Consider the following 287,385-nt stretch of genomic DNA (forward strand, 5'->3'; position numbering starts at 1 on the left):
TGTGCCAGAGATCCTCTTGATATTCTGTGAGCCTCTGGAAACATAGCAAGATAGCAGTGGAAAGCTGATTTTAGCAGGTTTTGATCTTCATTCTTTTTTGTTTGCTGGGTGGGGCGAAGGTTAAGGAGTTTACAGAAAGTAGGAAGGAAAGGTGGTCCAATTCAGTGGGTGCCCACCAGGCCTTTGGGATTGATTAGGTTTTTGGTGATGGTTATTTTATTTGAAGGCTTATTTTGGTGTTTCTTTCTAGAGAATGAGAGAAGAGAAAAGGGAAGAAAGAAGGAGGCGAGAAATAGAACGGAAAAGGCAAAGAGAAGAAGAGAGAAGAAAATGGAAAGAAGAAGAGAAACGTAAAAGAAAAGATATAGAAAAGCTGAAGAAGATAGATAGAGTTCCAGAAAGGGACAAATTAAAGGATGAACCAAAGATTAAGGTATGAATATAACTGAAACTAACTGCAATGTTGTTGAAAACTGCATGTATCTATTTCTCTATGCATGTATCCTGTGTTTGTGTAAATGAATTTTTGTTTTGGTTTTGGCCTTTTTGGGGAGGAAGTGTACAAATAAAAATTTTCATTTATACTAACAGTATTATTCTTTAAGTTTAAGATTATTTAAAAGGATTAAGTAGCTTACATGATGTTAGCATTCTTCAGTGCAGATCTGTTTTTTTTTAAACGTTTGCTGTTTGAATTACTAGTCTTAGTTCATAGTAAATGAGGGCTTAGGGCTGGCTGGCATGAATTTTGGGTTTTATTCAGCTTTTTTCCTTCATAATTGATACATAAAGTTGCCTCATCTGTTTGTTTTCCACTGTCTTCAGGTACACAGGTTTCTGTTACAAGCTGTGAATCAGAAAAATGTAAGGACCAAGTACATGATACAGAGAACCTAGTATCATGTCACAAACACAGGTCTTAGCTGATAAGTCCTTTCGGTGGTGGTGGTAGCGTTACCTGTTGAAAACACCTTCAGGCTGACTTGGGTCTTCTTAAAAGCTGAGTTATTTTAAATTCGTCCTTTAAAAGGAAGCCAGGGGACTTCCTAATGCTCTGTTTTGTACCCAGAAGCTTCAGCAACATACAGCCAGAGGACAACCAAGCCAATATAGCTTTTTCTCATCTTACACGTCTCTCATAACTGGCTGCTTTGTGGGAGGACTAAAGATAAACATCCTGCATTATGTGCTTTTTCCTCTCACATGACTCCCACATCGTCTCCTTGCATCTAGTGGGGAATCTGTGAACAGCAGATTCTGATTAATGCATTGCATGTAGGGAGGAGAAACCTGTAGAAAGATCCCAACCATGCTGCTTCCCTTCTGAGGGCATGGCTTGGGCAGCCCTTGCTCCAGTGAACCTTCTGAGGAAGTACTAGTACCTACTACTTCAGAAAGAGAACATCTGACAGAGATGGTGGCAAGTCACCTTCTTTCACCTCGTGAAAACACAGCAGTTTATATGGCTAGTGTTCCCTGTGTCTCTGTGAGGCTCGTTATTGGTGATAAGAGATTTAGAGCAGAAGGTAGTTTCCCATCCTAACTCCTTCCAGCAGTCCATCATGCCACAAGTGATTTAGCTTGCTCTTCCTAATGATCACAAGGCAGAAGGTAGAACCATGCCAGAAACATTCATTAATGTTCCTGTTACAGTAATGAACATCTTGGCTTCTAATATAGATGTTCATTAGAGAAGTAAAAACACTTCTAATGAAACCTGCACATGGTTTCTCACTTGACACTGGTGTCTTCTTTGTGTCCACTTAGAACTCCCATTTGTAGTGGCTGTCTATGTGCTGAAACACTTCATGCTTAAGTCTTGTGCTTTGCCTTTTGCTTGCTGACTGGTATGATGTCTTCATCCTGAGATCAATCCTGATGATGCTTTCACTCTGAGACTTAAGATTCTTCTATTCTGCCCAAGAATCTCTCTGAATATCCAACACTAAGTGGGGGACATTCTAGAGAGATTTATAACAATGATGTGAGGACGAATGGCATATTAAATATATATATGCCATAATGTTAAAAATGCCATACACACACACACATATATAGTGTCAAGGAGTATTCTTACTCAGTAGAGATGGAATTTCATCATTCTATTATAAAAAGGCATCTGGATTCTTAAATCAAATGCCAAGTCATTCTTACTATTGATCTCTATTAATAATATAATGGTACTGGTATGTGCATGCCTGTAATCTCAGCACTTTGGGAGGCTGAGGCAGGAGGATCAGAAGTTCAAGTCCCATCTGGGCAATTTAGTGAGACCCTGTCTCAAAAAGTAAAACGGACTTGGAATTAGCTCAGTGGTAAAAAGACCCTGGGTTCAATCCCCAGTACCACACACACACACACACACACACACACACACACACACACAAAGTATGTTATTCTCAAGTTCAAGGCAGAATTATTCTTGCAGTGGATCAATCCTTTGGTGACCAAGGTGTTTGTCATTCTAAGTTCATACACATAAAAATAATCCAACAGTAATGATCTGCTTAGTGTTTTAAATTTGTGGGATATTTTCCCATCAAGTTATATTGACATGCTAGTTTGGTACGGAAGCTAACTTAATAGTTCACTTGAAGGTTGACTATTTAAAGCCAATGGGGTCCTGATCCCAATCCCATTGCCACAAAATGATTAGACTACTTCATTTGGGTGGATAAGGGCTGGGGATTTAGCTCAGTGGTTCCATCACCTGCCTCACAAGTGCAAGGTCCCGAGTTCAATCCCCGGTACCAAAAAAAATAAAGCAGTTGGCCTCATTCGGATATTTCACATTCATAGCATCCTTTTAGTAAATCACTATTCTCATGCACACAGTTGTTCACCTAGAATTTTAAGTCTATCTCAAAGATAGAGGACCTTATATAGTCTTATAAAGATTTAGTGTATTGGTTTGTTTGATAGAATCAAAAAACAATGTTCCATCTTTTGAAATAAAAATAAACATGTTCTCTTTAAAGCTGCTCAAGAAACCAGAAAAAGGAGATGAAAAAGAATTGGATAAAAGAGAAAAAGCCAAGAAACTAGACAAAGAGAATCTGAATGATGAAAGAGCCAGTGGGCAGTGTTGCACACTGCCCAAGCGTACTGATGGCGAGTTTAAAGATGAAAAGCTGAAGAGGTCAGTCAGTCGTCAGGGCTCTTGGGTGTCCTTTACTGCTAGATGCTAGTTTCACTGTCATATCCTAGACTTGGACCTCAATTAAGGTAAACTGTTTTATGCAGGAGGGAGGGGGGGAGACCAGGAAAGAAGGGTTTCAAATACTTAGTGTCTTAATCTTGGTGAATGATTTTGGGGTTCTGTTGTTTTCTAAAATACTAGTGAATTACAGAACTGAGACCTTGTCTCAGAAAAAAAAAACTGCTACCAAGACTGTGGGGAAAAAGGAGCCCTTCTACATTGTTGGAAATATAGACTACTACAACCACTATGGAAATAATATGGACATTCTTTAAAAAACTAAAACTAGAAATCCCATTTGATCTAGCTAGTCCCCTTCTAGATATCTTCCCAAAAGAGTTAAGGACATCATACTACAGTGATATATGCATATCTATGTTTATAGCAGCACAATTGATAATAGCTAATTCTTAGAAGCAGCCCATATGTCTATCAACAGATGAACAGATAAAGAAGATGTGATATTTACATACAGTGGAGCACTACTCTGCCTTAAAGAAGGATAAACTTGAGTCATCTGTAGGAAAATGGATGCACCTTGACACCATAATGTTAAGTGAGATAAACATATAAGCTTAACTATCACATGGTTTCTCTTATATGAGAAAACCAAGTTATAAATAAAGAGCAACATAAAGAATAATAGGAAATAGGAAATAAATCTTTCTCAACTGGGAAGGGGACCAAGAGATGGAGGAAGGGGGGAGGAGAGGCAAAACAATAAATAAAATAAAATAAAATAAAATAAAATAAAATACTAGAGTTTTTCCTTCTGCTGTAAAAGCACAACCTCATTGCAACGGCCAAGTGAGAATGACGGTGTTCCTGCATTTCAGTCACAGGGCATTCGAGGGTTCAGTCTCTTTTGTTTTTCATACAGACCTGAAGATGAGAGTGGCAGAGACTACAGGGAGAGGGACCGGGACTATGAAAGGGAGCAGGAGCGCATACTCAGAGAGAGAGAGAGACTGAAGCGGCAAGAAGAGGAGCGCCGCAGGCAGAAGGAGCGCTATGAGAAAGAGAAGGCTTATAAAAGAAAAGAAGAAGAAATTAAAAAAGAGAAAGAAGCACTTCGGGATAAAGGAAAGAAGAATGAAAGTACAGAATCAATAGGCACTGCAGAAAAAACTGAAAAGAAAGAGGAAGTGGTTAAGAGAGATCGCATAAGAAACAAGGTGCTGCTTTTTGTTAAACTTGCTTGTTTTCATGAGGATACTTTTCTTCTTCCCACAAGAGTAAAGGAAAAAGTCAGCTCACTGTTTATTGTAGAACCTTTTGGGGGGCGGGTACTAGGGATTGAACCCAAGACCTCACTGGCACTTTACCACTGAGCTACATGCCCAGCCTCTATTTTGGAATTTTTCTTAAAACTTTATGTATAGACACCAAGAGTTGATTCTCATATAATTTTCACATATCATGAAATGCTGTTATTCTTTTGTTTTTCTTCTTTCTGGTACCAGGGATCCAACTCAGGACCTTGCGCTTGTGAGACAGGCATGGTGCCACTGAGCTAAATCCTCAGCCCTATTTTGGAATTTTTAAACAAAATTACAGCTGTTTTTTTTTTAGTGTTGGCTGGGTTCTTTAATTGACTGATTGTAGAAATTTCAAACATTCACAAAAGTAGAAACAATAGAGAATAATATGATGAAACCCCATGTACCCATCACCCAGCTTCAACAATTATCCACTCCTGGCCAGTCTTCTTTCTGCTCTACCTCATTCCTACCTCTACTGGATTATTTTCAAACAAATCCTAGACATAATTTCTTCCTTAAAATTTTATTTACTTTTATTTATTTATCTTTGAGATAGGATGTTGCTGTGTAGTTGAGGGTGTCCTTAAAATTGAGATCCTCCTGTCTTAGTCTTCCAGAGTGCTGGGATTATAGACCTGTGCCATAGCACCTGACTCTTTTCTTCGTGGTGGTGCTGGTGGTGCTGGGGATCAAACCCAGTGTCTTACACATGCTAGGCAAGTGCTGTACTACTGAGCTGAACCCGAAGCCCAAGTGTCTTTTTCTTATCCCCACCAGCATTTTCATATCAAAAAAACTCAATGATTCCTTAACATCTTATCTACTCAGTGTTCACATTTTCCCAATTATTTCCTTAAATTGTCTTTTAATCTAAACAAGTGTCCTTTCTTTTGTTTTCCTACCTTTTTTTGTTGTTGTTGCAGAAACCAGTTTATCCTGTAGTGCTTCTCATGTTCTAGGATGGAAAATTACATCCTTGCAGTATCACTGAACATGCATCTTCTGTATTTCCATTAAAAGTAGGAATTAAGGGCTGGAGTTGTAGCTTAGTGGCAGAGTTTGGGCTTAGCATGCAGGAGGCCCCAAATTCAATCCTCAGAACCAAAAATGAAAAGTAAAGAAAACTAGTAGTTATATTTAGGGCAGAGGTTAGAAACTTTTTCTGTAAAGGATTGGATGGTAAGTATTTTAAGGTTTGTGAGCCATATGGTCTTTGTCACAACAACTAAACTGTATGAAAGCAGGCACAGACATGTAAAAAGGATGAGCAAGATTCTGGGAGTATTAGCTCAATGGTAGGGCATTTGCCTATCAGGTGTGAGATCCTGGGTTTAATCCCCAGCACTGGGTGGGGGGGAATGGATGAGCATGGCTGTATGCCAATCAAAGTTTACTTACAGTCTGTAATCCCAGCTTCTTGGGAAGTTAAGACAGGAAGATCACATGCTTTAGGCCAGCCTGGCCAACTCAGTGAGACCTTGTCTCAAACAGAAAAAAAAAAAAAGGCCTGGGGATGTAGCTCAGTGGTAGAGTACTCCTGTTTTTGGTTCCTAGTACTGCAATAAAACAAAACTCAAAACACTTCATTTACAAAAACAAGTGGCTTCTGATCTAAAGATTTAAATACATTCAGACTCAATCTTTGGCAAGAATACTTCGTAGGTGGTGCTTTACTTCCTATTGCATAGCATCAGGAAGGACATGATGTCCTTATCTTTGTGATGTTATGATTGATCAATAGCAGTTGTATTTTGGTTATATACTAATAGAATGTCCTGTTCTTGGAGATACATGCGGAAATATTTAGGGATGAAGGGTCAGGATGTCTGCAACTTCTCAAAAGTGTGCCTGGGCATGTGTATGTATGTGTGTGTATGTGTGAAAAGATACGTACATACAAAATGTTAATGAATCTAGGAGAAGGATATGTGGGTATTCCTTGCAAGTTTTATAGAACAATTCAATAGATTTAAAATTTTTCATGTTAAAAAAAAGACTGATTGATAAGTTCAGGTATTTTAAACCTGGTGTTTTAGCCTTTCTAATGATTTTGCTTAGATTCATTATGGCGTTAGAAAATGGTGAAACACAAATTCTGCCTTTCCATTTGCATTTATTAGCTGATGTTCTGCTATAAAGAAGAATTTTCCCTCATAAACTGTTGGGTTAACCTAAAATGCAGTTGACACAGGAAAAGGAAGATGAACACTTAATCCTTTCCCTTTATTTACGAGTATGTAGAGTTAAGGTGGATGTCCCAACAACATCTAGGGGTTATCAGTGAGACTAACTGGGCATGATGGCACATGCCTGTAATCCCAGCACTTAGGAGGCTGAGGCAGAAGAATTGCTGAGGCCAGCCTGGGGTACATAGTGAGTTCAAGGGCAGCCTGAACTACCTAGTGAGACCCTGTCTCAAAAAGAAAAAAAAAACAACAATTCATGGATTTACAAATCTTTAGTGAATTCCAATTTGTTATTGTCAGTTTTTACCCTTGATGTTCAAATTGTCCCATCTTTGCACAGTGGGAGCCCCATCATCTATGTCTTTAAATACCATACAGGAGTTTTATCCGTTTTAATATTTTATCTTGTAGAAGTATTAAAATATTTTGCTGGAATTATTCAATTAAGAATAATGCTTTAGGGCTGGGGTGTGGTTCAGTGGTAGAGAGCTTATCTAGCATACATAAGGCCTTAGGTTTCACTCTCAGCACAACAAAGAAAATGCTTTGGAGATAGCTTTCATAAGGCAGCGGGGAAAGGCTTATGTAATTTTTCGTTGAATTCTCTTGAGGGGGTGCTAAAAGGTTGAATTTAGACCTTTGTGCGTGCTAAGCATATACTCTACTACTGAGCTACACTCCCAGCCCCCTTTTTATTGAATTCTTTAAAAGGTGTGTAAGCTGGGCGTGATGGCAGATGCCTGTAATCCCAGCTCTCTGGAAGGCTGAAGCAGGAGGATTACAAATTCAAGCCCAGCCCAGGCAATTTTGGGACTTAGTGAAACCCTATCCCAAAATAAAAAATAATCAAAAAGGGCAAAAAAGGGGGGGGGGTAGGGATGTAGCTCAGTGCGGAGGCCATGGGTCTAATCCGTAGCACTGCAAAAAAAAAAAAAAAAAAAGCTTATACATTTAAGTTTTCCATTATCATACCGTCATAAACCAAACGTATTACTTGAACTGAGGGATGAGTAACAGCTTATTTAGGAATCTGAGACCTAAAGTGTCACCTGCTGGGTGTTAGGTGGTTGTGTCTAAATTTAGAAACCTGTTTGTAGCCAAGGTGATAATCCACCTTTAGTCCCAGCCACTCAGGAAGCTGAGGCAGGAGGATCACTTGAGATCAGGAGTTGTAGACCAGCTTAGGCAAGATAGTGAGACCCCATCTTTAAACAAATAAAATGTTTGTAGCACATTACATGGGGCCTGAGCACATAACTTCAGGGAAGTTGCCACTTAAGAGTTTCTTTTTACTCCTTTTTTTTTTTTTTTTTGGCAGTGCTGGGGTTCAAGCCCAGTGTCTCACACATGGTAGGCAAGCACTTTTGTGGTTTTAAAGTAATTTACTGATGGAGTAGAGAGATACGAGCTAGATGTGTTTCTAAACATTCAAGCTATAGGGCCAGGGATTTAGCTCAGTAGCACCGCTCCTGCCTCTCAAGCCCAAGGTCCTGAGTTTGATCCCCAGTACCAAAAAAAAAAAAAAAGCTATACCAAACATTGAAGCTAATTAATTCATCTTCAAATGGTTAAGAACATTTGGCAGTAAATTTCTCTCAAGTTTACCTTAGGCATCGGAGTGTAGTACTGCACACTTGTAATCTCAGCACTTGGAAGGTTGAGGCAGGAGCATCACAAGTTTGAGGCCAACCTAAGCTATATAATGAGTTCAAGGCCAGCCTGGACTGCATAGCAAGACTATCTCAAGAAACAAAATTAGCCAAGGCATATAAAATAATACTTACAAAGTAGTTGCTTTCTTTTGGAACTAGGGGAGAGGAAGTGGGGAGTTGTCAAGTACTGTGCACTCATATTTTTGGTTTTGTATGACTTATTTGGTGGTATACATTAATATGTAACTCATGATCAAAAACAGCTTAGTAGCAATTTTATAACTTGAACATATTTCATTTTACTTTAGGACCGCCCGGCAATGCAGCTTTACCAACCAGGAGCTCGAAGCCGAAATCGACTGTGTGCCCCTGATGACAGCACCAAGTCTGGAGATTCTGCAGTAGAAAAAAAGCAGGAAAGTGGTATTAGCCATAGAAAAGAAGGAGGAGAGGAGTGATAGATTAGAATGGCTGTAGGTGTCCTGACTGTCTAGGCAGCCAAAGAGCACGTATTACGCACTCCAGAAGTGCCTTCAGGGCAAAGGAATAAAGAAAGAGAAAGGGTCGCTGTACCGGTGGGATACACTGCAGAGGAGTATGTTTTGTGTCAAAGCGGGAATTTAATTGCAAGCTCAGAATTGGAAGTACAATTTCATTGTTTTTGCAGTTTCTCCAAATTAATTTTACAGTGTCAGAAAAAGATGATGGCGAGGATATGCACTGCCATTTGCAGGCAGGAAATGTCAAGTGAGGACTTAATTTTGTATGACTAGAAAAAAGGCTGGCTCTAAAAATCAAAAGGTGTTATTAATCCTGGATTGAATATTCTTGGTTTGGGTGGAGCAGAGTCACTTTGAAGTCTTGTTATTTTGCATTGTTAGTGATAACTGTTGACTTTGTGTAGTGTAGAAGCAATAAGCATGTAATTTTGTTACAAGTATAGTGAAAGGTATAACAGATTTTCGCTGATGCGGAAATTTAAATAGTCATGTTATGTCTATATCCCGTGTCCCAAAATTTTAGGATTAGTTTTATCCTTTTGTTTGCTTACATGAGCTTAGCATCAGTAATATTTTTAAACCGCTCATTTTGCCTTTAGCATTTTTTCTACTAATATGTAAAACGTAGTCCCTATTTGGTTCTTGACAATCCAGTCCTTGTTTTTATCTTAAGTCTCATGATCTGAGATGAGTGCATACTCTCTCCAGGAAGGAAACTGCACCGATATCTGTTCCTCTAAAATAACGGCTTTAGTCTTCACTTGTTTTGTATTGTTGTCAATAAATACCAATAGCACTGAAGTATGAAGCTAAGTGTGTTTATATCTGTGTGGTTCTGGGGATCAAACTCAGGATCACGTGGATGCTAAGAATGCCCTGTACCACTTATCTGCATCCCCAGCTCCAAGCTAAGTGTATTTATAACTTTACTGAATAACTATTTGTTTTAAGAAATTTGATACTGAATTTGGGAATTTGGAAAGGGGATGAGTGATATTAGTTCCTGCCTTGCCTAGCCCACCAAGGAGAGGATCAAATCATGGTTCACTGTTCTTCTATAAGAACTAAAATGTTTGAAGAACATGATTTTCTTCCTGCTAGCTCCTAACATGGCATCAGTTGGCCTTTAATTAATAAGTCACTGCTTTATAATTCCTCAGCTTTTAGAAGCCAGTCCCCAAAAACACATAAAGAAGCTATGACAAATGATTAAAAGGGGTAGTTCTAAACTGAGAGAGAAAACTAAAGTAAGGGAAAGGAAAATTTCAAGAACAGCTGACAGTGTCCCATGCCATGAGGAGGTTAAGAAAAACAGGAAATGCGCTCCCTGGACTTGGCAGTATTGAGAGCAGTAGTGAGCTAGTGAGAGACCATGTTAGTGAGAGGTAAAGAGCAGGTGGGAAGGGTGGATGAGACCAGTTGAGTAAATTGGTCTTGAGATCAAAAGAGACTGGAGCTGGATATATGTAGGAAATCATCTATTTTCAGTTTTTCACTAAAGCCATGGACATAGATTCTGTTACTTAGGTGAAGAAAGCAAAGAATGAACAGAGGCAAACTCTGGGCCTAGTCTTAAAGAACACTCATGTTACTGCGCTGCTAAGGAAATGTTATCTACAGAGACAGAAAGAATAGCCAGAGAGGAGGGACAAACCAGAAGACTCTGGTGTTACTTAGCCAAGAGTGTTTCAAGAAATAGTAAGATAGGCTGAGGGTGTAGCTTAGTGGTAGAGTGCTTGCCTAGTACCAGCACCACACACACACATAAAACCCAGGCACATGCTTAGCTGTAGTCTCAGCACTCAGGGGACTGGAACAGGAAGATTGTGAGTTCAAGGTCAGCCTGGACTACACAGCAAGGCCTTCTCAACACAAAAAGTAGTGGCCAGCAGGGTCTGATACTAGTGAAAAGTCAAATATGATGCCTGAAAAAAGCCATAGGATTCAGTGATTTACAACTCGTTAACAGCTGGAATTATGAGGACTGGAAGCCACTGGACTGAGAATAGAAACAGCATGTATGTAACTATATAGAAGTCTAGCCATGAAGTAAAATGGAGATAGATAAATGGTACTGATGAAAGATGACTTTAAGAAAGAGAAATACTACATAATGTTTAAAGCCATAAAAGGAAAGCTTCAAGAGCAGATGAGAAGTAATGATCAGTAGTGTAGGTTTTTTGCAAAGGCAGGTAAAAATGGAAGCCAAGGTAGAGGTCAGAGGAGCTGGCTAGAGGAAAAGACACTCCTGAACCATCCATCATGACTTCACATTTTGGCTTCCTTACCCATCTGGTTATGAGCTTTGTGAACTCAGGGAAGTTTTCTTGTCAACACCTCCCTCTTTTGTTCTCCTTGCCTTGCCAGTCAAGCTCTGGGTAAACCATACTTCCCTGCCCCACTCCTTTACGTTTCCCCTACTTCTTTATTCATTTGGCAAAGGCAAACATACTAATTACTATGTGCCAGGCCCTAGGGGTCAAGGACGTAAGTCGTTTTTTTTTTTTTGTATTCTTTTATTGGTACATTGTAGGTATACAACACAATTACATTTCTCATTGGGAATTGTACCTTTCCATAATACGTCTTGGTTCTTATTTTTTCCCCATTCCTAGCCCTCCCTTCACGCCCTCCACCCTTCCCTATTTACAAAGACTTTATTTCCATTTTTTCCATTTCTCATCATTTTTCCTTTCCCTTCTTTCCTTTCCCCTGCCCCTCCCACTACCCCTACCCCTTTGGACCTTTTCTTCCTATTTTACATTATCGATTATTCATTCTAATTGTTGGGTACATTTTAGGTATACAATATAATGACATTCATCATTGGAAATTTGCACCTTTACGTAGTCTCTCTTGGTTCTTCTTTTTCACCCTTGCCCAGCCCTCCCTTCCACCCCTCCAGTCCTCCCTATTTACAAAGATTTTGTTCCTGTTTTTCCATTTTCTCATATTAATCCCATTCCCTTCTATCCTTTCCCCTAGCCCTCCCACTTCCTTCCCCTTTGCCCCTTTTCTTCCTATTTCACATGACCTATTATACATTTAGAAGGACATAAGTCTTTGTCCTTGTACTCATAGCCCAGTGGTGGTATAGAAGAATAATCAGGGCACAATACCCACTGTGAGAAGGGCTGTGGTAGGACAGGATGATGTAGGAGGAGTCTTCTGCCCCTAAGATGCCAAGTGTAGCTGGAGAAAATCCCCAAACCAGATCAACTGGTGAAACCACAGGAAGGCCCTCCCTCCTGCTAAGCATCTTTTGTTTTTGGTACTGGGGATCGAACTTGGGACCTTGCGCTTTCGAGGCAGGCGCTGGAACCATTGAGCTAAATCCCCAGCCCTGCTAAGCATCTTTTAAGTCCATCTTGAATTGACAACCTTTCCTAAAGTGCCACCTTTATTCTTTATTTTATTTTATTTTTTAATGTCAGTCTTTCTCTAGTTTGTTCCTGAATTGGTCAGCTTTCCATTGCTGGCTCAAAATACCTGACATACATAATTTACAGAAGGAAATTTGTTTTAGTTCCTTGTTCCAGAGGTTTTAGTCCTTGGTCAGCAGGCTGCAAGGCAGAAACATCATGCCTGAAGGACATGGCAGAAAGAAGTTGCCCATCTCATGGTAGCCAGGAAGCAGAGACACAGGGAAAGAGCCAGAGAGCTGGGGACAAAAGTAGACCCTTCTGGGTACATTCCTCCAGCCAGGCCCCACCTCCTAACACTACATTCAGCTATGGACTTCACAAAGACTCCACTGATGAGGTGAGCACCCTATGATCACCTTTCAGAAGCCTCACCTCTGAACACATGAGTCTTGGGGGGCATTGTTTTCAGTACTAATTGAACCCAGGGCCTTCACACCAAGTTACACGTTCAGACATGGTCTTGCTAAGGTTGCCCAAGCTGGGCTCAAACTTGAGATCCTCCTGTCTCAGCCTCCCAGAGTGTTGGGATTTGAGACAAGGTCTTGCTATGTAGTCCAGGCTGGTCTTGAACTCACTATGGAACCCAGTGGACCACTGCCCAGCTTAAGGGAGAGTTTTGATCCAAACAATAGTTTCTTGCTCTCTCTTTTTGTGTTGGGACGAGCAGGATGAGGACCACTTCCTCATGAATCATAGTTTCATGTTTTCACTAAGAATAAACTTGTAGGGGATTGGGAGTGTGGCTCAGCGGTAAGGCATTTTTGCCTAGCATGCCCAAGACCCTGAGTTTGATCTCCGGCACAAAAAAAAACCCCAAAAACTTATAAACCATATTTTTTTGAGATGGGGTCTCACTATGTTCCTCAAGCTGGCCTTGAACTTGTAATCCTTTTGTCTCAGCCTCGGGAGGAACTGGGATTATAGACATGAGCCACAGGGCTCAGCTTTGAACTTACAAATAGTAGAAAACAGAATAGACTTCATTCCATTTTTACCTCCTTTTCTTCAGACCCTGGCCAGATTTCTTGGTTGCTTTTATTTTTTCAGTGCTGGTGATTGAGCCCAAGGCCTTTTACATGCTAAGCAAGTGCTATACCACTGTGCTACGCCCTCAGGCCCTGGTTTCTTTGGAAATAAAGACAGGATGGAGATAACTCAGACACTGGCTATTGGACCCTTTACTGAGCCACTCTTTCCACATGTTGACACTACTACTACAGTAGTGGACACCACAGGATCCCTCTCATGTCACCCTCAGCCATGGGGACTTATCACTCTACTAGAAAGAAGCGATGCTAAGGGAAGTAGCCAGGAGACTTCAGCGCTATCTCCAGCACAGTGAACAGGGGATGATCCCTTTCCCTAGCAAGCATACTCCAGGCAGTCCTGAGACAGTCATGTAATTCTGATTGTAAAATTAAGATCTGTAATCTAGTGGACTCAGACATCATTTTAAAACTAATTTGTAGCCTTTTGTTGGTATGTAGAGCTGTTCATGTTTTTTGTTTTGGAGACAGGGTCTCACTATGTAGCCCAGGCTGGTCTTGAACTCACTGAGGAGCTCAGGCTGGCCTCAAACTTGCTGCAATCTTTCGGCCTCCGCCTCCCAAGTACTGGGATTACAGGCAAGTGCCACTACGCCTGGCCTTCTGTTTATATTTTTATGGAGGATGCCTAGAATTTTTTTTTTTTGGTACCAGGGATCGAACTCAGGTCCTTTTGCTTGTGCAGCAGGTGGCGAAGCCACTGAGCTAAATCCCCGGCCCTGCCTAGAATTTTCTTTACTATCTCTGTGCTGTCAATTACCCCACAGAAATTTGTTATACTATTTATAAGGGATGACTGAAAAAATATGATGAATGTTACAATTTTTAAAAATTTATTACAAAATGCTGGGCATGGTGGTACACACCTGTAATCCCAGCAATCTGGGAGGCTGAGGCAGGAGGATTGCTGTGAGTTCGAGGCCAGCTAACTGTTGAGTTCAAGGCCAGCTTTCACTACAAAGTGAGACCATGTCTCCAAAACAAAAAAAACAAGCAAAAAATTTGTTACAAAAAGACACATTGCCATTAACCCCCCTCAAGGTACTCCCCCTCAAATTAAACACACTTATCCCATTGTCCTTGCCACTTTCTGATGCATTTCTGGAAGTCCTCTTTCATAAATGTCTTTACAAGATGTGAAAAAAAATATGGTGAAATGTTGTCATGTGCCATCCAATGGAAAGCCAGGCTCATAAAAACATTATATTTTTACATTAGGTAAATGTTTTGAATCAATTCAGGATGTCAATGCAGCCACGATGGTAGAACTCAAGATACTCATAAGAAAAGGCAGAACTGCTTTAGAAAACAGCAACAATGATGGGATAAGTGTGTTCAAAGCAAGGGGGAGTATTTGAGGAGGATTAATGGCAATGTCTTTCATAGTTTTTTATTAAACATCATATTATTATTAATTTTTGGTACCAGGAATAAAACTCAGAATGTTGTGCTTGCCAGGCAGGCACTGTTGCCGCTGAGCTACATCCCCGGCCCCTAAACACCATATTTTTTTTTATCACATCTCATTAGGAAAAGCAAGGTAGTAAAGACAGGCTTATACTTGGTGATTCTTAGGAAGTATATGCTGACAGGTACAAACATGGGATGAGCTACCCTGTATTAAGCTCCTACTATGGAGACATGGGTAAATGCACAATAACCTGTCCACTGCTGCTGTAGGACAGGATGTATTTTCTATATTGCCAGACTTCAAAGCCATCCTCTATTTCCAGCCCTGACCACCACCCTGATCTCAGATATAGCTGCCTAGTGGATATCTGCACCCAGATGACCAATAAGTAATTTGGGTCCCAAACTGAACTCAAATTCCTTCTCAAGCTCACTCCTGTTTCACAGAGGTTGGCGACTACCTATCCATTCGGCACTGCTGGTCACATTAGACTCCATCCTCACCAATCAATCATTATGTTGTTTGTCCAGTCTCCTTCCACTCTCCCAATTCAGGCTGCCATTATTCATTCATCTATTCACTAAACATTTTTTCAGCACATACCATGTGCCATACAAGTTCTAGGCTTTGGAATCATATCAGTGAACAGACAAAACCCTTACTTGCATGGAGCTTACATTCAAGTAGAGAGAAAATAAAACAAGTAAAATACCTATTGTTAGAAAGTTATAGGTGTCTAGAAGAAAAAAATAAGGGAAGGAAAATATGATGTTCATGAATGGGGAGGTTGAAAGAGAAGGCCTTCAATGACTAAGGTCTGGGGCATCCAAGCATTGAGAAGTAGACAAGTTAGAGACAAGCTGAAAAAGATTCTGAAGCAGCAGTCCTAAACAGGAAACCATGCAAAGGAAGCTAAGCAAAGAAAATACTGCAAGGAGTCAACTAAGACAAATGCTGATATGTTAAATGAAATCAGATCAGAGTCAGGTGTGGTGGTTATCAGATCAACAATGGCTTATGTTCAGGGAATCTCTATTTTACCTAAGAATGGCCCCAGAGTACAAAATTGTGATGCTGGCAATTCAGCTCAACCAAAGAGAAGCTATAAAGTTCTTCCTTCAACTGAATGAAAAGGTAAAATTTTTTGACTCAGCAAAGAAAGAAAATGAATTGTATGGTGAGGTTGCTAAGATTTGTGGTAAAAATCTATCCATGAAATTTGGCAGAAGGAAAAAAAATCACACTCATTTTCCTCAAACTGAAAAGGTACTGCCATAGTGTGTGATTGGGGAAAATGGTATATATAATATAGGGGTTGGTACTATCTGTGATTTCAGACATCCACTGGGAGCTTGGAACATATCCCACCCAGATTAGGGGAGCTGTCTATGCCATAGACTGGGTGGCTTACACAACAGAAGTGTATTTTATCACATTAGAGGCCAGAGGTTCAAGATCAAGGCATTGGCAGGGTTGGTTTCTCGCCAGGCCTCTCCTTGGCTTGCAGAAGGCTGGCTTCTCACTGTCCTCAACGTGGCCTTGTCTCCAAGCTCCAGCACCCCCCGTACTGGCTTTGTGTATCCTAACCAGCTCTTCTCAGGACACCAGCCACCTAACAGGTCTCACTTTAACTTCTCACTTCTTTAAAGACCCTCTGTCCACATACAGTCATTCTCTGTGGCCTTCGTACTAGGGGGAACAATTCAGCTCCTGTTCTGAGCTTGAGGGCTATTCCTTGCCGCATGTATTAACGAATGCCATAAGTAATGGAAGGGAGTGACAGCGTGGACAGGCAAAGTTTTGTTACAAAGGTCAGTTAGCTTGTATATTGCACAGTTGACACTCAGGGCCTGTGTTGTCACCACTGTGTTCAACTGCTTTTTCAATTCAACAGATATTGAGGGCCTACTCTGTGTCAGGTTTGGTTCTTGGTGTTGTGGGTACAGGAGTCGGCAAATCTGGCAAAAAGAAAAAAAAATCCCCTGATCTTGTTATGGTCATGTGGTTCTGGTGTTTTGTTTTTATTTTTGTAGTACTGATGGTTGGCCCCAGGGCTTTTGTACTGAACTAAGACTCCAGCCCATTTTTAATTTTTTAAAATTTTAAGATAGTGTCATTAAATTGCTAAGTTGCTCAGGCTGGGCTAGAACTTGAAGTCCTCTTGTCATGGCCTCCAAGAGTGCTAGGATTACGGAGTATGCTACCATCCCTGGCTGGTGTGGTTGTGTTTTTGATTTCTGCAATACTGATAACAAAACCACAAATCCTCACAAATCCTAGGGGAGTGCTCTACTACTGAGCTACATTCACAACTGTGGTTCTGTATAGTATTTTTGTTGTGGTGGGAGCTACCAAACGCTGCACAAGGGATGAAAGTGTATAGAACCACACACACACATGAACACGTATAACTGATAAAATCTGAATAAGCCCCGTGGATGGTACCAGTGAAGATGTCCTGGATGTGCTGTTGTACTGTAATTACACAAGACGCTGAGCCTGGGGAAGGCTGCTCTGAAGGGTGTCCTGGTCATTTTGCAACTTCTTGTCAATCTATAATTTTTTCAAAGTAAAAAGGTTTTGTGTTTTTTGATGCTGGGGAATGAACCCAGGGCTCGTGCATGTTAAAGATGTGCTCTATTACTGAACTACACACATAGCCCCAAAGTAAAAAGTTTTAAAACTCTGGCCCCACAGAGCAGAATGACTGTGGGGAACGAGACAATAAAGAATAACATATGGCATGCTAGAAGGCGGTGTCACCAAGAAAACAAAGCCGGGAAAGCAGGAATAAAGAATGTTCAGGGGCTGGTTGCGCCAAAGTGACAACACTTTAGCCTGGACCTGATGGAGATGCAGGGAGAGCTGTGATTCCTTACCGAATGGAGCACCTGGCACAGAAAATAAGTCTGTTTATTCAACAGTCTGTCACTCTAATACAGTCCAGGGATGTGTAACCATTTTTGTGTCATGGACAGTTTGATGAAGCCTGTGGACTTATTTTCAGAATCTTTTGAGGGCCGGGGATTTAGCTCAATGTTTCTGCTGCCTGACTCGAAAGTGCAAGCTCCCAAGTTCGATCCCCAGTACCAAAAAAAGAAGAAGTCTGAAGAACATTTAGGGGCCGGGGATATAGCTCTGTGGTTTCGCCGCCTGCTGCGCAAGCGCAAGGACCTGAGTTCAATCCCTGGTACCAAAAAAAAAATTACACAGAATCTTTTGAAGCAGGGTCTTGCTAAATTGCTAAATTACCCAGGCTGGGCTCCAAGTTTCAATCCTCTTGCCTCAGCCTTCAGAGTAGCTGGATTATAGATGTGCCTAATCACACCTGGCTTTCAGAAATTTCTTAATACAAAAGATTCCAAAGAAAAAGTTAACACTGCAATAGTTATTACAATATTTTAAAAATAAATGTGTGCTAGCCACGTGTGATGGTGCACACCTGTGATCCCAGCCTTTGGGAGGCTGAGGCAGGATGATTGCTGCGAGTTTGAGGCCAGCCAAGGCCAACCTGAATTGCATAGCAAGACCCTGCCTCAAAAAAAAAAAAAGAATCCAAAAAACAAAACAACAAAAAAGTGTGCTATAGTAGCATATGGATTTTAAACAGTTCTGTTTGTGGGTCTAAAAAATACCATATTTTATTTATTTATTTATTTTTGGTACTGGGAATCGAACTCAGGACCTTGCACTTGCCAGGCAGGTGCAGTGCCACTGAGCTATATCCCTGGCCCCCAAACTGTATTTTTAAAAACGTGATGAGCTGGGTGTGGTGGTGCACACCTGTAACCCCAGCACTCAGGAGACTGAGGCAAGAGGATCGCCAGGAGTTCAAGGCCAGCCTGGGCTACAAAGTCAGACCCTGTCTCAAAAATAAATAACGCGATGAACGTGTAAACGATAGTTCAAGATATCTTCATCAACTGCAATGTTAATATGAAACCATTTATGATTTCTATAGGTGACCAAGTCACAGGTACTGATGCCACTGTGGCTTGTCTACATTTGTAAATAAAGCAAGCTTTAAAATCAGTCACTTTGTTTTAATTACAGCTGTATTTTTCCCATCCAAGTTTACAGACTGAATTCTACACATGGACTCTTATAGGTCTGATTAACCGCCTGTGCCTCAATCCATCAGTGCAAAAATCCTTGCAGTAACTGCAAAGATATAGAGGTTTTTGTGGGTTTTTTTTCTTTTTGTTTATGGTGCTGGAGATGGAACCCATAGCCTTACACCTGAGTCAAGTGTAGCTCATGTTTTTAAGTGGGGAAAAGAAAAATATGAAAATTGGGGAATACTAGCATACCAAATACATGCCATTCATTCCTGTACCTCCGGCCAAAGGTGGACAAGGTCAGTCTCCGCCTCCTAGCAGCTAATTGGCAACCTTTTACCTATTGGAAAACTCCAAGGCCCTCCCGACGCTTACAGGGCCCACGTGGTCCAGCCCCAGTGGAGCCCTCCTGCTTCCAGGGACACCCCGGTCCAGACCAGTCCTGCAGCACCCCTCTCTAAGGCAAAGGCCAGGCGGGACGTTCCTGGGCCCCGCCCCTCGGGGCGCGCGCTTCCGTCCAAATCCAGGGCCGACGGTCGACGCTCAGAGGTGACGCACGCTGCCTTCACCACCCCCACCCCCACCCCGTGCCCAGTTTTTGGGTTTCGGAAAGGTTTAGACTTTGGTACTTAGAGTAGGCTGTCTGCCTCACCCACGAACCAGGCGGCCTCTAGCACACTGAAGAGTGCCTGGGGGAACCTCTTACGCAAGCGAATTCCAATTCGCACCAACCAGCGCAGGTTCCCACGCCCCCTCCCCCCGAGGGCGCAGGCGCAGAGGGGAAAGGGGAAAGATGACTAGGGCAATCTCCAGGCCGCGGCCCGTGCGCGGCGTCACCTCCTAAGCTCCGCCTCCTTACGGCGCCTTCTAAATGCGTGCTTCCGCCTTCTTCGTTCTCTTCTGCTTCTGTCCGCCATCGCGTGCGTGTGCTTGCCTCCGAGCCTAGCCATGGTGAGTCCATCGGCCTCCATCGGCTCCGAGGTGGCTTCCCGTTCTAAGAAGCTGTCGCAGGCTCGCTGGGTCCGCGCGGAGCATCGAGGGGCAGGGCTATTTTGAAAGCCTTTTCAAGAAAAGGTCGAGTTTGGTCACTGCGGGCCTGGCGGGAAGCTAGGGATTCCCGAGAGAGTGGCGGGCTTCGCCGCCGTCGCCGATTCGAGGGGGCGCTTTCGTCCCCGGGCCACCACCAAGGAGAGGAGCACAAGGATTCTTGCTTCCCTTCCACTGGAGCGAACTGGGATTCTGGGGCAGGGAGAGAGGTCGCAGGACCGCCCCAGAAACTGCAGCCCAACTGCCGGCTGTCCGAGGCCGGCACAGTGTACTGGGCACCGGGAGGGGAGCTCGTACCAGGAACGAGCAACATTATGAGACTACAGGAGTTTTTAGTCGTTTGTTCAGAGATACGAGCGTCGCCCCGTGGAAGCTCCTGCCACCGAGAGCGTTGTGTGCACCTGTGTCATTCGGGAGTTCTTAGCAAATGTCAGCAGCGCCCCAGTCACCGCTCTGTGACAGGGTTTGCTGAAAAATACTTTTGTGGCTTCTAGGTATGGAGGGGATCAGTGTTGGAGCTTTGTTATTTATTGCTTGACAATCCACTACTGTTACTGTGGACTGGAAAGGGAATATACTACAGTCTGTATTTTCTTTACGATGGGCCATATTATGCAAGGTGTTAATTTTACTGGGTTTGAAGCGGTGGGAGTTGGGCTTAGGTAACCCAAATTCGTGAAAGCTAAAAGATTGATAAAAGGATTAGGAAAGTCATCCTTGAGAAAGGGACATTTCAAATAGAACTAATAACCAAAATGGTAAATGGGTTGGGTCTACTGGATCTTGAAGACTGCATAAATCTTGGCCTCCAAATGACCTTTGAAAGTAGGTGCTTTTGTTTTACAAGGTAAATGCTAGGTTATATCTGCACGTCAGTACTAATTTTTGGACGGTTTATTCACGTCGTTCGTTCTACTTATTCTATTTTCATTTGAGACAGGGTCTCACTGTAGTAGTGCCCGCTGGCCTTGCAGTTCGCTAGCCTCAGGATCCTTAGGCCTCTGAGTGCTGGGATTATGGGGGTGTGTTGCCACACCCAGCTCACTGCAAGGGGGAAAGTACGGTAACTGCCTACAGAGGAGTGAGATCAAATGGGCTTGATAATTTAGCATTGAGATTTTCTTTCGGGTTTTATTAAGCACTAAAATGTTTGTTTGGATCGAGGGAGTTTGTGACTGTCTTTTGAGCAGGCTCTAGCGTCAGTTTAAATTGGTTGCATCTCCTTGCAGTCTTCTCACAAGACTTTCAGAATCAAGCGATTCCTGGCCAAGAAGCAAAAGCAGAATCGTCCCATTCCTCAATGGATTCGGATGAAGACTGGTAATAAAATCAGGTAAGACATCCTCCTATTGTTCCACTTCGTTTTTGTTAAATTTCGGGTTACTTTTTGAACATAAATTACGCTGTGAAAGTTAATGTAATCCAGTCCATCCTCTGCCACCATTGTCTTGAGATCTTTTTTTAAAATGTGCTTCCTTGTTTTCCATTGCATCCAGACCACGGCTCTGATCCTTAGTAATTTCCTGGTTGTCTTCAAGGTGGAGATCAGGTGGAAGGCTGCCACACTACATTCTGGGGAGAGATGACTCACTTGGTTACTTTCACTAAAGATTGAGAGACTGTTCTATACTGCAGAAGTAGCTAAATTGACGATCTCAGGAGAGACGTTTTAGAAACCTCCAAGATGAGCTAGTCTCCAAACTTTTTCAGCCTACTGCTCTGACCAACTGGCCTGAGATAATTCTTGAAGGGAGGAGAAACAAGCATCAAAAATGAAAGGAATTTGCCAGATATCTAGCAGCCATAGACAGTCCCAGTGTGTTAAAGATTCCGAATTTTTGTTTGTTTAAAGTGAACTACCAGGTTTCCTGGTTTTTCAAAAGCCAAGGAGGGAAAAAGCGGAAATTTTCAAAATTGTCATTTTCCAAGCACTTTTGAGCTGACATTGTAAAGTATGAACTTAGCACGTGGGTCCTTCTCCTGTATTTTGAGACAAGGTCTCATTCTAATTCATTCTGGTTTCAACTCAAGGTGATCCTTCTGCCTCAGACTCCTGAGCGCTGGGATTACAGGTGTGCTCCATCACACCTGGCAGTGGGTGCCTCTTTAAAGGAGACATGGAAGCCAAGGAGTGCAAGATTACAAGTTAGTGTAGAACTCATTTTGAATTGTATGTCAAATCTGGTGTGACGGATTCGCTGATATGAAGAGGTGGATGATTGGGGCTAAACTGGAGGGCCTGTTTCCTTAATTCATGTAACCAGTTAGATGTGTGCAAAATCGCTACCCACTGTAGCTTCATAGGCAAGTTAATTGTTTTGTCTGCTGTGTACTAGATAACTACTCTATATTATTTATATGTACTAATGTGTTTAGGGCCTATCGGCACAGGCACTAAGATTTTTAAAGCGTATGGCTGTGGCAGCAAACGCATGGCACCTGTGCTGCAGCAGGCTAGCTCTATCATTGAAAGCTCTTGCAAGGTTCGCCATCACTGGGCTGTGGCCTACCATTATACAGTAGTGAGAAAAGAGGCTTGAATAAGTGAGGTGGTTTGTTTGATGTATCCACGTGAAGATCATTTTTTTCCACATCCCCATCTGATGAGGGTGGGACCTGCCTTCCAGGTTGGGAGAAAAGAACAAAAGAGGATTCAGTGCTAGTTGAGTTAGTCCCTTGCTCTTTGATCTAGAGTTGGGAAGGAGTTTTGTATTAGGATTGTATATACATATCTTTGGCCCAGAGAATTCGCATAATAGATTTTTTTTTTTTTTTGGTCAGCTAATTTTCAAGTACTTATTTGCTGTGCTCTGAGGATCAAACCCAGGGCCTTGTGCATCCTCAGCAAGCACTGCCATTGAATTCTGACCCCCAGCCCTTTTTGACACGTTTATATGGATTGAAAGCAGGTTGCAATTACAGTGCTTCATTTTTGTGGAAGTACTGTCATTATCCTGCTAAAAGAAAAACCTTGTTGATTGTTTTTGATTTTGCCTTTATGAGGGTAAAATCATGACAGATTGACATGGACAATTCAGATTGCTTTAGCTATGCAAGTCACTGCTGCTCTGGGGTAGACATGAGTGAGGTGTTAATTGATCTATTGTAATATGCAGGGGCTTTTTTGTGTGATCCATTAGATTCACAATATGGCAGCATCTCCTCTAGGTCTTTGAATCAAAGAGAAGGAAGGAGAGGGCTTTCCCACTACTTCTGTCCAATTGAGAACCCATCCTTAACTGGGTACTGTGGCACAGAATTGTAATTGTTTGTTCACAAGGCTGAGACAGTCATAAGTTCAAGGCCAGGCTGGCAAAAAGGACTGGGGATGTAACCCAGCTTGCACAAGCCCCTGAGTTCAATCCCTAGCACCACAGAAATGAAGGAACCTAGACTTGAGTCATCTCCAGAGGTTAAAGTTTGGTTTAACTAATTCTTTACAAAGCACATGTAGTAAATCATTTCTTTACTCTTTAGAAATCTCCAAACTTCTTAAAAGAAGGAAAAATGGGAACCCTTTGAATTTTGTTCTGCCTAAAAGGCCACGTGAAGGAAAACAGCTAAGTTGTGGCCAGGCTGATTTGTTACCTGTGGCTTCTTTCTGTGTAGGTACAACTCCAAGAGGAGACACTGGAGGAGGACCAAGCTGGGACTGTAAAGAATTGAACATGAAATGCAGCATATTTCTCTACCAAGAGTCAAAAAATGATACATTCTTTATCATGGTCGAGATTACCATATCAAGCTTAAATACGATTGGCTGGACAGTTGAATGTGCTTAATCAGGAATCTTGTTCTGTGATCACACTGAGTCAACAATAAATGTTTTGAAACCTTTTGAACTGCTCTTAATTTCTTCTCCCCCACCAGGCATAATAATACCACTTTCTGCAATGACAGAATTATTCTCTGGCTACCTGGTATTGAAGTGTGCTTGATTCGGGGACTGGGGTTTTGTGGTTTTTTTGGTTTGTCTAGATGGGGTCTCCCTGTGTTGTCCAGGCTGGCCCTGAACTCAACTGTCACTCGCACAATCCTGCCTCAGCCTCCCTAGTGCTGGGATTACAGGTGTGGGCCGCCATGCCCAGCTAAGTTTTTTTTTTTATCATAATTAAAACTAACTTTCAGGTATAGAATATCCTGTGATATCCTTTTTTTTTATATGCAAAAAGGAATTTTCTGGACATGGTTGCACATGCAAGTTCAAGGCCAACCTGGGTAACTCAGCAAGACCTTGACTCAAAAAGGAGGTATATAGCTCAGTGGTAGAGAGCTTGCCTAGCAGGCATGAGTCCCTTGGTTCAGTCACCAGCACTGCAAAAAGAAAAGCTGAAGGAAGGACCCTCCTATCTCTGGTCTTTGTCCTCATTGGTTTTTGTTTCTGATCGTATGCTTTCTACAGTCCTTTATGTTGATTTTTAAGTTTGCTTTTCTGTGGGTATTATCAAAGGCTTCCAAGACTACTGCAACCTGAGAAAGATGGCATATCCAGTAAGCAAGGGACAGATGCTGAAACAAATTAGCTTGTGACCTCAGGTATAGAAAAAGACATCCTTTTGACCAAAGACCAAATTCTTGGTTTGGGGCTGTAGGTCAGGAGTCCAAGCTGGAATCCAATGCTACCTCTTCCAGAGACCCAGGATGGCTTCCACATTCTTAGCTGGAGCTGCTACTTGCAGCAGGAGCCTTCATGACTGCCTTATGCATCATGGCCTGGCACCTGCCTCTGCAGGTTTTCTCAGACAAGTATTTGGTTGGGTTCCAAACAGTACTAAGTAGATACAACTTTTCCTGTTATCACTGTGGCCATGACTCAAAAGATTTAAAAAATAAAGTAACCAGGCTGTAGCTCAGTGCTTGAGCACTTGCTTAACATGTGCTAGGACCTGGGTTATTTCCCCAGTACTGCAGAAAAAAGGAGTAAAAAACCATAGAGGAAATGATGTAGGGTTTTTTGTTTTGTTTTATTTTTGGTACCGGGGATCAAACTTGGGTCCTTATAAAACGACTGAGCCAAATCCCCAGCCCATGTAGGGTTTTTTGTTTGTTTGTTTTTTGGGGGAATTTTTTGGTACTGAAGATGGAACCTAGGACCTAGTGCATGCCAGGTAATTGCTGTCTACTGAGCTACATCCCCAGCCTCCCTTTACAAATTTTTGGAAAGAACTGGGGAGGAAATAGTTTGTTTCAGCAGGCAGTTTATAAAGGGTTCATGATGGTGTTGGCTTCCAGGCCCACACTGGAAACTGAAAGTGAATGGGGAACAATGTGCCCTGACTCCCTAGTTATTGAGGAAGTAGAAGTTCCAAACTCAGCCCTATTAGGAAACTGTAAAGTGTCCCAAGAAGATAAGGATGTTCATCTAACAGGAACACTGAAAAAATTTAACGAATATTTCCAGAACAATGATGGTGAACTTTTTAGAGACCAAATACCCAAACTGCAACCCAAAACCCACTTACCACAAAGTGCCAACACTGAATACTGATGTTTTAGTTTAGAAAAAACAGCTGTTACTTGATGCTTAGCTGTTGGGGCAACTTGGCTTGTGTGTGCCCAGAGGGCTCTGTGCCCTTTTGAGACGGGTTCACTAAATTAATTCCCAGGCTGGCCTCAAATGTGTGATCCTCCTGCCTCAGCCTCCCAGGTACTGGGATTATAGATGTGCCCCACTATGCCAAGACTTAGATTCTTAATATTTTAAAGGTGGTCCCACATTTTCAGTTTAGATCCCAGCTTAGTTAACTCTTTTGCTGTATTTTATTGATCTAAACTAGTGGCTCGATTGCTGCATCAGGCTGATTGTTATTGAAAGCTCTAAAAGGTTCGCCATCACTGGTCAAAACAATCATAAATCCCACTCAGATTGACAGGAGGGGGATATAGAGACCACCTCTTAATGGAAAGGGTGTTAAAGAATTTGATGTGATCTTTAATCCTTGACAGCATGATATAGGCTAGGGAAAAGAGCATTGGATTCAAGAAATTGGAACCAAAATACAGTTAGTTACACAGGAGAAAAATGTTCTAGTCAGGCCCTGTGGCTCTCTGGAAGGTTGAGGCAGGAGGATTGCGATTGAGACATTAGGTCAGTATGAAGACCCTGGGTTCAGTCCCCAGTACTGCAAAAAGCAAGTTCTAATGTACAACACAGTAGTGTGACTTTATTTCATAATTTATTAGCTAGTCTATAAAGAGCTAGAAGAGAGGAGTTTGGAGCTTCCCATTATTCAGCTATGTTTAAGGAGAGGGCAATGCTAGTCCTTATTTGATCAGTACCCATTGGATACATGTATCAGATTATCCACATTTTACCCCCAAAATAATGTACAATTATGAAGTGTCAGTTAACAAGACAAGTCAGAAGCATAGTCCCAGTTTGACAGCTACAACAGCCTGCTGCTAACCACATCAGCTTTTGGGGCTTCAGTTTTTCTCCATTTGAAATGAGGAAATTGGCACTGGCAACTCTTTTTTTTTTGGTACTGGAGATCGAACTCGGGACCTTGCACTTGCAAGGGAAATGAGGAAATTGGATTTAACCTCTAAGCTCGAAAATTATAAAGTTGTAATGCCACCTTTGTTTTTTTTTTTTGAGACAGGGTTGTAATGCCACCTCTGTAACTAAGTGTACATCTAATGTGATGCTCCTTACAAAGGTGTTTCCACGAGGATCTCCAGGGGAAGAGTGGAAGGCAAATAAGCTACAAAAAACAATTTAATCCGGGGCCAGGGATGTAGCTCAGTGGCACCCCCGCCTGCCTCGCAAGCACAAGGTCCTAAGTTTCGATCCCCAGTACCAGGGGAAAAAAATAACCCAGCCAAGCAGCAGATCTAAATTCAGGGTCAGCTGCCTCCACCTCCCACTTGCTTGCTCCAGAAGCGCCCTTCATAGATGGCGAGGGAGACACGCAGGGCTGTGTGCCCAGTGCCAGGCTGCAGGAGCGAGACCCAGGGACAGGCCATGAACTCAGGGGCCAAAGGTCTACAGTGGGGCAGAGGCCGCTTGGTGCTTGGGAACCGGTCCTGATACGACAGAGGCTGAGAAAGTATAACTGACAGCTAAATTAGATAGAAATTTAGATAGGCCATCCAGGGGGTCCCTGTAGACGATGGGAACATTTCAACACTTGCTGCAGGCACATCTGAAAAAAGCCAGGCCACAAGATGATGATGCAATAGCTAGGGCCGCAAGCCTCTCTTAAGAGATAAAGAGCAACAGGAGTAATTATACTGTAATTTGTACACTCTGTCCAGTAAGTCCAGATAGGCATCAGCAGATAACCAGAACATCCAGACTGATCCTCCCATCCCTTTCTGTCCTTTTCCAAGAATCCTTCTGATCTTTCTATGTTAAAAGTTATGGATAAGCTAAAGCTAATGTTGCTGCCATAACCCTTTGCTGCATGCCTCACTTCCCTGTCAGGTCCATATTAGCTAAGTGACTATACCTGTAGTCCTATAGGTGAATTATACAGCAGTTTGACCCATGTTGTACCCACCTTGTGATTTTGCTCTTCTTGGAGAAAGAGCCTCTGTGGCTACCTCTTCCAGGACCCCTCATCTCTCTCAGGAGCTTTCTCTCAATAAACCTTTCCTACTCTTAACTTCCTTTGGCCTCAAAATTCATTCTTCCATATTTGGGAGACACAAACTCGGCACATCTGACATCGAGCGGGTTGGGAGCAAGCAGAGCTCTAAAGGTTGAAGAGGAGTTAGATTTAGGGGGGAGGGCTGAGGCCAGAGTATGGCATATTTACCTCTTAAGTAGAGGAAACAGACTGTGAGAAGCCCAGCCTAGAGAAAGCTGGGAGACTGTGGGAACTGAAAGTGACTCTGGGCAGGACTGGAGAAAGGGGATGTAGTTGGGGTGTGGGAAGAGGATGCCGGGAGGAAGTCATGATGGCGGGCAGGTGAGTGGGGCCAGGTTATAGGGAGCCTTCAAGCCTTGAGAGGGAGCTTGAATTCTATCCTGGGCCAAGAAAGGCCTTAAAGGGTTTGAAATTGCACAGTGGCCTATCAGGCTGGAGTTTCAGCATCACCAAGAGGAGAAACTGGATGATTGAGGTGATGGATATGCCGATTATCCTGATTTGAGCATTACACATGGCATACATACATCAAAATATCATTCTCTACCCATAAAGTGTACACTTATTTCACATCATTTAAAAAAAAAAGTTTTGGGCCAGGGATTTAGCTCAGTGGCAGGGCATCTGCCTCGCAAGCTCAAGGTCGTGAGTTCAATCCTTGGTAGCAAAACATAAATAAAAAATAAAAATAAAAGTTATTCTTTTAGAAAGGGCTGGGCACGTAGCTCAGTGGTAGCATGCTTGGCTGGCATGCATGAGGCTCTGGCTTCAATCTCCAGTACTGGAAAAAAAAGTTAAAAATAAAAGTAGGGAGCCCCCCCCCCCAAAAAAGTAGGGAGGCTGAGGCAGAAGGATTGCAAGTTTAGAGTCCAGTCCAGGAAACTTAGTGACTTAGTAAGACCCTATAGCAAAAGAACAGAAAAAGGGGCTGGGGATGTAGCTTAGTGTGAAGGCCCTGGGTTCATTCTCCAGTACCACACGTGTACACACACTCACCCACACGCAGTAAAAACTTAAAGTAATAAAAAGGAAATATAAGATTAAAAAACCATCAAAGCTAGTGTGTGGACTGCTGAGAATAGTCTTATTGGGGTGGGGCGGGCGCGCTTGGAGGCGGGAGACCCCTAAGAGGCTCTGGTTTTAGTTCCCATGGGGATATGGTGACTGGACTTGGTGGAGTGAACTGGACAGGTAAGAGTTCAGTAGGATCAGCAAGAACCTCGATTGGCTGCAGGGGAGGAGGAAGAGAGATGCTCAGGTGTCTAGTTTATGCCAAAGGGCAGGTGGCGGCGTCACTTACTAAGAGGGAAGGCCCACGACAGAGTAACTCTCTGAGACTGTGTGTATGTGGGGGGGTGACGTTGGAGACAGCAGCAGGCAGGACGTCCTGGAGAAGGTGATGTTTTCTCAGGAGTGACAGCCTGCTTCCGCAGTGGGAGGGGAACCCAAAGAGAAGTAGGGAGGCAAAGGGGTCCGTGGTCACTGGATCGAAGAACCTGAGGGGTAGAAGGAGTCAGAGCTAGGACTTAAAGAGCAGGACAGGTTTAGCAGTGAAGAGTGTGGACTCGGACTCTGTGAGACCTTGGGTCACTCACTCTTCCTGAGTCTCAGTTTCCCTGACCTCAAAAATTGGGTCTGAAAAAATAAGAACCAAGATACATCACGTAAAGGTACAAGTTGTACCTATTGTAGTTCAGGCTAGTCTTGAACTCAATATGCAGCCCAGGTATTCCTCCTGCCTCAGCTTTCCCAGTGCTGGGATTATAGGCATGTACCACTATGCCTGGCCTTTTTTTTTTTTTTTTTTTTTGAGACAGGGTCTGGTTTTGAACCCAGGTAATCCTCCTGCCTCAGCCTTCCAAGTGCTGGGACTACAGGCATGTGCCACCATGACCAGCAGCCTCTTTTCTACTTTAGAAGCAAATCCTGGTGAGTTAAGTGACTGGCGGTTTATTGACCCTCTGTTAGTAGTGACTGTCCTAGCTAAATGAGTGGCTTTTCTACCATAACTCCAGGAGATGTTATCCAGTAGCGCCAAGAAGATAAAGTTATGTTCTTAAATCAAAAATATAGAAACAAACCCAGGCGTGGTGACACACATCTGTGATTCCAGCACTCAGGGAAGGCAGGGGCAGGAGGATCACAGCCTCAAGGCCAGCCTGGACTACATAACAAGACCTTTCCTCAATAAATAAATAAAATAAAAAGATAGAAATGGAGGCTGGGGTGTAGCTCAATGGTAGAGTGCTTGTCTAGCATACAAGGTCTTGGGTTCCATCCCTAGCACAGTGGAAAATAAAAAAATTACAAAAACCACCTAAAAAGAAGTATGTATTTCAACTTCCTGCAACCAAACCTATGAGCTCACCTGCATGTACACCCACTTCTTTCTCCTGCGCTCCTGCTATAATAACGAGAGTTGGTGACTTCATTTGGCCTGGATCACAATATGCGCATGCGCTACCATCTAGCCAAGGTTAGCGCAAGCGTGCTACGCGTGTCATCGCCTCCCATGAGCAGACCCAATTTTTTTTTGTACCGGGGATCGAACTCAGGGCCTCGCGCTTGCCAGGCAGGTGCTGTGCGGCTGAGCTAAATCCCCAGCCCCAGGCAGACCCAATTAAAAATTTTTTTATTATTATTATTTCTATGAAGTTTATTGGTACATTTTAGGTATACAATAGTTACATTCATCATTGGGAACTTGTACCTGTACATGATGTATCTTGGTTCTTATTTTTCCCCATTCTCCTGCTCTATCTTTGACCTCTCCATCCCTCCCATTTACAGAGACTTTGTTTCCATTTTTTCATTTTCTCATGTTTCTTCCTTCCCCTTTCCTTTCCCCTACCCCTCCCACTTCCCCTTCCCCTTTGCCCCTTTTCTTCCTATTTCACATTATCAATTATACCTTTTGATCCTCATTTACACTTTTAGTTTCTCACACTAGAGAAACTATTTGGTATTTACACGTGTGTCCTATTTATTTCACTTAAGAGTATGGCCTCAATGTGCATCCATTTAGCTATAAATGTCTCTAGTTTCTCATTCTTTATGGCTGAGTAGTACTCCATTTGGTAGATTTATTTTCAAGAGCAGTATTAGATTTACAAAAAACTAAGAAGATAACATAGAGAGTTAAAGTTCATTGTTTATTCATATTTCTTTAGTTTTTCCCTAATTTCTCTTGCCTGTCCCAGGATCCCATCCAGGATACCACTTTGCAGTCATCATGTGTCCTTAGGCTCCTCTTAGCTGTGTCCATTTCTCCAATTTTCCTTGTTTCTGGTGGCCTTGACAGTTTTGAGAAGTATGGGTCAGGTATTTTCTAGGATGCCCCTCTATTGGAATTTACTTGGTGTTTTTCTCATGATTAGACTGTGGCCTTATGGTTTGGGGAAGATCATGAGGGTAAAGTGTTACTCATATCACATCACATCAAGGGAGTGTCCCATCACCACGATTTAGCACTGTTAGTGTTGCCCTTGATCACCGGCTGACGTAGGGTGTTGGGTTTCCCCATGTGGGGTTACCCTTTTCTCCTCCTTTCTCACTGTATTCTTTGGAAATAAGTCACTGTGTGTAGTCCTTATTTAAGGAATAGGGAGTTATGATCTCCTTGTTTGAGGGAGAAGTGCATTATTTGGAATGTTTCTGCATAGGAGGTTTTACTCTTCAATAATTTCTTTCTTTCCTTCTTTCCTTCCTTCCTTCTACTCATTCATCTTTTTTTTTTTTTGAGACAGGATCTTGCTATGTAGCCCAAGCTGGCCTTAATCTCATGATCCTCTCTCCTCAGCCTTTTGAGTGCTGGGTTTATAGGTGTGCACTGTGATTGGCAATAATTTTTTATATCAATGAGGATCTATGAATGTTTATACTTTGTGTTATAATCCAATACTGTCACACACCTAGAGGCAGCCATTTCTCCGGGGAACCAAGGTTCATTGGAGAATGGTATCAGGGTGCCAGGTGTGCTCCACCTGAATAATTCGTGTGTGGGGGTGTGTGTGATGCTGGGCATGGAACCCAGGTCCTTTATGACTTGAACATATTTTAATCTGATTGCAAATCTCTGGTACTGGCGTGTAACATGGGTTCTTTTTTTGTCTTTTAATCAGTCAGGGTTCAAGCAGAGAAGCAGAAGCCGCAGGAGATAGAGATTTATTGCCAAGCACTGGCCTCTGTCATCCTGGGTCCTGATGAGGCAGATGAGGTCCACAAGGCAGGCCTTCAGGAAGGGCAGCCTGGGCCTCCCAGGCATGGCTGTGCACAGGCAGAGGCTGCGGGCCACACAAGGAATTGCTTTCTCAGGGAAGCCTCAGCCCTGCTCTTAAAGCTTCTCGACTTGACTAAGTCCCTGGTTATCTAGGATAATCTTCCTTACTTAAAGTCATGATGGCCAGGCACAGGGGCACGTGCCTATAATCCCAGCACTCTCAGAGGCTGGGAGGCAGGAAGATTACAAGTTAGAGCCCAGCCTGAGCAACTTAGTGACTTAGCAAGACCCTACGTGTGTTAGTTACTTTTCTCTCCTTGCTGAAACAAAATACCCAACACCCGAAGTTAGAGGGGCAGGGGTTTATTTGGCTTATAGTTCGTAGAGGTTTCAGTCCATTATTGGCTGGCTCCAAGGCTGGGATGGCAAACAGGCATCACAGAGGAGAAACAACATGGCACCCACACAGTAGCAAAGGCAACCAGGGGGTTTAACAGCATCTTTCTGCTCCTTATTAAGACTACCAGGACTAGAGTGGTGCCAAACTAATCACTCACATGTAGTGGTTTAGTAATCACACGCCCTTAACCCCAGCATCACACATTCCAGATTCAGCTACCTCTGAAAATGACAGTCCCACCTCATTTGCATGAGGCTTTGGGGGGACATCTAAATACGAACCATAACACTGTGTCAAAATAAAAATAAAAAAGGCTTGGGAATGCAGCTCAATGTGAAGGCCTGGGATTCAAACCCGAGTTCCACAGAAACAGAGAACCTGGGCGGAGGAGGGGACTTTTAATTATCTCTACAAAATTCCTGGACCACAGCACCTAGGTTAGTGTTTCCTGAATAACTGGGGCCTAGGGCCTCTCAAAGTTTACACAAGACCATCACATCTTTAGAGGTTCGAAACCCAGGAGACTTCATTAACTGACAAGGTTCCAGGATTACTGAAGAACCCCTTATAAACCAAAGCTTCTAGTTTGTTAACTTTGTGTGTGAGTGCTTGTGTGAGTGTGCACAAGTAGGGGTGTGTGTGTGTGTGTGTGTGTGTGTGTGTGTGGTGACGGAGATGGAACCTAGGGCTTCGTGCATTCCAGCTGTCTTACTTTCTTGTCCCTGGGGCACAATGCCCAACACCCACAAGTTAAACGAGGAGAGGTTCATTTTGGCTCACAGTTCATAGAGGTTTCAGTCCATAGTTCACTGGTTCCAAGGCTGGGCCACATGGCAGAGGAGAGACAGCTCATGGCATGGCCGACCGAAAGCGGGGATAGGGATCAAGGGAAGAGGGAGCGATACAGACCCTTCCAGGTCACATCGCCTGGACCCACTGCCTCCAGCCAGGCTTCACCTCCCAACATTACATTACATTACATTCTATCAGGCCCCCACGATCCAATCACCCCCGAAAGCCCCAGCTATGAGCACATGAGGCTTTGAAGGGAATCTAGGTATAAACCATCACATCAGGCAAGGGCTCTACCACTGAACTACACACCTACCCCTTGGCTGTTAGCTTCTTTAGGGTGTATCATAAATGACTGCCTTTTTTACCCGAGATACCTGACTCCATTGTGATGACCCCACCCTCACTGTGAACATTGTTTGTGGTGCTGAACTATCGGGGTACGTCAGGACCTCCAGACCCTGGAGAATTCTTTTACCATCACACCAAGGGATCTCACTGTGCTACTCTTTTATTTTTATTTATTTTTTAAGACAGGATCTCACAATGTAATCCTGGCTGACTTTGAATTTGCCCTCCTGCCTCTGCCTCCCAAGTGCTGGGATTACAGGCATGCACCACTGTGCCCAGCTGCTCTAGTCTTGTTTTTCTTTTGGCTCCTCTGTCAACCATATGTTTATGTGCTTCCCCTGCTGCCCTTTCTGGAGGCCACCACTCCCCACTGCTATTTGCCTGACTCTGCAACACACTGCATGCAATCAACTTGCTGGGCCATGAGAGCTGTAGGAGAAGGTGACCCAGAGTCCTGTGGGAAGGGAGGTCTCTTTCTGTCCCAGAGGCCAAGAAAAGTGTCAACTAGGGAACAGGTTCACCGAAAACAGCCTGCAAAATGAGTGCTCAGTTCTGTGCTGGATACTTGGGGGTGTGAGGATAAATAAGAGTTCATATTTTTCTTTTGTTAATTAATTCAGTGACTCTTTTTTTTTTGCGGGGGGGAGGACAGGGTCTTGTGTTGTCCAGGCTGGCCTCGAATTCACAGGGACCCTCCTCTCTCTCAAGTGCTGGGATCACATGCGTAAACCCTAACCCTAACCCAGCTTTACTGCTTTTTAATATGAGGCATTTGCCTCCCATTGTTTCTGTTTTTTAAATAGCTTTATTAGCTGGGTGTGGTAGTGCATGCCTGTAATGCCAGCTAGTTTGGGAGACTGAGGCAGGAGGATCCAAAGTTTGAGGCCAGCCTGGCCAAGTTTGAGACCCTGTCTTAAAATAAAATAAAAAGACCCAGGAACACGGCTCATTGAAAGAGTACTTTCTTAGTGTATGTGAGGCCCTGAGTTTGATCCCCAGTACCACAAACCAAAAGAGCAAAACAAAACAGCTTTACTAAGACATAATTCATAAACCATTCACATACTTAAAGTGTGCATTTCAGTGGTTTTTCATATACTCACAGATATGTACAACCATTAACACAATCACTTTTGCAACATTTTCATCACCTCAAAAAGAAATCCCCTGCCCTTTAGCCTTCACCTGCTTAATACTCCTTCCCAGCCCTGGGCAACCATTAATCTGTCTCTACAGATTTGCCTATTCTGGTCATTCCATGTAAATTGAATCACATGCTATGTGGTCTTTTGTGTGTGGTTCTATCACCTAGTATGATGTTCTCAAGGTTCATCCATGCAGCATATATCAATATTTCATTCCTTTTATGGCCAAATAATATTCCTCTGTATAGATATACCACATTTGTATTGGGCTTGGTGTTGTTTCTAGCTTTTAATCTTTTTTTTGTACCGGGAATTGAACTCAGGACTTTGTGCTTGCCAGGAAGGTGCCACTGAGCTAAATTCCCAGTCTTATTTCTAGCTTTTAGCCATTTTAAGTAATGCTGCTATGAACATCCATGTACAAGTTTTTGTGTGGATGTATGTTTTCATTTTTTAATAAATTTATTCTTTTTATTAGTACATATTTGTGATACATAATGAATATATTCATGGTGTGGAGAGTTGGTGCATATATATATTTCATCTTAGTCTCTTTTATTGCCCGTTCTCCTCCCCCCCTTCCTTCTCACTTGTTTTAATTTCTCTTAAATACCTAGGAGACTTAATGGGTCATGGTAACTCTGTGCTTAACTTTTTGTGAAACTGCCAGACTATTTCCACATTGGCTGAACCAGTTTACATTCCCAGTGGCAATGTGTGAAGGTCTAATTTCTCCCTCTCCTGGCCAATGCTTGTTATATTTGACTTCTTGCATATAGCCATGCTAGTGGCTATGAAGTAATATCTCATTCTGGTTTTGCTCTGCCTTTCTCTAAGGACTAATGATGTTGAGCACATTTTCATACGCTTATTGGTTAAGTGTCTATTCCTTGGATAAGTGTCTATTCAAGTCTTTTTAAAAGTCAGATTGTAGCCAGGTGTGGTGGTACGTGCCTGTAATCCCAGCACCCAGGAGGCTGAGGCAGGAGAATCTCGGAGAATTTGAGGCCAGCCTGGGTCACATAGTGAGTTCAAGGCCAGCCTGAACTGCATAGTGAGACCTTGCCTCAAAAAAGCAAAAAAAAAAATCAGATTGTAAATATCTTTATGTATTAATTTTTTGTGGCACCTGGCACCATTTTTTTTTTGGTACCGGGGATCAAACTCGGGACCTTGAACTTTCGAGGCAGGCGCCAGAACCACTGAGCTAAATCCTCGGCCCTGGCACCATTTTTTATTAGCTTCTCAATGTATTTTACTTTTTTTTTTTTTTTGGTACTAGGGATTGAACTTGGGTCCTTGAGCTTGCGAGGCAGATGGCAGAACCACTGAGCTAAATCCCCAGCCCCTGTATTTTACATTTTTGAGACAGTTCTCATTATGTAGCTCACACTGGACTTGAATTTATGATCTTCCTACCTCAGCCTCCCAAGTGCTGGGATTACAGATTTTACACACACACACACACACACACACACACACACACAATGGTACTAGGGATTAAACCTAGAGCCTTTACACTGAGCTACATCTTTAGCCGTGGTTTTTTTTTTTTTTTTTTTTTAGAAAGGTCTTGCTAAGTCACTAAGTTGCCCAGGCTGGGCTCAAATTTGCAGTCCTCCTGCCTCAGCCTCCCAGAGTACTGACATGATAGGGATGTGCCACCACACCCAGCCCATCACATATATTCTTGGATGCATTTTGTTGCTGAGTTACAGAAGTTCCTTATATATGACCAGTAACAGATATATACTCTTCTCAGATACATATTTGCAAAGATTTTTTCCCATTATGTGAGTGTCTTTTCACTTTCTGGATAGTTTCTTCTGGAGCTCAAAATAATTTAATTTTGATGAAGCCCAATTTATTTGTACCTTCTTTTATTGTGCTTTGGTGTCAGAACTAAGATTCCACTTCCAATCAATCTCCCCCCCTCCACTGAGGATGGAACCCAGGGCTCCGTGGTTGCTAGGTAAGTGCTCTACCACTGAGCTACCCGCCCCCCCCCAGCTATTGAGCACTATCTGTGTGCCAAGATTTAGTGATTCCATGGTCCACAAAACAGACTCGGCCCCAGTCCTCTAGTGGGGCAGGGGAGATGGTCATATAGTAACGCCAGTTGCGATTAGGACTATAGGAAGATGCAAATGATATCACAAATGAGTTCATGGTGCCAACCTAGCCTGAGGTAACATCAAATGCCCCAAAGAGTGGGCACGGGCCTGGTGAGGGACTGGGCAAGGAAGAGAGGCAGGGTCTAGAGAGGGAACAGCAGATAGGGATCCCGGAGTTCAGAAGAACAAGACTGACAGGCCAGCGAGGGCTGTGTGACTGCAGCAGAGAGACAGTTGCATGGGGTTAGTAGGAAAGAGATGAAAGGACTTTGGGAGAGAATGTAGAGCTGGGGGAAACATTTACACAGCTTCATTCTGCTAAGTGCCAGCAAATAAAGCCATAGAAGGTCGTGGAGGACTAGAGACTACTGTCCCCACTCTATTGAGTAGGGAACTGCAGCCCGGAGAGGCAAGCCTTTGCTCAAGAGTCAGGACTTGAACCCAGGGTAAGCTGAGTATTGTACTTCCCACCACACCAGCGGTTTTAAATTTTGCTTCAGAGGCCACTGTGTACTATGTACTGTGTGTCTGTCTGTCTCAAATAGAAGTGGGAGAGGAGGGGAGATCTCAACGAAGTTTCAACCTTAGGGACTCCACACAGTCAGTTTTACACAGGGGGCTTCTAGGTAAGTTTCACCAGAGCATAGGTTTTAGAGGAGAAAGAACAGTGTGTAGGCGCTGCCCTCATCCAGGTCTTTGAAATGTCTGATTTTTCTTGAAACACTGTTCCAGAATCACTTTGCTTGTGACACATTGGCCCCCAGTTTTCTCCATGTACCTGCCAGAGTGACTTTCCAAAGTCTCATCAGGTTACTCTGCTCAGAAACCTTCTGTGACTCCCAACTACCTTTTGCTAAAGTCTGTTTTTCTTTTAGTGTGATCTGGACCCCATCAGCTCATACAGCCTTGCCATTAACCGCTCCCTGGCTCCCACGTTCCCACCAAACCGGCTGACTTATGGTTCCTGGCATTTGCTACAGTCACTGGCCAGCTCCTCCTCAGCCCTGGAAAGCCTTCTCTGCACCTTCTGCTGAGGCCAGGCCCTATTCTTGGTGTGTCCTCAGCACCCCTTACCCCAACCTGCATGCTAACCTGTCATAGCTCCGCCTCTGTCCCTGTCTCTGGCGGGGGGCACACCACTAGAATATGGTTTTACATCATCTGCTCAACTCCCGCTTAGCTCCCCTGGAAAGAGGTTTATCAGGGAATTTGCTTTCTCTTGGGGTAAGCATACCAGTCTTGCCTTGAAAGCATACCAGAAATGCCAATGGCTTGATGTTAGGCACGGGGAGTTTTCAGCATGGGAGTTTGTCCCCTGCAGCCAGACCTCAATTTTACACGGAGGAGGTAGGGTAGGCAATTATCATATGGTGAGAAAAATCTGTGGGGAAGAATAGCTGACTACGAGGAAAAAAAATTCAAAGCTGAAAGCCGCTTTCAGATCTTCCAGCTGACTTGATTTTTATTTTGGAAAGGGCCGGACAGATGCTTGTTTTGGGTCCCTAAATCTGCTAATAGTTAAGATGCTTAGTTTCCAGCTTTTCCAATAAAGAGAAGACTACTGTTATAAGAGTGCCCTTTGAATGCTTAGCTCGTGCCAACCTGCCAGTCTTCCCTCCAAGCCAGGAAGCCCTGCCCACCTTGGCAGCTGTCAAGGGAGCCGTGGAGCAGTAACCATGGTCCCAAATCTGTAGAATGGGCAGAGGGATGGGGGGGATACTGGCAGATGCCAATGCCAGAATCTGGGAACTGCTCACTCTCCCCCCAGGTTCAATCCCTAGTGCTACAATAAATACAGTGGACCCTTGACTTATGAACGCCATCTGTTCCCGAGGGAGGATTGGTTGTGACTAAGTCACTACAGCTGAGATCTGGATGTTTACCTGGGTACACGCTGTAGATAACAAGAGGCAGATGAAGCTTCTATTAACCTAATGAACCCAAGTTGTATGTCAGGCCGATCGTAACTTGAGGGTCCACTGTACATCAGTTAAATAGTACTGTTTCTCTGGTGGCTTGAGTAGCACTCAATAGATTGCTATGTTCCCTACTTTGATTCAACCACCAAAGAAAAGTTAATTTAGAAGAAGAAAAAAAAACTAGTCCATTACACTATAAATATGGTTAATGGGGCAGGCTGAAAATGGGAACAGGAAGGGTTCAGATAATTTAATGGATGAGAAGAACCTCCTAATGGGTTATTAAAAGAAACCATGAATGTTTCCAGCACAAAGGGAACACAGACCCACCAGGCGGAGGTGCAAACCTGGCTGGGGTGGCTCAGGATGGAGATTCTTGGTTGTAATGACTGTTTCTCCAGTGTTCAGAGACTAGGGAACACAGCAATCCACTAAGTGCTGCTCAAGCCTCCAGAGACACAGTGCTAGTTCATCAACTTATTTATTGTGGTACCAGGGATTGAACCCAGAGGGTCTCTACCACTGAGCTACATACCAGGCTCCTTAAAAATCTTTAACATTTGGAGACAGGGTCTTTCTAAGTTATCTGGTTGAACTCGAACTTGTGATCTTCCTGCCTTAGCCGCTTGAGTCTGTGGGATTACAGGCAGGCAACCCTGCACCCAGCTATAGTACTATGTTAAAAAATCCAGCATTGTCTAAGGCAGCATGGATCACAGGCCACCAACTGCTCTTCCCTCCTTTCAGGTTGAGTCAACCCTCTCATATTCTATTTAATTCATGGTATTTCTGAAGGGAAGCAATTTTGCAAAACTACAACTTGTGTATTGAGCTTAATTTTTTCAAAATGTGGATGAGGAAAGCCCTATCTTTGAAAAAAGTACCAGACGGTCTATCTCACTGGAGGGCACAAGTTAAATAAAATCACACGACACTACGAAATATCAGTGATTGTAGAATTAGAGACTTCTCACCACCCCTAGGCCCCCTACATAACTGCTCTAGGATGAGACTTGTGCAGGTGGCCAGACCTGGAAGCCAAAGAGCTCAGGAGATGGGTGAACTGTGTCTCTACTCAGAGCCAAGGTGGAGACTCCTTCAGTGTGCAGCTCTGGCCATTTGGTCTGAGAATCACTCTTAGAGCCTGGATCCCTAAGCTTGTGGCCTGGTTGGGTTGGTGCCCTCTTCCCTGCAAACATATGCAGCTTCTCCCTTTGTCGTTAAGAAGGAAAAAAGGCACTCCTGTCATGTGAAGGGAGAAACGATTGCACTTTAATATACTTAAGAAGTCATCTGTGATACATCAGAACAGTACTGGGAAGGCCTGGGTAGTCTCCGGGTACATCACCAGGGACTGACCACCTGTGCAGTGAGACTCAGCAATGGCAGGGTTAGGCAGGCAGCTGAGCATTTCCTGTGCATCAGTGCTTTACAGTTTTAACTCATTCTTCTGGTGAATGCTTCCCAATAAACCAGCGCTTCCGCCAGCCCAGAAATGGCTACAGGACGCTTACTGTTCTCTCTCCCAAGCAAGACTAGCTCCCTGCTCCTAACTTGTTGGTCTAGAACATTTTGGGCTTGATCCTGGGCTCCCCCTCTGTTAGGGGCTGCCTGAGTCTCCGGGTCCTTCTGGCTGGTGGCTGCGGGAGGCCTGGGACAGGTACCTGATTCGGGCCAGCGTGGTCTGCTCCTCACAGATTCAAAATGTGTCAGAGGCGCCTCTTTTTCAGCGGCGGTGGTGGAACAACCCGAGAGGAAGAGGCCTCCCACTCCTAGCTCTCTAGTCTCCGTCGCCCTCAACGGTCTTGGAAGAAGGGGAACAGATGGCGGAAGAGGCCATGGATTTGCGCCACCCGGCTGCCCGCGGCGTCTTTCACTCTGGCCAGCGGGGTCGCCGCTCTGTTGTTCTTCTCCACAGCCGTGGCGCCCGCAGCGCTCGGGGTCCGTCGCGACGTCCAGGAAGCGGCGCCGCTGCTGTTGTTGTTGGTGTTGTGGCGATCGCTGCCACACGCGGGCTCCCAGTCTTCTGCCCCCGACAGCTCCCGCAGACTCTGGGGGGCGTCGGGACGCAAATAGTGGTAGGCCCGGTGGCCGCTGTGGTCGCGGCGCATGGGGTCAGCTCCCAGGGCGCCCACTAGCACCTTGATGACCATGTCGTGGCCCTGTAGTGCAGCCAGGTGTAGGGGCGTGAGGCCGCCGCTACCCGCGGCGCTCACGTCGAGCGGCAGTCCCCGGCGCCTGGCGAAATCGTGCACCAGAATGAGCTCCTCGTGGCGCCCGTGCTTGGCCAGCCAGTGCAGCACGCTGTAGCCCGTGATCGGGTCGCCCCGCAGCAGCAGCCAGGGGTCCGCCTCCAGCAACTCCCGCAACACCTCAAACCGGCCCTCCGCGGCCGCCAGGATCCACGTGTGCTCCCGCGGCTCCAGGCAAAGCCCGCTGCCCCCCAGCCCGCCGGAGGACGGCTCCTCAGAGCGCTCCTCTGACAGCCGCCTGGCGGGAGCCGCCCCCTGCTGCCCCGGCAGCTCCCTCCGCGGCCCCCGCCGGCGCCCCGAGCCGGCTCCGGAGAGCGTCAGCGAGCCCTGGAAGGAGGGCTCCCGGGAGGCGGCAGCGGCGCCCCGGTACCTGCCCAGGCTACCCCTGTCCGCTCTCGAGCTGCGCAGCTGCGGGGTAGGCGCGAGGGAGGCCGGGCGCGCCGGGTCTGCGGCCCCTCGGGGCTGGGCCATGGTCTCGCGGCCGCGGCGGCGTCAAGTGCTCGTTGCCCTTCCCGGGCCCCACCGGGGGAGGAACTGGCGCAGGCGGTGGGGAAGGAAGCGGCTTGAGCAACTGGGCTCGGAGGGAGGGCGCAGAGGAGGAGGCAGAGGGAGGGAGCGAGCTAGGGGAGGGCCTGGCGCACAGTGGGGGGCGTGGAGGTCCGGCCGAGTGCCCGCGGCGAGCCCCGCTCCAGCGCCCGGAGTACCACCGTGGGCGCAGCTGCCACGGGACGCGGGCGATCCCGCCCCAACGGCCAGGTGAGCAGAGCAGCCCCGCCTCCGGCCGCAGGCGGGTGGGGACGGGCTGGATTCTCAGCGGCCCGCATTCTGGTTCTCAGCATCCTGGGTGGAAAGAGGCTCTAGGGCGCCTCCTCCCCGGCAGGGCGGGCAGGGCCGGCCCCTGGACGCCCGACCTTTGCTCTCCAAGGCGCTCGCTCCACCCCCTTCCTTCGCCTTCCCTCTTATCTCTTCAGGAATCTCCCTGCACTTTGTCCCCTAGACGCCGCCTTCCCGAGCCTAGCGCCTAGCAATCGGTGGAACACGACTGGGCTGCAGCAGGTGACTCGGGCTTGTCTGCCCCGCCCTTTGGGTGACCTTGACTCTCCCCGCAGCACCGGGGATGCCCGGGGTTTCCCGCGGAGAAGTCCGAGTCCTGCGTCCTGGCCGAAGCCCTCCCAGGGAACTGAGAAGGGGTATTCCCCTGCTGCCCCGACGCTCTTTGGCTCTAGGCTCAGCTTTCTGCCTTCTCTCCTCCCTCCTAAGCTTTCTCAAGTTGGTTGAAGCAGCAGCTACAGCTGAGTTTGAGCCTGTGCCATAGGCATCTCCTTCCCCTCTTCGGAGATGCGTTCCTGCGGTTTCCCCACCCCCTGCTGATTCTGTAAATTCAGGACTTCAGGGGTTTTAAAAAGAGGATATTTTACCTTTTTACTCTTAATACCAACCTCCTCTTTGCTCTTTTTTCCCCTCAAGAAGTGGTAGTTTTTGCTGCCTGCTCCTTACCGTGTTAACGAGTTCAATCCATGAGCAATAGGGAGCCATAGAAGGCTTTTGAGCCAGGGAGAGACCCAGGTATGAGTAAGGTTGTTAGGAAGATGATTCTGGGAGAGGCAGAGACAGGCAGCCTGGAGAAGTCTGGACCAGAGAGGGTGGGGGCCCAGTAGTTTCACCAGTGATGGAAGGTGTCAGAGGCTTTTCCCCCTTGGTCTTCAAATGTTTGGGACCAGCCCTAAGTATCTTGAGCATTCCTCATGACAGCTTATGCATTTGTAATCCATTTATGAATATTTCCTATACATCAGACGCTTTCTGTATATTAGGTCATTTGCTCTTCCCAGTGACTTTAGGAACTAAGTATCATCACTATTCCCAGTTTGCAGAGAGGTTAGCACACCTGCCCAAGGTCACCCAGCAGGAAGCAGCACAGCACAGCAGGTCAGCAGGACAAGGGAGCCTTTGTTCCGGCACTTGGAGGGGCTGACATTCAAGCCAGGCTTATCAAGTGCAAATCACTCCACAGCGCCAAACTCCAACCTGCCCTAACTTGAGCCCTTCTCTCCCCACACCCTCCCTCACAGATTCTGTCTAGGGAAGTTCTCCGTCTTTCGAGGCTGGCCTGTGTCCACCTCCTCCAGCCAGCCTCCTGTTTACCCCAGCCAGGAGTGAGCCTCTCCTTCCGCAGCCCGTTTCTACTACTCCTTTGGCTCCCGGCATGGATGGGTTATTATTTTTCTTTTCTTGCTCTGACATGTGAAACTGTATTTTTCCCCCCAGTACTTGGGAGGCTGAGGCAGGAAGATCGGAAGTTTGAGGCCTGCGCTGCATGGCAAGACCCTGTTTTAAAAAACCAAACCAAAACACCTGTAAACTGATATGTGTATCATACTATCCTCATATACCTGGTAGGTGCAAAAGAATTACTTATCTGTTCTGACTTGGCAGCCTGTGAAAATGGGAAAGTGTGATCGTGTGTGTGTGTGTGTGTGTGTGTGTGTGTGTGTGTGTGTGTTGGAGGAGTGCATCTGTAGCTGGAGCCTCCTTGCCCACTCACATATCCTTGTCCCAGACTGAATCTGCAGGACACTAAAAGCAACTTTTATATTTGGTCAATTCATTTAAAAAAACAGTGATTAAATGGTTTCTTCCTTGAGCCAGCAGGCCAAAGCCATCTGCCCACCTCTGCTGACTCCTCAGAGACCAGGCCCAGTCCCAGAGTGGGCCCCAAGCTTTCAGACTTTCATTTTCAGAATGAGCCCTGACTGACAAGCAGCCACTTCCGTTGTTCTGGAAACTCCCCTCCGCAACCCCAAATCTGTAAACATCAAACCACACACATGCACTCACACTTCCAGAATATGCAAACAGTTGTGGCAGAAAATTTTTTTTTAAATCAAAATGCCAGCTTGGAGAATGGAGGATAGAGAGCTGCTTAGACTATTAATTTTCCTTGTCACTAACCAGGTAATTCCCTTCCTATCAGCAGTCATAATGTCTCTGGTTCCACTTCAAAGGCTGCAAAAGCAGCTGCCTGACCAGTGCCACAGCCCCACGACACATGTGCCCTTGCCTTGCCCTTTGCCAGAGAGCAAAGCCACAGTGCCTCCCTAGCAACTCGTTGCATCTTTACTTAAGAAGTGCGTTTTCCTTAGGTAGCCAGCTGCATACACCAGGCCCCAGAATCACAGTGCCCATCTGTGGTTCAGTAGGAAGGGTCTCTGTTATATGATACCAGACAGGTAGAGGGAGTGGAAGGCACAAAGGATAAGACCAACCCACTTACAACTCAGATACCAGTCACCCACATCTGCTACCCCTTGTCTTATTCATCTCTTGTGGCTCTGGGGATGGAACCGAAGGCCTCATGTGTGCTAGGCAAGTGCTGCACCACTAAGCCACATTCCCAGCCTCCTTCTGCTACTTTCCTGCAAGAGAAAGGGGAAAACCCCTCAAATCCTTGGCAGTGGCCTTCTAAAGGGCTGGATGTAGATTGGGTATTTGCATTGCAGATGGTAATACTGGTGTCTTGATCAAATAGCAGCCTCTCTAATGCCTTTATGGGTTTATTTGTAGATCCTGGAATCTTAGAGAGGATGACAGGGGAAAAGGAAACAAAGCTTAAGTGTTAGATATACATTGAAAATCAATCTCAGTAGAGAGAGAACAGCTCAGAAATCTTACTGGGAGTCAGTGGGGAAGCTTAATTGATCTGTAAACATTTATATGCAGCTTCCCCAGAACATGCCCCTCCAGGAAAGCTAAAGGCCCTTAATGGAGTTTGCCAGTGGGACTTTGATTCAGAAAACTCCATGAGTGCCCACCAGGCAAGAGGGAGATCCCTCAGGTTTTCATAGCCCTTGGTCCTGAAGGGACTGAGGCACATTCTTGAGATTCCAGATATAATGTGAGTTTCCTTTTCTCCAAAGACCTGTGCTCATCCTGATTCTCAGCAAGAGAGAAAGCCACTGGTGTGTGCACCAGATGTTTGAGCACTGTGTGTGTGTGTACACTGCCACATGTCGCTGTCTCTGGTTGCCATTTTCCCCTTCCCAAGTGTCAGGGCTTTGCTGCAGGAGGTCTCATTTTGAATACCTTTTTCTTAGGTTACAGAACAAGTCATATTTAGTAAACACTTGAAAAACTCCTGCTGGGGGCTGGGGATTTAGCTCAGTGGTTCCATCGCCTGCCTCGAAAGCACAAGGTCCCAAGTTCCATCCCCGCTACCAATAAAAAACAAAACAAAAAACTCCTGCCTAGTACTTTGGAACTACTTTCTCCCCCAGTCCTTCAGTAAAATCTGATGTACCCATTGGAAAAAATTATCTTGAAATCTGGATAAACTTGGAATAGTAGAAGGTGCTGGGACCAAGCTGACACATGTGAAGCATGTGACCAGAGCTGTTCAAAATCACTGGAGGATGAACAGGGAGAAGGAAATCTTTAGACCTGAGTGGAAGCAGGAAACCTGTGTAAGACTCACACTGAAACTGCTTGACTGGAGCCCGGCGGTCAAACCTGGGCCCTGAAGTGTGACAAGAAAAACTTTCCATTACTTATTGTATTTCTTTTTTCTTTTTTTTTTTGGTACCGGGGATCAAATTCGGGACCTTGCGCTTTCGAGGCAGGCGCCGGAACCACTGAGCTAAATCCCTGGCCCATTACGTGTTGTTTTGATACTGCGATTAAAAGTCACGTCCTGGAAAAGAGGGAAAGTATTGCCACGTGGAGACACACGAGGGCGCTCTAGCCAAGTAGCGATTGAGAAAACCAGAAAGACTGCGGAGGTTTCACCCTGGAGAAGAGAGGCGCCACAGGCCCTTTGCTGATGTGAATCCAGGATTGCGCCTTTGACCCTTTGACCAGGTTGCTCACCTCTGCTCCTTAAGCAGCTGCAAGGAAGGTGATACCGCCGCAGGGGTTGTGGTGAGAAGGCTGGAATGTCATCTTGAAGAGAATGCAAACCCTCCGGCAGGGAAGGAGGCTAATGAGTGGTGAAAGTAGCTCCTCACTTTGAGAGGAGTTGGCTTCAGTAATATGTAAGGCTTGAAATAATTCTCCCAACGTGTTTTCTTGTTTATTTATTTCTTTGTTAGTTCATTTACTGAGACAGAGTCTCCTTATGCTGCCCAACTCCTGGGCTCAAGCAATCTTCCTACTTCAGCCTCCCAACTGCTGAGGCTATGAGCTGGGAACACTACCTGGCTCTTTCATATTTTGAATGATCTCTTTTTGACCCAGGCTACAAAGCTGTGAGGTAGATACAGGAGCCAGTATTTATATCCAGTTCACACAGGCATGAGGGAGGTCGAGTGACCTACCCAGCCTCACGGCTCCAAAGTGATAAAGTCAGTAGAGTCTGTGCTTTGTCTCTGTCATCCTGCCTTGACAGGGACCACGCTCAGCAAAACTGTGCCATGAGTGTTGTCCTGGGTGCCTTCTGCCTTCCATCTCTGACATTTAGGTAGCCTGTGACCCAAATCACCCAGTATAGTGTTGGCTTAAAAAATGCTAACAGCTGCTTACTGCTTATCGAGCAGGTGGGTGACTGACAGGCCCTGCGCCAAGTGTCACACCTGCATTATGACCCACAAATGTTCACAACTGCACTAGTCATAGTAGCCCAAAGGTGGGACCAACCACAGTGCCCACTGCTGTGACTGGAGCATCTTAACTCCTCAGCGTGGAGATTCTGGGAAGTGGTCACAGTGGGAGGTAGTTGGGTCAGGGGGTGGAGCACTCATGAATGGACAGATGCCATTCTCCCAGGAGTGGGTTAATTCTCCCGGTACTGTAGGGACAGGGTTCTTGTTCTCTGGAACTCTCCAGTTACTGTGAGAACAGGTTGCTCTAAAGCAAGACTGTCCCTTGTTTTTCTCCTTTGCGCATGCCTACTTGTCCATCACTTTCTGCCATGAGTTGAAGCCAAGCAGATGCCAGCACTGTGCTTGGACTGCCTGGCCTCCCGAATTGTGAGCCACAATAAACTTCTGTTCTTTATAAATCTCCCAGTCTCAGGTATTTGTGTTAGAGCAACAGAAAATGGACTGATAGAAAATGTCTATCATGCCAGTATCAATATCCATGAATGGATAAATGAAATGTGCTATATCCATACAATAGGATATTATTTGGCCATAAAAAGGGATGAAAGGCTGGGGGTGTAGTTCAGCCATAGAGCCTTCACCTGACATATACAAGGCCTTTGGTTCAGCCCCCAATGTTGTTAAAAAAAGGGGGGAGGGATGAAATACTGATACATGCTACAAACTGCATAAACCTTGAAAAACATGCTAAATGAAGCCAGAGACTCTTCTGATACCATCGATGCAAGACGGCCAGAAGAGGGAGCACAGGGACGGAGAATAGGTTAATGATACAAGGGGGGGGGGGGGGCATGGGGAGGTGTGGAATGGAGAGTGACCGCTATTGGATATGGGTTTCTTTGGGTGTGTTGGAAATGTTCCGAAATTAGTGGTGATGGTCACAAAAAGTTGTGCATACCCTAAATTTGTAATAGCTAAATCTTGGAAACAGCCCAAATGCCCATCAACCGACAAATGGAAAAAGAAGATGTGGGGTTTTTTATGTATAACGGAGTACTATTCAGCCATAAAGGATAAACTTGAGACATTTATAGCTAAATGGATGTACCTTGACACTGTACTCTTAAGTGAAATAAATCAGACACACACATTTAAATACCGTATTGTTTCTCTGGTGTGGGAAATAAAGACCAAAATGTATAATAGATGTTGGGAAATGGGAAGAAAATGTTCAAATGGGAAGGGGAACAAGGGAGCGGGGAGGGGGAAAGAAGGAAGGGACAAGAAAAAAGGTGAAAATAGAAGGAAAAAGTGGAAACAAAGCTTTTGTATATAGGGAAGGGAGGGTGGATGAAGGGGGAATGAGAAAAAAGGCAGGATGTATTGTGTACAGGTGCACATTCTCTATGATGAATGTTATCATGTATATCTAAAATGTACCAATAAATGCTTTGCTTCAAAAAAAATTGTGAATGTCCTAAAAACCACACAGTCTCTGTGGCAGTTCCAGTCTGCGCCTTCTGTGCACTCCATCTCCCTGCCTCAAAAAATTGAGGGAATCGAGAATTTTCTGCTCACAGCCAGGTGGAAGGATGCCAGATCTGTCAAGATAAAGAGCTCGAGAGAGCGATGTGAAGTGTTTGTGTTTGTTTTTGGTAACTGGAGATTGAACCCAGGGCCTTCGCACTGAGTTATGTCTCCAGCTCTCTTTTTTATTTTTTATTTTGAGACAGGGTCTCACTAAGTCGCTAAGTTGCCCAGGATGGGCTCCAAATTGTTATCCTCCTGCCTCAGCCTCCCAGAGTGCTGGGATTACAGGTATCCACCCACGACCAGCTTAAACATATTTTAAATAATTTATTTTGTTTGTGGTCCTGGCAATCAAACCCAGGTCCTCATGTATGCTAAGCAAGAGCTTTGCCATTGAGCTACACCCCTAGCCTGATAATGTCAACTTTTTGTAAGGCATATAGTACAAAAATTATTTAGAAGCCAGATGAAGTGGCCCATACCTGTAATCCCAGTACTCTGGGAGGTGGAGGCTGGAGGATCACAATTTGGAGACCAGCCTGGGCAACTGGGCAATTTAGCAACTTAGCAAAACTGTGTCTCAAAATAAAAAATTAAAAAACCAGGGCTGGTGATGTAGCCTAGTGTGAAGGCAGGGGGTTCAATCAATGCCACACAAAACCAAAATCAAAACACCCTATTGAGGTATTGATTAAAATGTTAGCACTGATAATTTTTCACAAGAGAATGATTGATGTGCTGCATTGTTTTAAGTCTTGGAGTTCAAAGGCATGGTTCTTAGTTCCTCTCCACCTTGGGGTCAGTGAAAAAGCTGAGGTCTCACGAAGATCCACAGCTCCAAATGGAAGAAAACCTTCTCAGCTGGGCTTTGCCTGTTGTGATTATCATTATTCAGTTCCACCCACCAGTTATGCAAAGGCTTTTGATGAACTGCAGCTGGTTGAACTTCACCTTTTCTGCTGTCAATCACTTGTTCTTGCAAACCAATCAGCAGCTGTTGTGTTTTTGTGTTTTAATAAATGTCTTCAAACCCACAAAAATTCTACATTTGCGAGATTTTAAAATAAATTAGGAATTTTCCTTTCCAAGGTTTTGAGTGTGCAGATATGGGCAGCTTTCTACGTATACTACTTATATTACTTTTGGCACAAGATTGCATAACGAAAACACAAGCGTTCATTTTTCAAATGTTTTCTCCTTGTACTGAGATTCCTTCCAAAGCAGTAACATTACATTGTCTCTCTTTTTTCCCCCAGTACGAGAAATGGAACTGAAGACCTTGCACTTGCCAGGCAGGCAGGGTGCCACTGAGCTAAATCCCTGACCCTACATTCTTACTCATTGTTAAAATATCAGCTTTAGCTTAAAGAACTGTAATTTTGGGGAGGCAGAGTCTTCCTATGTAGTTTTTGTTGTTGTTGTTGTTTTGAGACAGGCTCTCGCTTTGTAGTTCAGGCTGGTCTTGAACTCATATGTAGCCTATGCTGGCCTCAAACTCGTGGTGATCCTCCTGCCTCAGCCTCCTGAGTGCTGGGATTACAGCTGTGTGTCACCACACCTGGCTGGTATAATGTTTTTTTCACGTCTGCTGAGAAGATCAGTAAACTTTTTTTTTTCTGTCAGCAATAGGGATTAAATCTTGGGCCTCTCACATGCTAGGCAAGAGCTCTACCATTGAGGTCCCAAACCCTTTTTTAAATTATTTATTTATTGTTTTGGGGTTTTTTTGACACAGTCTAGAAGGCTGGCCTCAAACTCATGGCAGTCCTCCTGCCTCAGCCTCCTAAGTGCTGGGACTATAGGTGTGTGCCACCATGTCCGTTCCCACCCCTTTTTATATTTGTTTGCTTGTTTATTTAGGCAATATTGGGGATTGAACCCAGGGCCTCCACACTGAGCTACATCTTCAGCTTTTTTTTTACTTTGAGACAGGGTCATGCTAAATTGCTTAATTGACCAGGCTGGGCTTAGGCTTAAACTTGGTATCCTCCTGCCTCAGCCTCCCAGAGTGCTGGGATTACAGGCATATGGCATTGCACCTCGCTCCAACTCTTTATTTTGAGGCAAGTTCTCCCTAAATTTCTTTGAATTTTCAATCCTCCTGCTTCGGCCTCCCAAGTAGCTGGGATTATAGGCATGTACCAGCATACCCAGCTTGAAAACTCTCTCTCTTTTTTTTTTTTCCTTTTGGCTTTTTGAAACAGGGTCTCACTATGTATTCCAGGTTGGTCTTGAACTCTCTATGCATCCCAGTCTGGCCTCAAACTCATGGCAGTTCTCTTGCCTCAGCCTCCCAAGTGCTGGGATTGCAAGTGTATGCCACCATGCCTGGCTCTGAAAACTCTTTTAAGGATTTATAAAATCTGCTGTTTTAAAGGTTTTATTGTACATCAAAAGTCTTGTTTCTAACCTGTATTAATGAACCCTATAGCACTTTGCACATTTCAGTTTTCAGTATCTTTGCTGAAATAGCTCACCAACTTTCTTAGTAAGCTCATTTTGAAATCTATTCCCCCTAAAAAATTCCTGTCATGCTGGGTGTGGTGATGCATGCCTATAATCCTAGCACTCAGGAGGCTGAGGCAGGAGGATCTCCATGAATTTCAGGCCAGCCTGGGATACATAGTGAGTTCAAGGCCAGCCTGAACCATATAATGAGACCCTGTCTCAAAAAACAAAACAAAACAAAAACAAAAATAAAAACAAATTGGTCTGGGGATTTAGCTTAGTGGTTCTGCCGCCTGCCTCGAAAGTGCAAGGTCCCAAGTTCGATCCCCTGTACCAAAAAATAAATAAATAATAAAAACAAATTTTAAAAATTCCTGTCAGAGCATTTCATCAGTATTAAAAAAATCTATATTTTCAGTTTTCCTATACTAGAAAACCACTCATTTACTGATCAAAATATATCTCCTTTATATTTTTCTTCTAGCAGCCTACAGAAGTAGTTCTTTAAGTGTTTCATTATTGAAATAAAATTTAGCAATTACAAAGCTGAAAATGTTAGAAACGTTTTATACAAGGATACAGAAAACTTCCTACGCTATATCATTTATCCTAATACTGTTTGTTCAAATCTTCAACATTTTCTAGATGCCTTGTCTGACAATGGAATGCATTTATTCATTTTAGCTTGTCACCGTATTGTTGCATATGGATCGTTTTGACTACTTTTACTGATTAGAAAAGCAAGTGTTTCCCCAAAGGGATCTGTGAACTTTCATTTTTGTTACTAAATACCAAATTTCAAATGAGGCTTCTAAGCATGTATGTTTACATTCAGTGAGCCCTAATCAAGTCCTATATTGAAAAATAACATGTTTTTTTGGTGGTGTTGGAAACCAGGGCCTCACACACATGCTCGGCAAGTGCTCTACCACTGAGCTACACCCCAGCCCTCACGTGATTTTACACATTGATGAAAAATAGTAGCCATTTGTCTTTATGTTCTGAATGCCTAGGCTTTTTAAATGTGAGCTCTAAAAATGATGACATACACACAGAAAAGTGTATAAGTCCCAAGGGTATAGCTTGACAGATTTGTACAAAAGGAACACACCTGTGTAACCAGCACGCAAGTAAAGAATGGGCCATCACAGCACCCAGAAGGCCTCTCTGTGGCTCTTCCCTGTCATCATCTCCCAAGTTCCTATTGCTGTGTAACAAGCCAACCCAAAGCTTGGCAGTGAAAACTGGCTACTCTATATGCTCATGGATTCCAGAGATGAGAACTGAGATTGGGCACACGGGGAGGTCTTGGATCTGTTCTATGACATCTAGCATGTTGGCTGGAAAGATGCAATGTTGGGGGGGTCACTTGACAGCCTGGGAGTGTGTCTTAATTGGCTCTCCCATTGCTGGACACCAGACTCCTACAATTTATAGGAGGAGAGATTTATTTCAGATTATAGTTCCAGTCCATGATTGGCTAGCTTCCAGACAGAAGCAGAACGGCATAACAGAGGGGCATGACAGAGGAGAAGGTGCTTAGTCCATGGTGGCCAGGAAGCAGAGCATGAAGGGAGGAGTTGGGAGGCAGATACACCCTTCCTGGTCACGCCCCCAGTGACCTCCCCCACCCCATTTAGCTGTGAATCCATTGGCAAATTAACCCACTGATGAGCACAGCACCCCCATGACCCAATAACCTCCCGAAGGCCCCAGCACTGAACACAGGGGACTTTGGGGGAACATTCTAGATCTAGACCGTAAGAGGGAAAAAATGTCTTTCCTCTCATATCTCTCATTCCACGAGACCTGCGGGCTGGGACCTCAGCTGAGGCTGCTGGGCAGAACACTTCAGGGTGTTCTCTCCATGATTTGTGACCCAGCTTTGGAAGTTAGGAGACATCTCTTCTGCCATACTATGATGACCACTTGGATTTAAGGGAAAGGGACATAGACTCAGCGTCTCAAAAGTAGGAATGTCAAAGAATTTGCAGACATGTATCACAAGTGCCACAAAAAAGTAACCTTAATCTTTTTTTTTTTTTTTTTAGTACCAGGGATCCAACTCAGGACCTTGTGCTTGTGAGGCAGGTGGCAGCACCACTGAGCTAAATCCCCGGCCCAAGTAATTAATTAATCTTAATGCCTACCATCATTGATTAGTTAAGCATCCATTTTTTGAGTGCTTAGATTGTAAAGATTTTGCTCCTCCTTTGATGGCTTCAAATTGTTATTTGTTTGTTTTTGTTTGTTTGGTTTTTGGTACCGAGGATCGAACTCAAGACCTTGCACTTGTGAGGCAGGAGGCGGAACCACTGAGCTAAATCCCCGGGGCCGGCTTCAAATTGTTATTAGCTAATATCTCAAGGCAAATTAAAGTGAGTTTATTAACAGCAGTGGATGTGCATCATACCTTAAGTAGCTTTCTTGATATTGTCTTTTTAATTTTTGGCTGATTACTTATCAGAACCAATTTATTCATTATTTTTCCTCTGCAATGGGGCTGAATAAGAGCTCATAAGAGCTCAGAGTAGGAATGGGAGATGAGCTTGTTCTGCCATTTTCTTTTCTTCTTTCTTTCTTTCCTTCTTTCCTTCTTTCTTCCTTCCTTTCTTCCTTCCTGCCTTTCTTTCTTTCTTTCTTTCTTTCTTTCTTTCTTTCTTTCTTTCTTTCTTTCTTTCTTTCTTTCTTTCTTTCTTTCTTTCTTATTTTTTGAGACAAGGTCTCGCTATGTAGCCCGGGCCGGCCTCAAACTCATGGTGATCCTCCTGCCTCAGCCTCCCAAATGCTGGGATTCCAGACATGTGCCACCATGCCCATCCTTCTACCATTTCCTTGTTGCCCTCTTCTACTTGGATTCCTTCATACTATCCTCATTCAGGCTATGGTTTCTTTGTAGGAAGCTTTTCAAGCCACTTTTCCAGTTGGAGGGGATTGATTTAGTTAAAACCAGATGAGCTGGGGATTTAGCTCAGTGGCATTGTGCCTGCCTCACAAGAGCAAGGTCCTGAGTTTGATCCCCAGTACCAAAAAACCCCCCCAAAACCAGATGATATAATTTGTAAATCACAACGCCACACTGAAATTGCAGAATTTGGGAATAGGCTAAAAAGTAAAATGAAAGAGGCCAGGCTTGGTGGTGTGCGCCTGTAATCCCAGCTCTTGGGAGGCTGAGGCAGAAGGATCACCCCAAGTTTGAGGGAAGCCTGGGCTACATAGTTAGTTCGGGGCCAGCCTGAACTACAAAGCAAAACCCTGCCTCAAACTTTTGTGGTAAGATTTGTTTCTCCTTCAAGATATCTCTCAGTGACCTTCTTACAAATGAACTGAACAAGGTGCCAGTGTCGCCCCATGGACTGTGTATGTTAAAGTTTGTGTGTATGTGTGTGTGGTGCTGAGGATCAAACCCATCACCTTGCACATGTTAGCCACATTTCCAGCCCTACAGTTTAATTTCTTTTATATTTTTGTTACTAAACACATTTAAGTAGGAAGTTCTGGTATTTTCTTCATATGCACACCCCAGTTTTGGAGACAACTGGTTCACTAGATTTGCTCCATTTTACAGATGAAGATAACTGAGGCACTGACTGAAGACCCTGACTTGGGAACGTGTACTAGTATGTGGTGGAGTAGGTATTCAAAAGGGGTTGGTTTGACACCAATGCCCATGGCTCCTACTATACCCTCGGATTCTAGTTGGTTCTGTGACACATAGTTTCCGGTTCACACTCCAGCATGGAGGAAGGATGTCTAATTTTTTCTCATACTGGGATTAAACCCAGGCCCTCTGCACTGAGCTACATCCACAGCTCCTTTCTTATTTTGTATTTTGAGATAAGGTCTGGCTAAGTCGCTAAATTGTTCAGGCTGGGCTCAAACTTTTGATCCCCTACCTCTGCCTCCCTCAGTGCTGGGATTACAGGTGTGCGCCACTATGCCGGGCTAAGATTGCCTAACCCTATTTTCCTACCTAGGGGGTACCTTTCCCTCGAGGAGGCCTAGGGCAGAGTAGGGCTGAGGATTAGAGGGTGGATGTGGGCATACTAGAAATGTAAAGACCAGCCATTGAGCCCTTACTACACACAAGACGCAGCTCCAAGCACTGAATCTCCTCGTGGCCCTATGAGGTAGCTACTAATGTTATTTTCATTATACAGATGATGAAACGGACCCTCCGGGAAGTAACTTATCCATATTGTGCAGCTAGCAGATGGCCATGCTGTCATTCCAAGCTCAAAATACAATGTCTCCTAGGCCTAGGCTCCTAATCAATACATGGAACTATCTCTCATCCATCTGCTCAACAGACAATATTGTTGTCAGAAGCACAAAGTAAGAGTTGTCAATGTACCAGATCCTGAACTGTTTCCTATGTATAATATCTTGCTGAATCTTGATAACAGCTTTAGTTAAAAGGTACTGTCACATATTAGCCTCATGTTATAGATGCAGAAGCTGAGGCTCAGAGTGGTTCTGTAACTCATCCAAGGTCGTATGGCTGCTAGCAGGTGGCAGGTCACCTACCAGTCTGGCATCCTTCCATTATGGCCTTGAGTGGGGATGGGCAGCAGCTTGGTGCCAGCATTTCTTAGGGAGCTGGAGTCCAGAGAGGTCTAGAATGGTGAGGGCTGTGCATTGATGCTAATCCAGTGAGATAAGAAATCAAGTTTAGAAATATGTATAGAACTTTGATATTAAGGTGGTATCCAAGCATATAATTAATTCCCTTTCTTTTCTTTTTTTATTAACAGAGTAAGATCCTGCATTAGTGCTTGTAGCCTCGGCTGGCCGGGTCGCCTCTGGCATGCTGGAACTTCTGGCCCTCGGAGCGGACGTAGGGTTTGGGGTGGCTGTGTGGGGTTCCCGGGGCCTTGCCGAAATGCCAGTACACCTCTCTGCCCTTGTGCTGACCAGAGAGCAGGATGGTGCCATGGCCCTTGGGGGAGGCCAGGGCCAGCTGCTCAAAGGTAAAGCTCTTATCCCCCAGCCATGAGCATGCAGCTGCAGGCCCGGCTGCTCACACATGGGGCACAAACCTTCAGCTTGGGCACCTCTGGAACCCACATGTCATCGATTGTGGTCCCCACCACCACAGCCTTCCTCCTTTCCCTGCCAGGAAGCTTCATCTTCCAGATCATCTGGGAAAGGGACAGAGATGGCTGGTTGGTGTGACTCTTGAACAACCTCTTCAGCACAACCTGGTTGAAGGTGGAGTTTGTTCCTCTGGCCAGAAACCTGTACAGCTTGCCCAACAGCCGCAGGCAGATGTCCTGGCTCTTGAGCTCCTTGCGCCAGACCTTTCAGTCCTTGTTGGGGCAAATGTCAACTTCCACGATGGTGATTCCTGTTCAGTCAAGCCTACAAAGAGTATAATTAATTTCTTTTGTGATTATTTTTATTTTCCAAAACTATCTGTCCATGAGAGAGTGGAAATTTTTAAAAATCACTAGCCTTCCACCACAGATAGTTTGAGAAGCACTGGTATGGGGTTTCATTAAATTGCTACAGGCTGGGCTTGAATTTGTGATTTTCCTGCCTCAGTCTCCCAGAGTGCTGTGATTACAGGTACATGTCACCATAGCCAGCGACTGTCACTTTTTAAAGACAGAAATGCTTAACTCCAAGTCAGAGGAGCATCGAACTGGCCTGCAAAAGATCTCCATAGGTTTGTGGAAGTGATGCGGTTCACACTAAGTTAAACCTGATGATCAGGATTTGTGAAAGACAGTAAAGACTGATCTTGTTCCTCTTGGAAAGTTTCCAAGAACAAAGAAAGAACAAAAGTTTCCAAGAACAAAGAAAGTGATAATGATGCTGCCCTTTAAAATCCAAGGGCTTCCTCAGTAGTGCTCCTACTGGCTCCCTGTCAGCAAAGGACATCACTATGCCACCTCTATCCAGCACTGCTGCCACTGTCCTCAGATAGAGCCAGACACAGTCCAGGTCATTGCTGTGGGACAGGACAGACAGCAAGACATGGGGAACTGGGACTAGACTGGAAAGAGAGGGCTAAAGGTCTAAGGAGGTGACTGGCCTCCAGTTTTTCCCTTCCACCATGTGCCATGCATACAAATGCTCCCCACCCCAGCTCCGCTTCCTCTAGGCAGCTCTGCTTGACTAATCTGAATTGCTTTCCCCTTTCTAGCATCCCTGGAGTCTAAACACCCAACCTATCATTTTATCATATACTCCCCTGAAGGGTTCTCAAATTCTTCATGTCTCAATTCTTCATCTAGGTTAAAGATCCTCAAAATGAGGCCAGGGGCAAAGGCAAAGATTTAGCAAGCAGAACTGAGGCATGATGGGGTGGGTAGGTACCGGGCCGCAGGGGCCAGGGGGCTCCTAGCCATGGGGACTTGCCTGAGGTTGCAGCTAGCCAGCAGTGAAGGCAGAGTCTCAGAGTGTGGGCAGCCGTCACTGACATTCCTCTGACCTAGAGTCTGAAGGTTGGTCGATCCCCCAAAAGTGCTCCAGGGTGAAAGGTGGGACAAAGCCTGGGCTCAAGTTGTTTCTTAGCTTGGCATTCAAATTTGACCCCATGATCCTGATACCAGCCAGCACCCAGTGATCACCTCTTGTGTGTTTGTTTCGGAATCGTGGAAAGAAATGTACGGAGGCATAGAAGTTGGGTAAAAAAACAAAGCCTTTAATCACTAGCGAGGGGGACCGCCAGAAACTCGTCTGATCAATGTCCGCCCCCTCCTTTGTTTTAACAGTTCCTTTTATATCTTCTTTTAGCCATTACCTCATTTCTGGTGGTCTTAGTAAAGTTTCTGTTTCTCTTTTACAACTAGTTCCTGTTAATGGTTATAGTCACAGACATATGACAAACAGATGGCGCCTAAAACCCATACATTGTAAACTACCCAAACATTTCTACTTTGCTTTTCTCCGGGTTAAATGTTATCTACAGTTAGGTTATGGGTCAAAGGTTCAGTTAGCCATCACCTTAAACAATAAGAGTTACAGGAAAGATAAATCTTAAAGGAACAGATTACTTATTCTACTTCAGCTACCTTAATAACTAACCTATAGTTTAAATTTTCTCTATCATGTTAGCTGCTGCTCTGAGTTTACATGTACAGTGGATCCTTGACTTACAAATTTAATTGGTTCCCAAGGGCTGGTTGTAACTCAAGTTGGTTGTAAGTCAATACAGCTGAGATCTAGATGTTTACCTGGGTTCACCCTATAGATAACAAGAGGCAGATGAATCTTCCATTAACCTTATTAGCCCAAGTTGTCCGTATGTCAGGCCAGTCGTAACTTGAGGGTCTACTGTTTTACTTCCTTGAATCCTCAGAATAACTATGAATAGGCACCATTATTAACCCCTTTTACAGATGAGGAAACTGAGGCATAGAGAAGTTAAAAGTTTAAGAGACTTGCCCAAGACTGCACAGCTAGTATATCCGAGAGTGGGGACACAACCCTGGGCAGGGGGCTCAACAGTCAAGTGGCCAGCCAGTGGCTGATATTCTGAATCACTTGCCTTGGGCTAGGGGCCTTCCATACCTCAACCAGGAGTGGTTCTGATGGTAGGGAGCCTGATAGGGACAGGATTGTGGCCATGGGGGGCTTTTCCTGTCCGCACACTCAGTGCTGTTTTCTGAGCCTTCCATTTCCTGGAGGCACCTCTGTGAGCGCGCCCTCCATCCTCTGAGAAATAAATGAGGGAAGATGGTCCTCTAACTGGACTTGTGGCATTTCCCCAAGTAACCTGAGGCCTCCCGGCTGGTGCTATTTGTCAGTTGTGTCAGCCTTCATGGTCCAGTGGCCCTTGTGAAGGCTGAGTTCACTTGAACACTGTTAATTAATTAATTGTTTTCTGGGTTTTTTTAAGAGTAGGAAAAAATGTATTGAGAGAATATAGCTTCTGTCTAAGAGACACAGAAGGGTTGCCCCTTGTTTTCTGTTTTTTGAGAAAGGATTCCATTCTTGCTCACTACCCAAGGCCTTGCTCCAGCAGTTACCCTGCTATGTATGGTTCGTGTCCCCAAACCCATGTGTTGAAACCCAATCGCTGCTGATCCTCTGAAGAGGTGGCCCCTTTAGGAGGTGATTAAATCATGAGGGAAGAGCCCTCACAAATCCAATTCGTGACCTTAAAACAGAGACTGAGGGGAGCATCCGAGTCCCTCTGGCTCCTCCTGCCATGTAGGGACACTAGAAGCTGCCATCGATGAGGAACAGGGCCCCCTCAGACACAGAATCTTCTGGCACCTTCATCTTGTACTTTGCCTCCAGTTCTGTGAGAAACCAATTTCTGTTGTTTATAAGCTATAAAGTTATAATTATAAATTTTGTTGCGGCAGCCTGAATGGACTAAGACATTCCCTTTTTCCTGTGTCACCAATTTCCCCCTCTCTACTGGATCTCTTTTATCAGCACACAAATATGCTGTTTTGTCTCCAATTGAAGAAGAAAAATAAAAATGGATTTCTCTATTACCCTTTCTCTCTCCTTCCCTTTTCCTTTTTTAATGTTTAAATTTTTTTTCTGTACATGTTTTCTTTTTTCTTTTTCTTTTTTTTTTTTTGGTACCAGGGATCGAACTCAGGTCCTTGTGCTTGCACAGCAGGCGGCGAAACCACTGAGCTAAATCCCCGGCCTTCTGTACATGTTTTCAGTACCTAATGATTACATTCATCGTGGCCACTTTCCCTTTTTCTGAACTGTTCAGAAGAGTTAGCTGCACTTGCTGCCTCCTGGTCTTCCTCCTTCAGCCATCTTCTGCACACTTCAATCAGGCTTTCGGCCCATCTCTCCACCAAAGGTGTCCTAAGATCATGCGCAACTTTCCTGCCGCCAGATCCGTCAGTTTTCTTCCCTCCCGGACACGTCCTGTTTGCACAGTTGATAAAGCTGACTCCCCCTGATCCTGCAGGGCAACCGACTCTCCTGGCTTTCCTCCTTCCTCACCGATCGCAGTCCCTTTGGTGGCCTCTTCTTGTCCCTTGACTTCTACGTGATGGGCGTCCTCAGGACTATTCTCAGACCTCTTTTCTTTCCCACTGTTTCCTAGTGATGTCACCAGACCCATGGCTTTAGATAGGTACTGGGCATGGTTCTTGCCTCTATATACTGGAACACTCCCGTATTCCCGCCTGCAGTCAGGACCTCCATCCTGAACTCCAGACTTGCATAATGAATGGTTTCCTTGATATCACTACCTGGATGCCTCACAGCCATGTCACATATAACCTCGAATCTCTCATGTTGATGGCACAAAAACAGACATGCGGAACAATGGAACAGAATAGATGCTACAGAAATAGCCTCAGGCATATCCAGCTATCTGAATTTTGACTAAGGGGCCAAAAGCAAGAGGAAAGATAGCATCTTTAATAAATGGTGTGGAGAAAACTGACTATACACGTGCAGAAGATTGAAGCTAGACTCATATTTCTCACCATGTACTGTACTAAAATAAAATTAAAATAGAACAAGCTAGGTGTGGTGGCATATGCCTGTAATCCTAGCACTCGGAAGGCTGAGGCAGGAGGATCACCATGAGTTTGAGGCCAGCCTGGGTTCCATAGTGAGTTCAAGGCCAGCCTGAACTACATAATGAGGCCCTGTCTCAAAAAGCAAAAACCAAAACAAAACAAAATCACAGACCTAGATATTAATTACAACAAATGCTAAATCTGCTGGAAGATAAAATAGGTAAAACTCTTGAAGACATAGGCATAGGCAAGCACTTGCTGAACAAAGCCCCACTTGCACAAGAAAGAATAACAAGACTCAATAAATAGGATCATATCAAATTAAAAAGCTTCTGCACAGCAAAGGAAACAACCAATGGAGTGAAGAGACAGCCTACAGAATAGGAAAAACATTTGCCAACTATTCCTTGGACAGTGTATTAATACCTAGAATATACAAAGAACTAAAAAAAATTAGATTCCCCAAAATAAAAGACCCAGTTTAAAAATAGGCAATTGAAATGAATAGACGCTTCTCGGGAGAAGCAAAAATAGCCAATAAATACATGAAAAAATGTTCAACATCATTGGCCATTAGAGAAATGCAAATTAAAACAATAATATAAAACTCTCTCTCTCTATATATATATACATACATATATGTATTCCTCAAAAACTAAAACTAGAGGTTCCATTCAACCTAGCTATTCCCCTTCTAGGTATCATCCCCAAAGAGTTAAAGACATCGTGTCATAGTGTTTGTGCATGTTTATATCCATGTTTATAGCAGCACAATCCATAACAGCTAAATCTTGGAAGAGGCCACAATGTCCATCAACAGATGATTGGATAAAGAAAATGTGGTATTTATAGTCAGTTGTACAAAAATGTTGTTTTTGTGTTTTGGTTTTTTGAAGCAGGGTCTCCCTTTGTAGTTCAGGCTGGCCCTGAACTCACAATGTTCCCCAGGCTGGTCTTAAACTCACTGTGATTCTCCCATCTCAGCCTCCTGAGTGCTGAATTACAGGAGTGTGCCACCATGCCCGGCTGATTTGTACAAAAATGAATGCACCTTGAGACCATAATGTTAAGTGAAAGAAATCAGACACCCAATTGCGTAATTTAATATTAAAATTGCATAGTTTAACCTAAATATTGCATAGTTTCTCTTATATGAGAAGCCTAAAGTATAAATAAAGCACAAACTAAAAGACAGATAAAAGGAAATAGACTTTTTGCAAAAGGGAAGGGGACCAAGAGATGGAAGGGGGTGGGAGAGAATGGGAATGAAAATAAGATGTGTTATGTACAGGTACCAACTCCCCACAAGAAATGTAATCTTTATGTACTGCAAATATGCACTAATAAAACTTTAAATAAATAAATGAATAAAGAAAATGGGTCAATGACCTAGGTTAAAAAAAGGGAGGGGAGGGCCGGAGATTTAGCTCAGTGGTTCCAGTGCCTGCCTCGCAAGCGCAAGGTCTGAGTTCGATCCCCGGTACCAAAAATAAAAAACAAAGAGAGGGACAGCTCCATACTTTCAGTCACTCAAGCCAAAAACCTTAGTGTCTTCTCACATCCAGCTCATCCACAAATCCTGTCAGCTCTATTTTCACTGTGTACGCAGGACCCAACCACTTCTGGCCTTCTCCGTACTCCTAGGCTGAAGCAAGCCCCCACTGTCTCCCAGCTGGGTCGCTCCACAGCCTCCCAACCTGACTTGCCACCCCCAAGGTCAGTCTGAGCACAGAAGCCTGGGAGGCGCTCGTCAAACGTGAATGAGGTCGTGTTGCCGCCCAAGGCTCCATCTTAGTCAAAGCCAAAGCCAAAGTCTGCATCCCCGGCTCACTTGCCCCTCAGCCATTCTCCTCTGGGCACAGGCCGACTGCCTTTCTGTCTCTCCAGCGTGCCAGGCAGGTCCTTGGCCCAGACAGGCATCTGCTTAGCTCCCTCCCTTTCTCCTCTGAGGGCCTCTTGTGAGGCCAGACTGGACCATTTCATTTAAATCCCACTCCCCGCCCCCTCCTCTCTTTCCTTTCCCTGCTCTATTTTTCTCCCTAGGACGGGTCACGGCAGAGCATATTGTATGTTTTACTCACTTATACTGTTCATTGTTAAACATAAGCTCCAGGAGGGCAGGGCTTTTGTCTGTGTTGCTCACCGAGCTCCTTCTCCAGCTCCTAGAAGAGGGATTGATCATCATTTGTTCATGTCCCAGACTGCTAAGTGACAAGCACAAGTGGCAGAAGAAGAAGAATGTTATCAGAGCAGGGCGTGGTGGGGACGGCTATAATCCCAGCACTCTGGGAGGCCCAGGCAGGGGAATCACAAGTTAGAGTCCTGCCTGCTTGAGCAATTTAGCAATTTAGCAAGACCTTATTTCAAAATAAAAATTAGAAAGGGCTGTGGTTGTAGCTTAGAGCAAAGGCCCTGGGTTCAATCCCCAGTACTGCAGAAAAAAAAAGGAAAAAAGCATCCAGAACTGCACTCCCTCACCACATCACACAAAAAACTTGTCCTGTTCTCAAGCTGGGTACAGCAATAAATGAGATGGACAAAGGGCTCTTCCTAGCCGGGCGCTATTTTTAACTCCTAGCTCCTCCAGGAGTTGACTTTGGGGAGGAGAACAGAGCCCTCTGTGATTTGAAGGTCTGGATTTTGCAGCTGCAGGAATGGGACCCTGATATCCAGGCCCAGGCTGCCAAGGCCACAGAAACTGTCTAGGGACTCTTTCCCTTTAGGAACCAGAAGGAGTCACCTCCCTGCCTGGAGCTGGGGCATAGGACATAGGATGACACTGAGCAGAGCTGGGGTTCCGTCCTGCCTCACCCAGCCTTCTAGTGCCCCCCCCCAGCCTCCTCCTACAGACTCAAGGATGCAGCTGCTTGCCTCTAGCTGGTGCTTCACACCCATGCTCACCCAAAGGGCCAAGGCTGCCCCGGAGCAGGGCCCCTGCCCTCTTCCCAAGGCACTCACTAGAGGCTTGAGAGTGGCATTTTCCTGTGCAGTTTTAATATAGGAAATAGTGCGTGGCAAAGCTGGCTAGGACGATGAGCAGGACCTGCCAATCACAAGATCCCAGGGCAACTCCAGGACCCGTATGTAGAACTTCTCGAAGAGTCCGAGATGTAGATGGCATAAAAACGTAACGCCATCACGGAAAGCTGGTATAGTGCGGGAGTTTGCAGGGAAGCCCGCACCGCCTCTGAGCAGCATGTACTCTTATTTTTGCATTTTCCCTCTTTTTTTCTGTTTGTTCAGCCCAAGTTCGCTTGGCAGAGCTGGTTTGTCCCATACCCATTCACCCCACACTTTTCAGGTACGCTTTTCAGCATCGTTATTGGCTTGCCTCGTTCAGCTCTTTGTTGGAGGCAGGAAGAACCTGGAATACTTTTGATTGCCAAGCCACTTCTAAAGAAACTACCATAACAATTTATCACCAGACAGGGTCTGAGGAAGTTCCCCAAAGAAAAGGTGGGGACCTCAACTCACCCACCAATGTGGGTAGGTTGTGGGTTGGCTGACTTATTCACAGAAAAGAATTGCAGGACATGCTGGTGAAAGATGGGAAGGTTTATTAGACAGAATTAAGAAAGTACGCACAGAAGGGAGTGCCAAAGTAAGCTACTCCTCACCCTCTTTATTTTGAGACAGGGTCTTGTTAAGTCTCTAAATTGCCTAAGCTAAATTCTGGGCTTGTGCTCCTCCTCCTCCTGCGTCAGCTTCCCAGAGTGCTGGGATTACAAGCCTGTCGGGATGTGTCTTCCTTCTTCCCCTCTGTCAGGCCACCCATTTGGTGGGCTGTGAGGAATGTAAAATTTGTGTATGCGTTTGACGTGTGGAAAATACTGCCCATTGGACAGTGCTGCACCCTTAACCATGGAGGTCTGCGGGGTGGGGTGCAGGCTCAACGTAGAGGTGAAAAGCCTGCCCAATTTATAGGCTTATGTACCCTAGAAACTGACCCTTAGGAATGTTTTTGGAGTGGGTTTCCCAGAAGGGAAAAAGGCACTGTAACCCTGGGCAACGGTGTCCTGAGGCTGCGGTTTTTCTTTTTTCTTATTCTTTTTTTTTCCCTATTAAGTTTATTGGTACATTTTAGGTATAAAATACATCTACATACATCATTGGGATCTTGTACCATTACATGAGTATCTTGGCTCTTATTTCTTTCCCTTCTCCTGCCCTCCCTTCCCTATTTGCAAAAACTTTGTTTTCATTTTTTTCCTTTCCTCATATTTTTTCTTTTCCCTTCTTTCCTTACCCCTGCCCCTCCCACTTCCCCTGCTCCTTTAGACCTTAACTTCCTGTTACACAATATCAATTATACATTTGTAGAATTACAATATCAAGATCTAGGAGACATTACCACAGATTTTACAGAATTTAAAAGGACATAGAGGGGCAGGGATTTAGCTCAGTAGTTTCAGCGCCTGCCTTACAAGTGCAAGGTCCGGAGTTCGATCCCTGGTACCAAAAAATAAAAAAAATAAAAATAAAAATAAAAAGATATAGAAAGCATATTACAAAAATCTGTTTTGAAATAAATTTTACAACTTCTAAGAAGTACCTTGGAAGACAAATTAATGAACCTGACTCTGGAGAAAATATAAAATTTGAATAGCATCTATTAAAGAAAGTATATTCCTAGCTTGAAAACCTACCTATATTACAACAACAGGTTCTTATACATTTTAACTGATAAATTATATCAAACATTTAAAGCAGAAAAAAAAGAACACTTCTCCCCTCATTTTAAGAAATCAACATTGCACTAATCCTAAAACTGGATAAAGATAATAAAATAAAAAAGTATGAACTTAGATAGAAATTTATTTAACAAAACAAACTATTAGAAGTCAGATCTGGCAGTACGTAGAAAGTGGTTTTGTTATAGGGATGGCAGTGTTGGTTCAGCATTGGAAGATCCACCCCCAAAAGTCATCATTTTAACAGAGGAAAGGAAAAAGCCAAATGATTCTGTCACTAGTTGGAGAAAAAGTATTGGACTAAATTCCACAGTTGTTCATGGTAAAAGCTATCAGGAGACTAGAAGTAGAACAGAACTTTCTCAACAGATCAAAGACATGTACTCCATACTTCCAGCAAAAACACCTTATATGAGTGGAGAAGATACAATGCTTTCTCCCTAAGATGGGGAACAAGAGCAGATATGCCTACTCTTCATCTGTCCATTAAACTTTGAAACATAGGCCTAAACCAAAATAGTCTGGCAATAAAATGACACAATTAGGATAGGATTGACAAAGTAGAAGCAAAATCTTTATGTGTAGATGAAGTGATCATCTACAGAGAAAATACTAAGAAATCTCTAGGAGCCCCTAGAACGTGTATTTGAATTTAACAGGATTAGAAAACACAAGGTATATATAAAAATTCAGGACTATGTATACTTGCTATAAATAAAGTATTTGGTATTGAAATTTAAAAGTTATGTAGGAGTACAAAGGACCTAGAAAAGTAAAAAGAAAAACAGAAGAACAGTGTTGGAAGATGTTTAGTACCTAATTTTAAGACTTCCTCTAAACTACAGTAATCAAGGCAGTGTTGGTGTAAGGAAAGACATAGATCATTGGAATAAAACAGAGAATCTAGAAATAGAACCACACGTATATGGTCCACTGAGTTTTGAAAGATCATTTAACATTAACATTTTATAGAATATAAACTTAATTCAAGAGCAGAGGAAAAGATAGTGTTTTCAGCAAATGGTACTAGAACACCTGGTATCCGTATATAAAAAATTAACCTCAACCTTTTATTTCCATACATAAAAATAACTTGAAAGGATCTATGAACCTAAATATGAAAGACTAAAACTATAAAACATTAAGAAATTATAAGGAAAAATGTTTCTGAATTTAGGGTAGGCAAGAACTTCCTAGGATACAAAAAACATGATGTAGAAAAGAAAAAAAATTATAAATGAGATTCCATCAAAATGTACAACTTTAAATGACATCGTTAAAATGAATAGTCCTTAAAAAGACCGTATTTACAATGCATATAACCTATGACCAGAATATATAAAGAACTCTTACAGCTCATTAATAGACAACCCAATTGAAAAGTAGACACAAGAAGATGATAAATAGCCAATACAGCACCAGGAAAGGTGTGCAACTCTAGAATCAGAAAAATACTAATCAGTACAATAACAAGATTGAATTATACACTCATTAGGGAGATGAAGTTAAAAGTTTTAAAAGCCTTGTCATGACTTTTTCTTTTTGTTGGATTCTCCCCCTTTGCATTTAATTTGTCACGCCCAATGGATTCATTCTCCTGAGCTTCCTGGGGTTGTGATCCTCATTGTCTTTTCCTAGGATATTGTCTGAAATTTTTTGGAGTGCTGGTTTGGTATTCATGAAGTTCCTGAGGTGCTCTTTATCATGAAAGTATCTTATTTCTCCATCAATTTTGAAAGATAGTTTTGCAGGGTACATCAATCTGAGTTGGAGGCTGTTTTCCTTTAGGGCTTGGAATACATCACTCCAAGCTCTTCTTGCCTTGAGGGTTTGCGTTGAGAAGTCTGCTGTGATTCTGATGGGCTTTCCTTTGTATGTGATTTGTTTCTTTTCTCTCAGTGCTTATAGAATTTTGTTCTTCTGTTGGGTTTCTGGAATCCTAACTATTATATGCCTATGTGTAGATTTTTTTTGATCAAGGCTAGTTTGAGTTCTATATGCTTCACTTATCTGTATGTCAAGTTCTTTTCCCCTGCTTGGGAAGTTTTCTGCCATCACTTCTGTGAACAGTTTTTTTTATGTCATCTGCACTCTCTCCTGTTTCTTCGTTGACACCAATCAGTCTTATGTTATTCTTCTTTGCATTGTCTAGTAGCTGCTGGATTGATTTCTCGTGGTTCCTTACAATTTTGAAGGAATTTTTCTTTTCCTGGTCACTAATTGCAATCTTATCTTCTATATCTGAAATTCTGTCCTCACATTGGTTCATTCTGCTACATAGACTTTCAATGGAGTTTTTAATCTCCTGGAAATCTGCTTGCATCTGTTTTATGGATTCCATTTGTTTCCTATGTTGGGATTCCATCATGCTCCTCAGATCCTCTATTTTTTTTTTATCTGTGTCCTCTCTAGATTTATTAATCATGTCTTGCACTATGGGCACAATCTTTGCTGTTATCTGAGAAATTATTTCTGATTTCATTTTTTCCAGATCCTCTTTTGTTGCCAGTTCAGGGAATCCAGGTGGTTGAGTATCAGTGTTCCATCTCGTTTCCCTTTGAGGTTGCTGTAGGTGATCTGGAAGTCTGTTTTTGAGGCTTGTTTAAGTGTCTTCTCATTTCCAAGGGGGGGGGGTGTGCTACTGGTGCCCATGCGGCTCACCTCCTCTGCCCTAGGAGTGGTGGAATGGCAGCTGGGGAGCCTCCTCCTGGGCTCTGGGATTGGCTCACCTCCTCTGCCCTAGGAGCAGTGGAATGGCGGCTGGTTTTGCTTGAAAGTACAATTTTGAAAATGATGGTTTTCCTTGTCTTCTTTCTTTTTCTTTTTTTTTTTTCGGGGGGTGGGGGGGCAGTTTGAGACAGGACCTCACTGTATAGCTCAGGCTGGCCTTGAACCCACAGAGATTTTTCTGCCTCAGCCTTCCTGGTGCTAGGCTTACAGGCATTCACCACAACACCCAGCCTCCCTTCTACCTATCTTTATTTCTCCTACCCTACCTCAAGTTCACTATCACAAGCAACAGGCATGTGTGCCATTTTCTCCAGAGCCTGGACCACCCTCTCCTATTCTTGTCACTTTTCTCAAGCTAATGCCTGGGAACAGTGCCTTGGGTGGTAGTCCTTGCTGGAGTCCACTGAAAGGCTGTTAGAAAGCTGATGGGGCAGAGAGGCTGTGTCCTAATCCTCTCTCCCTGCAGCATGGACAACCCTTGCTTAGCCCTCACCCATGTGCCCGTGTCCTCCCACTGTGGCTGGCTGTGAGGGCCGTAGCTCAGCAGGCGCCTCAGCAGTCAGGAGAGGCAGAGCCACCTTTGAAAAGCAGCTCCCTCCTCCGTACTCTATCCGGGGAGCCCAAGTTGCAGGCTCACTGCCCCTCAACTCCTGCTAGTATGAAGCGAATCCTCGAGGGCTTTGATGCTCTCAGGATGGGGCTGATGGTTAATGGGACAGACTCTGGAGATACCTGCTTGGTCCAGTCTTCAGGTCTGCCAGCCAGATGACCTTGGGCAACTTGCAAAAGGTGGGCCCCTGCCTTCTACACAAATGCGATTTCTCATGTGGAGAGGGGGAGGAGTGACATGAACAAGACCTGCTTCCCTGTGTCGTGGTGACTTCTAGTAAATGCCAGTAACAGCTCCTAGAACAGTCAATACCTGCCACGTAGTAGGTGCTCAGTACAAAGACCACACTTGGCCTCATGTAATGCCTAGAAGGGCCCTTCGGGGAGAGGGAGCTGAGGGGACTGGAGTTAGGCAGACCTGGCTTGAGGGTCACCACAGAGACTCTGCCCTGTGACCCATGTGACCCATGTGACCTGTGGAAGGCCCTTCAATTCGCTCCACCTCCCTTCCCAGCTGCAAAAGGGTGGTCTAATTACCACCTGCTGCTAGGATCTTCCCCAGAAGTATGGCAGTTCCCTGGAAGGCAGCCCTAGCTCCATGCCTGGCACATACCAGGCCTCAGCTGATGGGAGTGGGGTTTGCTTTGGTTTTGGCTCCTGATTTGGCATAGAAAGCCACTTAGCCTGCTCCTCTTGGGTCCTGCCTGGTAGGCTGTGACAGGTCCCCCGAGGGCAGCTTCTGGCTCTACCCCTCCTCTCACTCCCTTGCCAGCATCTCTGGGAGGGAACCTTGGGGTTGTAGTCTCAACTTTGTAGGTGAAACACCAGCTAACGGACTTGGTGCCACTTCTGTTCCCACGCTGTTGAGATGGCACAAGTCTGGCTACCTTGCCCTGTAGTCTCAGCTCACAGGTGAGGAGGAGACCCCAGTAGGAATCATAACTGTACCTTCTTGGCCATTTCCAGGCCTTAATGTGACGTTTCTCTGCACAGTTCACTGTCATAAAGGATGAGTTCAGGTGATATTTTCTCCAGAGCCTGGGTGGCCCTCCCACCCATTCCAGCCACTCAGCCCAGCTTGTCACTTCCTGCCTCAAACTATTACCCCGATGCAGCCTGAACAAGACAGCTGCTGGCCCTGGGCACTCTGCCACCTGCTTCCTTTGTCCCTTCTGCCTGGCATCTGGGCCAAGGACATTAGGCGCCTTGGGCGGCCCTTGCTGCGGCTTCTGCTCCCGGAGCACTGCGCCTCTTCTGTGCAGAGGCACTCAGCTGGCGCCTGTCCACCCCATGCCCCGCAGGGCCTTTTGCAGGGCTCCTGGCCCTAAGTGGTCCTCTCTGTGAACCTGGCTGCCTGCCAGCTGGCCAGCTCTGAAGCCAGCTCTGGGGAGTGGCGTGTCCTGCCAAGGGCTGGCCTGTGCCAGTGTTGCCAAGGGAGCAGGTGCCCGCCGCCCTGTGACAGATGCTGGTTTCCATGCTCGAGAGTGGACAGGCCTCGGGAGCTTGCTCCCTCCCTCCTTGGGTGTTGGAGGCTGGCTAAGCGGGGCAGCCAGAGAGAGGGAGAGACCTCGCCATGCATGATCGGAGTCCTGTGTTTGTCAGTTGCTGACTGTGTGACCTTGGCCACTCAATCTCTCTAAGCCTCCATTCGCCCTATTGAAAAATGGAGATAAGTAGAGTGACTTTTTTTAACTCACAAGCTTTTTTTTTTTTTTGGCAAATATCAAATTAAATTGTGGATGAACAGTCTTGGGAAGCATGATGATGACGAGGGCTTCCATGATGACACAAAATGTGGTTTGATTTTTTTTTTTGGAGACAGGGTGTCTTCATGTAGGTCAGGCTGGCCTTGAACTCAGTATGCAGCCCAGGGTAGAACTCACAGTGATCCTCCTGTCTCAGCCTCCCACTTGGTGGGGTCACAGGTGTGCACCCCACAGCTGGCCATGGACTTCTTTTTGATCCTCCTCTGAAGTACTCAAGAACTTTGCTTGAACTCTGTCCCTACTGTCCCTGCACCGTGCATCCCACCCACACATTGCTATGCACATCCAAGCATGTGGCAAGGTTTGCTCTCTTTAAGAACCACGACCTTCTGGATGCCATAGCCCCATCTCCCTCCACCCCATTCGGAGTCCTCCCTTGCAGCAAGATCCCCTGGAATTCAAGCTGTCTTTTCTGGCAGCCTCTACTTCTGCACCTCCCATGTCTTTCCAACACATTTCGGTCAAGTTCATGTGTCCCTAAGCCTCTGTATCTTCACTTGCCAGGGCAGGACTGTAGGAGACCAGCTTGAAACTGTGCTGAGCAGGCTGTAAAATATTATTGAATTGGCTTATAAATTGGCTATTGATTAAATCGTGTGTCTGTCCCAGACCTACGTGTGATGTGCTGGATGAGCCTTCGGCTGGTATAGGGAAACAGAACTCCCTATACAGCGGTCCCAACTGGGATCTCAATGACTGATGATATTGTGACATCCCTAAAAGCAAGATGACACTGCAGCTGGCAATTTATGACTCTTGTGCAGCCATTCTCCCATTCAAACCTTAGCTAAAGATAACACAGCTTATTCATTAATTATGACCTGTCTCTCAGAAGAATGCATTATTCCTCACTTTTACAACCCTGGCTTTCATCAGCACCTTAGCCCGCTGTTCCCTACATTTGCCTTTACACCCCCTGCAATGTTGTGTGGTCAATAAATACTGGCAGGTCCAGAGCCTTGTGATCTTAGCTTTAAGAAGAGCTCTGACCATCTGGCCCCCCACTTAAGCAGTTAAACCTTTTGTCTTGTATTATTCTTTATCCTAGCCATACTCTCAGTCAGGTGGTTGGGCAGCCGCCAATACAGGACCAGCTACAGAAGTTTCCAGGCCCAGTGAGAAGCGCAAATGTAGAGACCCTTGTTCAAAAGTGTGTTTCAGCCGGGCGTGGTGGTGCATGTGTGTAACCTCAGGACTTGGAAGGCTGAGGCAGGAAGATGGCAAGTTCCAGGCCAGCCTGGGCTACATAGGGAGGCCCTGTCTCAATCTAAGTCAAAAGGGCTAAGAGTGTAGCTCCATGCTAGAGGGCTTGCCTAGCACACAAGGCCCTGGTTTCAGAGCACCTCTTCTGGTTTCTCTTCCATCTCTCTAGTCCAGTGGTGGCAAACCTATGGCATGCGTACTGCATCTGGCTGTTTGCATCATCGAAAGCTCTAAAAGGTTCGCCATCACTCTCCTAGCCTGTCCCATGTTCCTCAGCGCGCTGTGGCCAGAGGCCTTGCTCCCTCCTGAGCCCTCCTGGACCTGACGTCCATCCAGCTGTTGCTCCTCGGTGCCCCTCAAAGGTCTTATAGGCATCCCAGACTTAGCTCACCCGCACCAAAGTCCTCCCGGTTCATTGGGTGAAATCTCCACGTGGTCTTAATCCCTCTTTCCCCTCACAGCCCAACCTGCAGTCTCAGCAAAAACTTCCTATCCTTAGAATGAAATTGCCACCCTCACTATGACACATAAGGCCCTGGATGAAACCATGATTGAGTCCTCTGCTACCTCACCCCACCCCATCTCCGCTCAGCTTCCCCGACCCCACTGACTGAGGCTCACCTGGCATGCCCAAAGCTCTGATTTTGATCCCCACTACCACCACCACCACCACCAAAAAAAGGTGCAAATGAATTTGTCAGGCATGGTAGCACATAACTGTAATCCCAGGACTTGAGAGGCTGAGGCAGGAGGATCGCCATGAGTTCAAGGCCAGCTTGAACTACATAATAAGACCCTGTCTCAAAAAACATTTTTATTTTAAGAGAGGGTCTCACTAAGCCTCCAAGTTACCCAGGCTGGGCTCAAATTGGTGATCCTTCTGCCTCAGCCTCCCAGAGAGCTGGGATTATAGGCATGCACCACCACACCCAGTTCCCTGCTTTATTTTTTCTGTGGACACACTATATGTTCATTTGGTCCACTTCAGTCTCCCCAACTAGCACCCACACCACCCAGCATAGCAGCTGATATGTACATGTTGAATCAAAGAAGAAATCAATGTGAACATACTGCTCTCTGAGCTTTGCACCTCACAGTGCCCCGTCACATCTCTGTGCCTGTGCCCGTGCCATTTCCTCTGCTCAGAATGCCCTCGGCCACCCTCATCCCCCACGATTGCACCCAGGGTGTCACCTTGGAGAAGCCCCTCAGGACACCTGGGTTGTTTCCACTATACTAAAAGAAAGCTAGACAACAAAAAGCAGTTACAAAGTCAGCCCCAATCATTTATTTCCTTGCTTCTCCCAAGGGAATGACTTTCCAGGAGGAAAGTTATTGCAATAGAAACCATGATTACTCTTTTTTTGGTACCAGGGATCGAACTCGGGTCCTTGCACTTGCACAGCAGACAGTGAAACCACTGAACTAAATCCCTGCCCCCCATGATTGCTTTTTTTTTGCTAAGTGTTGCAGAGCCTGGAGGTAAGAACTTGGTTCGTCACAAGGGGGCAGCAAAGCGTTCCTGCTCAGAGGGAGGCTAGGAAGCCTTTGCTCACACACTAGGAGCAAGAGCCATTTTAAACCATGTAGCATAAGGATCAGCCACAGGGGTTTATGAGAAACTGGCCATCGCCCACTGCAGGGTCAATATTGGGAAAGAGGAATCAGCCACTTACTCTATGGCCTTGGACCAGGTGAAGTCTATTGGACTCTTAATTTCCTCACTGGTAAATGTGGGACACTTGTCTGCTAGTATCATGCCTTCCTCACAGGGTTGTCTTAATAACCCCGCTCCTTTCTTTTCTTTTTCCCTCCTTCCTTCCTTCCTTCCTCCCTCCCTCCCTCCCTCCCTCTTTCTTTTTCTTTCTTTTCCTTCCTCCCTCCCTCTTTCTTTTTCTTTCTTTCTTTCTTTTCCTTCCTTCCTCCCTCCCTCTTTCTTTTTCTTTCTTTTCCTTCCTTCCTTCCTTCCTTCCTTCCTTCCTTCCTTCCCTCCTCTCTCTCTCTCTCTCTCTCTGTCTCTCTCTCTGTCTCTCTCTCTGTCTCTCTCTCTCTCTCTCTCTCTCTCTCTCTCTCTCTCTCTCTCTCTCTCTCTCTCTCTCTCTCTCTCTCTCTTTTTCCTCTTTTTCTGTACTGGGGATTGAACCCAGCACCTTCACACTGAGCTACGTCCCCAGACCTTTTTATTTTTACATTTGGAGACAAAGTCTCGCTAAGTTGCTAAATTTCCCAGGCTCAAACTTGTGATCCTCCTGCCTCAGCCTCTCAGAGTGCTGAGATTATAGATGTGTGCCATCACACCTGGCTTGTCTTGATAGTCAATGAGGATGATTACGGTGATAGGTAAAATGCTCAGCTTACAGTCAATGTTCATATGTAAATATTATTATAGAAAGAGCCAGGGAACTGACTGATACTGAGTCCTTGTTACATGCCAGACATTTTGAACGTTAAAGTGATGGAGTGAGGAAAGATGAAAGATTGAATGACAGAGGAGAGCTGGGTGTGGTGGTCCACACCTGCGTTCCCAGCACTTGGAAGGATGAGGCAGGAGAATCACCACTAATTTGAGGCCAGCCTGATGCAGGCTCAAAAAAAAAAGAAAAACCCCAACAACAGACAGATGAGCAGTTCAGTGCCCCGCCTAAGGCCACAGAGCTAGCAACAATAAGTACAATAGCAGCTAATGTGCCACAAGCACTTACTGTAAGCCAGATAAGCACTTAACATGAATTATCTTACTTTTTACAACAGTCCTATGGAATCACTACTGCTACTATAGCCACTGGACAGAAAAGGAAACTGAGGCACAGCAAGCAAGTGACCGAAAGCCACACTGTGAAGTGCAAATGTGGAGCTGAGTAAGAGCTGAGGCAGGGCTGGGTGTAGCTCCGTGTAAGAGGGCTCTGACCGCCCTGCCATTCCGCAGGGACTGGGTAGTATAAGGAGAAGCTGGGCCATTTAGCAAGACCCCGCCTCTTTCCCCCAGCCCGCGCTGCTTCCCAGCCAGCCAGTTTGGTAGCCTGCTCAAGCCTCACGCATGCGCATGCGCATGCGTAACGGACAGTCCTGTAGTCCCGGCACCCTGGGAGGCTGAAACGGGAGGGTCAAAAGCTCGGCCTGGGCCATTTAGTGACTCAAAATAAAAAATGTAGCTCAGCCGCACAGTGCCTCCTGCTGTGCGCAAGGTCCTGAGTTCCATTGCTGGTACCGGAAAAAAAAATGAAGGGGTGAGGAAGTAGCTCAGTGTTCCCTTAGTTCACTCCTCAGTACTGGGCGGGGGGGGGGGGCCTCCTGGAAAAACAAAGCCAACAACCCCTCCCCCCTTGACTCCACTCTCACCCTTCTAGCCCCTGCCGTTTCTCCCTCCTTCCCCATCAGAGCTGCACTTCCCAGGTTGTCTGCACTCGCTGTCTCCATCTCTTCCCTTCTCGCGTCTGCTTCCTCCCTCTCCAACCTGGCTTCTGCTCCTTAGAAAGGCAGTTGGCGAAGTCTCTAAGCTTCATGTCACGGGACCCAGGGAATAGCTTTTAGCTCTATTCTGAAAATTGAGAATTGTGCCGGGCATGGTGCCGCAGACCTGTCACCAGCTACTCGGGGCAATGCAGGAGAATCACAAGTTAGAGGCCAGCGTGGGCAATTAGCAAGACCCTGTCTCCAAATAAAAGTATTGAAAAGGGCTAGGAACGTGGTACACTTGCCGTGGGTGCAAGACCCTGGGCTCAATAACAGCACTGCAAAAAAAAAAAAATCAAAATTTTCTAATTTTTTCATTTAAATTCATTTTAACGGATACATATAAATTGTACAAATTGCTGTGGTACCATGTAATGTTTTGGTACCTGTATAGATTGTGTAATGTTTAAATCAGGTTAAAAAGAACTATCTACTTAAACATTTATCTGTTCTTTTTGGTGAAAATATTCTTCCTTGTAGCCTTTTGAAATATATAGCACTTTATTGTTATAGCAACCCTGCTCCTATCTAACTGTAACTTAGTACTCATTGATCAACTTTTCCCCGTGGCTCCTTACCCTCTACTGTGCCTGGCCTATGGTAACCACCACTCTACTCTCTCCCAGCGTCTATGAGATCAAGTGTTTTAGATCCCACCTATGAGTGTCTTTCTCTCTCTCTCTCTTTTTTTTTTTTTTGGTACCAGGGATTGAACTCAGGACCTTGCACTTGTGAGGCAGTCAAGGAGCTAAATCCTCGGCCCCTCTATGAGTGTCTTTCTATGGCCTATTTCACTTAACACAATGATTTCCAGTTTCATCCTTTTTGTTGCACGGATTACATTCTTTTTCGTGGCTGTATAGTATTCTATTCTCTCTCTCTCTGTCTCTCTCTCTTTCTACACACACACACACACACACCCCACACACATTTTTTCATTCATTCATCAGTTGACTGACATTTAGGTTGTTTCCATTTCTTGACTATTTTGAATAGTGCTTCAATGAACATGGAAGTACAGTTGTCTTTTCAAAACACTGATTTCAGGCAGGGATTTAGTTCAGTGGTTCTGCCACCTGCCTCAAAAGTGCAAGGTCCCAAATTCGATCCCCAGTACTAGAAAAAAAAAAAGAAACCACTGATTTCATTTCCCTTGGACATAAGCCCTCTAGTAAGATTGCTGATTCATCTGGTAGTTCTGTTAACTTTTTGAGGAACCTCCATACTGTTTTCCATAATGGCTGTACTAATTGATATTCCCACTAACAGTGTGAGCTTCCCTTTCTCCACTTTCCCACCCTGATTGCAGTTGTAATTTTTCATATCTGTATGCCATTCTTTTTTTTTCCCCAGTGATGGGGTCAAATGTAGGGGTGCTCTTCCACTGACCTACATCCTCAGTCCTTTTAATTTTTGATTTTTTAAATTAATGTATAACTTTATTATCATTCACTAAACACACACATATACAAAAATTAAAATTATTCAAAGAAAAGCAATGCAAGGGATAATTTTTGATTTTTAAAAATTTTTTGTTGTATTAGGTATTGAATCCAGGGCCTTTGAACAAGAGCTACATTGCCAGCCCTTTTATTTTTTTATTTTTAATTTTAAGACAAATTCTCATTAAGTTGCTAAGTTGTTCAGGCTGGCCTCAAACTTGTAATCCTCCTGCCTCAGCCTCCCAGGGTTCTGGGATTCCAGGCCTGGCCATTCTTGATTATTGACCTCCACTAGACTGTAAGCTCCATGAGGGCTGGGATGGTGTCAGTTCTTCCCACAGCTATGTCCCCAGTTCATGGCACAGTGCTGGGTACACAGCAGCCCCTGGATAAATATTTAGGGAATGAAGAAATGACAATGAATTGTTTTTTTGTTTTCTAACTTTCTATCATTGCATCTGCCACCTTGGATCTGGTAATCTGACTGCTTTGACATATTTCTGTCAGGAAGCAGAGTGCAGTCAGTAAATAGAGTCACACATGGAGTCTAGGACTATACCCGTTATGTGTTTTTCTCTCCCAGGTGCATCAGCATTAGAGGCATGGGAACAGCCATCCTTCAGCCAGGTTAGAAAGTGGGAATATTCTGGAGATGACAGCTTTTCAGGTGCCACTCAAATCAAATCCGGGTCCCCATCCACCTTAACTAGGAGTGAGCCTATCCCTGAGTGTAGACCAGGACTGAAAGAAGAGCCCAACTTATTGCCAATGAGTAGCTGAGGTGTCAGAGTAAACCGACATGTCCCCAGTAACACTCAGCTTGCTTCATGTTCCCTGGTTCTGTTCTGCTTACTGAATGCAGTTGTCCCTCAGGATCCACAGGTATTTAGTTCTGAGACCCTTGACCCTAGACGCTCAATTCCCTTAAATCAAAGGGCATAGTCTTTTCCTGTAACCTATGTATGTCCTCCATGCACGTGGTCATCTCTGGATGTAAGTCACTGTCTTAGTTACTTTCCTTGTTGAGACAAAATACCCAACATCCAAAGTTAAAGGAGGAAATATTTATTTTGGCTCACAGTTTGTAGAGGTTTCAGTTCATAGTTGGCTGGGTCCAAGGCATGGTGGCACAGCAGAGGGGCATCACAGAAGAAAAACAGCTCATGGCAGGCAGAAGGCAGCAAGCAACAAGCCCTGACAACCCTCTTTCTGTCCCTTATATTCTATCCAGGCTAACCACTTGTGGGTAGCACTCACACCCAGGGAGGGTCTTTCCATTATCCATATCCAGAACTATGCCAAACCAATCAATGGGCTGTAACCCACACACCCTTAATCCCAGCATCACACAGTCCAGACCCAGCTGCCTCTGAAAAGCCCCACCTATGACTGCATGAGGCTTTGGGGGACATCTGGAGATAAGCCATCCCAGTAACCTAATGGGTAACACCTAATACAGTGCAAATGCTCAGTAGTGCTTGTCATGCTGCATGAGGAGCAAGAAGTCTGTACATTTTCAGTACAGATGAATGTCTTCCCTAGTATTTTTGATCTGCTATCAGAGACAGAACCCAGAGATTCGGAGGGCTGACTGTTTAGTGAGCAACACTGTGTGCCAGGCACATGCTAGGAGATGGGGACACAGCAGTGACTGGGACTGACATGGTTGCTGTCCTCAAGGAGAGGAGAAGGACAAGCAAGAAAGCAATTTCATGAAGAGCATTCTGAGTGTGTAAGCACTGGGTGCAGCGGGTGCAGAGTAGAATCCCAGCCCAGTTAGGGTGCAGGGAATGCTTCCCTGAACCTAATCTCTCCTTCCTTTCTTCCTTCCTTCTTTCCTCCTTTCCTTCTTCTTTCTTTCTACAGGGTCCTCCTAAATCCCCAAGTTGCCCAGGCTGTTCTCCAATTTGAGATCCTCCTACCTCAACCTCCCTAGTAGCTGAGATTACAGGCACTTGCCACACCATGACCCATGAATCCAATGTTGAAGAATGAGTTGGCTCTAATGATGTCACGGTGGGTGGGGGACTATGAAGGAAGGGCTGTCAAAGTAGAAGGAACAACATGAGCAAAGGCTTGCAGGTGGGAAAGCGTGTGGAATGTGGAGGAACTGGAAGCAGCTCTGGTTTGCTGGGCAAGGTTGGCATTGCTGGGAGAAGAGGCCAGAAGCGAGGCTTGCACTTCCCGGCCTCTCCCCCAGGGGCGCTTGGACTCCATGGTGACAAGGCAAGGAGGACAGCTTTGTGCCAGCCTTTGCACAGGAGAGTGGCATGCCGAGGCTGGGAAAGGTCCATCAGCTGCTGTATTGCAGACCCCTGGAGCAGGACCTGCACAGCCTGGTGCACGTTACACAGACACTTTGGGTGGGGCCAATTCCGAAGGGCAGCATTTCAGGGAGTGGTCACATATCTGAGGCATGTCTGCCCATATTGATACAATGGGCTAATACTAGATTTATCTAAAAACCTACAGTGGTCTGGGGGGTGTAGCTCAGGGGCAGAATGTTTGCCTAGCATGCAGGAGATCCTGGGTCCAATCCCTAGTACTACCAACCAACCAACCAAACAACAAACAACAAAAAATCCTACAATATGCAGAGGAATTAACTCTCAGTAACAGAAAAGAAAACTCAGGCCTCCCGGGCCCCATCTCATCTCTCACAGGGCTGCTCCCCACCTTCCTGGCCAGAAAGCCCCACAAGGAGGGAAGAAATCACCAGAAGACAATTATTTGCTTTAATTTTTAAAAACTTTTTAGTTTGAAATTAGTTCCTGTTTACAGGAAAGCGGTCAGGTTTGTACAAAGAACTGTTGTCTAACTCCAGTTTACAAAGCCTGTGTTTCCTGAGGGCACCATAGGCCTTCCTACGCCAGTCAGGCTGATTTTTCTCTCAGCACACAAGATAACACAGTTACTTTTCTCATTGCTGAGACAAAATACCCAACATCCAAACTTAAAGGAGGAAAGGGTTTATTTAGCTCACAGACGTTTCAGTCCATAGTCGGCCGGCTCCAAGGCAGACAGGCACACAACAGAGAACAGTTCATTGCATGCAACAGGCACTAAAAACAACAAGGGACAAGACAAACTCTTTCTGTCCCTTATATTCAGGCTACCAGGATTAGAGCAGTGCCAAGCCAATCAGTGGATTGATTTAGTGATCACCCACTCTTAATCCTGGCATTGCACCATGAATCAGTCACACACTCTAGATCCAGCCACCTCTGGAAAAGCTCCACCTATGACCACATGAGGCTTTGGGGGACATCTGGATACAAGCTGTAACAGCAGGAGGCGGTACACAGAAGCCAGTCCCGGCCCATGTGGAGGGCAGCAGAGAGATGTGGGACTCAGGGCAATGCTAGGTCAGGAGGTGCCACTGGGCCAGGCTGAGGAAGCCAACGACCAACTGCAATCCTGGGGCATGGTGGGGAGGGAGGCAGGGAGGTGTCACGTGTCCTCTAGAGTCCTCAATGAGTGTCTGTTGGATGAATTGGACACCATTTCAGGTCTGGGCCAGAGAAGAGGCCACAGTCCTCCTCAGGCCCTGCGGTAGTTGGGACAGTGTTGCTTAAATGTTGGGAGGGGGGTGGATTCTGGGGGTGGGCCCCAGGACCGTTCACCTGCTGGGCAAGTACTCTACCACCGAGTAATACCTCAAGCTCCTAGAAACATTTTTGAATATGACCCGTCCTGAGAAATGCATTTTTCATTATGACCCAACACACACACACACACCATTATCATAAAAGATTCAAAATAATATTTTTATTTATGTACATGTACCAATTCCATATGATGAATGTAATCATCATGTACTGCAAAAATGTACTAATAAAAATAAAATAAAACACTACATATGATGCCCTCTGATATTTTCTACTCTTTTGTATTTTATTCAAAAGGAAAATTCTTGGTTTCAAAGGCCACTAATAGCTTGCAAATCACAGCTTGAAACTCATTGAATTAATACTTTTGGGTTGTAGGTAAGAGAAACTCATAAGAGCTAGTAAAAAACACACGTTTCTCTATGGTGGTGGAGAGGACAGACAAATGGTTACCTTTAGGGGAGACTGGGTGGGCAGCATCAGGAAGGAACACATGCATATACATATACGTACTATACATATGCATACACACATACACTGTACATATACATATAGACTGCACATATCTGTACACATATACACATATACATACGCTGTACATATACATATGCAAACACACATACATATGTACTGTACCTGCACATATACATACATATGTACATATACATGGGTATATGCAAAAATTCATTCATCTATGCACTTAGGATGTGTGTACTTCATTCTAATGTTACACGAATGTCTCATGGATTCAAAGATGAAGATGCATCTGGGTCTCTGGATGGGACTAGAACCCAGGGTCAGCGACCTAGTATGCTTCCCTGGGGTACAGGGCTGTGAATCCAGGAAGATGTGAAACCTGGCTCTGCTACTTAATAGCTGGATCACTATGAGAAAGCAACATAACCTTTCTGAGACTCACTTTTCCCATCCTTAACATGGAGATACTAATTGTTAAGATGATGCAATGAGCTAATGGATATAAATCAATTGCTCGGCACCTTGTACCTGTTCAGCATCCCAGAAATGGGAATTTCATAGTCTACACTTGCCTTCCTCTTCTATTTCTCTATGTGCATCCACTTCAGTATTCACTCTGCAGACTGCCTTTCTCTGCTTTTCTCATCCGGAGAGTGAAAAACAGCTCTCTTCGATTCCCCGTCCACATGGTAGGGTCCCAGCCACACCTGGAGACTGTATGTTTCTCAGTCCCAGATCAAATTCCTGGCAGCAGAAGCTGGATTGACTCACCTTGGACCCTGACACCTGTGTCCACCTCCAGTCCCATGAGCCATGGTGGAGAGAAGGGGAAAGGAGAGCAAGATGAAGCCCAGCAATCTAACTGTGGTCTGGGGGCCTGTTGTGAGTTGAACCGTGTCCCCCCAAAAAGATCCGAGCTTCTAACCTCCAATACTTCATGTGACCTTATTTGGAGACAGGATTTTACAGAGGTAATCAAGTTAAAATGAAGTCAATAAGGTGGACCTTTGTTATGGTTTGGATATAAAATGCCCCTTAAAGGCTCATATGTTGAAATGCATCTGTATTTAGATGTGGTGCTTTTGGAAGGTGATCATGAAAGTTGTGTCCTCATCAGTGATGATAATCTAATGGGTGGTTGGGAGGTAGTAGAAACTTAGGAAGTGAGGCCTACTTGGGGGAAGTAGGTCTTTGGAGGCATACCCTCAAAGACTGTATCTTGTCCCTGGCTCATTCCTCTCTTTCTGTTTCCTGGCCACTGTGAGGTGAGCAGCTTTCCTCACTATGCCATGATGTTTCTGCCTCACCTCAGGCCTAAGAGCAATGGAACTGGGTAATCATGGACTAAAGCCCCTGAAACTGTGAGCCAAAATAAACCTTTCCTCCTTTAAGTTGATTTTTGTGGGTATTTTGTCATGGTCATAGAAAGTGAACTAACACAGTCCTCATCCAAGATGACTGATGTCACAAAAAGAGAAACTTGGACACAGAGACAGACATGCACAGAGGGAAAACGATGAGAAGACAAATAGGAAGAAGACGGCCATGTGAGGATGGAGGAACAATTCATCTATAAGCCAAGGAGTGCCAGAGGTTTCCTGGAAAGCACCAGACAAGGAAAGATTTCAGAGGGAGCACAACCCTGCTGTCTCCTTGATTTTGGGCTTTTGGCTTCCAAAACTGTGATATAATAAATTTCTGTTGTTTTTAGTCACCCAGCTGGTGCTACTCTGCTACAGCAGCCTAGGAAGTGAATGAAGGCCCCTCCTTGTGATGGACAGGAGCCATTCCAGGGAAGGGAAGGGACAGCTCCAGTATAGGCAGACACCTAAAGAGTGAGCGTCATGTTCTGCAGGCCACCGTCCAGATAGGGTCTCAGGCAGTCAGTGTCCCGGCAGAATGAGCCCAGAAGGCTTGGTGACAGATCCCCAGAAAGCAGTTCACAAGTGGACTCAGTAGAAGGCTGCTGATCCCAGATCTGCACAGGCCCTTGAAATCTACTGCCATGTGTTTATTTACCACATACAGCTGCTCGCTTTTGCCCTCGGCTTCGGGGTTGCTGACAAAGAAACATGAATATAGGTGGGACACTGAGTTGAGGGCGAGGATTTAGAAGGGAAATACCGAAGTTTCAAATAGAAATTTGCCTCAAATTGGGCCTACTTTTACATAAGGTAGACTCTGCTTCCCTGATCTCCAATTCCAAGTCTATCCTTATCAAATAATCATTGACAAGCCTTTATTGTGTGCCAGTTATTTACAAGATATTGTGTTAAGTATGGTGAAGATTTGTGCTACTATGGAGAGGCATGAAAGAAGACCTGCCTAGGTGGATAAACACATTCTGCTCAAGAATGGAAAGACTCGATATCATAAAGATTTCCCCTGGACCATATAACATTTGTAATTAATGAGGGTTTTCAAAAAATCACATGTAGTGCCAGACTAAACTGAATTGCTATGTTTTTTTCATTTGACAATATATCTTTGCGTTCACTCCAGTGTCCATACAAATATACGTATAGCAAAAAGGGTTTTAGAAAGATATTTGCCCTATGGTAGTTACCTGTAGGGAAGAATTAGGTTTGGAGATGAGGCTAAAACAAGGGAAGTTTTACTTTATTTTTTTCTCTTTCTTATAAGAATAGATTAATAAGCCAGGTGTGGTAGTGCATGCCTATAATACCAGTGCAGGGGAGGCTGAGGCAGGAAGATGACAAATTCAAGGTCAGCCTATGCTACACAACAGATTCAAGGCCAGCCTGGGCTATATCACAAGACTTTACCCTCAAAAAACCAAAAAATCAAAACAAAACAAAATACAGAATAAATTCATGAATTGTCTGTGCAGTTAGTAATAAATTTATATATTACTACTTGAAGTTCCACAGACTGATTCATTTAATGTTCCCACTTTCTTGTTCACATACCCTTTGTACCTGCATTCATTCAGTTCATTCGTTCAGTTATTATCGTGCACTTACTACATGCATGGCATTATATTAGATGCTGGTGAGATATATATGAAATTTAAAATACAGTTTGGCTTCAGTTGATTATCAGTTTTAATTCAGTGTGGGAGCGTTACAGGGCAATCCTCCCTCAAAATAACAAAATTAACATATGATGGATAAAATCAGTATTACAAAATACTTGAGGGACAAAATATTTCCCAGGACCAAAGCAGGAAGAATAATAAATTGACCATACCTAAACTGAAAGTTATAAACTAGAGAAAGAATGTGTCTCTTGTCAAGAGAAAGAGAGTTGACAGCACCCACCCAGTGCAATCAAGTGGGAGGGCCTCACTTAGCTTATCGAAATGTTTGAAGTTAGTCTTGGCCAGTGTGTGTCTGAATCCCTCTCAGGAGTGGGACAAGGAGGGGCAGGACCCTTATGGAGGGTGGGTTCTACAGCTAGAGAAACTTAGCAAGACTAGTTAAGGAGCAAGTTCGAACTAAAATTCATCAGGGAGAGCCTGCAAATTAAGCCTCAGGAAGACTGAAGGCAAATGGTAAATCAGGGGTTCAGACACCAGACCACAAATGGACGAGTAAGGGGGTTGTGGAGCAGAGAGTGTATTGTTAGCCAGAGACACAGCCAGGTGAGGGTACATTGTACACACCAAGGAGGGTCCAGGGCAATGGCATCAAACCGTCTTGGGGAGGCTTCTTGGGGCGCTAGTTGTATTGGGCTCTTTTAGAGGCTGTATTTGGGCTGGCAGTGTAGCTCAGTGGTGGATCACTTGGTTAGCATATTGAAGCTCTGGGTTCAATCCCCAGTAATGCAAATAAATAAAGGCAGCATTCTAAGCAAGCAGTTTATCACTGCAGTGGAGATGGTGTATCAGGCTCTCATTGCTTGCTATCTTCAGGCATTAAAGCCATCCAATGAAGTCCTTTGCTCTGGTTCTGTGGTCACTGACCACCCCCCTGATTAGACCTTCATCCCCTTGGAGCTGCCTTCTGGGACCTGACTGACTGGCCAGCCAGCATGAGTAGTCCTTATTTCACATTGTAATATTTTTCAAAATGAAATACATTAAAATATATTTGATTATGTTCTCTTACTACAAAAGTAACATATACTAATTATAGAAAATGCAGACAAGCAAAAAGGGAGCACAAAAACCACCCATAATCCTACAACCCAGAACATCTACTGCTGGGATTTTGTATTAGTTCAGATTTTTTAATGAGTCTGTTTATCTACAGCACATACGTGGGGTCGTATGCATGTTTACCTTTGGTAGTCTATCTTTATTTTTTATATTGTTTAAAACTTCTTCAATTATGTAAGTAGTACATGAATACATTCTCATAAAGCATTTTAATACAATATGAAATTATGTAGAGTAAAATGTGAAAGATTCCAGAAGCAATTTATACAAAATAACTTATTTATCCTTGTATTTTTTTTCTCTCTCTCTCTCTCTCTCTCCCTCTCTCCCCCCACCCAGGACATTCATATTGAGCTACATCCCCAGCCCCACCCAGCCCCTTTTAAATTCTTTATTTTGAAACAGGATGGTCACTAAATTGTTCAGACTGGGCTTGAACTTAACGATTCTCCTGCCTCAGCCTTTCAGGGTGCTGGGATTACAGGCTTGCGACACCATGCCAGGTGCATTCCTTTTTTTCTTTTAAAAAGCATTCAGATATCTGTATGACATGCTATTCAAATTGAGAAGGTCTTATCATCATACTTTTTAGTAACTATTTTAAACTCAAGATTATATAATAAACACTATACCAATAAATGCAATTTACATTATCTTTTTTAAAGGTCACACAGTAGTCTATTATATGAATGCACTGTGATCTATTTAAGTAATCTTATTGTTGAACATTGAGGCTGCTTCCAACACTCTATTACAGATAGTGCTTCAATAAATGTTCTCCTGTGTATACCAGTATGCACATGAGTGATTATTTTCTTGTAATAAATTTCCATGGGTAGAACTATGGGATCAAACAGTGTGAACATTTGAAGGTTCAATTGACATCCACAAAGGAGATAATCAGTCTACACCCGCCACTTGCAGAATGAGAGTGCTCATTTTCTTCAATCACTGCCCATGCTGGGTATTTTCAATCTTTGCCAATCAGTGGGCACAATGATAGGTCATTGTTGCTTTAATTAGCATTTAAAATTGTTTCTGAGACAGCCCGGCAGATCTATTCCCCTAATAAAGGCTTGTTGTGGCCTGGAAAAAAAATAATAATAAAAAAATAAAATTGTTTCTGAGGTTTATTCATTTATTTAACAAATATAATTCAGAGCCTTTTGTGTGCCAAACACTGTAGTAGGCAACAGAGATATGATGGTGAAGAAAAATGGCTAGTGATATTGATCTTATGGCACTTGGAATGCAATGAAAGAGACAGACAATAATAAAATGATACCATACATGAAGATAAAAGTGCAACTGTGACAAGGACCATGCAGGAGAAATCCAGAGAGCTCTGAGAGCATCAAATAGGGGAACTTGGGCCTTCAGGGAAGGTTTCCCCGAGAAAGTGGTGACTAAGCTAATAACCAAAAGGAGTCAGTGCAATCAGGTGAGGCAGGGAAGGGAGCGTTCTGTAGAGGCGCAACATGCGCAAAGACCCTGTGTAGGAGCGAGCACAGTGAGGCGCTTGAAAACAGTCCAGTGTAGTCAGTTGTCAGAGAGTGGGGGAGAGTTCAGAGAGATAGGCAAGGGCCAGGACATTCAGGGCTGGTCAAGTGGGTTAAGGAGTTTGATCTTTTCCTAAGAGCCCAAGGACATCGTTGAAGGACTTAAAGCAGGGGGATGTCATGAACAGACTTGAAGTATGCAAAGGTCTCTGTGGCTCCAGTGTAGAGAACAAATTGGGAAGGAATTTGAGTGGATGCAGGGAAAGCATCCAAGAGGGCCAGTGGTTGAAGAGAGTGAGGCCTTGGACCAGTGTGATGGTCTTGTAGATGGTCACCAGCACCAGATACAGGCTCTAGGGGCATCAAGACAGGCGCTATGGAATCAGGAATCAAGCCAAACACTAACTGTCACAGAGTCTTGCCCTATCTCCGTTTGGAACTTTTCTTGAATCTATTCCATAAATCCTGGTCCAATTCGGGCTGTCTTGCTTCCTGGACCATGCACCAGTCACTTCTGTGGCTGCTGGTCTTGCCTCCTCCAATTTCTTTTCTGCACCTGCCACCAAAGAGATTATTTTTTTTTAAAAAATAACTCTTTTCTTGATATATAATTCACATGCCATACAACTGACCCTTTAAAAATATACAACTCAAAGGATTTTCATATTTCACAGATATGTGCAACTTTTACAACTATCAAATTTTAGTACATTCTCATCACCTCAAAAAGAAACCCCATGTCCACTAGAACCCTTCCCCATTCCCTTCCAGTCCTCCCAGCCCTTGACCATAAGTAGTAATTACAACTAATAATGAGTAATTAGTAGTTTCTCTGCTTCCTGTCTTCATACATTTTTCTGTTCTAGATGTTTCATAAAATTAGAATCATACGGCAGATGTTTTTCTGCTAACTTCTCCCTCTTAACATCATGCTTTCAAGGTTCATCCATGTATCAGCAATTCAGTCTTTTTTGCAGAATATTTTATTATATGGATGTACCAGACTTTATTTATCCATTGATGAGCATGTTTCTGCCTTTCAGTTATTGCTCTAAGAATTCATGTACAAAGATTTTTTATTGGCTCTTTTTGTCCTGGGATTGTACCCAGGGCCTCACACATGCTAGGCAACACTTTCCCACTGAGCTATACTCAGAGCCCTTTAAAAAAATTAAAAATAATTTTATTTTATTGGTACATTTTAGATATACAATATAATGACAGTCATAATTGGAAATTTGTACCTTTACATAATATATCTTGCCTTTAACCCCTCCACCCGTCCCTATTTACAAAGACTTTGTTTCTAATTTTTCATTTTCTTGTATTAATTCCATTCCTTTCTTTCCTTTCCCCACCTCTCCCACTTCACCTTCCCCTTTGCCCCTTTTCTTCCTATTTCACATTATCTATTATAACCTTTTTTTTTTTGGTCCCGGGGATCAAACAGGGAACCTTGCACTTGTGAGGCAGGAGGTGGAACAACTGAGTTAAATCCCCGGCCCTATTTATTATACCTTTTGTTTGTTTGTTTGTTTTTTGGTATCAGGGATCGAACTCGGGACCTTGCGCTTGCAAGGCAGGTGGCGGAACCACTGAGCTAAATCCCTGGCCCTTATTATACCTTTTGATCCTTATTTACACTCTCAGTTTCTCACACCAGAGAAAATATTCAGTATTTACACATGTGTGTCCTATTTATTTTCACGTAAGAGTATTGCCTCAGTGGGCATCCATTTAGCTAAAATGTCTCTAATTTCTCATTCTTTATGGCTGAGTCATACTCCATTTTATAAAAACCCCCCACATTTTCTTTATCCAGTCTCCAGTTGATGGGCAATTGGGCTGCTTCCAAGTTTTAGCTATCACAAACTGCTATGAACATGGGTGCACATATATCACCGTGGTATGATTCTTTTAATTCTTTAGGGAAGATCCCCAGCAGTGGAATAGCGCGGTCAAATGGGACTTCCAGTCCTAGTCCTTTGAGGTATCTCCATACTGATTTCCACAGTGCTTGCCCCAGTCTACACTCCCACTAGCAGTGGAGCAGGGTTCCTCTTTCCCCACAGCCCTGCCAGCATTTGTTATTGGTTGATTTCATGATAGCAGCCATTCTTTCTGGGGTGAGGTAGAATCTCAGTGTTGTTTTCATGTGCATCTCTCAAATGACCAGTGTTGTTGAACATTTTTTCATGATTATTTGCTATTTCTACTTCTTTGTCTGAGAAATGCCTGTTCATTTCAGATGCCCATTTTTGGACTGGATCTTTAAATTTGGATGTCTGATTTTTTTTTTAAAGCTCTTTATATAGTCTAGATAGTAGACCTTCATCTGAGGAACAGCTGGTGAAAGTTTTTTCCCACATTGTGGGTTGTCTCTTCACACTGTTGGTGGTTTCTCTTGCTGTGGAGAAGCTTTTTAATAAGAAGAGATCCCACTTGTTGATTGTTTGTGCTAGTTCACATGGAACTGAGGTTTTGTTCATGAAATCTTTTCTTATGCCACTATCTTCAAGAGTTCAGAGCCTTTTCTTTTTTTCGGTACCAGGGATCGAACTCGGGTCCTTGAGCTTGCAAGGCAGGTGGCAGAACCACTGAGCTAAATCCCCAGCCCATAGAGCCCTTTTTTTAAAAAAAAAAATTATTTTGAGGTAGAGTTTCACTAAGTTGCCCAGACTGGCTTTGAACTTGGATTCTTCCTGCCTCAGTCACCTGACTAGCTGGGATTACAAGCACACACCAACATGCCTAAATTGTTCAAGTTTTTGTATAGATATGTTTCCATTTCTCTTGGGTAAACACCTAGGAATGAAATTGCTGAGTCATATGTTTACCTTTGAGGAGCTGCCAAAGTGTTTTCCTGAATGTCTGCACTATTAGACCTTAGCAGCAGCTATGAATGAGTGTTCCAGTGTCTCCCTATTCTCACTATTATAGGCAGCTAAGTTAGAAATTAATATACAGTCAGAGAGGAACTGGTCTATCGAAGATGTCAGGAGAAAAATAAAGACATCAGAATTGTGGCTGGAGGCACATCTCAAGAAGGCCTGGCCTCAAGATAAAGACGGAATGACCAGGCCTACGTGCCTCCCTGAAGGATAAGCAATAACTTGAGATTATACTATAATTGGTATCACCTGGTCCAGTAAAGTCCAGATAGGCATCAGTCACCCAGGTAGATGACCAAAGCATCCAGATCCATCCCTTCCCCAAAATGCCTTTGTGTTTTCCATGTACCCTTGCTACGTGACCCGCTTCCCTATTGGATCAACATTAGCAAAGCACCTATACTTGTAATCCTATAGGTTTAGGATTGTAAACCTAGGTGATTGTAGTTTCACCTAGGTTGTACTCACATTGCTGTATAGATTACCCCTGACAAAGGGTCTTGGTGGCAACTCACTTCTGGGACTCTCTTTTCTCTCAGGAGTTATTCTTATGGCCCAATAAACCTTTCCTGCTCTTAACCTCCTTTGTCCTTTGGAATTCATTCCTTGATTTCAGGGAACATGAACTCAGCATATCTGACATCTAGCAGGTTGGGAGTTATATTTTTCCCTACATCATTACCAACAGTTGTTATCATGTGTCTTTTTTATTATAGGCCTCTGTTTAGATGTGAAGTTGTACCTCATTGTGTTGTTTTTGGGTTTTTTTTGATACCAGGGATCGAACTCCAGACCTTGCGCTTTCGAGGCGGGCACTGGAACCACTGAGCTAAATCCCCGGTCCCCTCATTGTGCTTTTGGTTTGCATTTCCTTGGTGGGAAAATATTTAATGGTATTAAACATCTTGTAATAATTTTATTGGTCACCTGCCCATCTGTCTTGGAGATGTGTCTTTTCAGATCTTTCACTCATTTTTAAAATTGAGTTATTTGGCCTTTTAATTTGTATATTTTAGTTACAAGTCTCTTGTTGGACATACGATTTGCAAATTTTTCTCCCATTCTGTGAGATATCTTCACTTTTCTGTTGGTATCCTGTAAAGCACAAAAATTTTAAATATTGATGAAGTCTAATTTATCTATTCTGCTTGTGCTTTTGTGTCATATCTAAGAATCTATTGCATAATACATGGTCATAGACATGTACTCATTTTCTTCTAAGAGTTTTATAATTTTAGTTTTCACATTTCTTTGATTCACTTTGATTCTTTACATTTGCTATGGTAGGGGTCCATTTTTTTTGTTTGTTTGCTTGTGGATATCTGGTTGTCTCAGCATTATTATTAGAAAGGCCATTTTTCTCCCATTGAATTATCTGATACCTGCTATGATCTGAACATTTGTGTCTACCCCCACCCCCATCATTCCATATGTTAAAATCCCAAACTCACAGGGCGAGGATATTAGGAGGTACCCCTTTGAGAAAGGAGTCCCCTAGTAAAAGAGACACAAAAGAGTTAGTAGCTTTCCACTATGTGAAGACACAATGACAAAGTGTCATCAGTGAACCCAAAAGTGGGCCCCAACCATACAATGACTCTCTCAGCACTTTTGGCTGTGGACTTTCCAGCCTCTAGAATTGTGAAAAATAATTTCTGTTGTTTATAAGCTATTTAGTGTACGGTATTTGTTAATAGCAACATGAATGGGCAACACCATTGTTGAAAATCAACTGACTATAAACCAGAGGGTTTATTTCTGGGCTCCTAAATCTATTCCATTGAACTATATGTCTATTCTTTTTTTTTTTTTGTACCAGGGATTGAACTCAGGTCCTCGCGCTTGCACAGCAGGCGGCAAAACCAACCACTGGGCTAAATCCCCAGCCCAAAGTTTTTTCTTTTCTTTTCTTTGTTTTGGTACCAGGGATCGAACTTGGGACCTTGCGCTTGCGAGGCAGGTGTCGGAACCACTGAGCTAAATCCCCAGCCCTATAAGTTCTAGATTCTTTTTTTTTTTTGGTACCAGGGATCGAACTCGGGTCCTTGTGCTTGCAAGGCAGGCAGCGGAACCACTGAGCTAAATCCCTGGCCCTTATATGTCTATTCTTATGCTAGGACCACACTGTCTTGATTAGTGTAGCTTTGTAATGAGTTTTCAAATGGAGAAGACAGTCTCCTCCAACTTTGTTCTTGTTTTTTCAAGACTATTCTTGGTCCTTTTAATTTCTAGTCTTTTCAATTCCTAGAAAAAAGGAAGCTTGATTTTGATAAAAATTGCATTGAGTCTGTAGATTGGTTTGGGGATTACTGTCTTTTTAATAGTATTAAGACTCTTTTCTTTCTTTTTTTTTTTTTTTGGTACTGGGGATTGAACTCAGGACCTTGCACTTGCAAGGCAGGTATGGTGGCACTGAGCTAAATCCCTGGCTAATAGTATGTCTTAGTAATAGTTAAATTAAATTTAACAAAATAAGTACAAGGTTTATACACCAAAAGCCACAAAATAATTTTGAAAGAATAAATATTTTTGATAATTATTGATTAAAATTCTTTATATACATATCTTTAGATTTCCTATTTCTTCTTGAGTAAGTCTATAGTTTGTATCTTACTAGAAATTTTTCCATTTCATCAGTTATTAACATATAGTTACTCATAATACAGTTGCATTTATTTATTTATTTGCCACTAAAGATTAAATCTAGGGCCTTCACACTGAGCTACATCCCCAGCATTGTTTTTATTTTGATACAGAGTCTCACTAAGTTGCTAAGTTGCCCAGGCTGGGCTCAAACTTTCTCTCCTCCTGCCTCACCCTCCTAGAGCGCTGGATTACAGGTGTTTGGCACTGCATCCAGTTAGTATTTCTTTATGATCTTTTCTATTTCTGTACAGTTAGCAATAATTTCCCCTTCTTTAGTAACTTGAGTGCTTTTTCCTTTTTCTTAGTCTAGCTACATGTCAATTTTGTTCAGTTTTTTAAAGAATAAGTTTTTAGTTTCTTTGATTCTCTCCATTGTTTTCTATTCTCTATCTTATTAATTTGTACTCTGATCTTTATTAATCTTTCCTTGGGAGGTTTGGGGTTTTTTTTTTGGTACCTGGAATTGAACTCAGGGCCTCACGTTTGCCAGGCAGGCACTGTGCCGCTAAGCTACATCCCTGGCCCCTTTTTCCAGTTTCTTTTTTTGTGTCTGTTTGTTTTTTGGTACCCAGGATCGAACTCAGGATCTTGCACTTGTGAGGCAGGCAGTGGAACCACTGAGCTAAATCCCTAGCCCTCCAGTTTCTTAAGGTGCATGTTTAAGGTTTTTTTTTTAAACTAAAGAACATTTATTTATTTCTAAGACTTTTTATTCTTTTTTTTTTGTACCAGAGATAGAACTCGTGACCTTTCTAAGACTTTTTCTTGAGGACGTAACTAAACTGTGTCATCACCCCCCCACCCCATCTTCAAAAGATTAGTACAGTGAATGCTCAAAAGCAGATATGAACAATCTGAAAGACTGAAACCAACATTGACAAAGACCAACTTCCATCTGAATCATCATAAAAATGTTTAAGTAAAAAAAAAAAAAGAAAGAAAGAAAAAGAAAAAGGGGCCAGTGGAGGTTTCGGATTGAAAAGATCCTCACATGTCACATTTCATCTAATTCATTCAGTCCTGGCCAGAGTGTAACAAAATGGAAACAGGGTTACTATCTTATAAAACTCCCACTACAGCATGCTGTACACACCTGTGTTCCAAGCCCAACCCTAGCCCCCGAGTGCTTCCAACTCAATGATTTTCCAGCCTGTTGGGCCTGCCGATGAAGGAGCACATAGATCTTCTCTTTGATCCAGTCTTTGCTATAAGGCTGGTATGTTTGGGTATCAGCTAGGTAAACAAGGCAACTGAGGCCTGCCAGATCATCAATAAAATCAAACAGCTGACTGATATCATATGTGATAGAGGGCCTGTTCAGGTTAGTTCTCTTCAGATGTTCTTCATACATTTTAGAAATGCCTTCCACGCATTCATGAACAGATTCATAGTCAGCGTAACTTCTGCCTTCTGGCCTCATGGTAAATTGCACCAGCAAAATAGTGTGAGACATCATGCCAAACTCTTTTTGCTGCAGCCACCACCAACTCCACAAGCCTCACACCGATGTTTAAGTTCTTGACTTGAGATCTTTCTGTTTCTCTGGTTTAATATAGGTAGTTATAGCTACATGTTTCCCTCTAGGCACTGCTTTAGCTTCATTCCTAAATTTTGGTCTAATGTGTCATCATTTTCATTCATCATAAGATGTTTTCTAATTTATCTTATGGTTTCTTTCTTTGGCCCATTGTACGAGTAAGAATATGTTGTTCTGGGCCGGGGATTTAGCTCAGTGGTTCCGCTGCCTGCCTTGCAAGCGCAAGGATTCGAGTTTGATCCCCGGTACCAAAAAAAAAAAAAAAAAGAATATGTTGTTCTTCCATTTCTATATATTTGTGAATTTCTCAAAAGTTTCTCTTATTCATTTCTAATTTCACTCCACTTTGGTTGGAGTACATATTTTGCATGATTCCAATCCTTTTGTATTTGTTGAGGCTTGTTATATTTTCTATCGTGTGGAAAGTTCCAAGGGCACTTGAGAAAATTGTGCCTTCCCCTGCTGTTAGGTGGAGTGTTACAGAGATGTCTGTTCAGTCCACTTAGTTTATGGTCTTGTGCAGGCTTTTTATTTCCTTTGTACAATCTTCTCTTTATCATTCTATCCCTTTTGGAGGTTGTTAGGTGCACTCAGAGATGTTTTAACACCCATATCTGATTGTGTTCATTTTGTATTTGGATATGTTGGATTCTCATCTATCACAGGTTAGAGAAGGCTCTTCAATATGGCACTCAAGGCAGTGATCTGGCTACTGGCAATCTCTAGCTTCCTCAAACTCTGCCTTTCTGCCACACCGAATATCTTACAGTTCTTTGAACACACTGTTGGTTTTCTTCCTTCTGGTCTTCGTACATTCTTTTCCGTTTGCCTAATCTACCTCTAATCTCAACTTCTCCTCCTCCAGCTAACTCTCACTCATCCCTCAAGGCCTAAGAAGTCTTTCCAAACCCATGTCTGAGTAACTTGCTGCTCTTCCATGTTGTCTCAGTGACCTGTACTTACTGACCAGTGCTTACTGTGCAGCACTTCTCCCCTAAAACAGAATTAGAAATTTGCATGTCTCCCTCGTCAGCCTGGGAGCTCCCCACGGAAGGAACAGATCTGGACCATCCATATTTCTTCAGTACCTGTCACAGGGCTGAGCAAAGAGGGGAGTGTCGGGGTTTATTGAATAAACAAACAAACAGACAGACAGACAAGCGTCTGGGTTCCACTGATCCACAAATCAGTGGGTTTGTGATACTGTTGTGAAAAAACAGAAGAATAGTTTGCATACACCAGTCATAGCTCTATCAAACACATGGGTGGACTTAGGATATTGGAGAGAGATTCAAAATCAACTAGTTCTGACAGCAGATTGATAAGGGAAGTTGAGGGCCAAGGACAGGTCAAGGATGAGTCCTCTGATTTGCACCTGCGCAATAGGATAAATGGTGGCCCTGTACTCTGAGAGGTGGGACCCTGGGTGAAAATCAGGTTGGGAGTCAGGAGAGGGAGGAGATCTCATATTTGTTCTTCAATGTGATGCGCTTGTTTCTCTTGAAATATTCAAGTGCAGATGTCAGATTGGCAGCTGGATGCACAAGGCTGGAGCTCAGAGGGGGACCTTGGGGTAGAGGTGCAAATATGCACTATATTGGGCACTGTCCTCGATAATACTTTTACAGCCAATGAAGAAATGCATTTCACATGTTTCTTTGGTTTTAGTATTTTATAAAACAGAATAAATGCTCCTTCAGATGATTATTGTACTGACCTTTAAAAAATGTTGAAGGCCTAGCACTAGAAGTAAAACTCAAGAAAGGCAGCTTTGCAGAGTGGCTTCATATTCAGGTTTCCAATGGTCTAATTTGATCGAAGAATGGAACTTAGAGTGCTTAGGAAGAGTGGAGAGACAATATGTCCTTAATTCAGGACGTCTAACATAAAGCCAAACGTGATTTGGGAAAAGGGAAAGGGCTATTTACTCTTGCCTAGGATTTTAGGAAAAGTAAGTGTCTTAGTTCAAGCTGCTATAACAAAATACCATAGACAGGGTGGCTTATAAACACCAGAAATTTGTTTCTGGAGGCTGGGCATCCAAGAGCAGGGTGCCAAAATGGTCAAGCTCTGGTAAGGACCCTTTCCCAGGTTACAGACTGCAGGGTTCTTGTAGCCTCCTGCAGCAGGAAAAAGAGCGAGTCAGTTCTCTAGTTTCTTCTTATAAGGACACCAATCCCACCTGTGAAGGCTTTACTCTTGTGACCTAATAACCTCCCAAATGTCTCACTTTCATATGCCATCACAATGAAGATTAGGTTTCAATGTCGGAATTTAGGGGAGACACAAACATTTGGTGCCTAACAGTAACTCATTAAACTAAGTTACTTAATAATTAACATAGCCCTTACTATGTGCCAGTACTCTTCTAAGCAGTTTACAAATTTCAACATATTTGATTCTCATGAGAACTCTATAACATAGGTACTCTTATTACTGTTATCTGAATTCTACAGGGAAGGAAACTGAGGCACAAAGAGGTTAAACAGTTTGCCTAATGTTCCATAGCAAGGAAGAGACATAAAGATTTAAATTGAAGGGGTCTGGCTTGAGTTCCTGCTTTGTAATGTAACCCACCCACATGAATCAGTTGTTTCCAATCAGCATGATGTAAGGACTTAGAAGTTCTAAACAGAGAAAAGTTCACTTACTGTATGTGAGGTGCCCACATTAAAAAGCAAACAAGATTTAAACAATGTATTCAAGCCAAGAGAAATTTGGTGAGCCCAGCTGTCATCACCTCAGGCCTCACGCCATGAACTTCACAAGTCTGACTTACCACATGATGCCGTGGAGAAAGCAATGATGATTATGTATTTTTCTCTGCACTCTGCCTTAACCAAGACCAATTTATGAGCTATTTGGAAGACATTGATACCAGGTATAGAGATACACTGAATTTGCCATTGCCAATCAAGGACTTTTTTTTAATAAAAGAGTCCCCAAATACATTTCGTTAGACCACTTAGTGATCCCAAGACTGTATTATGGATGTGACAATACATCTGAACATATTGAACTCAAAACGGCAGGGGACAAGCAAAGGCTCTGTTGATTTGCTCAAGGAAATGCAGACTCCAACTGGACATGTGGATTGGACAGATGGTGACTAGAAACCTCTCGTTCCATTGCCAAGCTGTCTTGAGTTCATCACATTTCATAGATTTTGAAGAATGCCGCATTATATTTGGTGGAAAACAAGACACAATTGCATGAGGATTCCCTTCCCTGGATGCAGGGGAGAGGTGTACAGAGGAGGGTTTAGATCATAGGGTCCTGAGAGCCCAGGACCAGAGGAAAGAGGTTAGACATGCAGAGCCAGGAACCTGCAAGTCAAAAAAACTAGAGCAGTATCAACAGAGTCAGAGCCAACCCCCAGGCTCAGGCCATGTTTGGCAGAGGCGGGGGATGGTCGATTGTCCTGCCTTTCATGTAGCAGCCTTAATAGGGGGCAGAGGGCCCAGCTAGAGTTCATAGGTCTTGTCCTGTTTTGACTCTCCTCCCCTCCCCTTCCCTCCCCCCTTTTCTTTTTTCTTGTAGTGGGGATTGAACCCAGGGCCTTCATATTGAGCTATATCCCCAGCCCTTTTTTATTTTTAATTTGAGACAGCATCTCAGTAAGTCAAGAAGTTGCCCAGGTTGGGCTTGAACATCTCTTGCCTCAGTCTCCCAGGATGCTGGGATTACAGGCTATTGCCACAGCATCCAGCTGGTTTCTTTCTTTTAATATAACTGCTTTATTGAGATATAACTCATATATCATGCAATCCACCTCATCCATAGGATTTGATGAGTATAAACAATTCTTTACTTTCATAACCAAACAAAATACAAATTTAAAGGTATTTTTCTGATTGCCTTAAGAGTACAGACATTTTATTTGTTTATGTCCTGCCTGGGACTAAGTGATCAAATACTGTATCAGTGTGTGTCAACATTCCACTCAGGGGACTAGATCTACCAAGAAGTATGCCATCCTTGGAATTTACAGGTGAATGTTATCCCAAGCTCTCCGGCTGGATGGGCAAACTCTGGACAAGGTCAGGGTCTTCCTGATGCAGCAGAAAGTGGATCCTTTTTCTTAAAACTGTCAAAATTGAGTCTATCTCAAGTCTATCTCTGGAATAAGCATGAAACAGGCACAGACTGAACAGCTCCTGCTGTCCCAGTTCATTTCGTTAAAAATACCAGTGTCCTGTTCTTATTGTTGGGTCAATCAATATTGACCAATGACCCACTAGGCCGATAAATATGCACTTTTGAGTGAAAACAGTTGATTAGGGTTTCAGGGGATGCTTTTGTATTACTGCCCCCACAATACATGCTGTTGAATAGATAATAAGCTACATTTTATTATCAATTTTTGCAATCTCTACATATTAGCCTTTTATTACATGGCCTACAATGGGAAAAAAACGGGAGTGCTCTGTCTTAAACAAACTTGCCTAAAATGTCAGGTGTCTTGGCTAGATTTGTGATCAGAACTCCATAGCAGTTTTTTTAATCTGTAATTTCTAACAAGGGCTTAGAGAACTGGTATTTTGTCTCGATTGATTTTTGAGGGCTAATGCATTTACTTTGGAAACCAAAATAAAGTTGCTTTGCAGCTATTCTGTGATGAACTCTGAGAAGCTTGACTGCTGGCCTCACCTGAATGGAAAATCACAAGACCCCTCATGGAGTAGGTGGACCACTAAGTTACTTGCTCAGGTAACTTTCTCTGGAAGCACTTTGGCTCTTGTTGCTACATCAAAAAGTGAGTCAATTAAGTCCCTAAGTTCCACAGTATGGAGCACAACATTAACCAGTCACTTGTGTGGTCATAGAAAAACCTCAATACTTTTCCAGCACCACAATGACCACATAAGGACCCTTCACAGAGGTGGAGTGGTGCACACTGTGTGAAAGCAAACTTAGATGAAGGGTGTTTATATTAATGGACAAGATCCCATCTGCACTTGAGGCGAGGTACTTCTTTCTTGCTTGCTTGCTTTAGAGAGCTCTTCAAGGTCTCTGTCCCTGTCTTTGCAGGGAGAGCTGAAGGGTCTTAGTTTAGGAATCTACCCTTCCCTGCGCCCCACATACACATCTGTGCTCATCCTCAGCTCTAGCTCGATAATAGACACATGCCAATGGGATCTGCCACTGTTTGATTATTATTTATTTATTTATTTATTTATGGCCATTCAGGATGTTAAACTCAGGGCCTTCACATTGAACAACATCCCCCAGCCCTTTTTATTTTTTGAGAAAAGATCTTGCTAAGTCACTGAATTGCACAGGCTGGGCTCAAACTTGGGACCCTTCTCAGCCTCCCAAAGTGCTGGGATTACAGGCATGTGCCACTACACCTGGCCTGGTTACAGTATTTTATTCTTAGACCTCACCTTGATAATGCGATGCTTCCTTTTGCATGTTTTACCCAACTGCCTCCTCTTGTCATTCAGGCCTCGATCGACCTATTATTATATCTGTAAAGCCTTACTTGATTACCTGAGTCTGAATTAGGTTCCCTTCCCCAAGGGTCCCAGAGCATAGTCTCCTTATCACTGCGCTGTAATAGCCCATGTATCTTTCTGTCCCCCACTCTCACCTAGACTATAAATTGTGTAACAGCACCTGTTCACTGCTGTATCCCCAATTTCACATACAGTGCTAAGCACACAGAAGGTGCTCTGTAAAACTTCATCAAATCAATGAGTAAGTGAATTAATTCCATCAGTAACCCACCCCAGACTGCATCCTTGACTTACTCCTCAGTTGGAAATTGACACTATAGAACGGCTGATTTTAAGTAACATGACTTTCCTGTGAGTCGGCTTGGATGAATTAGCTGCAAGTCAATATGCCCCCAGGTGACCGAACCTACTTTATAAAGTATTAAATATTGATCAATTGAGTTACAAAAAATATGTGCCAAAGTCAATGGTTACACTTTTATTTTAATGACTTCTTACAGGAGCAAAATACTGTGGCTGATTAACTTTTGAGGTCCTTCTTGGCAGGTAATGATACGATCATGTCACCAGTTTATTATAAAAGTGACTGCACTGTATTTGTCACTAGAGGGAGAATATTTGTCCAAGTGAATGAAATGTAGATCCAAGTTTTTGAAGCAGAAGTTTGAAAGAAGGTGGCAGACTCTTTGCAAGTGCTGTCCTACTATGATATTTGAAACACCTCATTGAAAAGGTGAGGTTAGGGCTCCTGAGAGATCTCATGTGATGCTAGTTCCTTGGTGAGTTCACTGAGATCTACTGTCAGTTCTTCACCTTTGAAATTTAAAACACCTCAAATTCTGGCTGGGAAGTGGAGCTCAGTGGTAGAGCTCTTTCTTAGCAAACACAAGGCCCTGGGTTAGATCCCCAGCACCCCCAAGAAATAAAATAAAAATGAAACATCTCAAATTCACATTACTCAAAGCAGGGAGACAGTTTAGTAATTTACAGTGAAATATAGAAAAAAATCATAAAGGGAAAAACTATAAAGGGAAATATTAACAGATTTGAGTGGATAAATATTTAAAATCTCCTTACACAAAAATTCACCATAAATACAATTAATGACAAATGATTGATATCCATAGATAAAGGCCTCATACACATTAATGAAAGAAAGTCTTAACAAAAGGTAAGAGTTTCATTATCAAAGTGGGCAAAAGAAGTGTCCAAGAAATTCATAAAAGGGGAAACAGACTGGGCCAATCACTAGACATTCTGGCCCTTCTTCCTGTGGTCGGTGGCATGTCAGAGCCTGCTTTCAGGGCTTGAGGTGCTTATCGATAACTAAACTCAGTCGTGGTGAGAGCATTTACACTGCAGAAGTCAGCAAATGATGTACTACAAGGTTGTCCTGTGCTTTTTTCCTCAGGGAGCCAGTTGTTAAAACACTTACCTGCACACTACATGTGTTTTCAATCACTGCCTTTCACCTCTATCTTTCCCAACTACACTGAAACATACTCAAATCTTCTCTATATCTTTAAAGAAACCTCGCCCCCTACATCCTTGTCCAGCTGTCATACCACTTCTGTTTTCCTTCCCAGCCAATCTTCTCCAAAGAACTGGCTATACTTGCTGAATCCACTTATTCATTTCCCAATCGCTCTTCAACACATGTAAGCCATTTTTGGCAACCACCACTTTCCTAAAACAGCTCTTGCTGAGCTGAATGACTTTCACAAACCCTAAATTGTATGGTCAGTTTTATCTTCCTTGCTCTTTCTTGGGAAAAGGGTACTGGGTGTCTTAGTAACTTTTCAGTTGCTGGTACAAAATACCTGACAATCACAAGTTAAAGGAGTAAAGGTTTATTTTAACTCACAGTTTATAGAGGTTTTAGTCCATGGTTGACTGGCTCTAAGATAGGACGGTAAGGCAGAGGAGAAGTAATCCACGGCAGGGCAGGCAGGAAGCAGCCAGCCTGCCTGCCATCTTTCCTTTTATATTCCATCCAGGCTACAAGCCTATTGGTTAGTTCTACTCACACCCAGGGCAGGGCTTCTATCTTCAGTAAATCCATTCAGCCACACCCAGAACCCTGTGAATCCAATCAGTAGAGTAATCCAGTTATCACACACTCAGAATCCATATTCACATGCGCTAGATTCAGCCACTTTCAAAAACCTCCATCTATGAGTGCATAAGGTTTTGTGGGGACATCTAGATACAAGCCATAACACTGGGGATGGGATTCAGGACATCGTGCATGCTAGGCAAGTGCTCTACCATTAACCCACAACCCCCCCTCCTTGATCTCTTGACACTATTCAGTTCTGTCAACCATTACTTTCTCTTGAAATCTTCTTGTCCTTGAGCTTCAGTGACCTATGATCCAGACTGTTCTCCAACTTTTCCAGCTTTTCTTTTTTTAGTTACCTTTACAGACTCTTCCTCCCATTTCCACTTCCAAATGTTGGGATGTTCCAGGGATTAATCTTGAATCCTCTTCTCTCCTTTGCTAATTTCATCCATTCCCATGGGTTTAAATGTCACTTATACACCAATGAATTCTATATTTATATCTTTCCTCTGAGGTACAAGGTCATCTTTCCCTACATGTCTCAAAATCATCTCAAACTCCATATATCCTAAACTAGAGCCAAAAACTTTGTCCCTTTCCCCAAATCAGAGGTTTTCCAGTGTTTAGCACCTCAACAAAATGTACCATCAGATCAGCCAGAAACCTAGGCGTCATTCTTGGTATTTTTGTCTTCCTCATTCCCCCATCATCAAGTCTGGGTTGTCTTTATCTTCTAAATATCTTCTCTTCTCTTCATCTTCACTTCTACCATCCTTGCACAAGTCTCAATGACCTCTCGGCCTCCTAATTGATCTTCCTGCCTCCTAATTCTTCTCTTTAATACACTCTCTACACTGAAGCCAAAGGAAATTTTCAGTGCATAAATGTGACCATATTATACTCACTCTTGTTTTAAGCCCCTCAGTACCTTCCTGGGACAGTTAAAGTGGAGTGTCAATTTGATTAGCTGGAGAGCCACCTAGGGTATTGGTGGAGTACATTTCAGGGTATGTCTGGAGGGTAGTGGGGGCATGATCTTGGGTACTGTATCTGGCTTCTGTCCTCTTCCTCTCTGGTGCTGTTCCCCTGCTCTGCTTCTCAACCACCGTGAACTAAGTAGCTTTTCTCTGACACACCCTTCAACCAGGATGTTCCTGACTTGGAGCTTGCTGACCATGAATCAAATCCCCTGAAACCATGAGTCAAATTAAACCTCTCCTCTTTTAAACTGCAGGTGTCAGGTGATTTGTCACAGAATTGACAAAACTGACCAATACACTTCCAATTGCTTTTAAGATAAAAATAAACCCCTTACAATGGCCTAGGGCCCTGCATGACCTTACTCCATGCTTGCCATCCCAGTCTTGTTTCACATCACTATAGTCCCTTGGCACTTTAGCCACGCTAGTTTTCATTCTGTTTCTTTTTTTTTTTTTTTTTTTTGGTACCGGGGATTGAACTTGGGACCTTGCACTTTCGAGGCAAGCGGTGGAACCACTGAGCTAAATCCCCAGCCCTCTTTTTGTTTCTTGTTTTGTTTTGTTTTTTTGGTACCAGGGATCGAACTTGGGTCCTTGTGCTTGTGCAGCAGGCGGCGAAACCACTGAGCTAAATCCCTGGCCCCCTTTCTGTTTCTTAAGTAGAGATTTCACATATGCTCTTCCTTTACCTAGGAATGTTCTTCCCATTTCCCTTGTTCCTTTATCTTGTAGACTCCTAGTTAATCTTCACATCTCAATTCAGACATCATTTCCTTGAAGCCACAATACTGACACTAACCTGGTAAATGAAGTAAAATCTGTCTCCACCCCCTCCCCCTCCAATGCCATTTGTGCTCATGGGGTACCACAAATATCTTCTGAATTGCAGTTTATTCTTACTGCAGTTTTATTTTTGTATTTCTCTGTGAGTTATTTGATTGTTTTCTGCCATCCCTACTAGACTATAAGCTCCATGAAGCAGAGAGCCAGTCTGTTTTTGCTTGTCGTTAATGTCTAGCACCTAGTCTAAGACATAACATACAGTAGGTGCTCAGATTAATAAATCACATAGTGACCTTCATGTATAGGATATGTATAAAACTATGCCAACTAATATTTCTCCTTTTGCTATGGCTAAGAATTACATTTAAACCTGAGATTTTTTTTTCAGTGCTAGGAATACAACTCCAAACCTCACACATGTTAAACAAGAGTTTTACTGCTAAGCTACATCCCCAGCCTGTGATGGTTCATTTTGTATGTCAACTTGACTGGGCCAAAGGATATCTGGAAATAGGGTATTTCTGTGAGGATCTTTCTGGAAAAGATGAGCATTTGAATTGGTGGACTGAATAAAGTACATGGACTTCCCCAATTGGAGCATCCTCCATTCTGTTAAGGGCCTGAGTAGAATGAAATGGCCAGGGAGATTGAATTGGCTCCCTGTGCCTGACTGCTGAGCTGAGACATTGCTCTTCTCCTCCCCTTGGATTGGGACAGAACCACTGAGTTCCCTGGTTCTCAGGCCTTTGGACTTGGAGTAGAATTTTATACCACTGGTTTTCTTGCATCTCTATGTTACAGATAATAGTAGATTATTAAACTTTTCAGCCTCCATAATCATGTGTCAGTTCCTTATAATCAATTCCCTGTGTTATTTTCTCTATATACACGTACAGTATATGTATGTTAATGACATGTATATTAATGATAGGGATATGTTCTGAGAAATGCATCACTAAGTGATTTCATCACTGTAGAGATATTATAGAACATTTTTACACAAACCTAGATGGTATTGCTTTTTACACACCTAGACTATATGGTATATATATAAATATTATGAATATATATGCATATATATATATATATACACATACACATGGTATAGCCTATTATTGCTAGGGCCATTTACTCCACATAAGAGTAAATCAGGGCTGGGGATGTAGCTCAGTGGCAAAGCACCTGCCTGGCAAGCGTGAGCCCCTGGGTTCAATTCCCAATACCAAAAAAAAGAGTACAGCAAGCAAGAGAGAATGATGCAATAAACACAAGATGTATGAGGCTGCTGCTGAGATAATACTGTAGACTTTTTTTTCTGGTACTGGGGATTGAACCCAGGGCCTTTTTACTGAGCTACATCCCCTGCCTTTTTTTATAATATGGTCTTGCTAAGTTTTCTAGGCTGGGCTCTAAATTGCAATCCTCCAGCATCAGCCTCTCAGAGTGCTGGGATTACAGGAATGTGCCATTTTACCTATCTCACTGCAGATTATTTTACAGTAATGTGTGTGTGTGTGTGTGTGTGTGCACGCACATGCACACGCGCGCACTGGGGATCAAACCCAGAGCTTGTGTATGTATTCTACAACTGAGCTACATTTTCAGCCTAGTAATTTTTTTATATAAGTGGAAGTACACACTAAAACAATGATTAAAAGTATAGTACAGTAAATCCATAAACCAGTAACATAGTCATTATTAAGTATTATGTAGTGCACATAATTGTATGTGCTGTACTATTATACAACCATCATTGCAGTAGGTTTGTTTACACTGGCACCACCACAACTGTGAATAATGCCTCATGCTGTGACATTATAATGGCTACGATGTCACTAGGTGACGGGTATTTTCAGCTCCATGGTAATTTTACAGGACTACCAGCAGATATGTGGTTCATGGTTGATGAAACATCATTATGGGGTGTGTGTGTGTCTACATATAACTCCATTGCTTCTGCTTCTCAGAGAATCCAGACTAATACCAAGCTTAATCACAGCAAATATGAACATTCCAGGAGTAGCATATTTGAATTCTGTCTTTTGATCCTTGTGTGTCATATCTAATTTATTGACCCGTAAATCTGTTTTGGTATGAGATGACCAGTGGTGATAGTGAAGCCAGTGTCTCACCAAGGTGTCATTGCTACCTTTTCTGGCTCTTTGTCTTATTTCAATCCTTTCCCTTGTGACTTGTCTGTGGAAGATTACAAGGCCGTTCGTTTGGGTTGAGACTTTGTTTAGATTCTGTACCATAGCTATGGGCTGCTGATTAATGCCACTCGACTCAGAACTCGTCTTTTTCTTTTCTTTCTTTTTGTTTTTTTTTTGTTTTGTTTTGTTTTTTTGGTACAGGGGATCAAACTTGGGACCTTCAGTTTTCGAGGCAGGCAGTGGCTCCACTGAGCTAAATCCCCAGACCCATAATCTTTTTCTTTTGGAATATAACATACATCCAAGTCTCTTAAAGCATAAAGATAGAGCAGAATAAGTATTTATAAAGAAAACACCCACGTAACCGCCACCAAGTCAGGAAGGTAAACATTGGTTTTATTGCCTATATACTACATGTCTTGGATGCCTTATGGCTGATTTTGTATTTGATTATATATAAACATACTTTGTATTTCTGCATATATGTATCTGTGTGTATATACATAAACATAAACCAAAACTTTATATTTCTGTGTGCATATATGTAAAACCATACTTTGTTTGTTTATAAATCCCGCAGTGCCTAGAGTAGTGCTCTAGATATGGCAGGTGCCTAATACATTTTACATGATTGTACTCTAAGACTCTAGGAAGACTGCTGAGGACTAATTTTGGCAAATGAGAAGCATTTGAGGAAATACAAAATTATATCGTTTGTCTAAATCAATGTGTACAAAGCAGGTAAAAGGATAATGAGCTGATCATGATGTGGGTGGAAAACCCAACCTCTTGAGTTCTGGCTCCTGCCTAGGACTATTGCAGCATCCTTTGTTTGTTTGTTTGTTTGCTTGTTTGTATGTGTTTGAGACAGGGTTTCATTATGGAGTCCAGGTCAGCCTCGAACTCACTATGCAGCCCAGGCTGGCATTGAACTCCTGCCTCAGTCTCCTGAGCACTGAGATTATATGTGTGCCACCATGCTGGGTCTTGTAGTACCCTCTTAACTGGTCTCCCTGCCCTCCAGTCTTGCCCTCCTTCAATCAGTTCTTCATATGGCGACTCAAGTAATCTGCAGAAACATAGATCTCGCTGGCGTGCCGCTGCTCAGTGCATTCATGCTAGTCGTTCTTCAACTTCGATGTATCTCAGAGCCACCTGGAGAGGTTGTTACAAACCCATATTTCTTCTCCCCTACAGAGATTCTGACTAACAGATCTGAGGTGAGGTTTAAGTGTAAGGAGCACTACAGGTGATTCTTTTTAAATGAATATATAAGATAAAAAATTGTACATAATTTTGAGCGAGTTAGGTATCTTTCTCTTACTATAACAAGTACCTGAAATAATCAACTTATAAAGGAGAAAACATTTATTTTGGCTGATACTTTTGTAGGTTTCGGTCCCTGATTGATTTATCCTGTTGTTTTGGGGCCTGTGGCAAGGCAGTACATCATGGTCAGAATGTGTAGTGGAGAAAAACTGTTCACCTCATGTGAGTCAGAGAGCAAGGAGAGAAAGAGGAAGAGGCCAGGGTTCCAAATCCCCTTTGAAGGCACATCCCCAATAACCTAAAGACCTGCCAATGGGCCCCTACTTCTTTTAAATAAAATCACCTTTAAAAACTTGATTGCTGTGCTACTTATTTCTTGGAGCTTTGATTTGCAGATTTTTTTGCAGTGATAGGAATCAATCAAATTCAAGACCTATGTGCACACTAGGCAAGTGTTCTACCACTGAGCTATGCTCCCGGCCCTAGAATTTATTTCTGTCTAACTGTAACTTAGTACCTGTTGACCAACCTTTCTCCATTCCTCTCTCCCTCTTCTGGGGCACATTAAGAATCACCCATTAACAACCATGGCTTCAGCCAGGAGTGGTGCCACATGCCTGTACTCCCAGCAACCGGGAGGTTGAGGCAGGAGAATTGCCACGAGTGCAAGGCCTGCCTGGGCTACATAGTGAATTCAAGGCCAGCCTGAACTACAAGCAAGACCTTGTCTCAAAAAACTAAAAAAAGGGCCGAGGATTTAGCTCAGTGGTGCTACCGCCTGCCTCGAAAGCGCAAGGTCCCAAGTTCAATCCCTGGTACGCCGCCCCGCCCCCCCCCAAATAACATGGCTTCAAAAGCTCTTTATTTCCTACAGATTGAAACTTCAGCATTCTTAGGGTGGCATACAGGCCCTTATAGGGTGCCCCCCAGCCTTATTGGTACTGGGGTTGAATGGAGGGCCTTCACACTGAGCTACATCCCCAGCTCTTATTTTTATTTATTTATTTTATTTTTGAGATCAGGTCTCATTAAGTTGCTAAGTGGTCCAGGCTGGGCTTGAACTTGCCATCCTCCTGCCTTGGCCTCCCAGAGTGCTGGAATTCTAGGTGTGCACCACCACGCCCAGCAAGGGTAGCCCTTTTTATGCTGACTTTATTTCCTCCATGCCACTCCACTCCCATGACACTGTCACCATAATCTCCTGCTTGAACTTCTACAACAGTCAACAGTGTCTTAGTCCATTTTCTGGTGCTAAAACACAAAACTGCAGACCGGGTAAGTTATAAAGACAAGAGGTTTATTTGGCCTCACGGTTCTGGAAGCACAAGATCTAGAGGACTCATCTGGTGAGGGCTGCCTTCCTCCTCCACCTCCCTTTATTTATTTATTTATTTTGGTACTGGAGATTGAACTTAGGACCTTGAGCTCAAGAGGCAGGCTTGGTGCCACTGAGGTAAATCCCCAGCCCTCTGTACCTCCTTTTGTGTGGTTCAGAATTGAAAGCATGGTGATGGTCTTCTTGCTGGCCTAGTTCCCTTGTAGTGCAGGGTGTCACATGGTGAGAGTCAGGGAGCACACATTTGTTCTGGTCTTTCTCCTTCTTATAAAACCATGATAACTCAAACATGGGGGCTCCATCTAGGTTACTTTATCTAATCCTAATCATCTCCCAAAGGCCCCACCTCTAAACACCATAGTCAGATGACATTTCCACCCCTCTCAGTACCTCATACATGAGTTTTTGGATGGGACAAGCCATATTTGAACCATAGTAAACAGTGACCTGAGTCCCAGGTCCTAACTGCTTTAATAACTTTCTGCTCCAATTTTTTTCCAAGCTGGAGCCAGAGTGACCTTTCAAAATTGCAAATATGTTCATGCCACTCCTCCGCTCAAAAGTGCTCAGCAGCTCCTCACTATGCATGGGACAGTTTCTCCTCCTCATTCAGGTGGCACAGCATCTGGTTATCATGATGCTCTTTCCAGAATGTCATGAAATAATTGATATATTAAATCCCACCATATGAAATAAAACACATTTCAAAAGAACACTTCTGCTAGCAGAAAATATGTCTACATTATGTGTGCGCAATATAAAATCCTAGCCACAAGCACAGATGTCCATAAAAAATAAACTGTTGAATTAAGCATGATCAGTACTGGAATTGTCTGTTTAATATTCATTTGTTACTTGTTCACTCATTTTGTTGCTTGCTAGTGGATAAGCAAGAGCATCTGTCAAAGATTTAGGAAAAATTTATGGTTAAAAAAACTTAAAAGAGAGAAATTTCTACCTATTAACTGATCTATTTTTCACTGTGAGCATCCCATTTGCACTGGGCACAATTCCAGGCACTGAGTGAGTAGGCATTGTCTCTGGAGAGCATTTTGAGAATCCCTATTCTGGAGCAAAAAGCCCAAGCAACTTGTTACGACCAACGTGACACTTGGAGATCTGGCCCCAGTTTATCTTCCGGTCTCATATCATTTATACTCACTGTCTCCTCCACCATTCCTTCTGGTCAAGACTTGGAATTCCCTAAATATTCCCCGTCCCTCCATTTTTTCAGGGATCTGGGGGGTGGAACCAAAGGCCTCATGCGTGTACTCTGCCACTGAGCTATACCCTAGCCCTAGCCCTGCCCTTTCTGTGATCTTGCACACGCTGTTTCCTCTACTCTCTCCTTGACTGCCAGATAAACCACTCCTCCTTCTGGGAGACGCAGTCCAAATGGCTCTTCTTTGAGGTGACTTCCCTCACCTCCCTGGGCCTCTTCCTCTCCAGGGTCTTGCTTCTGACTGATTATATTCCTTATCACATTACTGGTTATCTGTGGAGCTATCTGCCAAGTGGCCTGGAAGCTCCTTAAGGTTGAGGTAGGGGCTCTTGCTGCCCATTTGTTCTTTTGTCCTCTAGCACTTGGCACAGTCACTAATGTACAGCTGAGATGCAGTGAATATTTGTGGAATGAATGTAAAATTCGAAAGGAAGCAAAGTTTATCTTCAGAATCCTTTTAGCTCCACACAGGGATCTCCTGTACTCCTTTTTTCTTCTTTTCCAATGGTTATGCATATTATTTATTTAGTTAATTAGTACATGAGTGTAGTACATAACATTTACATTCCTTGTACATGCACATAACACATAGTAATTCCCTTTTCATCCCCTTTCCCTTCCCTCCCTCTTCTCTGCCACTCATTTCTTGAGTCCCTCCTTTTTATTTTTTGGTACATTTGCAGTCTGCAATACTTACATTCTGTGTGTGGAGTTGGTACATGTATATAACACATCCCTTTCCTTTTTTTCATCCCTTGTCCCTTCCTTCCCTCCTACCCTCTCTCCATCTCTTGATCCCCTTCCCCTTTGAGAACCATCTGTCTCCCTACTTCCTATTAACTATTTTGTATTTTGCTTTTTATTTTTACTCAGGGCTTCTCATATAGGAGAAACCATGTGATACTTAAGCTTGTGTGACTGATTTATTTTATTTAACATTATGGTCTCAATTATGTACTCTCTCATTATGTACTATTTTATAAGCACCCCTTCCCTAACCCTAAGCACTCCATACCCTCCTGCTGCCCATTCTCCAAGTTCATCAGGATCTGCTACTATTGGCAGTGGCCCAGGCTTCAGATTCTTCCCTCCATACCCTACCATCCTTTCCAGTCCTGAGTCCTGTCTTTCCAGGGCTAGATTTTCAGATAAACCAGAGATTGGCAAGCTTTAGGGTAAATTAGAATCCCTTGATGGACTTGATAAAACACACATTGCTGGGTCCCTGCCCAAGAGACTGTGATTCAGTAGATCTGGAGGAGGGAGAGGCTAATAATTTGCATTTTTTAAACTTCCCAGATGAAGCTGATGCAGCTGGACAAAGACCACATTTTGAGAACCGCTGAAATTAACGTAAGGCAGGGGGCAGCAGGTGACAAAGCACAAAGTAATCTTTAGTTCATCTTTACTCTGCCCCTTCACTGAGTTTCTGACTCAACTGTTGCTGTCTGGATTTGGTTAACCCCACATCATTTTCTTTCTGCCTTGCCTTATCTTCTTCCTCCAACTTGCTGATCTTGCTTTTCAGATTGTTCTCTGGGTTTTTCCACTTGAGACCAACTCTACTGTCCCTTTCTTTCTCCTTTTGTGAAGCCATGGTTTTAGGACAAAGTCTTTTTCTAAGCCCTTAGCTCCATTTTATCCCCCACCTCATCTTATCTGGTGTTAGTGCCCGGGCCTGCTTCAGCAGTGAGAGTGACCTTTCTAAAGTTTGGCTCCCAGCAGGGCTCACTGTAATCTAGCCAGGACAGCCACTTCCTCTCCCAGGCGGGGGAGTCTGGCTCCACAAACAACATTAGCATGCTAATGACAGTCACCTGCTGGCCCCAGGGAAGTTGTGGCTTGCTCCAGCTTCCTTAAGCACGATGGAAATGCTGAAAATGACCCATTTACATGCTTCCATACATTACTTCACTCAACAAAAATTGATTGAGCACCTGCTGGGCACTGTGCTGGGCCTAAGGGACCTCACAAGGACGCATTAAATATGCATGTTTGTTCAGGGCAGTGCGGAGAGTCCCAAAATACCTTTTCATAAAAGTGATCTTATCACTTCATTCATTAGTGTGGACAGATAGTCAAGGAAGAAAACCCACCAACTCATTACAGATGAGAGTTCTTGCCACCTGAGCCCTTCTATTTCCCCTGCACCTGTGGAGGTGACCTGGGAGGCATGGACCTGAGAAGTTTCCAAACTTCTTTGTTGAAATGAACTTTATAATTCACATCCTTCAATCATTGGTCCACTTCCTTGGCTGAGGTAAGGTATGTAAAATCCAGAATACAGTGAACTAAAACCTCTCTACATTTTGACATGGACGTACATATACACACACACACACACACACTGATACACCAGCCAGCACACACTATGGTCACAAAAACCTTTATATATACACCAACACATCACTGAAACACATCAACAAGCACACAATGGTGTATGCCCACATCTGTCCTTATACGCCACAGACCCACATCAGCAAATACACACAAATGAACAAGCCAGGTGAATAAGCCAAGACACACATTGACACAGATAAACACACTGACATGTACAAATGCACACCTACTTATGTATCAACACCAACACACACCGTGTTGCATGGAAACCAGGAGGCCCAGGCCCCAGGAGGGGCTTGCAGGGCCAGATGGCAGGGCTTGGAGGAGACAAAGAGTTGTGGGAGGCTTGAATTCTACACCTGGTCCTACACTTTTGAGGAAGGGCCCTCCGAAAGGTTCTGATTGTCTCCAGGGACAGGCAGGAGTGTGGGACAAGAGGTTAGGGCACCAAGGATTCCCAGCTAAGGTGCTCCAGTGCTAGGAGAAAATGTAAGGGACTTCGGTAAGCAGGAAACTCTAACTGGTGAGGGGGTGGGGAAGGCAGGTAGGATTCCTGGGGAGCCCAGCAGCCTTGGACTACCACCTGCCACCTCTCCAGTTAGCAGCTCTAATTTTGCCCCTGCCCAAACCCCTTGCACCAGTCAGAGCTCCGAGCCAGTGGCCTGGGGCTCCATCCCATCCTCCCAGCCCCAGCCTTGGCTGGGGAAGACACCTTTCCCTACCAGACACTCATGGGGGAAGCAGCCAGTCACCTCTGACTCCCTGCCCCCATCGGTTCACTGCCTCACTGCAGTTCCTCAAACTTAGCCCTGGTCCCAAGTGTCACTGCCATTGCAGTCCAGGGTCCAATCCCTCCCCCAGGCTGTGTCTCAGCACTCCAGAGGGTCTCAGAGACTCCATCTGCCCCTCTTCTTTGCCACCACCATCTGTCCTGTGGGCCTGTGCCATCTGTCCCACCAAACTCCCCTATACTGGTCCCTGCTTGTGCCAGGCTCTTCTCTTTAGGCCATTCTTGGGTCTCCAGAGCAATGATGAGGCCCAGTGCACACCAACTGGAATACTTGGCTCTTCCTGACAGACAGTGCCTACAACTACCCTCTCCTGGTATCTCTTCTTTCTTTTGTCCCCTCCCCCAAACCGTCTCTCTCCCGTCCAGGAAACTCTTAACGGAGCACTTCCTGAATACAAGGCTCCGCACCGGGGCACTGGGGACACGTTTTGGGGAGTCCTTGTTGTCAAGGTGCACAAGGAACATAAAGAGCTCCCTGAGTGAGGGAGAAGCGTTGTCTGTGGAATCTGGTGCCAGGGAAGTTCCTTCGTGGCCACTCAGTTTCCTTGCCTCCCCTCTTTTTTCCTCTCTCCCCAGTTCCTTCTCCTCTCTCCTGCCTCCCCCTCAGCAGCTTCCGCCCTGGGCATCTGCGGGGCACCCTCCCAGCCCCCCCCCCCATTCCCGATCCCTCTCTGAGACCAAGGATCAACCTTTTTTGGGAGTGCAATGTCCTGCTCGCTTGGGGCTCCAGCAAGCCAAGTTTGCTTTGCTCGCCTGTTTCAGGGAGCTAGCAAGGGGCCAGTCCCACGGGAAAGGGGAGGTCACTAGGGCTGGAGAGGTGGAGAAGTGCAGGAGCAAAGGAGACAGGCGCTCAAAGTCCTAGCCTTGGGGGCTCTACATTCTGCGAAAATGCCGGCTACGTTGTCCCGGGTGGAATTAGGATTAAAGGAGAATGAGAGAGGCAGAGATAGAGAGAATCACACTGGCGGCCGCTCCCCCTCACCTGTCTCTCCATCCCGACCCACAGAGCCACAGAACTGGGGACCTTCGGTCTCTCCGGAGACTGGCCCCGACGCTAGAAGAGTGGGTTAGTCTGAGCCTGTGCTCACGCCGATCATCTACAGCTGGGTTGAAGAGAGGAAGCGTGAGGTCCGTTGTATTAAGTACCCAAAGGTGGCGAGCTCGGTTTTACGAAATTACAGTATCCGAAGCTTGGGAACCCCAGGGCAGCAGGGGCATCTCAGGACCCCTGGCCTCAGGCTCCACAAGTCACAGCTCACTAGCGGGGCCGCAGCGCAGCTTCCTCTAACCGTCCCTTTTTAACCTCCAATGTGGAGCTGCAGGTGCCGCAGCCCCTCTACCACCCCCCAGCCACCCACCACCCCTTCAGCCTCAGTAGCACTCCCGGCCAAAGAGTGGGGTAGGCGACAGTGGAGCTTTGAGACTCCAGCTGGCCACCGGCGCTCGCATCCAAGCACCCTGGGATCTCGGTGGAGAGCAAGAGGGGTCCGGGATCCAGGCAGAGGGAGAGGAGGACTGCAGCGCTCAGCCACGGAGCTGGGGCGGGAGGGGGGAGGGGCGGGGGCTCCCTTCCAGCCTCGGGTCTGGGGACTCGGGGACGTGAGGGAGAGCAGGGGGGTGTGACAATTCAGCAGAGGTCGGGCCATACCACGGAGCCCAGTGGCGGGGGGGGGGCAGAGGACGTGGTCACCGAGGGGAGCCCCCGCCCCCCTTCTTAGAAGCCTACGGCTGGGGTTGAAAGGAGAATTGGAACTGGGTTCGCTGTAAGGGGGAGGCAGCGCGTTAAATCCGCCCCCTCCCCATACCCTACTTCCCAGGGGGTGGGCGATAGAGGGGAAGTTGGGGTTGGAGCAGCGGCTAGGGGGCTCCTCCCTTGCACCTCCCCCCACCGGACTTGGTCGCGCCCGAAGTGTAACACTTTCTCTTTGTCGAGGAGCTCCTCTGTTTCCTGTGCAGTAGCTCCCATTGCGGCGGCACCCTTGGCAGCCCTGGAGGACGCAGGAGCGATGGCAGCGACTGATATAGCTCGCCAGGTGGTGAGTGCCGGGCTTGGATACTAACGCTTGGGCCAGGGGCCGGGGAGTATCGAGGAGACTTGGCCGCGGTCACAGCACCCGTGAGGAGGGCAATGGGCAGCACCCAGGAGCCTAGGCATAGCGAGACTTTTGCTCTCGGGGTCAGCGGCTGGGTCCCCCAGCCTACCGTGGAGAACGGTATTGGCGGGCAGGCGGGCGGGCAGGGGGTCTGGCGAAGCCTGCCTGCGGGCAACTCAACTTGCTTAGCGGGAGAGCTGCAGCAAGCGCCACCGCCTCCCTCGCTGCAGCTGCGGCCCCGCCGCTGGGGCGTTGCCGAATGAATGGCCGCGCAAGCCGCAGAGCCCCCCACCCCCACCCCCGGGTCCCTGGCCCCTTTGCCTTGCCGCGCCCCTGCGAACAGCTGCTGGCTGGGACTCGGGCTTTCTGGGGAAGAGGGACACAGGGCTAGGCTTAGCCTGGGGCTGAAGGTAGAGAGTGTGAGGGGGGCGGGGAGACGACTGGCTGGAGTAGGGTTTCTCCATATGCATTACATATGTGACTGCGTCTGTGTGTCTATCAGTGTGTGCGCGCGTATATGTGCACGCGTGCGCCGTCGTGCCTTCCCTTGGCGGGCGGCAGTGGCGCCCAGGTTCTGTCTGTGACCCTAGATGAGAGTGTGTCACCTCTGTGGTGTGCATGGGCGCATGTGAATGCCTCTGTGTCTGCTTGTGTTGTGTGCCTCTGGGTCCCATTTGTGCGTCTGTGTGGGATGCAGTTCGCTGGTCTGTAGGTGGCTGCGTTTCTGAGCGGGCCTCTGGGGGACTGTCTCAAGTATGTGTTCAGTGTAAGTGGGCTTGTCTGCCAAAACCTGTGGAGCTGGCTTCTTTCTATGAGGACTCGGGAAAATAAAAGTGAGACTTGCAAAAGCAGTGTCGTCTCGTTTTGTTGGCGACCAACTCTGGAAAAAAAAAATTCATTTAAAAAAACTAAATTTTCCAGCCTGGCGTGTGAAGACAAATTATATCGAAGTGACCTGAGGCTCCATGTTTGTTTTCTCAGACCAGAAGTTTGGTTGCAAAGAGAGATGATTCCATTTGAGGAACAATCTAGCTTTTCTATTCATCCATGGGCATCTGAGATTTTAAGAAGTCTACAGGCACCCTAAGTTGAAACAAAAGAGTGAGGTAGAGGTCGGTTAAATCCTGTGACACCAAATACTGCTTTGTGAAAATCTGTGAACCACAAAAATAATGTTAAACCTTGTAGCTTATTTATTTAGAGAAATAGTTCATGCAGTGCAGTTCCCATGCAAAAAAAGAAAAAAACACCCAAACAACAACAACAACAACAAAACAGCCTGTGGTATTTGGTTTAATTGAAATTGATTAGTTTTCAAGATCTGAATCTAGAGTCTGACAGTATTTTCTCTGTAGGATAGGGGAGTTTATTTCATCTCCTGCCCCAGTCTGGAAGGTCAGGATCATTTCTTTGGAACCTTCCCCAGCGCCTGCACACCCCAGCACAGAGCCCTTTCTGCAGTGTGGAAGGACGAGTGGTAGATAGGAGCCAGTACCCTGTGATGATGGAATATGAGAGAATTCTCTTCACCCCTAAGATTGGCACTGTGGTGTTTTGAGGGCTTCCCAGAATGCTTCTGTTCCTTGTTACCTGCATTTTAGAGAGGGCATAGCATAAGTGGAGGAGATAGTCTCCTGGATTAACCTTGCTCTCTGTAGTGACCAAAAATGACACTAATGATTTTTTTCATCAGATAATGAATTTGCATCGACCTGTCCATACAGTATCACCAGTCTCCATTGCCTAGATTAGGATTGCAGGACCGATGTTGCCAAGGGGAACATTCCAGAAGGTTGTTTCCCCTTAAGCACAATTTTGACAATCCAAAGATCCCTTTTGTTCTGAAGATGGGGCTGGGGGTAGTTTAGGGCCTCTTGGTTTGCTTTGCATGGCTCCAGTAGGCTCTGGCTGGCCTTGCCATACTGTACACTGAAGAACATAATTGTATGCCAGATTCCGAAGCTGAAAGAGCAGCCCAAGCACTTGAGACCTTGTTATCGTGATAAATGGGTTTCTGGGAAAACTGACGTCACTCTCCATGCCTCCCTCCCCCAAGCCAGTGAAGCTCTTATTTATGTGTCATTTGTCTCTCTGTTCTCTTTTGTGTCTGCAAGAAGTTGTAATTTACTAGAGGACGATAGAATTGACTCCAGAGACCTTGCTGCTGATTCTTCCAAGGAACATACATCTAGGGTTTGGGAAGAGACTCATGAATAAGCCTAAGTATGGCTAGTTTAGGAATTCTTTTTTAATAATCTCCGAAACATGGTGGCATGCAAGTAGCACCCTGGGATGTGTGTGTGTGTGCATGTGTGTCAGAGGCGGTTAAGAGTCACTGTGGTTAAATATCCTTCATGGTTAAACAAGCCTGAGAGGCGTTAGGTAGGGCCTATATTTGGGGACGAATGCAACTAAGTTCAATTCTTGTGTGCATAATTCAATTCCATCCCATTTGACTGAACACCACAAAGGATTCTGTATGACAGTCCTATTTTATCACTGTGTCCATAGGTATTTGTTTGACAGATATGTCCAACACTATAGCTAGCCCTTGTGGACTTACTTTTTCTTGTTGCTGAGACAAAATGCCTGATACCCAAAGTTAAAGGAGGAAAGGTTTATTGTAGCTTATGGTTTGTAGAAGTTTCAGTCCATAATCAGCTGGCTCCAAGACAGGGTGTCTTGGCAGATGGGTATCAGAGGAGAAACAGTTCATGGCAAGCAGAAGGCAGGAAGGCAGTAAAGTTGCAAGCAGCAAGTGACAACAGTAGTTCTCTTTCTGTCCCTTATATTTTATCCAGGCTACCTACCCTTAGGGCAAGTAGCACTCACACCCATGGCAGGGCACCCTTAATCCTAGCATTACACCATGAATCAATCCTAGGATCACATACTCTAGATCCAGCCGCCTCCAAAAAGCCCCATCTATGACTGCATGAGGCTTTGGGGGACATCTAGATACAAGCCATAACATCAACTATACAAAAAAATAGTGGACCTAGGTCATGGTTTTTAAGCTTCCAGTCTAGTTGGAGAGACATATTGCAGGCACTGTAAGATAATTAGAGAACTACTGGAGATCATTAGGGTATCCTACCACCTGATTACTGCCTCTAAGGTGGGTTGGGCTGCTATTAATATATAGTCTGAGAGGTTATATGACTTATCCCAGGTAACCTTGCAAGGCACAGGGCAGGCTCTAAAAGCCATATCTACTATGTTTTACACTGGGCTGTTTCTTTCACTATTGTGTTTTGGGGTCCATACTGCAAGTGCTGGCCCCCAGAAAGAACAGTCTGGTTGATTCTAGCTTGATCCAGTCCCACAAAGTTTTGGTTTCTCCAGTGGATATCCAGGTAATGATCATTCTCCCTAATGAAAAAACTTGCAGGGGCTAACTTTGCCCTACAAAATTAGCTGGGCTTGGCCTGGGGCATCTATCTCAGAGCAATTGCATGCCCTTGAGAAGAAGATTGCTGCTGCACTCTCTTCTTCTTAGCAAGTGGTAGTTAGCCTTTGTTTCCCCTTGAAGTGCCCTGCCTAGGCTAACCCTACTCAGTAAAGGTAACATTGTATTCCAGGCAAGGAAAACAAAACCCCAATATTACCCATAGCTCTCCTGGGGACATAGCACTGAAGAAAATTTACGGGGCTCCAGATAATAAAAATTATTGACTCTGAGTCAAGGGCATCTGAACACTCATGGTACTATCTTCCAACTATTCTGTGTTTGAGATTTTTCAAAATAAAGAGTTGGAGGAGCTTTACAGTGCCCCTCCAATTCACACGGCCCCTTCCCTCAAGGAGTGTGCGATCTAGTGCCGGAAGTAGACACAAATCCTCATGTGTGCGGCACACAGAGCTCCTGCCTGCCATGAAAATTCATGACAAGGGGACCTAATCCAGCTGTGGATGGAGGCGGTAGGTGACAGAAAAGGCTTCCTGAGGGCTTCAAATAGGAAATGGGTAGGTGTGAAGATGGATGAGATGTCGCTTCTGCTCCCTGGCTGGGAACATTTCATTTATTAATTCCCCTACTATTATTATTTTTATTCATTCCTTCAACATTTATTTGTTGGGGGCAGACTCTGGAAGGCCCTGTACCAGGTTCTGGGGATATAAAGGTGGCTAGGGCATGCAGGAACTCTGTCCTCTTGGAGCTTCCAGATGAGAGGCAGGAATAAGCCCTCTTTCCTGTTCACATTCTAAATCCTGGAAATGTGTTAGCGGTGTGCTTATTACAAAGCTGCATCACAGCAGAGTGATTTGTCTGTGTAGTAAAATGAGATTTCAATCTGCAGTCATATGTATAGCATTTACTTTGTGGAGTCTCTGTTTTAAATTTTCTATTAACTGCTGGCTTTGTTACCCAGCATGCCCCTTCCCTTTGTGTGCTATAAGGAAACAAACCCATTGTAGTTGCCTGTGCAAAACTATTAGGAAGATGAATCCTCTGGAAAAAGGTATTCCAAAACAAAATAGGACTGATTTCTGAACTTGCCTGGGTTTCTAGATTATCAGAGCCATGGTTTAATGTTAGCATGAACAATTGGGAAGTACTTTTAGTTGCATGTATGCTACAGTCACTTTCAAGATAGATGGAAAGAAAGAGGGAAAGAAAAGAAAGGCAGGGGAACATGGATATATGTAACATGTTTCTCTTCACTGTCTTAAAATACTATATGATTTCATTTTTCTCAATAACTTCTTGGACAAGGTTTTGCTTTTGCTTGTTTTTTTGAGACACGTTTCACAAAGTTGCCCAGGCTGGGTTTGTATTTGCCATTCTTCTGGCTCTTCTGAGTGCTGGGATTACAGGTGTGCACAGCCATGCCTGGGCATGGACATGTATTGTTCTCTTCATTTTATGTGTGCAGGAGACCAAGCGGTGTAACCCCGAGTGTTATTGCTGGTCAATGGATGAAACAATGGAATACCTACCAGATGACACAGATTTCCTTTTTAAAAATGTTGGCCCTTTCAAAATCATTCTAAGAAATCAAAATTTTGCCTCTTTTCTTTCTTCTCCCTGCATCCTCTAGCATCTTCACCAGGGTCGGAGAAGAGTATACTTGGTTACTTTTGAGACTCTCTAATGTTAAAAAGATTCTCAGTTTAAATTCAAGATAGCACAGTCACAGGTTGTGTGGGCTTTCTTTTTTTTTCTCTTCATACTGCTTTAAATAAAAATCTTGGAGCCACCAGCCATGTAATGACGGATTATTTTAAGTAACAACTGGAGAGGGGGCAGAATAAATTAGAAACACAGACCCTTCCTCCTCGGTTTGGCAGGAGGAGGCTTCTGCTGCCCGGATTTGAAATCGTAGGTTTCTCAGCTGCCTGCGCAGAGGAAGGAGGCCACATGCTCAGGAGGGTGGGAAACTGTTATCCTCTTCTCCAGTGTCTTCTCATTAGAAACAGCCATCTGCTGAATTATGCAGGACACTCTCAGCTGGCCCTGCAGTTGGGTCATCCCTTTGACCAAGAAAAGATTTGCAGTCCTTCTCAGGGGCAGGCCTCAAGGTTCGGGTTTCCCCTGCTAGGACCCTCTCTGACCCCTAGTGTAGGCCCTGGGGTAACAGGAGCAGAACTCTGCTTTCACAGCCCTTATGAGGTGTGAGGTGGTGTTTGGTTTCCTTCCACAGGAGGGGCCCCCCAGCTCTGAACACTGGTGCTGAGGCAGGAACTGGGTTTTTTCACATCCCTATTAAATGAGACCAGATGGAGGCAGAGGCAAATTCAGGCTCCCCAGAGGGCAGTTGGGTATTCACCCAGAGGCCTATGGGTAAACTTCTTTTCTTTTCATTTCTTTCTTTCTTTCGAAAAAACAGATTGGAGGTAACAATAGCTAGCATACCTAGAAAACTCAAAAATAGCCTGACTTGAAGGGAATCAGTCTGGCTTTTGTGGGAAAGTTGACCCCTGCTCAGCATCAATCACCCCTCGCCTGAGGTGGAGATATTTTACTTAGACAGTGGTTTGTTGAGTTACTAGGCTTGTTAGCCCTGGGGCTCTGGGGTAGAGCTGGGCAACTGGCCAGGCTGAAGTAGAGGTAGGAGTCAGAAGAGAGGGAAAAGAGAACTGGGGGAGAGCGTGGTGAGCAGGAGCCAGGCCCTCTTTGTCATCGACTGCCTCAGTTTCCTTCTGTTGACCAGAGCCATCTTGGTGATTCCATAGGCTTCTGGGTCATGTTCCTTGACCTTTCCCACTCAACAAGCATCCAGCCACAAGTCACGTGTCCTGGAATTTTACCAGCAGAAAAAAATACATCTGCCACTTCAGTCGGCTTTTCTATTTGAGAGTGACAGTCTACTTCTCAGGGGAATAGATCCTAGCACCACTCTGCCACTACACCATTCTGTCACTCAGGGCTAGTCACTTCCTCTCTCTGAGTCTCCATTTCCCCTTTGTAAAAAGAGAGGGTTGGATTAGGTGATCTTTTAGGGCGGTTCCACTTTGACAACGTTTGGTTCTTGTGTTTCCTTGTTCTCCAGTCTAATTTCTTTTAGGTCTTTGCCTGTTTCTGCTTCCGAATGAGGTGGCAGAATTGAACTCCACCCCTTCCCTGCTTTGACTACTTCCTTGAGCTGGGTGGGGAGAGAGTTGTGGAGAAAGCGAGCCTATGCTTTTAGCTCAGCAGGGTCTCCATAAGTGAACTAGAAATAACCCTTCTGATATTGTCTGTCTGTGTAGGTATATATAGCTGTCATCTTCCTACTGAGGTTCATGCCAGCTGAATGTTTGTCTGTTGAATCCCACTTTGAATGCACTAGGAGAGCTGGCTATTTAATGGAATCCTGCTGTGAATCCTTTTATAGAATGAAAAGCCACTCTGGAATTTATCTTGTGTATTTAAATCAGTTTCAGCTATTGACTGCCAAAAATGGGCCTTCCTCCCTGTACTGTAGGAATGGTCTCCCTGTGCCTTCCCAGGGTCCTCTAAGCTGCTTCTCCACTGAAGGGCATTTCTGAGGCCCCGTAGAGATACTGCCAGCTTTTGCAGGCCTTATCTCTCCCCAGGATGGCTGCAACATTTCCCTCTCCCAGTACAGGGCATTATAACTACTCTGTTTCCTCTTATCTTGCCTTACTTCAGCACAAGGGAAATCCTGATGTTTGACATGTAAGGTGCATTGGAGATTTTTACTTTTTTTTTTTTTAAACTTTTGTGGTTCTTATGACCACACTGAATGCAGCAGATGGGGCTATCAGCTACCTGGTCATTTTATCAGGACTTTTTACTACACATTTCAGGATATATGACTAAATTTCTAGTTTACATGGATATTTATAAGTTGTACTGTGTAATAATGTTGTATATGTGACACTAAGTTATAATAAGGAAAATAATAGAGTTTATTGTATCATTGGTAAAATGTTTTATGTACAATAAAGCTGTCTAGAAGCTAAAAGCTCTTCTTAACCAAATTTTCTGGTTATGTATGTGTAAAGCACTTTTTGGTTGTAGCTGAAGATTTTCCTAAAATATCCGAGTCACTTTCCTGCCAAGGAAAATATCATCATAGAATCTTTTTTAAAAATACCATTTAAGCCAGGCACAGTGGCACATGCCTGTAGTCCTAGCTACTCCAAAGGCGGAGGGATGAGAATTGCAGGTTTGAGGGCAGTCTGGGCAACACAGGCAGTATAGCAAGACATTATGTCTAAAATATGGGTCATTTTTTTCCAGATCATAAGATAAAAACATGCCTATTGTAGAAAATTTGGAAAACATAGAAAAACATCATTTATAACAAGCTTTCTACCTAAAAGTAACTACTGTCCTCAGACATTCCCGCATCACTGGTATGATACTGCAGGTTTTTGTTTTGCTTTGCTTTGCCTAACAGTATTTGGAGATCATTTCGTCACGTCTTTAAATATTTTCAGAAAACATTTTGATCAGCTACTTAGTGTTCCATCATACATCAGTGATCTGAGGAATTAATTTCAAATATCTTGGAGATTTGCATGATCTCTCAGAGGTCAGTATTCAGGGCTGGGGTGGCCATGGAGAAAGGGAAGGTGTGAAGATCAAGCTTACTACTGCGTGATTGATGAGGCTACTGAAGAGAATCCCGCTTCAGAAGGCCAGAGGAGAAACTTGAGGGAAAGCCAAGCCTTCAGTAATGGTTTCCAAACGTTTTGCAAGGATGACAGCTACTACCATAGCCACCCTGGCTTTAAACAGAGGCAGGAAATTCTCTATTGACACAGATAGACCCTCAGTTCCCAGAGGCTGCAGGGCCTGCTTGCTTACTTTACTACAGATGTCGGCTCTAAGAGGGGCAGGGGCAACAGGGCACAGCAGTTGCCTACTTGCGTGCTTCTGTGCCTCTTTATTTTCAGAATAACAGCAATGGGAGAAAGAAGCGTAGCTGGAGGCACCATAACTTGTTCTTCATAATATGAACCTTATGACTATTCAATTAAAAAACGAAATTGGTGTGTCCTCAGGGGAGGAGGCAGAAGAGAACAACGAGAGCAGTGTTTCTGCCTGTGATATGAAATGTGGTATAACGTATTTCAAAACCGCAGGTGACTGCAGATGAGGAGAAAACAGGAAATGTAATTGGGGAGGCGAAAGGGGGCTCTCCTAACTCTCAGGAGCACTCTTTCATTTTGACTTCCTTTTGGCTCTTAGATTCTCTGCATCCTCAATTACCCCTGCTACAAAACCCGGGGAGCAAGAACTCTTCTTTATTATATTCAAATGTTTTAAAATTATGCAGGTAATAGGTGAATACATTCATGTTATAAAAGAATCAAACACTACAAAAGCACGCCGACTACCCCCCTGACTTGGCCCCTACTTCCATTCTCCTTCCCTGAGGTAGCCACTCCATGAGGGGTGGCTCTCCAGTCTTCTGTCTGTGTATGCTCATATATTTGTGTCCCAGTATACTTAGACAGGCTTTTGTGCATATATGGGCTCATACTGTGCTTATTGTTCTATACTTTCTGTTTTCTACCTTATAATATGCCTTGGAGATCTTTACATTAATACATACAGAGCTACCACATTCCTCTTAATGGCTGCAGAATGTTCCAGAATATGCATGTACCATAATTTAGTTATATATATATTTTTTGTTATTGGACTTTTAGGATTTTTAAAAAATACTGTAACGATATTTTTGTACAGGATATGTGAGCTTTGCAGATTAGATCCCAGGAGCAGACTGCAAGTAGTGGGAGATGTGTAATTTATAATTTTGGTGGCTCTGGCCTTTCTGACATCACAGGTCAAGCCTTGGAAATAGCGTTACCTGCCACTCAAGGTGACAGCTTGAGGTTTTAGTGTCACGATGTCCTGGGCCAGATTCCCAGTTCCATTTCCTCTTGTGTACATTGTAGTCAAGGGAGTATTTAGTTAACTACAATCAAAGTAATCAGGACCTCAATCAGTAACAATCCCACTGTAGGGGAAAGAAATAAGTTATCAGAGGTTTAGTGACAGAGGAGGAAAGAAACTTCCAGGGGCTGCCCGAGAGTCACTGTACATTCAGTGCAATGTCTTGTCCTTTGTACCTCTACATATTTAAGTCTGAACAGTGCAGACTGATATTCATAATGATGACCTCGACAGCTTATAAGATTAATCAAAGCAAGAGTGCATAGTGCTCACTAAGACAGGATATCTAAAAGCAGGAACTCTGTAAGTATGTTTTTGGTTTGGTTTTGCTTGATTTTTTTTGAGACAGGGTCTTGCTATGTAATCCAGGCTGGCCTAAAACTGGCTATGTAGCCTACACTGGCTTCAACTCGTGATCTTGCTGTCTCAGCCTCTTGAGTGCTGGAGTGCAGGTGTGTGCCACCATCCCCAGCTACAAATACATTTTTGAAGCTTTCTTAACTAGAGTGAGACAAAATGTGTGCTGCTTAAGTCTTTTTTTTTTTTTTTTGGCACCAGGGATCGAACTCAGGACCTTGTGCTTTCAAGGCAGGTGGCAGCACCACTGAGCTAAATCCCCAGCTTTGCTGCTTAAATCTTGAATAGTAAGAAAGACTCATTAACCAGGCCTCCTGTTTCCTAACCCCCGGGCTCTTAAGTCAATTTAAGTGTATTGGACACTGGATAAAAGATACAAAAGAAATAAGGATGCTGATATTTACCAGTGACCTTCACCAAATCCAAATCAATGGCTGTTTCTTCTTGGCTTTCCCTTTGGCTTCTGGGGATAGAAAACCATTGTATTGGGTCATCTCTTACTTTTCTGATCATTTTCTCTTGGGAGAATCCTCTTTATATTCCCATTCCTTACTTGTGGACGTTTCCTATATTTAGTCTTCAGCGCTTTTCTCTCTATACTATCTCTTACATCCAGTTTCATACCTCTCACTCCTAAATTTATATCAGTCCTGAATTCACTCTCAGCCTACATCACCATATTGCTAACTACTTTTTGGAGTTCTGCTCTTGGAGATCTCACCATAAAATCAAAACAATCTTATTTTTCTTAAAAGATAAAATATTTTTACAAATCCAAGAGAAAGATAAACACCCATTTTTTAAATGGACAACATGACTAGGTAATTCACATGTACACACACAATACACATATATGGCTGAACAATGAAAAAAATGTTCACCCTCACTGATAAAATGCAAATTAAACAACCTCATGCCATTTTCAGCAATTTACTTTATAATGGCTAGAAAGCCAGTGTTTATGGGGATATAGGCATTCTCACATATTAGTGGTGGAAACATGAATTTGCACTATTGTCTGTTGTATGATGTGTCAGTGTATATCAAAGTCTTCAAAGTGTATCTACCCTCTGGTCCATTAGGCTTCAATTCTCAGAAATAATCAGAGATATATGCAAAGAAATATGTAAGAGATATATGTAAGAAAAAGAATTTTGTTTGTTATGTTGATAACTTGGAGACACACTGAATGTCCAATAATAGAAGATGGGTTAGGAAAATAGGGCAGATTTCTGTACTGGAATGCTATATGGCCGTTAAAAACGATGTTTTATGAGCTCAGTCTAGGCAACTTAGGAACTTAGTGAGACCTCCTCTCAAAGATACAAATTTTAAAAAGGGTTGGGGATGTCGTTTAGTGCATAGGTCTGGGTTCAATCCCAAGTATCACACACACACACACACAAAAGCTTTAGAAGTATACTCCATTACTCAAGAAAACATCTATACTATATTATGAGGTTATTAAGTCAGGTTGTAAAGAAGAATATATAAGAGTATTCCTATTTTGTTAAAAGAAGGTACAGACTTAGCTGAGCATGGTGGCATGCACCTATAACCCCAGCATCCTAAGAGGCTGAGGCAGGAAGATTGCAGGTTTGTGTCCCATCCGGGAAATTTAATGACTGAGTGAGGCCTTTTCTTAAAAATGAAAAAATTAGAAAAGGGCTGGGGATGTAGCTCAGTGCAAAGGCCCTGGGTTCGCTACTGAGTATCAGAAAAGAAAAGTTACAGATAGGAGCAAAATACATATAAATATTACATGATTATCTCTGGAGAATGATATTATGAGTGATTTTTATTTTCTTCTTTATCATTTCTCTATGTTCTAAAATTTCTACAGTGAACATTGATTACTTTTATAAAACATAAAACCTGATAAGCATAATGATTTTAGTAATGGCTTGTTTGAAAGCAGACTCCTTGACATCCCTACTAACGAAGCTGTCTTTCCTGGCCGCTTTCTATCCATGGTGTCATCAGTCCAGGCCCTGGTTTAGACCTTGCAGTCTGGTCGCTCTCTCACTCCCTCTGGCCAGTCACTTATTAAGTCTTATCCCTTGTTAGGACATCTCTCAATTTTGTTCCCTTTTTTTTCTTTTTTAGTGCTGAGGATCTAGCCAAGGGCCTCATGCATGCTAAGCACATGCAGTACCAGTGAGCTACACCCAAAACCCCAGTTCCTTCCTTTTGAGTCCCAAATCAGGTCAGTTCACTTTAGCCAGCCTATATCGTCACAGTGTGGGTGTCATTCTGCCAGTTCAACTGTATTGGAGCCATCTCCTAATATGTCTTCTTGCCCCTAGTCTCTTGTTCCTCCAATCAGTCAAGCACTCTGCAGCTGGAGCAAGCTTTCAAAAACACTATTTGTGCCTGATGTGGTGGTGCACACCTGCAATCTCAGTGGCTGAGGCATGAGGATCAAAAGTTCAAGACCTTTCTGGGCTACTTAATGAGACCCTGTCTCAAAACAACAACAACAGTAAAGTCCACTGTTTGTGCCATAGCCCTCCCTGCTCAAAACACTCAAATCCCCCAAGCCCTATTTCCTAGGTCAGTGGTGGCAAACCTATGACACGTGTGCCGCAGTGGGCATGCAGAGCCCTCTCTGTCAGCACATGAGCCAAGTCACCCCAGCAGCCATGCATCAGACAACAGTTGTTTTTTCTAAACTAAAACCTCAGTATTTTGATTTAATTGCAGTGTTGGCACTTTGCAGTAAGTAAGTGGGTTTGGGGTTGCAGTTTGGATACTCAGTCTCTAAAAGGTTCACCACTGCTGGCCTAGGGAATAAGGCCCATACTTCTTTTGCTTTTCAGGGCTCTTTACAGCACTGTGCCGGGCAAGAGATAAGGTGGGCCCATGAGAGGTGTTTGGTAAGCTGACAGTGAAGTAAATTTTTAAGAACAAGGTAGGGGGCTCTCCTCACTGCCCTTCACCATCTTAGTTTGAGAATTCCTTTCCTCTCCTTTTGGCGTTATGCCAGAACCTTTGGAGCTCTTGAAGTTTCATGGCACTGAATTTGGAGACAGAAAGAGGCAGCCAGAGGTGATAAAATATGTTTCAGGAAACCCCAACTCGGAGTCTGTCCCAATTTCCAAGGCCTGCTATGTAGGAGGCTCCATGGGGAAAGCATATTGCCTCCAAGTCCCTTCGCCCCACAGGGCCGAGCAGAAGAACCAACAGTGGGAAACTTACTGTTTGCTTTAATGGAAAAAAAAATAAAGAAGAAGGGGAAAAAGGGAAGAGGACACGGAAGATATGAATACAGAACAAAGCCCTGAGTGAAGTGGGTCCCTCATGAAATTCAGCTATCTTCAGAGCATGCCCGCCTGACTGAACCATGGCATATGATCGTCTGTCAGGAATGCTCCCCTGGGAGTGTGTGGGGTGGGATGTGTGAGGTAATGAACTTGCCAGATGGCAGTCGCCAGCACTAGCTCTTGGGGGATCTGCTGACACCGATGGGAATGTGATCACGAGCTAGGTGAAGGGGCTGTGTGGGAGCAGTGTCTGACGATGTTGGTGGATGAGAGGCTCCTCCAGCATCGTGGCTCATCCCTTTCAGTGGTGGTGAAAGTGTGCCAACCCTTACTCTGGACCTAGTGTACCAACAGGTCCAGCCAGCGTCAGAGCTGCCTACTGGCATAGCCTGGGATGCTGGCGAAGGCCTCCTGGAGCTAACCATGCCCTTTTGGATTGCTCTTGGCATCTTTTTGGTTGTGGAAAGCATGGTGCAGCCCCACCCAACAGAAATGCTGACTCTTTCCACAGTCTACCATTCTCATTGAGCTCAGCCATGTTTAGCTCCCTTTCTCTTCCTTTCTCCCCCCTCTTCCCCTCCCTTCTGCCATGACCGTTGGCAGTTGGCATATTTCTGGAGTGCATGCCGGCCCTTTTTGTCCTTCCCCCCTCGCTATTTGGAAGCCTGCACTAGTTTGAGGCTCTCCCTGTTTTGTAAAACCATTAACTCTAAAAAGCTTTGGGTCTGGTAGGCGAAGCAAAGGCCCTCTGCTTTCCAGGGCTGGGAGTGGCTTGACTGACCCCTGTGGAGTTCAGGGAACCAGGGGAAGCTGGGAGCCGCTCTTTAGTCACACGGAACCACAAGTGTGACATGGCATAATGGGGCTCAGGATAGTGTCACAGCTACTGTTGATCGAAATGCTTGCTGCATGCTAGGCACTATGGTAAGTGTACGAGGCATGTTATCCTATATGATCTACACACTAGCTACTAGTTCCTGTTTTTAGGATGGAGAAACTTTGAAAAGTTGTAAGAGGTCACACAGCCAGAAGTTGGCAGAGGTTGGGCTCAAACTAAGACATGTTGGATTTCAAAGCCTGTCCTCTTAACCTTTATGCTATGTGGTCTTTGTAGAGCCCCAAAATGTCCTAGAGAGAGGATTAATTGCTTTTTAGGAATATTTACTCAACACCTAAGCATGTATGAAGCTCATTACATAGCATAGCACATTTGAGTCTCCCAGTCACGTGGGAGGTCATATTATCTTATATGACAGACATGGAAGGACATGGAATCTCAGAGAAGTTACCTAGCTCATAAGTAATCGAGTTGAAATTTAACCCAGGTCTGGGAATGTGGGGTATGAATGATCTCCTCCCTTGATCCTAGCCTCCCATCCATGATATGCCTCCTCTGTAGTTTGCTGTCGAACTGCAGGGACATTCTCAGAGTCTGGAAGATGTCTGTGCCCCAAACCCATGACTTCCAAGCTGACTGGCCATTTTGCTTTGAAGCAGGGAGTAATTGAGGGAAGAGATGACGGATTGGGCCTGGGTGAGGGTGGGGGTTGGATGGAGAATTGAGACCTAGATTGCTTTTAAGCACATTTTCATTTTCTCCCTCCCTCCCTTCCCAACTTAGGGTGAAGGCTGCCGAACTGTCCCCCTGGCTGGACATGTAGGGTTTGACAGCTTGCCTGACCAGCTGGTGAATAAGTCAGTCAGCCAGGGCTTCTGTTTCAACATCCTGTGTGTGGGTGAGTATTTCCATAGCAGGAAATTCTATTACAGAATATGGATCCTTGATGGCTGGATGTGATTTTGCAGGTAATTAGGTTAAATAGTGTGTCATTTTGATTAAGTTGCAAGAGTGCCCCCCTTGTGCAGTACACTGGGGATTGAACCCAGAGCTTTCACACTGAGCTACACCCCAGTCACTTTTTAATTTTTATTCTGAGATAGGGCCTCACTAAAGACATAAGTTGCCCAGGATGTACTTGAACTTGTGATCCTTCTGACTCAACCTCCCATAATACTGAGATTACAGCATGTGCCACCATGCCTGGCTCTCCTCCTCCCCCTTCTTCTTTTATCCTTCTGTGTATTTTTATAAGCAGCCAGTTGTAATTACTTGTTTCCCTGGTCAGACCAGACTCTAGGGCCATACGCTGGGGGAAATGGAGTGGTGTGAGACCCTGTGGAAATCTTGTCGGGGGATTGGCTGGCTCAATTACTGCTGTCAGGTTCATTTTGACTGCAGAAGACAGGAGCCAGGACAGAAAAGGGAGAGAGATGATGGCTGAGGAAAGAAAGATGCCTGTCCACTAGGGACAGGGGCTGGATCTGCTGGTTCCCTTTGGACCTTCACTATGCTTGGTTATCGTTTGAGCTCAAGTGTGGGGATCACACAGCTGTATGCAAGGATCTTTTATTCCTCTTTACCTATATCTCTACCTAGGCCTTTAATCTCCACTGTGAGAACCACATCTTTGTACCACCTATTTGCTCATAATGGCACAAAAAGAGTTCAAGAATGTTAAATGAATGACTGAGTTAACCCCCCAGGAGCCACTCATTCTACTTTGCCAACTGTTTCTTAGAGGAGCCTTTTGGTCCTTACTCTGCAAAGTGAGGACAGCAAGTAGTGTCCATGTCCTCACAGAATAGATAGGAACCGAGAGCCTTCAGGAGGACAATGGATTTACCCAAGGCAATGCAGGAAGAATAGCAGGGCCATAATGAGGACCCTGACTGCAGTGGGAGGGGCAAGGGTTCAGCTGAGTCAGGGTCCTCATTATGGCTCTGCATCTCTTGAGAACAGAAAAGCTTTTGGAAACTGTTGAACACCAGCCCAACGTGCAGGATGACAGTTCCTTGACATTCTTTAAGCATTTCGCCTTAGACCTTAAAAATCCCAAATTTACAAACACAATAATAGCATATAATTTTCACCCCACAGTGTAGGAAAGCATACCTGCATATTTTCAGCAACCTCCTTCTGAACCTTAATGCTTATATAAATACCATAATAAAGTCAGTTTTCACACTGGCTGGAGCACTCAAAACACTTTTGCTACTTGCCTTTTCTTATTTTTGTATAGCATACAAGGGAACTCACTCAAGTTGTAGGTCTGAATCACCACTGAATTGGATATTGTACCCTTTAATATATTCAAAAATTCTGTTTTCTCACAAAGGTCATTTCCTTGAGTTCCTTATTTTCTCCTCTCTATCCCTAACCCTCTTTTCTGGGTCATTTTCTATAAGAGAATCACCGCACACTAAGGACAAATGGAAAACAACAAAGCCACTTCTAAATATGGATGCCAGGCACTCAGCTGGGCTCACTCACTATGTAAATGACTCATTCCCACATATCAACCTTGGAACCTGTGAGATGAAAATATGTGCTTCACAGTATTACACATTAGGGGCTTTAGAGTCTAGATAGGGACTCTTAACTCTTTAAATGCTGAAAGTCTAACTCATGGTTATGTTTAGGTGCTTTAGGAGAGGAATATGAAATAAATAGAGGTCTGAGTGCTCAACATCAAGAGCAAATGCCATCATATCCAATTTTAGTACTGCCAAATCTCTATTTAACTAACAAGATCTAATCTCTGGCTGATGGCCAACTTATTTCACATAATATTTGATTACCAAAATATTTCACCATAGATATCTTGGATTTCCTTGGCATTCCTCCCAGAGTTCCATATGACCTGTGCTGAAATAGAGGAGATAAGAAGTGGTGTGACAAACCCACTCTACACAACCTTTTGACCAGTGGGGTGGACTAGTAAAGCTTTGGGTGGAGGCAGGCCATGAGAGTTAGAATGGCTCTCTGAGGGTGGAAGTGGGAGGACATTTGACATGTGGATCACAGCTCCCCTGGGACCTAGAGGAAGAAGCTGCCAAGCTCAAGGCAAAGTGAGGGAGAGAAAAAGTAACCTCCTGCCCTCTACTTCCCACCCAGACATTGTACAGCTGCAACTGCTTTGGCGTGCACCTGCCACTGGGATGGAATCACTCAAGTGCCTGGGACAGTCCTTGCAAGAGGGGAGGGGAGGAGAGAGACCCTCCCACGCCCAAGGAGCCACACATGGCCACCCCAGTGGCTTGCCTCTTAGACTTGCCAGTGCAGCCACTGGATATATCAGCTGGTATTGGGCTCATTTCATTCAACTCATGCATCTTGCTGTGCTCATAACCCTGTCATTGCTCAGAGAACCTGTAATTTGGACCAAGGTCACAGGCAGCTGAGGGTGGCTCTGAGGCTGTAGTCTCAGCTTGGCTACAGTGCTGGATTCTGTCACTGACTTGGAGAAGAATCCCTAGCTTGACTGCAGAAGGTGATCTTTTCTCTTGCAGGACTTTCAGGGACTGTGTTTTCATGCCTTTTGGCTGGGTATGACTGTCAGATTTACTTTCTTAATGGCTGTTTATAATGACTCTGTTTGGTCATAGAATGTGTTCCCCCAAAATATTTTTTCTTTTCCGATAGGCATTTTCAGTGTAAAATGATAGTAGTGCTAGCTTCAATTATTAACTGACAAGTAGGTTATTTTTTTACATTACTGCTTATCTTGCTGAAAGGCTGCTGATTATAGGCCCATGCCCATCAGAGTAAGTATCCTACATACATGTGTGCATATGTGATGTTGGGATTGAAAGAGAAGCAGAGAATTTTATAAATGTAGAGTCTAATTTGTATGTAAAGGTCCCAGTGGATGGTGCCTATCATTGAAATTATTTTTATCTAGGCACATGGACATCAGCATATTATGACTCCTCTCTGAGAAATTTCCTCCAGTTGATAGTAATTACTGAGTGGGATGAAGTTGCCCTCTCCCTAATCAGAAATCATACTCTAGTCCCTTCGCTTTGGAAATTTTGAGGATCCATGATTATAGATAAAGTATAGGAGGCCTCACAGGAGCCACAAGAGCCAGTAGAACAAATGTTCTGGGGCCTGTTGCTTTGATTTGCTGGGTGAGAGCCCCAAAGAGAATTATCCAAATGTGCCAGCGACAGCAACTGGCTGGGAGGAACACAAAGGGTCATAATGATAATATTTATTTTGAAGCTGCTCAGGATTCCAGGCTCAATTGGGCTCTGTTGAACTTGGAAAAAGACACACACAAGCAGGATTGAGGCTCATTGCAGGAGGAAAAAGGGCAACAAGCATTCTGTCAAGGTCAGGGACCAATTGTTCCAGCCCTTTGTCTCTGGGAAGTGCAGCTAGCCACTCACCTGCCTAAGGCAGGCTGCCAGCAGCGGTCAATGTCTAATGAGCCATCGCAGGGAGAAACTTCCCATGGTTTGTAGTATCCACTGATTTTTGTGGTGTCATTACCCCCACCATAGCTGATTTTAAACTACCAACATGACATCATTGCACACAAGTTTGGGAAGAAATACAGGAAGCTATATGATCTGGCTCCAGTCCAGCACAGTCTGCCAGGCCTCTGCAAGATCAGGAAGGAGAAAGGGGAAGGTCACATAGTCAGGCAGGACCTTGTGCCTGTCCCTAGGTTCCCTTGGCCAACTGGAGTTCCTGGAGCATTTCCTTTTGGACACCTCCCTGTTGAACTCAGAAACATTTCTCTTAGTTTATTCCAACATTCAGAGCTGAAAGAGTCTTTATCTCCATGAGAACAGGGAATGTGGCTATCTTGTTCATTGCTGTACCCTCAGCTCCTGTAACTGTGCCTTGTTCCATACTTGTTGAATGACTAAATAAGCAAACATGTCATGCCTATGGGCCTTGCTATTGCATATTGGTTAAAAACATGAGCTCCAAGATGGGTGTGGTCATACACATCCATAATCCCAGCTACGTGGACGGCTGAGGCAGGAGGATCACAAGTTTGAGGGCAGCCTAGACAATTTAGCAAGACCCTGTTTCAACACAACAAACAAAATAGAAAACATAAAGGATTGGAGCATAAGATCAGTGGTAGAGCACCCCTGAATTCTATCCCCAGTAACACACACACACACACACACACACACACACACACACACACACACAGCATGGGTTCTAGCGTCAGCCTGCCTCGATACAAATGCTGGATCTTCAACTTACTAGTTTGTGACCTTGGACTGTTATTCCCCCCACATTGTATAGAAGAGGAAAGTAAGGTGCAAAGAGGAAGAAGAACTGTATAAATTCACACAGCTAGTATGTGGCCTTGGACCCATCTCTAGTTTGTGGACAAATTGTAGTATCTAGGGGCTGGGAGTATTGTTCAGTGATAGAGCACTTGCTTAGCATGTGTGAAACACTAGGTTCCATCCCCTGTGCTGCAAAAAAAGGATCTGCCATTAGCTTGTTGTGAGGAATAAATAAGAAAATATATGGGGGCTGTGGTGTAATTCCATAGTAGAGCATTTGCCTTGCATGTGTGAGGTCCTGGGTTCTATCTCCAGCACCACAAAAAGAAAATATATGTTTTTCTTTACAGTAATGCCTGGTATAAACTCACCATAAACAATAGCTATTGTTGTCACTCCTGCCTTCTCTTTGTATGGGAAAATAAACTGAGACCTGAGAGGGGAAAGGGCTCAGCTCTGGTCACACAGTAATTTAGTGATAACCTGGCTTAGAGCCTTCATTTCATAACTTGCAAAGACACAAGTGCATAAGGTGCTAGAGGATGCAGATATTAGTAGTAATGAGGTAAAAGTGCTAAATTTTTCTCTAGACAATGTTTTTTAAGCCAGGGTGAGGAGGTCAATATCAGACTGTCCCAGTGAATATAGTTTGAAAAGGTATATTTTTAAGCACTATTATTTCTAGAATACTATCTACATAAAACAAATTGAGATTAAATACTCTTGGATGATGCAGTATGATTTAAAAAGGGGTAAGAAGCTGGGTGTAGTGGCACACATCTGTAACCCAGCACTCAGGAGGCTTAGGCAGAAGGATCGTGAGTTTGAGGCCAACTTGGGCTACATAGAGTGAGATCCTATCTCAAAAAAAAAGTTTATAAAGGAATAAAAAGCCTGCTGCCCACTATGAGATGCTCTGGGAGGGCTGGGGAGAAGAGGAGGGAAATAAATCCCTAGGGACCTCTCAGGTTTCCTGCTGGAATCTAATTGCCAAGTCTCCACCTTCCTGCAGGGGCGTGGGATCTGCTGACCATGTGCGGCCATGTGTGGTGGGCCCAGGGTAGCCATGGGAGGGGTCAGCCTCCTAGGCTGGGGCTAGGTGTGGGCCAGCCATTTCGAGAGAGCCTCCCCCTGTCCCCAGGCTCCACACTGATGGTAACCTGGGATGGGAACCTTCAGCAGCCTTGATTTTCTGCCCTCTTCTAATACTGCATGCGTTGTGATTCCCTAGACACTCACAAGTTCTTTTCTTCCAGACCTTAATTATTTGCCATCTAATTTCCACAGTCCTTCTGTGCTGATGAGCACCTGGGTGGTCATTTTCCCTGCTGGCCCGCCCTGCTGCCTGCCCTGCCCTGCCCAGCCCCCATTTCTCCAGCTGTGCAAACAGGGTGGGGCCCTTGCTCTGCACTGTGCTCCTGAGGCCTTCCATGCAGAGCTGGTGCTGGGTGCTATGGAGTACAAGACGATTCTTAGGCTGGGGAGCCAGGCAGAGCCACCCCTCTCCAGAGCTGCAGGGCATTGAGCAAGGAGCTTAGGGAAAAGAGGGGTGGAATAGGGACTCTGGGAGATTCATTAGGCACATACAGACAAGGAGTTTAAACCTCAGTGCCTCTCGTGTTCCTGCTTCAGAGGTGCTGGCTCATTTGTACTCCTCCCTTGGGTGGGGTGGGGTGGGAATATATTCAGCTGCTTGCCTAAGTCTGCCACCTCCCATTGTAAAGACCCAGGAGCCTTTTAAAATTTATTTATTTATTTATTTATTTATTTATTTATTTATTTATTTTGGGGGAGAATCTTTCTGCTAATAGGTATAGCAGACTCTGCCTGGAAATATGATCTGAGGAACCATTTCTGCATACCCCGGTAATCGGCCATGTTAGACCTGGCTATGAAATAGGGCTAATAGGACTGGGAGATCCAGTAGCCAGGTGGAATTGAATGTTTCTCTGAGTATCGCTGTCTCTTCCTTCTCCTCACGTAGAAAGCTCTTATCATAGTTTTAAAAGCACCTCTTGCATTCATAGCTTATTATTCAGGATAAAAGAGGCTCTGAAGATGTAAAGCTAGACACGCCCAGACGGTGGAGGGGAGGTACAGCAATTTTGGTTTCCAGTCATGCAGCTCTAACCCAAGCCCTGGACTACCTTGCAAGTAGGTACTGTTGGTTCCAAGGGGAGATTTACCAGACAGGATTTGTCTGGTGCAAACCTACCCCTGACTGGGAAGAGAAGTCAAAGCTCACTTCCCCAGGATTGGCGAAGTGGGTGGGTAAAAGAAGGATAATACTAGCAAAATAATAGGGTAGTCTTATGCATTCAAAAGGCAGCCCAGGATCATTAACTAATGACTTTTATTCCTGGTATTCCTGAATCACCTGGGGAGGCCAAATAGGGTCTATTCATGGAGATTGTAAGTGGTTATAGTGCCTAGCCCAGCTTGGGGCTTCATATCAGATTCCTGCCTAGCGGCCATGTTACCAACTTCCCGCTAATCCATGAATTCTTGTGATGTTTCATTCCCTAAAGACTCCTTAGCTCGAGGCAGTGGCGTGATAGTCCCTGGTCTCCCAGAGCAACATCCCCAAACCTTCACCAGTCCACCACAGCCCGTACCCCCCATTCCCCTCCCTAGCGTGAAATTCAAGACTTTTGAAATCCAACAGTTTAATTTATTAGTTTCCTGCAACCTGTTAGTTAAACAAACAAATGGCTGGTTTGTGTGCAATTTAAGGAGAATAATAATTTGTGGCCTGTTAAGTTGCCTCCCCATTACTAAAAAATAGTCTCACTGTAAGTTCAGTCAGGCTGGGAGGAGAAGCCTAGGGCCCACCCAATTTCCCTCCTGGGAGACACACCCAGGACACCTACTCACACAGTTGCCCCACTGGGGGATGCCTCTAGGGTGGCTTTTGAGTGCTGTTTGGACCTGGCAGGGAGGAGGACACTGGGATGGGAGAATATTTTGTTTGACAAGGCATTAGTGTCTCTTTCTAAAATTTTAAATAGCCCTTTATGTTTTATTACAAAAACTCTACATCTTTTTTTTAAAAAAGCCATACATGTTCTACATACTTAGAAAACTTGGAAATACAGAAATGACTTGAAAACCATGTATAGTTGTCCCACTACTCAGTGATGACCATTGTTAAAGAGTGTTTTATGTCCTTCTAGTCTTTTTATACCTCTCCATCATTGCCTGTGACATAATTTTTTTTCTGACTATAAAAGCAATACATACTCAAGGTGAGATTTTTGAATAAAATGAAAATTATTCCAGTTCTGCTATTGTGAGATGACTGCATATGTTATTGTGTTCCCTTTTGATCTTTTTCATTTAAGTGAGATCACATCATCTGTGCACTTCTCTCTGCTTTTCACTTAGTGTTTTATTACATACATTTCCCCATGTTAGTAAGTACACATCTGAAACATGACGTGTGGTAGCTGCACAGTCACTGTATAAATGGACCCTAATTTATTCTTTTGCTTTTCAGGAGAGACAGGTTTGGGCAAGTCCACCCTCATGGACACCCTGTTCAACACCAAGTTCGAGGGGGAGCCAGCCACCCACACACAGCCAGGTGTCCAGCTCCGGTCCAATACCTATGACCTCCAAGAGAGCAACGTGGGGCTGAAGCTCACAATTGTTAGCACGGTGGGCTTTGGGGACCAGATCAACAAGGAAGACAGGTAAAGAAGGCAGTGGAGTGGGAAGGCTGGAGGGTCAGAGGGAGAAGCTTTCTGTGGGGTCTCAGAGAAAGCACAAATGCTGGGGACCAGGGTGTCCCCTCAGAATGGCACGGGCAGGCAGCAGGTCCCTCACAGGCACCATCCCTGCCCAGAGTCCCTGTTTATAGCAACTGTTCCACTTCATCTGCCTTGCCAAAAGAGGGGTGTCTTTGTAGTATACATGGGTGGGGTCTTGATTCCACTCAGCAAACACTTCTGGAGCTCCTGTCTTGTGCCAGGAGCTGCCGGGCTCTGACAATCTAGTCTCTGCCCTTAGTCTCTGCCCTTGAGGCACTCATGTGCAAGACTGGTTTTAAGCAAATAATTTCCATAGAGAATGGTATGTTCTGTGAAGGACAGAGTATGAGGAGGTAAAGGACGGTTACAATGAGACCACACATGTGAGAACAATTCCATGTGGGAAGGTCAGGGAAGCCTTCACAGAGCACATGCTCCCTGAGCTGACTCTTAAAGGACAACTATTTGCCGACAGATGAGGCACAGGAGAGAAGGGCATTCCAGGCAGAGGTGACTGCTCATACAAGGGCAAAGTGATGTGGTGGAATCTGGCTGTTCTAAGGAACTGTAGGTTGCTTGTTTTTTGCTATTCAGAGGCAGTTACTGGGAAGCTAGTGAAACTTAATGTTCAAGGCTGCCACGTGTGTAGACCCCTTCCAAGGCCCTGTAACTAATTTTTAGTCATAAGTTTGTATTATTTTTCTTGGAGGACCCTTTGGATCTGCCTCTGGGCCAGTGATTAGAATGAGCTAGGGAAGAAGTTGGGGGACATGAGCCTGAAGATGTAAGTGGGAGCCAGATCTTGGAGCAATTTATAGAGCATGCAGATCTGAAGCCATTGAAAGGTTTTAAGAAAGACAGTGGTGTGGTCTGATTGTCCTTTAAATAAAGTCCTTTGATGTAGCATGTAAATACACTAGCAAGAAGACCAATGAGGAGACTGTTGAATCATTTAGATTGAGGCAAGGAGTAAAGTAGCTGCTGAGCTAGGAAGAGGAAAGATATTTGGTAACTATTGAGTAGGTAAAATCAACAGATCTTACTTAATGATGTACGGTTGTGAAGGCAAAAGAATAATCTAGAATGAGGCCTGAATTTCTGACTCTAGAGAGTGGACAAATGGTAGTGGCCTCCCCTAAGAGAACCACATTTTAAGATAATAATCTCTGTTTTGGACATGTTGTAGTTGAGCTGTCTGTGGAGTATCAGGAGCCATAATGGCTTTCAGTGGTAGGCAGCTAAGTAGACAGATTGGAGGTCTGAAGAGGGTCCAGGTGAGAAGTACAGCTTTGGGTTATCAAGGTACAGATATGTTCCAACAGTAGACACAGGTAAGATTGTCCAGGAATCAGCATAGAGGGAGAAGGACACTGGACTGAAGACAAAAACCTTGGTATGTGAAGTCAGCAAGTGGAGGCTAATATCCTGAAAGGGACTGAGCAGGAGTTAGCAGAAAGGTAGGCGAGATGGGAGAGACTGGCAGTTTGAGGACGTGTGAGGGAGGGGTGGAGTGAAGCTGAGAGATGAGGATGTGGTGAGGGCTGGGATTGAGTGGGGTGCAGGTCAGGCACTGTCTGCATTTAACTCGAAGTCATGTGGGTACCACACGTGCCCATCTTAGAAAGGACCATTCATCATTTTGAGCAGGATCTGCTCCTCCCTTGAGGAGTCTCTTGCGTCTTAGATGAACTGTGTCTCCAATTCTCCTATTTCTCCCTTAAAGCTACAACAGCCATACTCCCATCTTTACAATGAATAAATACATGTAGCTTCTTAATAATGAACTGAATTGTTTTCCATTTGAAATTCTAGAAGAAAGGACACCTCTGTTTTTATATGGGCTTGTTTATTGTGCTAATCTTATCTGGTTGAGAATAAATTAGGCCCCATGGAAAGGGCTAGTTCAGTCACAATTCCAGTGCTTAATCTCAGCTGCAGATTGTTTAGGAACTCCTCAATTAAATTTTGCACAGTTCTTTCAGTCACATACATTCAACACATCTAACAGTGGGCAACACCTTGATAATTACGGGTTAGGAGAACTAAACAGATACTGCCCTTAGAGGCTAATCTATTTCCATTGTATTTTTCAAATGTCCTTATTTTTTCCTGATTAGGGTTAGGGTTCACTCATAAAATATAAAGTAATAACAAACTCAAGTAAGTGGGAATGAGAAGCTTCCCTGAAATTAGGCTGGGTGGCAGGGATGTGTAATAGAAAGCGGTGGATTCTACATGTGACCAGGGCTACTTTAGCACACATAGAGCAGTGCAGCTGCACTGAGACAGGGCATCAGAATGCCCTGCTTTATTCAGGGCACGTGCTGAAACTGGGAAGAGCAGCAACTCAGACTGGACCTTGTGGAAAGCTACCATTTAAAGAATGCTGGGAACAATGGGACCCAAAGGTGAGACTGTGGAAAACAGTCTAGAGAAGGAAGTGCCTAGGAACTTAGGCTTTGGTCTCAGATAGACCTGGGTTCAAATCTCATCTTGCCATTTAGTAGTCCAGGGACCTTAGGGAGGATACTTAAACATTCTGTGCCTCAGTTTTCAAATTACCTGAGAAGTGGAGACAATGATGATTAATAATCCTTACTGTAGAGGGCTCTGGTGAAGTATACTTGATATATATGGCATATGAAATGCTTAAACAATGCCTCGCACCGAATAAGTACATAATCAACAGAAGGTATTATTATGGTCATAGTTTTTATTGATAGAAGAATCAAGACAGAGCTGTACCATCTAGTATATGGGAAGAAATGATAAGTGGTGTCCAGGAAAATAAGAACTGAAAAATATCCATTGGATTTGGAAACATAAAAGTCATTAATAGATTTAGGAATAATAATTCCAGGGGAATTGTGGGGAGAGTCTAGATTGCTGAATGAATGAAAGCCAAGGATGCAAAGGCATCAGTCTCAAAAAGAGCACTAGAACAGAAAAGTGAGTCTGTCAGGTTCGTGTTTACATGAAAATTGAGTATATGCAAGTCAGCAGGGAAAGAACGAACTATTTAAGAAATCATGCTGGGAAAATAGGCCATCCATTTATTAAAAAAGTAAAATGAGACCCTCTCACACAAATACCACTCCCAAAAATAGATTCCTGTTGGACTAAAAACAAATTATAAAAATATAAGGAGGAAATGTTGGAGAATATTTTTATAACTTTGGGGGTAGAGGAGGCTTTTCTAATCATGAACCAAAATCCAAGTTATAGAAGAAAAGGGTGACATATTTAAATTCATTAAAATAAAAAATACTCCTATATATTGAAAGATGTCAAAAACAAAGTAAACATAAGCTACAGATGGGGCACAAATACTTGCAATCTATATAAGAGACAAAGGATTTTTCTAAAATGTATAAAGGGCTTCTGTTATTCAATGAGAAATAAACAGATAATTGACAAAAGAGAAATCCAAATGACCAATCAGCATATGAAACGATGATCATTCAATTTCTTCAGTGATTAAGGGAAATGCAGAATGAAACAGTGAAATATTTTTTGTCCATCAGATTTGCAAAAATAAAAGATGGCATAATATCCACTAACACAAGGTAATTTCATTCATGTTGATGGGAGTGTAAATTGATACAGAGTGTTTCAGGAGGGCAAATTTGGCAGCACCTCTTAAAATTTTAAATGCGAATGATTCATGACCCAACAGTTCCATTTTTAAATATACAGCCTAGAGAAACAATTGCACATGTTCGTGAGAAGCATACAGAAAAGATGTTTATTGCAGAATTGGTTATTGAATAAAAACCTTAATATGAATTTCCATCAATTAACAATGAAATGAAAGAACTGTGATACAACCATACCATGGAATTATATTTGGCAGATTAAAAGAATGAGTTAGATTGATATGTGCTCATCTGGATAGAGCACCAAATTGTGTTATTACATGAAGAAAAGAAATTGCAGAATGACACAGATCATAATACGTAGAAAAGATGGGGAATGATAATCAACAGACTAAAAAAACAGTGATTACCTCTGAGGCAGGGAGAATATATGCATGTATTGCTTACATAATTAAAAATAGATTAAAAAGAGTGAAGTTTTAGAAAAGGAAGCTGATAAAGTGGATGTAGACTGCTGGTTTAGAACACTTGTCTGAGCTGGGAAAAAGAGATAAGGTAGTGTAGAGAGGGAGACAAGGAGGTTGGGGCAATTAGTAAGGATAAGGAGAGGTGATGAAGGCTTAAACAGGAGCAGAAGTTTCCAGAAGAGACAGGAGGAGACATATTTTCAAAAAAGGATCAGCAACACTTAGTAACCAAGTTGGTGTGGGGGATCTAGTTCAGTTTATCGACTACTAAATGTCTACTGTGTGCCTAGTACGATGTGGGGTGCCAGAGATACTAAGAAATGAGGCACAGTCTTTAGTTAAGGAGTTCATGGCTTTGCGGAAGGGGCAAATAAGTATACAGATTCTGGATATGAGATAAGTATGGTAACAGAGGTCTGTGGAGGAGGACTGTGGGAATGGGAAGGGCAGCAATTGAACAAGCCTGGTTTGGCAGAATAGGGTAGAGGTGGCTGATAGGGGAGAGCGGGTAGTCAGAAAAAGCTGCGCTAGGTCTTGAAGTCTTGCAGGATAAATACAAGTTAGTCAACTGGCATATAGGATGAATTCAGTACATATTTGTTGAAAAAAAAGAAATAAACATTGGTGTGAAAATTAAGATAATACCGGTAAGTTTTTATCACTCAATACCAAAAATATTTATCAGATATATTAGCTAGGATGCTGGTGTGGGTAGAAAACAGTCTATAATATGTTGGAGAGAATGGAAACATTTTGAAAAACTGAGTAAATTATTCTTTCAAGAAATCTCTGTCCACCTATTAAACATGTATTGGGCACCTGTTATACACCAGACCCCATGCTAGGTCCAGAAGACAAACTTAACTGCTCAGGGAAGCAAAGACATAGGAAGTACTTGGGACATGGGTGATTTGGGAGGATTGGGTTAAGGAGAGTTAGTTTTGTGATCAGGGAAGACATAAGTAAGTTTACAGGTTGAAGCAAAAGAGTCAGTAGGAAGTGAGTTGGTAACAAAGCAAAGATCCCAAAGAGCCTAAAGGGATGACATCAAATGCACAGGGACAATGAACCATGAGCTGGATGAGACCATTTCATCCTCAGAGACTAGAAGGAGGCAGAGAATGGTGGGTTTGTTTGTAGAGAACAGAGGTAAGGCAGGAAGTTGAGGTAGTGTGAGCATGGTGGCCTCAAGTTTGTTGGCAAAGTAGGCAGAAGTTGGTAAATTGGAGAGAAGACGTCATGAATAATTTCGGAGCTTGGGGAAACAGGTGAGAGTTTGGAATAGTCAGTGATGGCAATGGGAAGGGAGGCAATAAAGTCCAAGTAAAGGGAATGTCCTGTTGCTCTAGAGGTCCATATATGATTGGAGGCCATAAATTTGAAATGATGTCAAGACTCATTATTTTGTGATTATTTCTAACCATCATCAGTAGCAGTGGTATAAGAGCAAAGAAAGCAGATCCTGAAATGTATTGAGGGTAACAATTATGCTAGTCAAGCAGGGTGGAAGGACAGGAGTGGAATGGAGATGAAGGCATTGATAAGAGCTAGCATGGTAGTGCTCCCCTGTAACCCCAGCTACTCAGACACCCGAGACAGTAGGATGGCTTGAGCCCAGGAGTTTGGGCAACATCATGAGACTGCATAAAAAAAAAAAGACTGGAGATGAGGCTCAGTGGTAGAACACAAGGCACGGGGTTATTCATTCCCTAGTGACCTTCCCCTCTAAAGAAAGAAAAAGAGAGATGGGCACAGTGACATGTACCTACAATCCCAGATTCTTGGGAGACTGAGTAGGAAGATCACATGAGGCCAGCCTGGTAACTTAGACCCTGTCTCAAAAAAAGGGCTGGGAATGTGGCTGAGTGGTAGAGTGCTTACTTAGCATGTTTAAGGCCTGGGCTCAATCACCACCACTGCTAAAAACAAAAAATAATGGTTCAACTGATTTGTATTAGTTACTTTACTGTTTCTGGCACAAAATATCCAACATCCACAACTTCAAGGAGGAGCCAGTTATTTTGGCTCACAATTTTAGTGGGTTCTGTCCATGGTAAGCTGGCTCCAAGGTAGAAACTGTATAACAGCATGGCATGGCAACAAAAAAGCAGAGAAGGAGCCAGGGACAAGAATACACCCTTCTAAGTTGATCTGTCCCTTGCAAGCAGGCCCTGCTTCAAAATGTGAGACTTTGGGGGACTATTTTAGTTCTAAACCACAATGTGATCGGTCATGGGATTCAGCTTCAGTAGAGAGGGAGATTAGACAAGGACATTGCAGCTATCCTGTGAGATAGTGGAAGGCGTAAGGTTTCCGAAGAGTTTATGGGGTGAAAGATCGATTTGGGAGGGTTAAAGATATACAAGAGCAGGAAAGATGTGCAGTAGTGGTCAGGGAGTATGAGAGTAGGATTTCTTGGGTAGAGTTGTCTGACTAATGATAAGGTGGCAAGGTGCCTAAAATGAAGGAGGATGAAGGGTGTGAGGTTGATGGAATCAAGGAAGAAAGAAACAGACCTTGACAGGTTGTCCTCAGTTTTATTGTGGCCACCCAGAATGGGGAGAGAGATTGTGAGCCCAGTGCTGCCAGGAGATGGGCTAGGTCTCTGATGCAGAAAGGTTTTTAGAATAAGGTAGGGAGGGCCAGGGGTTTGGCTCAGTGGTTCCACCGCCTGCCTTGCAAGCGCAGGGTCCTGAGTTCGATCCTTGGTACCAAAAAAAAAAAACAAACAAAGAGGGACACTGAAGAGCTATGTACATTCCTACTGCTCCCAACCTTAAGGTGCACAGGTCGTGGGAAAATGAGAAGCCTATGTTGGAGGTGGCTGCCGTGGCATGGTGTCCTTAGGAGAGAATGAGGTTTCTGGCAGCATGAAGAGGCAGGTGCATTCTATGAAGAGGCAGATGACATAGGCCAGCCCTTCTCAAGCTTTAACGTACATTCCAGCCACTGAGGCGCTTCATAAAATGCAGATTCTGATCCTGTAGGTCTGAGTTCAGGACCCAAGATTCTACATTTTCAACTAGCTCTTGGATGGTATGGATGCTGCTGGCCCAAGGACAATTTCGTTTATCAATCGTGCAGGAATTTCAGAGGGTACAGAAGGAATGGTTTGGAAGGAGGAGGGAGGACTGTAGGAAGATGAGTCTAAGGCAGACAAAACAGAATAGGGATGAATGTAGGGGAAGAAAGGGATGGCTGGAAGCATGGTAAGGGGGGAAATTAGGTGTTGTCACTTTCTGCATTGTTCCAGCAGACCCAACCTTGTGCTATCTTGGCTTTGGTGCCTGAGATAGTTGTGTTTTACTACAGTGTCCGTGAACAGGCCTTGTGGGCTTCTAGCAGGGGAGCCTCTGGGGGTTGTTTGCAAAGGGGACAGGCTCAAAGGGAGAAAAGAGACCAACATGACTTCCAGGTGTCAAGGGAGTGTGATAGGAGACAGTAGTAACAGAGGCCCCAGGAGTGAGTGAGACCACCCAGGGATAATGTGTAGAAGGATAACGTAATGGTAGAAGGATCCCACAAGATGGTCCGGATGAAACCTTAGAGACAGACCAAAATTTAGCTGAGGTAAATGAGAAAGAAGAGTTACATAGTGAAGTCAGTTGACAGTGTTTTAAGGGATGGTCAACATTATCAAGAAACATGACAATTGAAAATATTCACTGACAGGTAAAATTATTTTTCTTCGAGACTGTGTTAGCTTTCTGTCATTGTAACGAAATACGGAGAAGATAACTTAAAAGGAGGAAATGTTTATTTGGTTCACAGTTTCAGAGGTTTTGGTCTGTGATCTGTTGGCTCTGCTACTTCTAGGCCTGTGGCAAGGCAGAAACATGGTGAGGAGCACATGGTCAGCAAAGATGTTCACCTCAGAGCCACTGGGAAACTGCTGGGAAGCAAAGGGAAGGAGTAAGGAAGAAGGCAGGGTCCTAGTATGGCCCCCAAATGACCTAACTACCTTGTGCTGGGCCCCACCTCCTAAAGGCTGTGCCACCTCTCAATAGTGCCACAGGTTGGTAAGCACGCCTTTAGCACATGGGCCTTTGAGGGACAGTCCAGATCTAAACCATAACAAATAGAGGAGACCCATGGTAATCAGCTCAAAGACAGTTCTGACAAATAATAGTTGAGTAAGGTGACCAGTTTCAAAATAAAGATTCAGAAAACCATAGACTTCTTATAAACCAACAGCAGCCAACCAAGTCGAGAGCCCTATGGAACAGAAGACCCCATTCACATAGAAAAACTCCTTTAACATGCCCTACCCACAAGGCCCTACATAATGTAGCTCCTGCTACCTTACTTGCTTCATCTGTTATTATTTGTTTTTGTTGTTGTTGAGGTGAAATTCACATAACAAAATTAACTACTTAAAGTGGGCAGTCCAGTGGCATGTAATACAGTGGCAGTCACTACTGACTGTTGTACGAGTACTACCTCTATCTAGTTCTAGAATGTTCCTGTCACCCTGAAAGAAAGCTCATTAAATAAAAACTCCCCATCCCCCTCCCACCTCAGACACTGGCCACCATTAATCTCCTGTCTGTCTCTGTGAATCGGACTATTCTAGGTACCTCATAGAAGAGGCACCATACACTATTTGTGTCCAGCTTTTTGCACTTATTGTGATGCTTTTGGAGCTCATCCATGTGGCAGCATGTATCAGAATTGCCTTTTTTATGGCCAAGGATATACCTTTGTATGGACAGTGCACATTTTCTTTATCTAGTCCTCAGTTGATGGACATTTGGGCTGTTTCTATTCTTTGGCTATTAAAAACAGTTTTTCGGGGCCAGGGACTTAGCTCAGTGGTTCTGCCGCCTGCCTCGCAAGTGCAAGTTCCCGAGTTTGATCCCCGATACCAAAAAAAAAGATTCAGTGAACTTAAAAATAGTTTTTTTCTTTCTTTTTTTTTTTTTTTTTTGTACCGGGGATCGAACTCGGGTCCTTCTGCTTGCGAGGCAGGCGGTGGAACCATTGAGCTAAATCCCCAGCCCTAACAATAGTTTTTTTCTTTGAGTACCAGGGATTAAAATCAGGACCTTGCACTTGCCAGGCAGGTGCTGTGCCGCTGAGCTACATCCCCAGCCCTATAGTTTATTATCCCTCCTTATTCACTGAATCCAGCTCCCTGGCCTTCTTCCTGTTGTTCAAACTTATCAAGCTGCCTCAGGATCATTACTACATTTATTATTCAATCTCCTTGAAATGGTCTCCTCATAAATAATCTCTGGTACCGAGGATTAAGCCCAGGACTTTTGCACTAAGCTACATCCCCAACCCCTTTTCCATTTTATTTTTAAGAGAGGGTCTCACTAAGTTGCTAAGTTTTCCAGGCTGGGCTTGAACTTACAATCCTCCTGCCTCAGCCTCGAAGAGTGTTGGAATTACAGGCATGCACTACCCTCAACTTCTTTGGCCCTTTCATTCTCATGCTTATAGTTCAAATATCACATCCTCAGGGAGGCCTCCCCTGATCACTAAAGTAGCTGAACCCCAGTCATTTTTTACCCTATTGTCATATTGTAGTATCTTCATAATGCATGTAATGAAGAAGTATTTAAACATGAAGAAATGAGGAAGTGTTATCTAAGCCAGGTGTGATAGCAAACATCTGTAATCCCAGCACTGTGGGAGGCTGAGGCAGGAGGATTGCAAGTATGAACCCAGCCTGTGAAACTTACCAATGTAGTGAGACTTTGTCTCAAAACAAAAAAGCTGGGGCCAGGGATGTGGCTCAGTGGCACAGTGCTTGCCTGGTAAGCGTGAGGCCCTAAGTTCAATTCCTGGTACCAAAAAAAGAAAAAACAAACAAACAAAAAAAAGCCAAAGGGCTAGAGATGTAGCCCAATGTGAAAGCCCTGGGTTCAGTTACCAATACTGCAAAAAAAATTTATCTAGACCAGAGGTTGCTTTGTGGCTTTGACCCTTTTAGCAGTCTAGTGTGGCCTATAGGCTTATTTTCAAAATAATAGTTTCAAATGCCCCCATATACCAATTTTACTTCCCAGAACTCTGGAGGCTGAGGCAGGAGGATTGCTGTGAGCTCGAGGCCAGCTTGGGCTACGTAGTGAGTTTAAGGCCAGCCTGAACCACATAGCAAGACCCTGCTTCAAACACACACACACACACACACACACACACACACACATACACACACACACACACCAATTTTACTAAAAATACAGTTACCAAAATGTTTAAAAATCATGATTTAATAATTCATGTGCTTCTCTATTAATTCCTGAAGTAACAGTGTCTATATGTAGGCTTAATAATGACCAGTGTTTGGAAGTTACAGTGAGCATGGATGCAATATTGAGAAATTTGCAACCATTGCAATAGGAAACAAAAATATCACTGATTTCTGTTGGCTGTGAAATCACAGATGCTGCAAACATTCCCATAGATCATTACCTACATTTATAACTGAAGAAACTGCTAAAGTTCAGTTCAAGATTAGGGACAAAGATGCATTTTTTCTATTCAAGTTCATGGAGCCTCTGAATTCTATCCATAGAGCCCTTGGAAGTCTGTGAACCCCAGGTTAAGAACTCAGATCTTAAATGGGACAAGATTTAGTGTGGTGATGAGCAGGGTAGAATCTGCTGGAGATGGAAGTGATCATAGTAAACAGGGAAGGAAGGGCGAGAAGAAAGCTGCTCTCTCCTGCTCCTTGTGGAACTTGAGTGTGGCATGCCTAGCAGTGCACAGTTGAAAGCCAGTCAGGTATCACTCACAGTAAGGCAGCAGGTGGTGAGGAGGTGGCCTGTGGGAGCAAGGGTTATGTGGCTTGTGGGTTGGAGTCCAGTGAGCCCAGCAGAGTGTGGGACAGAGATGGCCACCATGGGAAGATGGGGCACGGGGACAAGGGTGAGGGAGTACAGAGCAGAACCCTTACAATATTCCAGACAGCAGGCCAGACACTGAGGATCCAGAGATGATGAAGACAGGGATGAGTCACCATTTCTGATTCCCCTGAACCCAATCTTGTTTGGCTGATAGGCTGCTCTGGCTGGTCTGATCCATGTGTCTCTTCAAAGCCAGAGCCAGAGGTGGCAGCAGTAAAATCAGCAGAGGTATCCTGGAAACTCGGGGTGGGGTGAGCTAAAAATCCTACTGTCTTCTTGCTTCTGTTCCCTTTTGCAAAGGGAAAACATTATATAATGGATAAAAAAAAAAGCAGCAGTGTCAAGATCAGATCATTCAAACCAGCCCATTGTCCAAAACTTAGATAGGCCAAGGAGATGCTGCCCTGACTCTCACTCCAAATTCTTCAGGAACCTTCTAAAGACTTTGCTACCAAGAGATCCTTTGATGCTATTACTCTTCAGAACAGTGCTGGTTCAGAGGAATCCAAAGAACAAAGAAAGGACTATATTTTTAGATTTTCTTTGGGCCTCCCGCACCTGGATCTCTTCTCTGTGCAGCTCTCAGAATCTAAGATTCTGTGATTCTTTTTTTAAAATGCTGTTTCCCCCTTCTCTACTAGGGGGCTCTTTCAAAAGGGCTCAGGATGGGGCTACTACAGGTGGGTGGCTTGGTTGGGCTCAGCTTCTTCTTTGATCATATTTCCCTCCGGCAGTGATATATGAAGAGTCCCCTGCTCTGGACCCAGGGGACAAACCTCTTCTTGCCTGAAGGGAGGCAGCCCCTCAGATGGAGAGGCAGTGGGCAGACAGGGGAGATGAGAACAGAGGTGGATGGAAGCTGAGCTGACCTAGTTAGAGCAGAAAAAGACTGTAGGGGCAGCAGGGATGGCCTGGCGGGGGGAGGGCAGGGAAAATGGAAGCTTCCCAGAGAGGCCCAGGCCATTGTGGAGCAGAGGGCTGACCATTTCTAAAGAAGTCTTCATGAGACTTGGGAGCCAGCTAGGGAAGCTGAGCGTGGAGACTCAGCAAGCTGGGGCACACATGTATGCCTGTGGTTGGTATGGCGGCGGGGAGAGTACCTTTACCAAATATTGTCTGAATACTTATATTTTAAAGTCACAACCAGGTCAGGCACAGTGGTACACACCTATAATCCTAGCACATGGGAGGCTGGGACTTAACAAGAGACCTTGTTTCAAAATAAAAAATAACAGAAGGCCTAGGGAGGTAGCTCAGTGCAGAGGCCATGGGTTCAATCCCCAGTATTACATGCATATATATATATATATATATATATATATATATACACACACACACACACACACACACACACACACAAAAACATACAAACAATAAAAGTCAAATCCATGGAGGAAATGAGAACCTGAAAAATACCTGGCCCTTGAGAGAGCTGAGTGGGGTACTTAACTCAACCTAGCAAGATTGAGCAAAAACCCCACAGTGTTCTGACAAGATTCCTGAGCAGGGAGTCAAGGAGAGGTTCTATGTACCCAGCCTCCATCATAGACATGGAGGGCAGGATGCAGGAAGCACACATGGACCCAGCATGGAGGAAAATCAGCCTAAGCACAGATCTTGCAGGTAGGATCCACATTGCCTTAGAGCCCCATGGAGAATAGGAAATGCCCTGCACAGGCTCTGTCCCAGTTGACTTGATAAAATATTAGTCCTCATTTCATATTTTTCTTTATGCTCCTGTGTCACAGAAGGGGTTTCTGGAATAAGTGAGGAAGGCTATAGGAAGGAGGTTGGCATTAAACTGAGTCCTGACATGTGGATGAGGAGGATTGGACTGAGCAGAGAGAAACAGGCGTTCATTCCAGTGTGAAGGTACATAGGTGGGCATAAGTGGGACTCATGTGGGGACTAAGAAGGTGGCCTTGGCTGATAGGATTGGAAGCCCACTGAGGGTAGATAGAGAAATCCAATGGATGAAGAAGAATCAGATTATGGAAGGCACTTTACATTTCTAAAAGGGACTGTGTCGGGCTGGGGATTTAGCTCAGTGGCACTGCTGCCTGCCTGAGTTCAATCCTGAGTTCAATCCCCAGTACCAAAAAAATAATAATAAAAAAATAAAATACGTAAATAAAAATAAAAGGGACTGTGTTAAAATCCAGGTTTTCCAAGGAGTCCAACCATTTCCCCACTGTCCCGTCTAGCTACAAGCCCATCGTGGAATTCATTGATGCACAGTTTGAGGCCTACCTGCAGGAGGAGCTGAAGATCCGAAGGGTGCTGCACACCTACCATGACTCCCGAATCCACGCTTGCTTGTACTTCATCGCCCCCACAGGGCATTCACTGAAGTCTCTGGACCTAGTGACAATGAAGAAACTGGACAGTAAGGTATGGTGGTGGGAGGCCGGGCAAGCTGGACTCGCTGGTAGTCTTATACACAATAGATGTTGGATTCTAGGAGAGGTTTTGTGGCATCCTCATTCTCTCCCTCATTCCCTGTCCCTCCACAAAGACAGTGTTATTGATCCAAGTTCCTGTGTCATGTGCTTTGTCATCTGTTTTCCCATTACTGGGGATGGGTTTGCCCTGAGGTGTCTTTCTGCCCTGATTCCTCTTAAAAATAAGGAAGGATGTAAGCAAGATTGCTGACGAGCTCCAGAGGCTCAGATGTTGGCAATGAAAGGTGTTTTTTTCTGTCCCAATATTAACTGGCCTGTTCTTAAATCACATCTGCAAACTTGATTGGAAAGTTGCTGCTAATTTTTGTAATAGCAGATCTCTGAAACCCTCATTAGATGCCACCACTGAGTTAAGTACCTCATAGAATATTGCATCAAATCCTCACAGCCTTGGGAGGTAAACACTCTTATGACCCCATTTTACAGAGGAGAAAGCTGAGACTGACAGGTTCAGTGACATGCCCGTTGTCTATAGATAGCTAGGTAGACCCTAGATTTGAACCCAGATCTGTGGTACTATATTATATTTCCTCTATGCCTCAGAAAGTGGCTTTGGGAATCTGGCACATCCTACTTTAAGAGAAACTGAAAGCATGCAAATCCCATACCATATTTAAATTAGACAATGATTCTTTGCATTAAAGGATTATTTGCTGTACAAATTGACCATGGGATTCTTTTAAAAGCCTAATTACTAGCACCTTTTTTCTGTAACATTGAATGTGTGCCAGGCACTATGATGAGTACTTTATATGTGTTATTTTATTTTATCCTTCCTGTAATCCAGTGTGGTGGGTACTACTATTATTCCCATTTTTCTTTTCTTTTTTTTTTTTTTGGTACTAGAGATTGAACTCAGGACCTTGTGCTTGCAAGGCAGGCATGCGGCACCACTGAGCTAAATCCCCAGCCCCATTCCCATTTTTCATATGAGAAACTGGAGACCCATAGAGGCAAGTAGCTTACTCAAGGCCAGACAACTCATAATGGATCTGAAATTTGATGCCAGCTCTCTCTGATTCTAAGATACTTATTTATTTTATAAAAATCGGATTTATGTATAATTTGGTAGCATATCCATTATAAAAACTGAATTTTAGCTATAATAAGAATAGGGGCGATGTTTTTTTCATTTTTCACAGCACTGAGCTCACTGCTCATGAATAATAGACTGCTCTTGAAATGTCACCATGCCTGGAATGTGTCTGTATAGGACAGCAGAGAGCCATGTGGCTAGTGGCCTGCTGGGTGGGCTGCATTAAGTAAGTAGCTTTGACATGTTTGTAGTGTGCAGATGGGGACTTGGCAAAATTTGACAAGGAGAATTGACTGTTCCCTTTCTTCCACCTTGGAGAGGGTTTTGAATCTTCGCCCCGGCCCCCACCCCGAAAGTTCAAAGGAAGTACCTCTAAGGCCCAACCTTTCTCTGACCCCGTCCTGAAGCCCTGTGTGGTGTCAGTCCCCAGAGGTACCCCTAAGCCAAAGTAGGAAGGGACAGGGCTTCTCTTCCAAGTCTAGAGCTTCTAGACCCCTGTTTCAGAGCCCAGGGCCTGAGCACCACTCACAGCACCCCATTGGGGTCTACTAGCAGGAACAACTGTGCTCTCCATGGGAACCTGAGCGTAGGGGTGCTCTGCTTCACAGAGCCATGAGTATGTCAACTTTCTTTATCTCTGACAGTAAAAGTCTTGTCCCTTCTTAGAGGGGTTTCAAGGATCAGGGTCCCAGTGGGGTGAACCTTGGGGTGGTGTTAGCACTTTCTCTTGTCTGAAATTGGGCATTCACACCTAATTTTCTTTTGGGGTGGATACTGAGGATTGAATCGAGGGAGCAATGAGTTACATCCATAGCCCCTACCCTCCTTTTTTAATTTTTTTGAGATAAGGTCTCACTATGTGGTTCAACCTGGCCTTGAACTCATTGTGTAGCCCAGGCTGGCCTTGAAGTCATGGCAGTCCTCCTGCCTCAGCTTTCCAAGTATTGGGTTTATAGGTGAGCACCACCTTACGTGGCTTATGAAGCTCTTTTAAAAATATTTTCTTTTGAGACAGGGTCTTGCTAAATTGCCCAGGCTGACCTTGAATTTACAGACTTCCTGCTCCTACCTCAGCCTTCCAAGTAGCAGCACACCTGTTTTCTTTATCCGTAAATGAGACTCAAGCAGTCTCTCTCTCTCTCTCTCCCTATCCCTCTCCCTCCCCTCCCCCTTTTCTCTCTCTGTTTTTGAGATAGGATCTCACTATGTAGCCCAGGCTAGCCTCAAACTCAGGACCCTCCTACCTCCTTCTGCCAATTTCTGGGATTATAACATGTGCTACTGCACCCACAGTATAACGTTATCTTTTGTGTGTCTCGGATCAGGAACAGAGAGAGTCTTTTTCCCTAAGTGGCTGCTGCCAGCAAGATAGCCAGGTGTGTGTCCTCCCTGGGTGCAGCCTGTACCTCCCTTCCCTGCCATCTCCCATGTGGGTCCATAGCACACTGGCCGGGGCCAGCCCAGCTACACTGGGTGGAGAGAACAGTTCACTGTTAGCAAGGAGCTGCCACCTCTCCCCTTGTCAGCCACAGATTGCCAGGTCTCACCTCTCTGCTTCAAATCACCTCAGCAGTGACCTTGGCACCAAGATACGACATAGCTCATCAGCTTGGGTCTGAGCGGGTAGAGACTCATGGTTAACACCATGCAATTAGGAATAAAGCTAAACTTGGATTTGAATCTCAGATATGCTACTTACCTGCTCTGTGGCCTTGGACAAGTTACTTAACCTCTCAATACCTCAATTGGTAAAATAGTAGTAATGATACCTCCTGGGAAGGTTATTGTCAAGATTGTATTGATCCATATAAAGTATTTAGTTCAGTGCCCAGAACATAGTAAGTACTCGTTATTGTTTCTTAGCATGTTATTTGGCTGCAGAGGTGGCCAGTCCTAGACCGATGGACTGAGCTACCCGCTCCAGCAGCTGGTGGAAATCCTAGGACATGCTATGTTATGGTTTAGATTTAAATGTCCCCCAGAGCCTCCAGTATTAGGAAGGTGATTGGATCACAGGGTGCTGTACTCATCGGTGGATTAGTCCATTGGTGTTTTCATGGTTGAATGTGCTGTTGGGAGGTGGGGTCTGGTCAGGGGACCTGGGTGTTCGAGGCGTGATCTGGAAGGATATATCTCCCTCCCTGGCTCCTCCCTTCTCTCTCTGCTTCCTGGCCACCACAGGTTGAGCACCTTCTCCACCATGCCCTCTGTCATCCTGCTTCTGTCTTGGAGCCAGCTGACCATGGATTGAAACCATGAGCCAAAATAAACTTTCTGTCCTTTACATTGTGGGTGTCAGGTATTTTATCCCAGTGATAAGAAAGTGACAAGACAGGCTGCTATCAGGCGCCAGTTACTAACAGCGACACCACTTTTTTCCTCCTTTCCCTAGGTGAACATCATCCCCATCATTGCCAAATCAGATGCCATTTCTAAGAGTGAGCTGACAAAGTTCAAAATCAAAATCACCAGTGAACTTGTCAGCAATGGGGTTCAGATCTATCAGTTCCCCACAGATGATGAGTCCGTGGCAGAGATCAACGGAACCATGAATGTGAGTTGGAGCCTGGGGGCTCAACTTTATGGTCATTTACTCTGTAGTATTATTTCACAAAATAGCATTGATGTACCTTCACCAGCTATCTTAGGGTAATTGACTTTTTTTCTTTTTTTTGGTACTGAGGATCAAACCCAGTAGTGCTCTAACACTGAGCAGCATCCCCAGCCCTTTTGATTTTTTATTTTGAAATGAAGTCTTGGCTGGCCTTGCAATCTCCCTGCCTCAGCCTCCCGAGTAGTTGCGTTACAGGCATGTGCCACTGTGTCTGGCACGTAGTTGACTCTTAGTATATGTGCTGCCGAAGAGAGCACATGTAGTTGACTCTTGATTACCTGAGTCTCAGGTATTGATGAGAGAGAATCCAGAACTAAAACAGCTCCTCTCTCCTAGTGGTAGCTGCCACAAAGACTAGAGATGCAGAGATTAATGGCCAGGGCCCAAGGGAAACGCAGACTCCAGGCAGAGTGGAGCAGAGAATTTAGACCTCTCATTCCACCACCTTTTTTGATCTGCCTTGGGCTAGGCCAGGCAGCCCCTGTGAGAATGCAGGAAAGGCAGAACAATGCCAGGACAATGGATGGACTGAAAGGTGAAAAGGCTGACAAAGTCACTGGGCTTCCAGCACTCAGATAATCAAGCCCTTTGCCCCTGGGAGGAGCACTGATATATAGTCTCCAGTTTAGCTGGTGACTAGAGAGATGTCATTGTTAAATATCAAGGTTGTGCTTTGCTTTATTAAGTGTGAATGAATTTGAAAAAGTCCTTTTTTCTTTCCTCCCCCACTTCTCCCTACTAGAGGAGTGAGTAATTGGGAAGGCAGAGAGTCAAATGTCTCCTCATGCTTCTTTACAATGTGTTGACGCTGTTGCTGTGAAAGCCTCAATGTTATGATTTCAGGGAGACAGCTAATAGCTTTCAGAAAGCCTCTGCTTCAGGAACAGATTTCTTTTTCTCTGTTGAGAGGCTTCAGTTTTTCCTAATGACATAATGCTTGGGGATAGCCAAACTCAAGAAAGCCTTGTAATAAAAGCCATTTTTAGAAAATTTTCCTGCTGCCACTGCCCTCTAAGTTATCATTACGGCATCAGCTGCCACCTCCTGTGAATTGGCCATCAAATTAGCATAGCAGGGTGGCAAGTCATTGTCTCAGGCCTGACTTCCTACCCATCCGTCCACAGAGATAGGTTTGTTATCAGAAGTCCATTGTCGACTTTGACAAATCCGTCTCGAGGGTAAGGTTGTGTGGATTGTGGTAGGTGGAGCTACATCCTCTGTGACCCATGTGGGCATGGAAAAGATGACTGCTTGTCCTGCCAGCAGTCAGGGCATTTTGATGGAGACAGGTTCTGTTGTGAGGAGCAAGCCCGAGAGGTGCCTCACCGGCAGAAACACAGGAGCGGGCCGGGGATTTAGCTCAGTGGTTCCAGCGGCTGCTTCGCAAATGCAAGGTCCCAAGTTCGATCCCTGATACCAGAAAAAAAAACAAAAACAGAAACACAGGAGCCTGGGGAGAAGGGTTGCCTGGTGCCCCTGGCACGGGTGTCTAGAAGAATATCTAGTCATCTCAGCACATCGCCCCCAGCTGTCTTCCACAGTCTGGTTCCCTAAGTCACCCAGCAGCTTTCAGGTTTGTGGTTTGCTTTGCTCAGGACAAACAGGGGCGGGTTTCTCAGCAATCTCAAGGTGTCACGTAAAAGTATATCTTACTGCATTGTGGATTAGGAGCAGCAATCATCCTGGGCTGTGTTCTCAGCTCAGCTCTGGCCTCCTGCTTGAGCCTAGGGCAGGTTCAGCCTTGAGGTTGGAAACTCTCCATGCTATGGAGTAGCAGCTCTCAACCACACTGTTATGGCTGTGAAGGGTTATGGGTTGCGTTACTCAGAACAGCCTGACGTTGCCAGTGTTTCACTCTGGAAAAACTAAATATGAGTGCACTCGGGGTTATCCCTAGAACAGGGCTGGCCACGCATTGCCTGTATCCAGGTGCCCGCCCGTCCTGCGGGCATGGAATCGGGCCTGCCTGGGAATCCTCCGTGGTGCCTGTGCTGGGGTGGGGGAGGAGGGACGAGTCACTGCTAGAAAATAAATACACAGGATTCCGTAGCCTGCCTGCTCTGGAACAACTGTGCCAAATGTCTGCAGAGCCTTTGGATGGGCCCTTGTGTCTGAAGCTGCATCGTGGAGACCTGGGCTTTGGTAGGAGGAGGTTGGGTGCTGGCTTTTCACATCTAGATTTGACTTTAGGGCCCTGGCCTCAGCTCCCCTAACCCACTGGCACGGTACCTAGGTTGGAAGAAGTGGAAGACACCCTTTGCCTGTGTGGAGAAGATTGCACAGCCATCCTGTCACTCACCACCAGGGTTTTCATCGCAGGAATGAAAGTAATGAGGGCTCAGCCTCCTCTTGGCTTATGGCTCTGGGGAACCTTATTTTAGATTGAGGGGGCAAGAGAAGGGAGAGAGATTTTGTTGCCTGTTACTTTTAACTCATGCTCTTATCTCTCTCCAGGTTGTAGACTTTTAGCTGGGTGCATTGCCGTGTGCCTATAATCCCGGCTACTTAGGAGGCTGAGGCAGGAGAATCCCAAGTTTGAGCCTCACCTGGGCAATTTAGTGAGACCTTGTCTCAAAATAAAATGTAAAAAGGGCTAGGGGTGTGTGTGTTTCCCGAGCATGCATGAGTCTTTGAGTTCAGTCCCTTGTGTTGCAAACAAACAAAAAAGTTGTAGATTTATATACTAAAAATTGCTATGTTGTTTAAACTTAATATTGTTCTTTGAATGGCTCAAATTACAGCCAAGGACCAAGGAACAGACCCAGTTACAGTACTTGACTGTGCTTGGTTGGCTATTTGTGAGGTGCTAGGTTTGGTTCCCAGAAAGGCATTTGGCACTTGGGCCCAGTGAGAGCGCATGACTGAGCAGTGGGGTCATGGGGAGAGCATGCTCAAGCCCATTCCTTCTCCTGAGATAGCAGTGGAATTTCCATTCCCGCATGTACTTTTTTGCGGGAGAAGTCAGGAGCTCACAGGAGAGCACATTGGGCAATGATTTTGTTCAGCCACCAGTAGGAGCCTGAAGTGGGGGTGAGCATAATGAGCCACACCCAGGAAACACTGCCTGCCCTGGAAGAAGCCATGCTCAGTGGAGCTCTTCTTACCAGGTAAGATCTAGAGTAGTATTTCACGAGACTAAAGAGAATGTTCTCCCAGCACTCTGGGAGGCTGAGGCAAGAGCATTGTTTGAGCCCAGCCTGTGCAACTTAGTGACTTAATGAGATCCTGTCTCAAAAATAAAAAAGGCTTGGGATGGAGCTCAGTGTGAAGGCCCTCCCTGGGTTTAATCCCCAGTACCGGGCGGGGGAGATGTTCATGGATTCTCCCAAGCATAATGGATGTAGTGGATTGAGGATAAAATACGTCATGCCAGTTGGATCATGAAAAGCTTTAAAATGTACCAGTAAGAATTTAAGGAAGACTGAGAAACAGCGTAGGTAGTGCTATGGTCTGAATGTGTCCCCTGAAAAATCCCAGTGTTGCCCGTGTGATAGCATTAAGAGACCAAGAGGGCTGTTCCCTCAATACAGGGATTAAAGTCCTTATCACAGAGGCTTCGTGCAGCCCCTGCCAGACAACCAAATGCGCCAGTGCCTTTATCTTGGACTTCTCAGCCTCTAGAACTAAAAGAAACACATCTTTGTGGGGTTTTTTTTGGGGGGGTTGGTTTTTTTGGTACTGGGGAGCGAACTCGGGACCTTGTGCTTGAGAGGCAGGCAGCAACACCACCGAGCTAAATCCCTGGCCCCACATCTTTGTTCTTTACACATTACTCAACGTGAGGTGTTGTTTTGTTTTGTTTTGTTTTGTTTTCCGGTACTGGGTATTGAACTCAGGACCTTGCGCTTGCAAGGCAGGTGCGGTGCCACTGAGCTAAATCCTCCGCCCAGCCTGAGGTGTTTTGTAGCAGCACAGGACAGATTGAGACATGTAGTGAATCTGGGAGCAGATAGCCCAGGGGAGGCTTGAAGGTGTCTCCTGTTGGAGCTCTCTGTGGCTGGGAGAGTTGACACCTGGGGCCACCTCCTTAGAGGTCTGGATGTCAGCAGCTACTCTGCCTTGCAGCTGCCAGTATCCTCCCGGGGTTCGCCCATACAAATGTCACCTGTCAGTCTCCTTCCGGGCCCTGGAAAAAAAAGGAGAGAGAGTTTGACCTTAGATTTGGGTAGGACCTGGGAGTGTGGTTGGGGGTTTATCTTCTCCTTGCCCTGCTTGATTCCGTTCTGGTTGCCATAGCCACCTGTGTCTCAAGAGCAGCAGGAGAGAGGTTCAAAGCCTCATCCCTGTGGGTTCCTGCCTGTCATGGTTAGCTGGCTTCCAGCAGATGCCATTTAGCCAGGAGGCAGAGCACAGGCCACCCTGCATGGCTGGGGCAGGCTGGCAGCCAAAATGCATTGGCCTCTGCACTTCCTGGGAAGAGGAGTGGAGGCTTGGGATCTAGGCATGGAGGCTTGGGATCTGGGTGACATGTTTAACCTCTCTGTACCCCAGTTCTGTCCAACCATGAATGAGGCCCTGTAAGGATGTAGCGAGAATCAAATGAAATGGGGGTGCTCTGAAATGATCCACTCACATGCATTTGTCGGAACCGACTCCAATGTGGGTTTCAAAGGCATATGCAGTCGGCAGGTCTTGGGAGGCCTCTGAATTCGGTTTGGTGGGGGCTGTGTGCTGAGAACATGGAGGGAGCTAGAGGAATCAAATGACAGCAGTTTGAGGACGAGGGGAAGCAAGTGACCCTGTCATTTTGGCAGTGTCTCTTGACGTTGAAAATAACAGGCCCAAGGGAAGACTGGCATTTTCCTTTATTTTCTTTGGGGTTTTTTTCCTCCTTTTTCTTGAGCCTGGAGCAGTGCCTCCCACTTTACACTCCACCGTCTTCCTCCATCACTTAGATACAAGAGCCCAGGATGAGTGCCAGTATAACATAGTTTCTCTTTCTCGCCTCCTCCCTCAGTCTAGACCTCTGCCGTCTCTGCCTCTTAGCTCTTTTGTGTCATATGGCTGAAGCTTTCTGTCTCTGCAAGGGAAACATCTTCCCAGAAAATGAGTGGGAGTAGATTTGATGCTCCTAACATCTCGTGGGTCCCTGAGTGGGAATGAATTGTGCCTAGATGACCCTTCCATGAAGCCAGATTAGAGCTGCTTAGGCCCTTGGGCAGCATTTTCAGGAATTCAGTGCCCCACAAGTGTCCCTGTATTCCATACCAGTTTACCGCATTGATATTAGGATCAATCAAACATTTCCTACCTCCAGCCTACACCCACTTTCCATATCCATGACTCATGCATTCCCTTTTCTCTGTGTCCTGTTTCAGGGATGGTCGGTGGAATGGGAAGGGGCTGGTGAGTCTCTGAGTTGGGCAGCTGGCAGAGGGAGAGGGTAAAGGAAGAGCAGCTTCAGCTGCTGGCCCAGCCCCTGGCGGATGTCTTGGAGCTGAGCTCCTGTATTTTCTGTGCTCTGGAGAACATTCTGGGAGTCCAGAACTAGAAAAGAAGGGAGAGGAAGGATCGGCTGGGAGATCAGCATGGAGATTAAGTCAGCAAGCTGTGGGTTTCCCAGAATGGAACTGCCTCTTATAATCTGGCCTTGCACAACCAGTTCACCCCAGGGCTTCGAGTGCTCACCTCAGCAGCTGCTTGGGCCCCGTAAGTGGGAGCAGCAAGCAAGCGAGGGGTGGGCTTTTAAACCAGAGACCAGATCCCATATTACCTCTGCCCTTTGAACTGTGTGCCTGCTGGCAAGTCACTTAGCTCTCTGGGCCTCAGTTTCCTCATCTCTAAAATGGAGACAATAAGACTACCTCCCCCATGATGTTGTTGGGAAACTCAATGAGATAACACAGTGTAAAGCACCTGGTACATAGTGCATAGCCCCTAATAAATTGCTTCTGTCTATACCAATTCTACAGTGGCTAACAGTGGTAGTACAGTTGCTGCTGTCTATTCTGCAGTGCCCTCTCTGACTCCATGTGAAGTTAGTTATGCTCTCCCTTGTGTTCCTCGAGCTTTGAGCCCCTGTTTACAACCCTGACCGACTGCATTGCCATTACTGGCATGTCCCCCACCACCACCACACACCCTGGCACTCTCCAGGGGCAGGCTCTATGCTTCTTCAACCTTGTAATCTTCTTAATGCCCAGCACATAGTAGGAGCCCAGTGACACTTTGCAGAGTAAATCAGCAAACAGGTGAAAATACCTGAGACTGTGACCTGTTTCTCTGAACTGACTAAGAAAGATCATGTCACTGGACTTGTCATTTTTTGGTACAAATCCCTGCCTGGACTCATCTGGTCTGTAAACATCTGCTCGGCCATTCTGTTTGGCCAGTGGTGACTTGGCACATATAAACTGGCCCATTCCCTGAGCATTTCCCAGTCCCCACACTGTCAACTGGGGACAGCTCCCTTTTCAAGCACCAAGGCTTCTTGGCAGCCAGGCCTTGCTCCTCATCTCCCCTGCAAGCACCAAGCTCATACCCTTCTCTGCGCTTTCCCTTTCTTTCCTCACTCCTATTCCACTAGCCCTGCCACTGCCATTCAAGGAGGATTTATTAATCACCTACTATGTCTAGGGCACCAGACCATAATTTAAACTGTGGGTCACATATTGCCTTTTTTTTTTTTTTTTTTGAGACAGGGTCTTGCTACGTAGTTCAGGCTGGCCTTGAACTCACTATGTAGTCCAGGCTGGCTTTGAACTTACAGTGATCCTCCTGCCTCAGCCTCCCCAGTGCTGGAATTACAGGCACGCACCACCACGCCATATTGTCTTTATGGTTGCTGGTCTGTAATTCAGGCTTCACCAGCATGACTATCAGTTCCCAGAGGGTGAGGGAGTATGTCTTGTAGTAAAACAGAAATCAGCATAGGCATGGCATGTGGGTGATACCTGGTGACTTGCCCTCAAAGGATCAATGCGAGCTCTTGATCCAGGGAAGGACTAGAACAAGGCTAGCATGGCTCAGCCCGCCATGTGGCTCCAGGATGTACCCGTTTGCAGGGCTCTCCAGCTCTGGGAGGAAGAAGGGCCAAGATCGCAGCCCTTGCTGCCTCCCTTGTCGTCTCTGCCCACATGCTCCCCCAACCCTTCCCAAGGCTCTTCCCCTCACTGCAGCTCTGCTGAGTGAAAAGCTTGCTAATCTGTGTGTCTGCTTATTATTCTGCTTGTTTTCTCTGTCTGCTCCCTATGCATTCAACTATGTCATTCTTATCTACTGTGAATTTCCGAGCAGCAGGAGCTAAGACGAGGCCTCTTGTCCCCACGTGGTTGGTTGAGGAGCCTAATCAGTGCCTCTGGATGATGACAGCAGTGAGTAGTATTGCACAGTGAGGGCTCAAGGCCCAGGAGATGAGCAGCAGTTGCATTGTGGGATGTGCAGTGGCTTTCCTCTGCAGTTCTGAGCATTTGTTTGCCTTCTGTTTCAGGCCCACCTGCCGTTTGCTGTCATTGGCAGCACAGAAGAACTGAAGATAGGCAACAAGATGATGAAGGCGCGGCAGTATCCTTGGGGCACTGTGCAGGGTGAGTCCCTAGCACATGGGATGCACTCTGAGAGCCCCTTCTATCTTCCTTTTTGCCTCTTCCAGCCACTTATGACAAATCCCTAATTTGTCCCAGCTCTGCTCATTCAGCTTGGATCTCAAATAGCCACAAGGGTCACTAGCAGGCAAACTCTGGCTCCGCACCTGGATCCTCTGATGGGAGCCCACCCTCTTTGTCTCTAGTGGAGAAAGCACTCCTAAAACATAAGCAAATGGATTTAGAGCAAGGAAGGAGTGTGCAAGAAAGCATGTACACTTGCTCAAGGGCACAGGGAATGTACGAGAATGTTCATAGCAGTGTTGTTCAACATGACAAGTAATTAGAAACAACCCAGATATCTGCTAAAAATACACTGGGTAAATTGTGAAATAGTCATAAATGAGAAATCATATAGCAGTGAAATTAATGAACTACAGTTGCATCTCCATAAGTGAGTCTCAGAAACATAATGTTGAGCTCAATAAATCAGAGAATTGCATTTTATGAATTCCAAAAGTAGGCAAAACTAAACAAGATCCAGTATATATTTTTAGAAATTCATATATAAGTGGTAAAACTATAAAGGAAGGAAAATGAATGTTAAACCTTGAAGTCAAGATAGTGGCTAAGACTCATTGCCAGGGGAAATGAGGATGGGATCGGAAAGGGGCCAAGGGAAAGGACTAGGAATATTTCACCTGGGTTGTAGAAACATCAGTATTAATTTTTAAAAATTCTTTAGGGAGCCAGGGATTTAGCTCAGTGGTTCCAGCGCCTGCCTTGCAAGCACAAGGTCCTGAGTTCGATCCCTGGTCCTGGAAAAAAAAGATGGAATTTGGGGTGACCGATCCTCTTCATCATCTCAGAAACCACCGTCCCTACAGGGTCAGGCCAAATGCCACCACCCAGCTCAGTGGCTCTGTGCCTGAGGACACCCTCATAGAGCACTGCTTGCCATGTTCTGTTTCAGCCAGAAATCTATTTTCCTGTGATTTAGTCCATATCTCTGTCATTCTTGACCACTGCCCAAAACGTAGACCTTTGCCATGCTCTCTTGAGGTAGAGGCTTGTTTATTCACACTGGAAAGTAGATTCCACTTTCTCCTGGTCATCACTGCTGCTGTCAGGCCATTATCTACCCTCTGCTGACCTCTTGGGAAGCCTCTACTGTCCAGATGGGATATACCTGTGGACTACCCCCTCTTGTTACTATTATTTATTGATATCCTAGTTCTTTCCCCCTGTCCTTTGGAGACTTGGTCACCTGGTCATAGCCATTAGCCCTCCCCTACATTGCCTGAGTTCAGATCCTAATTCTGCAACTCACTAGCTAGCCAACCTCATAGAGATGGGCATGGTAAATGCCTGTTCTTCCTTCCATAGTCATCTTAGGAGTTGTCTCTTTGCTGAGGCCTATACTCTCCCAGGAGTTTGGAATTTGGGGTCCCTCTTCTGGGCTTTCATTGTACCTCAGCTATCCCTCCACTTTTGTGATTTTTGCATTGTATTATATTTGTCTATTTGCATCTATTCCACAAAACTGTAAGCTTCAGAGGGCAAGATTTCATGACTTTGTTTCTGAATTCCCAGTGCCCCCATACAATAATGGGAACAGAGATTACACAAATAGATGCTTAGATATGCATGTGCTGCTTGTCCACAAAGGGGCACAGGCAGACATTCCCATGAGGGTCTGATTGGTGAATTTGGGTTGAGGGGCTTTTGAAGATCCTTAGGTAATTTTTACAATATTGCAATTTTTTACTACTGCCGTTTTTATAACTTTTCATTTCCATTTTCAGTAGAAAAAGCAAATAAGGAGGTAAATTCCTAGGCTCTAGATGCCCAATTACAAAGCAATATCACTGTTAGACTTTTGCCTCATGTTGTCTGTTGCTGCTTCTGCTGGCCTTCCTTTCAATATACTTTCAATATCCCAACCTCTGCTGTACAGTTGAAAACGAGGCCCACTGCGACTTTGTGAAGCTGCGGGAGATGCTGATTCGAGTAAACATGGAGGATCTTCGGGAGCAGACCCATACCCGGCACTATGAGCTGTACCGCCGTTGTAAGCTGGAGGAGATGGGCTTCAAGGACACTGACCCTGATAGCAAACCCTTCAGGTACCGCTCCTGCCAGGCAGACCAGGCCAGCCTGGCTCAGCCACCCAGGTGCTATGGAACCCTTTTCCTTGGAAAGTCGACAGGAGAGGCAAGACATGGATGGTAGCTCTGGTGGCAGGGTGACTCGCCAGTTCTGCTGCCCCTTCCCTCTCGGCCTCACACACCTGCCAGGAGCACTGCTTTGGGGGGTAGTGAAGGAATGGAGGGGACCTGGAGAAGCAACATGGCTGATCTCTCGCTACCCCTCACCCTACACATGGCAACTTGAGTCAGCGGTGCTGGAGGGGAGTCCTGGGAGGGGACCCTGTTCCACAGAGTGGCAGTTAGTAACTGTCCACTGCCCCACTTCCTTGGTTAGGCTCCTGCTGCCCAGCCAGTTTTCTTCTAGTCTGTTCTTTACCGCCCCCCCCCTTCTCAAAACCAGACAGGAAGGCTGGGTGCAGCTTAATGTTAGAGCACTTCCCTAGCATATGTGAGGCTCTGGGTTCCATCCCTAGCACTGCAAGAACAACAGATAGGCAAACAAATAAAAAACAACAAGAAAGGTCCAGGTAGCAGTCACTTTCGACCAAGTAGGAGTTATTTTCCCCATGTTAGTGCATACAGGCTCTTTATTCACTGTCCTTAGTGTGTGCAATTCAAGTGCAAGTTTTGTTTTGGCCACAGGATATGAATAATCATTGATATATTTCTCAAATCAGAGTCTAAGATGCTTTTAGAGAAGGGAAATGCTTTTGAAAGCAGATTATTAAGCAGATGGGACAAAGTTGAAGTGTGTCCGATCTACATGTGTGAAAAGTGGCACAAGCCCTACATGTAGTTCCGTGTGGTGCCCTTTATTATGGCTTGGTCTCCTTTCAGGAAATGTCAGATATCAGTAAGCAAGTGAGGGGGATGTTTGTGGGCACAGAGGGATTTCAAATGGTCTGGGAGGTCCCATGGTACCTGTTCCCAACAGAAAGCTGGCCTGGGTGGGGCCGGGGATTTAGTTCAGTGGTTCCGGTGCCTGCCTCCCAAGTGCACCATCCTGAGTTCAATCCCTGGTACCAAAAAACAAAAAGAAAGCTGGCCTGGGGCAAAGTGCAGCTGGTCTTTCAGGGCTAGTGCTTCAGTTGCGCAGCCTCATAGCCCTGCAGGGACAGGCTGGGACAGGGCCCTGGAGCACCTGGGCTGGAGGAAGGTGTGCTTGTCTCTCTGGTGGGAGTTCCCTCAGCTGTTCCTCTCCTTGCCTCGAGCAGCTTTTAGCTCCCTCTGTGGAGAGGGAGTATGCCTCTAATTGGCCATTCAGATCCCTCCCATTGTCCTTTGCTCCACCCAGCATACCTCTGTTCCTGAATCTTCATCCTCTTCAGTCCTCCTCTGAGGGCCCCTTTCCACCTTCCCTGTAAACATTCCCACTCTAAAGAAATCCCCTTCACCCCACTCATCCTTGCCAGCCTCTGTCCTGTCAAGAAGCCAGGCCTTGACAGGAAGGAGAAAGAGTTGTTCTTTGTTTACCAGCCTCCTTGCTCCTCTCCCATTTCAGCCCAGTACAGTCTGGCTTCTTCCCCCAGCACTCCATGGAAGCGCCTCTCCAAGAGCAGCAGTCACAAACTCTGGGCCAATTTCATTGTGACCTTTGAGTCCCATCATCTTTGCTCTTAATGTGCAACACTTAATACTATTCCCCATTGCCTCCTCCTTGTGCTACTATCTGGCCTTGGCTTTTCTAGTACTTATCTGGCTGGTTTTATTCCTCTCTCTCCCTCTCCTCTCGCTATTCCTTCTCAGCCTTGTTTGCAGGTTCATTTTCTTCAGCTTACCTCTTTAAATGTTCCTAGAGTCTCTGCTCCTCTCACTCTATTCTCTTTGCAGCTCATTCTTTCTCCTTTTATAGCCCTAATTATCTCCTGGAAGTAGATAACTCTTAAGCTAAAATCTTACGTTTATTTATTTATTTATTTTTGGTACCCGGGATCAAACTCAGGACGTTGCGCTTGCAAGGCAGGTGGCGGCACCACTGAGCTAAATCCCCAGCCCTAAAATCTTACTTTTGAGCTGTGAACCCATTGATCCACGTACATACTAGGCATTTCTACTCAGACATCCCATAGAAGCTCCTCCTTAAACTTGAGCTATTCACGTCAGATTCATCTTCTTCCCTCTTGAGTGTTCTCTTTCTCCAGTGTTCTCCATTATGCTTGACAGTACCACCATCCACTTGGTTGTTCAAGTCAAAAACCAGAATCATCTTTGCCCCCTCCTTAGTCCTGCTTCCCCTGCTGTTTCTGCAGCTCCCTCCATTCCCTGTCCTCCCTTCACATGGAGACCCTGCCATTTTGTACTTGAACTGTTGGAAAGTGTCTCCTTCACAAAACAGCCAAAGTGGTCTTCTCACTTTTTGGTTGGATCCAGTCAGTCTTGCTTAAACTATGTAGTGGGTCCTCGCCTCGTTCTTTCGCAGGGCATCTAAAGCCTGACCTTTCCTGCCAGACTCTGGAACCCCCCACCCCAACCCTCCTCAGCTTACGAAGTCTTCTCCAGCTACCCAGGAACACCATTCTCTCTCCACATGCGCCTTCACACGTGCTGCCCTTTCTGGAGCCCAGTCCCCCTTTTTCCTCACCAGGCTAACTCCTGTTTCTTGAAATGTAAATCCAGGACAGGGGCAGAGGGCCTTCGCCCAGGCAGCTCCCACTAGACTGTGAGTTCTTCAAGGGCAGGAGTGGTAGCTGTTGGCTATAGGTGCTGGGCTGTTAGAGTAGTGTCAGTTAGGACAGTGTCTGGCACAGGGTGGAGACTCAAAGTGGTGGTGGAAGTGGTAAGATAATGCAGGCAGTTTCAGAACCAGGGCCTGGCAGTATAGCACAGTGAGAAGGCCCAGATGAAGAAACAGGAGATCTAGCTTCTGGTCTCAGTGCTGCCTCTAATTAGCTGTGTGAAGTGAGTCACTTCACCTCTCTGGGCCTCAGGTTCCTCATTTGTAAAGTGGACCCAGGTTTCTAAGTCTCTCTAGTTCACCAGGGTTGCCTCATGCCCGTCGAGCAGCCCTGTGATCCTGCTCTCATGTGCCAAGGCGACTGCCCACTACTTTTGGGGTTCTGTTTTCGCCATTTCTGCTCAAACTGGGGAAAGGAGGACATCAGAGCTCAGGGGAGGATGCTCGGGGCCAGTTTCCATTGAGGAGGAGCCAGTGAGTGTGAAGGAATTAACCTGACCATGTTCCCAGTTTGCAGGAGACATATGAGGCCAAAAGGAACGAGTTCCTAGGGGAGCTGCAGAAAAAAGAAGAGGAGATGAGACAGATGTTTGTCCAGAGAGTCAAAGAGAAAGAAGCGGAGCTTAAAGAAGCAGAGAAAGAGGTAAATATGAGCCTGGGTGCAGGCAGGAAGGAAAGGGAGGCTAAGCTTGGCGTGGAAGTCCATGATGGGCTTTGGCCTTGGGCAGGGGCTTGCAGCCTTAGGCAGGAATGGTCAGAGGGGACTATGAAATCTGTGTCTTCTTCACCCTTCATTCTCCAAGGTCAGGATGTTTTTTCATCTTCGTATTAATTTTCTAGAGCCAGCAGCTGAGTGTGGCTATTTAAATTTTTGTGAGTTTTTAAAGTATTTTTAATTGATAAATAATAATTGTATATATTTATGGGGTACCACATGTTTGAATATATGTTAACATCGTGGAATGATTAAATGAAGCTAGTTAATAAATCTATCACCTCTTATGCTTATCATTTTTGTGATGAACATTTAAAATTACTCTTTTAGCAATTTTGAAATATACAATAAAATAAATTTATTTATTATTTGCAGAAAGGGGGTTGAGCCCAGAACCAGATATTCAAGTGAGACTGTAGCACTGAGCTACATCCTGGCCCTTTTTTTTTTTTTAATTTGAGAGTGGATTTTACTGAGTCACCAAGTTGCCCAGGCTGGGGTCGAACTTAGGATCCTCCTACCTCAGCCCCTCAGAGTTCTGGGATTATAGACACGCATCACCACTGTCGGCTAATACACAGTAAAATTTAAAACTCAGTTCCTCACTGTGAGGCACATTTCAATGCTCACTCCTCATGTAGCTAGTGGCTATTATCCTGAATAGCACGAATACAGAACATTTCCAGCATCACAGCAAGTTCGGTCAGTCAGCACTGCCATAGAGTCAAGCACTTGCAGTCAGGTGCAGGCTGACTTGTTTCTCTGTCCCGGGAATCTGGAGCTCTGTAGGGATAATTGATAACTCTCTAGGCTGACTTGTCCCTTCCCACCTTCTATGATGGCCACGAGGAAAGCTGGTTTCAGCCAATCCTGGGTACTTTGCTGAAACCTAAAACAGCAACAGTTGGGGCATTTCCCATTCACTTGGATATTTGGTTCCATTTCAGAGTTGAGGAAAATCTGTGCAGCTCTAGTGAAGTTTTCAAATGTGGTGTGATGGTCCTGCTTAAACTTGTGCGATTCATCCTCTAATCCATTGCTTCCAAGGCCCCAGATTAATTGGCATAAGGTATAGTTTTCGTCATGTCAGCTGCTGCTTCACCTCTCCGGGCCTCAAATCGAACAACCACAAGGAAGGAAAGCACTTAATTACTTCCCAACTCTCTTCCACCTTTAGTCTACTGTGACTCTCGAGGGTATCACTAAGGCCTATGGCAAGGTTATTGATTTTATTTCAGTTTCACTTTTAAGGAGAAAACATCACCCAGGATCTTTAGGAGGAGAGGCCATGGGGGGCCTCAAAGACAAATGACTCAAAGTTGCAATGAAGTAAAGACAGGTGAAAGCAACTGATAGGCAGCCAAGTGATGCCCCTACCTCACATGACTAGTAAAAGCTGGTTAGGACGGCAAGCCTGTCGTTCCCCTACCTTACTAAGTGACAGTCCCAGATATCCATAGGAATCGGGGAACTGATCTGCTTTTTATGCGCTGCAAGTGTTGCAGAATCCTAAATTCTCTCCTGAATCCTCAAAAGGAGGTGAAACTCTGCTTAGTCTGCTCTTACTGGTCAGGGAAGTTTCCACATTCTATGCCTCTTGCTCTCTGATCAACTTATCACAGTGAGTGCCAGAACACACTTGCTGTTCTTTGGGTCTCTGCTTTTTTTCAGGACTAGTTAAGTCTTCCCTCTGGTTAAAACTGAGGTTTCCAGATTTACTCTATTTCCTTTGACCAGCTTTGCTATTGTTGCAGTTTTCTCTGTGATCCATAATGAGCCTTCCTGATTGCAGGGGATAAGAAAAGGCAGGAAACTGTGGGAGGCTGAGGCACGAGAATCCCAATTCATGCTTGGCCTGGGCAGCTTAGCAACTTAGCATGGCCTTATTTCAAAATAGAAAAGAGGGAGGGAAGGAAAGAAAGGAGGGAGGGAGCGAGGGAGGGAGAAATGGAAGCAAGCTGGGATGTGTGAAGGCCCTGAGTTCAATCCCCAGTACCATACACACACACACACACACACACACACGCGCGCGCGCGCACACACACACACACACGCACCCCACGCAGATAGGAAAGGGAAGGAGCCCCTTCCATGTTGGAAATACCGTTTTATAATCCTCTAAAGAATGGTTTGACCTTGGACAAATGTCTTAATTTCTCATACCTCATGTTTCCTCATAAAATGGACATCATGACCAAGTACTGTGGTGCATGCCACGGTCATAATTTCAGTACTTGGGAGTTTGAAACAGGAGGATCATAAATTCAAGGCTAGCCTGGGCAACTTAGTGAGATCCTGTCTCAAAATAAGAAAATAGGGCCGGGAATTTAGCTCAGTGGTTCCACTGCCTGCCTTGCAAGCGCAAGGACCCGAGTTCGAGCCCTGGTACCAAAAAAAAAAAAAGAAAAGAAAAAGGGCTGGGGATGTAGCTCAGTGGTAGAACATTTGCTTAGCATGTGTGAAACCCTGGGTTCAATCCCTGCACAGCAAAAAAAAAAAAAGGATTGAAAATGAAAAAGGACATAGTAGCAGAACCTGTTGATAAGATTGTTGTAATGATTAAATGAACTAATACATATCAGGTGCTTATAAAAGTGTTGGGCTGTAGCTCAGTAATAGAGCACCTGTCTAACATGCACAAAGCCCTGGGATCCATCCTCGCACTGGGCAAAAAATAATAATAAAAATTATTTCTTAGAAGTCAATGCTTGGCCTGTCATAAGCACTTGGTAAATATTATAGTATTATAAGTGATATTATTAACCATGTAAAATAACCATGAGGATTCATTTACAAATCTTTGATTAGGCAGAATGTACTATTCCTTTACTACTTCAGGAGCAGGGATTTTGAGACAAGATGACAGGCGAGAGAACACCCCACAGCATGGCGCCCTTTGGCACTGTCATGGTGGCCCCTGGCAGAAATGTCTCCTGAGGTCCCGGGGTCCTGCGGGGTTGCAGCCCTGCTATTCTCCCAATCCTGGGCTGGGCCAGACTGGGGGCTGCTTGTGGAGGACTCTGTAGGCTTTTGTTGGTTTTTCTGTCAGCTGCACGAGAAGTTTGACCGTCTAAAGAAACTGCATCAGGATGAGAAGAAGAAGCTGGAGGATAAGAAGAAATCTCTGGACGATGAAGTGAATGCTTTCAAACAGAGAAAGACTGCGGCCGAGCTCCTCCAGTCTCAGGGTTCCCAGGCTGGAGGCTCACAGACTCTGAAAAGAGACAAAGAGAAGAAAAAGTAAGTAGCAGGCTGTTCTGGGGTGGTGGGCTTCTTTCTCCTCCTGCTGCTCATTCCCCTGGGGCAGGACCTGGAGGCTGAGAGGAATGACGGCTGATGACCAGGTGTGAGCCGGGGGCTGGTAATTAATTCGAGTACCTGTACCTGGTCTCGGTGTCCTTGTGGGACCTTTGGATTCCCTGAATTAGGGTTGCCAAGAGTAGAGTAGGCACATGGTCTTCGAGGCCCAGCCCCTCTGTTTAGCTTACTTAGGAAAGCTCTGCAAACATCGGGGTGGTAGAGGAAGGGAAAGGAGAGGAAAAGCAAAGGGAATGTGAAAGTACATGGAAGGAGGAAATGGTGAGCAGTGCAGAGGTAGAAGAAAGAGAGGAACAAAAGGAAGGGCACATACAGGGTAGTGGAAGAAAGAGAGCCCTTTAACAGAAGCCTCTGGGCACCCCCTGGAGCTGGAGCTGGCACTGATGTAGCATATAGGCCCACCTGCTGGCTGTGTCCAACGTGGCTCACCTCTCCCCGCCCTCACCATGCCTCAGTTGTCACTAGGTGTGGCCAATAGAATTTACCTGCTGCCACTGAAGGCTCCAGCCCAGCCCTGATTTCCCACCCTTCACTAACTGTCTCTGCTGGCTGCTTAATTGTGCCCAGCCTGGGGAACTGAGAACTTACTAGGGAGCCTTCAGATGCCAGTGTCCTCCAGGTATCACATCCTTAAACTGGAGGCATGATTTTAAAACCAATCTATCTCCCCTGGTATTTGGTAAGGCTGGACAGCATAAGCTCCTGGTTACCACTGGGTCAATAGCCTGGCTCCCACCCCCGTCAATGCTCAATGAAGTTACCCATTCCTCATCTCAGAACCAGAGAAGAGAAAAGCACTTCTGGTCAGACCTGCACAACACCAGGAAAATGTCCAGGCTTCCCCTGGTACTCTGTAGTTGTTTGTTTGCACATTGTGACTCAAGGAACTCCCAGATGGAGGGTTTAGCAATGTCCTTACTAAAGGGTTCTTTGGATCCAAAAGATGTCTGTGGGCCTTGCCTTCTGTTTTTAGCCACTTGTTTGTGGACTTAACTTTTGGATTCTTGCCAGAAGGAAGAAACATCTTCCTTTCATCAATGCCTGGCTTGTCACTTAGGAATAACACAGTGACTTTGTATACTGTAAAATAGCTTATTTTTGAAAGCACTCAGTTTTGCAATCCAGTTATTCACATTTGACTAACAAATGTGTAGTTCAAACATTTTCACTAAGTTGTCCAGAAATTTTCATTATTGAATCTTAACACTAAATGTCAGTTTCATTGATTAACTAATTTTTTGATATTACCTGATGGATAAAGTTCAACTAGCCAAATGAAAGTCTCTTTGGACACACAATATATTAATTTATCTGTCGTGGTGTATCAGATGTACCAGCAGGAATGGATTCCTGTTTTTAAGATCAGAAAAATCTAAATTTGATTTTTTTGTGTGTGTGGTGCTGTGGATCAGAAAAATCTAAATTTATCTTTCAGCTCTTACCTGCTGCCCTTATAGTCCTGTGGTATTTGTGAACTCAATCTCTAGGGCAGTTTCACAGTCTGCTTGCAGGAATTAGGAGACTGCATAGTTTGTTTAGACCACACTAACACTAAGCTATAAACATTCCCTCTTTAAGATGTTCAGTGAGGGCCGGGGATTTAGCTCAGTGGTGCTGCTGCCTGCCTCTCAAGTGCAAGGTCCCGAGGTCGATCCCCAGTACCAATAAATAAGTAAATAAATAGATAGATAGATAGATAGATAGATAGATAGATAGATAAATAAAAAGATGTTCAGTGAAAGCTCCTTTCAGACCAGGCTTTCCCCTTGACTGGCTTCCCTCTCAACCCCAGCCAGAAGACACTATATAGAGTGACACCTCTCTCCATTCTCCAGAAATATTTGGGAATGGTGACTGTGCCCAGTTCTGAGATGGGTAAAATTCTTGCTGAAATGTGGCACCTCATTTTAGCAATAACCACCTAACAAAATAGCCTGTCCTTTTCTATACTTCCAGATGTACAAGTGGCCCCAGGTATGGGTTCCTTATGTAATTCCATGAAGAATCAGTGAACTTCTGGAAGAACCACAGTTAAACCTGTGCCATTCTGCTCCCATAGTGATGGTGGTGGGCTTTAAGCATAGACATGGTGGTCATAGCAGTTCTTGAGAGATGGTGGTTGGATCTAATAGTCACATACTCAGAATTTCCTTTGGCTGGCCTTAAATAGATTCAGAAAGAGTATAGTGTTTCAGGGGCTCCTACCAGTCCCTCTTCCCTCCTCCCCTCCCCTCTACTCCTGATCTCTCTTGACCTCTAACTGTTCTTTGTTTGTGTCAATTCATAATATTTTATTTCTCCTCATGCTCACTCCATCTTCATCAGCTCTTACTGTTTTACAGTTAACTCTGCTGTTTGCTGCATGCTGCATGAGACCCAGGGTCCTGGTAAGCTTTATTAACTCTAAGTAGAACTGGCAATGGCTTCTGGAACATATCTCCCCAAACCCTGCACCCCCTACATATCAAATCAAATAAGAAATGGCTTCACTGAGGTAGCTGGTTTCCTCTTGTGACTTCTGGTATGAAGAAATAGCCTGGTGTGGTTTCAGGTGTACATGGTGAATGCCTGCCTGCCTGTCTGATCAAAGGGAGAGTTTTCAGATTTCTGCTGCTAGAACAGCTAGATAGCATAGGTGGATCCTGTGATCAGTATTTCAGGTTTCAATTGTGGCAGTTTTTTCCTCTAAAGAGCGACAATCCTTACTTTCAAAATTAACTGTGGTAATGCAAGAAACCATCCTGCAGTTACAAGCCTCCTCCTGCAGTATTCCAGTCAGCACTTACCCTCACATTGGGAATAGGCAGAGCCAATGGAAACTTGCATCTTTTTTCCTCTGGTGGCTGTTTCTTATCTGAGGGGCTCAGGTTCTCCAGTTTCCTTTGGCTGTGTACCTCCCAAAACCATAATCAAAGTGGAAGAAAATAAAGAGACTTCAGATATAAACACTTAATTCTACAAGTGCCAGCTTCATGCAAACCTTCTAAGGAGGCAAGCAGATAACCTTTGGTAAGAAGTATTGCTGAGGGCTAGGTGTTGTGTCTACAGAAGTAAATAAAGCAGTCATTGGCACCACATAGCTTCTAAGGAGACTGAAAGCAGTGATTATAGGGAGAAAGCAGTGATTAGGTACATTTTATCTACTCTGCTAGACTCAGGTAATAGACAAGGAATATAAATGATTTAAATTTAACATAATTGGGCTTATTTATTATTTTAAAACTTTACCATGGCAACTCTCAAACATAAAAAAATAGTACAATGCAGCTCCATGGACCCACAACCCAGCCACCATATAGCCATCAACATATGTCCAATCCAGCCAGGCATGGTGACACATGCCTGTAATCTGGGCACTCTGCAAGGCTGAGGCAGGAGGATTGCAAGTTTGAGCTGAGCCTAGGCGATTTAGTGACTTAGTGATTCCTTGTCTCAAAATTTTAAAAAATTTATAAGCTGTGAGGGATGTAGCTCAGTGCCCAGTACCACAAACAAAGCAAAACAAAAAATATATGTTTCATCAGTTACCCCCACCTGCTGGATTATTGTAAGGCAAAGCCTATATAATTTCATCTGTACATAAGCTAGTATGTATCTCTGAGATAATGACTCTTAAAAAATAACCACATGCCCACTGTTATCATACCTACAAAATTAACAATAATTTGTTAATGTAAAATGTCTTATCAGTGTTTGAAATGCCCCAGTTGTCTCATAAATTCCTTTTTACATTTGGTCTGTTTGGATTGGAGAATATGAACTGTTGAGAAGCCTTCTCCCCACTCACCCATGCAGTTTATGAGTTAGCTGGAGAGCCTGCTGTTAGTCACCAAACTGATTGCTGCAGCTGTTGCACTGGGGACATTGGACAGCTGGCAAAACATCCTACTTTCAAGCAAATCCCAAAGAGGAAGTCCATGGAAGCTTCTGGAACACAAGACCCATGAAACTGGGCCAAAAGAAATCATCCTAAAAGAATAATGTAATGATGTACTGTCTGGCTTACAGGCAAGTCTCAGAGCCCCTGCTAGCTGACTGGAATTAAACAGCAGCTCTCCATTTAGGAAGACTATAAATTCCTAGAATATCTGTGCACTGCTGAAGTCCCAGTGCCTAGCAAACCATCTGCCACACAGTAGGAGTGTAGTTCTTGCAGCTTTTCATTGTTCCCCCAGTTTCACCGAGGAGAGCAGGAAAGATGTATTTTGGTGAATTTGACTTCAGTTAATTCAGGTTTCGTGCATGGCTTGACATGATTTCATTCAGGTTTCCCTGAGCACATCATTGTTAGTGTCCACTCCTAAAGTGAATTCTAGAAAAACTGTGATTAAAGGCACACTTTACAAATAAGAGGCAACCAGTAGACCGCTGGAACAGTCAACCCCAACACCAAGTAGGTTGGCTTCTCCTGGTGAGTTTTCCCCCAGTAGGACACAAAAGCATTTCTAAAGGAACTAATCAGGGGAAGCATTGGCTTCCCAGGACCTAAGAGCAGCAGAGGCAACTACTTCCTCCCCAGAGCCCTCATCTGAGGCGTAGGTCACAATGGCCACCTACAGTGCAGGCAGAGTGAGGCTTACTGTTCCTCTCTAACTTTGACCTTCCTTGAGGCTACTTGCAGCTGTATGTAATTGTAAAAGAAATTCCTCTATGACTCAGTTGCAGATACTGTGTTGTGATAGTTATTGATCCTTGGGGTACACAGCATATGGACAATATACACATTATCAAAACATCACTGCCTTTCTACAAAGCCGAGAATGTAGGTCATTGCTGTGATTTTTTTGGTTACTCTTCCCCTAGGAAGTGGACAAAGAAGAAATTAATAGGCAAGCATTCATATAGCATTTATTGATTACTTTTCAAAACGTTCTTCTATATAATATCTCATCTTTACCACAGTTCTGAGAGGTAGAGGAGGGAAAGATAAAAGGGATTACCAAGGATTGCACAGTGAGTTAGTGGCAGAACTACAACCAGAACACAGAATTTCTCATTCCTGGTATAAACTGCATTCACCCGATGGGTGCATTTGTGTATCTATCGCCATAGTGTGTGTGTGTGTGTGTGTGTGTGTGTGTGTGTGTGTGTGTGTGTGTGTGTGTTGGAGGGTAGATGTATTCACTTGGAGGAAATGAATCACATTTTCATTTATGTATATACTTTTAGGTAACTAAACTCCAAATATTTAATAGCCCTTATTTAATGGGATACATATATTCTCTAGGTAATAAATGGGCTTAGATCCACAGCCAAGGAATTCTTGGGATACTGGTATGATGGAGAGAGTCTTAATTAAATAATTAAACAGCTCTCACCCTAGTTGTAACACTTTCTTTGTGACCACAGGCAAGTCAGTTGGTTTCTCTGTCTCAGTCTCTTCATATGTGACATAGGGATCAATACTACTTGACTTATTTATGACATAGGGATGAAGTTTAAATGGCAGAAAGGTCAAATTGCTCTGTGAACACAAACCATTAATAGGTGTCTAAAGTTCAACTTTTTAGGTAACGGTCTGGACCCATCCAGCAGACACTTGGCAAACAGGTCTTGCCCCAGAGTACCAGCTGGCTGGCTGGGCCTGTTCCAGAGGATGTCCAAGTTGAAACCAGCCTCTTGTGCTTTCTCTGTGGGACAAGGAAGTGCAGTGGATGAGAGCTTGGTGCTCTATGTAGTGGCCTGAGGCTACTGGAGACTTACTGAAAGTCTTCTTGCCACAGATATCTGGGGTGGAGAAAGCATTAGTCAGGACCTAGTAATTAAGAAGAGATTTTTAAAAGTATTTTTGTGGTTGTTGGTCACTTTTTGCTATCTAATGCCATTACTTCTGCCATTTAGGAACGGGGGGGGGGGTACATGAGAGAGAAAGCATGTTCCCAGGAGCCAATTCAGTAAAATCTTAAGACCATCTAACATAGCTATATTCTAATTTATCCATTAGTCATTATGACCTTAATGATTTTCTTCTGAAAATTTTTTTAGTATATAAATCTGTCCATTTATTAACCCAACTTCTCCTTTCATTTTCAGTTTGGGCTTCCTGTAGATGCGCCCTTTCCTGTGCAACAGAGCTGGGCCTCCCTTTCCCTAATTCCCCCTTAACATGTCTGGAGGGCCATACAACCCCTGCCCTCCACTTTTTTCTGGCAAAAGTTTATAGATGCCTGAGAGAGTCAGAGGATGATGTCTGGCCTCTGGTCAAGAAGTCAGCAGTCACGTGGCTTGGAGATGCATCCCACATCTGAGTCCCCCTCCTAGCACCCCAAGCTGTCCATGCCCCTCTCATCCCCATCCTTACCAGACTGTAACATGTTACTGCTACTCCTCACCACCAGCTTCCCAGTTCAAACTCTCATTGCTGCTTGTTTCCCTGAGGTATTTGCATCCACCGTGGCTGGATAAGCACCTGCCAGCATGGCTGTCTCCTTCGTCTCTGCCTCCCACACACTGGTCCTTCCTGACCTCTCCCCTAGTCCTAGGACCCACAGCCCCTTCTCAGAGGGCTCTGGAAGGATGCCTTCTCCATCTGGCCTCTTAATTCAGCCCTTTCCGGCTTTCATTCTCTCAGAGTAACCATACTCAAGTTGTGTCAAAAGTTGGTAACAAATTTATTTGTACCAAGCTCTTCCCATAAAACACAATTGCTGGAGCAAAGAGCATAAATTTCCCCTCTTTATCTCTGGGTACCCCACAGATGCAGAAGGGAGAATAAACCTGAATATTGTTACCAGCCTAGAGTCTTGAGTAATAGACTTACAGGTTTCAGCATCTCCTTGGTCATTTTCCAGGGGCTCCCTGCCATACTAATGAGGTGAGACCAAACTGACTGGTCAAAGAATTCAGCGCTTGGGATTTTCTGGGATGAGTCTTCTAGTCTATTTGGTGGCTGTGATAATGATTTTAATGTGCATTTTGCATGCATCCCCAACAAGAGGTGTGACTGTCAACTGGAGGGAAGAAAAGAGGTGTTAGCCCTTGAAAGATCTTTAACCTTCTCTCTAGTCTAAGGGTTCGATATTTTTTAAATATCCCAGCTCTAATTTTTACAACAGGTCCCCTCTGATAGTGGCTTTGGGAACCCCTTTGAAGTAGAAAGCTTCCATTGTCAGGGCCTTGAGGCACAATGGCCTGTGGCATTTGGGCAGCAACAGAGCGAGAGTTGGAGGCAACCTGGCAATGATCTGTGGCTAATAGCCGTCTCTCTGCCCTTCCTTTGCAGTAATCCATGGCTGTGTACTGAATAGTATCCCCTGCTACAGCTGGACTGGACTTCACTTAGCCTTTTAAGCGAAGGTTCCTATTCTGACAGCCTTTCTTTGGGGTGTCAGGCAGCCCGGTCCCCTACCCCTGCTGTGTACTTCAAGCCCCACTTCTTTTTGAGTTGTGCAACTTGCTCCTGCCTCCCAGTCCCACTGGCACTGACCATGACCTTCATTTTTCTTTTTGAGGTTGTTTTGTGATTACTTCCTTTTAAAACACAGTCACACAAGGCCATGCCAAATTCCCAGGCCTTTTTGAAGTGTTGAGAAAGGGGAAGGAATTACTTTCTTCAATCATGGATAATACTAGGAAGCAAAAAGTGAAAAGAAAACAAATGCATTCTCTTTTCTTGTTGGCAAAGCACAAATACAGTTCTGATACTAGTATGTCTTGGTTGGTGATTGACTGGTTACTGGCCAAAGCATAAGCCAAATTCTTGAGAAAATCCAAATCAACATGGAGCATTTGAGGAGACCCTATGCTTGGAGGTAAAAAACAAACTACCACCACCACCAGTAAAACCCCCAAAACTAAAACAAACCAAAAATTTCAGATACTCAGCCCGTAGCTAAGAAATTAGAGCTGTTAGATCTCCTTGGGAAAGGCTTCTTGTTTGCACCTTTGATGTTGCTAAATCCACCTTCTCAGGTTAGCAACCAGTAATCACCAGCCCCCTGGATAATTACTTCCATTACAAACAGGAGACCCCTTATTTGTATTTGTTTACAGATCACTTGAGGTTTGAGGATCTCAAAATACTTCAAAAGTATTAGAGCCACACAGCTTATGAGAGACTTTCAGATACTAAAGAATTTTTCTATCAAAGGGAGAAGTTTTGCTCAGTAAGACAGAATCTACTTAACACTGTAAGAGGAAACAGACTCAGAAAAGTGAAGGGACTTGCCTAAGGTCCTACTGCTGAGTCTTGACAAAAGCCAGGCTAAATTCCATGTCTCTAGATACCCAATCCATTTCCTCAAGGGAATCCATCTGCTTGTGTATGTTCCCGGAAGCAAGATCTTTTGATGAAACCAGATAGTGTTAGAGGACCCTTGAGGGTTCCCTCCCCCCATAGGAAAAAATAATCTGAGATGGGACATTTGGGGGCAGGCAAGGAAAAGGCTCCAGGCCAGGTCTTTAATTTAACCAAGTGCTGCAGTTAAGAGGAGTCACCAAGGCGCCTTTTAGGCCTTTTAGCTGGTCAGTCTGGATGGAGCCCAGGCTAGTGTGTGTTTAACAGGTGTTGTGGGTGATCCTTATAGTCAGGGGAAGTTTGGTAAAGATCTAACTTATGAGTGAATACAAGGCCTTTAAAAGTCAACCAAGCATAGGGTTAGAGATTTAGCTCAGCGGTTCTGTTGCCTGCCTTGCAAGCACAAGGTCCTGAGTTTGATCCCCAGTACCAAAAGGAAGTCAATCAAACCCATTAAAATAATCTAAATGCTTATTGCATTGGCTAGTTTTTCTCACTGAAGACCGAAAGCATTTTTTTCCTTCTTCACAGAAAAGGCTTTTAATTAGTACAGTTATTACCAATTTTTTTTTAAAAAAACCCAAGTTCTCTGTTTACTTTTGGTGAAATAAAACCAGTCATTAGAAATGGTCTGTTATTTTCCCAGGCTGTAATGGCTTTTCTGAAACACACACACACACACACACACACACACACACACCCCTTCGTTTCTCTCAAGCCAAGAAGTTTGCTTTCCTCAGCTGCAGTTTGGATCGCTTTTTATTTTTTGTTTTAATCATCTGGCATTTACATGTGGCTGTTGATATGTGCTTGTTTTTATTAAAACAAGAAGCTTTAAAATTGGTGTGTGGTGTTCTTCAAATCTCCTAAGCAGATTTTCCCTTAGTGATGGCCCATCAGTGGCCCCATTTCTAACCTGTCTTCTGAAATTATAATCTCTGCTACCTCATACTGCCCACTCCCTCCCCGTCCTTGAATGTCCTTTTTCTTTGGCTAATTTCATGTTCTCTTTCTCTTTCTCTCGCCCTCTCCAGCTTTTTTTAATCTTATCTTCAGCAGCTGCACTAAGTCTAAAGGAGAAGACTGCCACTGTAGAAGAGTTAGGGTTCCATAGTGTCTCAAACCAGAAACCAACCAGTTCCTTCTCCTCTCAAACTGTGCACACACATACACACACATAATACACTCAACAAATGTACATGCATCCCCGTGTCCAGGCAAGAAGCTCTCTTCTGACTTACATGGTATTTTAAAGTGAAGTGTCTTGTCCCAAACTAACAAGGCAGGAAAAGAATCGTCAGAGCTGGAAAATGGACCAAATGTAACCTCAGAGAGACAACTACAGGACCATTCACCCAAATGTAAGTGACTGGGGCAGAAGACCTCAGCTGTGGGTGTGGAAGTGCTGTTCACAAGGTTTTGTTTGAGTTTTATGCTTAAAAAAAAAAACACAATTCTCTGGTTCAGTGTGTTGACTGTCTTTGGCCACTATTAAACATTTCTGAATATGGAAGAGAAAGTTAAGTGATACTTGCATCTTCAGCATTCCCAGGAGAAAAGGAGAATATCCCTGGCAAGGGGGAAAATGGATCCACTATCTAACATTCAGGTGAAGAAAGGAGCCTAGAGCAAAATTATTCCATTCAAAGTTACAAGGCCATCGAAGTTTCTGTTCACCCTGGGATCTGGAGGGAGAGTCTCGATGTTGATAAATCTGCCTTGAGTTTATTGGCTTAACTTGCATCAAAATACCATGTGAGCGTGCTCATTCCCATAGATCTCTACTACCATCACCACCATGCTGCTTTCCAGTGTCTCTAGGGAGCCTTTTTGCATGTTTTCCAGAATCTGTTTGTTTTCCCTTCTCCTCTGTTCTTTTTGCTCAAAGGTGTGACCTTCCCAGGCTTTCATTTTCCAAAAGAAACATCCCAGGACCAGCACTGTTTTGCTTGATACCTTTCTAATGTCCATGTCAATTTTCAATAAAATTCAAAGAAATGCTAAATGGCTCTGTGGTCTGATCCTAAATTATTAGGTGACACGGCTCCCCACGGTTTGTCTTACAAGGAATGGGTGGCTGCCTCCCAAGTGGGTGATTTAGGGGGCTCAGGGAAACACCATCAGACCACAAAATCTTCCTAAGTGAGTGGCTATGTGCCCTCCTTTTCTCACTCCGGGCCTGAAGTTCCCACTAGAGCAGGGTGGGTATGAGTTGGAAGTCCTCTACTTTTCCTTTATCAAAATGGGTTTAATCAACTAAGCTAATTATCATAATTGAGGAAGTGGAGTAGCAGATCATACAGAACAAGATTCGGGTGAGTTTTAATTCTGGCTGGGAAAAAACTGCTGCCTTCTCTCATTTAACACTGTACTGTGAACATCCTCAAAATTCATGGATGTGACTTCTTTATGACTCGAAAAGCATTCTACAGATACCGAGTAATACTATTTTGTGTCCTTGAGTCTACCAGAAAGGGAAGCCCCCCACCCCACCCCATCCCCCAGCATTAGCGCGGGGCTGAGGAAGAATGGTCAGTTTTCAAGAATTCTGGTTGCAGCAAAGGTGGAGTTTCCTTCCCTGGGCTTCATTTCCCCAATGGCCTGAAGCTGAAGGCTGGAGGAGTGGTTTGCATCTACGTATGGAAGCCTGGAGGCCTCTGCAAGGTACCAGGGGAAACGGCATTGGCCTGCCTCTGCGCAGCTCGAACACTAGGGGGCAGCCGAGTTAGGCTATGATCATTTATGACGTCGCAGAGGCCGGTCCTGAGTGCTGTGGAAAAGCAGACCCGGGCCAGGCTGACTTGCTGCTCCTCATGTGCTCACGGACAAGTTGTGTTAACTTCTTTAGAAAAGGAGAATATCAATGACTCCTTTCCAGAGCTATTATGAAGGCAACCTGAGCTAATGTAAGTGAAAGACCTGGGTGTTCAAGAAATAGGATCTCTTACTAAGGATGGAATTTTCCCTGTACTAGAAAGTACTCACTTTAGGGACCTCTAATCCAGAGTTTCTCCATCTCAGCGCTATGGATATTTGGACCAAATAATTGTGTGGGGCTGTCTTAGGTAAAGTATGTAGTAGCATCCCTGGCCTCTACCCACTAGATGTCAGTACACACCCCAAACCTGCACAGGCGTGACAGCCAAAAATGGTTTCAAAATATCTGGATGTTCCCTGGAGGGCAAAGTCATCCCATGTTGAGAACCATTACTCGAGTCCGGAGGTTAGCAGACTTTGTAAGTATTTTCAGCTTTGTAGGCTGTGCAATCACAGCAACCATTCAACTTGTCACTAGTGTGAAAACAGCCATAGATAATACATGAAAGGGTGTGGCTGTGTACCCATAAAACCTGACTTTACATACTGAAATTTGAATTTCATGTATTTTTTCATGTATCCTGAATGTTTTTAGATTTTTTTCAACAATTAAAAAAATGTGAAAACCATTTCTGCGGTAGCAGGAGAGTCATACAGATACAGGCAACGGAATCAGATCTGGCCTGGCAGCTATGGTTTGCTGACTCCTTCTATGATGGCATTTTGGTGTTAGTTTATGCATCATCAGACCTAAATGTGTTAGAAGCAATGGCCTCTCAAAAAAAATTGGAGAAGATGACAAATTGCTGAAGTTTAAATACAAGTTGTTCGGGAAATGGGTTTGAATTTACTGAAATTTTCATAAAGTTTTGTTAGAACACAGATGAAGGCCATGGGTGACCAGAGCTTGCTCCTGTGGTAAGGAGATGCTGAGCAGCTGAGAATGCCGCTCCCACTAGGGAGAAGACTGGGTCTCTTTAACACTCAGAGGCCAAGCAGTCAGAGCTCCAGTTGTAAGCACTGATGTTAAGAAATGTCCTGTGGTCGGGGATTTGGCTCAGCAAGCGCAAGGACCCGAGTTCGATCCCCGGTACAAAAAAAAAAAAAGAAAAGAAAATTAAGAAATGTCCTATGGAGAAATGCCCCCACTTAGAGAGAGTCATCCTTTGCTAAAAAAAAAAGCTAGCTTTCTTGCAAGGTGAGCACCCTTTGAAACGGTTATGAATTAGGACCATAGTACCTGTCGTGTTTGCCACCTTCCACTGGGATCCATCCAAGTCTTGCATTGAATCTTAGCTTGTTTGCCTTCGGCTTTGGACAAAAGTACCTGCCCTAGGCTCAATACTTGTGGAAAATAACCATTACATATGGAACTGGAGACAAATTCCTTATCTTGGTTTTGGGCATCATCAAATCTTCTGCATGGGATCTAGTAAGTGCCCTGAAGAACAAATTTATGGACTGGTCTCCATCAACCATGTTTTCCAGCAGTTCCTGATACCCACTGTCCTTTCCATTGCATTCAGTCTCTTCACACAAGCCTCTCCTGGAGTCACACAAATGGTGTGTTATCTCAGTAAAGGAAATGTCCTTCACTGATTTAAATCCTCCCTGCAAGGCTCAGGCCTACCGCTCCATGAAGCCTTTTTTTTTTTTTCTATTCCATCCACCTATCCCAATCTATTCTCCATTTTCAAACTTTCTAGTTAAATGTACATAATCTTGCTTCTTTTTTGAAGGACTTCCCTCCTCAAGAGATGTCAAGCTTCCTAAAAATAAAACTATCATTTATAGCCTTCCAGAGGACTCATTAAAGTGCTAGTCACACAATGAAAAGTGATTCATGGGGCTGGGGATTTAGTTCAGTGGTTCTGACACCTGCCTCGCAAGCACAAGGACCTGAGTTCGATCCCTGGTACCAAAAAAAAAAAGTGACTCGGTGGTAGCTAGATTTATGTTCTTCACCAGTGTAGGCAGCATTTTGCACTTTCAAAATGATTAATTTTGATATTAAGTTACAAAAATAGTATGAGGTTTACCCTCTTACTGTTGACCCAGGTTCATTGATTGCTAACATTTTTGCCCTGAGTGATTTATCATTTTATGCTCCCATGAAGATAATAAGAATATTCTCTTATATAACTACAGTTATCAACTTTGGTAAATTTCACACTGTTACACCACTTTAATCTGTTGAGTAATATACTTTATAGCATTTTTTTTCTTATAGTACAGGATCTAGTGTAGGATCGTGCATTGTGTCCTGTTTTTTAAGTCTCCTCTAATTTGGAACAGACTTGGTCTTTTACAACATTGATCTTTTTGAAGTCCTATTTAAAAAATAGAATGTTCTCATTTCGGGTCAAGGTGTTGCTCAATTTCTCCACCATATAATTATCAGCTTCCTTGCCACTAATAATCTGCAGCAAGAAGTTGTAAATACATGCAAATATCTTAGTCCTTATCAAAAATTTCTCCTGGATTTACCATCAATTGATAATTCTTGCCAGAGTCAATCTACAAAATGATGATTTCCAAGTCTAGAACTCTTTGTGTCTACCAGTGAGTACATGGTACTCCAGGGTAAGCAAAGGCCCTCCTTTCTCTCTCACTTATTCTTTACTTGGTATCACCATGGGCTTATGGCTTCCTATTTTTTCCATGGTTTGTAATTCATTACTGTCATTAATTATTTTGGTGCCCAAATTACCCAGGCTTGGCCAGTGGGAGCTCTAGTTATTGCTTGTAATCCACTAGTCAACATTCCTCAAGGACATTTGTGCTGCAGCATAGTCTGGTCAAGAACTCTGGGTAATCATATTTCTGGGATAGTTTGTGGGAGTGTTAAGTCAAGGTTTCCCTCCTTTCATTACTGACTGGCTTCCCTACAGTTAAGGGCAAGGAAGAAAGCTCGCCCAAGTCAGAGGGGTTATGTGCTTAGTAAAAACACAGTGACAAGAGCCTGTGTTAGAGAAGGATGGCAATAAGTTTCTGGGTTGGTTTAGGATTGCAGTGGCTGCCTTTATCATCTCTGTCCCCTACATCTCTTTAACCTTTATCCAGAAAATCAACTTCAATTTAGGGGTCTCAACTCCTCACTGAGAAACCCTCTGTGACTTGTGAGAAGGGAATGGGCTCAAATAGGTTGGCTGAAGGATTATTTGATCAGAAGGATTACCATAAAAAGAAGGGCATGGGGAAACATGCAAAATTTTGTTGTGCTTCATTCTCTAAACTGTTTAATCTGTAGTGGGAATCACAAATGGAATCCACTTATGATAGTTCTGGAGTAGAGGGCCTCTTGTATCAGATTCACTACTTTCGCTTTTTATTTTTTGCAGTACTGGGGATTGAACCCAAGGCCTTTTCACTGACCTATCTCCCTAGACCATTAACAAATTTTTTTTGAGACAAGTTCTCACTAAATTGCCTCAATTAGGCTCACACTTGTAATCTTCCTGCCTCAGCCTCCCAGAGTATTGGGATTACAGGTATGCACCACCACACTGCTTTTCGTTTTGTAACCCAAGTTCAAAAGTCAGATTGTTTCCATATGGAAGGAAAGTTTTAAGCCAAGATGAGAGGAAGTAGTATTTCTCAGGTTATTTATTTCTCTTGATTATTTTATAAGATTATTTTTCTCTGATTATAAATAATTACAATGCCGTGTTTTTAAAATTTTATTTTATTGGTACATTTTAGGTATACAATATAATGACACTCATCATTGGAAATTTGCACCTTTACGTCTCTTTTGGTTCTTATTTTTTCTCCCTTCCCCTGCCCTCCCTTCAACCCTCCATCCCTCCCTATTGACAAAGACTTTGTTTCCATTTTTTCTTTTTCTCATATTAATTCCATTCCCTTCTTTCCTTTCCCCTACCCCTCCCACTTCCCCTTTGCCCCTTTGCTTCCTATTTCACATTATCTATTATCCCTTTTAGTCCTTATTTACAATTTCAATTTCTCACACTAGAGAAACTATTTGGTATTTACACATGTGTGTCCTGTTTATTTCACTTAAGAGTATCACCTCAATGTGCATCCATTTAGCAATAAATGTCTCTAATTTCTCGTTTTTTATGGCTGAGTAGTACTCCATTTTATAAAAAAAAAACAACCCACATTTTCTTTATCCAGTCTCCAGTTGTTGAGCATTTGGGCTGTTTCCAAGTTTTAGCTATTACAACCTGTGCTTCTATGAACATGGGTACACATATATCACTGTGGTATGATTCCTTTAATTCTTTGGGGAAGGTCCCCAGCAGTGGAATAGGGGGGTCAAATGGGACTTCCAGTCCTAGTTCTTTGAGGTATCTCCATACTGATTTCCACAGTGGCTGCACCAGTCTACACTCCCACCAGCAGTGGAGCAGGGTTCCTCTTTCCCCACAGCCCCGCCAGCCTTTGTTATTGGTTGATTTCATGATAGCAGCCATTCTTTCTGGAGTGAAGTGGAATCTCAGCGTTGTTTTCATTTGCATCTCTTGAATGACCAGTGATGTTGAACATTTTTTCATGTTTATTTGCCATTTCTACTTCTTTGTCTGAGAAATGTCTGTTCATTTCAGCGGCCCACTTTTGGATTGGGTCTTAGTAGACTTTGTCTGAGGGACGGCTGGTGAAAATTTTTTCCCACATTGTGGGTTGTCTTTTCACGCTGCTGGTGGTTTCTCTTGTTGTGCAGAAGCTTTTTAGTAAGAGGAGATCCCACTTGTTGATTGTTTGTGCTAGTTCACGGGTAAGGTTTTGTTCATAAAATCTTTTCCTACACCAGTATCTTCATGAGTTCTTCCTAAACTCTCTTCCAGCCGGTTTAGTGTTTCTGTTTTAATATTTAGATCTTTAATCCATTTAGATTTTAATTTAGTGCATGGTGAGAGATATAGGTCTAGTTTTAGTCTTTGGCAAGTTGAAACCTAATTTTTCCAGCACCATTTCTTAAAGAGGCTATCTTTCCTCAAGTGAGGGTGTTCGGCTCCTTTGTCGAAGATGAGGGGGCTGAGTGTGTCTGGCGTTGTTTCTGCATCTTCTAATCTGTTCCACTGGTCCTCAGGTCTGTTTCTTTGCCAGTACCATGCTGTTTTTATCACAGTAGCTTTGTAGTATAGATTCAAGTTGGGGGTTGTGATACCCCCTGCCATGTCTCTGTTACCTAGAATTGCTTTTGCTATTCTGGGTCTCTGCTTGTTCCAAATGAATTTTTGGATTGTTTTCTCAAGGTTCATGAAGTATGCTGCTGGGATTTCAATTGGGACTGGACTGAATCTATATAGCAGTTTTGGAAGTATGGCCATTTTCACTGTGTTGATCCTTCCTACCCAAGAGCAAGGGATGTCTTTCCATTTTCTGATATCCTCTTCAGTCTCTCTTTTCAGAGTGCTATAGTTTTCAGAGAAGAGGTCTTTGACTTCTTTTCTTAGGTTGATTCCTAGGTATTTCAGATTTTTGGATGCTATTGTGAAAGGAATTGTTTGCCCTATTTCTCTCTCAGTGACTCTGTTGTTCGTGTAGTGGAAAGCTATTGATTTTTGTGTGTTGACCTTGTAACCAGCTACTTGACTGAATTTGGTTATTAAGTCTAGAAGGCTTTTGGTGGAGTTCTTGGGGTCTTCTATATAGAGTATCATGTCATCTGCAAATAATGACAATTTGACTTCTTCTTTTCCTATTTTTATTTCTTTCTCTGGTCTACTTGCCGTGGCTAATGTTCCCAAAACTATATTGAACAGGAGTGGTGATAGTGGACATCCTTGTCTTGTTTCTGATTTTAGTGTGAAGGGTTTCAGGTTTTGACCATTTAGTATGATATTGGCTGTTGGTTTTTCATAGATGGCTTTTATCAGATTGAGGTAGAGACCATCTATTCCAATTTTTGTAGGGTTTTTATCATAAATGCATGTTGGATTTTGTCCAATGGTTTTTCTGCGTCTATGGAGATGATCATATGGTTTTTGTCCTTGGCTCTATTGATATAGTGTATTACATTTATTGATTTGCATATGTTGAACCATCCCTGCATCCCTTGGATGAATCCCACTTGGACAGGGTGTATGATCTTAATGATCTTCTGCATTCTATTTGCCAGTATCTTATTAAGGATTTTTGCATCTATGTTCATTAGTGAGATTGGCCCGTGTTTCTCTTTTTCGGTTGGGTCTTTCTCTGCTTTGGGGATCAAGGTGATGCTTGCTTCCAGGAATAAATTTGGGAGTATTGCTTCCCTTTCAATTTCATTGAAGAGTTTAAACAATAGTGGCAGTAGTTCCACTCTAAATGTCTTGTAGAATTCAGCAGTGAAGCCATCAGGACCTGGGCATTTCTTAGTTGTTAAGTTTTTAATTATGTTTTCAATTTCATTGATTGATATTGGGTTGTTTAGAATTTTTAGGTCTTCTTTGTTCAACTTTGATAATTCATAAGTATCTAGGAATCTGTCCATTTCTTCTGTGTTTTCCATCTTATTGGTGTATAGGTTCTCGAAATAGGTATTGATGATCCTCTGGATTTCTGCTGGGTCTGTTGTAATTTCATCCTTTTCATTCATAATTGCACGGATTTGGGCTGTTTCTTTCCTTTTTCTGATAAGGTTTGCTAAGGGTTTGTCAATTTTGTTTATTCTTTTGAAGAACCAACTCTTGCCTTCATTGATTTTTTTGTATCGTTCTCTTAGTCTCCATTGCCTTGATTTCTGTTCTGATCTTTATAATTTCCTCCCTTCTATTGTAGGGGACAGGGGAAGGGGACGTTACCAGAACCTCTGCAGTTAGTCCTGGTCTCCTGCGAGCCACGGCAGCACATGGCGAATTACAGGAAAGGTAGAAAAATGAGACCGAGAAGAAGCTGAGCTTTGGGTCTGATCAGTGCTGCTCTGGGCAGCAAAGACAAAAGCCCCCAGCTTACCACACCTTTTATTCAGTACATCGGGAGAAACAAATGTAACAAATGACTTGCAGAGAGTTCAACAGTTCACATTGGGATAAACAAGGTGTAACGGAAGGCTTGCAGAGAGTTCAGTACATCTCCGGCAAACAAGATGTTAATCAGTCCAAGAACAATGAGGAACTGAGCAGATGTTTGTTCTCCCAGGATGTTTCTTGTCCTGGAGAATCACAGCATCACTGGATCACTGAAGTCTCAGTTGTGACCGGAGGACAAACTGGAGTTACTCTGTAGCTGGGCTGTAGGCAAGAGAACTAGGCTAACCAAATGATTTATCCCTAGAATTATGTAGCATTGCTCCCAACATTCTATGAGCTTTGGGTTTGTCCTGCTCTTCTTTTTCTAGAAGCTGGAGGTTCAGCATCAGGTTGTTTAATTGGGCTCGTTCTGTTTTCCTAATATGTGTATTCACTACTATGAATTTCCCTCGTAAGACTGCTTTCATTGTGTCCCATAGATTCTGATATGTTGTATTGTCATTGTCATTTAATTGAAGGAACTATCTGATTTCTTCTTTAATTTCCTCTCTGGCCCATTGGTTATTCAGAAGTGTGTTGTTCAATTTCCATGTGTGTATGAAATTTTTGTGGTTTCTTTTGCTATTGATCTCCAATTTCATTGCACTATGGTCTGATAATATACAGGGGTTAACTTCAATTCCTTTGCACTTACCTAAATATGTTCTATGAGCGAGTATGTGGTCTGTTTTGGAGAACGACCCATGTGCAGCTGAAAAGAATGTGTATTCTGATTTTGTGGGGTGGAACACTCTGTAAACATCTGTTAAGTGCATTTGTTCAGGAGTCTGATTGAGTTCTAGTATTTAATTGCTTGTTTTTTGTGTAGTTGATCTATTTATTTGTGACAGTGGGGTATTGAGGTCCCCCACTATTATACAATGCTGGTTTTGATGAAGGTTGGTAGCTTAGCCTGTATCTTAGTCAATTTGTGCTACTCTAACAAAATACCTAAGCCTGAATCTCTTATAAAGAGCAGAATTTTATTTCTCACAGTTCTGCGGACTGGGAATCCATCCAAGATCAAAGCACCAGCAGGTTTGGTTGTCTGAGGAGGGCTGTTCTCTGCTTCCAGGATGATTTCTTGTTGCTGCATCTTTTAGAGGGAAGGAATACTATGTCCTCACATGATATAAGGTAGATGGGGAAGTGACCAAATGCTGCATGAAGCCTGTTTTATAAGGGCCTTAATCCTACTCAGGAAGGAATATTACCACTCCTTCCCTAATCACCTCTTGAAGGCTGTACCTCTTTTATTTCCCCCAGTATTGTGGACCAAACCAAGAACATTCTGCATACCAGGCAAGTGCTTTACCAAGCTACATCCCTGGCCCTTTTAAGATTTTATTTTGAGGGCCGGGGATGTAGCTCAGTGGTTCCGCTACCTGCCTTGCAAGCGCGAGGATCTGAGTTTGATCCCTGGTACCAAAAAAAAAATTGTTTTTATTTTGAGACAGGGTCTGCCTAAATTTCCTAGGCTGGCCTTGAATTTTGCAACCCACCTGCCTTAGCCTCCCAAGAAAATGGTATTAAGGGCCCTATCTCTTAATGACATCAGAGTGGCCGTTAAGTTTAAACTCCTGAATTGTGGAAGGGACATAATTATAGCAAGATGAAATTAATGAAATTATAAAATAACTAATTAGCTTAAAATGTAGTTTTCAAGAAAATGTATTTCACTAGGTTGGAACAATGGGGAAAGCATTCAGTCATTCATTCAATTCAATGAATATCTATGACATGCTTATAGGAGCCAGGTGATTTCCCTGCTCTCACAGAGCTGACATTCTATTTTGGGAAAGATAAACGATTTTTCAAATAAAGTTCAAAAGTTGCACATGCTGTGAAAAAAACAGGGCAAAGCAATGGGAAATTACCGAAAGAACACTGGGTGAAGAAGAGTCAGGTGACCTAAAATCTGATCTCATCATTGCCAAAAATTCTCTACTGCCTTCAGCAAGTCAATACTCTTGGCTTTATTTTCCCCACTCACATAATGATGACTTGAATTTCTTTCTAAGCTTCCTTCCTAGTATGGTATTCTTTGACTGGATAGTTCAAAGACTGTCATTACTTACATAAATATGACTGCTTACCATGTAGACAGACATGGAAATAATGATGGTACAGTGTGAAAAGTGCTGTTTATCCTCCCCTCTTGTCAATCCAATACACCTCTACACTTAAGTTGTGCCATATAGTTAGAAATATGTCATTAAAGAGTTAAAGAGGGCAATAAGTCAAAGCCACCGCTTCCAGTAGCCCTGCTTGTGGTGGAACATTCAGCTTTATACAGGACTATTTTTCTCCACCAAGACTGTAATCTACAGTGGTTTGGCCATTTGCTGCTGCACAGCTTTTGACCCTTGTCTTTGGGCCCCTTTTGTATTTTGTAATATTGTGCACGCTTTAAACTGATATATAAAGTGGAGAATAATTTGCTGTCATGATCAAAACTCTAAAAACGGAACCGGAGTACGGATGATTAAGCAGGTTGACTAGAGTCTGGCTTGATGGCGCAAACCTGTAATTCCAGCACTGTCGGGGGCTAAGGCAGAAGGATTGCAAGTTTGAGCCCACCCTGGGTAATTTAGCAATTTAGCGAGACCCTGTCTCAATATTTTAAAAGGGTCGAGGACGCGCCTCGGTGTGAGGGATTCACTGTCGCACCGCTTAGGAACCCAAGGAAAATCTGTGGGTGCAGCTGGGTGGTACAGCGCTTGCCTAGCGCGCGCGAGGCCCTGATTCCATCCCCAGTGGTGCAAAGAAAAAAAGTAAGAAAGAACTTCTGGTAAAACCGTCAGGCTCACCACTGCTACCAACAATGACTTGAGGGCATCTTCCAGGCACTTAAAGGAACCATAATCGCGAACCTAAATGAACATCCATAATTTCCTCCCCGGAGTCCCCGCCCTCCGCTTGTCAACATAGTGCGTCAAAGGTCTATAGTCGTTTTAGGAAAGAAAAAAAGTAGGTTTCGCGAGATTATGCGACGGGATTTCGAAGTTAAGGAACAGTCTCGGCGCCTGCGCACTGGTCTCACCACTTCGGGGCCGCACGCGGGTAGGTGACTAGAGCCCAGAGGAGGGGGAGCGGAACGTGCTGGTGTCTTTTTTTTTCCTTCCCTCTGCTGGTGCAGTCCCGTGGTTCTGCGGGTCCGAGAAGGTGCAGGGCACCCGGCCTTACTTGGCTTTCACGGCTCTCCTGTAAGTGCGGAGGGAGCCCTCCTGCTCCTCCACGAGTTAGAGGAGTGCAGCAGTCGCGAGCCCCAGTGTCTGAACGTGAGCTTGTGCTCCTTGTCCCTTTTAACGTTAGCCCCCACGCACACACTCCAGTCCCCCAGAGTTGGTCTTGGCACCTCAGCGCCCCCCTCCTCACCCGGCCCCTCCCAATCCATCCCTGTTCCTGCTGGCTAGCTGGATCGCAGTCAGTAGTCGGCTTCGTCCCTGAGGTCCGTGCTTGGAGGCGGAGAAGATGGCTGGAGGACGTCTGCTGTTGGGGGGCGACTTCCTGTCGCCGCCGCCGCTGCCCCCCCTCCCGCCGCCGCCGCTGCCGCCCCTCCCGCCGCCCCCGCCTGAGCCAGTGCTGGAGCAGTGGCGCTATAGCCACGAAAGTGACTGGCAGTGGGCTCTGCGGCGTAGCTTCATCTGTCGACACCTGCACAGCTATCCTGGGGCTGCCCTCGATCAGCTCCTAGCGCTCTCTGCCGCCTGGACCAACCACGTTTTCCTGGGCTGCAGGTGAGGAAGGTGTTAGGGGATGGGGAGGAGAGAGACATCGGTTTGTTGGGGGGGATTAGGGATGAGGGTGAAGGATCGGTGATGGATGGAGGTTGGATTAGGAACAGCGGTGAGGGAGATCGGTGATGGTGGCTGGGATGAGGACGGGAGTGGGATGCAGATGATGGCTCGGAGACTGGAAATTTGAAGGTGCTGGAGGACACCAGAGGCTTTACTACTGGCCTGGGGGTAGGGTGGCCGACCGCGGTGGCAGGGAATGACATAACAGCTAGGAGGGTGCAGAGATCAACGGCCCCTCCCGGACCAAGGATGGAGATAAAGCAGCTCTTGGAAGACGATTATTAAGAGGTGGTCATTGCGGTTGATGAAGGTATTGGGGGAAGTGAGAAATGAATAGCAGAGCCTCAGACCTGCGTAGAGACTTCCGAAGATGCAGTATACGCAGAGAATATTCGATGGAGCTGCGGGGGTGGGGAGGGGGAGGGGACGCTGCGGTTCTAATCTTAGTCTCCTGACCACTGTCTTCTTCCATCTCCATTAGATAAAACACCCCCTCCCCTACTTGCAGTCCCCCAGCAGGGTTTTTCTTACTGTCTGCTTCTGCTAGGGAGGTAGTATGGTATGTGTCAGGTCTCTGAGCCGCAGCAGCGTCAGCCTTGCTTGTAGATTTGCGCATGACGTCTCTGGACTCCAACAAAGAAATAGATATATCTGCTGCAAATATGGATTGCTCTCTTTTTACCTTAAATGGGATAAGAAGGATTAACATTTGGTGTTTGGTCAGGTTTTTAGGTGCGTGTGTGTGTGTGTTTTCCCCTTTCCTAGAACCTGGTGGCTCCTGAACAGGCCTCTTTGGAAGCTCTTTGCCTTCAATGGAGACTGCAGTATGGTTCCAACGCAGTTTTTTTTTGAACAAGCTATTTGGACCTCTATCCTTCAGAACCCCCAAATTGGCCTTATACTTGAACTAATCATTCCTTTGACAGACTGGGAGGCTTTTTTGGGTGAAATTCCTGTGTAACAGTCATTTTTTTTACTAGGAATTATGAGAAATTATGGAAAATGACCAGATCCAATTCAATTCTTGGAATGACTATAAAAAATGCATAAAAATAGGATTGCGCAGTACTACCCTTAGTTGTTAAATATGGCATCATCCATTGTGACATTTTGCTCTCATTACAGAAATGTATTTTTTCATGTCTTCTCTAGGTTAGTATAATTTCTATCTCCAGAGATGATGAGTATTTCACTGGAGGAACTGGTTACTGTTGGGGAAGCCTCAGTAATTAATAAAGTCAGTTAAATCCAGTTAACCTTCACCTAACAGTATTTTTACAGTTGAAAAGATGCCTTTATCAGATAATGGTAAATCTACTTAGTATCACAGAAGGCCATGGGGAATCGGAGTCCTTAAATCTTAAATAGGGGAGTCGGATAACCATCCTTTGTTCTAATAATAAAATTTACCTTCTAGAATGTAAGCTTTTGAGGCAAAAAGGATTTTACTTTCTTGTTCACATCTTTATCCTCAGTGCCCAGAATAGCTGCTCAATGAATGTAGGGAGTGAATGGATGTATGTAGCTTAATAATGTAGAACACATTCTAAATATTTTTTATCTCATTTAACAGCAATCTTGAGAGTTAGATGGTATCTCATTTTTTACAGCTAAATCAATGGAGGCCAAGAAGTTTAAAGACTTGTCCAAGGTCCCACAATTGGGATTAGGACTAGGGTCTTCTGATGTCCAGTCTTATGCGCTTTCCACTGAGACACAGCTGCCATATTTGGGAAGGATGGACCAGAAATGAAAACAAGTAACTGACATAAACTACGTCATTGTATCCCAGGATTTCATTCCAAGGACACCAGCCTTATACACAGCTAGATCAATAGCACAAACCAAGCCAATGGTGGTTGGCGTTAAAAGCTCAAGCATCCAGGGTGTTTTGTGTGCATGCTTGTGCATCTGTGATAGTGTATGTATTAACGTCATATTACATTGCAGCTAAGTCAGTTCAGTCAGTACAAGGATTGCCATAACGTTATCATGTAGCATAATTGAAAAGTAATGTTCTCATTTTATTTGATAACTTAGATATAGAAGAAAGAGAAGGACTGATAATCTTGGGAACTAGAAACCCAGTGCAGTCTTCCACTTTAGGCAGGCTATGTAGTCTCATCTTGAGATGGGTAAAATCTGTATTCTCGTACGTGATGTTGATGTTTACAGAGCTCTTGTTTTCTGTGATGCAATACTTTTCTCTCAAGCAAACTGCAGAATACATGGTGACATAGCCCTTTCTAAACTTAAATTGTTAATTTGTTTTTCAAGGTTCATGTCTAGAGCAAGTTGTGAACAGTTGCAAAAAGAGAATTCCTTGCACATTTTTCCCCCTCTGACAGGACTTTTTGTGTTCCACTTGAGTTAGGGTGGAAGTAATGTCCTAGTTGAAGGATAGCTTTGAAAATTTATCAAAAGCCCATAACAGGAGAGCTCAAATGTGCTGGGAAGCAGACTGTATTTCATTCTTGTTGGTCGTAGTGGCAATTTCCGTGGAACAAGTTTGAGTATCTTCTTGACTTTGTAATTGTGGTTCTCACACTTGAGCAGGCATCAAAATCACCCCTTCAGCTTGTTAAAGCACAGATTGCAGGGTCTGATTCAGGTCAAAGGAGAGACCCCACAATTTGCATTTCTAAGAAGTTCCCAGGTGGTATTGAGATTGCTGCTGCTCCAGACAAGAGGCTCTGAGAACCCTTGCTCTAGAGAGTAAAATAAAACTGGTTTCCAGTGTGCTTTTTAATCATTTCTTCCCTTGTTGTCCAAGTAACCGGGAAGCTCAAATAGCTGAAACTATTTCTCCTCACTTTTTTGTTTCATAAAAATAACCTACCAAGAATTTTTTTCTGCAAGCAATTTCTAAGATGATGTCTTGTGGCTAATGAAAAATTAGTACAGTCTTCTATTCAACTACACATATGGCACTTAAAGACCTAGAGATGAAGACCCAGAGATTGGTGCAACTTTTACTTAACAATTTATAGTGTTTGTTTATTCGGTAGTGCTGAATATTGAATCCAGGGCCTCATGAATGCTAGACAGCTCTACCACTGAGCTACATCCCCGTTTGGTTACCTGGAGCATTCAGTTTTCCATTGTTGACTAGTAGGATTAGGAGCAAAATCATCTTTAATGAGATATTACTTAATAAGAGAAAACATATCTTAATGTGAGACTATCTTTGCTCCCTTGATTATTTGTTTCTTCTTTTCATCATTGATATGAGACTGGTGTTTGTAAAATAGATGCAAGCTGGATTTATGTTATGAAACGAACTTTGCCCATAGTAGTAGAGTACATATGTCATCAGCTTATGAAGTAGGACTGGGAGCTTTTGAAGGTTTCATCAGTAATCTGGTTGTATGTTATAAAGTATAACATTAGAGTCTTATGAATAAAAAAAAGAGTCTTATGAATAGTTTTGAATGCATAATTTTATACTTTAAAACTCTAAACTGGGCCAGGGATTTAGCTCAGTGGTTCCACCACCTGCCTTGCAAGCGCAAGGTCCTGAGTTCAATCCCCGGTACCAAAAAATCCAAAACTCTAACCTTTGCTTTAATTTCAAATTTCAGTAGTTTAATATATTTGTTAGCTATTTTATAAGCACCTATTACTGAATATTAAAATTCAGGTGCCATTGTTTAATGGTGTATGTTTATATTAGACTTGCCTTAAATATACTTTATATCATATTTCACAATATTGCACATATTTCACTGTATAACCATTAAAACTCATGGGAGCCAGGCATGGTGTTGCACACCTATAATCCCAACAACTCAGTAGGCTGAGACAGGAGGATCACAGTGAGTTTGAGGCCAGCCTCGGCTACATAATGAATTCAAGGCCAGCCTGAGCTACATAGCGAGACCCTGTCTCAAAAAAAAAACCTCACATGGTAGTGAGCTTAGGGTATAGTAGCTCAGTGGTAGAGCACTTGCCTAGCATGTTCAAGTCCCTGAGTTCAATTCTCAGCACTGCAAAAGCAAAACAATCAAACTCATGATAATGTCTGGAGAAAAAGCTTATATGATATAGTAGATTAAGGACAACCCCCCCCACTAGATTGCAAATCACCATAGATGAACAGTTGGTGGGGGAGGATAGAGAAAAATATAAGAGGGCTACACATTTAGCTCAGTGGCACTGCGCCTGCCTCGCGAGCGCAAGGTCCTGAGTTTAATCCCTGGTACCAAATATATATATATATATATATATATATATATATATATATATATATATATATGCATTATTCTTTGAGTAGTCAAATGTTAGATACTCTATGGTCTTTCCCATTCTTGTTCTCACTAGTTGGGCTTTCGTATCATGACTTCCTAATAAAGGACCGAATCTGACTGTTGGCAACCTACACAAAGGTTAATTTTTATAGCCTATGGGAAATATTTGGAGGCAATTGTAATGAACAGGGAGCAGTAAGTAGATACAACAATTATCAGTTATCAGTGCTGGAAGAAACTTGGGAGAAGAGTGTAAATAGAGTGAGTACCAAGTGCATCATTCTCATGTACCATATGGCATTTGTACCATTTTTAGTACTCGGAATCAGTCTTTAATTGAGGGTCTGAAGAACTTTGACTGGAATTCACTTCATCTTATTTTCAGTCTTTTGCTTTCCTCTCTTACTTTGGAAGTTGTACTCCCACATCTGAATGAAAGTGATGTAGAGAATGTATGATGTTTTAGACTGTATGTTCTGACATTCAGATAAGAGTAAATGAAAATAAAATTCTTCTTGCTATTTAAGGGGCCAGGGATTTAGCTCAGTGGTTCTGCTGCCTGCCTCACAAGTGCAAGGTCCCAAGTTCGATCCCAGGTACCAAAAGAAGAAGAAGAACAAGAACAAGAAGTAAAAAGTAATCTTTGCTGGGGATTTAGCTCAGTGGTTCTGGCACCTGCCTTGCAAGCACAAGGTCCCGAGTTCGATCCCTGGTACCAAAAAAAAAAAAAAAAAAGTTAAGAATTCAAAATTCTTCTTGCTATTTAGATACTGATGTTAGGAGCAGCAGCAGTTATCAGGAGGAAATTCAGGTTATAACTGAGCTAGCTTCCGGTAATCTGTTAGCAAAGGCCACCCTTCTTGACTTCTGCTTTTCAAGGAAAGACATCTGATAGATGTGAGAATTATAGTGCTGGAAATGGAAAATGTTACCTTTCTTTGAGTTCAGAACCTATTCATGTAAAGCTTTGATTTTCTTTTTCACAACTTCCCAAATGCAACCAGGAATCAACTCCTCTCTCTTTTTTTTGGAGACAGGGTCTTCCTATGTAGTTCAGGCTGGCCTCAAACTCACAGCAATCCTCCTGCCTCAGCCTCCTGAGTGCTGGGATTACAGGTGTGCACCAATATGCCCAGCTTACATTATTTAAGTCTTAGGCCAGGAAAGTGTTAGAAGGTAGGAGGAGGAAGAAATAGTTCCCATGATAACAAAAACTCACTTGAGCCAATGCTTTTGTCTTTCTGCAGTAAAATGACCCTGTCAAAAAGCCAATCTATTCATAAGGAGCCATTTTAAAAAGATGTATATATAAAGCATTTTCTTATGGTAAATTTCAAACACACAAAAGTAGAGTTTAAAAGTAGAGTCTACCCATCACCCAGAAATGGTGCACAGTCTGTCATGCTACCCTTCTTATTTCACCTCTTGCGTCCCTTGTTTTTTGTTGGTGATAGTCTGAAGTATATTAGAGAAAACCCTAATACCATTTTACCCACAAATACTTAAATATCTTGTTTCTATATTAGATAAGCATTGTTTTTTGATATCAGGGATCAAACTCAGGACCTTGGGCTTGGGAGGCAGGTGGCGGCACCACAGCTAAATCTCTAGCCCCAAGATAAGCATTTTTAAAAACAATCATAGTATCATTTTTCATTCCCAAAAAATTAGTAGTAATTTCTTTAAAATCATCCAATACCTAGTTCATGTTCAGTTTTTTCCATTTGTCTCAAATGTCTTTTTATAGTTGGTTTCTTTGATTCATGATCTAAACAAAGTCTACCCTTATATTTGATTGATCTGTTTTCTTAACCTATAACCATTCTCCCTCTTGCTTTATTTTCATACTATTAATTTGATAAAGATACTGGGTTGTTACAGGGTTATCACAGTGTTACCTCATTCTGGATGTGGCTGGTTATTTTTTTGTTGAATTTTTTTTTTTCAGTACCAGGGATTGAACTCAGGACCTCAGGACCTTGCACTTGCGAAGCAGGCATGGCATCACTGAGCTAAATCCCCAGCTTGGCTGGTTATTTTCTTGTGATGTTTAATAAGTTTCTGCAAGTTAGGGACTTGATTAGGTTCAGGTTCAGTTATTTAGAGGGCAAAAGTACTTTGTAAATATTGCTGTGTATGTTCCCAGAGGGTGCTTGTTTAGTTGTCCCACTTTTAGTGATAGTAAGATGACTTCAACTTTCCAATATCAAAATTTTAATTGAAATTTTTATTGAGATTGTTGTAGATCAATGTACAGTTGTAAGAAATAATACAAGAGGGCTGAGGATTTAGCTCAGTGGCACCATGCCTGCCTCGCAAGCGTAAGGTCCTGAGCTCGATCCCCAGTACCAAAAACAAAACAAAACAAAAAAGAAATACTCAGTACTCTTTATCTAGTTTTTCCAGTGGTAACAATTTATAAAAATTATTCTCTTATAGCACAAGTAGGATAATGACATTGTCATGAACTGATCTTACTCATATTCCCCACATTTTACGTGTGTGTGTGTGTGTGTGTATTTAGTTCTGTAACAGTTTCACCACGTATAGGTTTTTGGTGATTTTCGTAGAGGTTTTTGTTTGTTTGTTTGTTTGTTTCTGTAGTGCAAAGGATTGAACCCAAGGCCTTATGCATTCCAAGCAAGTACTGCCACCAAGCTACACCCCCAACTAATGTGTCGGATTTGGGAGGGGGGGACAGGACAGGATCTTGCTGTGTAGTTCAGTGTGGCCTTGAACTCACTATGTAGCCCAGGCTGGCCTCAAACTTGTGGTGATCCTCCTGCCTCAGCCTCTGAGTGCTGGGATTATAGGCATGGATTACCACGCCCAGCTAGATTTTTGTTTTTTACAGAAGGTTCTGCTGTGTAGTCCAGTATGGCTTCAACTCAGGATCTTCCTTTCTCAGCCTCCTGAGTGCTAGAATTACAGATGTGTTCCCCCCACCCAGCTATGTGTAGGATTTTGTATCTACCAACATAGTGAAGATACTGAATATTCCCAATTTTCTCCTATGTTTTTAATAAAATTTTTATACTTTTACATTTAACCCTATGAGGGTCAGGGATTTAGCTCAGTGGCATCATGCCTGCCTTGTAAGCGCAAGGTCCTGAGTTCAATTCCCGGTACCAGGGAAAAAACAAACATTTAAGCCTACGATACATTCTGAGTTAATTTTTGTCTAAGGAATAAGAGTTAGATTGTGGTTGGTTTGTGGTTGGTTTGATTTGGTTTTGCCTGTAGCACAAGGATTCCTAATATTCTTTTATAACCACATCTATCTATCTTCTCCTGACTCATACACACTGTTGTATGTATTGATCATTCCTTCTCGTTGCTGAGTAGTGTTCCACAGTGTGTATGTATCTGAGTTGAATCATTGAAGGACATCTGGGCTGAGTGCAGTTAGGTCTGTTACAGACAGAGCTGTTGTGAATGTTCATGTTAGAATCTGAGCATTCATTTCTCTGAAATGTCCAAGAATGCAGTTGCTAGGTTGTGTGTAATTGATGTTTAATTATATAAGGAACTGTGAATTGCTTTCAGAGTGACTGTACCAGTGGTGGGGAACCTATGACATGCATGCTGCAGTGGGCTGTTTATTATTGAAAGCTCTATTAAAAGATTTGCCATCACTGGACTTTACCATTTTATATTTCTTTTTTTTTTTGGTACCGGGGATCGAACTTGGGTCTTTGTGCTTGCTCAGCAGGCAGCGAAACCGCTGAGCTAAATCCCCCGCCCCCATTTTATATTTCTACAAGCAATGTCTGAGGGATCCAATTTCTCTGCATCCTTGCCAGCATTTAGTGTTGTCACTATTTTTTATTTGGGCCATTCTGATAGCTCCATAGTGATTTTATACTGCATTTCCCTGGTGACTAATGAATGATGTTGAGCATTTTTCCATGTGCTTATTTGCAGTGTCTAGATACTCTTTGGTGAAATGTTCTATTAATGTCTTTTGTTCATTTTAAATTTTGTTTGGGTGCAACACAGTGTTATAGCACTTGTCTAGCATGTTGGAGACCCTGGATTCAATCCCTGGCACCACAAAAAAAAAAAGTTTGTGTTTTTGTTGAGTTTGGGGATAACCAGTCTTTTGTCAAATGTGTATTTTACAAATATTTTCGCCTAATCTGTAGTTTGTCTTTTTTGCAGGGTCTTTCAAGATCAAAAGTTTTTGGTGTTTTTTTTTTTTTAATTTTGATGTGTTCCACTTCTCACTATTCTCTTTTATGGATCATACTTTTGGTATTAAGTCTGAAAACTGTTAGCCTAGCCCTAAATCCTGAAAATTTTCTCCTATGTTTTTAAGTAAAAGTTTTGTAAGTTTACATCTAAGTTCGTGATATATTTTGAGTTAAATTTTGTATAAGGTGTGAGAGATTATGCTTGGTGGTTTGATTTGGTTTTGCCTATAGCTTCCCACTTGCTCCAGCACCATTTGTTATAAAAGCTACACTTCCTCTATTGAATTACTTTTCTTTTTTTTTTTTTTGGTACTGGGGATCGAACTCGGGTCCTGGAGGTTGCGCAGCGGGCAGCGAAACCACTGAGCTAAATCCCCGGCCCAATTGAATTACTTTTGTTTTTGTTTTTTTTCCCTCCGGGACCAGGAATTGAACTCATGACCTTGTTCTTGCCAGACAGGTGTGGTGCCACTGAGCTACATCTCCAGCCTGAATTACTTTTTTTTTTTTTTTTTTTTGTACCGGGGATCAAACTCAGTCACTTGCAGGGCAGGCGCCGGAACCACTGAGCTAAATCCCCGGCACCTGAATTACTTTTGTACTTTAGTCAGCCATCACTTTTAGAATATTTGTGTGTGTCTATTTCTGGGTTCTCCCCCATCCACTTTTCATCAATACATTTATTTTTGTTTTGTTTTGTTTATTTTTGGTACTGGGGATTGAACTCGGGTCCTTGTGCTTGTAGGGCAGGCGGCAGAACCACTGAGCTAAATCCCCAGCCCCTGTTTTGTTTTATTTTTTGAGGCAAGGTCTTGTTGTGCAGTTCAGGCTGGCCTTGTCCTCCTGCCTCAGCCTCCCAAGTGCTGGGATTACAGGCATGTGCCCCCATACCCAGCTCACCAATAGATTTAGCAGCCATTGATTATTTATTATTATGGGTTGCAAAATGGTAGTAGTCTATCATTTATTAGCTGGAATGCATCTAGAAAAGAGATCTTCCTCAACTCTGATTGCTTTGAAATACAGTTTGTATGGGAAAATGCAGAATAAATGCTTTTCTTTCTTCCTTCCTTTAATGTTTACTTGTTGCAGAATAATGACTTGATTCCCTTCATCCTCCAAAGGTGACCAATAATGTGTTAGTAAGTATTATGAACTAATAGCTTTCAACCTATTTGATGTGTTTTAATTCATTTTGGTTACTGTTTATTGATACTCTGGTTGGCTCATGCTGCCAGTAGGAGTCTATTCAGATTGGCTTCTGAGTCTATTTGACACAACTACTATTATCTTGACAGCTTGCTTGATTCTAGGCGCAAGATCTCCCAGGCTCATCTTAGACATTTCCTGCCCCTGGCTTGAAAGCAGCCATTTTTCTAAGGACCCTGATTCCTTTTCATGAGAAATGATGGTGACCACGATCTGGATGTTAGCAACCTAGCAGCTCTTAGCACTCTTAGTACTTCTATAAACATACAAATATAATTATTTACATATGGTACATATGTGAAAGGAAAAAATAAATCATGAGTTTATACTGATATTTTCAATTCAAACTGAAGATAAGGCCTTAGGTAAAATTTCTAGATTTTTATAATTTGTATGTATTATGCTTAAAAATCTTGATTCCTAATAAGTAACATAATCACTCACTTGATAGGTAAATATTTTTAGGATGATTTATTTAGTTTTACAGCCAAGATAACCTGCTGATAAAGTCCTGTGGAAGCAGTGATAAGATTAGCTCGTTTAGAAGCTTTTTAAAAAACTGCATCTTTACCTGCTTTAACTGAAGGTTATATTAACTTAAATAGATACAGCCCTCGATTAATGGAAAAAATTCTGCAAATGGCTGAAGGTATTGATATTGGAGAGATGCCTTCATATGATCTGATGCTGTCCAAAACTTCCAAAGGTCAAAAACGCCACCTTTCAACGTATGATGGTGAGTATACTTGCTTCTGGAAGGTAGGATTTGAAAAAACAATGTGGCTTTTTAAAAAATGATCTGAGTTTGATGTATGATTTTAAATAACACTGGTAACATTGGTTGTGACAGACAAAAGATTTTTAACTTAGGTATAGTTTTTTTTGAGGATGCTAAGCAGAACTGAGAACTAAGAGTACTGAAGTCATACTATAATGCTGCCCTTCAAGTCGGTGCCATGGAACCTCCTTTTAACTAGAAAAATCTTATACTGTGATCATTTGAGCATCTAAGTAACTAAATCCTCTCAGATAGGTCCAGACTGGGCCAGTTTTCTACTGAGTAGTGTTATAAGGAGGAAGTGGCTGATACAGTCTCATCAGGTTCTTCCGTAGCTTTAGATTTGATATCCCCCACAAATCATTGATTTCTGGCTGTTCTAAAAATAAAATGTAGCAAATACCCTTCTGTGTAGATTTGGACAGAACTAAGGTTTTGACTTTGAAAACCTGTGGAATTTTTTGATACTTTTTTCTTTGATTTTTTTTAGTCACAACTGTGTAAAACACCATCACAGAGTTACTCACCTCATACAGAAGAGAAAGGTTTTGTAGATGCTTTTGGTCATTGTCTCTGTTGCATTAGAATCATCTGTACCATTTGGATTCCTTCCGTGAGCTTTTCTGCACAGATGATAAGAGCTTTACTAAAACGCCATTCTAGTACACTTCACCTTCCAGTACAGGTGCAGAGTATATTTCACCTGTGCTGTAGCTCATTCTACAGAAAGGCATCTACCAGTCACACATGGTGGTTACCTGCATAACTGATTCCATGGTATATTTCCTATCAAGGTCTTTCCTTATGTGTGGAAGGAGAGGGAGCATCCCTCATTATGATGGATTTTTACATTGATGTGACTTGAAGTTTATGTGATGGGACATATTTTACCAACAGCACAGCTTGCAAGTAATAGGACTGGTACTGTTTTCCTGCTTGGTTCATTTGAAATATTTTCTTTTTAATGAATTATAAATTTCACTCATTCTATAGGTCAAAATCCTCCTAAAAAGCAAGCCAGTTCCAAATACCATGTGAGACCTCATTTTGAGCCTGTACATTTTGTAGCTAGTAGTACAAAAGATGAAAGACAGGAAGATCCTTATGGCCCTCAAACAAAAGAGGTGAATGAGCAAACACATTTTAGCAGCATGCCAAGAAACATCTACCAAGATTATACTCAAGACTCTTTCAATGTCCAAGATGGGAATTCTCAGTATTGTGATTCATCAGGATTTATTTTCACGAAAGACCAACCTGTAACAACCAACGTGTATTTTGACAATGGGAACCCTGCCCCAAGCAGCACATCACAGCAGGCAAACTCTCAGTCAGCTCCTGAGCCTTCACCATCGCAGACATATCCTGAGTCAGTGGTAGCCGAGAAGCAGTATTTCATTGAAAAATTAACAGCAACTATCTGGAAAAACCTTTCTAATCCAGAGATGACTTCTGGATCTGATAAAATTAATTATACCTATATGCTAACTCGCTGTATTCAGGCATGTAAGACAAATCCCGAGTATATATATGCTCCCTTAAAAGAAATCCCTCCTGCTGACATACCCAAAAATAAAAAACTTTTGACAGATGGTTATGCTTGTGAAGTTAGATGCCAGAATATCTACTTAACTACAGGTTATGCTGGCAGCAAGAATGGGTCCAGAGATCGAGCTACTGAGCTAGCTGTAAAACTCTTGCAAAAGCGTATTGAGGTTAGAGTTATCCAGCGAAAATTCAAGCACACAATTGGAGAGGACCTTGTGGTATGCCAGATTGGCATGCTTTCCTATGAATTTCCTCCAGCTCTGAAACCACCAGAAGACCTGGCAGTGATGGGCAAAGATGCTTCTGGGCAGCCCATTTTTAATAACTCTGCCAAACACTGGACCAATTTTGTCATTACAGAAAATGCAAATGATGCAATTGGCATCCTTAACAATTCTGCCTCGTTCAACAAAATGTCAGTTGAGTACAAATATGAGATGATGCCAAATCGCACATGGCGTTGCCGAGTGTTTCTACAAGATCATTGCTTAGCTGAAGGTTATGGAACCAAGAAAACAAGTAAACATGCAGCTGCTGATGAGGCTTTGAAAATTCTTCAAAAAACACAACCCACTTACCCATCTGTCAAAAGCTCACAGTGCCATTCAAGCTCTTCATCCAGAGGATCTGGAAAGAAGAAAGATATAAAGGATCTTGTAGTTTATGAGAACTCTTCCAATCCTGTGTGCACTCTGAATGACACAGCTCAGTTTAATCGAATGACAGTTGAATACGTCTATGAAAGGATGACAGGCCTCCGCTGGAAATGCAAGGTGATTCTAGAGAGCGAAGTCATTGCAGAAGCAGTTGGGGTGAAGAAAACAGTGAAATATGAAGCTGCTGGGGAAGCTGTGAAAATCCTCAAAAAGACCCAGCCGACTGTCATTAATAACTTGAAGAAAGGAACTGTTGAAGATGTGATCTCAAGAAATGAAATCCAGGGCCGCTCCACTGAAGAGGCTTACAAACAACAAATCAAAGAAGACAACATAGGAAATCAGCTGCTTAGAAAGATGGGTTGGACGGGTGGTGGCTTAGGTAAATCTGGCGAGGGCATACGGGAGCCTATCTCAGTCAAAGAGCAGCATAAGCGGGAAGGGCTCGGTCTTGATGTAGAGAGGGTCAATAAAATTGCCAAGAGAGATATTGAACAGATCATCAGAAATTACGCCCGCTCGGAGAGCCACACGGATTTGACCTTTTCTACAGAGCTGACTAACGATGAGCGGAAGCAAATCCATCAGATTGCTCAGAAGTATGGGCTGAAGAGTAAGTCTCATGGGGTGGGCCATGATAGGTACCTGGTGGTAGGTAGAAAAAGAAGGAAGGAAGACCTACTAGATCAGCTCAAACAGGAAGGCCAAGTAGGGCATTACGAGCTTGTCATGCCCCAAGCAAATTGAGATCTTACTAATTTATTTTGTAAATGCCTAATGAGGCAGATTTATTAAAGAAATGCTACATGTTCTGGTTGCAGAGTATATACATTCTTAAAATGTTTCACCTTGTTCGTTTCATATAGTGCTTTATTAGCTAGTGGAACCTGAAGAATTCGATCCACTTGTATTAGCTTAATCTGGCAGATGATATTGTGCAGTCACTGTGTATGTCTTTGATATTGCTGTGCCCCTCAAATTTTAGTAGTTTGTGCAAGCAAGAACATGTCCAAATGGAATTTCACCCCAAGAAATTCACGTTAAAGGGCATAGCACAGCAATCTGCTACAATATGTGAAGTTGCTATTGACTCCAGTAAAACTACAGTTTTAATTCCAGACCTACTGAAAATGTCAGATCATTTTGTATTATCTATTGTCATCTTTGTGTGAAGCCAGTTATAGAATGTTTAACAGTAAATTGTATGTGTAAATGTCCTTACCAACTAAATGATGTAAAATTTTCTTAAAGTAATTTTAGTGTTCTTTTATTTATAACTTCTATCATGTGATTTCCAGAATATTGGAAGTGATTTATTGTATCTTGTGATATATGGGTTTTAACAAATTCTAGTCTTCATGCTGAGAGAGCACTACTTGAGAGAGCAGTTGAAAAGTTTCAAAAACGTAGATTCAACCTGAAGAAAGGAAGCTTGAACTGTTTGTTCTTGGTGCCTTGCAGAGAGACTCACAGCAACTCTTCCTTATAGCTTTCACACGGTTTGGATACACAGTACATCCAGGGCAACCACAGCTGTGGTGGAGCTTGGTAAAAGACTGAAGATACTTTGGTCCTTTGATGAAGAGGTCAGTTGGCTGGTCCCTCTCTCAAAAAGCTTATTAAGCCCCAAAAGCCAACTTTGTAACATATTTAAAACCGCTATTTTCGCTTATTTCTGTAATGTAAAAATAAAGTGTATAAAAAAAGGATTAGTGTATGCTTCCTGAATAAAAAAGAGCCAAAGTTAATCAAAATGGTGGTGTGCTTATTTCTGGGCAGCAGCCTAGTAGCAACACTTTGGGTCTTTGGAAAAGGGAAGTGGTGTTTGCACAAAATATTTCAACCCCAGAGTACATGTTGATAAGCATAATAATTTAGTAGATGGGAACAAATAGCTATCAGTTACCCGCTGAAGTTTTTCCTATGCACCTATATGCCGGCTTCAACCAAATCTTGGGCTGTTTTATGTGATTTTGGTTTTGTATCTCAGATAAACAAGTATAACCTTACCTGTAACAGCAAAGATGAATATTAATAGTGATAGTTAAACACCAATGAAATGATGTTGAGGACGATTACATTATTTTCAGTGTCTTAAAACATTGAACACTGTACATATTTTATTTTTAAAATATTTTACACTAAGATGCTATAGTTAAAAGACTATTTTAAAAGTAAAAAATGGATTAGCCTTTATACCTGGATCTAACTTGTAGGTACTTAGAGTGACTGACAGAGTGTGGTATTTACTTTCTACTGTCTTCCTACAGTATGTGACCTTTTTTTGGCACAGGGTCTTGCTATGTAGTCCAGGTTGGCCCCAAACTTGATGTTGCTCCTGCCTCAGGCTCCCAAGTCCTGGGAGTACAGGCATGTGCCACCACATCTGGTTTATATATTTTTTTTAGCCTACAAGGTTCTCTCAACCTTGCGAAGCAGTGATTTAATGAGTTGGTATAACCTATCTTCGATTCTGTATGTAACAGTGGCTTTAGAAATTATGAGATGTGAAAGCTATACTTGTTTCTCTCTTTACATTTATTTCTTCCTTCCCCAAATGATTTCTTTTTAGAAGAAGAAAGGTAGGGGAATGTTACATATCAATCAGATTTATTTAAATGAGCCCAACAGAAGATTAATGTAGTTATAGTTAAGGCTCCCAAACAATTAGGTCAAGTATGTACAAATTTGGTTTCTTTTTTTTTTTTTTTTTTTTGGTACTGGGGATCGAACTCAGGTCCTTGAGCTTGCTAGGCAGGCGGTGAAACCACTGAGCTAAATCCCCAGCTGGTTTCTTTTTTTGAGAGGCCACGTTCCCTAACTTCATAGATGAGCTTTGGTACTGATGCAAAATTAGAGCGGTCATTTAACTGTATTTGACAATAAAATGATTTTAAGAAATGGGGTTGGCAAGAATGAACTACAGTACTGAAAACTTTGTTCCATTTTTTCTTTAGTTGGTTGTTATATTTTCCATTTCTTTGAAATAACAGTCATTTTTGTTGTTGTTTTTTTGGATTCCGTTTTTGGTTTTTGAGGCCAGGTCTTGCTATATATAGTTCAGGTTGGTCTAGAAGTCACCATGTATCCCAGGCTGGCCTCGAACTTGCAGCCATCCTGCCTCAGCCTCCTGAGTCCTGAGATTACAGGCATGTGAACTGCGCCTGGCAGCAGTTAAACCCAGTAACCTTGCTATAAAACCTGCACAGTACAGTTTCAGGTTTTATTTGGGTCACTTAAAATTGTTACACTGAGGAACTCTTTTCAATTTTATATATATAACATCGAGTGTCACAGATCTACTTTTTTGGATTTTTTCCCCTCCCCTTTGATTGCAAAGTGAATGAAAATTGCATGCATTCTGTTGGAGTTCTTTTTTAGGAGTTTGCAATGTGTTCACTTCGCTATGAGTAACCCACACAGCTCCAAGTGGGTCCTAAATAAAGGACTCTTAATTACAATTGACCCTTCAGCAAATCCCCTGTGAGCAGGTGCAGAAATGAAGGTGGCTGTTTTAGTTTTGTTAGTTACTACACGTAGGCAGCCTGTGGGGTTAAAAATTATAAAGGGGGAAAAGGCAATTAGCATTGTGTTCAAGGGGATGGTTAATGTTGCCTTTGACCAGGGAGCTTTTGGGAGGTCAGCTGTTTTAAGGATTGTACCATGAAAAAGATTGGGAATAGTTTCTCAGTGGTGTACAAACTAAAATTTGTTAGCAAATTCTGCCCATTCACAGTCTCATCCTAAATTTCTTCAAGTATGATTGTCCTATTTCAGGTACCCAGCTACAGCAGGATGAAAAAAATAACATAGAACAGTCCACCAAATGAAGACTAATGGGGTTTTATTTTGAAGCGGAAATGGACTTGAGGTAAAATAATCCAATTAATGTGGTATTCACTACAGATTGAACCGCCCCCCCCACTGAGGCTTAAGCACTCATGTGTGTATCATAAGGACTTAATTTCACTTAGTGCCCCAAGTACCAAGACATGAGAATCTTTTAATTGTTTTGGTCTCCTTAAAATGTGATGGGTTGCTCCTCAGAAGTAATAATTAAGCAAGATGACAGAGGACACCTGTACTCGCAAACTTTGCAGAGGACTGAAAAGTACCACTTTAAATTATAGTCTGGTACCATTTCAAATAGGGCTTCTTAGGAAGTGGAATGTCAGGATCAACAGATCTTGGACTTTGAGGACAATGATAAATACCTAGGTTTCTTCTCTCCCCTTACCTCAATTTCATTCCCTTGATTGGCCCACAATGTATATTGTAGTAACTAATTTATACCCTGTGAAAATGTTTAAAAAGCATTAAAAGTCTAAAAAGAAAAAAGTTCTCTCCAATAGTGTCTACTATCTTCTCTTCCACTTCCAGCAACAGAAATTTTGCTTTAAAATTGTTAAAGGGGGACGATGAGTAGGTATGAGATCCCCCAAAAAGTTAATAATAAAAGATCAATACTGAGCTAAAATATAATTAAACTTCAACTACAAAATTTTAAGGTTATTTTTATTTACAATTACTGAAAAATGTACATTTTTTACATGGGTTACTTGTGCAAAGTTAGAAGAGCGATAAATGCATAAAGGCAACGATGAAAATTAAGACAAAACATTTACAAGCTTTGTCTCACACTGTACAGCTAAAAGTATAAATATTCCAAAGAAAGATTGCAAATGTTGGATTTAAGATTCTCATAACACAGAAAGGGAAGAAACTAAAGCATGCAGTAGTAACTCAGGATTTGAGTGAAAAAGTTTGCCAGATATGCTTTCCTTAAATTAAAACTTTAAAAATGAAGGATTGTTAAATTTGTCTAGGGTAACACTTCAAAGAATGAAAGGATCTTCAACTTTCCCTAGCTCAAAAACTGATGATTGTTTCCATTCCTCTGCTCCTACACCTCTTTAAAAATCAAAAAAACGCAAAAGACCAGTATTCTGAAACTTATATGTGTCCCATCAATACCTTACAAGGAGTGGATTTGTCATTTACTATATTGCTGCACTCCCTTTGCTGGGTCCTTCAACATTCTCCTTCCTACCAATAAATACCATCTTGTCATTTGTATTGCTTAGGAATTAGTATCATAGGATTTTTTTAGCCCCTATTTTCTTTTGAAGAACATAGATCTCTTTATATGGATGTTTCCCTGTTTTCTACAGGCCACACATTCACTTCTAATTCCCATACAAAGTTAGAACTGGCCAGGATAAAACACTTCAGCAAATTATTTTGTTAAAAATATCCTGGTCATCATAAGAACCATCGTATAGCATTCATCTTAAAAATTTAGTATAAAGTATAGTAACAGTTAACTGCCTGAAAGCTGGAGATGAGCAACAACAAAAAATATTAAGCATTAGTAATTTTTGCAAGTAACCCAGGTACAGTACATTTGATTTCAGAGGGTGTTTTTTGATGTTTAACAAGAGGGTAGAAGGGGGAGGAAAAACTTGGCAAGGGAAGATGGAAACAGCACAATAGCTATTTTGCTTTTAATAAAGTAAATGTAATAACATTGAGGAGTAAGAAGGTGATAAACACATCAATTCATATTTTTTTTTATAGTCAGCCTCTTCTTTTGCTCCACCTGAGGTCAACAGTCACGCCAGCTCTGTTCTACAATTGCAGAAACACGCTTTTCATATTCCCTCTTGTTCTCCTGGTACAGCTGAGCAGCTTGGCTGTTTGCTGGACTATTGGGATTGGGTTCATCCAATAGAGACTACAGAGAAAAAAATACTTAAATGTCAGGTCCCCAGTGCAAAAAATACATGTTTGGGACAAACAACTATTTAATCAGGTAGTGACAATGGAATTCTAAGTGACAGCTAAATTTGCTGACTTTAGCCTATTAAACTAATATGCTAACCATACTAACCTATAGTTGCATTATGTGCAAGTAGCTCAGCAAAGACACAGACACACACACACACAGTGCTTGGGTCATGTTCTGGTGGTTTGGGTCTCAATGTCTACCACTTTCTATCTATAAAATGCACTTTGACTAAAAATAAAAAGGTCTTAGTTACCGCTTTAAAAATAACCATTAATGTAAACATATCAAAGGTCATAGTCACATTAAGGAAAATTCACCTGTATGGATGTTAAGATGGAAGACACATCATAGGTTGGACTCCAACGGTTCTGAAGTATATCCAGACATATACTACCATCTGCATAGACTGAGAGAGCATGGAAATAGGTATATTAAACACAACAATGTCACTAAGGTTTTAATAGTCAAAACAAAAGTAGTCAAGAATACTTTGCATTTGAAGTTTTAAAATATACTTAGGCTGCTTCCCAGGTACCTTCCTAAAAAGATAAATGGATCATAACTGTTACTAGTCAAATAATCAGGATGATCAGAGAAAGTGAAATGTGATTAATATATAATTAGAGGATACCTAGTGCTCATTTTTCTGAAAAGACTACCCTATTTTCCAGAAAATTACACACATTTTCTAACAGAGTCCCTTATCCATACAATTGTGGGAAATTCAGTGCACCAAATTTTAAACTCTATCTCCTATATGAAATATCAAAAGAAAAAAGTAAAAGCTAAAATCCTGTAGAGCTATAGCACTTTGCTAACCATACTATACTCATAGCCCTTAATAACAGAATCTGATATTTGGCAGGTCTGGAGTAGGGGCAGGCACCTGTATTTTTTAAACATTCCATGGGAATTCTGATATACATGCAAAGCTGAAAACTATTGTTCTAAAAGCTAGTAAAGACAATTACAACACGATTACCCCAATCTAGCACAGTATTAAAAGGAAAAAATGGAAATAAAGTCTTTGTAAATAGGGAAGGGTGGAGGGTGTGAAGGGAGGGATAGGAATGGGGAAAAAATAAGAACCAAGATGCATTATGTAAAGGTACAATTCCCAATGAGAAATGTAATTGTGTTGTATACCTACAATGTACCAATAAAAGAATTAAAAAAAAAAAGAAATAGAAGTTCATCCAAATAAGTGCATTCTCAAATAACTTCTAATAGAAAAAAAAAAGGAAATCTCAATAGGTATTCTTATTTTTGTTTAATGAGTAAGTGACAGAGATCGTCAAAATCAGGAGCCTTTGGCTCCAAGCAAAGGGAAGATTTCTTCACTACTTTAGTCCTAAAACTACTGTATAGATCAAGATGGCAATGGACCACTCTGAACAAGTTCACATTTCAGGTAACAAAAAGATGCCTAAGCAAATACTCAAATACTACATATAAATAAGTAATATGGAATAACACTGTAATAAACATTTTAGCAGTTTAAAATACTGTATTAAAAGTGATACTTGCCATTTGGATGAAACATCTTAGAGACAAATCTAACAGTAGGAGGTTTATTCGGATATTCTTCAGTGAATTCTATTGTAAGTTTAAATGTTCCTGTAGTTGGAAAAAGAGTTAAGAAAATGTATTTACCATTTTAATAGTACTTTATTTGTAATGCTATTTGAGTTTTTTCAAATATTAAATGAAATAATGCAAAGCTATAGTGTAAAGAGGAAAGACAGACCAGGTAAGAAATATATAGAACCACTCTAAAGATGGACAGATAGTTTAAGAATCACCATCGGAAGTTGATTTTTTTTTTTGGCTTTGCCATTATTCTCCAAACATAAAGACCACCATCATAAACTCAGAATTACTGCCTCCAGGATAACTTCAGCTACTGTGCATTCTGAAAATCTCTTTATAATAAAATGAGCCCAAAATTTGGCCTTCATCCTTTAGGAGACTGTAAGACCTCAAAGGCCTGTATCCGTTAGTTGCCATCTTAAACTCTCAGGTGATTTTAAATGTACTAGAAATAAAAGCACAGAAGTTAAAAAACCAATTCTAGCACTATAAATAGATAATTGTTATTTTTAAATTAGAAGAAAGTAAGTATAAAAATGTCCACTTTTTCAAGTAATAGTGTCTATAATGAAAACTTAGTTGAATTTAAGCCAGAACTTCATAATCCTCTCAAAAACACTTATGTATGACTCATAAAGTACTTCACTATAAAATCAAATCAATTATTTACACGAATGGAGGGAATTAATGGAGAAATAATTTTAAAATTACATTTAGCTTATACTGTATTCATGACTGCTGCAAATTTATGTTTCTAATGATTTTGGTTAGGCTACTATTGAAAAAATTATTTTTCTTAAACATGTGTCAATCTGAGGTAGCAGGAGGCCATAAAGAATACTAGGATATAGACAAAACTGGATCTTGTACAGGAATCGTCACACGTTAAGATCTGGAGAGACTGTGTCCTTCAAAATGTTTTTGTTAAATAAATTGCAAAAACCAACTGGGCAATTATTTTTCCTGACTCACATCTCTTCAAGTAAACCTAAGAAAGGAATCAGTTATTAACTGGTATAAGGTGAAGCATGTTCTACTATATTACTCTGGCCATTTAATAAATTATTTATTGCAATACAATAGACCACAATTCTGATAAAGTATAATTTATTGCTGATTCCTTGAGAGTTTGCAATGTTTCCTCCTTCCACCCATTAAGTTCATTATTGCCTAAGAACAAACGAGAATACTGTAATCATCCTGCTACTATAGTACATAACAATACCAAGTTTGTATCCTACTAGGAAATTCAAAGGAAACAACTTGCTAACAAAGGTGACACTGCTGTGAACATGGGTCCAAAACTTTAAAATGCAACATGGGGCTAGGGATGTAGCTCAGTGTTACAGAGCTTGCTTAGCACAAGGTACTGGCTTATCTCTCCAGCACTACAAAATAAATATAAAATGTATTTAGAGACATGTTATATTTCCCAAACTTGTAAGTCCATAAACTGTTTTTCTTTTGGAAGCCAAATCTGCAGATACTATATAATAACTAAGGAAAAGAAGTAAAATATTATGGAAGGGATAAGCATACTGTAGTGTAGTCCCTCAGAACATATTCCACTTATCACCTGATCAAAAACCTTGTTGAGAGAAAGCATAGTTCTTCCTTTTCATTATGGTTCACACTTTAATATGCAAAAAGTGGGAGTGGTAAAGAGTTCAAAACTTTGAGCTTCCTTTTGAATCTCAAATGTAAATACATTGGGATCAATGCTGAAATATGATTAAATTTATAGGTAAATGATTTATCATCAAGAAATTGCTCTAAAATTGGGCAGGCTTAATCACACACAAAGATCCTAGATACCTTAAATTAAAACCATTTTTAAGTATGATATTTAAAAGTCATAAAGCAATACATAAAGGAGGCAAAAGCAAAACCAGGAGAGCATAGCTGGGTAAGCACACAAGCTTCTCAGTTAGGCCTGGGCTTAAATTTTTGCTTTGCTGTTTACTAGCTGTGGTACTTTGGGAAAAGTGCTCAACTTGACCACACCTCAAGTTCCTCATGTGTAAAATGAAGTTAATAATAGTTCCCACCATAGCACTGTTATAAGGCTTAAGTGAGGCAGATATGCATAGTGTCACGAAATAAACACTCATAAATATGGCCAATTATTTTAGCTATAATTCCAAAATCTCACGCCTCTAGATCTGACTGAAGAAAGTAGATATTTAAAATCCAAGCTTCACTATCAGTAAGAAATATACAATTAATGAATGCAGGTATCAAGTAGCACTTGCTTTCTGGCATACATCAAACATGGTTAAATATAAACTGAATACATATACTGGTGGCTCACAAATTCCTTGACTTAAGCTTTCTGCCTAACACTTGCCCAGAGCTTCAACAAGATGGTTGCCTAGCTACCAAAGTTAACTCTTAAAACAGCTTTTAATATCTTTAGAAGTGAAACAAACTGTTTGTCTACTCAAATATAAATTAAGACTTGCCCAAATCTTATTCAGTGTACACATTAAAAAGGGGAAGGGCCAGGGATTTAGCTCAGTGGTTTTGCCGCCTGCTGCGCAAGTGCAAGGACCCGAGTTCGATCCCCGGTACCAAAAAAAAAAAAAAGGGATATTTCATACTCTTTGCCACATTTAAACAATCAAGACCTCTTCAGTACAATACTCAATGCAATTGGTCTAACCAATTAGTAACAAAATTAAAAGTCAAAGTATTATACAATTTGCTACTAGAGCTTACACTCAAAATATTTGGAAGGGTAAGCCCTAAAATAACTAAAAATGTAAGCCTCACCATTGTTGTACACAATCTCTACTGATTTTGTTTATCTTCTCAAGGAAGCCAACACATTGTAAGGAAAAGTAAATTAATCCTATCCATAGGGACCAGATTACATAACATGTTAAACGGCTGGTGCATGGCAATAAGGATTGATGTAGGTAAACTAGACAGTGTATATTCTGCCTAAAGATATACACAATTCGGGCCAGGGATTTAGCTCAGTGGTTTCGCCGCCTGCTGCACAAGTGCAAGGACCCAAGTTCGATCCCTGGTATAAAAAAAAAAAAAAAAAAGATGTACACAATTCAAAATTTTTTAAATACTGTGCCGGCGAAAGAAAACCCCTTTGTAGGTGTTTTCTGCCATTTGGCTACTATGTGATCCCTAAGAACAAAGCAAAGTACATATATGTGAAAAAAATTTGACAACTGAAAATTCTGATTTCTAAGATAATACCAAAACTCATCAAAGGATTTATTTAAGAACATTCTTAGTGGACTTTGAATCCTTTTAAAACAGAAAAGATTTACATTCATAAGTTCTTAAGAATTCATCTATTATCAAAGGAAATACCAGTACCTTACCATGTCTACTAACAATTTTTAGATGTGATGAAGAATATTCCATAACCTTTGCATTCAGCATATACACCAAGATGTTTTGACAAGGAAGTATCCTCCCAACCCCCATTTTGGCCATGTAAGTGCTTCAGGATATGTTCTTCTTACGAGTGAAGTTAAATCAAACTACTTGTAAGAATTCCCTTTAAGATTTCCTCTATTTAGTGTCAGAAACCTGTACCGTGAATGGCTTACAAGGAAGAAACAAAAGTTAGAAGGCTCTTGATTTATAATAATACATTTGAAGCGGCAAAATTATCTATGTCACTTATCCCCAAACCAATCTTTTCTTTAATTTATAAATTCCTCAACTCAAACTAGGAGTACTCAAACAATGATCAAACTTGTTCTTGTAGCCAGTCAGAGTTCTAGGCACCTGAGGAGTCATCCATGGATAGCATATTGTTTGACAGAATGAATCAGAGAAGGGTACTATCAGCCTGAGTAATTCCTTTGAGCAATGCAAGGATATACTCACATCATCAAAAATAGAGCCAGTAGTAATGTCAAAGGGGACCAATCCAGTAGATAATGGATTCCATGAGTACCTTTTCAATTCATACCACTTAAAACGAGAAGCACCCTTAAAATTTTAAGTAGCCAACCTCTAGTACAGTGATGTACTATTAATACAGCTGTACCCAGCATAAAAGTCTGAGTAAAATGAGGAAAAAAGAAGCCAATGAAAACAAAGCCTACCAGAGTTAAAGCAAATTCAGTTAATCTGCACATAGAGCTTAGTTATAAGGAATTAGCACCAATCTAGTAGAGAAAAATTCTAGCTAGCTCTTGCTACAATCAGTTCAAATGATTCACTGTACGAAAGTAGTATGCCCTTAGAATCACTCTCCTCCTGTCATTTCTTTTCATTGCACCACTTAAGAGAAGTTGGTATTTACCCAGGGGTGAAACAGAGAGGAAGCCAAAGGTGACTGTCTACAGCAGTGATGGCGAACCTTTTAGTTTTCAAAGATAACGAATAGCCCACTGTGGCATGCATGCCATAGGTTCACCACCACTGGTCTACAGTTTCCTAAGGAAATCTGAGTATTTGAGACAAAGTAGAGTTGGTTGATCTTGACTTACCTCACAGCATTTTGGGGACTGGCAGCATCAAAAAGCAATCCAACTCAGCAACACAAATATTAAGTAGTTTGCAGAAATTTTTTATTTCCACCTTTAAACTGAAGGGAGTGTATGTATATATGCAAAATGCTATGTCACCAAAGGAAGACAAATCATTGAGAAAAAATAACAGATCCTTTTCTTTTTTAAATACTTCAAATATTAGAGAATTTCATTAGCTCAAATACCTTTAACCATTGTTTAAATGTATTAAACTTTCTAAAAACAATGAACAACTAAACACACACACAAAAGAGTGCATATAAAAATTATATTACCCTCAATTTCCTGGTTGTGATACTGTAGTAGTATAGACATTCAAGATGCTACCAAGTAGGGTATGGTATGGGGGGGGAGTGAGTAAAGGGTATACAGGGTCTCTCTCTAGTACTTCTTACAGCTGCACATGAATCTGTAATTATCCCAAAATAGTAAGTTTTAAAGAGCAATTAACATGTGTTTTTAAAAGTTAAACCTAAATCACCTAAAACTTACATGCCTACTGGTATACGTAGTACCTTCAAGTAGGTCGGATATTGGTCAAAAGAGGTAAACCTGGGGCCGGGGATTTAGCTCAGTGGTTTCGCTGCCTGCTGTGCAAGCTCAAGGACCCGAGTTGGTCCCCAGTACCAAAAAAAAAAAAAAAAAAAAAAAAAAAAAAAGAGGTAAACCTCAATTTTAAAGCTGCTTTCAGATTACTGGCCATAAAGTCCTGAAAGCACACACTGCAAATTCATTTAAAACCAAGAAATAATATATACTCACGTTAGGCATTTAAGATCATCTTAAAGTAGTGAAACTGACAGGCATTCAATGTCAGATTGTAGAAACCAGATAGTTGTGCGCAAGGGATTCTTGCATCTATTTAATGTCCAGTAAACACATGCTAAGCACCTGCTGACCACAATCCGTGCCCTTGGGATAGAATTCTGAATCAGATGGTCTCCGCTGATTGTCAGTAACTGGTTAGCTTCATCTTAACTCAGTATCTCGATGGGGGGGGGGCAACAGTATCACAGACCAAACCTCAAAAACCCATAACACCAGTACTACAATGCTCCTTTTCAAAAGTCACCACCTCATTGAGAATGTTTTAAAAAGGAAAGAACAAGGGGGAAAAAAAAAACCCCAGGTGCCTTTCTAGTCAAGCAGACAATACACAGGAACAACCTGCCAGCACACTGGATTCCACTCAAGCCTTTAGTAGGCAGATGCTAGGCAGAAGCAGGTTCCTAAGTAGCAGGTACTTGCAAGATGAATGGGAACCCCTTCCCCAGATGGCCAGGCTCCTGAAAAGGTGAGTGAAGAAACTCTCTTACCATCCTCAAATGGGGTCCCTTCAGGCCTGCAACGGAAAAAGAGGTCAGTTCCCGCTTCTGGGCGCCCCCTTCCCTCAGGCTCACCTCAGGGGAGGGCTATTCCCTGTCAGCTTCCCTTGACTTTGCCAGTCGGTGGCGGCCTGACAGGAAAGCCGCCACACGCGCTCGTTCCGCTCGGAGACGCGGCCCAGGACGCCGCACCCCACCCCGCCCCCTAGAACCCCCAACAGTGCCCCTGGCAGCGGGAACTGACCTAATCGAGGCACAGGCTCCGGGGAGGCGCCTAGGCCCAGCCAAACCCAAACATTCTCCCTTTCACCCTCTGCCTCCGCCAGGCCCTGCCCTAGAGGGCAGACCGAGTTTGCTCCCGTCCCTCAGCCCTCACCGGCGCCGGGAAGGCAGACTCACCCGAAAATGACCGCGTTCCAAACCATTATGTTGTTCTCCGACGGAGCCCCACTGACTCCAGCTGGAGGATCTTCCTGCAGCCTTCAGAGAAACAGACAGGGCCCCCAGTCCGGCACTGGCGTCCGCTTTGGGCTGCTCCCCACCTCAGCCCTCCCGGCCCGAGTCAGGACCCGCCCTGTGCCCCGGTCCACAGCCCCCGGCCTCCTCTCGCCCGGACGGTTTACCTCTTGAAGTCCCTCATGAGGCGCCGCCGAGCCGGGGTGGACATATCTCTAGCAGGGTCAAGGGTGGGGCATAAACCAGGGTCTCGGGTCCCCGCGGACGGTAAAGTGGCCAAGGAGGATGGAGAAGCCGAAGAAGGCGAGGCAGAAGCTCCCAGAGGCACAGCGCTGCCCCTCCGAAGTCGAGGGTCCGTCTGGCGCCGGCTAAGCACCACCCCTGAGTAGACGGGGGCTGAACCAACCTGGAAGGAAGGAGGGGGGTGGAACGCCGAATCCCGGACTGGGCCAAACCAAGACGGAGCCGGGGGGAGGGGAGCAAAAGTTGATTAGGTCATTAACGCCCAGCAAGCAGGCGGAGAGTGATGCCTGACTGGTCCAGGGGTGAAAAGCAAGTCTCAGAGCAAAGGAAAGCCTACTATTCACAAGGAATTAGTGGTGGAACGAGGTCATGTCCACTTGTCAATACTAGAAACCTGGGAAGTTTGCTGCTTTTTTTCTTTTGAGACCAGATCACTTATTAAAGTGGTCACTATGGCTAGGATGGGGGAGGCAAGGGACGGGACCGAAAGACTGAAGTCCCAAACTAGTGGAAGAAGGAGTGGGCGGAGGAAAACCAGTTCTCAAAAAGCGGGAACTTGGGACGGGGATTTAGCTCAGTGGTTTCGCTGCCCGCTGCGTAAGCGCAAGGACCCGAGTTCGATCCCCAGTACCCCCCCCCAAAAAAAAAAAAAAAAAAGCGGGAGCTCCAGGCTACCCACAGCTGCGGACACCAGAGACTGAGGGAGGGGGATGACTGGTTAAAATCACGGAAAAGCAAACGACTAAATCGGCCTTGACTATGAAAGGGTGCTCTGAGTCCCCTTTTTGTGGAATAACGTGCAGGATTTGGATCCTAACATTTGGGCCAGTGAGCACCCCAAAGCTGAAATGAATAAAATGGTGTTGGTGTCTTGGGGAAAGGAATGAGAGCATAAGACAGACAGAATAGGATTTTTTGTTTAGCTCTGGGCACTCACAATTTGGCTCTGGAACCACATTTTCCCTTGGCAGTTCAACAAGCCAAGCGGCTAGTCTACGTGCTGAAGAGTCCAAGGTGTGAGAATATCCCGACTGCAGAGAACTGGGAGGACAGTGGGTCAGAAGTAAAAGTAACGGTAAGGTGCACGCGGAAAAGCTGCAGGTGGCAGTCACAGTACATGGACCTGTAAAAGCAATAACAGTTTGAAAGGAGAATTTGGGGGGCGGGTACTGGGGATCCAACTCAGATCCTTGAGCTTGCGCAGCAGGCGGCGGAACCACCCTGTGCCAGAAACGAGAATTTTAAAAGGTCAGTCCAAAATAACCGTGGAGGGAGGCATGGGATTTAGCTCAGTGGTTCTGCTGCCTGCCTCACAAGCGCAAGGACCTGAGTTTGATCCCTGGTACCAACAAAAATAACAAAACAAAATAACTTTGGAGGTAAAGTACACATTTTAAGAATTATAGAAAATATGAGAAAGGTAGGTTTAAGTCATAGCGAGTTTTGAATGCCAAGCTAATGGATTCTTGAAAGGTGGGTAAGCAGGGGAGTGACATCATTAGAGCTGTGGTCATGGGAGATTGGTCACAGGGGAGCAGGTAGGTGGCTCTCGAAGTATTGTAGGCAAGAGGTACTGAAACAGGCAATGCCAATAAAGGAGAGGAGGGCGTGGATGGAGAGGATTTGGCAACAGATTGGATGTGGGGGCAAAAGGGCAGAAGGAGTCAACAAAGGCTGAAGCACTAAGCCCCAAGATAAGTGGGGATTTGAAGGTACCATTAACAGAATTAGGATATACAGGGGGAGAGGCAAGTTTGAGAGAGGACATTTTGAGTGGGTTTTGGGGACTGATGAGATATTCACGTGAAGATTTCCATAAGGTATCAGATATGCAGAAATGTGTTTTTAACATAGGAGGCACAAGGCACTTAACATTGGTAGTGATTTTAGCTGCTGCTTAACAGCAGGTACCTTCATGACCAAGGATTTCTATTTCTCATTGTGTCCAACATCTCAGTTAAGGCAAGTCTCACTAATAGCATATTATGGCCTTGGTGAAAAGGGGGGTACACAATTCTATTTTTAAAATCTCTTTCCTCCCATCTAGGAAGTTCCAGAACATTAATATAAACATGAAACCAACAAAAGATCTTCAAAAACAAGTGCATTGGTTTTCTATCACTGCTTAACATATTACGAACCAACAAGCAAAAAACAAATTACCACAAGCTGTAGGCCAACTCCATTTCCTTGTGGTTGTAAGACCGTAGGACTGAGGTCCCTATTTCATTGCCACCTGCCAAACAAGGACCACTCTAACCCAGAGGCCACCTACATTTCTGGTCTACTCTGTCTTCAAAGTCAGCAAGAGAGAATTTATCAAATCTCTCGCACACATTGGATCTCTTTTTGCAGGGGTGCCCAGTCCACTTTAAGGGCTTCTCTAATTAGGTTAGACCCACCTTGAATAATCTCCCCATCTTAAAACCACCTGATTGGAGACAATTAAATCTGCTACCTGGGCTGAGGTTGTAGCTCAGTGGTAGAGCACTTGCCTAGCCTGTGCAAGGTCCTGGGTTTCATCTTCTGCCCTACATACACAAAGAGTCAAACTAAATTTCTTCACAATAGAACCTATATTAGATTAGATTTAATTAGATTTAATTGCTGGGAGATGATTTATGTATACACTGGGGCCCAGGAATCTTTGGGGAGGGTGGTATCTTAGAATTCTGCCTACCACAGCAACAGCAGGGCACATAGAAGCAGCACCTGAACCCCAAATGCTGAAGGATTCACAGCAGAAGAATCATCAGCAGGGTGGGGTCAGGATAAGCTTCCAGAAATGGGTCAATCTCAGTTTTGTTTCAAGTTGATAAAAGCCCACCTTGAGGGAGAAGAACGCAGGCACTTCAAATAAGGACAAGAACATGAACAAGAGCGTGGAACTAAATTGTATCCTGGGGAAGTGGTTAGGTTAGCTTGGCTATCCCAGAGATTCTTCACTGGGGAATGAGCCCTCAGCTTGGAATTGTAAGGGTGACAGGTGGGCATAGTGGTGCACACCTGTGATCTCAGATCTCGGAGAGGTTGAGGCAGGAGGATGGTGAATTTGAGGCCAGCCTGGGCTACAAACATAGCAAGACCGTTTCTCAAAACAGAAAGAAAGGGGCCAGGGATTTAGCTCAGTGGTGCCGCGCCTGTCTCGAAAGCACAAGGTCCTGAGTTCAATCCCCAGTACAAAATAAATAAATAAATAAATAAAACCAGAAAGAAAGAAAGAAACACGAAGGTAACAGAAATTGATTAAATGCCCTCAAATACAAGGGTGGGGGATTTAGGCTCAATAGGGAGTGATTATAGGAGTTTGAGCATGAGAGATGTACTGAATGTCTCCTGTTGAAGAGCAGTATGCACTGCCCTGGAGACTATGAAATGTACTCAGAAGCTCCTACTACTGGTTATAAATGATGGAAATACATTGCAAGATGTAGGCATATTTGACTTTGTTGTGGGCTTGTCTGTTTTCCGAAACCCCTTCTCTCGTCCTTCCTTGGACCACATAATCAAGACCACTCAAGAACATGAATCAAAGCAGTGTGGAGGCCCCATGACATCTGTCTGGGAATAGCATTCTCTGCCTGTAGAACAGAAATGCACTGCGGGAACACTGTGTCCCCACACTCCTCATCAGAAGCAGGGTTGTCATAGCAAGCAGGAACACAGAAGATGGTTTCCAGCACGGACTATTGTCAGGCTAGAACATACTAACTATAGCATAGTTGGCCAAGCATTTCTTCTGCCCCCATCTCACACTGCCATCTTAAAGAAATACCCTCTTCATAACCAAGCACACCCCAATCCAAGAGCAGGGGTTGAGAAATGATAAGCTTTTAAATGTAAAGAAAATGTGTTGGCAATGCAGCTGTGCCTTTTCACAGGTCTTAGCAACACCAGGGAAGAAAAGAAATTTCAAATTGTCCATAGGCAAGGATTTGAGAATTTTCCTAAAAAGAGTGCTGTGAAATATGGGAATATATCACTAGGAAATTATGGAATTTTACTCATGAAAACTTCGTTATGCAGAATAGATTTTGATTTTCCTGAACTATTTTGGGTCAGGGGAAGATACCAAATAAACTATCATCTCTCACATTACAAGGCTGTGAGTTTGTATTTCTGTTATATAGTGAAGCCAGAAGACCTACCTACCTATCTCCCTTCCCTTCCCTTCCCCTTCCCTCTGCTTCCTCCCCTCCCCCTCTCCCCCTCTCTCCTTGTAGTACTGGGGATTGAACCCAGGATCTTGTACGTTAGGAAAATGCCCCTTGACTTACTTCCCGGCTCTTTTAAAAATTTTATTTTGAGACAGGGTCTCAGTAAGTTTCCCAGGCTGGCCTCAAACTTGTTGTCCTTCTGCCTCAGCCTCTGGAGTAGCTGGGATTACAGGTCACTGTATTCAGTTTATGTTCTAATTGTTTCCACTTCTACTGATAAAATGTAGTGCAAATGCCAATCAAGTAACCACAGCAGAAAATAAAATCAAAAGATCTTCCTTTCTTTCTTTCTTTTTTTTTTTTTGGTACCCGGGATCAAACTCCGGTCCTTGTGCTTTCGAAGCAGGCGGCAGAACCACTGAGCTAAATCCCCAACCCCAAAAGGTCTTTCTTGACTCCAATAATCTCAGAAGATAAATTCAGAGGACCACTGGTAAAAAGCAACAATTTTCAGTGTGTGCTCTTTTCAATACAAGTAGCAGTTTGTTACCAACCTACAGGCACTAGGACATCAGAGGGGGTATCCAAGTTTAGAGAAACCAGGAATTAGTTCTTCAAAAGCAGGATTCACTACTCCCTGAATTGCTGAATCAAGATTTTGTACCCATCACAATATTCTCAACTCAGAGGAGAGCAATGGTTAGAACAACTAGAAATTTTTAAAAAGAAGATGAAAAGACTAAGAAAGAAAATTTGTTAAAATAGAATATTAATTATATCAACATTCTTCAAGAAAATAAAAAATGAAGATGAGGTTGCCGTCAAAGTAACTCTCTGAGTGGCTCATTGGTTAGCTAAGCAAGGAAAGCCATTTACTGCTGTTGAGTTCATTAAATCATGTTTGGTTTCAGAAGTCAAAGAAATATGCTGGAGGAAAACAAACTTGTTTCAGACTATTAGCCCTTCAGCTGGAACTGTGGCACAAAGAGCTGAGGACATTGGAAGCAAGATCAATAGGCAATTTAAAAATAAGGCAGAGCTAGAGATGCAGCTCAGTGGTAAAGTATGTGCTTAGCATGCCAAGCCCCCGGGTTCAATCCCCGACACTAACCTCCTCCCGCTAAACAAAAACAAAACCAAAACAGGGCAAATGATTTCAAGTGGATTTAGGGGGCACTTAATGAGCTGACGGATATGACCATACTGCTCAATTGTTTACCCAAGAAGTCAGTGCTGAATTTCAAATGACTGAAGAATTGGGCTGTATGTACAGTCTGTGTGAAACAACTGCAGATCAGAATATTTTCAAAGAAGTCAAGAAAGCCCTGAATACAGCCTGAGGCAGAATCTGCTAAGATGCATTACGAATATGTATGGAGCAGAAAAAGGCTTAGTTGGACAAATGTACATAGCTTGTGGGATGCAGATCATTTAAGTTACTTTGCAATTTGTTATATATTTTTTCATTAAGTTTATTGGTACATTTTAGGTGTACAATACAGTTACATACATCATTGGGATCTTATACCTGTACATGATATATCTTGGTTCTTATTTTTTCCACATTCTCCTGCTCTCCCTTCACCCCCTCCACTCTTCCCTATTTACAAAGACTGTTTATATTTTTTTCTTTTCTCATATTTTTTCTTTTCCCTTCTTTTCTATTTGTTATATTATTAAGCACCAGGTCCTTTGCAGGAAAATAATTGAATCTATCTTGTGTTATTTAAAATTCTTTCTTTCCTTTTTTTCCCTGCAGTAATAGGGATTCATCTCAGGGCCTTCTCACTGAACTACTTCCCCGGCTGTTCAAAAATTTTTTATTATTTATTTCGAGACAGGGTCTTACTAAGTCACTGAGGCTGGGCTTGAATTTATGATCCTCCTGCCTCAGTCTCTAAGAGTGCTGGGATTACAGGTGGCACCACCAGGCCTGGCTCTATCTTCTGTTTTTGAATGAGTAGTGTCAACAGTGAACTTCATTCACTCTCATGGACTGAACCATTGTCAGTTCTATGAATTTTGTCAGAAGTAGAAGTTGAGAAGCCAGGTATGGTGGTGTGTGCCTATTATCCCAGCACTTGGGAGGCTGAGGCAGGAGGATGAAGATTGCTGCGAGTTCGAGGCCAGTCTGAACTACATAGTGAGACCCCGTCTCCAAACAACAAAAACAAAAAACTAAAACAACCCTCTAAACCCAAATAAATAATAAAGTTGAATATTTTTGACTTGTCCTACCAATAATAGTTCAATAGGTTAACAGTGGTAAAGTTTATTGAAATTTCTTTGAGCTCAGGGCTGGGATTGAAGCTTTTCTGAATGATGAGAACCACTGTCGACTACTGTTATTGAACACCAAATGGTTTTTGGAATTAGCTTTTGCTATGGACTTGATAATGTTTCTTAATGATTTTAATCTAAAATTACAAGGCAAAAGAGTGCAAATATGACATTTATCCTGCAGTAAAGTCATTCAATTTAACAACTAACATTGAATTACAAGCTATATCAACTTAATTTAGTTGCTTCTTGTGCTGTCAAAAGTTAAAGCAAAAATCGATTTGCATTCCTACATAAATTTGCAGTGAGTATATTACTGGAATTTCACACTGAATTACAGTTCCAGCAGCACTTTTTAGATATTGATGTAAATGCACAGCAAATTTATATATTTCAAAATCTATTTAACTGTACAGTTGAACTTCATTCAGAAGTGATTTATCTGCAATGCAAGAACATGCTAAAAGCTTTCCTTTTCCACGTGCTTTCCTAGCATGTGCAAGGCTCTGGATTTGATCCCCCGCACTTCAAAAGTCAAAACAAAAAGAACAGTCTTCTAAATTTATGTTCATTCAACTGGTGGACTGCTTTAAATTCTCAATCCTGACAGAGTTTCTGAGCTGGAAAATGAAGAGTGGAAGACGTTCCTTTATACTTGGGTCACTTACAAGATTAGGGTCTAGTGTCCAGTATATATAGAGAACTCTTACAACTCAACAATAAAATGACAAATAGCATAATTTAAAATGTGCAAAGGATTCGAATAGATGTTCTTCCAATAAAAGATATATAAATGAGGGCCGGGGATTTAGTTCAGTGGTTTCACTGCTTGCTGTGCAAGCACAAGGACCCGAGTTCGATCCCCAATACCAAAAAAAAAAAAAAGATATATAAATGGCCAATAAGTGCACGAAAAGATGTTCAAGATCATTAATCATTAGGGAAATACAAATAAAAGCCACAATGAAATACCACTTCATACCCACCAGTAAGCTATAATAATAATAATAAAGACAATAACAATTATTGGCAAGGGTATGGAGAAATCAGAGCGCTCATATATTGCTGGGGGGGATGTAAACTTGTGCAGCTGCTTTGCAAACACTGTAACCATTCCTCAGAAGGTTAAACATAGACTTACCATCTGACCCAGCAATTCCACTCCTAGGTATACACTCAAAGAAATGAGTTGCCCTCACAAAAATTTATACATTAATGTTCATAGCAGAATTAGCTCTAAAAGCCATAGGTGGTAACAAGGCCAACACTAATCAATTAATGAATGTATGAACATTCATTAATAATGGATAAACTACCTCCATACAGTGAAAAAGTACTACAATATGAAACTTGAAAACATGTTAAGTGAAAGAAGCCAGAAAAATGACCACATTTTGTACAATTCAGTTTATACAAAATGTCCAGCATAGGCAAATCTATAGTTAGGCAAATCTATGGTCAGTGGCTGCCAATGGCTGAGAAGGAGGCAGATAGTGACTACTAATAGGTTATGGATTTCTTTTTGAGATGCTGAAAATGTTCTGGAATTAGATAACGGTGATGCTTGCACAACTTAGTGAACATCCTAATACTGAATTCTACATTATATAAGGGTGAATTTTATGTGAGTTATACCTTTAGGAAACTAAAGGAAAATGCCTGTAGTTCATGACGTGGTCATCCTGAATACTGCTATTAAAATAAAAATTGGATGTGGTCGTGCACGCCTGTAATCTTAGCCTTCTGGGAGGCTGAGACAGGAGGACTGCAAGTTCGAGCCCAACCTGGGTAAATGGGGAATTTAGATATTTAGAGAGATCTTGTCTCCAAAACAAGGCGAGGACTGGGGATGTAGCTCAGTGCTTAAGTCCTGGGTTCAATCCCCAGAACCGCAAAAAATAAAATCATATTTAGAGCCATACCTAAAATCTGTATTATGCATGTGTAACGTATAGTCTTTTCTTATATTAGGTTTTATATATACATATATGTACATTTATGTATAAATATTCACGATTATGTAAATAATATAAATGACATTCAGGTGTCACAACTAAAGCAGTCCCTACTAATTTAGCCTAGGTAAAGAGGGTTCTTGGCTGCTCAAGGAGGCCCCTGTGCCTCTTAGCCTGATGGGACCGTCCGGAAGTTCAGAAGCTACTGCCACGTGACTAACTGACAAAAGTCTCCCAAGTGAAAAGGCGCAGTGCGGGTTTGTGACGTCATTTCTACGCGTCTCTTTTACGGTAGAGTGTTTTGGTTACGTTTAGGAAAGATGCCGAAAGTGGTGTCTCGGTCGGTGGTCTGCTCCGACACACGGGACCGCGAGGAATATGACGACGGCGAGAAGCCTCTCCACGTCTACTACTGTTTGTGCGGCCAGATGGTCCTGGTTCTCGGTGAGTAGTCGGGAACTGGAGAGAGTCTGACTGGACCGAGACTTCGGGTCCTCGAGGGTGAATTTCCTCTGGCTGTGATGTGGGACCTACCTCTCATTGAAGATTGTTGCGTTTTTCCTTTCCATCAGAGTCTCCCTATACATTCCTGCTCCCCTCCATGGCATTTCCCCCGTTTTCTACGTAACCTTGTGACTTTTTATCCAGACTTTCCTCAAAACTACACTCTTTCAGAGAAAAAATATACTGTAACTTCCCTCTCAACACACTTTTCAAAACAACTGCCTCTATACTTTATAATTGTTCTTCTGGATACAAAGATCATGTAATAGCGCTCATTTTAGGATGAATGAAAGTAAAATCTTCCTTTGAGCTTACGTTTTCCTATAGAGCGCGCGCGTACGCACATGTCTGTGTATTTGTATTTGGTAGTACTGGGGATTAAATTCCGGGTCTTGTGCATGCTAGGAAAGCGTTCTATCACTGAGCTCCATCCCCAATCCCAGCTTTAAGCCCATCTCTTTGATTCTTTTATAGCAAAACTTTTTAAAAAAATTGTTATTGGCTGCTTCTTGACTTACTTCTGGTAGACTTTCCTCACCTCACTAAACCGTATTTGTCAAGTTACTGATTGAGCTCCATATGACCAGTTACAATAGCCAGCTATCAGTGTTTATTTTAATCTCTCTCTCAGTGGCGTTTTAAAGAGATGACCCCCACACCCCCCAACCCCTACTTGAACCCAGGGCCTAGGGCATGCTAGGGAAGCTCTCTACCATTACCTCCATACCCGTAGTCCCATTTTTTCTTGTGGCACATTCATTTGCTCTAGGATTCCACGTATTCCTGATTTTTCATCTGCCTCAGCTTTTGCCCCTTCTGAAGTGTCTTCTTTCTCACTCTCAGACTTTTAGGCATTTCAAGGACCTAGAGCTTAATAGTCTCACCTATTTTCACTCTGTAGGTAATCTCAAACTTTAAATACCATCTGGTCTCTGATGACTCCCATGTGCCTTTATTTTTTGCCATTGCAAAAAAAAATACTTTTTTATTAGTACGTATTTGCAGTACATGGTGATTACATATTTTTGTGGGGAGTCAGTACACTTACACAACACATCTTGATTCTTTTTTGTTCCCTACCTTCCCATTCCTCCTCCCACATGCCTTTTCATCATCTTTACTTGGCTATCTAATGGGCCTCTCATCTATCTTTTAAAAATTGAATTCATGATCACCTGCTCCCTGTTCTCCAATTTCTCCCCTTGTAGTCTCCCATGTTACAGTTGGCAGTACTACTATTCATTCAGTGTCTCACTTGGAAGAGTATATGAGCTAGCATGTAAACTGCGTAGTGTTCTCTAGCTCTTCCCTTCCTCACCTTCTCTGTCATTCTCGAATCACTCTGAGCATTTTCCTTTCTCTGTGATTCTTAAGGTACTTCACTGATTTGTATCAGTTTTCTATCGGCTTTATATTTGTACTTGATTTTTGCGGGGAGAGGGGCATGTTTTGAGATGGGCTCTTGCTTTGTAGTTCAGGCTGGCTTTGAACTCACTATGTAGCCTAAACTGGCGTAGAAGTTGCAGTGATCCTATGGCCTCAGCCTCCTGAGTGCTAGGATTACAGGCATGTACCACCACACCTGGCTTATATCTGATTTTATTTCATGTGTTTTCATTGTTTGCAGATTAAAACTAGGATGGCTCATTTGCATACTGCATATTTATATCATCTACTCTCTCTCCTTTTCCTAACACTTACTCCCTTTTTCAATTGCCTCCCTCATAGGCTTTCCAGGATGTCTGATTCAAATGTGCTATCACAGAAATACTGTACTCATGGAAACCTGAATTGCAGTGATAGAAAGTTCTTTTGAGATAATATATCCCACTCATCTTTCAAGTGAGGAAAAATTCCCTGAAGGAGGAAGTGATTTGCCAAAGATGACCAGGGAAATAACAGAGCTGGGACTGAAACTAAAGTGTTCTGACATCAAATCATTTTCAATTGGGAGATTTGATAATAGGTTTCAATGATATGATAGATATAGTAGAAAGTTACAGTCTTAAGACCCCACTGAAAACTTCTGATTAGCTCAACTAACCCAATCTTTCTCCATTCCTTCAGATTGTCAGTTAGAGAAGTTGCCCATGAGACCCCGGGACAGATCCCGTGTGATTGATGCTGCCAAACATGCCCACAAGTTTTGTAACACTGAAGACGAGGAGACTATGTATCTTCGGAGGTAAGGAGTTAATGTCCTCTGTCTAGGATTTCACTGTCTGTAAAGGGGTCTGTTTCTGAAGAATATAAATATCCTATCTAATGTTGAACAGCTCATCCAGTTGGGTCCATTAGGACATTTGTGGTAGTTTTCTAACATCTGTTAATATGATCACGACGGGGCCATAATTTGTATGTCTCAATGCCAGGTGGTTTGACAGTATGTGCATGACTGTTCTGTGCATGACTGTACCACTTCTACCACCAGTGGTACAAGCCGATTGATGTGACAGTCTTGCATGTACCACTGGTGATTCAAGCCTGCGGGAACATGTTAATGCAGCGGAATCTTTATTGTGCTTTGTCAGAAAATGGTGCTGAGATGTGATTCCATTGCCATCTGATAGCTGTAATTTGACCACAAATTATAGGTTTCAATGAGTTGATTCAGCCTTTGTAGCCTGCCATATACTAGGCACTGAGCTAGGTACTAGATCTATGAATGAATAAGGCACAGAGTTTAGCATTAAAAAACTCATGGCTGCCGGGGGTAATGGTGCACGCCTGTAGTCCCAGCACTTGGGAGGCTGAGGCAGGAGGATCACCATGACTTCTAGGCCAGTTTAGGCTACATAGTGAGACCCTATCTCAAAAAAACAAAAAACCCCACCCCCAAACAAACAAACAACTCATGACTGACTGAGGGAAAAGGCTATTGGTTGTGAAAGGAATACTGATGTTGTGAACAAAAGGCTATGGGAAAACAAGTGGAAACTTGCAGTCCTCCTACCTCACCCTCCCTAATGGCTGGGATTATAGGTGTGTGCCACTATGCCTAGTTTATGAATTTGCCAATTTTAGATTCCACAAATAAATAAGATCATGCAGTATTTGTCTTTCTGTGTCTGGTTTATTTCATTTAATGTTCTCCAGGTTTACCCATGTTATCACAATTAGTAGGATTTCCTTCTTTAAAGCTGAATAATAATTTTTGTGAGTGTTCATCCACTCATCTGTCAATAGACATTTAGGTTGTTTACCTCAGCCTCTCAAGTAGCTAGGATTGGTGTGTGCCACCATCTGCAGCCAGTTTCATTCTTATGCCTGTGGATATCCAGTTTTCCCACCACCATTTGTTGAACAGAGTACCCTCTCTTCATTGTGTGTTCTTGGCACGCTTGTTGAAGATCAGTTGACTGTAAATGCACACATTTATTTATGAACTCTCTATTCTTACATTGATTGATTTTTACATGTTGTCCTAGTCATATATTCCGGGGAGAGATTCCGTTTGGTCATGTTATATACTTTTTTCAGTATGCTGCTGGATTCAGTTTGCCAGTGTCTTTTGAGGACTTTTGCATGTATATTATTTGCTTTTTTTGGGGGTGGGGCAGTAGTTGAAATAGAGCCCATTGTGCATGCTAGACAAGCACTGTACCACTGAGCTACATCCCCACCCTGAATGTGTGATTCTTAAGCAATACTAATTTAACATTTTTTTTGAGACGGGGGTCTTACTATGTGGTGCAGGCTGGCCTTGAACTCACTATGTAGCCCAGGCTGGCTTTGAACTCACAGTGATCTTCCTGCCTCTAGCTCCCAAGTGCTGTTTTGATGTCTTTGTTTTTCTATCAGAGTAAAACTAGCCTCAAAGAATGAATTGGGAACTGTTCTCTCCTCTTTCTCTTTTTTGTAAAAGATTTGTGAAACATGGGGCTTATTTTTTGTACTTTTGGTAAAATTGAACAGTAAAGGCTCTGGTCCTGCCTTTTTCTATTATAACTAATTCAGTCTCTTTTACTTGTTATAATCTATTCAGATTTTTTTTTTCTTTTTGAGTGAGCTTTGGCAGTATGTATCATTTTTTTCATTCTAGGAATTTGTTCATTTATTCTAGGCTAATTTGTTATCATATAATTGCTCGTGGTACAACCTTACAATCATTTTATATTTGTAAGATTGATAGTACACTCTTGGTTTTTTTAAAGTCCTAATAATAGTACACTGTTTGTAATTCCCAGAATGTACTGTGCTGCTTTTCCTTTATGTGTAGTATTCCCTCTGCCAGAAATGCTGTTTTATATCAGGACTATCAATTTGAACATCACCTTCTCATGCAGCCTTCCATGACAGTCTAAGAGACTCTAGTGCTCCCTCCTCTCTGTTGCCATTACTCTTTACATATTCCTCCATTTAAGAATTTACCTCCTTGATTATAATTGTTTTCACTAAACTGAATTCTTAAGAGAATTCATTCAACCACTGTTTATTGCATATGTACTTTGTGTTCATGATGCTGGTCAGCTTTAGGGATAGAGTGATGTAGCAGTCCAAGTTTTGATCTCATGGATGGGATGACAGAAAATTAATAAACAGAAAAAGAAAGTGATTTTGATTGTAGAAAGCCATATGAATGAAACAAAGGGCTGGTATGGAGAATCACATGAGATCTTCTTAGAAAAGGTGGTCAGGGGGCCGGGGATTTAGCTCAGCAGCACTGTGCCTGTCTTGTGCAAGGTCCTGAGTTTGATCTCTGGTACAAAAAAAAAAAGGTGGTCAGGAAAGGCCTCTGACTAGGTTATATGTGAAGTGAGCCTGAGAAAGATGAGAATGAGATGGCCGTGGCAGCATGGTGAGAGCATTCCAGGCAGAGGGAAGAGCATGTGCATGTGAATGGCCATAGGTTGGAAAGCGTGTATTTGTTCAAGGACTAGAAGGAAGACTGGTGTGGCTGGTGCAGAGGGAGGGAAGGAGGCACTGTATGAGATGAGGCAGGGGCCAATGATATATTCAGTTGATGCCTTGTAGGCCATGGGAAGGAGTTTAGACCTTATTCCAGGTGCCTGATGCAGTTACACTTACCTCTGCAGGATTTAGAGAACGATTTGAAGTAAGACAGTAGTGGAAACAGATTTTAGAGTAAGTGGTTAAGAATTTTCGTTTTAGATAGGAATTCAAAGCGAGGAAGATTTAACTAGGTATCACATACACACACACAAAAAATGTTGCTTTGATAACAAAATCTAAAATTTCCACATGATGGAAAAATATCAGACAAATGACAAATAGGAAGAAATATTTGTAAGGCCCCTTAACACTGGCAAGTCTCCTTAATATAAAATTAAAAAGGGGCCGGGGATTTAGCTCAGTGGTTCCAGCGCCTGCCTCACAAGCGCAAGGATCCGAGTTCGATCCCCGGTACCAAAAAATATATATATATATGTATATATATATATAAAATTAAAAAGTAACTCAACAGGGCTGGGGATTTATTTAGCTCAGTGGTTTCACCACCTGCTGTGCAAGGACCCGAGTTCAATTCCTGGTACCAAAAAAAAAAAAAAAAAGGTAACTCAACGAACAAAAGATAGGAACTGACAGTTCACAGAACATACAAATGGCTATTAAATTTATGAAACTTTTTTCTTAAAAAAGAAATAGAAATTAGGAGATCTCATTTTTCACACGTGAGATTGGCCGGAATGCAGTTTAATAACATACAGTGTTGTAGAGAAACAACTCTGAATACATGGGTGGGAGGAGTATAAACTGACTTAAGTTCTATAGAGAGTGACTTGGCAGTATCTACCGAGTTTAAAGTATACACCCTTCTTAAGAATTTATCCAACAGGGAAAGACATTTTGGTTCTGCGTGTAGAGGAATTCAATGAGTTCTTGTGAAGAAGAAGTAGCTCTTTATTGATTGATGTGGAAGAATCATTTATATGTATATATACATATATATATATGTATATATACATATATATATGTATATATACATATATATATGTATATATACTGTATTTTTATATACTTTTAAAAAGATATGTTTTAAGTGATTAAAAAAGGTAGAAAACTGTAAAGTATGGTAGATGCATCTAAAAAAGGAAAAATATTGTTTATGTACTGGGCTTAATGGTAAAGTGTTTGTTGACCATTTCAAGGTCCTGGATTCCATCACCAACACCACCTCCCCCCTGCAAAAAAAAATTCCAGAAGTTGAGTGTGGTGGTGCATGCCTGAAATCCTAGCACTCTGGGAGGCTGAGGCAGGAGGATTGCAAGTTTGAGCCCAGGCTTGGCAACTTAACTGTCTCAAACAACAAAAACATGACTGTGGATGTAGCTTCATGTGAAGACTTGGGTTCAGTCCCCAGTGTTCTTTCCCACAGCAAAAAAAGTAGTGCTTGCCTTGTATGTACCTGTCAGAGTTATTTTGCTTATGTGTTCATCAACTGTCTCTGAGATAAACACAGAAAAACAGAAACATTTTGCCTCTGAGGAGGAGAACCAGGTGTGTAGAGAATAAGTGGAAAGGGTATTTGCTTTTCATTTTATATTTGTATGTGTACTGTGTACATATATTGACTATTAAATAATGGAAACAAGGGGTAAAATGAGGAGACCAATCAGGAAGTTGTTATAATAGTCTAGGGAATTGGTAACAGGGCAGGAAGATGGAAAAGGAGATGGGTTCAATTTTTTTTGTTTTGTTTTTTTGGCCAGGGTAATCCTAGCTGCTTGGAAAGATGATGCAGAAGGGTTACAACTTTGAGGACAGTATGAGCAATTTAGGGAGATCCTATCTCAAAATAAAATTTAAAAAGTGCTGAGGGTGTACCTCAGTTGTTAGAGAACTTGCCTAGGCATGTGTGAGGCCTTGGGGTCCATCCCCAGCTCTGCAAAAAAAAAACAAACAAAATTTTTTGGAGATAAAATCCATTGGATGTAATGGTGAAATAAGTGTGAGATATGAGAGCAGGAGAAGAATCAAGGATGAGTTTGTACTCAGATTTCTGTTAAGCAACTGGTGGATGGAATTGAGCTTTTTATTTATGCATTGATTATCTAAGGCAGTATCGTATGGACTCTTGAGCTTGACTGTGGGGCTTGATTTCAACCCCCTTTATTTCCTAGCACTATGACCTTTTACAAATCGTGAAAACTTATGCTTAGGTTCCCTCATCTATAAAATGGGAATAATAATATGACCTACCTCACAGCATTGTTGTAAGAATTAAACGAGTCTATAACTGCATATATTTTAGAATATCTTCTAGCATATGGTAAAAGCTACATAGTTGTCCTTCTGTGTATGTGGGGGATTGGTTCCAGGGCCACCTGCAGGCACCAAATCCTGCTGATGCTTGAGCCCCTTATGTAAAAAGGCATAGCATTTACATATTACCCACTCACATCCTGCCATGTGCTTTAAATCATCTTTACCTATGATACTAATGCAATGTAAATGCTATATCAGTTATTGTTACACTGTAGTTTTAGGGAATAATGACAGGAAAAGAAATTTGTACATATTCTTTACTGACACAGTTTTTTCAAATATGTTTGATTAATGCATGGTTTGTGGAATCCACAGATAGATGTAGAACCCATAGATATGGAGGGCTAATTAAAGAAGTGCTGCTGCTATTAATGTTGTTACTACAACTATAATTGCTACTCTGTATTGTTCCTCCTCTTCCACCTCTGTCAGGGAGATACTTGACCCATATTAGGGGCTCAATAAATCCTTGAAGGAAGGAAGGAATGCTGGACCTTTAAAATTCATACATGTTTAACCAGTTCATCTATGAAATGAAAACTTTTTGAAAGGTCCTTTTAGCATGTATAGAAATAAGATGGTGAGGTTGATAGGTTATGAGATTTGCTCCTACCTTTTTATTTTTTAACTTCCATTTTCTGTGCAGGCCTGAAGGCATTGAACGACAATATAGGAAGAAGTGTGCAAAGTAAGTATGAACAGTATAGGTTTCTCCAAGCATAGGCAAATAGAGTCACAATGTGTTAGGAAAATATTTGGATGCAATTCTCTGTCATATCTCTATCCTTCTCAACTGACTTCAAACCAAATACTAATATATTTCCTCAAGAGACTAGTCAAGGCTGTCATGCATGAGTTTGCATGGTAGCCCATGCAGCATTTGTCAAACACAGCATGTACTTTTATTTTTTCTTTTACCCTCTTTGTCTCATTATTCAGCCCAAGTTCACTCTGCAGAGCTGGTTTCTCCAATACCCATTTACCCCACACTTTTCAAATGAACATTTGGCAGAGAGAGAGAGGAGTGGAGGAGAGAGAGAGAAAGTGGGGAGTGGGGAGAGGGGGAGAGAGGTCAAAGTTACATCCTTGACCAACTGACCACAAAAATAAATATTTAGCATAGTATAATTTTTAAAAACTGAGGCGTAATATATATGTAATAAAATTTGCCATTTTTTGCCGGGCTTGATAGTTCATCCCTGTAATTCCAGCACTTGGGAGGCTGAGGCAGGAGGATGGCAGCAAGTTTGAGGCCAGCCTGGCCTACATAGTGAGTTCAAGGCCAACCTAGACCATGTAGTGACCAAAAAGCAAAACAAAAAAATTATTTTGTTGTCTCAAAAAACAAAAAATTGCCCATTTTAAGTGTATACTTTGATGAAAGAATAGTCATATAACATCATCACCATCATGATATGAATAATTTCTAATATTTCATGTATCCTTTTGTCTCCTTCCTCTGCTCCTCTCTCCTGTTAGGAACAGCTTTCTGTCACTATGGTTTAGCCTTTCTTAAAATTTTATATAACTTCTACATATGTGTTCTACTAAGTACAATATGTATCTTTTGTACCTGGAGTTTTAACATTTAGTATAATGTTTCAGGAATTCATCCAAGTTGGAATGTGTATCAATCATTTGTTCCTCTTTGTTGCTGAATAGTATTTCATTATATCACAGTTTGTTTACCCATTCACTCATTGAAGAGGATTTGAGTTGTTTCTGGTTTGGGCTATTACCAGCAAAGCTGCTGTGGAGAACAAATGTTTGTTTTCTGTTGGAGTAGAATGCATTGGGGCATATGGTAAATGTAACGTAGTGTAATTTAGTCCAGACCTATTTATAAAGTCATTTGTGGGCTCATAGACCTAAGATTCGTAAAGAATTTCATTTAAAGCAAAAAGTATGTATATTTCCAACTTTAGGCTGGTAATAGTGAAAATATTTAACTATAGTAAATTCAGTCTTGCTATAGTTACATCTTGACTCCCAAAAGACTCAGATTAGAAGAATTAAACCAAGGGAAATGGATAAGAAGGCATTTTAGCCCCCAACCATACTAAATGGGTGAAATTTGTTTTATCCTTTGTTGTAGCTCTGTGTTGTTCAGCTCAAAAAGTATAATAGTGCCCCCCAAAGAAAGTGGCAATTACTGCACGGGTTGGTTTGGCAACCACTACAGTGGGGCCTTTATGCTTCCCCATTGCAAAAACAAAACAAAACAAAACTAGACAAAATGCCCAAGCCAGTTACTCAGATGCCTAGGAAGAATGGTAGCAGTTTTGACGGCAAAGCAATCAGCATGAGCTAGTGTTACCCAAATTCATCTAGTAAAAATCACTTTGGGACCCTGTTTACAATGGCAGATTTCCAGGCCTCACCCCTACAGTTGCTGGGAGAAACCCAGGAATCTTATCAACAATTTGAACAATACCCTAAGTGATGCAAGTGATGCCTATCAAGTTGTCTTATAAAAGACAGTGAAGAGCTGATCATTAGTTTATGCCACAAACTACAATATTCCCAGAGTCTCAGTACACTTTGGAGATCACTGTTTGGGGTTTTGGAATGGAGACTTCCCAGAGATTCACTCTGCCATTTGCAGGTGTGGACTCCCACTGTTCTACCAGTCGCAGCCGAAGAATGCCCCTGTGACCTTCATTGTGGATGGAGCAGTGGTGAAGTTTGGCCAGGGTTTTGGGAAAACAAATATATATACCCAGAAACAAGAGCCTCCCAAGAAGGTAATTATCATTAAAGGAGACACACACCTGGCAAGACTGCTTAATATAGCTATAGATTTAGTCTTAGATTTTTAAATAAGGATACAGTACACAAGAAACTGCCCTTAATGGATGCATTCTTTAATCAAGAAAATGCCATTGTTGTCTCTAAGCGTATGTTACAGAATTATAGCACTATTATTTTTCTTTTTTCTTTTCTACAGTTGCCTGATGAATAAGGTTTTTATTTTTATTTCCTTTAAAACTTTTTCTAGTGTGAACAGTTAAACACTGAATGAATTAGGCTCATTTAAAAATGTACTTTAAAATTCTTGATGGTAAATGTTAGAAAAAATAGCATAAATAAAAACATTGGCACTTTTAGATAAGCAATGTTCCCAAAGAGGTAGACAGGTGTTCTGCCCCCTTCCCTCAACCCTGCACACAGGCATGCGCACGTGCACACTCGCACATGCCTCATGGATCCATTGGGATGAACTAGACTGTCTCCTCATCTTGTGGCTTCAGGTGATGATGACCAAACGGACTAAGGACATGGGCAAGTTCAGCTCTGTCACTGTGTCTACCATTGACGAAGAAGAAGAGGAGATTGAGGCTGTAAGTGATTTTGCTCTCTAGGAAGCTGGAATTGGGGGTGGGAGGAATGGGGACTCTAGATCACTAGCCTCTCAGTGGAGCAAAACAATTAGAGATTTCGCTTTCAAACCCTGTTTTCCTAGGAAGAAACTGTATGACACCGGGTTAGTGCCTGCTTCCCTGGATTTCAGGAACATCTGTAAAATGAGAACAAGGGATCCAGCTCATCTCTTCAATTTAAAAACCCCTGCACTATTTGGGGATGTAGCTCAGAGGTAGAGCACTTGCCTAGCATGTGCAAGGCCCTGGGTTCAAGCTCCAGCACTGTACAAAAACAGAAAAACAAACGAGCAAAGCAAGTTGTAAAAACCTCTGAACTAATGTCTTTTTCCAGTCCACATCTGATGGTTTGTGAGTCTGTCCTTAGCAGTAGCAGCAAGTACCTTTCTGGTTCTTCAGTAGAATGACATTTATGGAGAGATGTGACCAGTAGCCAGATGCAGTGATGCATGCCTGTAATCCCAGCACTCTGGCAGGCTCAGGCAGAAGGATGGCGAATTCAGGCCCAGCCTGGGCAACTTAGTGACTTGGTGAGACCCTATCTCATAATAAAAAAATGAAAGGTCTGGGATTACTCCCCAGTACCAAAAACAAAACAAAATGAAACAAAAAAACAAAACCCAAGGTATGTGATCTATAATTTTAAAAATGATTTTGCTTGCAACCTGAACTCTCCTAAATTGTTGACAAATGAAGAGTTGAAAGGGAACATTTGCCATTTCGGTTATGACTGCATGACTTGAATAGCATAAATTGCTACCATGGCCTTTATCGTGATTCCTTGGTGAGAGTACTGATTTAAGGATGCTGCTTTTTCCTTTAGAGAGAAGTTGCTGATTCGTATGCCCAGAATGCCAAAGTGATTGAGAAACAGCTGGAACGTAAAGGCATGAGCAAGAGGCGACTGCAAGAGCTGGTGAGTGGCATGGGTAGATAGATGCTGGGCTACACTGTCTGTATTTCTTGCTGTGGACAACCATCCAGCAGGGAAATCCTTTAAGAAGTCTGTCGGGGCTGTGACTGCAGGATCTAGGCTGTTAATGAGAACACTTGTTAAATAGCCCTCTCCTATAATTCCAGCACTTGGGAGGTGGAGGCAGGAGAGCCATGAGTTTAAGGACAGCTGGGGCTACATAGTGAGTTCAAGGCTACCCTGAACTACATAGCGAGACCCTGTCTCAAGAAACTGAGTGCCAGGGATTTAGCTTAGTGGCACTGCGCCTGCCTCGCAAGCACAAGGTTCTGAGTTTGATCCCCGGTACTGAGGGAAAAAAACCCAAAACTAAATATAATAAAATCCCCTACCTAGGATGATATTGTACTTTAATCTGCTATTTGTGGGTAGTTAAAGGTCAGGATGGGGAGTTGAATGTCAGGGTTCCTGGATGTTCTCCCAGGAAGGAATAGTGGATAGTAGTGTTACTTGGTACCTGAATTGGGGCTGGTCATTGCTTCTTAAAGTACTGGTAGTTTTCTGTGTTATTTATAGGCTCATCTTAGAGCATCTACTTCTGTATATGTTGGTGATGACATTTTGGGGTTTTTTAATCGTTTACTTAACAGTATTTCATTAGACTCACACATTGATGTCTCATCAAAATATATACCAGTCTCTTCTAATAGCAAGTAGAATTTTGGTGATAGAAGTGTTAGGGCCTGGTTGCTGCTTTTTACTTGTCTTACTTGAGAGCAGTGTTTCTCAAGCTTTCTAAGATGAAAGATCAGTGCTTTCTTTTCCTTTAATATCTAATGGTGTAATTTGTATATTTTTAATTTGTAAAAAATAAATTGACCTCAACTGTATTTTTTTAAATTCTGGGAATTGAACCCAGGGGCTTGTACATGCTAGGCAAGTGCTCTGCCATTGAACTACATCTCTGTCTTTTTTATTTTTAATTTAATTTTATATTTTGGCACTGGGGATTGAACCCAGACATGCTCTATATATCTATATATAAGCTATATCCCCAGCTCATTTAAAAACTTTTTTTATTTTGACACAGTATCTCCCTAAGTTGCCCAGGCTAGCCCAGAACTTGTGATCCTCCAGCCTTAGCTTCCTGTGTAGCTGGGTTTATAGGTGTACACCACCAGGCCCTAGTTTTCAATTTGTATTATTTTCCTTTATTATTACTCTGTCCATTGTTATACTGATTTTTAAATATTTGCTTTCAATTTCTGTATACATGTTCCACGGACTGATAACAGTTCATGGAGCACACAATTTTAAGTAGCACTATTCTGGAATGGTGTTTTTCCTGTTCTTCCAAGGATAGGACACTGATATGTTGTGATATTTCCTCAGCACTTTGGAAGTTCTGGAGCGCCTAGAATCCCTGCATTCATTGTCTTGGGCCACAGTCTTGTATATTTATCTATGAATATATTTGACCTACAAATATCCTTTTCTTTGTATGTTTATAACATCAGAAAGGTTGCTAGAGATGCATAAGGCTTTTAGAACCACTTCTAGTTTGTACACTAAATGAACATTAAGGGAGAATGTTTGGGGTAGTTGGAATGAGAAAGGAAACAAGGATTTTATTTGATGTATCGAGGCATATGCTTTTTTTTTCTTTTCCAGGCGGAACTGGAAGCCAAGAAAGCGAAAATGAAGGGGACTTTGATTGACAACCAGTTCAAATGACCAGGACCTTGCTCTGAGCTTGGACCAGAGGCAAGCATTTAGATCAGGAAGAAAAATAATTTCTTGTTTATGTGGACTGGTTTCTATTTATGCCCCAGCAGAAGGCTCTACATTGCTTCCCATTTATTCTCCTAAATTCAATAAGGTCTTTGAGTCCATTTGACCTGCTTTCTATGAAACAGATTGTTCTATATCTTTTTGTACATAGATTTTTTTTGTATTATTTTATGTTCATTTGATGTAAACTTCTTCAACTGTGCAGAAACTATGAATAGATCAATGCTTGAGTGTCTCTAGTTTCAAAAATGGCTGTTATTCTTTCTTCAAAGTTAATAAAATGTTTAAAGATTTAAAAAAATATAGTGTGTCATAGAGAAAAGTGGCATGAATTATATTTGAAATGAAAAGTAAGATCCTTTTAAGTGACTCTATCTCTGGTCTTAGAATGGTTCTTAGAATTGTGTATGGTTTGAATCTTTCTACTGTTAGCAGAGAACCATTAAAAGCCAAAATCTGTATAAAGCATCCTTTACTTCAAATATTAGAACTGTAGGTGAGCCATGCTATATCAAACTTTATACCTGAAGAAGGGAAAAACCATAGAGCTAGGGGTGCATTTGGTGGTAGAATGGGTGCTAGGTATGTGTGGGGCCGTGGGTTCCATCTCAAGCACCACAAAAAGAAAAAAAAAAAAGAAAAGAAAAGCCATATAGCCAGATTGCAGTGAGGGAGTAGAATATAGCTCAGATTTGAATTAATAAGTAGCCCGAGGGAGCTACCATCTAATCTGCAGCTAGAAGTACTGCTTCTCAGTGTGGGCACATAGGAGGGAGACCTTATAGATATTGAGATAAAGGAGATGATCTGTTGAGTACCTTTTATTTTACATTTGCGCTTTGCAGAGAAGTGTTATATGTATAAATATTAGTTCATGTCACACTGCTTTAGTGACATCAATTCACATGTTTGTATCCACATTTTTATCTGTTCACCTGTATGGGGACAGGAAGTGTGTTAGCCTCCTCATGTTATCTACAATGGATTGTACTTAGTAAGCACCCAATGTTTGCTCGTGATGTGCTGCTGGGAAATAGTAGGGCCGTTTTCTTTGCTTTTTGTCTGATTTCCTTGTTTGCAGGGAAAAGTAGGTTAGAGAACGAGTAGATGTGAGCTAGCAAGAACTGGGCAAAAGAGGGGTGAGGTCCTAGGAAGGCCCAGAGTGGGGCTGTGTTACCATCTTCCCAGCTGTTCTCCTGCATCCAGTGAGGTCTTGGCAGCTGAGTCTTCCCCTCCACTTCATTCTGAGAGAGAATTAACCATTGTGTGGATGACCAACCATGAAGCAATGACCTCTACTTTTACTCCACTGTAGCCACAAACTCTCATGACCACAGGCTGAATATCTACACCACCTTGGAAATCTAGTATTCCATTCTCTGATCTCAACCTCCTTTCGTTGCTACCATCATATGCTCACTTTCTATAAACCTGTTTTGTTTTTATGTTTGAAGAGTGACTATTTTATTAGTAGTAATAGGGAAAAATAGTAAAAATAACAGCAACAGTAATACTAGCTATTCTTTATTAAGTACTCACTATGTATCAGGTACTCTGGAAAGCACTTTACAGTTCTTAGCTTACTGTAAACAACATAATCTTATGAGATAGATCCATCTTGCCTGGCTATTTTTTTTTTTTTTTGCAAATTATCAACTGTGACAAAATATTAAAATATGAAATATTCCCACTGTGATACTTGGTGACATACTGAAGTATAACTTCATTGTTTAAGAGAAGTTGAAAAAGCTTTTTAAAGACTAACTTGTCTTGCTCCACATGGTATAGTACATGTGCCTATAGTCCCAGCACTTGTGAGGATTGCTTGAGTCTAGGACCATGATGGTGAACCTTTTAGAGCTTTCAGTGATATGAATAGCCTGCTGCAGCACACATGCCATAGGTTTGCCACCACTGGCCTAGGAGTTTGAGACAAGTCTGGGCAACATAGTAAGACCCTGTCTCAAACAATAGAGACTAGCTTATCTTAGCCATTTAATAGCTCCCCCTTTCCCCTAACCCTGGTAACTGCCATTCTATTTTCTGTTTCTGTGGATTTTACTACTTTAGATACTTCATAAGTGAAATCACTTAGCATAATATCCTCAGTGTTTATCTATGTTGTAGCATGTGACAAGTTCTCCTTTTTTTAAAGGTGAGCAGTATTCCATTGTATGTATATTATGCATTTTGTTTTTTCATTTATTGATTGATATTTGCTCCCCCCTCTTAGCTGTTGTGGTTATTGTTGCATTGAATATGGGTGTTTTAGTTATCACTTGAAGGTCTAGATTTCAATTCTTTTGGGTAAATACTCAGAAGTAGGATTGCAGATAGTCCTATTTTAAATTTTTTTGAGACTTCCTACTGTTTTCCATAGCAGTTGTATCATTTTATGATCTTACCAACAATGAAAAAGGGTTCCAGTTTCTTCACATCCTCATCAATACTTAACTGATTTCAACCCTTCTGATGAGTATGAGGTGCTGTCTTGTGCTTTTGATTTGCATTTCTCTAATGGTTAGTGATGTTCAGAGTTCATATGCTTATTAGCCATTTGTAGGTCATCTTTAGAGAAATGTCTATTCAAATCCTTTGCCCATTTTTATTTATTTATTTATTTATTTATTCTTTTTGGTATCAGGGATCGAACTCTGGTCCTTGTGCTTGTGCAGCAGGCAGCGAAACCACTGAGATAAATCCCTGGCCCTTTGCCCATTTTTGAGACAGTCTTTTTTTTTTTTTTTTTTTTTTTGGTACCGGGGATCGAACTCGTGACCTTGCGCTTGCGAGGCAGGCGCTGGAACCACTGAGCTAAATCCCCGGCCCACCTTTGCCCATTTTTAATTGGCTTCTTAATTTCTTTCTCCTCCTCACTAGGACACAATGCCCAACACCCACAATTTGAAGGAGGAGAGCTTTATTTTGGTTTACAGTTTGTAGAGGTTTCAGTCCATAGTCAGCTGGCTGCAAGGCAGGGTGGCATGGCAGAGGAGAAACAGCTCATACATGGCAGGAGGAAGGAGAGCAGAGATCAAGGGAGGAGATAGACCCTCCCAGGCCATGCGCCCAGTGACTTACCTTCACTTCCCAACATCACTGTTAGCTATCATGCCCTCATGATCCAATCACTTCCCGAAAGACCCCCTACCTATGAGCCCATCAGAGATAACCCATAACAACTTCCTTAATTTTTTGTTATTATGAGCATTTTATATGCTAATTTCCCATCTGTCTATCTTCTTTGGCATAGTGTCTCTTCAGATCTCCCACCCATTTTTTCTCTTTTTCTTCCTTTTTTTTTGAGACAGGGTCTTGCTATATACAGAGTTCACCAGAAAAAAAAAAAAAGGATACACACTTCAGGAAAAGAAAAACTTGTATAAATATTTTATTTTATTTTATTTATTTATTTTTGTACCAGGGATCGAACTCAGGACCTTGTGCTTGCAATGCAGGTGGCGGAACCACTGAGCTAAATCCCTGGCTCGTATAAATATTTTAATAGTAAATTTACTGAGATATCATGAGATTAATACAAGTTACCTTTGGCCTCTACAATTGCAAGAGGCTCTCAAGTGGTGGCCATTAGCTCCCAGACATTTATTAGTTTGGCAAACTGCTGCTTGGGTAACCTTGGTCATTGAGATTGCTGCACATGCATTTTCAATTTCTTTTCTAAAGCAGTGCAGTGGGTTTTCTGCAACATACAACATTCTCTAGGGCCCCCCATATGAGGGTAATACCATGTGTTGAAAAATCATCATACTATTTTTCTTTGCCTCAAGTGTGAAGTCATGGCTGTCCTCCTGCTTCAGTTTCCCAAATGCTGGGATTACCGGCATGCAACATGATACTTGGCTCTTCTGCTCATTTTTTAAACTGAGTTTTTATTGTTGAATGTTAAGGGTTCTTGATGTAGTAAGGTTATCAGTCCTTTATCAGATAAGTGATTTACAACTTGACCCAGAATATGGTTTGTCTTCATTCTTAAAGTAGAGTGCCTTTCCATACCCAAGATCATGGTTTTCTTCTATAAGTCTTATATTTGACATTTAGGTCTATAATTCATTTCAACTTTTTTTTTAATAATGTGTGAGTTGTGTGTCAGTTTTGCTGCTTACAGATGTCCAATTGTTTCAATGCCATTTGTTGAAAAGACTTTCCTTCTCTCTTCTTTTATACCTTTGTCAAAAATCCCTTCATCTTTCTGGGCACTGTAGCACAGGCCTGTAATCCCAGCAATTTGGGAGACTGAGGCAAGAGGATCACAAGTTTGAGACTCACCTGGGCAACTAAACAAGACCTTGTCTCAAAAAATAAAAAGGGCTGGGGTGTAGCTTGGTGCAAAGATCCTGGGTTCAATCTCCAGTACTGAAGAAAGAAATCTGTTCACTGTAATTTTGGATTTTTTTATTCTGTCCATTGCCTATTCATTCACCAATACACTCTGTTTTTTCATGGTGCTGGAGATCAAACCCAGGGCCTCACACATGCTAAACATGTGCTCTACCACTGAGCTACATCCTTAGCCCTTTTTATATTTTCATATTAGGAGAGGGGGTCTTATTATATTGCCAAGCCTGGCCTTAAACTCCTGGACTCAAGTGATCCTCCAGCCTATACCTCCAAAGTAGTTAGGACTACTGGCATGTACCCCCATGCTTGGCTATTATATAGTGTCAATTTGATTATTGTAGCTTTATATTTAACATTTTGCTATCAGGTAGTGTGATTCTTCCAACTTTGTTCTTTTATGGAGTTATTTTTGGCTATTCTAGTTTTTTGTTTGTTTTGCTTTTCCATATAGATTTTAGAATCAGTTTGGTATGTTCAGTATTTCTGGGATTTTGATTGGGACTGTTTAAAATCTAAAGATCACATTGTAACAAAAATTAATGAAACAAAAGTGAAAATTCTGTTAAGTAGTAAGGACAGCAGCCTGAAAATGGAGCCAAAAAGCCAAAAATTAGAGTTTGCTGAGCCATGACCCTCCAAGGATCTTACAAAAACATCTTCCAGGTGTCCTTCTGCTGTCTGAGACCTCCCCAGAGACTGATCAAGCAGGTCATTGGCTCAAGGGTGCATGGGCCTTGCATGGGCACTGTGTGAACACTACATAGATTAATTAGATACTAAAAAATACATAGTCTCCCACAGGGTAGAGATCATATTGCTTACACAATGGCCCAAGCGCCCTTCTAAACCCTTTTAAAATCCCTAGACAAAGAACTGTCATGGGTATCCTGCTCAGAACTCCCCTCAGTGGGAGCTTTACTCCCTTCCCTTTATATTTTTAAAATAAATTTGCTTACACCCTATATCCTCTATTCTCCCTCAGCACCATGAGACACAACCTAGCGATCCAGTAACAACATCAGGGAAATTGACAGCTTTATGATATTGAGTCTTCTGACCTATGAACATGATGTTTCTCTCCATTTATTTAAATATTTAATTTGTTTCATCGTCTGTTTTGATGATGGTTTGTAGAGTACAGGTTTTGCAGATATTTTGTTTAAATTTATACTTGGGTACTTCATTTTTTCTGGTGCTGTTATAAATCTTAACCTCCTTTTGCTGCTATAATATCCATCCTCCAAACTCTCAATTTAGAATCAGCCCTACAAAGCTGGGTGTGGACGTGTGTGCCTGTAATTCCAACACTCAGGAGGCTGAGGCAGGAGGTTTGCTGCAAGTCTGAGGCCATCTTGGACTGCATAGTGAGTTCAAGGGCAGCAGACCAACCTGAAGTACATAGTGAGACCCTGTCTCAAAAAAAAAAACCTCCTATAGTCAATTTTCTCTGATCTTTTAACCCAAATAATTTGTAGACATTGTCTTGTAAGTGAGTGGATGTTTGACACTGTGAATTTATGGTTCTAGTGTCTGATGGGTTCTCAGCACAACTACTCAGTCCTTCTACTATATTTTGGCTTTCTCTCCTATTTCCCTTGAACAATTTGGAGCCATTTTCTTGAAGCCTTTCCCTGCAAGCCTTTCTCAGTAGATGATCTCCCTTTCCAGAGTACCAAGAACTTAGAGGCATACTTAGTTGCTTCCATTTGCTTCTCTCCTTTTGTCTTTGCAGTCTCGAGAGAGACGATGCTTCTTTTCTTGCTCAAGTTTAATCTACTACACTTTAGTCATTCAGCTAGTATATATTGAGTATCTGCTGTGTGCCAGATATTGCACTAGGAGCCGGGAACATAGTGGAGAACAAAGCAGCTCACCATTTGAGGGCAGGGGTGATAAACAAGAAAATAAAGAAGCAAGACAACAGTTAAAATAGTGTGGCATGATGTGATAGAGAATAATGGGTAATCAGGGCCAGGCTCTAAGGAGGGCCATTTAAGAAATGTAATACCAGGGCTGGGGATTTAGCTCAGTGGTTCCACCACCTGTCTCGCAAGCGCAAGGTCCCGAGTTTGATCCCTAGTACCAAAAAAAAAAAAAAAAAAAAAAAAGTAATACCTGAAGAATCTGAGTGAGCCAGCCACATAAAGATCAGGGGGAGCCAGGCGTGGTGGTGCACAACAATAATCCCAGCACTCAGGAGGCTGAGACAGGAGGATTGCCATGAGTTAAAGTCCATCCTGGGCTACACAGTGAGTTTGGGCCAGCCTGAACTACAAAGCGAGACCCTATCTCAAAAAAAAGAAAAGATCAGGGGAAACTATTCCAGCTGATGTCATTACAAAGTACAAAGGCCCAGTGAGGGAGAAGCATAGCATGTTGGAGGACCAGAAAGAAGGCCAGTGAGACTGATTATAGAGTGAGTGAGTGACATGAGGTGAAGTCAGAGGAACGAGCCACATAGGCTCTTGCGGGCCTGAATAAGGCTTTGAGATCTTAAAAGTAGTGAGCATAACTATTGGAGGCTGTTAAGCAAAAGTAACAGGATGTGATTAATATCTTCAAGTCCTTTCAGTAGCTGCAGGAGGCAAGAATAGAAGCAGGGAGGGCCGGGTATTTAGCTCTGTGGTTCTGCCGCCTGCCTCGCAAGTGCAAGGTCCGGAGTTTGATCCCCGGTACCAAAAAAAAGAATAGAAGCAGGGAGTTAGAAGCAGTAATCCATGTGAGAGGGAAGTGGTTAGGCCAGAGGAGCAAAGGGAGCCTTAAAGAAAGGCAGGCCAGCAGGTCTGAGATGTGTCTGGGTGGTTTTATTATCAGGACTAGCTGACGGATTGGATATGGGAAGTGAGGGAAGAGGGGAATCAAGGGTTGTTCCTTGATTCATGGCTAGAATAACTGGGCAAGATGAGGTGCTATTTACTGAGCTGAGGAAGAGCAGCTTTTGAGGGAAAGCCCAGCACTATTTTGGTCATGTTATATTTGAAGTGCCTATTGGCTCTCTAAATGGAGATGTCAGGTAGGCAGTTGGATGTGCAGTCTGGAGCTCAATTGGGGAAGTCTAGGTAGAGATATAAATTCAGGAGTTGTCAGTATATAGGATCAGCCCACCAAAAAAAAAGGGGGGGGCTGGGAATGTAGCTCAGTGGTGCTGGGCCTGCCTGGCAAGTGCAAGGTCCTGAGTTCAATCCTTGGTACTGGAAAAAAAATACAGTATAGATACAACAAGAATAAGTCCAAGAATTGAGTCCTGGGGCAGGAAATGAGAAATCAAGCTGAATGTGGTGGCATATGCCTGTAATCCCAGCACTCCTGAAGCCGAGGCAGGAGGATAACTGCAAGCTGAGGGGCCAGCCTGGGCTTATAGCAAGACCCTGTCTCAAAAACAGAAAGGTGAAAAATCAGCCAAGAAGACTGAGAAGGCCTGGCTGCCAAGGTTGGAGGAAAACAGCACAACTGAAAGCTAAGAGAAGCGAGTGTTTTGTATCAGTCAGGTCCAGTTGAGAAAAAGAATAAAAATAGCATAAAAACATCTAGAGATGAATCTGGGAAAACACATATAGAGCTTTTATAGAAAATTATAAAACATGGAGAAAATCTAAAGCCCAAAGAGAGTAATGTACTGTGTCATGGGTTGAAATACTTAATAGCTTTAAAGTATCAGTTCTCCACAAACTTATAGATTCAATCAGGTCCCAGTCAAAATTTCAACAAGTGTGTGTGGTGCTGGGGAGGGACTTAAGCTAATTTAAATTTACAAAAAATGAAAAGGCCGAAGAATAGCTAAGTCACAGTTGAGGGACAAGATGAGAGGACTTGCCCTACTAGATCCTGAAAATAATTAAAACAGCATGGTATTGGCCAAGGAATAGACAAATAGACCAATGAAAAGGCATAGGAGTCTAGAAACAGCCCCACATGTATGCAGTCCCCAGATGTATAGCAGAGGTGCCAGTGGTGTTCAACAGGGGAAGGATTTCTAATAAATTTTACTAGGACAATTGTCTATCCATATGGCAAAAAGAAAAATTGACCCCCTGCCTTACATCATCTGCAAAAGCTCCCAGAAAATTGCAGATCCTAATGTAGAAGGTAAAACAGTAAAACTTGTAGAAAATAAAAAAAATGCCCTCACCATCTTTGGGAAATGAAAGACCCTTTAATCAAAACACAAAAGCTCTAACCATAAAAGAAAAGATGGATATATTTCACTAAAGAAGAGCTTGTATTTATCAAAGTATGCTGTTAAGAGGGTGAAAAGGCAGAACTCTGAGAGAAATTTGTTGTGTAAAGACTCTAATAGAAGAAGTTTTTTTTTCTCTCAGAAGGACCAGAGGGAACAGATGGCCAACATGCCTTCCATTATAGTTTCTTCAAGGCATGCTTTCTGTGTAAGCACTATAGGTCAACTCTCTATAGCTTGTCATGCCAGCTCGACCCTGATTCTTGACTGAGCAGGAGGAGAAGGTTTGAGGAACACCTGCCTTTCCTCCCAGGAGGCCTTTGGAGTGGAGCTGGAAAGAATGTGAGTTATGAACAGGCATTTCCGTGGAGCCTCTTCTCTTCCTTCCCCCATGGGTCCCAGGCAGGATTTGAAGGGCTTCTTGGCTATGGAGCCAGTTTAGTTTGCCTGCCCCTACACTTGTTCATTCCTTCTGATCTCAACACTATGATCGCCTCAGCTCACTCCCTTCTAGCCACAGCTGTTTCCTCCCTGGCCTTGCACCATGTCAGGCACATCCTGCCTGGAGCCTCTGCAGCTCCTGTTTCCTCTGCCGGGAATGCTGTCCCCTTGGGTATCTGCATAGCCTGACCCTTCACCTCCTTCAGGTCTTGATCTTCTTTGAGAAAATGTCATTTTTTCAGAGGACTTCGCTGATTAGTTGTATCTAAAATTTCATCACCTCCTCATCCCTCCTAGCCCCCTTTCTTGCTCTAGTGTTCCTATAAAACCTTACATATTTTCTTGCTCGTTTTGTTTATTGTCTGGCACTCCCACTGTAATGTAAGCTGAAAGTTCAGCAAGGATGGGTTGTTGTTGTGTTTTTTTATTTTTTGGTACCGGGGATCGAACTCAGGACCTTACACTTGCGAGGCAGGCAGTGGAACCACTGAGCTAAATCCCCGGCCCTGTTTTTTTTTTTATTATTTATGTATTAATTGGTACATTTTAGGTATACAATACATTTACATTTATCATTGGATGTTTGTACCTGTACATGATGTATCTTAGTTCTTATTTTTTTCCCCATTACCTATGTGTCCTTCACCCCCACCACCCTTCCCTATTTACATAGACTTTGTTTCCTTTTTTTTTCCTTTCTCATACTTTTTCCTTTCCTTTCTTCCCTTTCCCCTTCCCCTTCTGCCACCCCTCCACCTTTGGACCTTTTCCTATTTCAAATTATCAATTATTTGTTTTAATCATTTTCATCCTTATTTACACTTTCAGTTTCTCACACTAGAGAAACTATTCGGTATTTACACATGTGTGTCCTATTTATTTCACTTAAGAGTATGGCCTCAATATGCATCCATTTAGCTATAAATGACTCTAGTTTTTCATTCTTTATGGCTGAGTAGTACTCCATTTTATAAAAAGAACCACATCTTCTTTATCCAGTCTCCAGTTGATGGGCAGTTTCCAAACCTTAGCTATTACAAATTGTGCCGCTATAAACAGGTGCACATATATCGCTGTGGTATGATTCTTTTAATTCTTTTGGGACGATACCCAGTAGGGGAATAGCTGGGTCAAATGGGACCTCCAGTTCTAGTTCTTTGAGGTATCTCCATATGGATTTCCACAGTGGTTGCACCAGTCTGCACTCCCACCAGCAGTGGAGCAGGGTTCCTTTCTCTCCACACCCCTGCCAGCATTTGTTGTTGGTTGATTTCATGATAGCAGCCACTCTTTTTTCCCCGGCCCTGTTGTTGTGTTTTTGATCACTACTGTAATGTATCCCAGAGCCTAGTAGAGTTTTTGTTAATATAGTACATGATCAGCAAAGTAATTATTTGAATGAGTAAATTAAACATTTACTTTGTGTTGACTAGGTGCTGACCCTGTGCTGGGCAACTGAGGGTATGTATGATAAAGGTGCCGGCCTAGAGAAGAGTTTGAAGGGCACCAGCACATAGCCGTACTAATTGAGAAGATGGAAATGTTAATTGCTCTCATTTGATCATTACACATTAAATACATGTATTCAATTATAATACTGTACCCCATAAATAAATACAACTCTTATATGTCAATTAAAATGTTTAAAAAGAAAAAGGAAAGCCATATGCCTAGGTCTTGCCCTCAAGGACCTCACAGTGCCTGCAAGAAGAGACCAATGAGGATGCAGGTGTGTAGAGTCTGATACCCAGGTGAGAGTGACCACACTTGCTCCTGTAGTTCCAGATGTGAGACACAGCTTTTTGGTTTTGTGCAGAATGGCAAGCCCTACATCAGGCATGGGGATTCACCACTATAAATTTCTTTCATAGGACTACTTTCATTTTGTTGCATAAGTTCTGGTATGTTGTATTGGCATTATCATTTAATAGTAGAAACTGTCAAATTTTTTCTTTAATTTTATCTTTGACCCATTGGTTGTTCAGGAGGGTGTTATTTATTTATTTATTTATTTTATTGTTTTGGTACCAGGGATTGAACTCGGGTCCTTGCGCTTATGCAGTAGGTGGCGAAACCACTGAGCTAAATCCCTGGCCCCAGGAGGGTGTTATTTAATTTCCATGTGTTTATGAAGTTTTTGTGGTTTCTTTTGCAATTGATTCCAGTTTCATTGCACTATGGTCTGATAATATGCGTGATAATTTTACTTCCTTTGCATTTATCTAAGCATGTTTTATGAGCTAGTATGTGGTCTATTTTGGAGAATGTCCTGTGTGCAGCTGAGAAGAATGTGTATTCTGATGTTGTGAGGTAGAACACTCTGTAGACATCTACTAAGTCCATTTGTTCAAAAGTTTGGTTCAGTTCTGATATTTCTTTGTTGATTTTTTTGTCTACTTGATCTATTTGTGACAGTGGGGGTATTGAGGTCCTCACTACAATTAATGCTTATTTGATTTTTCATGTCTGTTAATATTTGTTTTATATAGTTGGGTGTGCTGGTATTTCATGCATATATATTTATGATTGTTATATCTTCCTCTTGGATTGTTCCTTTTACTAGGATATAGTGACCTTCTTTGTCTCTCTTAGTCAGTCTTGACTCAAAATCCATTTTGCCTACAAATAGAATAGCTACCCCTGCTTTTTCTGGTTTCCTGCCGCGTGGAATATTGTTTTCCATCCTTTGACTTTCAGTCTATGAATTTCTTTTTGAATTAAATGTGTTTCTTGTATGCAGCGTATTGTTGGATCTTGTTTCTTGATCCATTCTGCCAGTCTGTTTCTTTTGATTGGTGAATTGAGACCATTAATATTGATGGTTATAACTAATATATAGTGACTTATCCTTGACATGTTGTTTTCCTGTTGTTGGTTCCCCCCCCCCCCCTGTTTAATTGCTTGCCTTGACTGGTAGATTCACTTTTTTTTTTTTTTTTGTATCGGGGATTGAACTCAGGACTGGCAGCACCACTGAGCTAAATCCCTGGCCCATGGTAGATTCATTCTTTTGGGCTTCATGGAGTTGTAGTCCTCATTATCTCTTTCTAGAATGTCCTTCAGAAGATTTTGGAGTGCTGTTTTGGTGGTCATGAATTTCTTCAGGTATTCTTTGTCATGGAAGTATCTTATTTCTCCATTAATTTTGCAAGAAGTTTTGTGGGGTACATTAATCTGGGTTGGAGGTTGTTTTCTTTTAGGGGCAAGCCCTATATCAGAAATGGTTCCTCTACTCTGATTTCTTTGACCGTGAGGCCGAGAAAGGAGTCCCTGCAACCTGTTGACTTTTCCTCTTGAACCCCTACCCAGCCACTCTGGAGACCAGTCTCAGCCTCCCAGACCCCCAGCTTTCTGGAACTCATCATACCATGAGAGAGTTGCCTGTTGACTGCTCTGGAACATAAGCACCTTGAAGGCAGAGGCCATGTCTGTCCTGCTTGCTGCCATCTTGTCAGTAACTAGCCAAGCCCCTGGATTATACTAATTGCAAACATGGTGGTTAGAACATGGGCAGGCCTGAGTTTGAATCTTTGAATCCCAGCTGTGCCACTTACTAGCTGTGTAACTCCAAGTCACTCTCTTGTGCTTCAGGTTCTCTTATGGAAATGGAGATAATAGTAGTACCTATCTCATTGTATTAGGAAAATTAAGTGAGTTAATATTTGTATCATGCTTGGAATAGTGCCTGGCATGTAAGTGCTTAGCAAGGAAACACGTACTAAATACTATCTATTGATTGAATGAAGTATAATTGTGGTCGCCCCCACCTGTCATGAGCTTAGCTACAAATATCACGTGCTGCTGAGCACTCTTGACCAGCTCAAATATACGGAATTTCTGGTGAGGGAGGCCAAACTGTGGCAAACCCCTCCCCTCTACACTCCCAAAACAAGTTTCCATCTGTGTTCTCTCTCTCTTTGTATTTTTGGTGTTTTGAGACAGGGTCTCACTACGTAGTTTAGGCTGACCTTAAATGTACTATAGAACCCAGGCTGGTCTCAAACTTGCAGCGATCCTCCTGCCTCTGCCTCCCAAGTGCTGGGATTACAGGTATGCGCTACCACACCTGGCCATCTGTGTTCTCTTGTATCCTTTCCTGATTATATTTCCTCTCCTTCCTGTTGCAGTCCTTGGAGAGCCCTTGGCATCAGTAGTTTTTGTTTGGTTTTTGTTTTGTGGCTTAATTTGCCCAGGTTGGGCTTGAACTTGTGATCCTCCTGCCTCAGCCTCCCAGAGAAGTAAAATTACAGGTATGTACCTTCCTCCTTATCTCTCTTGACTGAACTCAGAGCCTTGTGCGTGCTTGGCATGTACCATACCACTGAGTGACAGCCCCAGCCCCAGCCCTGTTCTCTTTTGGACAATTTTTGAATTTGTGTATCTTCTCTAGGAGAGGGCTGGGCTGGCCACAGCAGGCGATACTATGGGCTTGGTATGTTGGGGAAGATGTGAGGCCATTAATATCAGGTTTCAAAGCCAGAGCATTCTGAACTTCTACTGTGACAGGAGGCTCTAAGTAGAGAGGATGAGGATGAACTCTTTCCAAAGAGGCAAGGATTATGATGAGCAAGGCGGGGTCAAGGTCAAGCTGCTTCATGAAGTGGACTAGCCTACCACAGAGGCACTTTATTTTTAAGGACAGACATGATTTTCATTGTTTGTTTATTAAATCAAAAATTTTTTTTCCTGGTACCGGATATTGAACTCAGGACCCCAAGCTTGCAAGGCAGGTGTGGTGCCACTGAGCTAAATCCCTAGCCCCTCATTGTTTGTTTATTTATTTAGCATAGTAGGGATTGAACCAAGAGCCTTTGCACTGAGCTACATCCCCAGCCCTTTCATTTTTAAATTTTTAGGCAGTGTCTTCCTATGTTGCCCAAGGGAAACTTCAACTCATGATCCTCCTGCCTCAGCCTCTCAGAGTGCTGGGATTCACAGGCATGTGGCACCACATCCAGTTTAAAAAATTTTTTGTTCTGTTTTTGTTTCGGGGCTTTTTTTTTTTTTTGACAATGTTTGAGATAAAACCCAGGGCCTCACATGTGCTAGATAAGGCCTCATCCTTGAGCTATATCCCCACCCCTAAATTTTTATTTTTAATTGACACATAGTAGTTGTACATATTTATGGAGTACAGCGTGATATTTCAATACCTGTATACAATGTGTAGTGACCAGATCAGGATAACTGGCGTATCCATCCCCTCCAACAATTATCACTTTTTTGTTAGGAACATTCAAAATCCTCTTCACTATCAGTTTTAACAGAGGCTCTTAAGCAGGGCTCCACAGGCTTTCTGGGATGGGACTGGGGAGTCGCTGGACGCCTTGAAATTAAGCATATATGTCTTGTGTGCATGTGAACAAGTGTGAGAGTAGCCTCCAAGCATTTTTGGGGGAGAGGATTCATTGATTTCACTGAATTTTCAGGAGGTCTATGAAGAAACAATGGTTAGGAATTATTGGTCTAGTCCTCAAAAAGTGGGAGGCATCATAGCACCGTGGGAAACGTATAACCTTGCCAGCAGACTGTCTAGGTTTATTTCTTGCCTCTGTCCCTTACTGGCTGTGATGTTAGGCAGAACTCTTCACCTCTTTGTGAAGGACACCTCAGTGTCCTCAACTGTAAAATGGGGATCATAGGGTTCATGAGAGGAAAAAATGAGGTAAAGAGCACGAAGCCCTGAGTAGATGTGTGGAACATGGTAAGGCATAGGTATTATCACTGCAGATTCCGGAAGGTCACTGGTACATTTTATGTGCATGTGTACGTGTATGTGTGTTTCTGAGACTGTGGGGATGAGGGACGGAATATTAATTGGAGTTCCTGGAATTAGTGCCTAAAGTTCTGCCAGGCTGTTGGGAAAGAGCTGCAAGATTAGACTGCTGGGAGCAATCCACTCTTGGAAGCTGGGAATGTCCCCATCTGTCCTCAAAAGTAAGCACCAAGGACCAACTCTCTGTTGTATCTAGAATGGTTTCAGGTTGCAATAAGGTACTGCCTCCTAAATGGCTCCCCTATAGGTCTGCCATTTTCCTAAAATTTCTACAGTGAGAGTTGCTAATAGTTTGGGCAACACATCCTTTGTTCATATGCATGCTCAGTGGCAAAATCTGTGCAGGGAAGCAGGGTGAGGGCACATCTCAAATGTTGACTTTGTTCCTGAATTGGATATTTCCTCTTTCTTCCCCTAAGAGCTATATTGTTACTGCCAGTTGGGAAAGTTGTTGCTGCTTGCACATAGTTACTCGTAGATGAGCAAGGCACAGTTGGCAACCTGGCCACACTTCAAGCCCAGTGAATTCTCATTGTAACCGTACCCTCTCACATGAGGACCCTTTCTTTTCAGAACAGCGAGGCATTGTTTTTGAATGATCATCCATATAATTCCTGTATGGATTTTAAAAGCCCATTTAATGGGGTGGCGTCCTTCCTATTGTCACTGTAGTACCTGGTGAGCCACCTGTTCTAGATTTCACCATTATGGCAGCATTTTTTCCTTTGTAGCTTCATAATTAGCTTTCCTTTGTAATTTTCAACATTTTGTATTTGCCTCCTAATTAGGTTTAATCCTGACTCCTGTAATTTGTATTCTTCTGCTCATAGATAAGTATTTATCTTCTTCATTGTCAAGCCTGAAATAGTTTTCTAATCAGTTAACAACATTTTAATATCCACACGGCTTTGCCACCAGCAAGATTGTTGATGTTAGATAGTAACTGTTGTTTTTTTTGCGTTTTAAAAATTTTATTGGTACATTTTAGATATACATGATGACATTCATCATTGGGAATTTGTACCGTCCATGATATATCTTGCTTCTTTTTTTCCCATTCCCCTGCCCTCCCCTCAACCCCTCTTCCCCTCCTATTTACAAAAGCTTTGTTTCCATTTTTTCTTTCTATTGTCTTGTTATAGCGAAAACAATCATTATATACTCATGTCCTTGCATTTCAGTCTTATTCAGGAAATAGTGTAGGTAAAAGATTGGGGAATTTAGGAACATGGTCTCATAAAACATTCTAGTCTAAATAATACAGATATTTCCTGGTATAAACTAAACCCAAGGGAGGGGGCACAGATCTAAGTGACCAAGGACCAGGAGGGCTTGAAATTCTAACAGTTTGGGGCTGCTGAAATGATTTCCTCTCTAGTGTTAACTGAGGCTTCAACACCACTTGGCTATCTTGGTGTAGGTCCCGGGTCAGTTCCTCTTCTTCCCTGGAAACACTGCACTCTCCTCCAGCTCTCAACCCCAGCTATCCCGCTATTCAGCAGAAATTCACACAGCAGAACTGTAGCAGCCAGCGGTGATTAGGCGCACTACGGTTCAACGCCAATGCAATAGCGCCCTCTTCCGCCCCACAGAGGACACTGCGATGTGCTTCCCTGATCCCCGCGGGCTTCAGATAGCCCTTTGGGCCCTGCCTCACCGGGAGAGCCTCTTGGCCCCAGGACGTGCTCCTTTCCCGGGCACCCTGCGACCCATGAGGGCCAGCCTCAGGGCCCAGCGCCTAGCTTCAGAGCTTGCCATCGGCTGGAACCTGCAGTGCAGCCCAGCTCCTCCTTCCAGAGTCCCGCTTCCGGTCCTTCCCTTCCACCCTCATAAACAGCCTGCGGGCTGATCACATCTGGGTCTACCTCTTGACCAACTCAACCCGCAGTACCCTCTTCTCCCCTAGCTCACTCCCTGCTCAAGGCTGATGCCCCCTCCCCACCCTCGTGCTCAGGTCTGGGTCCCTGCACTTAGCCTTGGGTTCCATCCCTTATCTGCTGTCTTTCCTGCAGCTTCAACATCTCCATCTCTTCAGCATGTAAATTTAAAGAAACACTATCAACTAAAACCCCCATTGACACAGAGCCCCCTTCTAGCCTCTGCTGTTGCCGCCCCTTCACAGGTTAAGCTTCTTGAACCTCCCCCTGTAGTCTGGCTTCTGCCTCCACCACTGCTGAAATGGCTCTCTTCCTGTTTCGGGGAACTCAGCGCCTCACACATGGTAGGCAAACGCTCTACCACTGAGCCACATCCGGGACCTTTCAGCCCTGTCATATTTGGTACTTTGGTGCCTCTAGCTCTGGTGACCCTTTCCACCTCCCTCATTTCTAGGACCCTTGGTTCTCTTTTTTTTCTTTGTTTCTTTATTTCTTCCCACGACTAGGGACTGAACCCAGGGCCTTTTCACTGAGCTACATCTCCAGCCCCTTTTTAATTTTAATTTTAATTTTGAGACAAGATCTCTCTAAGTTGCCCAGGCTGGGCTCAAACTTGTGATCTTGCTGCCTCAGCCTCCTAGGGTGCTGGGATTACAGGTGTGTGTCACCAAGTCAGCTCTCTTACTTTCTTTAGACATCCCAAAGGCTTCCATTCTTAGCCTTCCGTTCTTGTTCACTATCTCATTCGTGAGCAGGGCTTCCACTGCCCCCATTCGGAAGATGCTACTATTTGTCTCAGCAGCTCAGACCTCTGCTGTTGAAACCCTTTTATGCCCAAGTGACTATTAGACATCCCCACCTCCATGTCCCACAGGTATCTCAAACCCACCTATCTACCATGGCACTCATCTTCATCCTCTGCCCCAGACTGGGTCCTGCCTGTATTTCCAGTTTCAGTGAATGTCACCACTATGTACCCAGTTATTCAAGCCAGAAAACAGATTTCCATTAGCCATGATCCCTCCCACTAATCAACTTTCTCCCAGCAACATCCTGTTGACCTGGATTATTTAAGGGTTCTCAGATCCCTCCCCCTCTCTCCTTGTCCTGGGTGGGCTTTGAACCCATGTAACTAACCCAAATGGCTGCCACACACAGCTCCTCCACACTCTCCCTGCCTCAGTCTCCTCCCTAGCCTCTGCTGCCCGAATAGTGTCTCTGTTTGTATCTCTGTCTCTCTTTCCTCCTCTTCCTCTTTCCCTTCCTTTCTTTTCTTGTTTTGGGGTCTTTCTATGTGCTCCAGACTTGCCTTGAACTCGCTATATAGCCCAGACTGGCCCGAGACTTGTGACGCTCCTGCCTTAGCCTTTGAGTGCTGAAATCACAGGCATGTGCTACTGCACCTGGCTCAGAGCCGTGTTTTCTAAAAGTAATTTGGTGGCACACACCTGTAATCCCAGAATCCTGGGAGACTGAGGCGGGAGGATCACAAGTTCAAGACTAGCCTGGAAAATAAAATAAAAAGGGCTGGGGATATACCTCAGTGTGAAGGCCCTGGATTTAATCCCCAGCACCACACACACACACACAGAAGGACGGAAGGAAGGAAGTTTGGATCAGTGTGCTCTCCCTTTGTTCAGCCGTGTCCCCTCTCGAGCTTGCTGTTGCCTCTAGAATGAAGCACAGCCTCCTTTATAGGCACCTCTCTCACCTGGCTCCCGCTTGCCTGGCTCTCGCCTGCCGGCTCCATCGCCCACCCTCGTCCAGCACAGCTGGGCGCATTGAGTGTGCTCCTTCCCCCATGGCTCAGGGCCTTCTTTGTACATATCCCTCTTTGGAAAGCTGCCTCTTACTCCCTGGCGACTTTTCCCTCCTCCAACCCTCAGCTGAGCTTCAAGTGTCTTTACCAACTTTCCTCACTCTCTGAGGCTTAAGCCATCACACTTTACACTTTCCCTCCTCTTTACACACATCCAGTGGGCTTTCCCAGTGCCTCTTTCCTTTCCTTTCCTTTCCTTTTTCCTTCCCTTTCCTTTTTCCTTTCCTTTCCTTTCCTTTCCTTTCCTTTTTCCTTTTTCCTTTTTCCTTTCCTTTCTTGCTATATAGCCCAGGCTGGCCTTAAACTCATGGCGATCCTCTTGCCTCAGCCTCCCAAGTGCTGGGATTACAGGTGCGCACTATCACGTCCAGCCACATTGCAAGTCTTTCTTTCTGCCAAGCTGAGTTTCTTGAAGCTGACAGTTGTATCCTGTAATCTTAGTACCTGGCATGGGGTTTGGCATAGCGTTGCCACTCAGTAAATGCTATGGGATGGATGAGTCAATGAGGTGTGAGTGGGTAGCAGCAGGACAGATGGGTATGAGAGGCTGGGGGAAGCAGAAGGCAGATGCCCTTGTCTTGCAGTTTTGCTCCGTCTGGACAGCCTGTCTTTGGCTTCTGACAAGCCCAGATTATTCCAAAGCACAATCTGCTTTTGCCTAGAGGGCTGCAGGTGACTATCATCACTTTCCCCTTCCTGTTTTGCATTCCAAGGGAGGGAAGCCGGGACCTCACAGGTGCTAGGCAACGTACTACCATTGAACCTTTCCCAGGATCTCTAAACTAGGATCTCTTTAAAGTTCTCTGCATTAGAGAAAGAGCACAAATGAACCACAGCCTGCAGTGCTCTGCCTTATGGCCTGGCCCAGGCATATAAGACCCTTGATCAACTGCACAGTTACTGTTCCCACTGGTGTCTTTGGACGCTGTGGTCTCTAAGGGCAGGGCCATCTACCCAAACATTTTGCTGGCTACCTATATGAAGATCAGAGAAAGACAATCCTGAGGATGCCTGCTACTGCTTCTGCAACTCCTTTTGTGAGAAAACAGCAGCACTTGCTGCTTTTCACGTTGTTCTGAAGATGTACTCATTCATTTGAAAGTCAGTGGAGTGTCCTTACCTAACTAGACATGCTATTAGGTTCTGGGGATGCAATGATTAGTAAGTGCTGAATTAATGATAACTTCTCTTTGAAGTTCAGGCCATGAATTTGGACTCACGATAATAGGCAGTTGGAAGCATTCTGAACAGAAGAGTAGGAGGAAGAAAACTCTCTTCGGGAGGCTCTATCCCTTCCTGCAGTGTGGAGCCAGGGTTAAAAATGCCAGCCTTGGGCCAGGAATTTAGCTCAGTGGTTTTGCCACCTGCTGTGCAAGCGCAAGGACCCGAGTTCGATTCCCTGTACCAAAAAAGAAAATGCCAGCCTTAGCATTTGCATAAGATTTTTCTGATCACCATAATATGCAAGTAGCTGAGGCTATGGTTCAGTGGTAGAATACATGCTTAGCATACCTGAGGCATTGGGACCCATCCCCATCCCTAAGAAAGAAAATGCAGGCAGAGCAAGAGGCCTAGGGATAACTACTTGTCAGGGGTTGAGCCTACATCACAGTTGGGTACAATAACTATTCGTGGGCCTCACAGTCCATCTCTCTCCTGGAAAATAGGAAGGACTGGAGGGGCTGAGAAGAAGCCTTCTGCCTGCTTTCTGGAAGCTGAGGGGCCGTTATTTTGCCAGTCACCTTGCCAATCCTTGGCAGTGGTTTCAGGATGTGGGAAGAAGGTGTGGGCATGCATATGCAGCAGTGGGAATTTGAGCCAGGACATTTGAAGGGCATAAGAACATCAGAGCCTAAAAAAGCCACACTGGCTGAGGTCAGGATTCCTCTAACTTACACAAGCTCATCATGGGATGCAAAGACCCAAACATCCTCCTTGAGATCTTTTGTAAATATCAGGAATGAATTTATCTTTAAGTTTAGGGACTGCAGTATTTCTTTTCAGCCTGCCTCACCAATGGGGATGTCATACACACATCTTTGCCCCCTCTTAAAGAGAAAATCTGTTATTAAAAACATACTTCTCCTAGGGGAGTGGGGAAAAAATAAGAACCGAGATACATCATGTAAAGGCACACGTTCCCAATGATGAATGTAAATGTATTATATACCTAAAATGTACCAATAAAAGAATTTAAGGATTTAGAAAAACATACCTCTTTTAAGGTTCAAGTGATGCTCTTCCTCTGGAACACTGGAATTCCCTCCCTCCCACTCGTGTGTAGTCCCCAACACCAGCAAAGCTGGAGGAAGCCAAGATCTTCTAGAGTATAAGGAGGTTGGTTATATAATTTTCTGCATAAGCAGACTGAGGATCAGAGAGGTAAAGTGATTTGTCCAAGGACTCTCAGCTACAAAGTGGTACTAGATAGAACTAGAAATTTCTGTAGGTTTCTGGTCAAGGAGGCCAGTTTATGTCTTTGTGTGCGATTGTGTGTGGTACTACATCCATAACCCTTTTTATTTTATTTTTAAAATTTTGAGACAGGGTCTTGCTAAGTGGCTAAGTTGCCCAGGCTAGGCCCAAACTTGCCATCCTCCTGCCTCAGCCTCCTAGAGTATTGGGACTACAGATGTGGACCACCACACCTGGGTCAATTCATGCTTTTTTTTTCCAAGCCAAATGGTGTCTTATTTTGGTTTTACTTTTCTGGGCCTCCTCCATTGCCTTATTCTGTCTTCTCTCTTCCCAGATTTCTTTTAATTCTGTTGGTATAGGCATGGTTGGCAGCTAAATCAAAGTGGCTTGTCAGATGCAGGGGCAGGAAGTAGAGGTACAAAGCGAGCCAGGTGCCTTCCTTTTGGGAGAGCCAGCCAGGTTTCAATGAGATGCCACCATCCAGGAAGTACAACAGTGAACTTTCCTGTCAGGCATCAGTGAGACCAGCTGGAGCTGGAGTCCTTTCAGAGCTGGACTGAGCTAGACAAAGGCAATCTTGGATGGGACAGTTTCTAGGCTGAGCAGGACAGGCCTGGCTATCCCATCAGGGCCGGCTTTGGGCAACATTGCGAGGAAGTTAGACTAAAGGTAGTTGGCTGCAAGAGTCATTTCATTTTTTTATTTTCGGTACTGGGATTAAACCCAGGGCCTTCACACTGAGCCACATCCTCAGTAATTTTTTAAATTATTTTGAGCCCTGGTCTCCCTAAGTTGCCCAGGCTGGGCTCGAACTTGTGTTCTGCCTGCCTCAGCCTCCTAGGGTACTGGGATTGCAAGAATGCACACATTTCATTTTTTTCCAGAAAAATGGGTCGAGCGCCTCTTATGTGCTAAGTGTCAACTAGGTGCTAAGGATACCAGTGTGAACAAGAGGTACAGTCTCTACCTTCATGGAGTTTATAGCCTAGTGAGAGCAAAACATGGTGTTCCTGCTGCTTTTGTAAACCCATAAGTGATTTCTCCTCATGTGTTTGTCCTCTATCAGGTTTGGGTCAGGACTGGGGTACCTCTGGGACCTTTGAACTTTATGTGCTGGTGCCAAGGCAGTTCTGAACCTTGGGCCTGGGCTTAACCAGTGCTTTATTGGTTAGTGTTTAACAACTAGCTTTCTGGGAAGAAGCGTGTGTGTGTGTGTGTGTGTGTGTGTGTGTGTGTGTGTGTGTGTGTGCATAAGGTCGTTATACATTTTACTTATATAAAGGATATATAGTACACAAATTATACATAATCGTAAAAGATACAATACAATTTACTGTAAATTCCATATAGCTAACTGATTATCACAGGATTCATGCATTCATTGATCTCTCTCTTTCTCTCTCTCGTTTTGCAAAGCTGGAGATGGAACCAAGGGCTCCGAGCACGGTAGGCAAGTGTTCTACCAATGAATCACACCCCAGCCCTTTCATTGATTTTTTGCCCAACTCTTACCTATGCTTGCAGTTAACAAGTAAATGAAGTTCTGACACAAATGTTGGCTTTCATTTACATGTGAAACAATGACAGTATCAAAACGTCATTCAGTCATTCATTCGTCTCCAGTGTAAGTGATTTCTTTGCTAAATAGGTTAGTAGTTTTCAAACCCCACTATTTCCTCATTTTTTTGGTATTATTCACAGTGGAACATGCACAGATATGCCACCCCTTTGGGTTTAATCTGTATTGTTAACATTTTTCCTCCTCACTTTCTTAGATCTAGAGAGTTAGCCAAAACAATCAGACTCTGATTTGTAACATTTGCTGATTTCTGAGTTGTACATGCTCCCACTGTGGCTGATTTCCAACTGCCAACTCCAGTGTCATATTGCAAAAAGATAGGATTGTGTGCCATTATTCAGTATCTCAACTATACAGATATTACAGATAATGATAATGAACAATATCATAGATAATAATCTCAAAAGCACAGATAATAATAAAAGATAGTAAAATGGTTAGGAAGTGATGAGTTTGGGGGTATCCACTACCTTAGGTTTTTGTTTGTTTGAGATAAGATCTCACTATGCAGTTCAGGCTGGCCTTGAACTCATAGTGATCCCCCTGCCTCAGCCTCCCAAGTGCTAGGATTATAGGTGTGTGCCACCATGTCTGTGGTTTTTTTTTGTTTTTTTTTGTTTTTTTTTGTTTTTTTTGGTACTGGGGATGGAACTTGGGTCCTTTCGCTTTCGAGGCAGGCAGCGGAACCACTGAACTAAATCCCCGGTCCTCCCTTAGTTTTTAATAGAATTTACTTAACAGTTTATGTATTTGTTTTTTGGTGGTCCTGGGAATGGGACCCAAGGCCTTGAACATGCTTGTGAGTGCTTGACTACTGAACTACATTCCCAGTGATTTTATATATTCTAAAATAATAGCTGTGTTTAACAACTGGCTCACAAATTTTCTCAAAATGTAGCATCTGGCTCTTGTGGGCCAGAGGGAGTAAGCTCTAGCACACCTATGGACCTATTTCCAGGACCTGAATGACCTTTGTCCCTATTTCCGCTCCCCTTGGACACTATTCAGGACTCCCTGGCCACCACATCAGATAGAAGCCTAGATTCTAGATCTAACCCTAGCTGGCACCAAAGCTTCATGGCCATCCTAAATTAAGTCCCTGGGCACTGATTGGCAACAGTGGCTTCTCCGTGGGAGTGGCATCTTCCTGCCTGGACAGGGATGGAAGGGAGCCAGAGACACTTCCAGATTCTGGAAGCACATCTGGCAAGTGCTCAAGCCTGAAGAGAAGAGAAGAGATGGAGTAAGTCCAGGGGAGCCCTGGCTCAGCCCTCTGTTCCCTTGATCCTGCTCCAGGCCGGGCTGTAATTGATTTGCTTTTCAGAAAGGCTGGTGACACTGGGGACTATAGGTCATGTGGAGGACGTGTCACACAAACCCTCCAGGATTTTACTTTTTGCCTCCAGGATTTTACTTAGAATCTTGGAAACTGCTTCCGAGGGTGACCCAGTGTTTGCCTTTGGAGCCCACATTTGGGCCATGTTTCTTTTTTAGCAGCACTGGGTGGCAGTTGGACTTTGGGTCTGTGGGTGAGCCTCTTGCTTACTGAGCCAGGAAAGGTTCAGCCTTTGCTGGTCACAAGCCATCCCAGGCTTTGGCCATCCCCTGAGTGAGGGCCACCTATGAACTCTGTCTCCTTCTGGGCCACATACACTCATCTCTTCTCCTTGGGTAACCTCTGGGCAACTTATCAGGCATGACTGCTCTGGTACAGTCAGGGCCATGTTGCAATGTACTGCTCTGATGTCATTGCCCAAATGAATGTCTTATGTTGGCACCTAGGCTGGCCGTTGTCCAAGAGCACAGTCCCCCACCCCACCCCACTCTGCACTCGGTACAAAGCAGTGCGCAGTGACTGAATGAATCGATGAGTACCAGCCTGGCTGACTGTCAAGATTTCTTCCTGGAGAAACATAAGCACAGTGTAGAGTCTGTGGAGGTGCCCTCATCTTGTCATCTTGTACAAGGGGTGTCCTTTATCCTTGCTAACACTTGGGGGGAGGGGAACCGCATCACTACCACCCCCATATGCACCCATGCACAGGTTTTTATCAGCCAGATGTTTGTTCTATAGCCAGGAAGTGCAGATGCCAATCCCGCCCCCCCACCTCCTGAGGCTGTTGAAGTGCTGACTGGGAATGATTTGCTGTTGGCATCAGCCTGAGGACATCCTGTGTGATGCTGCCCTCTCTGTAATACAGAGGATGGGAACACTGAAAGGAGAAAGCTCAACCTCAACAGCATCACAGGCTGCCCTAAACAGCATACACACACCTGCCTTCACATATGTCCTCCAGCAGATGCCTTCTGCCAGCACCTTTTCAGGGGTTTGCAAGAGCCCCTCTGGGGTTCTGCGGAGAGGCAGAACTGCAGAGTTACAGTAATAAAAAGCCTCTGGGCCCATTGTCCTTATGGCTCTGGAGAAGGATGATTAAGAAGGCATCATAAAGCCACTGTACATGAACCCTCTGTGCCTGTCTCCAGGATGACACCTGCACCTTCCTTCATCAACAAGTCCTAAGCTGTGAGCCACCCAGCTCAGAAGGCCTAGTGTTCGCACATGTGCATGCATGTGTGTGTGTGTGGGGTGAGTGGGTTAAGATATTAACGCTCTGCTTCCTGGCCACACTTTGCTCTTGTCCTCCAGAGGTGCCCCCAAAGTTGAGTGCTTCCTACAAGCCCCACCTGGACGTCCTACAGACAATTCAAATTTAATATGCCCAACAAAACGTGTCATCATTTTCTTCTCCCTTCAACCCACAGGCATGCTGCCCCATGATCCCTTTCTCAGTAAATGACACTGCCACTTACCTACTTGGCCACGCAGGAAACCCAGGCACACTGTCGTTTCACACCTCCAGATGTCTGTCACCATGTCATGCCTGTTCTTGCCTTCACACTTTTGCTTTCTCAGTGGAGCCTCACAATCACATACTCACACTATAGTAGGTCCGGGCACCACAGTAAAGTGCAGCCACAGCCCCTTGATGAACTTTCTGGCCTCCAGTTCTCCCATCCCCCTTAGCCACCCTCAGCCTAGTCCTAACCTCCTTGACAAGCCAGTCCCAAAGGATGGGCCCAAAGCAGCAGGAAGAGGGCTTGCCTGACAAATCACTTCTGGGGATATGGACGGCCATATCAACTTGCTCATGGCCCTCGCTTGTGTGATTTACCTTGCTGGTGTTAGAATTTTCTTCACGAAAAGGAAGGACTGTGAAGGGAGGCGAAGGAAGTTCTAACACCAACGGGGAAGTCAGAGAAAGGCCTGGAGCAGGGTAATGTGCATGTCAACAGTGCCAGAGAAGAACCTCAGGATTTGGGAGAAGTGGCTTCCAGAAAAGGAAAAGGGGTAGCGGGCTGACTGGGTCTTGATGGATGGTCCAGGAGAAAGCACTATCCGGAGGAAGGCAGTGCCCTGGGGAGAGGAGCGGTCTTGAGCCAGACCTGCCAGCTCTTTCCATGATTGTGCTTCCTCCCAGGGTCTCTCTGGGAGTGAAGCAGAGGAATAACTCTCAGGAGGGTTAACAGCTCTGACCTGCAGAGATGACAGAGCCCCTGTTTGTTTGTTCTCTGAGTGGGTAGCTGAGTGGGTCCTGATCCTTACAACACTCTCTTCCCGACCTTCCTCCAGCCCAGCTGCAGAGTCCACTGCCCCTCTGTAGTCCCGAAAGGCAAGGTGGGAGCCCACACCGTCCAGGGCTGCCAGGGCCAGATATATCTCCAGGGCTCGAACCCAGCTTGTCCTCCAGGATGCCGACACCACTGGACTTCTTGGGAGGGACCACCATGCCTCATTCGTCTTTGGAGCTCTAGTCTGAACTGTCTCCCAAACATAGCAGACACTCAGAAAATAACCATTCACCCGACCTGCGAGGTGCCCATCTTCCTGTGCCCTTGGACTTCCTGTCGGCCTACCCCTTTCCCTACACTCTTGAGAATACAGCTCAAGTCCAGATTCTGGCCAAGGTGTGCTAGTCTCTTCTCCACCTGGCTGCTGCTTTCGTTTCTCACCACTCGCCCCACACCCCAACCCTCTGTACCCCATTCTGGTTACACCCTCAGCACTTTTTTTTGAGGGTTTCATTAAGTCACTAAGTTGCCTGGGATTGGCTCAAACTTGAGATCATTCTGCCTCAGCCTCCCATAGTGCTAGAATTACAGGTGTGGGCCACCATACTCGTTTTATAAGGGTATAGAGATGGAGCTATTTACACATTTTTATAAACATGAATATAAATTGTATATACATACACTATATATGCACTTATGTATACACATTATGTATACATTATGTATTTTATATAAATATCTATACACGTATACACCCCATATATACAGTTTATATGTATACTATGGACACACACACTCTTCTTGAACCATTTGAGAGGAAGTTGTATACAGCGTGGTTCTTTGCCCCTACATTTCAGTGTTTATTTCCTAAGAACAAAGATTTCCTCTTACATAGCCAGTTATGCAAATTATCAATTTATAAACTCAACACTGCTACAATATTTTAATATACTGTTCCTTTTGTAGTTTTATCAGCTTACACAAGCATGTCCTGTAGGACCTTTTTCCCCTCCAGCACTGGAGCTACTCTAGGGTCAGATTTTGCAGTTAGTTATTCTTTCTATTCAGCTTTCTTTCATCTGGAACATTTCAGCTGCATGCACTTTTTGTCTTTTACGACCTCAATCTGTATGTGTGTATGTGGTACTCGGGACTGAACTCAGGGGCTAATGCATACTAGGCAAGTGCTCTACCACTGAGCTATATCCCCAGTTCTTTTTATATTTCTTTATTTTGAGACATCTTACTGAATTTCCCTGGCTGGCCATGAATTCATGATCCTCCTGTCTCAGCTTCCAGAGTAGGTGGGATTATAGTGTGTGCTATCATGCCTGGTCTAATATGGTGTCTTATTTGTAGATACTCCATATAAATCCCTCTGTCATTCGTGATGTCCGTTTTTTTTGTTGTTGTTTTTTGTTTTTTTTGGTACCGGGGATGGAACTCGGGACCTTGCGCTTTCGAGGCAGGCACCGGAACCACTGAGCTAAATCCCCAGCCGGGTGATGTCAGTTTTGATCACCAGTTAAAGGTAGTGCCCAATTTCTCTACTGTTTAGATATTTCCCCCCTCCCTTGGCACATAATGAGCAGTTTATGGGTGATATGTTAAAATCATGTAAATATCCTGCTTCTCATTAATATTCCCCCTAGATTCACCACCCATTGACTTAGTTCTTGCCTGATCCCATGTTTATAATGATATTTGCAAAACATGCTTCCAGGTCCCTTGGCCCCTCTATCCACACTTGCCAGTTGGCCCTTGTAGCCCAGCCATTTTGGACCAATCTTGGTTCTCAGCACTGCCAAGTCCTCTTGGCAAACACCCATTCATCCTCCAGCCTGGGCCGCTGCAAATGGTGGCACACAAGTCCAGAGGGTGCCATTCATATTGGAGCCATGCCCTGTGGAAGCCATAGGTCTGGATTTATGTGGAACTTCCTCCGGGATGCTTTCCCAGATTCCTTCAATGTTAGACAGGCATTCCTTCTTCTTTACTCCCAAAGTTTTATCTGCCGACCCCTATTGTCATTTTTGTCACATTATATCGTAATTGTCTTTCTACTTCTGTGCCCTCTCCCCTTGTTGGGATATAAGCTCTGTAATGGTAGGAGTTTCCTTCTATTCTCCTCTGTGTATCCAGCACCTAGGACAGTGCCCAGCCCAGACTATGTGTTCAGCAAATGTCAAATTAATGAATGAGTTTGGTATCACAGCTAGTGTACATGTGCGCTCATGCATGTGTGTGTGTGTGTGTGTGTGTATTTGTGTGTTTGTGTTTGTGTGTGTGACTTCTCTGGTAGAGGTTAAAGTCCTTCAGGGCAAAGAATACACTCAATTCATTGTTGTATCCTCTCCCCCTCCGCTCAGTAAGCTCCACTGTTTGTCGAGTGAGTCCACACGTGTATCTTCTTGTCAAGGCTCCGCCTTTTTCCCTTTCCACAGAACTGCACTGAACCATGTGTGGGCAAGACCTGAGCAGCAGGGTGACACGCCCGCAAGATCACTGCAGATCTGCACACTCGAGCCCTGCCCTGCCTGAGCAAGGTGTAAAGGGAATGCAGTTGTGTATTCCCAGGGTGTCAGGAAGCCTGTAAATGAAGGATGTGGAAACCTGAGACCCTGAGGGCAATGGAGGGCTGCCCAGGACCCATCCTGCAGCCCAGAAGCCCTCCTGGGTGAGGCTCTAGCTCCTGCAGAGCCTCCCCAGGGGCCCTGAAAAAGCCAGACACTCGAGCCAGGTGAGCTGACTTCGGAAGTCTTTCTGGCACTGTATCACTTGGAAAGCATGCTGTTTGTCATAATAAAGGAGAAGAAAGAGGCCCGGAGAGAAGGCCCAGGAGGGGTCAAGTTAGCAATGCAGGGTGCCTCTGTGGTCTGGGGCACAGCGTCCTGATCTGGCCCAAGGAACTCTGCTAAAGGGCTCCAGGTTGCTGTCTTGCTGGGCAGCACTGCGGGGCCAGGCGCATTGCCATGGTAGCACACACATCTTTGGGGAGGCTGAAACCTTCACAAAGCCCAGAAGCCAGAGCAGCTCTTCCCAGAAGGCACTGCTTGGGAGGCTTTCAGTGGACTCAGCCCCCTAGAGGAGAGTTGAGTTTCAAAAGCAGCCTCAGGAAACTCAGTGTAGAAAGAAGTTAGCTAACAATCCTGCCTTTACAAGAATTTTAGCCTAGCTGTTGGCTGTTCTCTTTTTCTCCTGGTACAGTACTGGGGACTGAACCCAGGGCCTTCACACTGAGCTACATCCTCAGATCTCTTTTTTTTTTTTTGAGACAGGGTCTCACTGAGTCACTAAGTTGCCCAGGTTGGCCTCAAACTTACCACCCCCTGCCTCAGCCTCCCAGAATGCTGGAATCACAGGTGTGTGCTACCATACCCAGCTGCTATGGACTACCATTTTTCTCTCTGTGTAGGAAATGCACCATACAATACAGGATTCAGCTCTTGCCCACTAGGAAGAACATGTACTAAGGGGCCTGAGCTCAGTAAGGAAAAGCCTTGAAACTTGCAGCCAGGGAACAGAGGGAAGTGGATCTAACAGAGGAGCCAGTAACATGAAAATTTTTATTTTTATTTTAAAAGTACTACATAGCACTTACCATATGCCAGGCACTGTTTTAAATGCTTCACCATTTGTTAACTCACTCAATTCTCATAATTGTTTAAAGGAGGTATAATTATCATCCCCATTTATGGTGGAAGAAACAGGCACAGAAAGGTTAAGCGAATTGTGTAAGGTCACAGAGTGGATAACTGGCAGAATTAGGATTCCAGCCCAGGCCGACTCTATTCTCTTTATCATGTTGGCCTGCCACCTCCCTGAGTTTGCAAGCCTTATCGTAATCAAACAGGACAGGAAGTGGCCCTTTTAGTCCTCCCTTTTCCTTTCTTCCTTAGGCTTTTTCTATGGATCAGGTTCTGGAGGGTGGCCGGTCCCCTGGTCACGTCAGGGAGAGGAGGGAAGAAAGGGGGATGGACATGAGGGTGAAAGTGTCTGGATGCTTGTGGAAAAGGCAGCACAGGCAGGGCTGAGGAGCACCACGATTCCACAGTGCTTCAGAAACCCCTGCTTTTATTTCCTGAGCCAGAATTCAGAGATAAAGAGAGTGCTTTGAGATTCCCCATTGATGCCTTTAACCTTCACCTCAGGCAAAACTCACCTGACTGAGAAGAGTCAGAGCCAATCTTGCTTGCCACTGAACAGTGCAGGGAAGAAAGCTTGTGCTTCTGGGTACCCCTTAGAGCTCTGGTGTGAAACAGAATGACTTTTTATAGTAAGCAAGGCCCCAGGGGCGTCTTGGTAAATCTCAGCCCTGAGAAAATCCAACTAGAGCTGAAACCCAAATAGGTAAAATGTTGATAAATGTCTGCAAATTCCAACAGGGGAGTTTAGGCAGCCATAGTTAGAGGGTTGGAGTGAGGGCCACAGATGGGGCCACAGACAGGTGAGCAAACATTCAGCCAGCCTTTGCTGGTTTGCAGGCACCAGTACTACAGATACGAGTGAGAATGCTGCCATTTATGTTAAGATAAGAGATGCTTGCAAATACACGCATCATGTCTGGGAGGTGGCACCAGAATGTGGTAACAGAAGTCACCTGTGGGGTGAAGTCAGGGGTCGGGGAGACTCTGCCTTGTCACCTTGTGGCTGGAAGCCATATATGACTATGAATTTGCTATTGAGGCAGGAGATAGTGTGGGACACATCCTGGCCTTAAGCTCACAACAGACAGGATGCCTGCTGGCTTTGGAGACCAAACAAGTATTCTGCTCTCACCATAGTTCCTTAACATCCTGACATGACCCTGAGAAATATAGTCCTAACCTCACCTTGTCTTCCCTGACACCCTGACATGAGCCTGAAAAATATGCTCCTGCCCTTTTCACTCCTTGACCTCTTGTGGGCTTTGTCAGCCACGCTGGCTCTGTCCAAACCCATATAAAGCAAAAAAGTCCCCTCCCAACATGAAGGTGGAGACTTTCAGCCAAGTGGATAGAGTTCCTTTAGGTCCCATCCCAAACCCCAAGACCCAGGAAAGATCCCAATTAATACCTCTAAACCTAAAGCAGGGCCCAGGATGTAGCTCAGTGGTTCCGCCACCTGCCTCTCAAGCGCAAGGTCCTGAGTTCGATCCCCGGTACAAAACAAAAACAAAAACACCTAAAGCAGATGGGGCTGCTCCCAGCCCAACTCCCTCTTGAGTTTTCTCATGGGCCTACTTCTGCTCTGAGGAGTATACTTTCTTTAAAAAAAGCCTCCACCATTCTTACTACTTCCATGTGTCCTGCTCAGTTATTTGTTTGGGGTACAAAGAGCCTGGATATCTGGTGAGACTGAGACCAACTGTCCAGTTATTGTAGCAGAGGCACATATTACCGGAATAGGCATCACTTATTCCAAAGATAGAGGGAGAGGAGGGGAAGGGCATGGGAACAGAATTAATTCCTGTGACTACACGTACCAACTCCCCATGAGGAATATAATCATTATGTATTGAAAACAAGTACGAATAAAAATAAAAATTTAAAATATCAAAAGATAAAGGAAAGCCAGGCATGGTGGCATATGCTTGTAATTCCATTACTCTGGGAGGCCGAGGCAGGAGGATCACAAGTTCAAGCCCAACCTGAGCAATTTAGTAAGATCTTGTCTCAAAATTATAAATAAATAAATAAATAAATAAATAAATAAATAAATAAATAAATAAATGTTGGGATATAGTTCAGTGTGAAGACCCTGAATTCAAACCCCAGTACTTAAAAAACAAAAGATAAATGAGGTAAGAGGGAGGGAGAGACAATTATGTAAACAAATAAATAACTGAGTAAATACTTAAAAACATATTTACAGTGCTAGGGCAGCTAGGACCCACATGTATGATGCCCCTGGTGGTACACACGTATAATCCCAGTACTTTGGGAAGCCAAGGCAGAAAGATTAGGAAGATTGCAAATTTGAGCCCAGCTGAAGCAAATTAGTGAGACCCTGTCTCAAAATAGAAAACTAAAAAAGGGTTGTGGATGTAGCTCAGTGTGAAGGCTCTGGGGTCAATCCTGAGTACTGAAAAAAAGAAGTGCTGGGGTTGTTGACAACAATGGAGAAGCCAGCTATATAGACTGAGTTTACAAATTTCTCTTTCTGGCTTGGGACAGAGTTCAGGCTTATCCACGGCAGTCATTTCCAATGGGTCTTTTTACAGGGAAACTGTGTTTTCCAGTCTTCCCCAAAGCAAACTTCCGGCCCAACAAGAAGGCAGAGGCAGTGGAGAACTGCCTGAGGCAGAAGGGATGTTGTCTTTCCACAGGCCTCCATCTCCCCTTGTCCCTTCCCAAACAGAGGTGACAGCTGCTAGGGAGGGGCCTTCACTTTGCAAACACATGAGTCCCCAGCTAGGCCTCTTGGTCAGCAGCTCTCAGGCCACTCTGTGAGCACACTGTGGCCTAAACCTGCCCAGCAGCCAGCACAGCCCTGGGAAAGAGGTCAAGGTTCCCACGGCTTGAAGGACAACAATGGGATAACTTGTTCTAGTGTGGACTGTTGATTTCTGGATCACGCGCTGATGGTTCTTCATCCATGCCTCTCCCTGGGCTACCTTTCTGCTTCCTTTCTCTAAAACCCAACAAGTCTGCTGGGGAAACAGTAATGTAATGGTAACTTGCTCCCTGCCTTTTAGTGAATGTTTCTGGGGGCTAGCTATGAGCATCACATGCATTAGATTTCATGCAGGCCCCAGGAACACCCAATGTGTGTGTGTGTGTGAGTGTGGGTGTGTGTGTAGGAGGGTGCTCTGACTCTGTGTTTTGGAGAAGCTGAGGCTCGGGAAACCACACAGCTAGTAAGTAGTGGTGACTGGAGTGGAAACCAGACTGTGGTTATGAGCCCATAACCGCTGGCTTGTACCCATTCTGCTATACTGCCTCCCATAAAGTTAATTTTAACATTACCCTAATCCAACACTATTTAGGAAGGGAGATGTGCTGCCAACAACTCACTTATGACATCCTAAAACTAAATGTGAAAGTTTTTTCTATTATCTCTTGGTTGGGGCTATTTAGGTCAAGGCTTCTCTCCAAGGGCCTATGAAATCAAGCACTATGTGGGAGCATAGCATTTGGGCAGATGGGAAAGAGCTCAATTCCAATGAGTCAGGGCCCCAGAAAGATCTGCTAACTGGGAAATTTCCTGGGATAAAAGTGTCAAGAGCCAGCCAGACATGGTGGTGCATGCCTGTGATCCCAGTACTCTGGGAGAGCCCAGCCCAGACAGTTTGGTGACTTAGTGAGACCCTGTCTCAAAATAAAAAATCAAAAGGGCTGGGGATGTAGCTCAGCATGAAGGCCTGGGTTCAATCTCCAGTATCACACAGGAAAAAAGAAAGAAAGAGAGAGAGAAAGGTAGCTCCGGAAATTCCTCCCAGTTTACTGCCCTTTGGAGAGAGGGGGCACAGGCCAGGGGATGAACATTTTTCAGCTGTGGATTGAAGTTTTTTTTGTTTTTTCTTTTTAATTTCCTCTGAAGTTGGGCCTGGTGGCACATGCCTGTAGTCCCAGCACTCTGGGAGGCAGAGGCAGGAGGATTGCAAGTTTGAGCCTAGCCTGAACAACTTAGCAAGACCCTATTTCAAAATAAAGGAGGGAAGCTGAGGATGTAGTTGAGTGAGAAGGTCCTGGGTTCAATCCCCAGAAATGCACCCCCAAAAGCATATCTACTGAACATATACAGACTTTCTTCTTGTCCTTAGTCCCTAAACAATACAGTGTAACAAATATTTGCAAAGCATTTACATCATATTAGTTATTATAAGTAGCCTAGAGATGAGTACAAGGGAGGATGTGGGTAGCTTACGTGCAAATACTATGCTTTCTTTCTTTGAGGGCTAGGGATGGAACCCTGGACCTCAAGCGTACCTCGTTGTCACAACACAATCACATGCCTCTGGAGTTACACCTTGTGCTACTAGGGCAGGGGAAACAAATGACCTCAGTCTCCTCTTTGTGTTTGTTTGGATAGTTGAGGCATCTCTGAGAGAAGATGGTCTGTGAATATCCAAATTTCCATGCAAATTGGAGTTTGCCAGACATCATATGCCCCCTTGTGGACTGTGCTTTCCTGACAGTTTGAGGGAAGAGAAGAAAATACCTGTAGTCTCTGAAATTCCTGGGCAACTACTATTGCCTAAAAATTTTGCAGGGTCTGGAGATCAGCCATTGACTCACTGACCGGGAAACCCTATGAGTGTTCCCTGGGCTCCTTTACTTTTCGATGGGGGTGCTGCAGCCAGTGCTCAGCGCTTTGCTCCTGGGCATAAAGCACACTTGGCTGGTCTCTGCATCTTTCTGAGCTCATACCCCACTCCTTTTCTAATCTGCAGTCATCTCCCAGCTATATCCTTTAAAAAATAGTAAGGCCTATTTACTCCCTTTTTTCTGCCATGCCTTTCTTTCCCTTCCCACTGCCACTACCTCAGCCTATCCCTAATCCCCCCACTGTTGCACCCACCTCCACACTTGTGTCTCCTGGCCCTTCATTTCCCTCCAGCCTCACACCACATCCACATTATTCACTCAACACCCCACTTTACATATGAGGCTCCCCACTGCCTATAGGGCAAAAGGTTCAAAGTCCCAACCTTCCTGTCAGCAATACCAGCTGACCACCTACTGCATACAAGCACCCCTCCAACTCTGCTCCCTCTAAAGGGGCGTGACCACAGTGGCTACCAACTCTCCTGGAGGGTTGCAGCAGGCCCCGGATGGGAGTTATATCATTTCATCTTTAGGACAACTCTGTGAAGTGGGTATTATTTTTTCAGAAAGCAAAACGAGTCTCATAGATGCTAAGCAACTTGCCCGAAGTCATCCAGGGAATAACTGGCAAGGGCAGGACTCAAACTCATGGCCCTCTGAATCCACAGTCCCTGCCTCCACCACAAGCTACCACATCAATCCACTCCATCAGTCAGTCTTTGTAGGGCTTTTCCCATGTTCCAGTTACTGTTCCTGGTGCTAAGAACACAGGGATGAGACCAGGCATGGCTCTGGTCTCCCCTTCTTGAGACTTCTTCTTTTCACAGGAGAGACAATGTTCTTGCTTCAAGATCTGTATCCTCCTAGCTGGTCTGCTTGTCTTGACTCTCACAATTTGCGGAAAGCTTTCATTTCAATTGGCCGATGCATTCCTTCTCACCCTCCCTCTCTTCCTTCCACAAACACATATTGAGAGCCTGTGTACGCCAGCAACAGTGCTAGGCACAGCCTAGGGTAGAAGCAGAAGCCCTGCCCTCTGGCCCTTGCTGCCCCCGAACCTTTGCTCACGCCGTTCCTTCCACTTGCATTGCACCCCTTAAGCCCCACCTCCAATCTCACCTGCACGTGGAGCCTCCCCTGACCCCCCTATCCACCACCATTGGTCCTTTCTTTGAATTTATTCAACCCTGGACAACTCAAGCAGCAGGACAACTCTCTTGGCACACATCCAGTGTTCTGTATTCTTAACTTTCCCATTAATGTGTGGATACTATTACCTTGACTGTTTGCCTCATCACCCAGGAAACGTTTTTCTCAAGAAAAAATTTACTGACCTGTATGTATTGTAGCAGTGGAAAACTGACAAACCTTTGTAGAGCCTCTTTCAGCTAACAGGCACTTTCCTTTTATCATTTGCTTGTCGCAAAACACCGCCACTTCCATTTTATCCTTCAACTCGAAAAATGTAATTCACATTACTTCATAGATGCAGCTATTCTCATCACGATCTTCACGTATTTCTCTCTGGTCACCCCTACCCCACCCGGCTCCAGACTCTCAGAGGTACGCAGGAGACAGTGAGGCTCACAGCCGGGACATGGTGTGCCCAAGGTCACACAGTTAGCACCTGTGAGAGATCTTCCTACTCTGTCTCTTGCTGCTCCCATTCTCCCAGCTTCCTCTTATGGGGCTGAGGACCCTGTTTATACAGGGGCTCTGCACCAAAGCTGGGGCTCAGCAAATGCTTCCCTGTCAGTGGACTGCTTTCCCAGGTGGGCTGTGCTGACCCCATCCGGCCAGTGCAGGCTCACGGGGGCAACTGAGGCCATGCAAGCCTCCTAGTAGCTGTCCCTTCTATCACCTCTCGGCTCTGAAATTCGGGAGCCCGAGAGTCTCCTTGGGGGCCGCTCCAGAAAGGCCTAGTAGAGGCAAATCAGGCGTCTGTTGGGCACATGCCACATGGCTACCAGTATGCCAGGGGACACTAATACAAAGAAGGATAGTACTGGGGAGCCAAGGCTTGTCCAACACATCCCACACACTTAGCAGACCAGCCAGCACATGTCCAAGTTGTAAATTCTGCAGGGCTGAGGATGCTTCGGCGCGGGGCGGGGGTGTCAGAGGAGCAAGAGCGCGCTGGAGAGGCAGAGGCGAGGGAAGGCTCCTAGGAGGAGAAGGGTAGGACTGACATGATAGGTGGCTACCGCTCTCGCAGCCGGCGAGGAGGAGCGCGCCCTCTGCAGGCAGCTTCGAGAACGCAGCTGCAGGCTGCAGGCGAAAGCAGCTGTTGTTGGCTGAAGGGGCTTTCTGAGCCTGTGTCTTCCATCCAGCTTGGCACCGTGGCAGCTTTCAGCTTTCAGCTTTCAGCTTTAGGTCCTCAACACTCGCGTTTTCCCCAGTCCTCCTCTCTTCTAGTTGTCCTTAGTTCCAGCTTGGTAGGGGGCCGGGAGGGGGAGAAGGGGGTATTTCCCTCTGCTACTCACCACATTCCCAGCAAAGACAGAGCCACCATGCTGAGAGTGCCCCCTACAGTTTCCTGGGAGGAAAACCCCGGTATTTCAAAGGAAGAGGCAGGCCTCTGAGCGAGCCCATAATCATTCAGCAATCACTTATTCTGTGCCAAGCGCCAGACAAATACTAACGCAATCCTCACGACAGTGCCAGGCATGTGTTGCTCTTTATCCCATTTTACGGTTGAACAAACAGAGGCACTGAAAGCTCTGTATCTCACGCAAAGTTTATTTGTATCTTGCCAAGCTGGAAAGGGACAGATCCATGCTTTTAACCATTGCATCAAGTGCCCCTCCTTATGCCCCTGACATTCGGACAGTCCCCATACACTCCGATGGTTGCCAGCCTGAACCAGTCCCCTTCCTCTGGGTCACTGTGGTCATTTTCCAGGCACCACACCACCCTGTGCAGCTCCCTGGCCCTAAGTGGAAGTCCTCCGCTTTCAGAGTTTTCAGCTGCAGGGACTAGATGTGGCTTGCCAGGTGCCTCAGTTTCCCCAACCGGAAAATAGTGGCCATAGTACCTGCATTACAAGGCTGCTGAGAGGGCTAAATGAGAGAATCCATGAGCAGTTAAAGGAGTTCCTAGCCTACAGTAAAAGCCCAAGAAATGATAAGGAGTATTATTATGAGAGAACAACATGTGAGAAGGAACAAACCCCAATTGCCTTCTGAGCAGATCAAAGAGGGTCAGATCCACTGTAGGGTTCTCATCTACTTTCAGTGGCTGGGATTGTCTTCAGAGCAGGGAACATTAGGCCCAGGCCCGAGAGCATGTCTGGTTTAATCAGCCCTAATCGGTCACATGGGTGTGCAGGTGGTACAGCTCTAATGGCAGCGTCCTCAGGTGCCCGGGTAAAATTCCTGCTTCTCTCTCTTTGCAGTGGCCTGAGTCATTTTGTGTGACAAGCACTGTTCATTATTGTCACCATAACAACCAGATAGCCATCAAGTACTCACTGTGTGGCTGTCAGATGTTCGTGATCAAATGGCCAGCATATGTTCAGAGGATGAAAGGACCACTGGAGGTGGAGTCATACCTGAGTTTTGTATAGATGTGGGGAGGCTGTTATCCCAAGTCCCTGACTCTCAAGGTCTCTAGTATGGACATTGCAGCAGCAGTATAGGAACCATGGGATTTCCAAACAACACATGCCCACCAGAAAGCCTCTGAATGATTTATTCCTGCAGAATTGTTCTGTTATCCTGGGGCTGGATCCAGCTGAAATTCTTTTATGTTAATCAGTAACCAAAGGAAGGGCTCCTACAACATGTTATTCATTCATTCATTCATTCATTCATTCTCCCATACATTTCTCCCTGTTATGAACCTTAACCACATATCCCCTATGTGTCAGGTTCTATGCTCAGTGTTGGGAATATAAACAGGAACCAGACATAGCCCCTAATGGAGACAAACACTATGCTTTGAAATAAACATGAAGATTCATTCATTGAACAAATAATTCTTGAACATCTACTATGTACCAGGCCCTGCTTTAGACACTGGTGATACAACTATAAGTGAAATAGACACAATGTCTCCCGGAGGAGCTGAGAGAAATAGACTGCTTGCAAGACTAGAGGGGAGAGCCATGAGTACTGGCTGGTGGGATGCTGGAAGGCTCACGGAGAAGGTATGGGCTGAGCTGAGTCTTGAGGGACTCTGCACTGGTGGAGACACAGGGCGGGGCATGCTTGGGAAAAGCGACCACACAAAGCTGGGAAAGGTGGGAATAAACGGCATGGCCAGAGAATGGCAAGCAGGGCTTGGAGAGTGTGCAGGAGCAGCAGAACAAGAGGTGTGGATTACTGTCTTTCCACAGAAGGTGCAATCAGAGAAAATAGCCCAAAGCTCAGCTCTCAGCATTTCCTGGAGAGGAAATCCTGGCTAGAGGTAAAGGGGTGCAGAATGCCTACTGCTTATATGATTATGTTAATCTGTTGGAGCCTCAGCCAATGACCCAGTAGCTCTAGCCTCAGGCTTGTGATACTGGAGGTCTGGTCAGGTGTGGTGACTCATGCCTCTAAGCCCAGCAGTCTGGGAGGCTGAGGCAGGAAGACTAAATCCAGCCTGGGCAACTTAGCAATTTAGTGGGACCCTGTCTTAAAATTTAAAAAATTAATAAATAAAAAGGGCCGGGTGTCGCTTAGTGCTAAGACCCTGGGTTCAATCCTCAGTACTGAAAAAATAGTCTGTCCAAGAAATGCTAAAGAAATTTAAATAAAATCAAATTTAAATCTAGAGCTTTAGGTTCAAATAGTTTGTACAACAACTGTTAAATTGGTTAAGAATAGAAAATTACCCATACTCTAAAAATGGACTCTGAACAGTACTTTGGTTATCACAATGTCTATTTAATATTTTTTGACAATGGATTTTGTCAGTTTATCCTGAAACTAGTCAGCTTTCATATTTTTAATATATTTCATAACTCAAAGTGCATAGTTGGGAAGGATCACCTTGAAGTTCTCTGAAATCTTGTCACATGGAGCCAGGGCACATGACCTCACCTCATTAAGCCTTAGTTTCACCAGCTGGGAAATGGACTGTAATAATACCTACCACTTGGGGCCGTTGAGGGAATCAGGTGAGTTAACACATGTTGAGTGTTTAGTACAACACCTGATATGGAGGAGGGGCAAATAATAAGCTCTGATTCCCATCATAGTTTCAGAGAAATCACTGGTACCTGGTGGTATCAATTGTTTCATTGGCACAAGTAGCTTGATTTCATTCAATCTTTCTAGCTCTAGAAACTCTGGAAATGCCAGACATAGTGGCACACACCTGTAATCCCAGTACTCAGGAGGCTGAGGCAGAAGGATTGCTGTGAGTTCCAGGCCTGCCTGGGCTACATAGTGAGTTCAAGGCCAGCCTGAAGCACATAGCAAGATCCTGTCTCAAAATACAAAAATGAAACTCTGGAAAGGACACAACCCCAGTAGAACATTTCAGGAAATAATATCGTAGCTCTAACAAAAAAGTTGATTTCCAATTTTTTTTTTTGGTACTGGGGCTTGAACTTGGGACCTTGCATTTGTGAGGCAGGTGGTGGAACCACTGAGCTAAATCCCTAGCCCTTGATTTCCAGTTTTCATGCTAGACAAACTGAGATACCAACCAGTGATGGTGTGTGATGTGGCCCCAGATAAAAGCACGGAGCTGAAGTGGGGTTATAGTTCCAGTGGCCAAACACTCATAACTCCCAAGTGGCAAATAGAATGCTTTTATCCAGAAGCCCAAGCCCCCTCCCCTCTCTTTCTCTTGGCAGTGATGGGAATTAAACCCAGGGCCTTGGACAACTCAGGGCCAAGTGCTTTACCATTGAGTTACACATCTAGCTCTTTTAAATTGTATTTTGAGGCAGGATCTCGTTAAATTTCCCAGGCTGGCCTCGAACTTGTGATTCTCTTATCTCAGCTTCCCAAGTACCTGGGATTCAGGTATGTGCCACTATGCTCGGCTCAATTTTTATAATAAATGGACCCTGATCCTAATTGCAAAAGTGAAAGGAGATCTTTTGCATTTAAACATCTCAGTAAGTTGTTTATTCCCTGCAGCTTCTTTCCCTCAGGAGTGAGGTCACAGGCTTTGGTAATTGGGCTGGGGCCTCATGGATTCCTTGAAATACCAAAAGAGCAAAGGGAACTAGAAGAAACCTAGGGACTGTATCTTGCTCTCTGCAGCTGAGCAGTGGAGTTGGGTGGTGAGGCAGAATGGATACATTTTTGGTCTTTTGTCCCTTTCAAAATCAGTGCTGTAAAATAAGGGCTGTGAGTTAGAGCTCAGGATTATCACTATAACCACATGTTCCTGTTTAGTGCATTCCAAAAGTATTTTAGCATTTTCTTTCTGTAAAACCTTTGTGCTCTTTCTCTGATTCACTTTCTATAGTACTTGTGGCGTTTTCTTGAAACTGTCTTAAAAACTCCTCAGATCAAAGATAAATCCATTACACCAGTCTTCCATGAATTAAATGAAAACAAAATGTCTTAGCAATTAACAGTCATATAGAGCCAGGTGTGGTGGTGCACACCTATAATTTCAGCCCTCAGAAGGATCACCTCAAGTTTGAGGGCAGGCTGGGGTACATAGTGGGTTCAAGGCCAGCCTGAACTACATGGTGAGACTCTGTCTCAAAAAACAAACACAAACAAAAGTCATAATATCAAAATTGTGTAGGGACTGGAGGTGTAGCTCAGCGTGTGTGCTTAGCATGCTCGAGGCCCTGGGTTCTATCCCCAGAACCTAAAAGCAACAACAAAAAATTATTTAAAGTAGGCCCCAAACTTAATTCTAAACACTTTACACATATTAATCCCTTTAATTTTTACATGATTCCCACTAGGTAGGTACTATTGTTATCCCCATATTCTAGATGGAGGAACTGAGGCACAGAGCAGTTAAGTAAAAGTCAGATAGTTAAGTGAAAAGAATGGCATTCTGAAATGAGAGCTGTGGCCCCAAAGATCCTCATGGGTGAGTCCTGAGCAGGAAGATGAGTAGTCCTGTGCTCTACTCTGGGCCAAACCCAGTGATAAGAATATCCCAGGTCTCTGTCCGACCTCTGCCCTGATATATGGAGCAGGCTCCAAATCCTCTCATCTGCTCAAGCTCCAGGAGCAGGAGTGGATCGAGGTATTGTGGACGCATCAGGGTATAGAATTTGGTCATCCTTTTGTAAAAACACAAAACATAACTTTTGAAAATTTTACCAAACCATCTGACCAAACAAATACATTGCTAGCTACCCCTGACCCCCCACTCCAGCTTGGAAGGGGCCCAGGCAAGGGGTGTCTGTGAGGGGCACAATTAGCTCTGTAAGTACATCTGCTCCTGCCCCTGAGACAGATCGGCTTCTAGCCTTCTCCCCAGCCTGCCTTTGGAGCTCACACAGAAGGCTTTTCCTGTTCACTTGCAAACACAAGGGCCCCCCGAAACCTGATCTCTCCCTAGCTATTTAGCAGAAACTGCCCTCTTTGCAGCCACAACTATCTCCATTCTGGGAGTAAAAACATTACAGATGATGAAATGTCTCTAATGTGATCAGATTTGGCATGTTCTCTTAAATCTCAACAGTGCTGAATTTCCTCCCAGGGTTAAAAAGTTGCCTGAAAGTGACATGTACATGTAGTCCCAGCTACTCAGAGGACAGCAGAGGCGGGAGGATTGCTTGAGTCCAGGAGCTCAAGGCCAGCCTGGGCAACAAGCAAGACTGTCTCAAGAAAAAACCCCACAAAAACAAGCACAAATGTTGTCTGAGGAAGTGAAATCCCTGGATAGATGCTCACCATCCAAATAAGATCCAGTGTCTACTGCCCTTTCTTGACAGTTACGGAGAAGCTGTGGACTAATAGACTCCTTTAATTTAGCTCACTTTTGTTAGGAAGAGGGTCCAGGGAGAGCAACAGACGAATCTATCACTTGAACAGTGTTTATATTTGTTGCTAGGATACCAAGGGCTCTTTTAAGCCCTAGCCTAAAAGGAGCACCATGCATCTGACCTTGTTCACTTGCACATACAACAAATAACTGCCAACATGATAGAAAAGCTCCTTCAAACATTTTGAGTGAAACAAGGCATTTTTGTGTCTCAAAATTGCGGTGTCTAATATTTGTTGTTCAAATAAATCTCAACCTGCATACAAAAGTGCCTGTTACACGTAATTAGAAGAGCCTTTGAGAAGATAGATGTTAATTATTTGGAGGTAAATCAGATCACCTTTGACCCAAACCCTGAACTGTAATTTTATTGCTCAGCTTCTTGGTCCTGAAATTAATGCAAATCTTTACATTTGTAATTTTACTTGCCAACACCAACCTGCCCACACAATCTGTAAATGACTGCTCTGAGTCAGAGACTATTCATTTCCGATTGTGTTAGATATTTAAAAACATTCTCTGGAAGGATTAAATCACCTAATCCCGATCCTTTCACTGATTCTGCTTTATGTAAAAATCATGCAGCCGGAGGTCGTTCAAGCTGGAAGGGACTTTAGAGTTTGTCTTCTCCCCGAATTTCTCCTCTCCTGGATGAGAAACTAAGACTCTGATGTTACAGGGACTTGGCCCCACGTCACTCACTGACCAAAGCTAAAACCCCAAAGAAAAGCACTGCTTTAGGGTTTTAATCAGCCTAGAAATCCTTGCTGAGTCCAGAAGCGACCCTTCCCCTGCCCTCCTGCCTCCGACAGCATCCGAGAGAGTCCTGCCCCCTGACCAGCCTGACACTCTTCAAGAATCATGCCATTTTCAGTCTAACTGGTCAGAATATGATTCCGATAAATCAGCTACTGCTACAACAGTAAGCATGAATTTTAGGGGAGATGTTAAACCCGAAACTGCTAATAACAGTCACCTTTGAGGAGGGGAAATAGGGATGGGAGAGGCAGGATGGGGAGATGTTTACTTTTCATTTTATATCTTTTCTTTACTATTTGATTTTTATTGCCAGGTACACATATTAACTGTCTTAAGAACCTGAAAGGTAATTTAGAAATGTGCTCGCAAACTTCAAAGGAGAAATAGAATTTACCCCAATAACGCCAGGGCTTGCAAATCTATTATATAGCACAGCAGTACTTTAGCATTTTTTTTCTATCTAAGTATCCACAACGACAGAATAGGTTCCCCGAGGAGTCCGGGGGCAGTGCCAAAAATGGCCCTTGTATATAAGAACTCTCTTTGCAGTTTGTGGTTTTAAAATGCCTTCAAATTAATAGACTCTCTAGTATATCTTCATCTCTTTTAATACAAAATAATGGCTTAAATGACTTACCGTCCACGAAAACTGCCCCTCTGGGAAGACACCCCTTGTTTCTTCCTGCAGCAGTCTGGAGCTCCCGCAGCACACTGCCTCTGGTGACTGAGTGGAGAGGCCCCCGGAATGGGCAGCGCGACTGTGCACGAGCTGACCTGTATTCTGGCTCTCTCACCTGGAATCAGGCTTCACGGATCCTGTTATGCATTGAATAGTAACAAAACAACAGCATAAATTAGGGTGTTGCTAAGATTGTGTACCATCAACGTTCACATGAGCATAATGGACATAATGAATTCTATAGCACTATCCTGCACAGCTTGGAGAGATTAACGCTACTTTGTCTTTAAATTAAATTTAAAAAATCATTGAACAACAAGAATAGCAAGAACAACAACAACAAAACCCCCTACCTCATCTATGTCAGCCACCCAATTGCAGGAGGCACCACTTCTTGCTCTCTGATTATTAATGCCTGGTCCTATGTTTATTTTAATAGCTGCCAGCTCAGTGAGTCCACATCTATTGTAATAACCATAAAGGGGGCTTGGGTCCTCTTCCGTTGTGTATGCAGCCCCAAGTGGAGAGCCTCTTACGCCCTTTCAGAAGCAAAATCTATAACTGAAAAGACCTAAGCTGAAGTTTATTTTCTATAAATGCTATGCAAGACAACGTGTCTAGGCTGCGGCAGAAAAAGAAAGGAGGGCTTGAATTCACTCTTATGTAGTGCTCTACTCAGGCAGACCGTCACTCAACAAAAATGGGTGCCCAGTTATGAAAAAAATCTCCTCCTGGAGTGCATTCTATATGCCAGGCGTGAACTTACTGCTCACTATCTTAATTTTTTTTTTTTTTTTTTGTCCCAGGGATTGAACTCAGGACCTTGCGCTTGCGAGGCAGGCGCCTGAACCACTGAGCTAAATCCCTGGCTCACTATCTTAATTGACTCTCACTCACAACACCCCTAAGAAATATGGCTGGCATTCTTTTTTTTTTTTTTTTAGTACGGGGGATCGAACTCTGGTCCTTGAACTTGCACAGCAGGCAGCGAAACCGCTGAGCTAAATCCCCGGCCCCGGCTGGCATTCTTATATCCCCATTTCACAGAAGAGGAAATGGAGGCTTCATGTGGGAGATTAACTGACTTGCCCAAGGTCATACAGTGAAATAGGCAGCAGAGCCAGCATTAAAATGCAGGTACTTCTGATTGTAGAGCCCCTGAAATCTGAACTGCGTCATTATTAGTTACAGTTGCCTGCTTATTACGTACGTTCTATGGGAGATAGTTTAAGGAAATGATTCATTTTTGCAACAACCCTCTGAGGCAGGCACTGTTATCTTTTATTTATGGATAAGAAAAACTGAGCTTTAGAGAAATGAAGCAACTTGCCTAACAGCACAGTGAAGTGGCAGTTCTGATTTTTAGTCCTGACCTGTTACCAGAACAAGTGGTATTTTGTTTAGTTGTTTTTTAAATCCTTCTCTTTGAGAAGCACTCAGATAGCACTCTTCATCTCCTTATTCTCCCAAAGGAAGAGGAGCATGATCATCAATTGCGAATGACATTTGCAGGAAAGAAACGTCAAGAGCCAGCTTCACATTCAGGAGAGAATGTGCTTCTGCCTCTCGATCAAAACCATTTAAAAAGTAAGCTAGACCGTGGCTCAGGGGCTTGGCCAGGGAGCATGAAAAACTCTAGGGTCTCCCAGGCATTAATGTGCACCGTTATTTATCTGTCAACAGTCCTACTTCCGTGTGCGGGATGTGTTCCTCAGGACTGAGTTTTACCTGGGCATATTACTATTTTATTATTTTTCTATTTTTAATGCTGCGGCTTCACAGACAAGGTGCTTTATTCTTTATACGAATCGCATGTTACAGGCAAAATCCACTGGATTTCTGAGCCCTAATCAAGAGTTACAGAAATTGCAAACACTCTTGTGTGGTTCTCAAATAAGGACTTATCCAGAAGAAACATGAATGTTCTCCATTGACTGGGGTTACTAGTATGCTTGGCAAAATGCAGGTGCTAGCTCCTTTTTGGGAAGTGAGTTTTGAGGTCGTAGCTGTCATCTAGCACTCTCTATAATCTTTTAACAGCCCTGCAATCTCAGCATTTCCTATAGGTGCCAGCTAATTCTCTGCTTTGAATGAGAGTAAACAAAAATGGTTTGAGCCAGGTGAAGATAGATAAAGAAAGGCTACTGGATGAAAACTGGTTAACTACAACTACCTTGCACCTTAGGAAATTGTTTAAATGAAGTGATATTCACATTAACAAATGCAGCCATTTTAAACTGAACAATTCTCTTTATATAGTGGTACCTCAGTTCACTAACATTTTTGTTTGTGAACAATTTGGTTTTCAAACAGAAGAGTTTGGCAAAATTTTTTGTTTTCAAACTCTGCATTGGGTGGCAAACACCACTGTAGCCATCTTTCCTGGACGAACATTAATGTGGCCTACTTTTCCAGAATCATACAATGAATTAGATGAGATACAGTACTCCTTTTTTTTTGGTACTGGGGATCCAACTCAGGACCTTGCACTTGCCAGGCAGGCACAGCGCCACTGAGCTACATCCCCGGCTTATAGAATGAATTGAGTTTGTGAAGAGGTACCACTGTAGTTCTTGGTTAATAACCACAGGACTTGGCAGTGAGTATATGGTACTTTTATGTGAAGTACTGAGGATTAATCCTATGGTCACCTCACTGAGCTACATTCCTAGCCCGTTTTTAAAATTTTGAGACAAGGTCTCACTAAATCACTACATTGCCCAGGCTGGGCTCGTGCTTGGAATCCTCCCGGCGTCAGCTTTCCAGAGTGCTGGGATTGTAGGTACCCGGTACGTGGTACTTTTTGGAGAAAGCACATTCAACTATCTATGACAGTCCATAGGCAATAGGACACCTTTTTTTTTAGATACACTGGGCCCAAATTTCATTTTGCTAACATACTAGAAATGTTGACAAGTCACACAACAAAGTTATGCTTTGGTAACATGATGACTGACAATTAGTTTAAAAAGAAAGTTCATCTCAGGAGACACTGTGGCATTTCCTAAAAAAGGGTGCATTTACTCAAATGTAGCACTTACTTGAACACAAAGTGTATTTTTAATGAAAATAAACAGAAAACAAACAACTGTTTTTAGATTCTTTTATTTCTTCAAATTTGTTATCAGGAATGACTGAAATAAAAAATAGAATTGAGTCTCATTATTATCATCATGAAAATGGCTTTAAGAGAAAACTGGTCAGATGAACATTATTGCTTCCCATTTTCAACCAGTAAATAGTTGCCATGATAAACAGACAGCAGAGTGTTTGGAATGCTCAACATGTGTTATATAATACAACATGCCTGTTCCCATGAGGAGGAAGCTAGGAAATGACTTATGTGAACTTCTTGATTTCATCATATAAGACAAGCACAAAAGCACCACCCATGCCTCGCAGAACATTGGACCATGCACCCTTGAAGAAAGCTTTGCCTCCTTCATCACGAGCAATCTTCCTCCAGCAGTCAAGCGTGCCTGTGTACATGATGTCAGCTGCAAAGAATGAAGACACAAGTTGGTGCCCGGAGACTGACAAAAGTTCTAAAATTCCCTATACTAAATAAAGAGAGCCCTAGCTCTGAAAACTAATGTCATTTTTTGGTTTGCTGTGCTGGGGATTGAACACAGGGGCTTGCACATGCTAGGCAAGCACTCTACCATTCAGCTATACTCCCGGCCCTTAATCTGAGCTTTTAAAATAGCATTTACACATCAGCACAGTCAATACTGAAATATTAATGTCACAATCGGACAACAGGGCTATGAAGACTACACATGGTCTTACCTCTAATACCATTTAAGCACCCTCATTCCTAGGCATCTAGAGGGCCTGCTTGCCAGGCAGCTGTGTAGCAGACAGAGATGCTATCAATCCATCCCTCCACCTGAACAGACTGCCCCCTTTTAAGGTCAGGCACCACTAGTTTTGGGCCACAGCTCGCCTCACATCCATGCCTTCATCTTGTCAAGTGGAACTTACTTCCTTTTCGCCCTGACTGCATCATCATGCGGCGGCGAACAGTGTCAAATGGATAGGAAGTCAAGCCAGCAACAGCAGTGACTGACTGTGCAATCATCCAGCTGATGATGATGTGAGTATTTTTGGGATCTGGAAGCATTCCTGGGAATAGGAAAGAAACACTTTTTATCAAAAAGCAGTTTTACTGACCTATTCCATCTCCCCCCCAAGCATTTCATCTGTATATGAGCATTGTATTAGAGGAGCCTGGATTCTTTTAGCAATTAGAAAACATCACCAGTTCCTGGAATATTAGGTTGCCATAATGATCTTTTAAATTG

General features: G+C 43.5%; 8 protein-coding genes, 1 non-coding gene and 3 pseudogenes across 16 annotated transcripts in view; 6 read left to right on the forward strand and 6 right to left on the reverse strand.

Moving 5' to 3' along the window:
* Upf3b (UPF3B regulator of nonsense mediated mRNA decay) overlaps positions 1-9,600 on the forward strand; it is a 19,580-nt gene extending 9,980 nt beyond the window's left edge. The window contains exons 7-11 of one of the 2 annotated variants that reach the window (XM_004872168.4): positions 251-433; positions 826-864; positions 2,979-3,139; positions 4,080-4,374; positions 8,608-9,600. In XM_004872168.4, coding sequence (XP_004872225.1) covers positions 251-433; positions 826-864; positions 2,979-3,139; positions 4,080-4,374; positions 8,608-8,757 — 828 coding nt within the window. In that variant the 3' untranslated portion in view covers positions 8,758-9,600. The remainder of the gene's footprint in view (positions 1-250; positions 434-825; positions 865-2,978; positions 3,140-4,079; positions 4,375-8,607) is intronic. The other variant, XM_004872169.4, reaches the window with a different exon arrangement.
* A 9,905-nt stretch (positions 9,601-19,505) lies between these two features.
* Positions 19,506-23,624, forward strand: Rpl39 (ribosomal protein L39). The gene is made up of 3 exons (XM_021250135.2): positions 19,506-19,690; positions 21,016-21,119; positions 23,396-23,624. The coding sequence occupies exons 1-3, from the start codon at positions 19,688-19,690 to the stop codon at positions 23,442-23,444; spliced, it is 156 nt and encodes a 51-aa protein (XP_021105794.1). The 5' UTR covers positions 19,506-19,687; the 3' UTR covers positions 23,445-23,624.
* Positions 22,689-22,821, forward strand: LOC147821556 (small nucleolar RNA SNORA69). The gene has a single exon (XR_015446856.1). It is a non-coding gene; the product is annotated as a small nucleolar RNA SNORA69 (small nucleolar RNA).
* A 15,944-nt stretch (positions 23,625-39,568) lies between the features above and the next one.
* On the reverse strand, positions 39,569-41,221 carry Sowahd (sosondowah ankyrin repeat domain family member D). The gene has a single exon (XM_004872167.4). It carries the CDS (start codon positions 41,039-41,041, stop codon positions 40,115-40,117), a length of 927 nt encoding a protein of 308 aa, XP_004872224.1. The 5' UTR covers positions 41,042-41,221; the 3' UTR covers positions 39,569-40,114.
* A 13,629-nt stretch (positions 41,222-54,850) lies between these two features.
* LOC101707482 (large ribosomal subunit protein eL18 pseudogene) lies at positions 54,851-59,128 on the reverse strand (annotated as a pseudogene).
* Positions 59,129-73,557: 14,429 nt separating this feature from the next.
* On the reverse strand, positions 73,558-92,122 carry LOC101707113 (enhancer of rudimentary homolog pseudogene; annotated as a pseudogene).
* Positions 92,123-112,157: 20,035 nt separating this feature from the next.
* Positions 112,158-179,163, forward strand: Septin6 (septin 6). 4 transcript variants are annotated; one of them, XM_004872166.4, is made up of 11 exons: positions 112,354-112,636; positions 127,290-127,404; positions 135,261-135,456; positions 148,635-148,821; positions 152,321-152,482; positions 159,972-160,068; positions 162,023-162,191; positions 165,400-165,532; positions 168,654-168,844; positions 171,265-171,309; positions 176,145-177,998. In XM_004872166.4, exons 1-10 carry the CDS (start codon positions 112,607-112,609, stop codon positions 171,266-171,268), a joined length of 1,284 nt encoding a protein of 427 aa, XP_004872223.1. In that variant the 5' UTR covers positions 112,354-112,606; the 3' UTR covers positions 171,269-171,309; positions 176,145-177,998. The 4 variants fall into 4 exon arrangements, with proteins under 4 accessions (XP_004872221.1, XP_004872220.1, XP_004872223.1 ...); XM_004872165.4 differs by having other exon boundaries at positions 174,956-176,571; XM_004872164.4 differs by lacking the exons at positions 171,265-171,309; positions 176,145-177,998 and adding an exon at positions 178,193-179,163 and having other exon boundaries at positions 112,158-112,636.
* Positions 179,164-189,941: 10,778 nt separating this feature from the next.
* Positions 189,942-205,119, forward strand: Nkrf (NFKB repressing factor). 3 transcript variants are annotated; one of them, XM_087199877.1, is made up of 4 exons: positions 189,942-189,997; positions 190,351-190,674; positions 200,989-201,119; positions 202,155-205,119. In XM_087199877.1, exons 2-4 carry the CDS (start codon positions 190,409-190,411, stop codon positions 204,110-204,112), a joined length of 2,355 nt encoding a protein of 784 aa, XP_087056003.1. In that variant the 5' UTR covers positions 189,942-189,997; positions 190,351-190,408; the 3' UTR covers positions 204,113-205,119. The 3 variants fall into 3 exon arrangements, with proteins under 3 accessions (XP_087056003.1, XP_087056004.1, XP_004872217.1); XM_087199878.1 differs by lacking the exons at positions 189,942-189,997; positions 190,351-190,674 and adding exons at positions 190,734-191,044; positions 200,267-200,316; XM_004872160.4 differs by lacking the exons at positions 189,942-189,997; positions 190,351-190,674 and adding an exon at positions 190,734-191,044.
* Positions 205,120-207,863: 2,744 nt separating this feature from the next.
* Ube2a (ubiquitin conjugating enzyme E2 A) lies at positions 207,864-217,438 on the reverse strand. The gene is made up of 6 exons (XM_021250146.1): positions 217,200-217,438; positions 216,976-217,056; positions 216,568-216,593; positions 210,681-210,770; positions 209,471-209,559; positions 207,864-209,099 (listed from the first exon to the last, which is right to left on the reverse strand). Exons 1-6 carry the CDS (start codon positions 217,241-217,243, stop codon positions 208,971-208,973), a joined length of 459 nt encoding a protein of 152 aa, XP_021105805.1. The 5' UTR covers positions 217,244-217,438; the 3' UTR covers positions 207,864-208,970.
* An 8,470-nt stretch (positions 217,439-225,908) lies between these two features.
* On the forward strand, positions 225,909-239,783 carry Steep1 (STING1 ER exit protein 1). Of its 2 annotated transcripts, XM_004872157.4 has the most exons (7): positions 225,913-226,111; positions 228,239-228,356; positions 234,045-234,086; positions 236,004-236,142; positions 236,650-236,739; positions 237,602-237,694; positions 239,363-239,783. In XM_004872157.4, the coding sequence occupies exons 1-7, from the start codon at positions 225,988-225,990 to the stop codon at positions 239,423-239,425; spliced, it is 669 nt and encodes a 222-aa protein (XP_004872214.1). In that variant the 5' UTR covers positions 225,913-225,987; the 3' UTR covers positions 239,426-239,783. The 2 variants fall into 2 exon arrangements, with proteins under 2 accessions (XP_004872215.1, XP_004872214.1); XM_004872158.4 differs by lacking the exon at positions 234,045-234,086 and having other exon boundaries at positions 225,909-226,111.
* Positions 239,784-284,517: 44,734 nt separating this feature from the next.
* LOC147821557 (small nucleolar RNA U3) lies at positions 284,518-284,649 on the reverse strand (annotated as a pseudogene).
* Positions 284,650-286,170: 1,521 nt separating this feature from the next.
* Positions 286,171-287,385, reverse strand: part of Slc25a5 (solute carrier family 25 member 5) — a 3,000-nt gene continuing 1,785 nt past the window's right edge. The window contains exons 3-4 of the mRNA XM_004872156.4: positions 287,066-287,206; positions 286,171-286,578 (exon numbers count right to left, since the gene is read on the reverse strand). Of these exons, the coding sequence (XP_004872213.1) occupies positions 286,421-286,578; positions 287,066-287,206 (299 nt within the window). The 3' untranslated portion in view covers positions 286,171-286,420. The remainder of the gene's footprint in view (positions 286,579-287,065; positions 287,207-287,385) is intronic.

The sequence above is a fragment of the Heterocephalus glaber genome, unplaced genomic scaffold (assembly GCF_053883595.1).
Source record: "Heterocephalus glaber isolate CG9 unplaced genomic scaffold, H.glaber_assembly_v1.0 deba00001730, whole genome shotgun sequence".
Classification (NCBI taxonomy): domain Eukaryota; kingdom Metazoa; phylum Chordata; class Mammalia; order Rodentia; family Bathyergidae; genus Heterocephalus; species Heterocephalus glaber.

Bases quoted from the DNA above. Each gene is read 5' to 3' on its own strand.
- Rpl39 (XM_021250135.2), top strand. The intron at 21,120-23,395 runs GTAAGACATCCT...CTTTCTGTGTAG, and splicing joins AAGACTGGTAATAAAATCAG to GTACAACTCCAAGAGGAGAC.
- Sowahd (XM_004872167.4), bottom strand. From the start codon at position 41,041: ATGGCCCAGCCCCGAGGGGCCGCAGACCCGGCGCGCCCGGCCTCCCTC.
- Septin6 (XM_004872163.4), top strand. From the start codon at position 112,607: ATGGCAGCGACTGATATAGCTCGCCAGGTG. The intron at 112,637-127,289 runs GTGAGTGCCGGG...TTCCCAACTTAG, and splicing joins CTGATATAGCTCGCCAGGTG to GGTGAAGGCTGCCGAACTGT. The intron at 165,533-168,653 runs GTAAATATGAGC...TTTTTCTGTCAG, and splicing joins TTAAAGAAGCAGAGAAAGAG to CTGCACGAGAAGTTTGACCG.
- Nkrf (XM_087199877.1), top strand. From the start codon at position 190,409: ATGGCTGGAGGACGTCTGCTGTTGGGGGGCGACTTCCTGTCGCCGCCG. The intron at 190,675-200,988 runs GTGAGGAAGGTG...TAACTTAAATAG, and splicing joins CACGTTTTCCTGGGCTGCAG to ATACAGCCCTCGATTAATGG. The intron at 201,120-202,154 runs GTGAGTATACTT...CTCATTCTATAG, and splicing joins CCACCTTTCAACGTATGATG to GTCAAAATCCTCCTAAAAAG.
- Ube2a (XM_021250146.1), bottom strand. From the start codon at position 217,243: ATGTCCACCCCGGCTCGGCGGCGCCTCATGAGGGACTTCAAGAG. The intron at 216,594-216,975 runs GTGAGTCTGCCT...TTTCCGTTGCAG, and splicing joins TGGAACGCGGTCATTTTCGG to GCCTGAAGGGACCCCATTTG. The intron at 210,771-216,567 runs GTAAGAGAGTTT...TTCCAACTACAG, and splicing joins AGGGACCCCATTTGAGGATG to GAACATTTAAACTTACAATA.
- Steep1 (XM_004872157.4), top strand. From the start codon at position 225,988: ATGCCGAAAGTGGTGTCTCGGTCGGTGGTCTGCTCCGACACACGGGAC. The intron at 228,357-234,044 runs GTAAGGAGTTAA...TTTTCTGTGCAG, and splicing joins GAGACTATGTATCTTCGGAG to GCCTGAAGGCATTGAACGAC. The intron at 234,087-236,003 runs GTAAGTATGAAC...TGCCATTTGCAG, and splicing joins TATAGGAAGAAGTGTGCAAA to GTGTGGACTCCCACTGTTCT.